The sequence below is a fragment of the Oncorhynchus gorbuscha genome, linkage group LG18 (assembly GCF_021184085.1).
Source record: "Oncorhynchus gorbuscha isolate QuinsamMale2020 ecotype Even-year linkage group LG18, OgorEven_v1.0, whole genome shotgun sequence".
NCBI lineage: Eukaryota > Metazoa > Chordata > Actinopteri > Salmoniformes > Salmonidae > Oncorhynchus > Oncorhynchus gorbuscha.
The window spans coordinates 31,143,038-31,431,395 of record NC_060190.1 but is presented as its reverse complement, the minus strand read 5'-3'; the positions used below and the strand labels follow the sequence as shown (position 1 = coordinate 31,431,395).

Genomic DNA, 288,358 nt, shown 5'->3' with positions numbered 1-288,358 from the left:
AGCTGCGCCTGAATCGACTAGCGCCCTATGCTGGGAAGATGGAAAAAAGTGAAGGAAAAAAGTGTGGCCAATGGGGGGGATCTGGGTGAATTTGATGCTGACTCACCTGGGGTGATCGAAGCGTTCCGCCTGCCATCTCTACTCCCAGACGGAACCCCCCAGCACCGATCGGCCATGTGTCCTCTCCGACCACAGTTGGTGCAGGGAAGGCCTCCTCCTCCATTAATTTTGAAAGAGTATTTTCCAGTAAGCAACGATTTGTTTACCTTCATTAACCTACTTTGTTCCAATATTTCTGTCATTCAGTGATATTTATTCCTATAGTAATTCATTATGGATCCATATGGAAAATGACATGCTCAAGAGACGGTGGTAATAGTTTTCCTTTTACAGACTGTAATGCATGGTGTCCAGGTCAGGAGAACCAGAAAATGTCTTTATTAAAGACTATCAGAAAGAATGTTGGAACTTATTCATTTAGATCCAAAGCCATGAATGACTGAGTCACTCAGCTTTATATAGGTGCCAAGGTTATATTGCTGTGCCATCAACTTGATTATTTAGCAGACCTTAGTGTAACAAAAAGTGTTTTTCCAGGTGTGCGCGTGGAGCACAGAGGAATATCAATTCTCACAGTATTGTTCTAAATTCAATTTTGAAGTGCACAATTATCAGTTTCTATTTGGTTGATGTCGCGTGTGTAGGTGGCAGGGATGTCAGGCGCAGGAGAATCAAACTTGGTATAAATGGAGTAGTTTAATAACACATAAAACAAAAACTCCAATACCAAAGTACATAATAAAATAAATGTGGGTACAAGAACCTGTTGCACACCAATCCATAAATCACAAGCATAACAATAAACAATCTCTGACAAGGACATGAGGGGAAAAACCAAAGACAAAACCAATGGAAAATGAAAAATGGATCAATGATGGCTAGACGACCGGTGACGTTGACCGCCGAGCCCCGCCCGAACAAGGAGAGGCATCGACTTCGGTAGAAGTCGTTACAGTCAGAGACACATTAGCACCTTGGGACCCAAAAGCATAATCAGTACTCTAACTCCCCCTTGTGCTGGTCTGGAGCAATGAAGCAGTGACGTAGGGTACCGTACTAAACCAAAAATTACCTCTAAGTCCCGCAGCATAATCTCAAAACTTTTAGTTGAGCAACCACTGTATACTCATCATTAAACTCCTAGACTGGGTTTCTGTGTCTCATCACTCTTTGACCAGAGTGCAGTTCAGTATACATTTGCTTGGATTAATATGCTTCATTTTAAGAAGTTATTTGGACACTTTAGTTGTGATAAATGTTGGGTAATATGTTCTAATGATGCGACTAATGATTGATTTTAAAAAAGTTGCATGAAAGCCATGATCTCTACTTTGTCTCTCATTTACAATTTGACAATTAGTGTAACTAATTTGAAATTAGTAAAAGCCTCCATCTTCCTTTCTACGAAGGCGAGTCTGAATTTCCCGGCAGCAAGTATATAATTTACAAGTGATAAAATAATATTGTTTTAATCTTCTCTTTACATATACTAAATAATGTGTGAAATTTGTTTTGATTCATCATGCACCTGTCTCGAAGCAGGGAGAAAAATACATGTAATTGAGGATGCTATTCCCGTGGTTAATTTTCATTCCATCCTGTACTTAATATTAAGAAAGTTGAGAAATAAATATAGTAGTACTAGCCTATAGAAAGCTGATGGGATTCTCTTTTAATAAGAGGCCATCACTTTGTTTTCTCACAATTGCATAGTCTATAGAAATGTTGCGCAACATGAGCTCATGAAGTGTTTGATTAGATTTTGGATTACTTTTGCTTTGATGTCAGAGTGATTAGTAGGTTACTAATGACCATCAGCAGCATCCGAGCTTGGAGAAGCCTAATTACCATGACTAAATGGTCACATGGAATTTTACTGCCATCATGACTCATGTGGCAGTAATACGGTCACCATGACAGCTTTGTGGTCAAGGGTGGTACATTTTCCATACCAAGCAATTATGCAACCAGTCGAGATGCTTTTGATGGTGCAACTGTATAACTGAACATTTAAGGAGCCCATGCCAATTATTTTCAGACTTCTGAGGGGATTCACTCAACCCGCTCCACTACAGCCCCGTCGATGTGGATTGGGTGTGCTCTCCCCTCTTTCTTCTGGAGTCCAATATCAGCTCCTTGGTCTTACTGACATTGAGGGAGAGATTGTTGTCATGGCACCACACCTCCAAGTCCAGGACATCCTCAGTGTAGGCTCTCATAGCCATCAGTGATCAGGACTTCCACTGTTGTGCAGTCAGCAAACCTGATGATGTTGGAGTGGTGCGTGGCCACGCAGTTGTGGGTGAACAGGGAGTACAGGACGGGACTAAGAACACACCCTTGAGGGGCCCCTGTGTTGAGGGTCAACACGGCAGAGGTTTTGTTACCTACCCTCACCACCTGGGACCGTCCCGTCAGGAAGACCCAGATCCAGTTACAGAGGGAGTTCAGTCCCAGGGTCCCAAGCTTGCAGGAGACTATTGTGTTGAATACTGAGCTGTAGTCTATGAACAGCATTCTCACAATGCTACAGTGCCTTTAGAAAGAATTCACACCCGTTGACTTTTCCACATATTGTTGTGTTACAGCCTGAATTAACAATGTATTAAATAGAGATTTTGTATCACTGGCCGACACACACTCATACACAATACCCCATAATGTCAAAGTGGAATTGTGTTTTTTGAAATGTTTACAAATGAATAAAAACCTAAAATGTCTTGTCGGTTCCTCTCTAGGTTTCTTCCTAGGTTTTGGCCTTTCTAGGGAGTTTTTCCTAGCCACCGTGCTTTTACACCTGCATTGTTTGCTGTTTGGGGTTTTAGGCTGGGTTTCTGTACAGCACTTTGAGATATCAGCTGATGTACGAAGGGCTATATAAATAAATTTGATTTGATTTGATTTGTCATAAGTATCCAACCACTTTGCTATGGCAAGCCTGAATAAGCTTAGGAGTAAAAAAATTCTTTACAAGTCACATACAGTGGCAAGAAATTGTCAGGGCTCTGCTTTGCTGCCTCAGGGCCTGGACAGCTTACTGTCATCGAAGGAAAAATGAATTCTCAAGTTTATCAAGACATTTTGCAGGAGAATGTAAGGCTATATGTCTGCCAGTTTTATTGCTTCTTTAATGAGTACAACAGTTTTCAGCTGTGCTAACATAATTGCAAAAGGGTTTTCTAATGATAAATTAGCCTTTTAAAATTATAAACTTGGATTAGCTAACAACGTGCCATTGGAACACAGGAGTGAAGGTTGCTGATAATGGGCCTCTGTACATATTCCATAAAATCTTTCCAGATACAATAATCATTCACAACATTAACAATGTCCATACTGTATTTCTGATCAATTTGATGTTCTTTTAAATGGACAAAAAAGTGCTTTTCTTTCAAAAACAAGGACATTTCTAAGTGACCCCAAACTTCTGAACAGTAATGTAGATAAAACGTATCGGTGCTAATCGACAATTGACATAACATTACACAAGAATTCATCCAAAAATTAGGTTTTGGATGATGTCTTATGCGGCTTCATAAATTATGTAGGATGCCAGAGATGTATACTGTAGCTAAGAATGTAATTCCAAGTGTATTGTGTGTAGTAAGCTGTTAGTAGCCCATGTGCCACACCCTAATCATTTGGTCTATTTTCACCAATTCAGTATTGCAAACTCATTTTTTTATATATTTTTTTATTTTACCTTTATTTAACCAGGCAAATCAGTTAAGAACACATTCTTATTTTCAATGACGGCCTGGGAACAGTGGGTTAACTGCCTGTTCAGGGGCAGAACGACAGATTTGTACCTTGTCAGCTCGGGGGTGTGAACTTGCAACCTTTCGGTTACTAGTCCAACGCTCTAACCACTAGGCTACGCTGCCGCCCCTCATAGTTCGTGGCCGGTGTGTGCTTGTTTGCCTATAACCTGTTTTAGAAAAATCCTAAATATGAATCTCAATTAGTGGCAACGATTACCAGCTGCCTCTAATTGGGAACCATCTGTCTCCCAGATTGCAATTCCTATGGCTTCCACTAGATGTCAACAGTCCACTAGATGTCAACTAGTTGTCAAATGTCAGCAGTCTTTCGGCGCACGAGGGACAGGGTGTGCGCTTACTAATGTTCCTTTCCTATTGAACATACTACTTTCCGTATGAAATATTATAGTTTTACATTTTAGAGTACCTGAGGATTAAATAGAAACTTTGTTTGACTTGTTTGGACGAAGTGTAGCGGTAGCTTTTTGTCTGCATGTTGAATGAGTGGATTACTGAGATCGATGGCGCCAACTAAACTGACTTTTTGGGATATAAAGTAGGATTTTATCTAACAAATCGACTATTCATGTTGTAGCTGGGACCCTTGGGATTGCAAAAAGAAGGAGATCTTCAAAAGCAAGTGATTTATTTAATCGCTATTTGTGATTTTTATGACGCCTGTGCTGGTTGAAAAATATTTTGATGTGGGGCGCCGTCCTCAGACAATTGCATGGTATGCTTTTGCTGTAAACCCTTTTTGAAATCGGACAACGCAGTTAGATTTACAAGAAGTTGAGCTTTAAAATGAGGTAAGACACGTTTATGTTCATTGATGTTTAATATTATGATTATTTATTTGAATTGCGTGCCCTCCAATTTCACCGGAAGTTGTCAGCTTGTGTCCCGCTAGCGGGACGCCTATCCCTAAGAATTCAGACTGTAACATAACAATGTGGAATAAGTCAAGGGGTATAAATACTCTCTGAAGGCACTATTTCACTTCTTGTGGAGGTGGGAGAGGGCAGTGTGGAGTGCAACTGAGATTGCATCATTTGTGGATCTGTTTGGGTGGTATGCAAATTGGGATGGGTCTGGGATGATGATGTGTGTCATGACCAGCCTTTCAAAGCAGGCCAGGTTTGCACCTTTTGGGGGGGGGTATTTCTATGTTGGAGGGTTTGTATGGTTCCCAATTACATAATTACAGAAGTGAATGCTACAGGGAGATTTTAGGGGAGGGGGTGCTGAGGAGTATTTCTGTATGTAATAAAACCCTTTTGTGGGGAAAAACTAATTCTTATTGGCTGGGCCTATGCCCTCCAAGGTCCACCCATGGCTGCCAAACATTAGTCACACCATCTGGATAAGGCATTTCTGTGCTGTGCCAGAAACCCTAAACAGGGAGATCGGAAATTAGATTCGTATTATATTTATTTTTCATTTGCAAATCTCATGACGTGACTATGAGACGTAGCTGTATCTAGTGGGATTTTTATTTTATTAATCTAACACAACACTCAACTACTACAAACAAATTTAAATTACAATCAATAAAGGTTAAGTTATTTGTGGGATATAAAGATCAGTGTTTCGTCAGCAACACTAAAGTATTTTCAGGTCACAAAATGTCAGAAATGTTCCAAATAAAAGTCCCAGTAGTAGAAAAGTGTCAACCTGTGTGTATTCATGATATGAAAAATAATTGTGACATTTGCATTAAATTTGGGCTTTAAACATGTTCCAATGCCCCCAATATGAATCACTGTATATGAAATACATGTTGGCTTAGAGCATGAACTATTCTGGAGTGGCGCAGTAAAAGTATTGTTGGGAATACTCAGTAGGTTCGATGGTGTCATTTCACGGGGCTCTGAATAATACGGAGTGTTGCTGGCCTTTTACTCCACCCAGTCCATTGGCAGTCACAATGCTAATCACTGTATATGGAATACATAATCACATGTTCGCTTACTGCACTATAGAAAACCAACTAACCAAACATTGCAGGGCATGCTCACAGAATTAAAGGGCAACTACACTCACAAATAAACGTTCCTTAGATTTTCCCCAGAACTCAAGTCATCCCCTAATGTGATTTAAGCATTGTTGTGAGCACAGACATATTTTCGGGGGTTTATCTACAATAAAATGTTAAAAAAAAATCTATGTTCACAAACTGGGAAAACCAGACAAAAATTGAGGCAATCCAAAACCTGGAAAAACAAAACTGAGAAAATGGAATTTGGCAAAATATGTAACTGATTTTCAAAGGCTCTACCAACATGTTTTGCTTGCATGACTGCACTTTAGAGTCATCTTGCAGCACAGCATTTTGGGGAAGGTTGATGTCAGGTCCAATAATGAATATGCACCCAATAGGGAAAGAGGTTGGGCCGTCCTATAACTGTTTTAGAGTAATATATACAATTTAGCAGATGCTTTTATCCAAAGCGATTTAGGCATGCGTGAATCCATTTTTTTGTATGGGTGGTCCCGGGAATCAAACCCACTGTCCTGGCATTGCAATGCTCTACCAAGATGCATTACAGGGTTATACATGCTTTGTGGAGCCTCAATTTAATATGATCTAAGGCCTTTATTAAAACCTCTTTAAGATCGGTGGGTCCCCTGTGGGACATTGAGTTAACATAGGCTAATGCAATTAGCATGAGGTTGTAAGTAACAATAACATTTCCCAGGACAAACATATCTGATATTAGCAGAAAGCTTAAATTCTTGTTAATCTAACTGCGCTGTCCAATTTACAGTAGCTATTACAGTGAAAGAAAGCCATGCTATTGTTTGAGGAGAGTGCACAGTTTGGAACATGAAAAGTTGTTAATAATCCAATTAGGCACATTTGGGCAGTCTTGATACAACATTTTGAACAGAAATACAATGGTTCATTGGATCAGTCTAAAACTTTGCACATGCTCTGCTGCCATCTAGTCGCCAAAATCTGCAGCTGGGCTGGAATAATACATGACCTTTCTCTTGCATTTCAAAGATGATGGTACAAACAAATAATACAAAAGAACGGTTGGGTTTTTCTTTGTATTATCTATTACCAGATCTATTGTGTTATATTCTCCTACTTTCGTTTCACATTTCCAGAAACTTCAAAGTGTGTCCTTTCAAATGATACCAAGAATATGCATATCCTTGCTTCAGGGCCTGAGTTACAGGTCGTTAGATTTCGGTATGTCATTTTAGGCGAAAATGGAAAAAAAAGGTGCTTTTGCCCTTTATAAAGCACAGATTTGTCATTATTGACATTGGTGGTTGTCAGTTATGCCACATTTATGAACTCTTTATAAAGCATTATACATACAGTTATAGATTTGTGACACATTACATTTGCCCATTATTCTTTAAAAAAAAAAATTCAAGCTCTGTCAAATTGATTGTTGATCATTGCTAGACGTTCAGGTTCAGGTATTGCCATTGATTTTTAAGTAGATTTAACAGATGCATATCCATTTTCCCAGTCATGTGAAATCCATAGATTAGGCCCTAATGAATTCATTTAAATTGAATGATTTCTTTATATGAACTGTAACTCAGTAATATCTTTGAAATTGTTGCATTGTTGCTTTTAAATTTTTGTTCAGTATAAAGAGTAAAGTACAGACCCTAAAAGGTTTTTACTTAAGTATTTTACACCACTGGGTACAACTCACACTCATCAGTAAAGTTTCATGCACAGTCTTCCCTAATGTGACTGTAGGTGTTTGACCAACCCTGAAAGCAGCCCAAAGAGCAGAGCACACAGTTGCTAGCGAGGTTCACGGACAGGTTGCGTTTATCAGGAGGGACCCACCTCATAATTGTTACAGAGCCACTTTAACTTCAAACGCCACAAACATCCTATGCTGCCTCTCAGCTGCCTCTCAGCTGTTAAGGGGGCTTAAAATAGAACTCAAGGTCCCCAAGCTATTCAACGCTGAAACCTGAACTGCTATTAAATGTCATTACACTCCTTTGTTACTGACTTGTGGAGTCACTCCAAGGTGACAGGAACGGGTGTTGATTGTCTGCCCTTTTCTGGGGACATTTTTTTCTGGTGTGGCCTTTTCCAGGGAACAAGGACTTCTTTCAAGAAGTTCTATAATTATCACTGATACACTTCACTCAGACTAGACTTCATACGTATTATGAAGTCTTTCTGAAAAATACTGTTAATGGACTACTGTACGTTACAGAAGTACATCTGACCGTATTTTTCTTAAATTCAATAGATGATCAATCAAACCAGATCATTGCTGTTTGGCATGACAATTCCATAAGGAGTTGGCAAGACCGCAAGAAGACTGGCACTAGGCTAGATTATTGGTAGAGTTGTCCTAGAATTAGGATAATACCGTAGTATGCCCATACTTATCTAGGCCATGAACAGGGGAAGACAGAAGCAATGGGACACTAGGACTAACGCAATGTGCTTGCTTTTGCAGCCTTGCTGTGCTGGAAATGCCATTGTGGCTCATTACATAGAAATGAGCCACTTAGTGCGCATTTCTATGCAAGAGCCCACATTAATCCCCCCAACTCCAGGGAATTTTAAATTAGAGCTGGAAGGCTTAGATACAGTCGCTAGTATGCTGATTAATGAAGAGGGTGGTTTGAATTGCCGACCAAATTAATCACGGTTCGAAATGGATGAAACAGCAGTCAGTATTCAGAGTTTACGTCAAATGCTGCAGCGAGGGATGAGAGAGGAGGAAACTAGAGAAACGGTTTGATGGGGGGGAACCTGCTGGTGTAAATACTGCATTGGGGAAATAGCAGTTCCATCCATCTCCACTTTTACTAACTATTTGGGTCTCACTCTGGTTCTAATCATGCCTTTGCATTTGGTGACAGCCTGAGGGTAACAGGAATTCACCTTTGACCTTCATTTTAGTCTAGTTTAGTTTAGTAGTTTTGACTGATGTCTTGTGTCATGTTTTGCACCACCAGATAATGTTTTGAAATCTAATGGAGAAAGAAAGGTATGTTATAGATTGGTATAGACAGGCACTTCCATACAGTAGACTGGATTAGCAATTTTCCATAAAATAATCCAGAAAAGCCAACCAAAGCAAACTGAACACAGATGGAGAAGGTGTTCGTGAAACATTCCTGGAAAAGAAGCACTGCCATTTCTACTGCGAATAAAACTGCTGTTGTGATTGGTGTAAATTGAACTACTGCAAGACTCTACTAACAAGTGGCAACCAAATTGCTGATCATGTGTTGTACAGTACATTCAACATACTGAATGGTCCATCTTAATATTTGGTGGGTTCACAGTTTAGAGAACGCAGCATTCCAGTTTATGTAAACCTCTCCTTCGATAAAGGATCTTTCTAGGGAGTGTTTAGCACAAGTGCCATCCAAGCTGCTGCTGCTTGCTATTCAGAGATCAAAGAACAGGCTAATTAAAAAGATTCATCTCCCTTTAGGCCATTAGACGACTTCAATCATAACTGTTCCAAAGCGACAAAACCGAGATCCCCAGTGGCTAGTAAAGTACAACAATTATATCAGCAGCAATTGTAAAAGTGGCTGATTTTGTCATTCACACAATCCCAGTAAGCATAATTAGGTGTTTGCTCACACATATGTACCTGCATGCACACACACACACACAGACAGTATATGTGTTGTTATATAGTAGGTAGATATGTGTAACTGAACGAAAGGTTTGTTTAAGGCTTATGGTGATGCCCATCTACTGTGGGACTCTGATTAGAGAGCAGGCGGAGTCAGATGCAGATCAGTTTAAGAGTCTTTATATATTTTTCAGGTAATGGAGATGATACAGTTGACATGCACATTTCTGGAATCGGATGGACCAGCCGGTGGCTCTGTAGAGTATGTTTGTATGAAGCATGGTTTTTCTACAGAGGAGACCCTAACGAAGCAATAAAACCAAACATGCATAATTAATTGGCTGTTAATTAGTATAACAGATGAGTACCAATCGCAATATCAGTGTGCAAATGCTGTAAACATATTAATGGGTATTGCAGCAGTTAACTAATGGCGTGCGGCATGGTAGGCCAAAGGTAGAGCAGACTACATGAACAGTAGCATGGCATGTGGCAACAAACCACATACAGCTAACAGGGTCACAAGTATATCCATAAAGCAGGCAGAATGACATCATAATGCAACTGCATAAAAGGTGTAAACGACAATAAACAAGTCAGTTACTACATGTAACTACATGTAGTTACTACATGTAACAAAATCACATGACTAAATGGTTGCTTGGCCATTAACAGCCCAATCCCACACAAACAAAACAGAGGTGAGGAAGTAGTCTTCTATGCAATAAAATATGTGATCCGTTTCAGGAAACTAGGCGTATGTCGCGGGTCAATACTTCTCAGGTGAGCCATTTGTACATAATTTTTATTTTAAAATCAAAATGCATTTTTTTCTAAATGCCTTCTCGAACATCTGAACTTTCAAGTGCCTTAACTTCTTGGATATAGGGGGCACTATTTTAATTTTTGGATGAAAAATGTCCCCGTTTTAAACAAGATATTTTGTCACGAAAAGATGCTCGACTATGCATATAATTGACAGCATTGGAAAGAAAACACTGACGCTTCCAAAACTGCAAAGATATTGTCTGTGAGTGCCACAGAACTGATGTTACAGAAAAAAACCCAGATAAAAATCCAATCAGGAAGTGACACATTTTTTAAAACCGCCTCATGGCAATGACTCCTTATATGGCTGTGAAGGATCTAGAAGTCAGCTTACATTTTCCACGTTTTCCCCAAGGTGTCTGCAGCATTGTGACGTATTTGTAGGCATACCATTGGAAGATTGACCATAAGAGACCACATCTACCAGGTGGTCGCTTGGTGTCCTCCGTCGCAATTATTGCGTAATCTCCAGCTGCAGTATTTTTCCATTTGCTTCTGATGAGAAGCCAACTGACACTACTGATAGATTATCGAATAGATATGTGAAAAACACCTTGAGGAATGATTCTAAATAACTTTTGCCATGTTTCTGTCGATATTATGGAGCTAATTTGGAAAAAAGTTCGGCGTTGTAAGTGACTGCATTTTCCAGTCTTTTTCTTAGTCAAACGTGATGAACAAAACGGAGCTATTTCGTCTACACAAATAATATTTTGGGAAAAAATGAACATTTGCTATCTAACTAAGAGTCACGTCATTGAAAACATCCAAAGTTCTTCAAAGGTAAATTATTTTATTTGAATGCTTTTCTTGTTTTTGTGAAAATGTTGCCTGCTGAATGCTAGGCTTAATGCTATGCTAGGCTATCAATACTCTTACACAAATGCTTGTGTAGCTTTGTTTGAAAAGCATATTTTCTAAATCTGAGATGACAGTGTTGTTAACAAAAGGTTAAGCTTGTGTTTGAATATATTTATTTAATTTCATTTGCGATTTTCATGAATAGGAAACGTTGCGTTATGGTAATGAGCTTGAGGCTATGATTACGCTCCCGGATACGGGATTGCTCGACGCTAGAGGTTAAACTTGTGTGCCATCTGTATATACAAATACAATTGTTAAATTACGAGCCTAGTTGGTTAAGCCACAGAAAAAGTCAGCAACCTTCCCACTAGCCATGATTGGTTGAGAGAATGAATCCTGTCCAACGTTGCTTTTTAAAATGTATTGCATAGTAAAACTTAACAAAATACTCCACTATGCAAATATCCATTTCAATAGAATGTCACTGCACCAACTGTTTCACAGCGCTCTCGTCTGACTGTGCCAGAGTGCAGAATAACTGATGAATTTATGAACGCTCAACAACCGTTGAATATGGCCAGTGTCAGAAAACGTCAACAAAAAATTAAATTGTTGCCAGGAGCAAAGTTAGTCACCATCGCTCTGGATAATATGAAAACAGCCAAACCAGATCAGCTTGGTCGAGGTAAAATTGTCAGAGTTCGGGTGGGGAGACGACACAGTACTTTGTCACGATCTTCTTGGTAGGCAAACTCAGACCATGCAGCGTGCCACATTCAATTGAAGTGCTCTCATGCACAACAAGATCCCACAAACCACAGTGGGGGAAAAAAGGCTGCCTAAATATGATCTCCAATCAGAGACAACAATAGACAGCTGCCTCTGATTGGGAACCATACCTGGCCAACATAGAAATAAAAAAACTAGAGTACCCACCCTAGTCACACCCAGACCTAACCAAAATAGAGAATAAAAAGGCTCTCTAAGGTCAAGGCATGACAGACGTCTATTTTTAATGAAAGGAGTTGCAGTACGCCGTGAAGCTTACATCCAAGAGTAGTAAGAGTCTAGCTACAGTTTCATGTATCTAATTTTGTCAGAAAGTTGTTTTCATTGCTAGCTGGCTCGCTAGCTAACATAACATTACTACACACTGATCATACATGTTTTTTATGTATTATTTCTTACATTGTTACCCCAGGAAATCTTAAGTTATTTTACATACAGCTGGGAGGAACTATTGGATATAAGAGCAAAGTCAGCTTACCAACATTACCACCAGGAATACGACTTTCTAACCCAGGACAATGGATCGGATCCCAGCCGGTGACCCAAAACATAGGCGCCGCAGGAGGGGCAGAAGAAGCAGTCTTCTGGTTAGGCTCCATAGACGGGCACATCGCGCACCGCTCCCGAGTTTACTACTCGCCAATGTCCAGTCTCTTCACAACAAGGTAGACGAAATCCGAGCAAGAGTTGCCTTCCAGAGAGACATCAGAGATTGTAACGTTCTTTGTTTTACAGAAACATTGGCTCACTCAGGATACGTCATCAGAGTCTGTACAGCCACCCGGCTTTTTCACACATCACGCCGACAGAAACAAACATCTCTCTGGTAAGAAGGGCGGGGGTGTATGCCTTATTATTAACGAGACGTGGTGTGATCATAACAACATACAGGAACCCCGGCTGAGGCGTGGGAACCCGGCTGAGGAGCCCGACAAGGCCGGCTGAGGCATGGAAGCCCGACGAGCCAGCTGAGCCCCCCCGGTTCCAGCGGACCCGGACCCGACACCAGCAACAAAATCAAAAAACAAAAACTCCCTGAAGCTTCAAGTTGTGGTGTCAGAGTTCTGTAAGCACTGATGGAAGGCTATATAGACAGTTGTCCATATATAAGTGCTGCTCAGGAATAGCAAGACGTCACTCAGACCTTTTTGTAAGGACAGTCAATCAGGTTGTACGTGTTTATCCTGTTCGTCTGCAACCTACCCTGTGCCTGTAGGTGCTCCACAAAGCTACCCCTGTAGTGCCTTGGAAGTTTTCTCAGCAGGTGGCCTACGTCTCCTGTGCATGACGGCTCCATGCCTTGGGGACCATCAAGGGAATTACACGTACTAACCAGGAGTTCTACTCCGAGGGCAAAGCTCTGGAAAACCTTTGAATCCCCACCTCTGACATCAGGGGCATTAAGGATTGTAACGATCTCACTGTGCCAGCTGGTGTAATTGCCCATACTGCGTCTGCAAGGCCTGTATAGCTGCAGTGTAGGGCTGCTGGTAGTGTCTACTCCACTAAAAGTGTTGTGATTATGCTGCGGGACTTAAAGTTAATTTTATGATTTAGTACGGTACCCTGCGTCACCACTTCATTGCTCCAGACTGGCACAAGGGGGAGTTAAAGCACTGATTATGTTTTTGGGTCCTACTGATAATCGTGCACGACTTCAGTGTTACTTACTAAAATTGTTGTTACACTAAGGGTTTTATTATTTTATTTTGTTAGGATTATTTTGTTCTTCCTGTAGTACTGTAGGCCACTCCCAACTGATCACATTATACAGTGCCTGAGTGGCACAATGGTCTGAGACGCTGTGTTGCTACAGATGCTGTTTCAATACCTGTGGTGCCCTCAACTGGGAGACCCATGAGATTGTAGGTTTTTGGTTTCTCTCCATCTAAAAACAGAAATAAGAACCAATGTCTCATCCCATGTTCAAGAATGACCTTTTCCTCACTCATTTTATGTTATTTGAAAACAAAATCATTGTTTTTTTTTTAAACAAAGCGATTATTATTAATCACACAGAAGACCGACATGGCCCATGGGGATGAAAACTATGTCCATTTTCTCTGCTCTTCTTTTCTTAACTGACTTGCCTAGTTAAATAAAGGTTTAAAAAATATTGAAAAATATGATGTGACTCTCCGCCAACAATTACATATAGATTGCAGAATATTTCTGTAATTCAATCATATTTATTCCCATATTAATTCGCTATGGATCCATAACTAAATAAATACTGGCATTTTGAAAGAATATTTATATTATTAATTTATTTAACGAAAGCATGAAGCTACCATTATTAGTTTCATTGTTTTAGTTAGAACGTGCAGACTGGCACTAAGAACAGAACAGCGGGAACGTTTCTGTCACGGCTGTTGAAGGAAGAGGACCAAGGTGCAGCGTGGTGAGAGTACATTGTCTTTTATTAATATAAATGACGCTGAACAAAACAATAAACACTACAAAAACAAACCATGAAGCTAAAAGCTATGTGCCCTAAACAAAGTCAACTTCCCACAAAGACAGGTGGGAAAAGGGCTACCTAAGTATGGTTCTCAATCAGAGGCAATGATAGACCGCTATCCCTGTTTGAGAACCCTACCTGGCCAAAACATAGAAATACAAATAATAGAACATAGAAGAATACCCACCCCAAATCACACCCTGACCAAACCAAATAGAGACATAAAAAGGATCTCTAAGGTCAGGGCGTGACAGTTTCCCTAGTCAGCACCATCATTAGTGCAATGGCCCTTGAAGTGTTGCCAGTGTGGCAGGGTGGGGGTCCACCCCCCTACTCCCTTCCCCGTTTTCATCAAGCAAGCTTCTTTCTATTGTGCTACCCGTTCCAGGGTTAGGACCACCACGAGATAATTTGAAAATGAGTGGAACTGAGAGTATCACTAAAGGTATTTTGATTTCAGTGCATTTTCTAAAAATATTTTTTACATAGCCTATCAATGTGGAGGCAGGCATACTGTGTAATAAAATTGATAATTCAATAATGGTTCAATAAAATGTTTTAAATGTCCTAAAAAAATGTATGTGTTTTTGCAAAGCATACAAACCTGCCAACAACTATCCATGTAGATCAGTGGACAAAGGGCTGAAAAAACGCATGGTTACCAAGAAAGAGGTTAGCTTTGCTAGATTCTTAAAATGTGTACACAGCATTTGTGTGTTGGAGTCACTTTTAACCTTTTCATGTGTGAGTTCCAAATATCTCTAATGGTCGACCCAGTGTGAGTTTTTTATGCATGTGATGGTAGAATGGCTATGCGACAGTACATTTAATCCACACTGCCTTCAAACCAAGGCACACAGCCTGTTTTTATTTATAGGCTGTTTTCAACTTGACAATTTGACATTATTTTCTAATAACATATTGATTTGAGGTGTGTTCCGCCTCCTCATTCATTCACATAAAAGTAGTCCGTTTTACTTAAAGCAGACAATTCATTTTTTAGACAATTCCGACCCGGACAACATTCCCAAAAGCACTTCCCAATTGTTTATGCAGTTCAAGTCTGCAGACATTTGCGCGTCTCTGGACACAGGTTGTTATGCTGGTGAATGAGGACCCAAAAGCGACTTAACGAAAACAGTCTTTATTCCAGTTCTAGACAAAAGAGATAATCCTGGATATTATCAAGGTGAAAACAAAACAGGAAAACTGAAATCCACTCGTCAGTAGAGAGGAATGACTGGAGACTCGACCACAGACTGCAGGTTGTTTCGGGAAGGCACCGGCCGTAGCTGACACTGACACCTGCTCACACGCAGCATCTGAAGAAGGTAAAACACGACAGGGCGTAACAAGGACACAGAACAGCGAACATCATACAAGGATCCGACAAGGACAGAAGCGGAAAACAGAGGGAGAAATAGGGGCTCTAATCAGAGGGCAAAATAGGGGACAGGTGTGAAAAGAGTAAATGAGGTAGTTAGGAGAATGAGGAACAGCTGGGAGCAGGAACGGAACGATAGAGAGAGAGAGCGAGAGAGGGAGAGAGGGAGGGGGAGAGAGGGATAGAAAGAGGGAAAGAACCTAATAAGACCAGCAGAGGGAAACGAATAGAAGGGAAGCACAGAGACAAGACATGATAACCAATGACAAAACATGACAGTACCCCCCCCACTCACCGAGCGCCTCCTGGCGCACTCGAGGAGGAACCCTGGCGGCAACGGAGGAAATCATCAATCAACGAATGGTCCAGCACATCCCGAGATGGAACCCAACTCCTCTCCTCAGGACCGTAACCCTCCCAATCCACTAAGTACTGGTGACCACGTCCCCGAGAACGCATGTCCATGATCTTCCGTACCTTGTAAATAGGTGCGCCCTCGACAAGGACGGGGGGGGGGGGAAGACGAACGGGGGCGCGAAGAAAAGGCTTGACACAGGAGACATGGAAGACAGGGTGGACGCGACGAAGATGTCGCGGAAGAAGCAGTCGCACAGCGACAGGATTGACGACCTGAGAGACACGGAACGGACCAATGAACCGCGGAGTCAACTTGCGAGAAGCTGTCGTAAGGGGAAGGTTACGAGTGGAAAGCCACACTCTCTGACCCCGACAATACCTAGGACTCTTAATCCTACGTTTATTGGCGGCTCTCACAGTCTGCGCCCTGTAACGGCAAAGTGCAGACCTGACCCTCCTCCAGGTGCGCTCACAACGTTGGTCAAAAGCCTGAGCGGAGGGAACGCTGGACTCGGCGAGCTGGGACGAGAACAGAGGAGGCTGGTACCCAAGACTACTCTGAAACGGAGATAACCCGGTAGCAGACGAAGGAAGCGAGTTGTGAGCGTATTCTGCCCAGGGGAGCTGTTCTGCCCAAGACGCAGGGTTTCTAAAAGAAAGGCTGCGTAATATGCGACCAATCGTCTGATTGGCCCTTTCTGCTTGACCGTTAGACTGGGGATGAAAACCGGAAGAGAGACTGACGGAAGCGCCAATCAAACGACAGAACTCCCTCCAAAACTGTGACGTGAATTGCGGACCTCTGTCTGAAACGGCGTCTAACGGGAGGCCATGAATTCTGAACACATTCTCAATGATGATTTGTGCCGTCTCCTTAGCGGAAGGAAGCTTAGCGAGGGGAATGAAATGTGCCGCCTTAGGTTCTCTATCGACAACCGTAAGAATCACAGTCTTCCCCGCAGACGAAGGGCAGACCGGTAATAAAGTCTAAGGCGATGTGAGACCATGGTCGAGAAGGAATGGGAAGCGGTCTGAGACGACCGGCAGGAGGAGAGTTACCTGACTTAGTCTGCGCGCAGTCCGAACAAGCAGCCACGAAACGGCGCGTGTCACGCTCCTGAGTAGGCCACCAAAACCGCTGGCGAATAGAAGCAAGCGTACCCCGAACGCCGGGGTGGCCAGCTAACTTGGCAGAGTGAGCCCACTGAAGAACAGCCAGACGAGTAGAGACAGGAACGAAAAGAAGGTTACTAGGACAAGCGCGCGGCGACGCAGTGTGAGTGAGTGCTTGCTTTACCTGTCTCTCAATTCCCCAGACAGTCAACCCGACAACACGCCCTTCAGGAAGAATCCCCTCGGGGTCAGTAGAAGCCACAGAAGAACTAAAGAGACGGGATAAGGCATCAGGCTTGGTGTTCTTATTACCCGGGCGATAAGAAATCACGAACTCGAAACGAGCAAAAAACAACGCCCAACGAGCTTGACGTGCATTAAGTCGTTTGGCAGAACGGATGTACTCAAGGTTCTTATGGTCAGTCCAAACGACAAAAGGAACGGTCGCCCCCTCCAACCACTGTCGCCATTCGCCTAGGGCTAAGCGGATGGCGAGCAGTTCGCGGTTACCCACATCATAGTTGCGTTCCGATGGCGACAGGCGATGAGAAAAATAAGCGCAAGGATGGACCTTATCGTCAGAATGGAAGCGCTGGGATAGAATGGCTCCCACGCCCACCTCTGAAGCGTCAACCTCGACAATGAATTGTTTAGTGACGTCAGGAGTAACAAGGATAGGAGCGGATGTAAAACGCTTCTTGAGGAGATCAAAAGCTCCCTGGGCGGAACCGGACCACTTAAAGCACGTCTTGACAGAAGTAAGAGCTGTGAGAGGGGCAGCAACTTGACCGAAATTACGAATGAAACGCTGATAGAAATTAGCGAAACCTAGAAAGCGCTGCAACTCGACACGTGACCTTGGAACGGGCCAATCGCTGGCAGCCTGGACCTTAGCGGGATCCATCTGAATGCCTTCAGCGGAAATAACAGAACCGAGAAATGTGACAGAGGAGACATGAAAGGCGCACTTCTCAGCCTTCACGTAGAGACAATTCTCTAAAAGGCGCTGGAGTACACGTCGAACGTGCTGAACATGAATCTCGAGTGACGGTGAAAAAATCAGGATATCGTCAAGGTAGACAAAAACAAAGATGTTCAGCATGTCTCTCAGTACATCATTAACTAATGCCTGAAAAACAGCTGGAGCATTAGCGAGACCGAACGGCAGAACCCGGTACTCAAAATGCCCTAACGGAGTGTTAAACGCCGTTTTCCACTCGTCCCCCTCTCTGATGCGCACGAGATGGTAAGCGTTACGAAGGTCCAACTTAGTAAAGAACCTGGCTCCCTGCAGAATTTCGAAGGCTGACGACATAAGGGGAAGCGGATAACGATTCTTAACCGTTATGTCATTCAGCCCTCGATAATCCACGCAGGGGCGCAGTGTACCGTCCTTCTTCTTAACAAAAAAACCCCGCTCCGGCGGTAGAGGAAGAAGGCACCACGGTACCGGTGTCGAGAGAAACAGACAAATAATCCTCGAGAGCCTTACGTTCGGGAGCCGACAGAGAGTATAGTCTACCCCGAGGGGGAGTGGTCCCCGGAAGGAGATCAATACAACAATCATACGACCGGTGAGGAGGAAGGGAGTTGGCTCTGGACCGACTGAAGACCGTGCGCAGATCATGATATTCCTCCGGCACTCCTGTCAAATCACCAGGTTCCTCCTGAGAAGAGGGGACAGAAGAAACAGGAGGGATAGCAGACATTAAACACTTCACATGACAAGAAACGTTCCAGGATAGGATAGAATTACTAGACCAATTAATAGAAGGATTATGACATACTAGCCAGGGATGACCCAAAACAACAGGTGTAAAAGGTGAACGAAAAATCAAAAAGGAAATGGTCTCACTGTGGTTACCAGATACTGTGAGGGTTAAAGGTAGTGTCTCACATCTGATACTGGGGAGAAGACTACCATCTAAGGCGAACATGGGCGTGGGCCTCCCTAACTGTCTGAGAGGAATGTCATGTTTCCGAGCCCATGCTTCGTCCATAAAACAACCCTCAGCCCCAGAGTCTATCAAGGCACTGCATGAAGCAGCCGAACCGGTCCAGCGTAGATGGACCGACAAGGTAGTACAGGATCTTGATGGAGAGACCTGAGTAGTAGCGCTCACCAGTAGCCCTCCGCTTACTGATGAGCTCTGGCTTTTACTGGACATGAAATGACAAAATGTCCAGCAGAACCGCAATAGAGGCAAAGGCGGTTGGTGATCCTCCGTTCCCTCTCCTTAGTCGAGATGCGAATACCTCCCAGCTGCATGGGCTCAGTCTCTGAGCCGGAGGGAGGAGATGGTTGCGATGCGGAGAGGGGGAACACCGTTAACGCGAGCTCTCTTCCACGAGCTCGGTGACGAAGATCTACCCATCGTTCTATGCGGATGGCGAGTGCAATCAAAGAGTCCACGCTGGAAGGAACCTCCCGGGAGAGAATCTCATCTTTAACCTCAGCGTGGAGTCCCTCCAGAAAACGAGCGAGCAACGCCGGCTCGTTCCAGTCACTAGAGGCAGCAAGAATGCGAAACTCTATAGAGTAATCCGTTATGGATCGATCACCTTGACATAGGGAAGCCAGGGCCCTAGAAGCCTCCCTACCAAAAACTGAACGATCAAAAACCCGTATCATCTCCTCTTTAAAGTTCAGATAATTGTTAGAACACTCAGCCCTTGCCTCCCAGATAGCTGTGCCCCACTCCCGAGCCCGACCAGTAAGGAGTGAAATGACGTAAGCAATCCGAGCTCTCTCTCTTGAGTATGTGTTGGGTTGGAGAGAGAACACAATATCACACTGGGTGAGAAAGGAGCGGCACTCAGTGGGTTGCCAAGAGTAACATGGTGGGTTATTAACCCTAGGTTCCGGAGACTCGGAAGACCAGGAAGTAGCTGGTGGCACGAGACGAAGACTCTGAAACTGTCCTGAGAGGTCGGAAACCTGAGCGGCCAGGGTCTCAACGGCATGACGAGCAGCAGACAATTCCTGCTCGTGTCTGCCGAGCATTGCTCCCTGGATCTCGACGGCAGTGTTGCGAGAATCCGTAGTCGCTGGGTCCATTCTTGGTCGGATCCTTCTGTTATGCTGGTGAATGAGGACCCAAAAGCGACTTAACGAAAACAGAGTCTTTATTCCAGTTCTAGACAAAAGAGATAATCCTGGATATTATCAAGGTGAAAACAAAACAGGAAAACTGAAATCCACTCGTCAGTAGAGAGGAATGACTGGAGACTCGACCACAGACTGCAGGTTGTTTCGGGAAGGCACCGGCCGTAGCTGACACTGACACCTGCTCACACTCAGCATCTGAAGAAGGTAAAACACGACAGGGCGTAACAAGGACACAGAACAGCGAACATCATACAAGGATCCGACAAGGACAGAAGCGGAAAACAGAGGGAGAAATAGGGGCTCTAATCAGAGGGCAAAATAGGGGACAGGTGTGAAAAGAGTAAATGAGGTAGTTAGGAGAATGAGGAACAGCTGGGAGCAGGAACGGAACGATAGAGAGAGAGAGCGAGAGAGGGAGAGAGGGAGGGGGAGAGAGGGATAGAAAGAGGGAAAGAACCTAATAAGACCAGCAGAGGGAAACGAATAGAAGGGAAGCACAGAGACAAGACATGATAACCAATGACAAAACATGACACAGGTGTTCATATTTTCCGTCTGTTGCCCGCATCGCAGTAATTGTTGTTTTTGTTACCAATAATTACTTTGGAAACGTGTTCGTTTCAAACGATGAAGTCGAAAGTTTACATACACCTTAGCCAAATAAATATAAACTCAGTTTTTCACAATTCCTGACATTCAATCCAAGTACAAATTCCCTGTCTTAGGTCAGTTAGGATCACCACTTTATTTTACGAATGTGAAATGTCAGAATAAAAGTAGAGAATTATTTATTTCAGCTTTAATTTATTTTATTCCCAGTGGGTCAGAAGTTTACATACACTCAATTATATTTGGTAGTTGCCTTTAAATGGTTTAACTTGGGTCAAACGCGACCAAGCTTTATTTCTGACTGATTTCTTGAGATGTTGTTTCAATATATTCACATAATTTTACTTGCTAATAGGGCCCTCTATTTTGTGAAGTGCAACAGTCCCTCCTGCAGCAAAGCACCCCCGCCCCTGTGCTTCACGGTTAGGATGGTGTTCTTCGGCTTGCAAGCCTCCCCCTTTTTCCTCCAAAAATAATGATGGTCGTTATGGCCAAACAGTTCTATTTTGTTTCATCAGACCAGAGTATATTCCTCCAAAAAGTACAGTCTTTTTCCCCATGTGCAGTTGCAAACCATAGTCTGTTTTTTTAGGGTCATTTTGGAGCAGTGTCATCTTCCTTGCTGAGCGGCATTTCAGGTTATGTCAATATAGGACTCGTTTATTGTCACGACTTCCACCGAAGTCGGCTCCGCTCTTTGTTCGGGCGGCGTTCGGCGATCAACGTCACTGGCTTACTAGTCATCGCCGCTCCATTTTTCATATATCCATTTGTTTTGTCTTGTCCCATACACACCTGGTTTTCATTCCCTAATCATTCTACATGTATTTAGCCCTCTGTTTCCCATCATGTCTTTGTGTGTAATTGTTTGTTTGGTATTGTGGATTATTGTCGGGCACTTTACTTTTGTCATGTTCTGTGTTTTTGGCACGTTATTGTTTTTATGTGCTGTGTATTTTGGAACAGAATTCAAGTGCGCCTGTTCAATACACTCTGCTCTCCTGCACCTGACTTCGCCTCCTGTACACACATTTGACATTTTACTGTGGATATAGATACTTTTGTACTGGTTTCCTCTTGCATCTTCACAAGGTCCTTTGCTGTTGTTCTGGGATTGATTTGCACTTTTCGCACCAAAGTACGTTCATCTCTAGGAGACCGAACGCGTCTGCTTCCTGAGCGGTATGATGGCTGCCTGGTCCCATGGTGTTTATACTTGCATACTATTGTTTGTACAGAAGAACTTGTTACCTTCAGGCATTTGGAAATTGCTCCCAAAGGTAAACCAGACTTGTGAAGGTCTACAATTGTTTTTCTGAGGTCTTGGCGGATTTCCTTTGATTTTCCCATGATGTCAGGTAAAGAGGCACTGAGTTTGAAGGTCGGCCTTGAAATACATCCACAGGTACACCTCCAATATACTCAAATTATGTCAATTAGCCAGCCTGTCAGAAGCTTCTAAAGCCATGACATCTTTTTTTCTGGAATTTTCCAAGCTGTTTAATGGCACAGTCAACTTAGTTATGTAAACTTCTGACCCACTGGAATTGTGATACAATGAATTTTAAGTGGAATAATCTGTCTGTAAACAATTGTTGGAAAAATGACTTGTCATGCAGAAAGTAAATGTGCTAACCGACTTCCCAAAACTATAGTTTGTTAACAATACATTTGTGGAGTGGTTGAAAACCAAGTTTTTATGACTCCAACCTAAGTGTATGTAAACTTCGACTTCAACTGTAAGTGCCTTATTACATTAATAGTTTCTGTATGTCGTGCTATGCCGTTTGATTTCTCTCTCCTGTCAGGTGGTCCACCTTCCCTCTGGCCGACATGGTTGCTGTATGGACAGTGGAGAGGACATGGACGTCTCGTTTGTCATGCCAATTTACTGCCAGCTGTTGACCGTTATCAATGAACTCCACCTCTCCTCTCTGCATCTTCCTGCATCCGAATGCTGGCATCCCCTTCCTGTTCGACCGGACTGTACCACAGGCCACTGTGCTGTTGGGGAGCAGATGCTGGAAGAGTGCGGGACTGCTGTAACAATTGTTTCCCTTGCTGAGATGAGGAGACAGCCTGGTGTGTAATGCCCTGGACAAATCCTGTCTTCACATCGCACATGACATAGAACTTGACCCCAAACCTGTGCTTTTTGGAGGGAATGTATTGACAGAATGCCAGCCTACCTTTCCATAACATCAGGGACTCATCAATGCATAGGTCCTTGTATGGCACAAAGACCCGACCAAATGCTGATGTCAGGCTGGTAGAACATATATTATTTTGTATTACGGGTCATTTAGGATGGCAGTAGCATTGTTGACGAAATGCAGGCATCGCAGCAGAACTAGGAAGCTGTCGTCGGAAGAGAGGGTGGCAAAGAAGGGAGTTGCAAACATAGGATCTGTGCTCCAGTATTCTATTAGGGAGTTCTTCTTTACTATCCCCATGAGAAGGACTGTCACCACTGAGGTTAACCTTAGGAAAAGGGGTAGCGTGAGGCTTAGCTAAAATGCTTCAGTTATCACCGACATGACAACTAGATGGACCTGTAAAGTTAACCACAATGGTACAAACCATCAGTTTCAACAAAACATAAGTATCATGACACTACACTTCCTGACCCATGACGGGGGAAAAAAAAAGAAGAAAAATGGATTCAAATCAAATCCAATTTTATTTGTCACATTTGCTGAATTACAACCTTACCATGAAATGCTTACTTACAAGCCCTTAACCAACAATGCAGTTAAGAAAATACAAGAGTTAAGAAACCTGTTGAGTGTAGGGGGCAGTGTTTTGATGTTTGGATAAAAAACTTACCCTAATTAAACTGCCTATTTCTCAGGCCCAGAAGCTAGAATATGCATATAATTGTCAGAATAGGATAAACACATAAAATATTGTCTGTAAGTATAACAGAACTGATATTGCAGGCGAAAACCTGAGGAAAATCCAACTAGGAAGTGCCTCTTATTTTGAAAGCTCCCTATTCCATTGCATGCCTTCCCTCCATTTAAAGGGATATCAACCAGATTCCTTTTCCTGTGGCTTCCACATAGTGTGAACAGTCTTTAGACATAGTTTCAGCCTTTTATTCTGAAAAATTAGCGAGAACGATCACATCACGTCAGTGGATGCCTAGGTGCCAGCAGAGTTTTGCATGCGCAACAGCTTGGAGCAGACATTTTCTCTCTCTCTACTATTGAAAATGATACAGTCCGGTTGAAATATTATTGATTATTAATTGTAAAAACAACCTGAGGATTGATTTAAAAAAAACGTTTGACATGTTTCTATGAACTTTACGGATACTGTTTGGAATTTTCGTCTGCCCCATCGTGACTGCTCTGGCCTGTGGATTTCTGAACAAAATGCGCCAATCAAATGGAGGTATTTTAAATATAAATATAATCTTGATGGAACATTTATTGTGTAACTGGGAGTCTTGTGAGTGCAAACATCCGAAGATCAACAAAGGTAAGAGATTAATTTTATTGCTTTTCTGACTTTCATGACCAATCTACTTTGCTGCTAGCTGTTTGTAAAGGTGTTCCTTCAGTCTGCTGAGAGAGATGTGCTTACATAAATGCTTGGTTTGCTTTAGCTGTAAAGCTTTTTTGAAATCTGACACGCCAGGTGGATAAAAAAAAGCTAAACTGTGTTTTGCTGTATTGCACTTGTGATTTCATGAAAATTAAATATTTTTAGTAATTGAATTTGAATTTGGCGCTCTGCAATTCAGCGGATGTTGACACAAATTATCCCGCTAACGGGATGGGTGCGCCAAGAAGTTAAACGTTTACTAAATAAACTAAAGTTAAAAGATCAACAATAAAATAACAATAATGAGGCTATATACAGGGGGCACTGGTTAGTCAAGGTAACTTTTCAGAATTCTTATGGCTTGGGGGTAGAAGCTGTTAAGAAGCCTCTTGGACCTAGACATGGCACTCCGGTACCGCTTTCTGTGCGGTAGTAGAGAGAACAGTCTATGATTGGAGTCTCTGGCAATTTGTAGGACCTTCCTCTGACACTGCCTTGTATAGAGTTCCAGGATGGCAGGAATCTTGGCCCCAGGGATGTACTGGGCCCTACGCACTACTCTCTGTAGTGCCTTGCTGTCAGAGGCTGAGCAGTTGCCATACCAGGCGGTGATGTAACCAGCTCTTGATGGTGCAGCTATAGAACCTTTTGAGGATCTGAGGACCCATGCCAAATCTTTTCAGTCTCCTGAGGGGGAATAGGCATAGTCGTGCCCGCTTCACGACTGTCTTGGTGTGTTGGGACCATGATCGTTTGTTGGTGATGTGGACACCAAGGAACTTGAAACTCACAACGTGCTCCACAACAGCCCCATTGATGAGAATGGGGGTGTGCATGGCCTCATTTTCCTGTAGTCCATGATCATCTCCTTTAGGGAGAGGTTGTTGTCCTGGCACCACACTGCCAGATCTCTGACCTCCTCCCTATAGGCTGTCTCATCATTGTCGCTGATCAGGCCTACTACTGTTGTGTCATTGGCAAACTTAATGATGTTGTTGGAGTCGTGCTTGACTACGCAGTCATGAGTTAAAAGGGAGTACATGAGGCGACTAAGCACGCACCCCTGAGGGGCCCCTGTGTTGAGGATCAGCATAACAGATGTGTTGTTGCCTACTCTTACTACATGGGGGCGGCTCGTCAGGAAGTCCATGATCCAGTTGCAGAGCGAGGTGTTTAGTCCCAGGGTCCTTTGCTTAGTGATGAGCTTTGAGGGCACTATGGTGTTGTTCGCTGAGCTACAGTCAATGAATAGCATTCTCACATAGGTGTTCCTTTTGTCCAGGTGGGAAAAGGCAGTGTGGAGTGCAATAAATATTGTGTCATCTGTGGATCTGTTGGGGCGGTATGCAAATTGGAGTGGGTCTAGGGTTTCTGGGATGATGGTGTTGATGTGAGCCATGTCCAGCCTTTCAATGCACTTCATGGCAGAGACGTGAGTGCCACGGGTCATAGTCATTTAGACAGGTTACCTTGTTGTTCTTGGACACAAGGACTATAGTGGTCAGTTTGAAAATGTCAGTGAAGACACCTGCCAGTTGGTCAGCGTGCTCGGAGTACACATCCTGGTAATCCGTCTGGTCCTGCGACCTTGTGAATGTTACCCTGTTCAAAGATCTTACTCAAATCAGCTATGGTGAGCGTGATCACACAGTCGGCTGGAACAGCTAGTGCTCTCATGCATGCTTCAGTGTTGCTTGCCTCGAAGTGCGCATAGTCAGATCTTTTCTAATTATTCAGTCAAAATTACAAATCTTTCAACAAATTTCATTCAATTCAGTAATGCCCAGAGCATGCTGGATCCCCTACCGGCGAACAATAAACAAAACACTCAAATAAATCATATGATACAAGTCTCTCGTTCACCTTAGGGGGCTTGTTATTGGAGCTGTCCTTTGTGACTAAGACTTGTAAAAGTGTGCATCAAACAATGTACATTTGTGATTGCAAATAATATTGTTTATTGATACCTTTTGGAATTATCTAGTTGCGGCCGCAACTGGACTAGATGGTGAACGGCTCTTGGCGGAATGACACTGCTTGACTGCCGCAAGGGAGAATAGCACAAAACCGTTTGCGAACTGAAGCAGCCCCCGAACGATTCGTTCAAGTGTTGAGAAGTGGCAGACTGTGAATGTTTTGGTTCTACTAAAAGTTGTCCATCGAGTAACATTCAAGAATTAATTCATAGTATTCTTGCATCATATGATCAATTATCAGTTCTTAACATGTATTTTTCTCCTCTATGCTGCCAGCACCCTGATCTATTTCCCATCCGGACCCGAATATTAATCCTGCTTTCAAGTCGGTTAAAAGAGTCATTCCAAAAGAATGAATCATTTGCGAACAGCACATCACTACAAAACAGAAACTCTGTGATACATGTGCGTCTCTCCCAATGACTGTATATGGTCACTCCAGCATAGACGGGAGAGGAGGCGAGACATCCCTCTGGCAATTTTTTTCTGGTTCATTTACAGGTAGACCAGACCCAGCTGCTATTGCATTGGTGTCTATGGGAAAGCCATCCCTTATTAAGTAGACCAGAACTGTGATATATTTTTCAATGGTAAACGGCCTGAGTAAGACATCTGCCTCACATATTACTTATTGATGAACAAAAATAGATTTAGTGTCGCTATCATGTGAAAGTGCAAGGCAGATCATCTCAAACCCAGGACTTGGCCCTGAAAGATGGTGGCCACTGCCACAGATTTTTGGGAAAGACAGCATACTATTAACATAATGATAAATTCACTCATCAATGGACAGTTGAACGGCAAGACACAGACACCTTTCCCGAAAAATTGCCATTGCAGAAAGAACAGACCCAGAGTTATTTTGGCAGGATGAACATGGTACATTCATGTTTATTATTACAGAGTTGTTTGACTCCCCAGTAAAAGCATTTTTAAATCGTGCCTCCCAGTAGCCTATTCTCCAACTAAATATAACAATTTTAAAGATGTCTACTTTATTGCCGGGCCTGTCAGGCCCTTGTTTATTTTCAATGTCATTCTATTAGAAACCTTTATTAAAAACGTTTGTTAGTTTCATGTTTTTAACTTTCATTAGGCCGGTGGTGGAAAAAGTACCCAATTTTCATACTTGAGTAAAAGTAAAGATACCTTAATAGAAAATGACTGAAGTAAAGTGCCTATCATAGCAAAAACCAAGCCATGAGGTCGGAGGAATTGTTCGTAGAGCTCTGAGACAGGATTGTGTCGAGGTACAGATCTGCGGAAAGGTACCAAATAATGTCTGCAGCATTGAAGGTCCCCAAGAACACATTCTTAAATGGAAGATGTTTGGAACCACCAAGACTCTACCTAGTGCTGACCGCCCGGCCAAACTGAGCAGTCAGGGGCAGAAGGGCCTTGGTCAGGGAGGTGACCAAGAACCCAATGGTCACTCTGATAAAGCTCCAGAGTTCCTCTGTGGAGATGGGAGAGCCTTCCAGAAGGACAACCATCTCTGCAGCACCACCAATTATGCCTTTATGGTAGAGTGGCCAGACAGAAGTCACTCCTCAGTAAAGGGCATATGACAGCCCACTTGGAGTTTGCCAAAAGGAACCTAAAGGACTCTCAGACCACGAGAAACAAGATTTTCTGGTCTGATAAAACCAACAAATCAGTCAGAGTATGGTTCATTTCTACTGCAGGTTTTATTACAATGATCTACGGGGAAAGGAATCAGAGCAGCAGGGAAAGCCCCACTCACCCCCTTAAACCTGAATTCCAAACGTCATGTCTAGAAGAAACCAGGCACTTGGCCAATACCATCCCGATGGTGATGGCAGAATCATGCTGTGGGGATGTTCTTCAGCATTAGGGACTGGGAGACTAGTCAGGATCGAAGGAAAGATAAACAGAGCAAAGTACAGAGTGGTCCTTGATGAATACCTGCTCCAGAAAGCTCAGGACCTCGGACTGGGGCGAAGCTTCACATTCAAACAGGACAATGACCTAAACACACAGCCAAGACAATGCAACAGTGGGTTCGGGATAAGCCTCTGAATGTCCTTGAGTGGCCCAGCCAGAGCCCGGACTTGAACCCGATCCAACATCTCTGGAGAGACCTGAAAATAGCTGTGCAGCGACGCTCCCCATCCAACCTGACTGAGCTTGAGAGGATCTGCAGAGAAGAATGGGAGAAACTCCAATCTTGTGCCAAGCTTGTAGCGTCATGCCCAAGAAGACTCAAGACTGTAATCACTCAAGACTGTAAGTACTGAGTAAAATGGGTCTGAATACTTTTATGTAAATGTTATATCAGTTTATTATAAAAATCTGCTTTTGCTTTGTCGTTATGGGGTATTGTGTGGAGATTGATTAGGAAAAGAACACCTTAATACATTTTAGAGTAAGTCTATAATGTTACAAAATGTGGAAAAAGTGAAGGGATCTGAATACTTTCCAAATGCACTGTACATACCTTTGATCAGAGTGAGAATAAGGATCTCACCAGTGTTGAATTTGAAGTGAGCTCAGATGTTATTGCCTGCACCCTAAACAGCTGTTTGTCATAGCAAGTGAAGATAGGAATGGTTTATATAGTGTCTTCATATTAGTGTATCCAAACAAGGACTTCACCATTGGACAGCTGACAGAACAACATGATATGGTAGACATGCTGGGAGAGGTTATAAGCACTGATTTTCGCTCATCATGTGTACTTACAAAGTGGTTTGCCACTGACCGACAGAAGGGCCTACCACGTATTCAACCAGATGCAGAGCTAACACCAGGCATGGTTCCACAGTTGTTGTCTTGTGATGTGCTTGTTGGTCCAGCATGTGAAAACACACATTTCTTATGTCATGGCTCGTGTAAATTGCTTCATGAAACATCCAAATTAATATCATTTACAGAGGTTTGGGGCAAGGCATTAGAATCTGTATCAGAGGCACAGGTTATTCCAGTTAAGAGAATTATGAAGCGCTGTGCATATATATATATATATATATATATATATATATTTTTTAAATACATTTTTTCCCCACCTTTATTTAACCAGGTGGGCTCCCTGCCTCTGCCATTAAACCCCTTCAACTCATCCAGAACGCCGCAGCCCGTCTGGTGTTCAACCTTCCCAAGTTCTCTCACGTCACCCCGCTCCTCCGTTCTCTCCACTGGCTTCCAGTTGAAGCTTGCATCCGCTACAAGACCATGGTGCTTGCCTACGGAGCTGTGAGGGGAACGGCACCTCAGTACCTCCAGGCTCTGATCAGGCCCTACACCCAAATAAGGGCACTGCGTTCATCCACCTCTGGCCTGCTCGCCTCCCTACCACTGAGGAAGTACAGTTCCCGCTCAGCTCAGTCAAAACTGTTCGCTGCTCTGGCTCCCCAATGGTGGAACAAACTCCCTCACGACGCCAGGACAGCGGAGTCAATCACCACCTTCCGGAGACACCTGAAACCCCACCTCTTTAAGGAATACCTAGGATAGGATAAGTAATCCCTCTCACCCCCCCCTTTAAGATTTAGATGCACTATTGTAAAATGACTGTTCCACTGGATGTCATAAGGTGAATGCACCAATTTGTAAGTCGCTCTGGATAAGAGCGTCTGCTAAATGACTTAAATGTAAATGTTAAATGTACAATTGCGACCTGGCCAAGATAAAGCAAAGCAGTTCGACACATACAAGGACACAGAGTTACACATGGAGTAAAACAAACATACAGTCAATAATACAGTATAAACAAGTCTATATACGATGTGAGCAAATGAGGTGAGATAAGGGAGGTAAAGGCAAAAATACAAAGTAAATACAATATAGCAAGTAAAACACTGGAATGGTAGATTTGCAATGGAAGAATGTGCAAAGTAGAAATAAAAATAATGGGGTGCAAAGGAGCAAAATAAATAAATAAATTGAATACAGTAGGGAAAGAGGTAGTTGTTTGGGCTAAATTATAAGTGGGCTATGTACAGGTGCAGTAATCTGTGAGCTGCTCTGACAGTTGGTGCTTAAAGCTAGTGAGGGAGATAAGTGTTTCCAGTTTCAGAGATTTTTGTAGTTCGTTCCAGTCATTGGCAGCAGAGAACTGGAAGGAGAGGCGGCCAAAGAAAGAATTGGTTTTGGGGGTGACTAGAGAGATATACCTATATTGTCGGTATAAAGTGCAGTTTGCCAGAACTACAGAGATAGTAACTGTGGTAGTACCAGTTTCAAGCAGGGCTGCTTTTTAGGTATTAGGCTACTTGGAGGTGAAATACTGAGAAATCAAGGGGCCTAGCATTTGACATTTGAGAGCAAAGCTAATGTTTATTTCTTTAAATCATAGTTGTAAAAAACATTTCTTTATAAAATAAAGTGTATCACTTATGTTTTATTGTCAGTTTTTTATTTGGAAATTTGCATTGTACTGTGTAGCTGCCTGATGTGTTAAAATCCCATTTGTCAACCAGCCTTTTTAGCTTGGTCTTTATTCAATGACGCCTTTGTATTCTGTTCTTCGATAACATTTTATCTTTAATTGCCATGCTTGTTTTTTCATTTTGTTTAAAGTGTTGCTATTTTAATTTCACTTCAAACAAAGTTTGGATTGAAGTTTGATTTCATAATGGATCTTTTATGAATGATTGTATGAATATAGACTTCATAGACTATAAAGTTAACCATTCTTATTAAATTAAGACACTTTTAAAATGAACTAAGTATAGGCCTACTAAATAAATATTTGGAGTAGACTGCCTTCAGAGCTGAACTGGGGTGTGATATAAGGACAGTAGACAAGGTGTTAGGGGCTATTATTATGTGTAAAGATCCATGACATTCTAGAGCCAACTAATCAAGTCTAGTCAAGCTCTGTGTTTATTCTGACTTCTCAATACTGAGCATCTACTTCTTATGATTAAAAATATTCTGATATACATGTGCACACTCAGAAACAGGCCATATTAAGCAGTGATAGTAGATGACCAACTATAGCCAACTGCAAGTGAGTCTCCTGTTATTAGTGGTTCCTGATGGAATTTGCCAGATACTGTTTTTATTTGCTGCATGATTTATTTCCTCAGGGAAATGTGGGCAGCATCTCAAATGTCACCCCATTCCCTACATTGTGCACTACTTTTGACCAGAGCCCTATTGGCTTTAAACCCTTTCATAAGGTAATTCTGAAATCCATCAAAAAGAGTGGAGTGCAATTTGGTGGATAATAATATAGGTATAGCCACTGATTTACTCTCCACTAGACAGTTTTATGTGCGACCCCAGTCCATCACGCAGTGTTATAACACTAGGGTAATTGCGCTGGCATGTCCTTCCTGAGCACTCCATATAACACAGTCTCTGGCTCTGCCCTGTTAGGGATTGTATGTACTGTAGCTAACAATAATCTTGTCACATAGTGACTATATAAATGGCTAGATGTAGAGATCTCAGTTACTTTGAAAGTGAGTTCTTAAAGGAGCATGGGGGTTTTGTGTGTGTGTGTGTGTGTGTGTGTGTGTGTGTGTGTGTGTGTGTGTGTGTGTGTGTGTGTGTGTGTGTGTGTGTGTGTGTGTGTGTGTGTGTGTGTGTGTGTGTGTGTGTGTGTGTGTGTGTGTGTGTGTGTGTGTGTGTGTGTGTGTGTGTGTCAATCACCAGATCACAACCCAATTAAATACATGGGAGATTCTGGAGCTGTGCCTGAGACAGCGTTTTCCACCACCAAATGAAATTTTATTTGTCACATACACATGGTTAGAAGATGTTAATGCGAGTGTAGCAAAATGCTTGTGCTTCTAGTTCTGACAATGCAGTAATAACCAATGAGTAATCTAACCTAGCAATTCCACAACTACTACCTTATGCACACAAGTGTAAATGGATAAAGAATATGTACATAAAGATATGTGATTGAGTGATGGTACAGAACGGCATAGGCAAGATGCAGGAGATGGTATCGAGTACAGTATACACAGTGAAAAAGTATTTAGTCAGCCACCAATTGTGCAAGTTCTCCCACTTAAAAAGATGAGAGAGGTGTGTAATTTTCATCATAGGTACACTTCAACTATGACAGACAAAATGAGAAAAAAAATCCAGAAAATCACATTGTAGGATTTTTAATGAATTTATTGACAAATTATGGTGGAAAATAAGTATTTGGTCAATAACAAAAGTTTATCTCAATACTTTGTCATTGCCAACAAAGGGTACATAACAGAGGTCAAACATTTTCTGTAAGTCTTCACAAGGTTTTCACACACCGTTGCTGGTATTTTGGCCCATTCCTCCATGCAGATCTCCTCTAGAGCAGTGATGTTTGGGGCTGTTGCTGGGCAACATGGACTTTCAAGTCCCTCCAAAGATTTTCTATGGGGTTGAGATCTGGAGACTGGCTAGGCCACTCCAGGACCTTGAAATGCTTCTTACGAAGCCACTCCTTCGTTGCCGGGCGGTGTGTTTGGGATCATTGCCACGCTGAAAGACCCAGCCACATTTCATCTTCAATGCCCTTGCTGATGGAAGGAGGTTTTCACTCAAAATCTCACGATACATGGTCACATTCATTATTTCTTTTACACGGATCAGCCGTCCTGGTCCCTTTGCAGAAAAATAGCCCCAAAGCATGATGTTTCCACCCCATGCTTCACAGTAGGTATGGTGTTCTTTGGATGCAACTCAGCATTCTTTGTCCTCCAAACACGACGAGTTGAGTTTTTACCAAAAAGTTCTATTTTGGTTTCATCTGACCATATGACAATCTCCCAATCTTCTTCTGGATCATCCAAATGCTATCTAGCAAACTTCAGATGCGCCTGGACATATACTGGCTTAAGCAGGGGGACATGTCTGGCACTGTAGGATTTGAGTCCCTGGCGGCGTAGTGTGTTACTGATGGTAGGCTTTGTTACTTTGGTCCCAGCTCTCTGCAGGTCATTCACTAGGTTCCCCCGTGTGGTTCTGGGATTTTTGCTTACCGTTCCTGTGATCATTTTGACCCCACGGGGTGAGATTTTGCGTGGAGCCCCAGATCGAGGGAGATTATCAGTGGTCTTGTATGTCTTCCATTTCCTAATAATTGCTCCCACAGTTGATTTCTTCAAAACCAAGCTGCTTACCTATTGCAGATTCAGTCTTCCCAGCCTGGTGCAGGTCTACAATTTTGTTTCTGGTGTCCTTTGACAGCTCTTTGGTCTTGGCCATAGTGGAATTTGGAGTGTGATTGTTTGAGGTTGTGGACAGGTGTCTTTTATACTGATAACAAGTTCAAACAGGTGCCATTAATACGGGTAACGAGTGGAGGACGAGTGGAGCCTCGAGAAAAAGTTACAGGTCTGTGAGAGCCAGAAATCTTGCTTGTTTGTAGGTGACCAAATATTTATTTTCCACTATAATTTGCAAATAAATTCATTAAAAATCTTCTAGATTTTCTGGATTTTTTCCCCTCATTTTGTCTGTCATAGTTGAAGTGTACCTATGATGAAAATTACAAGTGGGAGAACTTGCACAATTGGTGGCTGACTAAATATTTTTTGCCTCACTGTACATATGAGATGAGTAATATAGGGTATGCAAACAATTATATTAAGTGGCATTGTTTTAAAGTGGCGAGTGATACATTGTTTTGCATCAATTTCCATTGTTAAAGTGGCTGGAGTTGAGTCAGTATGTTGGCAGCAGCCACTCAATGTTAGTGGTGGCTGTTTAACAGTCTGATGGCCTTGAGATAAACCACTTCTTTCAGTCTCTCGGTCCCTGCTTTTATGCACCTGTACTGACCTCGCCTTCTGCATGATAGCCGGGTGAACAGGCAGTGGCTCGGGTGGTTGTTGTCCTTGATGATCTTTATGGCCTTCCTGTAAAATCGGGCGGTGTAGGTGTCCTGGAGGGCAGGTAGTTTGCCCCCGGTGATGCGTTGTGCAGACCTCACTACCCTCTGGAGAGCCTTACGGTTGTGGGCGGAGCAGTTGCCGTACCAGGCGGTAATACAACCCGACAGGATGCTCTCGATTGTGCATCTGTAGAAGGTTATGAGTGCTTTTGGTGACAAGCCAAATTTCTTCAGCCTCCTGAGGTTGAAGAGGCACTGCTGAACCTTCTTCACAACGCTGTCTGTGTGGGTGGACCAATTCAGTTTGTCTGTGATATATACACCGAGGAGCTTAAAGCTTACTACCCTCTCCACTACTGTCCCTTCAATGTGGATAGGGGGGTGCTCCCTCTGCTGTCTCCTGAAGTCCACAATCATTCCTTTGTTTTGTTGACGTTGAGTGTGAGATTATTTTCCTGACACTACACTCCGAGGGCCCTCCCTCGCTGTAGGCCGTCTTGTCGTTGTTGGTAATCAAGCCTACCACTGTAGTGTCGTCCGCAAACTTGATGATTGAGTTGGAGGCGTGCATGGCCACACAACCGTGGGTGAACAGGGAGTACAGGAGAGGGCTCAGAACGCACCCTTGTGGGGCCCCAGTGTTGAGGATCAGTGGGGTGTTACCTACCCTCACCACCTGGGGGAGGACAGTTAGGAAGTACAGTACACAGTTGCACAGGGCGGGTTCGAGACCCAGGGTCTCGAGTTTGGAGGGTACTATGTTGTTAAATGATGAGCTGCAGTCGATGAACAGCATAATCATATAGGTATTCCTCTTGTCCAGATGGGTTAGGTCTAGAGGTCGACCGATTAATCGGAATGGCCGATTAATTAGGGCTGATTTCAAGTTTTCATAACAATCGGAAATCTGTATTTTTGGGTGCCGATTTGCCGATTATTATAATTTTTTTCATGTTTATTGTTTATACCTTTATTTAACTAGGCAAGTCAGTGAAGAACACATTCTTATTTTCAATTATGGCCTAGGAACGGTGGGTTAACTGCCTTGTTCAGGGGCAGAAAGACAGATTTTCACCTTGTCAGCTCGGGGGATCCAATCTTGCAACCTTATAGTTAACTAGTCCAACGCACTAAGGACCTGCCTCTACCTCGTTGCACTCCACTTTTGGTTGCATTGCCTTCAATCGGCCGATTATATCGGTAGCGACTCTTTTTTTTGGCCCTCCAATAATCGGTATCAGTATCGGCGTAGAAGAATCATAATCGGTCGACCTCTAGTTAGGTGGTTGCGACTGCGTCGTCTGTGGACCAATTGGGGCGGTAAGCAAATTGGAGTGGGTCTAGGGTGTCAGGTAGGCTGGAGGTGATATGGTCCTTGACTAGTCGCTCAAAGCACTTCATGATGACGGAAGTGAGTGCTACAGGGCAGTAGTCATTTAGCTCAGTTACCTTAGCTTTCTTGGGAACAGGAACACTGGTGGCCCTCTTGAAGCATGTGGGGACTTGATTGGATATGTCCGTAAACACACCAGCCAGCTGGTTGCGCATGCTCTGAGGACGCGGCTGGGGATGCCGTCTGGGCCTGCCGCCTTGCGAGGGTTAACACGTTTAAATGTTTTACTCACGTCGGCTGCAGTGAAGGAGAGTCCACAGGTTTTGGAAGTGGGCCGTGTCAGCTGCACTGTATTGTTCTCAAAGCGAGTAAAGAAGTTATTTAGTCTGTCTGGGACCAAGACATCCTGGTCCGCGATGGGGCTGGTTTTCTTTTTGTAATCCGTGATTGACTGTAGACCCTGCCACATACCTCTTGTGTCTGAGCCGTTGAATTGCAACTCTACTTCGCTCTATACTGACGCTTAGCTTGTTTGCTTGCCTTGCGGAGGGAATAGCTACACTGTTTGCATTCGGTCATGTTTCCGGTCACCTTGCCCTGGTTAAAAGCAATGGTTCACGCTTTCAGTTTCGTGTGAATGCTGCCATCAATCCACGGTTTCTGGTTTGGGAATGTTTTAATAGTTGCTGTGGGTATGACATTGGCGATGCACTTTCTAATGAACTCGCTCACCGAATCAGCGTATTAGTCAATGTTGTTGTTGGACACAATGCGGAACATATCCCAATCCACGTGATCTAAGCAGTCTTGAAACGTGGAATCAGATTGGTCGGACCAGCGTTGAACAGACCTGAGCGCGGGAGCTTCATGTTTCAGTTTCTGTCTATAGGCTGGAAGCAACAAAATGGAGTCGTGGTCAGCTTTTCCGAAAGGAGGGCGGGCCTTATATGCGTTGCAGAAGTTTTTACCAGCCCTGGTTGCACAATCGATATGCTGATGGAATTTAGGGAGTCTTGTTTTCAGATTAGCCTTGTTATTATCCCCAGCTACAATGAATGCAGACTCAGGATATGTGGTTTCCAGTTCACATAGAGTCAAATAAAGTTTGTTCAGTCAGGTTTCAAGACTAGTCATTCAACTGAGACTGCTCTTCTCTGTATCACGGAGGCGCTCCGCACCGCTAAAGCTAACTCTCTCTTCTCTGCTCTCATCCTTCTAGACCTATCGGCTGCCTTCGATACTGTGAACCATCAGATCCTGCTCTCCACCCTCTCCGAGTTGGGCATCTCCGGCGCGGCCCACGCTTGGATTGCGTCCTACCTGACAGGTCGCTCCTACCAGGTGGCGTGGCGAGAATCTGTCTCCTCACCACGCGCTCTCACCACTGGTGTCCCCCAGGGCTCTGTTCTAGGCCCTCTCCTATTCTCGCTATACACCAAGTCACTTGGCTCTGTCATAACCTCACATGGTCTCTCCTATCATTGCTATGCAGACAACACACAATTAATCTTCTCCTTTCCCCCTTCTGATGACCAGGTGGCGAATCGCATCTCTGCATGTCTGGCAGACATATCAGTGTGGATGACGGATCACCACCTCAAGCTGAACTTCGGCAAGACGGAGCTGCTCTTCCTCCCGGGGAAGGACTGCCCGTTCCATGATCTCGCCATCACGGTTGACAACTCCATTGTGTCCTCCTCCCAGAGAGCTAAGAACCTTGGCGTGATCCTGGACAACAAACTGTCGTTCTCAACTAACATCAAGGCGGTGGCCCGTTCCTGTAGGTTCATGCTCTACAACATCCGCAGAGTACGACCCTGCCTCACACAGGAAGCGGCGCAGGTCCTAATCCAGGCACTTGTCATCTCCCGTCTGGATTACTGCAACTCGCTGTTGGCTGGGCTCCCTGCCTGTGCCATTAAACCCCTACAACTCATCCAGAACGCCGCAGCCCATCTAGTGTTCAACCTTCCCAAGTTCTCTCATGTCACCCCGCTCCTCCGCTCTCTCCACTGGCTTCCAGTTGAATCTCGCATCCGCTACAAGACCATGGTGCTTGCCTACGGAGCTGTGAGGGGAACGGCACCTCAGTACCTCCAGGCTCTGATCAGGCCCTACACCCAAATAAGGGCACTGCGTTCATCCACCTCTGGCCTGCTCGCCTTCCTACCACTGAGGAAGTACAGTTCCCGCTCAGCTCAGTCAAAACTGTTCGCTGCTCTGGCTCCCCAATGGTGGAACAAACTCCCTCACGACGCCAGGACAGCGGAGTCAATCACCACCTTCCGGAGACACCTGAAACCCCACCTCTTTAAGGAATACCTAGGATAGGATAAAGTAATCCTTCTCACCCCCCCCTTAAAATATTTAGATGCACTATTGTAAAGTGGTTGTTCCACTGGATGTCATAAGGTGAATGCACCAATTTGTAAGTCGCTCTGGATAAGAGCGTCTGCTAAATGACTTAAATGTAATGTAATGTAAATGTTCAGGGCCATCGATGTGTCTGCTTGGGGGGGAATATATACGGCTGTGATTTTAATCAAAGAGAATTCTCTTGGTAGATAATGCGGTCGACATTTGATTGTGAGGAATTCTGGTCTCTTCCTATGACACTTGTATAATCTATGCCGAGGCACATTGAAGCTGTTCTGACGGCTAATTGTGGGCCTAATGCCCTATTAAGACATTTTGTGTTGGTGTTTCCTTTATTTTGGCAGTTAGCTGTACCTACAACATTTTCACAAAAACAAGTTCTAATATCTATCACTGATACCAGATTGCCAAGAAGGGTCAGGGAAGTTTACACCTTCAAAATATTTATTGGAAAAGAGGGCTTATCCAATCTGCAGAAAGCACATACTTATTGAGACATGAAGCCAGCAATTTCAAAAGATGATTTTCAGACTGTTTAGTTATTGTTAGCAATATTGCCTAAGACTGTCATGTTTTGATGCTTAGTTCTGTTGTTATGTCTTTGTTTTAGTATGGTCAGGGCGTGAGTTGGGTGGGTTGTCTATGTTCCTTTTTCTATGTTTTGGGATTTCTGTGTTTGGCCTGGTATGGTTCTCAATCAGAAGCAGCTGTCATTCGTTGTCCCTGATTGAGAACCATACTTAGGTTGCCTGGTTTCACTTTTGAGTTGTGGGTGATTGTTTCATGTTGTATTGTTTGTTTCACATTTCAGGACTGTTTCGGTTTTCATTTGTTTCATTCACTTTGTTATTTTGTATTCTTTAGTGTTCAGTTTAATAAACTAAAATGGACACTTACCACGCTGCACATTGGTCCGATCTCTCCTACTCCTCCTCGTCAGAAGAAGAGGAAAACCGTTACAAAGACAAATGATGTATGTGCAATGACAATTAGAGTACTGGACATGCCTACGTGTCATGTTTTGTCTTAGATTGTCTTGTCATTATGCTTTCCCTTCTGTTCATTTTCCCCCTGCTGGTCTTTTTAGGTTCGTTCCCTTTTTTCTCTCTCCCTTCCTCTCTCTCTTCTCTCTATCGTTCCGTTCCTGCTCCCAGCTGTTCCTATTCCCCTAATCAATCATTTAGTCTTCCCACACCTGTTCCTTATCTTTTCCCCTGATTAGAGTCCCTATTTCTTCCCTTGTTTTCCGTTCCTGTCCTGTCGGATCATTGTCTATTGTTCACCGTGCTGTGTCTGTGTATCGCCCTGTCGTGTCGTGTTTCCCTCAGATGCTGCGTGGAGAGCAGGTGTCTGAGTCTGCTAGGTTCAAGTGCCTTCCCGAGGCAACCTGCAGTTCTTGATCGAGTCTCCAGTCTGTTCTCGTCATTACGAGTGGAATTATGTCTTATGTTTGTAGAAATACTTTACTGGATTAAAGACTCTGTTTTCGCCAAGTCGCTTTTGGGTCCTCATTCACCTGCATGACAGAAGGATCCGACCAAAGAATGGACCCAGCGACTACAGACGTTCGTAACACTGCCGTCGAGATCCAAGGAGCCATGCTCGGCAGACACGAGCAGGAATTGTCTGCTGCTCGCCATGCCGTGGAGAACCTGTCCGCTCAGGTTTCCGACCTCTCTGGACAGTTCCAGAGTCTTCGTCTCGTGTCACCTGTTACTTCCTGGCCTGCCGAGCCTCCGGAACCTAGGGTTAATAACCCACCTTGCTACTCCGGGCAGCCCACGGAGTGCCGCTCCTTTCTCACCCAGTGTGATATTGTGTTCTCTCTCCAACCCAACACATACTCTAGCGAGAGAGCTCGGGTTGCTTACGTCATTTCACTCCTTACTGGCCGGGCTCGAGAGTGGGGCACAGCTATCTGGGAGGCAAGGGCTGATTGTTCAAACAATTACCAGAACTTTAAAGAGGAGATGATTCGGGTTTTTGACCGTTCAGTTTTTGGTAGGGAGGCTTCTAGGGCCCTGGCTTCCCTATGCCAAGGTGATCGATCCATAACGGATTACTCTATAGAGTTTCGCACTCTTGCTGCCTCTAGTGACTGGAACGAGCCCGCGCTGCTCGCTCGTTTTCTGGAGGGACTCCACGCAGTGGTCAAAGATGAGATTCTCTCTCGGGAGGTTCCCTCCAGTGTGGACTCTTTGATTGCTCTCGCCATCCGCATAGAACGACGGGTAGATCTTCGTCACCAAGCTCGTGGAAGAGAGCTCGCGTCAACGGTGTTTCCCTGCTCCGCATCGCAACCATCTCCCTCCTCTAGCTCAGAGACTGAGCCCATGCAGCTGGGAGGTATTCGCATCTCGACTAAGGAGAGGGAACGGAGGATCACCAACCGCCTGTGCCTCTATTGCGGATTTGATGGACATTTTGTCAATTCATGTCCAGTAAAAGGCCAGAGCTCATCAGTAAGCGGAGGGCTACTGGTGAGCGCTACTACTCAGGTCTCTTCATCTAGATCCTGTACTACTATGTCGGTCCATCTACGCTGGACCGGTTCGGTGCTACATGCAGTGCCTTGATTGACTCGGGGGCTGAGGGTTGTTTCATGGACGAAGCATGGGCTCGGAAACATGACATTCCTTTCAGACAGTTAGACAAGCCTACGCCCATGTTTGCCTTAGATGGTAGTCATCTTCCCAGTATCAGATTTGAGACACTACCTTTAACTCTCACAGTATCTGGTAACCACAGTGAGACTATTTCTTTTTTGATTTTTCGTTCACCTTTTACACCTGTTGTTTTGGGTCATCCCTGGCTAGTATGTCATAATCCTTCTATTAATTGGTCTAGTAATTCTATCCTATCCTGGAACGTTTCTTGTCATGTGAAGTGTTTAATGTCTGCCATCCCTCCCATTTCTTCTGTCCCCACTTCTCAGGAGGAACCTGGCGATTTGACAGGAGTGCCGGAGGAATATCATGATCTGCGCACGGTCTTCAGTCGGTCCCGAGCCAACTCCCTTCCTCCTCACCGGTCGTATGATTGTAGTATTGATCTCCTTCCGGGGGACCACTCCCCCTCGGGGTAGACTATACTCTCTGTCGGCTCCCGAACGTAAGGCTCTCGAGGATTATTTATCTGTGTCTCTTGGACGCCGGTACCATAGTGCCTTCTTCCTCTCCGGCCGGGGCGGGGTTCTTTTTTGTTAAGAAGAAGGACGGTACTCTGCGCCCCTGCGTGGATTATCGAGGGCTGAATGACATAACGGTTAAGAATCGTTATCCGCTTCCCCTTATGTCATCAGCCTTCGAGATTCTGCAGGGAGCCAGGTGCTTTACTAAGTTGGACCTTCGTAACGCTTACCATCTCGTGCGCATCAGAGAGGGGGACGAGTGGAAAACGGCGTTTAACACTCCGTTAGGGCATTTTGAGTACCGGGTTCTGCCGTTTGGTCTCGCCAATGCGCCAGCTGTTTTTCAGGCATTAGTTAATGATGTTCTGAGAGACATGTTGAACATCTTTGTTTTTGTCTATCTTGACGATATCCTGATTTTTTCACCGTCACTCGAGATTCATGTTCAGCACGTTCGACGTGTTCTACAGCGCCTTTTAGAGAATTGTCTCTACGTGAAGGCTGAGAAGTGCTCTTTTCATGTCTCCTCCGTTACTTTTCTCGGTTCCGTTATTTCCGCTGAAGGCATTCAGATGGATTCCGCTAAGGTCCAAGCTGTCAGTGATTGGCCCGTTCCAAGGTCACGTGTCGAGTTGCAGCGCTTTTAGGTTTCGCTAATTTCTATCGGCGTTTCATTCGTAATTTCGGTCAAGTTGCTGCCCCTCTCACAGCTCTTACTTCTGTCAAGACGTGTTTTAAGTGGTCCGGTTCCGCCCAGGAGCTTTTGATCTTCTAAAAGAACGTTTTATGTCCGCTCCTATCCTCGTTACTCCTGACGTCACTAGACAATTCATTGTCGAGGTTGACGCTTCAGAGGTAGGCGTGGGAGCCATTCTATCCCAGCGCTTCCAGTCTGACGATAAGGTTCATCCTTGCGCTTATTTTCTCATCGCCTGTCGCCATCTGAACGCAACTATGATGTGGGTAACCGCGAACTGCTCGCCATCCGCTAGCCCTAGGCGAATGGCGACAGTGGTTGGAGGGGGCGACCGTTCCTTTTGTCGTTTGGACAGACCATAAGAACCTTGAGTACATCCGTTCTGCCAAACGACTTAATGCCCGTCAAGCTCGTTGGGCGTTGTTTTTCGCTCGTTTCGAGTTTGTGATTTCTTACCGTCCGGGTAGCAAAAACACCAAGCCTGATGCCTTATCCCGTCTGTTTAGTTCTTCTGTGGCTTCTACTGATCCCGAGGGGATTCTTCCTTATGGGCGTGTTGTCGGGTTGACAGTCTGGGAATTGAAAGACAGGTTAAGCAAGCACTCACGCACACTGCGTCGCCGCGCGCTTGTCCTAGTAACCTCCTTTTTCGTTCCTGTTTCCACTCGTCTGGCTGTTCTTCAGTGGGCTCACTCTGCCAAGTTAGCTGGTCATCCCGGTGTTCGAGGCACTCTTGCGTCTATTCGCCAGCGCTTTTGGTGGCCGACTCAGGAGCGTGACACGCGCCGTTTCGTGGCTGCTTGTTCGGACTGCGCGCAGACTAAGTCGGGTAACTCTCCTCCTGCCGGTCGTCTCAGACCGCTCCCCATTCCTTCTCGACCATGGTCTCACATCGCCCTAGACTTCATTACCGGTCTGCCTTTGTCTGCGGGGAAGACTGTGATTCTTACGGTTGTCGATAGGTTCTCTAAGGCGGCACATTTCATTCCCCTCGCTAAACTTCCTTCCGCTAAGGAGACGGCACAAATCATCATCGAGAATGTGTTCAGAATTCATGGCCTCCCGTTAGACGCCGTTTCAGACAGAGGCCCGCAATTCACGTCACAGTTTTGGAGGGAGTTCTGTCGTTTGATTGGTGCGTCCGTCAGTCTCTCTTCCGGGTTTCATCCCCAGTCTAACGGTCAAGCAGAGAGGGCCAATCAGACGATTGGTCGCATACTACGCAGCCTTTCTTTCAGAAACCCTGCGTCTTGGGCAGAACAGCTCCCCTGGGCAGAATACGCTCACAACTCGCTTCCTTCGTCTGCTACCGGGTTATCTCCGTTTCAGAGTAGTCTGGGTTACCAGCCTCCTCTGTTCTCATCCCAGCTTGCCGAGTCCAGCGTTCCCTCCGCTCAGCGTTTGTCCAACGTTGTGAGCGCACCTGGAGGAGGGTGAGGTCTGCACTTTGCCGTTACAGGGCACAGACTGTGAGAGCCGCCAATAAACGCAGGATTAAGAGTCCTAGGTATTGTTGCGGCCAGAGAGTGTGGCTTTCCACTCGCAACCTTCCTCTTACGACAGCTTCTCGTAAGTTGACTCCGCGGTTCATTGGTCCGTTCCGTGTCTCCCAGGTCGTCAATCCTGTCGCTGTGCGACTACTTCTTCCGCGACATCTTCGTCGCGTCCATCCTGTCTTCCATGTCTCCTGTGTCAAGCCCTTTCTTCGCACCCCCGTTCGTCTTCCCTCCCCCCTCCCGTCCTTGTCGAGAGCGCACCTATTTACAAGGTACGTAGGATCATGGACATGCGTTCTCGGGGACGGGGTCACCAATACTTAGTGGATTGGGAGGGTTACGGTCCTGAGGAGAGGAGTTGGGTTCCGTCTCGGGACGTGCTGGACCGTTCACTCATTGATGATTTCCTCCGTTGCCGCCAGGATTCCTCCTCGAGTGCGCCAGGAGGCGCTCGGTGAGTGGGGGGGTACTGTCATGTTTTGTCTTAGATTGTCTTGTCATTATGCTTTCCCTTCTGTTCATTTTCCCCCTGCTGGTCTTTTTAGGTTCGTTCCTTTTTTCTCTCTCCCTTCCTCTCTCTCTTCTCTCTATCGTTCTGTTCCTGCTCCCAGCTGTTCCTATTCCCTAATCAATCATTTAGTCTTCCCACACCTGTTCCTTATCTTTTCCCCTGATTAGAGTCCCTATTTCTTCCCTTGTTTTCCGTTCCTGTCCTGTCGGATCCTTGTCTATTGTTCACCGTGCTGTGTCTGTGTATCGCCCTGTCGTGTCGTGTTTCCCTCAGATGCTGCGTGGAGAGCAGGTGTCTGAGTCTGCTAGGTTCAAGTGCCTTCCCGAGGCAACCTGCAGTTCTTGATCGAGTCTCCAGTCTGTTCTCGTCATTACGAGTGGAATTATGTCTTATGTTTGTAGAAATACTTTACTGGATTAAAGACTCTGTTTTCGCCAAGTCGCTTTTGGGTCCTCATTCACCTGCATGACATACGTATCTACTGGACATAACACATTTCAGAATAGGACCAACTGAAAATACTGTTTGGGAGAAAGAAATTGCACTCATTTTTTATCTAAGAGTGTAACAAGGGTTTTTCGGCTTCCCATGGGAAAAGCCTTTGAAGAACCCCTTTCGGTTCCAGGTTCCAGCCTTTTGGGTTCCATTTAGATTTAGAACCCTTTCCACAGAAGGTTCTGCCTGGAACCAAAAAGGGTTCCATCTGGAACCAAAAAGTGTTCTATGAGGACAACTGCAGAACTGTTTTTTAATCCTTTTTTCTAAGAGTGTACCAAATTGTTCAGTGGAATGAAAGAAAGAAAACGGAAGTAAATGAAAGCATTCCCCTGCTTGCAGCTAAGCCCGTAAAAAAAGGGAGACAACGTGGAGATAAGGACTAACAGAAATATATTTATTAACTGAGGTAACCTATATACAATTAACAATGGTGTGTGTAGTCAGTAGTGTAAGTGAGTGGTTGTGTGTATAGATGTGATAATGAGGCGTGTTGAAAGATAGATACACACACACACAAACAATGTGTCTGCATAGAGAGTCTCGTCAATGAATGGGGAAGAGGTGTATTTATCCAGGGACACACATGGGGCCATTTTGCTGACGACCCTCCCAGCTCCGCCCACCGACATCCTAATAAGGAAAACAAGAACCAAGAGAAAGAAAACGGTAGATGGAGTGGGAGGGTCTTCACAGCAGTTATTCCAAGTCTTCTCAATAGCTGTGCTTGTTGGATGAGATTTATTTGTCTCTTCACTTAAATTTGACCATTACACATAACTGAGAAGCTACCAAATCCATTTTCACTCTCCTTCCTCTCTTGATCCATTAATAAGGGTTTTTCTAAGGTCACATTTTCATGCCGGTTGGTTTATAAATGACATTTTAATCACATTTCTACCCCAGGTGAATATACTGTAATCGTTTTAGGGCAACAATGGTGGAGGCACCTCCGAACCTCGACTCTTGCAATTAGCTTCAGCCAAAAATATGAGCCCCAGGACAAGGGAAAACAGGAGTAAACTCCTCCAAATTAGAATTACACGCTTTTGTTAAAACCTGTTGAATCTAGGGGTCTTTTTTTGGGGGGGGGTAACGTTCGCAAAGTAAACGGGCTATTTTTCAGGACCAGAAAATAGAATATGCATATAATTAACAGCTTAGGATAGAAAACACTCTAAAGTTTCCAAAACTGTAAAGATATTGTCTGTGAGTATAACAGAACAGATATTGCAGGCAAAATAATGAGAAAAATCCAATCAGGAACGCAGCGGTTTCTAAATAAGAGTCCCTTGCTATGCTTCCCTATTGAGCAGTGAACGAGATTCCTTTTTCTATGGCTTCCTTAATGTGTCTAGTATCACAAGACATAGTTTCAGGCTTTTATTTTGAAAAATGAGCCTGAATGACAACATTGCGTCAGTGTCCACCTGATCTTTGTGTATTTTTTGCGCAAAAGACAGAGTTAGCCATTTTTCCACCCGGTCTTACTGAAAAAAGCTCTGTCCCGGTTGATATATTATCGAATAGATATTTGAAAAACACCTTAAGGATTGATTATAAACATCGTTTGCCATGTTTCTGTTGATATTATGCTGATAATTTGGAATATTTTCCGGCGTTGTCGTGACCTCAATTTCCGGTAGTTTTCTCAGCCAAAAGTGAAGAACTAACGGAGCTATTTTTGGCTACAAAAATACTTTTTCTGGAAAAAAGGAACATTTGCTGTCTAACTGGGAGTCTTGTGAGTGAAAACATCTGAAACTCATCAAAGGTAAACGATTTAATTTGATTGCTTTTCTGATTTTCGTGACCAGATTGCCTGCTGCTAGCTATGCATAATGCTATGCTAGGCTATCGATAAACTTACACAAATGCTTGTCTTGCTTTGGCTGTAAAGCATATTTTCAAAATCTGAGATGACAGGGTGATTAACAAAAGGCTAAGCTGTGTTTGAATATATTTCACTTGTGATTTCATGAATATTTTCTAGTAAGATTTTTTTGTCTGTTGCGTTATGCTACTTAGTGTCAGTTGATGACAATTCTCCCGGTTCCAAAAGAGACAAACAGATGTCACACTTACCACACTTTTTATCAAACTTTTCACACTTACCAACACACGGTTGTGATCATTCTATATTGGTCCCTGTAGAGTATGATCAAACCTGTGTGATTAGAAAGCTTATTTAGAACAGCCAGTTTCAAATGACACAACAATCAGCATTTGAACTGGCTACACTGTTTTTTCAGAAACATTTTGCACAAACACAGTCCTTTACAAAGTTATGTCCAGAATGTGAGCAGTTTATTTTTGGATGCAATGTTCAGGCATTCACAGAAATATCTACAGCATAACAGAATCATCCAAACTGAAAAAAGTGAAAGCTACATTTGTCCTAGCGCTAACTGAGGAAAGATTGACGTAACCACATGCAGTCATATTTTTATAACTCTCAGCTGACAAACTACAATATGAATTTGCTAATAGCAATTACTATGATAATTAATCACATCACGGGTGAGCTCACCATTGATCTAAATAATTGAGAAACACACTTTCTAGAAATCGAATGAAATCTGAGGGTTTTTTTCTGTGCGCCCCCAGCTTTTTCTTCTCACAAAAACCAAAGATAATAAGAGAAGACAAGATGAGTTTGGTCTGTTTATAGTATGCATGTTGAAGGGGTGCGTCGTCTACCATCGTTTACATCCCACCGTTCAATTCCGGAAGTTCTCAAAAAATGAGTGAACCCATACTCACCTTATTTTGTCCGACAAACGATTACTTGACACCCAGAATGCATTGTATGTCAACAAACATGGCTCAACACATATCTGGAATTAGCTTAGCCCATCATAGCCTTCAAAAAAAGTATTTGAAACACATACAGTGGAAGTCGGAAGTTTACATACACCTTAGCCAAATACATTTAAACTCAGTATTTCACAATTCCTGACATTTAAGCCTGGTGAAATTTCCCTGTCTTAGGTCAGTTAGGATCACCACTTTATTTTAAGAATGTGAAATGTCAGAATAATAGTAGAGAGAAGAATTTATTTCAGCTTTTATTTTTCATCACCTTCCCAGTGCGTCAGAAGTTTGCATACACTCAGTTAGTATTTGGTAGCATTGCCTTCAGATTGTTTAACTTGGGTCAAACGTTTCAGGTAGCCTTCCACAAGTTTCCCATAATAAGTTGGGTGAATTTTGGCCCATTCCTTCTGACAGAGCTGATGTAACTGAGTCAATCTTGTGTGTAGATTGAGGGATTTCTTAAAAATTATTCATTTTAGAATAAGGCTGTAAAGTAAAAAAATGTGGAAAAATTCAAGGGGTCTGAATACTTTCTAAATGCACTGTGTATATACAGTGGGGAGAACAAGTATTTGATACACTGCCGATTTTTGTTTTAGATTCCGTCTCTCACAGTTGAAGTGTACCTATGATAAAAAATTACAGACCTGTACATGCTTTGTAAGTAGGGAAAACCTGCAGTGTATCAAATACTTGTTCTCACCACTGTATATTAGGCATGCAATGGTACAGTGGGCACACGGTTCGGTATCTTTCATGGTTTGTGGGCCACGGTAATGGTACGGTTTTGATATCTTTTATGTTTTTAAGAAAAAAATAAAAACACATCACCCTTTATTTTTGCCTATAGACAAATTAAACTTTCCATTCAGAAAAATGGCAGCATGACGGACTAGGCTTGATTTCTGTCTCTACTGTATGAAATCAAAGGGAGAAAAACATTCAAATTAAAAGTGCTTTTTAATTTTGACAACCTGTATCTCTTCATCTCCCAATCCAGTACATGGTGAACAGTCACAGTGAGGTAGCTTAGAGTTATTCTGGAGGTCCAACTAGAGCTAGATAGGGTGTCTATGTCAATTCGTTTTCATAGAGTTTGGGAATTACTTTTGCTGCTGAAATGTGTGCGGGAGGGGACATTGTAACACGGTTCAATTTTTTTTATCAGGTGACGAAATCCCGAGTCAGTAAACCACCGAATAGTGCTGCACATCTTTGGTTATGAATACTCCCACTACTTTCGTTATTTCTGAATTTGTCGCAAATTGTTGTTGGAAGGCAGCAGCGAGGGATTGTTGTGTTTTCGCTAAAGAGATACTCTTCTTGTTCCAACTCCACCTGCAAGGGGTACGGCTGGGTGATGGCGCCGTAAATGACATCATGTTAGAAGTGTTTCCACTCAAGTAGCCGACAGTGGCAAAGCAATGATTGTAGAGTCTTACATTTGTTTTTTCAAGATGATTGGTGAGAAAAGTATGGGCCAGCCCATCTCACTGCACCCATGAGGGTGCTATGACTTGAAATATGCAGACAGACGGGTTAAATGTACATTTAAATTGTAATTATTTTGACAGCCAACTTTCTAAATTGGCCCATACATTTTGGACTTCATAGCATTCCCAGAATGCATGGATTATTGAGTCATTGTTAGTTTAAGATGTAAGACATGACACTGCTGTTGTGCTGTAGGATTTGTCCATTTTGTGTCTTGTGAAATATATTCTATACATTACATTATACCTGATAAAGCATGCATTGTATGTTCCAACAATCCTTCCATCTTGTGCCAATATCAGTCTTGGTTCCAATAGTACATTTTCTTCTAAGAGATTGTCAGTTGGATAGGCTCTCTGCAAGGTTTTGTATATCTTACATATCTAATGAATATCCTTTTATAACTCAAATAGGATTCCCTCAAGATTGCTGGGATGATCAAAAGATTTCAAAAAAATATCTACATTGGTAAATCCAGAATTGCTTTTTAATTATGTAATGGAAATACATGTACTTTTTATTACCACGCCATTCATGGTTTCTATGCCTTTAGTTTTCCATGTGGACCAATTTATTGGTGAATTCTGAAAAGCTATCCAAGGATTGTTCCATAGGGTTGTGTTTGAGTCATATTGGTTCTTACAGAATACAGATGTCGGATCTTAATTTGACCCTTTTGTCGCAGGAGGAAAATAATCCTGCAGCAGGAGGATTTGAATACATGAAGAAATATTTAGAATTGGAAGTGGTATTTGTATACAACGCATTACCGTATCCAACATTGTACCTTACGTAGGCTACGTGCAGGCTACAGTGCGTCTCGTGTGAATTCTTATGTGGATTATAATAAATGGACAAATTTGTAGGCAGTAGATGTCGTTTTCGTGAGGGAAAATTTGTTTTGTTTGATCAATTGTTTTATTATATGTTGAAGGCAAGCAATAGGCAGAATACATTATTGGTTACCTCAGGGCCTGTGTGGTGCAGCGGTTTACCCCGGCACACATATCCAGTGTAGGCATGCATTTGAATCTGCCTCACTGCCCTTTCACTCATGGATGAATGCATTTTTGACGCATTAATTCTTCGTGGTTACAGGGTTAATTCTGTGTGGTTACAGGCTTAAAACAGAAACAACTCAAAGGTTAATAGTTTAGGCATTAAATCTGAGTAGTTAAGGTTAGAGGAAGGCTGTGGTTTTGGGAAGGCTTAAATAAAAATAATTTGTGTACGTATGTATCATCAGTGTTCATTGCCTTCTTAGTGCTAGGCAGGTAGCCGAGCACAGTGGTCTAAGCAGCACACTCTGGCTCCGAGCCTCATTGCTTGGTGAGCTAGTGACAAGTCTGAGCCTACATTAGGCCCACAAGTTAATTGCATATAAACTGAGCAAAAAAAAGAAACGTCCTCTCACTGTCAACTGTGTTTATTTTCAGCAGACTTAACATGTGTAAATATTTACCATAAGACCATAAGATTCAACAACAGAGACAAACTGTACAAGTTCCACAGACATGTGACTAACAGAAATGGAATCACATGTCCCTGAACAAAGGGGGACTCAAAATCAAGTAAAACTCAGTATATGGTGTGTCCACCAGCTGCATTAAGTACTGCAGTGCATCTCCTCCTCATGGACTGCGCCAGATTTGCCAGTTCTTGCTGTGAGATGTTACCCCACTCTTCCACCAAGGCACCTGCAAGTTCCCGGACATTTCTCGGGGGAATGGCCCTAGCCCATACACTCCGATCCAACAGGTCCCAGATGTGCTCAATGGGATTGAGATCCGGGCTCTTCACTGGCCATGGCAGAACACTGACCTTCCTGTCTTGCAGAAAATCATGCACAGGAAGAGCAGTATGGTTGGTGCCATTGTCATGCTGGAGGGTCATGTCAGGATGATCCTGCAGGAAGGTTACCACATGAGGGAGGAGGATGTCTTCACTGTAACGCACAGAGATTGCCTGCAATGACAACAAGCTCAGTCCTATGATTCTGTGACACACTGACCCAGGCCATGACGGACCCTCCACCTCGATCTCGCTCCAGACTACAGGCCTCGGTGTAACGCTCATTCCTTCAACGATAAATGCGAATCCGACCATCACCCCTGGTGAGTCAAAACCGCGACTTATCAGTGAGGAGCACTTTTTGCTAGTCCTGTCTGAGCCAGTGACAGTGGGTTTGTGCCCATAGGCGACGTTGTTGCCGATGATGTCTGGTGAGGACCTGCCTTACAACAGTCCTACAAGCCCTCAGTCCAGCATCTCTCAGTCCATTGCGGACAGTCTGAGCACTGATGGAGGGATTGTGCATTCCTGGTGTAACTCAGGCAGTTGTTTTGCTATCCTATACCTGACCCGCAGGTGTGATGTTCGGATGTACCGGTCCTGTGCAGGTGTTGTTGCACGTTGTCTGCCACCTCGAGGACGATCAGCTGTCCGTTCTGTCCCCCTGTAGCGCTGTCTTAGGTGTCTCACAGTACGGACATTGCAATTTATTGCCCTGGCCACATCTGCAGTCCTCATACCTCCTTGATGCATGCCTAAGGCACATTCAGCAACGATTGAAACATGGATTGATGGCAGCATTCGTGCGAAACTGAAAGTGCGAACAACTGCTTTTAACCAGGGCAAGGTGACCGGCGACATGACCGAGTATAAACAGTGTAGCTATTCCCTCCACAAGGCAATCAAACAAGCTAAGCGTCAGTATAGAGACAAAGTGGAGTTGCAATTCAACGGTTCAGACACAAGAGGTATGTGGCAGGGCCTACAGTCAATCACGGATTACAAAAGGAAAACCAGCCCTGTCGCGGACCAGGATGTCTTGCTCCCAGACAGACAAAATAACTTCTTTGCTCACTTTGAGGACAATACAGTGCCACTGACACGCCAAAATCTGTGGACTCTCCTTCACGGCATCCCCAGCCACGTCCTCAGAGCATGTGCAGACCAGCTGGCTGGTGTGTTTATGGACATCTTCAACCAATCCTTATCCCAGTCTGCTGTTCCCACATGCTTTAAGTGGACCACCAAGGACCATATCACCTCCACCCTACCTGACACCCTAGACCCACTCCAATTTGCTTACCGCCCCAATAAGTCCACAGACGACGCAATCGCAACCACACTGCACACTGCCCTAACCCATCTGGACAAGAGGAATACCTATGTGAGAATGCTGTTCATCGACTACAGCTCAGCATTTAACACCTTAGTACCCTCCAAACTCGTCATCAAGCCCAAGACCCTGGGTCTCGACCCAGCCCTGTGCAACTGGGACTTCCTGATGGGCCGCCCCCAGGTGGTGAGGGTTGGTAACAACATCTCTACCCCTCTGATCACTGGGGCCCCACAAGGGTGCGTTCTGAACCCTCTCCTGTACTTCCTGTTCACCCACGACTGCGTGGTCATGCACGCCTAACTCAATCATCAAGTTTGCGGACGACATTACAGTGGTAGGGTTGATTACCAACAACGACAAGATGGCCTACAGGGAGGAGGTGAGGGCCCTCGGAGTGTGGTGTCAGGAAAATAACCTCACACTCAACGTCAACAAAACAAAGGAGATGATTGTCAACTTCAGGAAACAGCAGAGGGAGCACACCCCTATCCACATCGATGGGACAGTAGTGGAGAGGGTAGTAAGTTTTAAGTTCCTCGGCGTACACATCAAGGACATTCTGAATTGGTCCACCCACACAGACAGCATTGTGAAGAAGGCGCAGCAGCGCCTCTTCCACCTCAGGAGGCTGAAGAAATTTGGCTTGTCACCAAAAGCACTCATAAACTTCTACAGATGCACAATCGAGAGCATCCTGTCGGGCTGTAGCACCGCCTGGTACGGCAACTGCTGCAGTGTGTGCAAACCTGGTCAAGAACTACAAGAAACGTATGATCTCTGTAATTGAAAACAAAGGTTTCTGTACCAAATATTAGGTGATGTGATTTTCTGGATTTTTGTTTTAGATTCCATCTCTCACAGTTGAAGTGTACCTATAATAAAAATTACAGACCTCTACATGCTATGTACGTAGGAAAACTTGCAAAATCAGCAGTGTATCATATACTTGTTCTCCCCACTGTATACTCTTAAAAACGACAATCTATATATCACTCCACACATCATCTCACTTCCTCACCCCATTCTAGCCTACCCTCTATCACGTTTTAGGGAAGACCCAGATGCAGACAGTGTCGAAGTAACAAAAGTTTATTACTAGAACAGGGGGCAGGCAAGACGACAGGTCAAGGGCAGGCAGAGGTCAATAATCCAGTGTGGTGGGGCAAGGTACAGGACGGCAGGCAGGCTCAGGGCAGGTAGAATGGGAAAACAGGAACTATAGTAAAGATAGGCGCAAGGGGAAAACCGCTGGTAGGCTTGATGAACAAACCAAACTGGCAACAGACAAACAGAGAACACAGGTATAAATATACAGGGGATAATGAGGGGAGATGGGAGACTCCTGGTGGGGGTGGAGACAAGCACAAAGACAGGTGAAACAGATCAGGGTGTGACACCCTCAATTATATCCACATCTACACTTGGTCTCGGAAACCGCCACGGAGGAACAATCCCCAATACAATTGCTGGCCCTATCTCTCTCTCCCTCTGTCCATATCCTACCACCTTCTGCCCAGTTGTCCACCGTAAGCCTTCTGCTTACCTACTCCTCACTCCCAGAATTCCCCAGTTGCCATGGCCGCAGGATGTCCTCCTGAACTCCCTTTCAACCTTGCCCAGTATGCTAATGCAAGTTTGTCCTGCCTTATCCTTAGTGGCAGTTCCCCACTATCCACCTGCAATGCTTCAATAGGTGTCGTCCTGAAGGCACAAACACACAATCTCGGGGCCCTTGGCTGTGTCCGTTTTGGCTGCCGATCCATATACAAAGCACCCATAATCCAAATACGACCTGATCAATGCCTGATACGTACACAACAGTGTTTGTCTATTCAACCCCCAATCATATCCTGCCACTGCCCTCATGAGGTTCAGCACCTTCCTACACTTAATTTCAATATATATATATATATAAATATATATTTCAACATGCCTCTTCCACGGAGACCTCTCATCATATATTTCCAGTCTAATATCTTTAACCTTCCTCCTAGAAAACACTAATGCCAGACATCCAAAATCCCCATGTTAGAGACCAGTCTTCCACAACTCCCACAGCTTCTTGCATCTTCTTCTTCACATTCCCACCTCTCTTGCATACAGCCCCATCATCAGCATACAAGGCCACACCCACTCCCTGTCCCACCTCCTTAAATATGTAATCTATCATCAGGGTGAACAATACCGGACTAAACACCCTTCAATCAATCAATCAGTTGTATTTATAAAGCTCTTCTTACATCAGCTGATGTCATAAAGTGCTGTACAGAAACCTTCCTAAAACCCCAAACAGCAAGCAATGCAGGTGTAGAAGCACGGTGGCTAGGAAAAACTCCCTAGATAGGCCAGAACTTAGGAAGAAACCTAAAGAGCCTTGGCTATCTCTGTACTAACTGTCATGAGGGCATACATAGCAGACCTTCTTCTCAAGCGTAGGGTTAGGTTTAAAATCACATTTTAAGAAGAACAATTTTAGAAATGAGTGTGGTTTAAGACTTTGTGGCTGTGGTAACTAGTGATGACCATGGAGGATGGTAGCTACGAAGAACTTCCGGTTGAGGCTTTTCCGTTTCTTCTGTGGGGTTTTAGAGGTGTCATCACCTAATGGCCGTTGTGATCAACACTTTTCTTCAAGTGGGTGATGCGGTTTAGGGAGTGTCATTTACAGTGGTGGAAAAGGTACCCAATTGTCATACTTGAGTAAAAGTAAAGATACCTTCGTAGAAAATGACTCCAGTGAAAGTCACCCAGTAAAATACTACTTGAGTAAAAGTCAAAGTACTTGGTTTTAAAAATACTTAAGTATCAAAAGTAAATGTAATTGCTAAAAACTTAAAAACATTAATAATTTAAAATTCCTTATATTAAGCAAACCAGACAGCACCATTTTCTTGTCTTTTTAATTTACAGATAGCCAGGGACACACTCCAACACTCAGACATAATGTACAAACTAATCAAATCAAAGTTTATTTGTCACGTGCGCCGAATACAACCGGTACAACAGTAGACCTTACAGTGAAATGCTTACTTACAGGCTCTGACAAATAGTGTGGAGAAAAAAAGTGTGTGTGTGTGTAGGTAAGTAAAGAAATAAGACAACAGTAAAAAGACACTTGAACACAATGCAGATAGCCCGGTTAGCCAATGTGCGGGAGCAGTGTTTGGTCGGGCCAATTGAGGTAGTATGTACATGAATGTATAGTTAAAGTGACTATGCATATAAGATAAACAGAGAGTAGCAGCAGGGTAAAAGAGGGGTTGGGGGGTACACAATGCAAATAGTCCGGGTAACCATTTGGTTACCTGTTCAGGAGTCTTATGGCTTGGGGGTAAAAACTGTTGAAAAGCCTTTTTGTCCTAGACTTGGCACTCCCATACCGCTTGCCATGCAGTAGTAGAGAGAACAGTCTATGACTGGGGTGGCTGGGTTCTTTGACAATTTTCAGAGCCTTCCTCTGACACCACCTGGTGAAGAGGTCCTGGATGGCAGGCAGCTTTACCCCAGTGATGTACAGGGCCATACGCACTACCCTCTGAAGTGCCTTGCGGTCGGAGGCCGAGCAGTGGCCGAACCAGGCAGTGATGCAACCGGTCAGGATGCTCTCGATGTTGCAGCTGTAGAACCTTTTGAGGATCTCAGGACCCATGCCAAATCTTTTTGATTCCTGAGGGGGAATAGGCTTTGTTTTGCCCTCTTCATGTCTGTCTTAGTTTGTTTAGACCATTCTAGTTTGTTGTTGATGTGGACACCAAGGAATTTGAAGCTCTCAACCTGCTCCACTACAGCCCCGTCAATGAGAATGGGGACGTGCTCGGGGCTCCTTTTCCTGTAGTCCACAATCATCTCCTTAGACTTGGTTATGTTGAGGGATAGGTTGTTATTCTGGCACCACCCGGCCAGGTCTCTGACCGCCTCCCTATAGGCTGTCTCGTCGTTCTCGGTGATCAGGCCTACCACTGTTGTGTCATCAGCAAACTTAATGATGGTGTTGGAGTTGTGCCTGGCCATGCAATCGTGGGTGAACAGAGAGTACAGGAGGGGACTGAGCATGCACCCCTGGGGAGCTCCAGTGTTGAGGATCAGCATGGCAGATTGCTACCTTCCCTCACCACCTGGGTGCGGCCCGTCAGGAAGTCCAGTATCCAGTTGCAGAGGGAGGTGTTTAGCCCAGGTTCCTTAGCTTAGTGATGAGCTTTGAGGGTACTATGGTGTTGAACGCTGAGCTGTAGTCAATGAATAGCATTGTCACATAGGTGTTCCTTTTGTCCAGGTGGGAAAGGGCAGTGTGGAGTGCAATAGAGATTGCATCATCTGTGGATCTGTTTGGGTAGTATGCAAATTGGAGTGGGTCTAGGGTTTCTGGGATAATGGTGTTGATGTGATCCATTACCAGCCTTTCAAAGCACTTCATGGCTACGGACATGAGTGCCACGGGTCTGTAGTCATTTAGGCAGGTTGTCTTTGTGTTCTTGGGCACAGGGACTATGGTGGTCTTGGGCACAGGGACTATGGTGCCCAGAGTGAACTGCCTCCTACTCAGTCCCAGATGCTAATATATGCATATTATTATTAGTATTGGATCGAAAACACTTTGACGTTTCTAAAACTGTTTGAATGATGTCTGTGAGTATAACATAACTCATATGGCAGGCATAAACCTGAGGTTTGTAGTTTTTGAACTCACCCCTATCGAATACACAGTGGGATATGGGTTATTTTAGGCTCTGAGCGCCGTTCTCAGATTATGCTTTTTCCGTAAAGTTTTTTAAAAATCTGACACAGCGGTTGCATGAAGGAGAAGTGTATCTAAAGTTCCATTTATCATAGTGGTATTTCTGTGAATTCATGTGGCTCTCCACAATATCACTGCATGTTTTGGAACTTCTGAACGTAACACGCCAATGTAAAATAAGATTTTTGGATATAAATATGAACTATACCGAACAAAAAATAAATGTATTGTGTAACATGAAGTCCTATGAGTGTCATCTGATGAAGATCAAAGGTTAGTGATTAATTTCATCTCTATTGGTGCTTTTTCTGACTCTTCTCTTTGGCTGGAAAAGTGGCTGGGTTTTTCTGTGAGTTGGTCGTGAATTAACATAATCGTTTGTGGAGCTTTCACTGCAAAGCATTTTTGAAATCAGACACTCTGGCTGGATTAACGAGAATTGTATCTTTAAAATGGTGCCTAATACTTGTATGTTTGAGAAATTTGATTTATGAGATTACTGTTAATTTGTATTTGGCGCCCTGCAATTTCATTTGCTGTTGGCGAGGTGTTCCGCTAGCTTAGTCCTAGACAGGTTAATTACTTTACACCACTGTTAATTTATTGCTAGAAACGAACCATTCAAAGGAACCTCAAATATATAGTAGCTTATATTAACTTCTTCGAGATAGGGGGTGCTCTTTTAATTTTTGGATAAAAAACATTCCCGTTTTAAACAAGATATTTTGTCACGAAAAGATGCTTGACTATGCATGTAATTGACAGCTTTGGAAAGAAAATGTTTCCAAAACTGCAAAGATATTATCTGTGAGCGCCCCAGAACTAATGCTACAGGCGAAACTAAGATGAAATTTCATACAGGAAATGGTCCAGATTTTGAATGCACTGTGTTCCAATGTCTCCTTATATGGCTGTGAATGCGCCAGGAATGAGCCTGTACTTTCTGTCATTTCCCCAAGGTGTCTGCAGGCATTGTGACATATTTGTAGGCATATCATTGGAAGATTGTGTCATGTTTTGTCTTATATTGTCTTGTCATTATGCTTTCCCTTCTGTTCGTTTCCCCCTGCTGGTCTTATTAGGTTCGTTCCCTTTTTCTATCCCTCTCTCTCCCCCTCCCTCTCTCTCCTCTCTCTATCGTTCCGTTCCTGCTCCCAGCTGTTCCTATTCTCCTACTCTCTCATTTAGTCTTTCCACACCTGTTCCCTATCTTGTCCTCTGATTAGAGTCCCTATTTCTCCCCTTGTTTTCCGTTTCTGTCCTGTCGGATCCTTGTATATTGTTCGCCGTGCTGTGTCTTGTTTCCCTCAGATGCTGCGTGTGAGCAGGTGTCTGAGTCTGCTACGGTCGGTGCCTTCCCGAGGCAACCTACAGTTTATGGTCGAGTATCCAGTCTGTCCTCGTCACTACGAGTGGAATTAGTTTTTTATGTTTTGTTTTCTGCTCCGATTTGTCTAGGAGTATTGCCTATTTTCCTTTACTGGAATAAAGACTCTGTTTTCGCCAAGTCGCTTTTGGGTCCTCATTCACCTGCATAACAGATTGACCATGAGAGACTACATTTACCAGGTGTGTTATGCAGGTGAAGGAGGACCCAAACGCGACTTAACAGAAACAGAGTTTATTAATGCTCAAAACCGAATAACTGAAATCCTCTAGATAGTAGAGGGGAAAACAACTGGAGAAGCGGCCACAGACTGCAGGTCGCCGGGTAGGCGCAGGCCGTAGTCAACTGAGACACCTGCTCACACGCAGCGTCTGAAGAAGGCACAAAACACGACAGGACAGGGTGATACACAATCACGGCAAAAAACACGACAGGACAGGGCGAAACGCAATTACAGCATGGAATACAAAACAAGGAACCGATGGAACAGGAACGGATCACAAAGGAATAAATAGGGAGTCTAATCAGGGGAAAGGATCGGGAACAGGTGTGGAAAGACTAAATGATGATTAGGGGAATAGGAACAGCTGGGAGCAGGAACGGAACGACAGAGAGAAGAGAGAGCGAGAGAGTGAGAGAGGGAGGGGGAGAGAGAAGGATAGAACCAAACAAGACCAGCAGAGGGAAACGAATAGCATGGGGAGCACAGGGACAAGACATGACAATGAATGACAAACATGACAAGGTGTCCGCCCGGTGTCCTCCGTCGAAATTATTGCTTAATCTCCAGCTCCATGCGCGTTTCCATTTTCTTCAGAGGAGAAAGTCAACTGCCACGAATGATTTATCATCGATAGATATGTGAAAAACACCTTGAGGATTGATTCTAAACAACGTTTGCCATGTTTCTGTCGATAATATGGAGTTAATTTGGAAAAAAGTTGTAATGACTTAATTTTTTGGGGGGGTTTTCTTACCCAAACGTGATGAACAAAACGGAGCGATTTCTTCTATACAAATAATCTTTTTGGAAAAACTGAACATTTGCTATCTAACTGAGAGTCTCCTCATTGAAAACATCTGAAGTTCTTCAAAGGTAAATTATTTTATTTAAATGCTTTTCTTGTTTTTGTGAAAATGTTGCATGCTGAATGCTAGGCTTAATGCTATGCTAGCTATCAATACTCTTACACAAAACAAAAGGCTAAGCTTGAGAGCAAATATATTTATTTCATTTAATTTGCGATTTTCATGAATAGCTAACGTTGTGTTATGGTAATGAGCTTGAGGCTATAAATAGGATCCCGGATACGGGATTGCTCGTCGCAACAGGTTAAAATCAGTGGTAAAATGTAGGCAATTTTGGGCGTAATTAATATATCATTAATACACTTAACCTTTTGACATATACGAACACACGGGTGTGATCATTCTACAGTGCAGCGTATACTCAAACCGGTGTGATTAGAAAACGTATTTAGAAAGTCCAGTTATGATTGATGCAGTCAGCGTTTGAGCTGGCCACACTGTTTTTTCACAGAAACATTTTGAACAAACAGTCTATACAATGTTATGTCCTCAATGTGAGCAGTTTATATGTGGATGCAATGTTCTGATATCCACATAAGTAGTGAAAGCTCCTGAGTGGTGCAAGGCACTGCATCTCAGTGCAAGAGGCAACACTGTAGCCCCTGGTTCAAATCCAGGCTGCATCTCATCATTGGGAGTCCCATAGGGCAGCGGCGTCCAGGTTTGGCCGGGGGTAGGTCGTTATTGTAAATAATAATTTTTTCTTAACTGACTTGTCTAGTTAAGTAAAGGTTAAATTACACAATTCTCATCCAAACTGGAAAATGTAGGCTACATCAGGTCACTCTTTCCTCGCTAAAACTACTTTACTCGCTAAAACTGGTGTTGTCTACCATCATTCACTTCTGGAAGTTTACTCGAAAGACTAGTGAACCATCCTTTCACCTAATTTTGTTATAACATCTTTGGTCTGACACACGTTTACATGACAACCAGAATCCATTGCATGATGCCAACAAACATGGTGCCACACATAGCTGGTAATTAGCTTAGCATTAGCTCATCATAATCAGTAAAACCTTCAAAAAAGTATTTTACACACATCATGTGTGTCCATTACAATCTATGTAAGAATCGGAATGCATGATTTGACATCAGCCCTGAAAACATGAATATAACAGTCAATACATTATGCGCCATACAAATGGTGTGCTATAGTAGAAACAACAACACAATTTACAGAAACTATAATGATAACATGCTAGGACGCACGCATGTTCAAAGTTATTAATAGTAGTGAATGCAATGCGTGTGCCAACCGGAAAATGTGCCAGGGAGGAAAACATTTGTGCTTGGGCTCTCATCAAAAAGAGTAGTTTGTCAAGCTCAGTAATGCCTCAAATGTAAATTGTCCACAACAGTGAAATGGGCTACTTCTATGTGAATTAATGAGGAGGCAGAACATCCCGCAATTCAAACTTGTTAGAAAGTAATTTGAAATTGACAAATTGAAGCCTATAGATAATTAACCTTGTTTGTCATCAGTGAGTGTATTCTGACATCATACATCATAAAACTAATGTTGGGGTGACCGAGATATTTGGAACTCACATGTGAAAAGGTTAAACAGTAAATTATTAGATGTTGGACTGATGTTGACACGTTTTGTGTCATCAGCAATGATTGTAAATGGATTATGTCCACGTGTGGTTGTATTGTGTTTTTAAATTGGCAAATAAATTCAATCAAATTAAAATCACAACAGTAAGTTATTTATAGAAACAACAAAAACAGCCTCTGTCTCAAATATATAGAAGCCTGCAAGGTGGCAGGCCGAATTTGAGATTAGAGAAATTCCTTGCTTTTGTCTTTCAAATTAACTTGTGGCTAAATGGCTTGCCTAAGGCTTATAGCTGTTCTCTGAACAGATGCTAAACGCCAGAGATGCAAAAGTGGACTGCTGTGGGCTTTGCAACAGATGCAAATCATGTCCAGAATGGCAAACTCCACTCGCCTGCTGGCGGTACAAACGTATAGACTTGGACGTAGCGCCAGCAGAAAATAGCACGTGGGGGACATTTGCTTGAACAATGCTTGAAAATGTGAAGTGGTGTGTTGTGTTAGATTGCCCCAAACATAACACTTTGTATTCAGAACAGTTATTCAGGGCAGTTTTACTTTAGTGCCTTATTGCAAACATAATGCATGTTTTAGAATATTTTTTATTCTGTACAGGCTTCCTTCTTTTCAGTCTGTCATGTAAGTTAGTATTGTTGAGTAACTACAATGTTGTTGATCTATCCTTAGTTTTCTCCTATCACTGCCATTAAAGGTAGTCATTCAGAAATCATGTTAAACACTATTATTGCATGAGTCCATGCAACTTGTACCCTGATAAGCAAATGTTGACTCTTGAACTTATTTAGGCTTGCCATAAGTGACCCCAAACTTTTGAACGGTAGCGTATATATATATATATTGTTTTATCAAGGCATATCAAGGTAAATCGCTTATAAATCAACTTCTGTTAGACCAAATCACTTCACGACAGTTCTGGCTGATTGCCCTGATTCCCTGTTGCAATTCAGTTGGCTCCGAATGACTCTGTGGTGTTGGGTTATATATCCGCAGCCAGTCTCGGGAGTGCCGCTTTAACACTCATTTGCTGTTCAGACTGTCCGTCAGTGTGAGGTGGAACGGTACATCCCAGGCACACAAGCTACATAGCGCTGCAAAGCTGAGAGTCTACTGCAGTGATAGGAAATAGGCCATTGTACAATGACAAACATACAAAAAAGACCATTTGAAGACGTGAAACAAAACCACTGTGTTCGTCACAGAGGGACAATGTTTATATTAGATGAAAACTGAGATTGTGATCAGTCAGTAGATTTGCTAGCCAACCCTTTGGTACGTTCATAGGGGGATAGAGACAACAATGAATGAGAGAGCTAGTACCAGGAAATTGTCCCTTGCCACGAGTTACTGTATACAAAAAATATGATTACAGTAGTAAGGCATTTGAAATCGTATAATAGCAAAGTTAATTATAAGTAAATGTAGACTATCAAGAAAAAACAATCTACGCCCTATTCCCCAATTTTTCATGATTATAATTTTAAAATGAAAACTGCAATGTAAAATGATTCATTCTGTTTACTATAACAGTGCATACTAGTGCAAAAAAATGCATACAAATCATATATAAAAAATAAATACCAAGTAAAAATTTGGAGCTTTATTACAGTTCAAGGAATTACTGGGTACTGTTCATTGCCCTCTCATGATGATATGTCCACTTAACATTAATATTCAACGGGTCTGGAACTTAGCTTTACAAATATTTGTCAGTTTTGTCAATACTGTCTATTGAGAGGACATATAGCGCAGCTGCCAAAGCAATGTCTGATTCATCTTAGCTGTGCTCAATAAAGACACTTAGTGATCCAATGCACCTGCAGACCGAGCCACTCTGAAGGTGTAAAAAGCAATCAAAAACGATTTCAATGGCTTTCAACATTGGATAATAGCATAGCTTTCTACTTACCTCACATTTGAATCGGATGCCTGCATTCTCTGTCCTTGGTGCTTATGTGCATAATGGCTGTAGTGTGGTTGTCATGGAGGGGGTAATATTGGAACAGAACAAAACATTATTGTGTCATAAGTTATATTCTCACTCTTCACAGGAACTGCCATGAGATTGTGTGTTCAGTCATCGAGACCCATAGGCTGAGTCCAAAATGACCCACTATTCCCTATATAGTGCACTACTTTTGACTGGGCCCTGATCAAAAGTAGTGCATTATGTAGGGAATTAGTGTGTCATTTGGGACATATCCATCGAGAGGCATATCGCCTGATTTTGAGGCCTGCGTCTGTTGCATCTCCTAGAGAGGGACACCTCATTTGGAGTCGTCAACTGTGATCAATGTCTCGTATTACTATTCAACACCCATTGTTGTTCAGCGGGAGGGACAAAGTCCTGTTTATGACTCAGCCCAAGAAATGGGCAGAAACAGATCTTTACAAGCAAAGGGGAGTTTTGGGGTAAAAGGATCCATTGCTTCAGCATGGTGCGGGTAACAAAAAGCCCCTGAATGAGTTCCTTCTGTGGACTGACAATTATCTCTTCTATCTATAGAAGTTATTATGAACCCTCTGCACTGGTCAATTTCTAGGAATAATAAGAACTATTTTCAACAGAATAAAAAAAACGGTGGTTTTCTTTTAACCAGCAGTACAGTTCTTTCTGAGTCATTACGTATCTCAGAGAGTTGAATTCAACCCTGTGTCACCTTATGATCAAAGCACAACGTTTTTTAAAGACACCCAGGAGAGCACTCCAATCCTACACCCAAACAGAGCTGCTACACTGCGGGTGTCATGGTCGCATTATTAAAACTCGATGTGGGTATTTAGCTGCTACACTAGCTGCTCTGTTTTCTTCATTTGAGAGACTTTAGGAAGGTTGAATGAGGCAAACAAAGCCACTACAATGAACATAGCAGTTTGTCAAAGAACAGATTGGCCATACAAAGTAAAAGGGATACATTAAAATGTCCCTACACATGGGACATTGCCTGGGTCACAGCTGTCATTGGCTGCCGTGAAGAAGGAGCACATCATGACATAACAAGTAGACAGCAGTCAGTGGCATTTGAACAAATACCAGCATTTGAGCCTCAAAGTTCAGGAGTGAGTGGCACTTCTCCCTTTGGGGAATGGGGAAACATTTGTCGGATCAAAGGTCCTGCCATGCAGTCACTCGTGGTTAACTGTCATGTTTGTCATTTATTGTCATGTCTTGTCCCTGTGCTCCCCATGCTATTCGTTTCCCTCTGCTGGTCTTGTTTGGTTCTATCCCTCTCTCTCCCCCTCCCTCTCTCACTCTCTCGCTCTCTCTTCTCTCTGTCGTTCCGTTCCTGCTCCCAGCTGTTCCTATTCCCCTAATCATCATTTAGTCTTCCCACACCTGTTCCCGATCCTTTCCCCTGATTAGAGTCCCTATTTATTCCTTTGTGATCCGTTCCTGTTCCGTCGGTTCCTTGTATTGTATTCACCATGCTGTGATTGCGTTTCGCCCTGTCCTGTCGTGTTTTTGCCGTGATTGTGTATCACCCTGTCCTGTCGTGTTTTGTGCCTTCATCAGACGCTGCGTGTGAGCAGGTGTCTCAGTCGACTACGGCAAGCGACCTGCAGTCTGTGGCCGCTTCTCCAGTTGTTTTCCCCTCTACAAATCTAGAGGATTTCTGTTATTCCGTTTTGGACTTTAATAAACTCTGTTTCTGTTAAGTCGCGTTTGGGTCCTCTTTCACCTGCATGACAGAAGGAACCGACCAGGAATGGACCCAGCGACTTCAGACGCTCGTTACACTGCCGTCGAGATCCAAGGAGCCATGCTCGGCAGACACGAGCAGGAATTGTCTGCTGCTCGCCAGGCCGTGGAAAACCTGGCTGCTCAGGTTTCGACCTCTCTGGACAGTTCCAGAGTCTCGTCTCGTGCCACCTGTTACTTCCTGGCCTGCCGAGCCTCCAGAACCTAGGGTTAATAACCCACCTTGCTACTCCGGGCAGCCCACTGAGTGCCGCTCCTTTCTCACGCAGTGTGAGATTGTGTTCTCTCTCCAACCCAACACATACTCTAGAGAGAGAGCTCGGGTGCTTACGTCATTTCACTCCTTACTGGCCGGGCTCGAGAATGGGGCACAGCTATCTGGGAGGCAAGGGCTGTTTGCTCTAACGATTTCCAGTACTTTAAAGAGGAGATGATTCGGGTTTTTGACCGTTCAGTTTTTGGTGGGAGGCTTCTAGGGCCCTGGCTTCCTTATGCCAAGGTGAACGGTCCATAACGGATTATTCCATTGAGTTTCGCACTCTTGCTGCCTCTAGTGAGTGGAACGAGCCGGCGCTGCTCGCTCGTTTTCTGGAGGGACTCCACGCTGTGGTTAAGGATGAGATTCTCTCCCGGGAGGTTCCTTCAGATGTGGACTCTTTGATTGCTCTCGCCATCCGCATACGGGTAGATCTTCGTCACCGGGCTCGTGGAAGAGAGCTCGCATCAACGGTGTTTCCCTGCTCCGCATCGCAACCATCTCCCCCTCTGGCTTTGAGACTGAGCCCATGCAGCTGGGAGGGATTCGCATCTCGAATAAGGAGAGGGAACGGAGGATCACCAACCGCCTGTGCCTCTATTGTGGAGTTGCTGGACATTTTGTTAATTCATGTCCAGTAAAAGCCAGAGCTCATCTGTAAGCGGAGGGCTACAGGTTTCAAGTCTCTCCATCAAAGTCCTGTACTAACGCTGGACCGGTTCGGGTGCTACATGTAGTGCCTTGATAGACTCTGGGGCTGAGGGTTGTTTCATGGACGAAGCATGGGTTCGGAAACATGACATTCCTTTCAGAGAGTTAGATAAGCCTACGCCCATGTTCGCCTTAGATGGTAGTCATCTTCCCAGTATCAGATTTGAGACACTACCTTTAGCCCTCACAGTATCTGGTAACCACAGTGAGACTATTTCTTTTTTGATTTTCCGTTCACCGTTTACACCTGTTGTTTTGGGTCATCCCTGGCTAGTATGTCATAATCCTTCTATTAATTGGTCTAGTAATTCTATCCTATCCTGGAACGTTTCTTGTCATGTGAAGTGTTTAATGTCTGCCATCCCTCCCGTTTCTTCTGTCCCTACTTCTCAGGAGGAACCTGGCGATTTGACAGGAGTGCCGGAGGAATATCATGATCTGCGCACGGTCTTCAAGCCAACTCCCTTCCTCCTCACCGGTCGTATGATTGTAGTATTGATCTCCTTCCGGGGAACTCCTCCTCGAGGTAGACTATACTCTCTGTCGGCTCCCGAACGTAAGGCTCTCGAGGATTATTTGTCTGTGTCTCTTGACGCCGGTTTACTCTGCGCCCCTGCGTTATCGAGGGCTGAATGACATAACGGTTAAGAATCGTTATCCGCTTCCCCTTATGTCATCAGCCTTCGAGATTCTGCAGGGAGCCAGGTGCTTTACTAAGTTGGACCTTCGTAACGCTTACCATCTCGTGCGCATCAGAGAGGGGACGAGTGGAAAACGGCGTTTAATACTCCGTTAGGGCATTTTGAGTACCGGGTTCTGCCGTTCGGTCTGCCAATGCGCCAGCTGTTTTTCAGGCATTAGTTAATGATGTTCTGAGAGACATGCTGAACATTTTTGTTTTTGTCTATCTTGACGATATCCTGATTTTTCTCCGTCACTCGAGATTCATGTTCAGCACGTTCGACGTGTTCTACAGCGCCTTTTAGAGAATTGTCTCTACGTAAAGGCTGAGAAGTGCTCTTTTCATGTCTCCTCCGTTACTTTTCTCGGTTCCGTTATTTCCGCTGAAGGCATTCAGATGGATTCCGCTAAGGTCCAAGCTGTCAGTGATTGGCCCGTTCCAAGGTCACGTGTCGAGTTGCAGCGCTTTTTAGGTTTCGCTAATTTCTATCGGCGTTTCATTCGTAATTTCGGTCAAGTTGCTGCCCCTCTCACAGCTCTTACTTCTGTCAAGACGTGTTTTAAGTGGTCCGGTTCCGCCCAGGAGCTTTTGATCTTCTAAAAGAACGTTTTACGTCCGCTCCTATCCTCGTTACTCCTGACGTCACTAGACAATTCATTGTCGAGGTTGACCTTCAGAGGTAGGCGTGGGAGCCATTCTATCCCAGCGCTTCCAGTCTGACGATAAGGTTCATCCTTGCGCTTATTTTTCTCATCGCCTGTCGCCATCTGAGCGCAACTATGATGTGGGTAACCGTGAACTGCTCGCCATCCGCTTAGCCCTAGGCGAATGGCGACAGTGGTTGGAGGGGCGACCGTTCCTTTTGTCGTTTGGACAGACCATAAGAACCTTGAGTACATCCGTTCTGCCAAACGACTTAATGCCCGTCAAGCTCGTTGGGCGTTGTTTTTTTTCGTTTCGAGTTTGTGATTTCTTACCGTCCGGGTAGCAAGAACACCAAGCCTGATGCCTTATCCCGTCTGTTTAGTTCTTCTGTGGCTTCTACTGATCCCGAGGGGATTCTTCCTTATGGGCGTGTTGTCGGGTTAACAGTCTGGGGAATTGAAAGACAGGTTAAGCAAGCACTCACGCACACTGCGTCGCGCGCGCTTGTCCTAGTAACCTCCTTTTCGTTCCTGTTTCCACTCGTCTGGCTGTTCTTCAGTGGGCTCACTCTGCCAAGTTAGCGGGTCATCCCGGTGTTCAGGCAATTCGCCAGCGCTTTTGGTGGCCGACTCAGGAGCGTGACACGCGCCGTTTCGTGGCTGCTTGTTCGGACTGCGCGCAGACTAAGTCGGGTAACTCTCCTCCTGGTCTCAGACCGCTCCCCATTCCTTTGACCATGGTCTCACATTGCCTTAGACTTCATTACCGGTCTGCCTTTGTCTGCGGGGAAGACTGTGATTCTGACGGTTGTCGATAGGTTCTCTAAGGCGGCACATTTCATTCCCTCGCTAAACTTCCTTCCGCTAAGGAGACGGCACAAATCATTATTGAGAATGTATTCAGAATTCATGGCCTCCCGTTAGACGCCGTTTCAGACAGAGGTCCGCAATTCACGTCACAGTTTTGGAGGGAGTTCTGTCGTTTGATTGGTGCGTCCGTCAGTCTCTCTTCCGGGTTTCATCCCCAGTCTAACGGTCAAGCAGAGAGGGCCAATCAGACGATTGGTCGCATACTACGCAGCCTTTCTTTCAGAAACCCTGCGTCTTGGGCAGAACAGCTCCCCTGGGCAGAATAAATTCGCTTCCTTCGTCTGCTACCGGGTTATCTCCGTTTCAGAGTAGTCTGGGTTACCAGCCTCCTCTGTTCTCATCCCAGCTTGCCGAGTCCAAGCGTTTGTCCAACGTTGTGAGCGCACCTGGAGGAGGGTGAGGTCTGCACTTTGCCGTTACAGGGCACAGACGGTGAGAGCCGCCAATAAACGCAGGATTAAGAGTCCAAGGTATTGTTGCGGCCAGAGAGTGTGGCTTTCCACTCGCAACCTTCCTCTTACGACAGCTTCTCGTAAGTTGACTCCGCGGTTCATTGGTCCGTTCCGTGTCTCCCAGGTCGTCAATCCTGTCGCTGTGCGACTGCTTCTTCCGCGACATCTTCGTCGCGTCCATCCTGTCTTCCATGTCTCCTGTGTTAAGCCCTTTCTTTCCAAAAGCGCACCTATTTACAAGGTACATAAAATTATGGACATGCGTTCTCGGGGACGGGGTCACCAATACCTAGTGGATTGGGAGGGTTACGGTCCTGAGGAGAGGAGTTGGGTTCCGTCTCGGGACGTGCTGGACCGTTCGCTCATCGATGATTTCCTCCGTTGCCGCCAGGATTCCTCCTCGAGTGCGCCAGGAGGCGCTCGGTGAGTGGGGGTACTGTCATGTTTGTCATTTATTGTCATGTCTTGTCCCTGTGCTCCCCATGCTATTCGTTTCCCTCTGCTGGTCTTGTTATCCCTCTCTCTCCCCCCTCCCTCTCTCACTCTCTCGCTCTCTCTTCTCTCTGTCGTTCCGTTCCTGCTCCCAGCTGTTCCTATTCCCCTAATCATCATTTAGTCTTCCCACACCTGTTCCCGATCCTTTCCCCTGATTAGAGTCCCTATTTATTCCTTTGTGATCCGTTCCTGTTCCGTCGGTTCCTTGTATTGTATTCACCATGCTGTGATTGCGTTTCGCCCTGTCCTGTCGTGTTTTTGCCGTGATTGTGTATCACCCTGTCCTGTCGTGTTTTGTGCCTTCATCAGACGCTGCGTGTGAGCAGGTGTCTCAGTCGACTACGGCCTGCGCCTACCGAGGCAACCTGCAGTCTGTGTTCAAGCTTCTCCAGTTGTTTTCCCCTCTACAAATCTAGAGGATTTCTGTTATTCCGTTTTGGACTTTAATAAACTCTGTTTCTGTTAAGTCGCGTTTGGGTCCTCTTTCACCTGCATGACATTAACCTCCAGACCTCCCCAAAGGTATTGACCACCCAGACAGCTATGCTTCAGACAGAGTTATGTTTGAATAGTGGGCTCAGTTTTGAACTTAGTGTCATTCTCTCTCAGCCGTTAAAATCCGTGCCTCGCTGTCTTTTCAATCGAATGACAAGTTTTAGTATTTGCAAACTTTCGGTACGGTACATAAAACGCTCTAAAAATTAAAAGGCAAATAGAAGCTTTGTTAACTCTGGTATATTTCATAAGTGATTTGCATATACATTATCTGCATATTTTCATGAAATTATTATGCAGTTATCTAGGTGTTTTACCCCAATATATGGTTGCACAGGTTAAATGCAAAAAATGGCCAATGATTTTCACCATCATGCCAGTTAAATAACAGTTGTTCCAGAAGTTCTCTCTTCTATTTTTCAACCAGAGCTGAAATCATTATGTACATTCTTAGAAAAAAAGGTGCTATCTAGAACCTAAAAGGAAAAAATGTTTTTTGTTACATGTATAGAATCCTTTCACAGATGCTTCTACATGGAACCAAAAAGGGGTTCTACCTGGAACTAAAAAGGGTTCTCCTATGGGGACAGCCGATGAACCCTTTTGGGACCTTTTTTTCTAAGACTGTACATAGGGGAATCCTTGAGGTAGGGATTGCTTTGAAGCTAATCATGGGTAAGTATGAAATTATAGTTGACGTCTGGCTTTCTCAATCCAGGTATGTTTGGAAGGAAGGTGTCGGTGAAGGGTGAGTAACAGACTTTCATCCAAGTGAGACAACTCCTTTTGGGTTCCTGCTTTGTGCTCCTCAGCTGCTACATACTCTGATTGAAAATGGTACCTTGGATCCTAGATTCTCAGTCAATGGTATGGCATCTGTTGCCAGTCACACCATATTAGTCTTTAGAGTTGTGCCAAATTTTGTAGGCCTGACTTGGTCTTGATTTGACCTGAAAAATAGTTCATTAAGACGTCCTTTCAAGATCATTTCATCCATAAAGACGTCTCGTTGATGTTCATAAAATATGTTGTTTAAACTTTCATCCTGCACCAAATACAGACGTCCTTAGGACGTCAGGCAAAATCCACCCAGTGTAAATATTTCATGGTTCTTCAATACGCTTTTTTTCCACCAAGCTCCTGTCCACACTTTACAGTGCATCCTGCAGTAGTCATATGAAGGCATTCTTCAAAATTCAATGAAGGAAATTTAATTTCCAAGATCATGAGGGGACAGAAGTTTTTGGGGAAAGGTAGCTGGAGGCCGTCTGTCACCAAGCTCACTTAACACGTCATAGATTGACTGCAGTTCCAAGATGGCGTAGCAGTCGGACGTGTGTTTTGTCTTGTCCCGTCCTGTCTGGTGTAAATATAGTTTTCCTCGTTTTTTCTGTATATATTTCGTACATATTTTAATCTCACTTTCCAACTATAGACTGAATATACTCTCCTGCAACCCGCATAACTCAATGTGGTACGGATCTGCTTTTTCTATACTTTAGAACCGGAACCCCCATCAGAAGCTAGCCAGCTAACTAGCTACTAGCTAGTACTCAGTTAGCCACTGCTAGCGGTCTTCAAAGCTAACTAGGACACCAGCGCGACATCAACCCAGAGCATATCAGACTGCTTTTTCTCTACCACATCTCCGGATTCCTACCGCAAGCTCTGAACCTTTACACCGGATCATCGCAACTAGCTAGCTGCAATCCAGTGGCTACTCCTGGCTAACGTCTCTGTCCCAAAGCAAGCACCAGTTAGCCTTGAGCTAACCTCGAGCTAAGCCCATCTCCCGACTAGCCGAAGAGGTCCAACAATACCTCTTTTGCCAATTGGCCTGGACCCTTTACTGCCGACACGGAGCCCCGCCGATCCATCACGACTGGTCCGCCGACATAATTGTCCGAGGTGGTTTCATCAGGCTTTTCCGTTGCGACATCGCCAAAGATCCCTCTGCTGGCCAAGGCCCGCAAGCTTTCTGAAACGCTGTGTCTCCAGCTCACCTAGCGTACTAGAGCACCTGTAGCATACTCCTGGGCTACAATTACCCGGGCCCATGACCGGTCTGTCGATGTCACCGCATGAAGAGGAATAAACAGACTCACCCCATCGCGACGTCCCCCAAAGGTTAACTCTCTAGCCCTCGCTATCTCCCTGCTTGCTAATTCGGCCTGCTAACGGCTAGCTTGTCTAGCTCCTGTCCGCTACCTTGTCTAGCCCGGGCCTACGAACTGTTAGCTTGTTAGCACAGGCCTGCTAACCGTCTGAATCACCGCGTCCCAAACACTCTCTGAACCCATTTACTTTCTATCTCTTTTTGATTTAGATTTTGTTTATACCTTCCGGAAACCTGCCTCACCCATTGTAATACGGAATCGCTATTACTTTTAATTTTAATTTTATTTTTATGACTCACTCAAGAACCTCCAGACGCTAACCAGCTAACTAGCTACAAGCTATTTAGTCATTGTTAGTTTTTTTGTATTTTTTTTATTTAATAAAAAAAAAAACTGGATAACACTCGCCAGTCCAGCTTCCCTGCCCATCCACCACTGCCCCCTGGACACTGATCTCTTGGCTACATAGCTGACGCACGCTGGACTGTCCATTAATCACGGTACTCCATTCTGCTTGTTTGTTTTATCTGTCGGCCCAGTTGCCTAGTCAACGCCATTTTACCTGCTGTTTGTTGTGCTAGCTGATTAGCCTCGCCTACTGTTTTTAGCTAGCTTTCCCAATTCAACACCTGTGATTACTGTATGCCTCGCTGTATGTCTCTCCCAAATGTCAATATGCCTTGTATACTGTTGTTCAGGTTAGTTATCATTGTTTTAGTTCACAATGGAGCCCCTAGATCCACTCTGCATACCCCTGTTACCTCCTTTGTCCCACCTCCCATACATGCGGTGACCTCACCCATTACAACCAGCATGTCCAGAGATACAACCTCTCTCATCATCACCCAGTGCCTGGGCTTACCTCCGCTGTACCCGCACCCCACCATACCCCTGTCTGCGCATTATGCCCTGAATATATTCTACCATGCCCAGAAACCTGCTCCTCTTATCCTCTGCGCACAACGCTCTAGGCGACCAGTTTTGATAGCCTTTAGCCGCACCCTCATACTACTCCTTCTCTGTTCCGCGGGTGATGTGGAGGTAAACCCAGGCCCTGCATGTCCCCAGGTACCCTCATTTGTTGACTTCTGTGATCGAAAAAGCCTTGGTTTTATGCATGTCAACATTAGAAGCCTCCTCCCTAAGTTTGTTTTACTCACTGCTTTAGCACACTCTGATAACCCTGATGTCCTTGCCGTGTCTGAATCCTGGCTCAGGAAGGCCACCAAAAATTCAGAGATTTCCATACCCAACTATAACATCTTCCGTCAAGATAGAACTGCCAAAGGGGGCGGAGTCGCAGTCTACTGCAGAGATAGCCTGCAAAGTAATGTCATACTTTCCAGGTCCATACCCAAACAGTTTGAACTACTAATTTTGAAAATTACTCTCTCCAGAAACAAGTCTCTCACTGTTGCCGCCTGCTACCGACCCCCCTCAGCTCCCAGCTGTGCCCTGGACACCATTTGTGAATTGATCACCCCCCATCTAGCTTCAGAGTTCGTTCTGTTAGGTGACCTAAACTGGGATATGCTTAACACCCCGGCAGTCCTACAATCTAAGCTAGATGCCCTCAATCTCACTCAAATCATCAAGGAACCCACCAGGTACAACCCTAACTCTGTAAACAAGGGCACCCTCATAGACGTCATCCTGACCAACTGGCCCTCCAAATACACCTCCGCTGTCTTCAACCAGGATCTCAGCGATCACTGCCTCATTGCCTGTATCCGCCACAGAGCCGCAGTCAAACGACCACCACTCATCACTGTCAAACGCTCCCTAAAACACTTCTGTGAGCAGGCCTTTCTAATCGACCTGGCCCGGGTATCCTGGAAGGACATTGACCTCTTCCCGTCAGTTGAGGATGCCTGGTCATTCTTTAAAAGTAACTTCGTCACCATTTTAGATAAGCATGCTCCGTTCAAAAAATGCAGAACCAAGAACAGATACAGCCCTTGGTTCACTCCAGACCTGACTGCCCTCGACCAGCACAAACACATCCTGTGGCGGACTGCAATAGCATCGAATAGCCCCCGTGATATGCAACTGTTCAGGAACCAATACACGCAGTCAGTCAGGAAAGCTAAGGCCAGCTTCTTCAGGCAGAAGTTTGCATCCTGTAGCTCCAACTCCAAAAAGTTCTGGGACACTGTGAAGTCCATGGAGAACAAGAGCACCTCCTCCCAGCTGCCCACTGCACTGAGGCTAGGTAACACGGTCTCCACCGATAAATCCATGATTATCGAAAACTTCAATAAGCACTTCTCAACGGCTGGCCATGCCTTCCGCCTGGCTACTCCAACCTCGGCCAACAGCTCCGCCCCCCCCGCAGCTCCTCGCCCAAGCCTCTCCAGGTTCTCCTTTACCCAAATCCAGATAGCAGATGTTCTGAAAGAGCTGCAAAACCTGGACCCGTACAAATCAGCTGGGCTTGACAATCTGGACCCTCTATTTCTGAAACTATCTGCCGCCATTGTTGCAACCCCTATTACCAGCCTGTTCAACCTCTCTTTCATATCGTCTGAGATCCCCAAGGATTAGAAAGCTGCCGCAGTCATCCCCCTCTTCAAAGGGGGAGACACCCTGGACCCAAACTGTTATAGACCTATATCCATCCTGCCCTGCCTATCTAAGGTCTTCGAAAGCCAAGTCAACAAACAGGTCACTGACCATCTCGAATCCCACCGTACCTTCTCCGCTGTGCAATCTGTTCTCCGAGCCGGTCACGGGTGCACCTCAGCCACACTCAAGGTACTAAACGATATCATAACTGCCATCGATAAAAGACAGTAATGTGCAGCCATCTTCATCGACCTCGCCAAGGCTTTCGACTCTGTCAATCACCATATTCTTATCGGCAGACTCAATAGCCTCGGTTTTTCGGATGACTGCCTTGCCTGGTTCACCAATTACTTTGCAGACAGAGTTCAGTGTGTCAAATCGGAGGGCATGCTGTCCGGTAGTCTCTGGCAGTCTCTATGGGGGTGCCACAGGGTTCAATTCTCGGGCCGACTCTTTTCTCTGTATATATCAATGATGTTGCTCTTGCTGCGGGCGATTCCCTGATCCACCTCTACGCAGACAACACCATTCTATATACTTTGGCCCGTCATTGGACACTGTGTTATCTAACCTCCAAACGAGCTTCAATGCCATACAACACTCCTTCCGTGGCCTCCAACTGCTCTTAAACGAGAGTAAAACCAAATGCATGCTTTTCAACTGATCGCTGCCTGCACCCGCATGCCCGACTAGCATCACCACCCTGGATGGTTCCGACCTTGAATATGTGGACATCTATAAGTACCTAGGTGTCTGGCTAGACTGCAAACTCTCCTTCCAGACTCACATCAAACATCTCCAATCGAAAATCAAATCAAGAGTCGGCTTTCTATTCCGCAACAAAGCCCCCTTCACTCACGCCGCCAAGCTTACCCTAGTAAAACTGACTATCCTACCGATCCTCGACTTCGGCGATGTCATCTACAAAATGGCTTCCAACACGCTACTCAGCAAACTGGATGCAGTCTATCACAGTGCCATCCGTTTTGTCACTAAAGCACCTTATACCACCCACCACTGCGACTTGTCGGCTGGCCCTCACTACATATTCGTCGCCAGACCCACTGGCTCCAGGTCATCTACAAGTCCATGCTAGTAAAGCTCCGCCTTATCTCAGTTCACTGGTCACGATGGCAACACCCATCCGTAGCACCCGCTCCAGCAGGTGTATCTCACTGATCATCCCTAAAGCCAACACCTCAATTGGCCGCCTTTCGTTCCAGTACTCTGCTGCCTGTGACTGGAAAGAACTGCAAAAATCGCTGAAGTTGGAGACTTTTATCTCCCTCACCAACTTCAAACATCAGCTATCCGAGCAGATAACCGATCGCTGCAGCTGTACATAGTCTATTGGTATATAGCCCACCTATTTTCACCTACCTCATTCCCATACTGTTTTTATACTGTTTTTTATTTATTTACTTTTCTGCTCTTTTGCACACCAATATCTCTACCTGTACATGACCATCTGATCATTTATCACTCCAGTGTTAATCTGCAAAATTGTATTATTCGCCTACCTCCTCATGCCTTTTGCACACATTGTATATAGACTGCCCATTTTTTCTACTGTGTTTTTGACTTGTTAATTGTTTACTCCATGTGTAACTCTGTGTTGTCTGTTCACACTTCTATGCTTTATCTTGGCCAGGTCGCAGTTGCAAATGAGAACTTGTTCTCAACTAGCCTACCTGGTTAAATAAATGTGAAATAAAAATAAATAAAATAAAAGTATCAGAGGTCTTTGAGAAATGAATATATCAGTCATTATGACTGATTATTAAATTTGTCATAGATAAGATTGCGCCGGAGTAGATGGTCGCCGTTTTACGGTCTCCTAACTAATTGTGCTATTATGTGGTTTTTTTGTGCGATATTTGTAAATGATTTTGTACATACTGTTTCTGCAACCGTATCTTACGGCAGAAAAGAGCTTCTGGATATCAGGACAGCGATCACTCACCTCGGATTAGATGAAGATGTCTTCAACAACAACAACAGCAGCAAGCAGGACTCACACGATATTCTCCAAACAACCCACAGGGCAGACATCCCAATTATTTGCAAAAGGAAGCGACGCAGAGGAAAGGGAGCCGGATGCCTCGTCCGGATCCGCAGAAAACAACTAGGAAAGCTTCCGTTACCTTGGGGTGGCAGCGTAGCCTAGTGGTTAGAGCGTTGGACTAGTAACCGGAAGGTTGCGAGTTCAAACCCCCGAGCTGACAAGGTACAAATCTGTCTTTCTGCCCATGAACAGGCAGTTAACCCACTGTTCCCAGGCCGTCATTGAAAATAAGAATATGTTCTTAACTGACTTGCCTGGTTAAATAAAGGTAAAAATAAAAAAAATATTTAAAAAAATTACTCGCAATCATTGGACATTAAACTAGACAAGGTAAGATCACGAATATCCTACCAACGGGACATAAAAAACGAATATCCTATGCTTCGCGGAATCGTGGCTGAAGGATGACATGGATATTCACCTCGCGGGATACACGCTGCACTGGCAGGATAGAACAGCACACTCCGGTAAGACGAGGGGGGGTGATTCCGGGATTTTTCAGATGACATTGAGGAATACACAACATCAGTCACTGGCTTTATTAATAAGTGCATTGAGGACGTCGTCCCCACAGTGACTGTACATACATACCCCAACCAGAAGCAATGGATTACAGGCAACATTCACAATGAGCTAAAGGGTAGGCTGCCGCTTTCTAGGTGGGGGACTCGACGAACCATAAAACAGGCAAAGCGTCAATACAGGGCTAAGATTGAATCATACTACACAGGCTCTGACGCTTGTCGGATGTGGAAGGGCTTGCAAACTATTACAGACCACAAAGGGAAGCACAGCTGCGAGCTGCCCAGTGACACGAGCCTACCAGACGAGCTAAATCACTTCTATGCTTGCTTCGAGGCAAGGAACACTGAGCAATGCATGAGAGCATAAGCTGCTCCGGATGCCTGAGTGATCACGCTATCCCTAGCCGACGTGAGTAAGATCTTTAAATGGGTCAACATACACAAGGCTGCGGGGCCAGACAGATTACCAGGACGTGTGGTCCGGGCATGTGCTGACTAACTGGCAGGTGTCTTCACTGACATTTTCAACATGTCCCTGATTGAGTCTGTAATACCAACATGCTTCAAGCAGACCACCATAGTCCCTGTGCCAGAGAACACAAAGGCAACCTGCCTAAATGACTACAGACCCGTGGCACTCACGTCCATAGCCATGAAGTGCTTTGAAAGGCTGGTAATGGATCACATCAACACCATTATCCCAGAAACCCTAGACCCACTCCAATTTGCATACTGCCCAAACAGATCCACAGATGCAATCTCTATTGCACTCCACACTGCCCTTTCCCACCTGGACAAAAGGAACACCTATGTGAGAATGCTTTTCATTGACTACAGCTCAGCGTTCAACACCATAGTACCCTCAAAGCTCATCACCAAGCTAAGGATCCTGGGACTAAACACATCCCTCTGCAACTGGATTCTGGACTTCCTGACAGGCCACCCCCAGGTGGTGAGAGTAGGTAGCAACACATCTGCCACGCTGATCCTCAACACTGGATCTCCCCAAGGGTGCGTGCTCAGTCCCCTCCTGTACTCCCTGTTCACCCATGACTGCATGGCCAGGCATGACTCCAACACTATCATTAAGTTTGCTGATGGCACAACAGTGGTAGGCCTGATCACTGACAACGACGAGACAGCCTATAGGGAGGAGGTCAGAGACCTGGCCGGGTGGTGCCAGAATAACAACCTATCCCTCAATGTAACCAAGACTAAGGACATGATTGTGGACTACAGGAAAAGGAACACCGAGCACGTCCCCATTCTCATCGACGGGGCTGTAGTGGAGCAGGTTGAGAGCTTCAAATTCCTTGGTGTCCACATCAACAACAAACTAGGTTGGTCCAAACACACCAAGACATTCGTGAAGAGGGCACGACAAAGCCTATTCCCCCTCAGGAAACTAAAAAGATTTGGCATGGGTCCTCAAAAGGTTCTACAGCTGCAACATCGAGAGCATCCTGACCAGTTGCATCACTGCCTGGTACGGCAATTGCTCGGCCTCCGACCGCAAGGCACTTCAGAGGGTAGTGCGTACGGCCAGTACATTACTGGGGCTAAGCTGCCTGCCATCCAGGACCTCTACACCAGGCGGTGTCAGTGGAAGGCCCTAAAAATGGTCAAAGACCCCAGCCACCCCAGTCATAGACTGTCTCTCTACTACCGCATGGCAAGCGGTACGGGAGTGCCAAGTCTAGGACAAAAGGCCTTCTGAACAGGTAACCATTATGGTTAACCGGACTATTTGCATTGTGTCCCTCCCCCCAAACCCCTCTTTTACGCTGCTGCTACTCTCTGTTTATCTTATATTCTTAGTCACTTTAACTATACATTCATGTGCATACTACCTCAATTGGCCCGACCAACTAGTGCTCCCGCACATTGGCTAATCGGGCTATCTGCATTGTGTTCCACCACCCGCCAACCACTATTTTTACGCTTCTGCTCTCTCTTTTCATCATATATACACAGTCACTTTAACGATACCCAAATGTACATACTACCTCAATAAGCCTGACTAACTGGTGTCTATATATAGCCTTGCTACTCTTTTTTCAAATGTCTTTCTACTGTTTTTTATTTATTACTTTACTTACCTACACACACACACCTTTTTTGGCACCATTGGTTAGAGCCTGTAAGTAAGCATTTCACTGTAAGGTTTACACCTGTTGTATTCGGCGCACGTGACAAATAAACTTTGATTTGATTTGATAGACATAGAACTACCTATTATATGATAGAATTTCGTATTCCAGATGTTATATTGAACATTATACATATTGAGTTCATCAACTTGTAGTTCTAAACCCGTAGTTCTAAACCCGTAGTTCTACGGGTTTAGACGTGTAGTTCTAAATTAGTTACCTCTGGTTCATTCCGCCATTCCTATTGGGAAAATGAAAGCAAAAAGAATAGGGTTTGGGATAAACGCCGAAAGTAAGTTTTGAGGTTAAATAACAGGTCACAGGCTTAGGAGATCTTACACTGTATGTTTTGTTCAATGAGATAATATCAGTCAATTAACATGACCTTTATTAATTATGAAGCCTTTATGTGCTTTGTGCCTATTTACATTTGTTTTACATAAATGCTTTAAAATTCTCAAAAGGTGATGCTAATCTTCATAAGCTAACTCATAGAACAAAACGTATAAAATCTCCTAAGCCTGTGTTTACCACAGACTTTTATTTTGGTGTTTGTCCAAAAACCATGAACTTTTCCCACAGGCTTTGTCCAACAAACCATGGCGGAGTTAGTGCCTACAAAAAAACACCATTACTATTTTTCTCAATTCTATGGAACTAAAACAATGATTTGTTGCATAGGCTGGCTTTTCAATGAGAATGCTTTGAATTGAGGTTTGGGTACCGGCATTGAGACAGCTCAGTATCCAGGCCATTACACACCCACACACACAGAGGACCTTGCTGATAAAATAGGGAGATGTCAAATACAAGCTAAAGACTCCATATTTACAGATGTACACACATCATTAAAGTACAACATTTGCCTCAACAATACGAAGGACAAATATGTCCCGACTGTGCGGTTGCAAACCCAAATTGTTACTTCCACTCCCTTGTTAGAGTTAATGTTATCATTTACGGTTTAGCAGAGTAGGAAGTAAAGGGCATAAAGTGGGCAATAAGGGGTAAAGATTGGATATCCAGAATTCATCAGCCATCTCCTTTTCTAGAGGGTCACGGTAGAAATTAGTTGGAAATGTTTTGGGTAGTGACACCCAAGTGATTATATCATTAATACACATATACAGTGAGGGGGAAAAAGTATTTGATCCCCTGATGATTTTGTACGTTTGCCCACTGACAAATAAATGATCAGTCTATAATTTTAATGGTAGGTTTATTTGAACAGTGAGAGACAGAATAACAACAAAAAAATCCATATAAAAAAAATGTCAAAAATCCATGTCAAAATTGTTAGAAATTGATTTGCATTTTATTGAGGGACCAATCTTCGGTGAGAACCTCCTTCCCTCAGCCAGGGCATTGAAAATGGGTCGTGGATGGGTATTCCAGCATGACAATGACCCAAAACACACGGCCAAGGCAACAAAGGAGTGGCTCAAGAACAAGCACATTAAAGGTCCTGGAGTGGCCTAGCCAGAATCCTATTGAGAACTTGTGAGCCCTTCTCAAATGTGAGATTTACAGTGTGGGAAGACAATACACCTCTTTGAACAGAATTTGCGAGGCTGTGGTTGCTGCTTCAGATAAAGTTGATCGTGAACAGATCAAGAAACTGTCAGACTCCATGGATGGAAGTCTCATGGCAGTTGTTGAAAAGAAGGGAGGCTATATTGGTCACTGAATATTTCTGAAAGGCCAAAAATATTATTTCATTGTCATTTTGTGTAACTTATTTGTTACACTTACTCTAAAAAATAAAGTGAGTTGGTAGAAATAAATGTTGTAATTTAGTTGCCTAATAATTCTGCACACTAATAGTTGCCTAATAATTCTGCACACATATATTCCCCTGAGAAAGACAAAACTCACTTTTCCTTTGTTAAACATTCAGGTTTGAGGTTCAATAGCATTTTGGATTGACTGAGAGCATTTGTTCAACAAGAGTGTTTGTTCAACAAGAAAATTAATCCTGAGGAATACAAGTTGTCTAATAATTGTGCACACAGTGTATATTACACTACTTTTGACTAGATCCCTATAGGCCATGCACTGAATAGGGAATGGGGTGTCATATGAGATGCAGACAGTATGAATCTGTTATTCAATGTGTTTATATGGGATAATAGCCGAATAAGGCCAAATTCAATGTTATATCAATAAGAAATGTTGATACCTTGGGAGTGTTTATTAATTAAATTAATCCAAACATGTGTTCTTGCACAAAGGAAAAGGTTTATCTTACCTTAGCAGGGATGTCCTGATACAGATTAATATTGAGATACTGCCCAGCTTGAAGGCCATTGTGTGAATCAGAACCAATGACGTTCTAAATCAGACTACGAAAATAAAGCTCACTGAACATTTTGATCACACAGTGTTCCATTATTTATCAAAGGGCAGTGGATACAATCACTCGTCTAATGGAGAGTAAGTGTCTTCTATTGCCAAATTTAATTTTGTAAATAATTGCCACCTTGTATGTTCAATACAAATGATCCGAGCCAGAAATTTGCCCATGACAAATATACTTCCCTGAAATGGTCACGAAATAATAGGGTGCATGCGCCCCTCTCTTTGGGTAATAACGGGTCCATGAGCGTTCCGTTGAGATTGGCAGAGGATAATGATGATGACCGCACATGGTTCCTTGAGACTGCAATGCATATCTGCCAAGTCCATTATGATACGGCCTGGCACACAGCAAAATGGATAAATACATAGTTCCTTAGCTGTCTTTTTTTTGTTCCCCTGAGACCATTAAGAACAATTGTGACAGCAGGAACAGCAAGGAACCATACTGGTGAGTGCACTTAATAATGTTGATCCGGGAACATAAAAGACATGCCATTTAGGTTTATAAAAAGACAGTTACAAAATCCCTGGGGTAGGGAGATGGCATAGTCTCGATGTTCGAGTTGGCAGGCTTTTTTGTGATTGTCAGGTAACTTTGCCTTTATCTCTGAAATATGTTGGTCCATAGTTTCCATTGTGATAATGCTGTGCACTTATATTTCTACCATATGGATGGAGGAGTTGTAGAGTCATACTGCTGCAACATACACTGAGTGTACAAAACATTAGGAACATAACAGGTGAATCCAGTTGATAGCTATGATCCCTTATTGATGTCACTTAAATCCACTTCAATTAGTGTAGCTGAAGGGGAGGAGACAGGTTAAAGAATCATTTTTAAGCCTTGAGACAACTGAGACATTGATTGTGTATGTGTGCCATTCCGAGTGTGAATGGGCAAGACAAAAGATTTAGGTGCCTTTGAATGGGGTGTGGTAGTAGGTGCTAGGCGCACCGGTTTGAGTGTGTCAAGGACTGGAACACTGCTGGGTTTTTCATGCTCAACAGTTTCCTGTGTGTATCAAGAATGGTCTACCACCCAAAGGATATCCAGCCAACTTGACACAAATGTGGGAAGCATTGGAGTCACAGGAGGTTGGTGGCACCTTAATTGGGGAGAACGGGCTCGTGTTAATGACTGTAGCGGAATTAGTGGAATGGTAAATAAAACACATGGTTTCCAGGTGTTTTACATTCCATTTGCACCGTTCCGGCCATTATTATGAGCCATTCTCCCCTCAGCAGCCTCCTGTGATTGGAGTCAACATGGGCCAGCATCCCTGGAACGCTTTCGACACCTTGTAGATTCCATGCCCCGACGAATTGAGGCTGTTCTGAGGGCAAAAGGGAGTACAACTCAATATTAGGAAGGTGTTCCTAATGTTTTGTACATACTATTTCTCATTTGTGATTGTAACCTATATATTTCTAGTCAAACCATAAAGAAGGCATTCAAATAACTCACATTTTGTTCCCTTTGAGAATGCAAAAGCAGACATCCAGCAGCATTTTTCAAATAACTGTCCTGCACATTTTTTGTTTCCTTTGTTCCCCCATACATTCCCATTTATTTTAAGACGGTAGCTAGGTAATCCACTGGACTTGAGAACAAATCTACTCCCCAAATGATCCCAACCAGAAGTTGTTTGTGGTTGGTATGTCGGGTTGATGTATACATGCACTAACTATTTGTGTTGCATGCAAAAATGTCCTGGAGGACATTCCATCTCTGCAAACTTGGACCTCACTACCATAGCTGTGATGTGTGTTTAGATTGCTTGACAGCCTTCATAATTCCAATACTAGTTTGTATCTCTAATTCATTCCAGTACACTATGACAACTAGGGCAGTTTGAATGTCTGCAAGGAAAGATATAGATCCTCATTTAAATATCAATGCGACAGACTATTACATATCTTTGCTTGAACATGAAACTCATTTTCAGGTGTAGTGGGGAAAAATATTGAAATGTAGATAAAAAAGCATGATTGATAAAGATCAACCACAAATGCGTGTCTTTCTCCTCTTTTGCCATTTTGGATTCATTTCAGATATGCTCTGTTGTTGGATTGGTGGCTAGGCTTCATCTCAATTTCAGGAAGTCAAATGTCCTGTCAAATGTCCTCGCTTTATGAATTATTTGCCTAATGGAAGGTGTCTAGAGTGAATACAGTAAATCAGTGCATGGAATAAGTATCTCAGGACTTGAAAAATCCCAGTACTGATCTTATCTCTTCGTTAAGGTTAGGCTTTAAGTAGTGGGTGACAATGGGGAAAGAATTAAATAACTATTTATATTAATACATCAAAATACATATTTTCTATCTTAATGTGATAACTCTGTTGTTGCAGAGAATTTTCCTCATAGCAGGAAATGCAAACAGTAGTATATTCAGGGTTTACAGAGGCTCTAAAGTCTGAAAAAATTGATCAACCCCTACCAAAATGTAAATGTATTATAATTCAAATTTCCTGTTGCTTCAGGATTATTTTCCTGCTGTGAGAATTGGAGTCAAATTAAGATGGCGCATCTGTACCATTGACTATACCGAGTAATAAATGGCACCATTTAGGCCCTCGACAAAATAGTATAATAAATAGCACCCAATATTTCCTATTTGGACTGCAGCCGTAGAAGTAGGAGAGGGAGAGCTGCTTCCCCCTCATGGAGGAGTTGTGGTTGAGGACATGGTTGAGGACTAATTAAAGCCTATCATATTCTACTCAAATAGCACATGGTTGTCATGTGACAGGAGAGAGAGGAGAGAAAGCTGTAGGGAAGCCAGAGATGGCTTTTATTTTCCGATTTTGCACGAAATGGAAAGCTCACGTCCCTGATATTTTAGTGCTCCTTTTTGAGTGCGACGTGAGTGTTTTTTTTTGCTGCTGTATTAATGATGCACAATATTCTATACAGATTTATTCAGTGCCCTGAAAATGAGAGGCAGTATCTCGCCAGCTTTTATAATGTGCAGTGGCATAGTCTATGACAGACAAATGGCTAATACTTGCTTGTTTAATAATTCAATGTATTCTAAAAAATGTCTTTAGACGAAACAGTATTTATGATGGTGGCCTTCAAGTGGACTGGTATCATACAAATGGTTGGGTCCTTGAGTAGCCTATCTATAACAACTCTCTGATGATGAATTATGGCTTTGAGATACAAACAGGCAAAATTACAATGATGGAATGGATAAGCAGGTTAAAGCTAGAGAGGATACACCCAATGTTTGTAAAAGCCTTTATGGAAATGACTAGTCAATGTTACACAAGGTTTAGTGTTAGGCATTTCCTTCTACATCACATTTATGTGTTGTAAGCACATCCCTATGCTAAAACTTGATGTAATTGAGTTTTACAATAAGGAATTAATTTGGGAATACACAATCTCTGTTTTCACTGAAGTAAACCAATGATCACATTATTTCCCCAACCCACAGTAGCTGCATGGCTTTAAAACCAACACAATGCATGTCCCTTAAAAGGGCAAAAGCTTGAGTCCTGAGCTATTGTTGGTTGTAATTGACTTCTGAACTGCTTGTAGCCCTCAGATCTCTAAAGTGTAATCCTGGACCCTTAATTTACCATAGTTGTGCACTGCATAACAATTTCTACAACATAATCCTTTATTTTTTCCAATCATTTTTAATAGGATCTCCTTTGTAAAGGTCCTCCAAACCTAACAAGATTCAATGAAATTAAATTAAATGTTATTTGTCACATGCGCAGAGGTGTAGATCTTACAGTGAAATGCTTACTTACAAGCCCTTAACCAGCCGATAAAAAGTGGTCAGATGAAGCAGATGCTAAACTACAGGACTGTTTTGCAAGCACAGATTGGAATATGTTCCGGGATTCTTCCAATAGCATTGAGGAGTGCATTACATCAGTCACTGGCTTTATCAATAAGTACATTGAGGACGTCGTCCAAACAGTGACTGTATGTACATACCCCAACCAGAAGCCATGGATTACAGGCAACATGCGCACTGAGCCAAAGGGTAAAGCTGCTGCTTTCAAGCAGCAGGACTCTAACCCGGACGCTTTAAAAGAAATCCCGCTATGCCCTCAGATGAACCATCAAACAGGCAAAGCGACAATACAGGACTAAGATTGAATCGTACTACACCGGCTCCGACGCTCATCGGATGTGACAGGGCTTGCAAACTACCATAGTACCAAAGAGCTGTCAAAGGCCACCAGAAACAAAATTGTACCAGGCTGGGAAGACTGAATCTGCAATAGGTAAGCAGCTTGGTTTGAAGAAATCAACTGTGGGAGCAATTATTAGGAAATGGAAGACATACAAGACCACTTATAATCTCCCTCGATCTGGGGCTCCACACAAGATCTCACCCCGTGGGGTCAAAATGATCACAAGAACGGTGAGCAAAAATCCCAGAACCACACGGGGGGACCTAGTGAATGATCTGCAGAGAGCGGGGACCAAAGTAACAAAGCCTACCGTCAGCAAGGGCATTGAAGATTAAACGTGGCTGGGTTTTTCAGCATGAGAGCTGGGACCAAAGTAACAAAGCCTTCCATCAGCAAGGGCATTGAAGATTAAACGTGGCTGGGCAACAAAGGAGTGGCTTTGTAAGAAGCATTTCAAGGTCCTGGAGTGGCCTAGCCAGTCTCCAGATCTTAACCCCATAGAAAATCTTTGGAGGGAGTTGAAAGTCCATGTTGCCCAGCAACAGCCCCAAAACATCACTGCTCTAGAGGAGATCTGCATGGAGGAATGGGACAAAATACCAGCAACAGTGTGTGAAAACCTTATGAAGACTTACAGAAAACGTTTGACCTCTGTCATTGCCAACAAAGGGTATATAACAAAGTTGTCATGTTTTGTCATTGGTTATCATGTCTTGTCTCTGTGCTTCCCTTCTATTCATTTCCCTCTGCTGGTCTTATTAGGTTCTTTCTCTCTTTCTATCCCTCTCTCCCCCTCCCTCTCTCCCTCTCTCGCTCTCTCTCTCTATCGTTCCGTTCCTGCTCCCAGCTGTTCCTCATTCTCCTAACTACCTCATTTATTATTTTCACACCTGTCCCCTATTTTGCCCTCTGATTAGAGTCCCTATTTCTCCCTCTGTTTTCCGCTTCTGTCCTTGTCGGATCCTCGTTTGATGTTCGCTGTTCTTGTCCTCGTTCCGTCCTGTCATGTTTTTTGCCTTCTTCAGATGCTGCGTGTGAGCAGGTGTCTTGATCAGCTACGGCCTGCGCCTTCCCGAAGCGACCTGCAGTCTGTGGTCGCATCTTCAGTTTGTTCCCCTCTACTGTCTAGAGGGTTTCTGTATTCCTGGTTTGACTTGGAATAAACTCTGTTTCTGTAAAGTCGTTTTTGGGTCCTCATTCACCTGCATAACAAAAGTATTGAGATAAACTTTTGTTATTGACCAAATACTTATTTTCCACCATAATTTGCAAATAAATTCATTAAAAATCCTACAGTGTGATTTTCTGGATTTTTTTCTTCTCATTTTGTCTGTCATAGTTGAAGTGTACCTATGATGAAAATTACAGGCCTCTCATCTTTTTAAGTGGGAGAACTTGCACAATTCGTGGCTGACTAAATACTTTTTTGCCCCACTGTACTTTACCTCAGACAAGCAAAACCTTAAGACTTCATTAATATTAGATTTCGTGCACCAGCTGATGTTTATAAACATACATAGACCGCTACCCTTTGTCTTACCAGAGGTAGCTGTTCTATCTTCTATTTTATCCATGTTGTCATTCAGCCATGACTAGGTGAAACATAAGATATTACTGTTTGTAATGTCCAGTTGGTAGGATATTCGTGATCGTAGCTCTTCTAATTTGTTATCCAATGATTGTACGTTGGCTAATAAGACTGATGGTAGAGGCAGATGACCCATTCGCTGTCAGATCCTTATAAGGCACCCCGACCTACATCCTCGATATCTCCATCTCTTTCTCCCGTGAATGACAGGGAATAGGGCCTTGTCGGGTGTCTGAAGTAAATCCATCGCATCCGACTCTTTAAAGAAAAAATCTTTGTCCAGTACGAGGGGAGTAATATTTTGTTCTGATATCCAGAAGCTCTTTTCGGTCATAAGAGATGGTGGCATTGTCCTATGGCACACTATAGGGTGTCATAAGACTATTAGTGTTTGATATAGACTCGGTGCTTAGTGGAATCCTTTCGACAAACTGCTCCTATATCACTGTTGAAAGTCGTGTGATGTGTACATCCATCATGCCATACGTCTTATATTTTCATGTTAGGCCACATTAAGGCATATTTTTTTTGTTTCAGTCCTAAGACCAGAGGCTTGGCTAACACTGTCACGGTGTACATTTAAACCGAAACACCAAGACAAGTAAAGTTAAACAGTTGAGTAAGCCTGTGAGATTTTACATCCACACATGGATAACGTGCCCTTAATTCTGGCTGTGCATGTCTCTGACTGGCATGGCCCTTTGCTGACTCCCCCTTGCCTGGTATGGGCGGTGCGTGCGTGGCTGTGCACACACCCGTGTGCACGTGTGCGTCGATGCAAGAGAGACGAAGAGGGCACTGTAGAGCTAGACACTGCTGTAAGATGAGAGCATCTTTTGCGGTCTGAACACTGAGAAAATTAACCCTGGGCAGCCAGACTGCTAACCATAGCCACAGAAAGTAGGAGTACTGCAGCACACCCTGCAAAAAAATCTAACCCCCCCCCCGCCCGACCCCCACCCCCAAACTACTTTCCGTGGCTATGCTGCTAACACTACTGTTTCGGGGTAGTGTTAGACACTCCCATCAGCTCGCTGCAAAGCCAAGGAGCACTGGCCCTCAGTTCACTCTGCACAAAACCTTAGCAGCATGGAGGACCATGCCAATGGATTTATACTGCACTGAACTCATTTCAAATGTCTTGTAATCTCTGTGCAGAGCTATAGTTGAGTGGTAGCACTCCTAGCACAAGTCCCATGCAATTATTCCCACTGGTGACCAAGGTTCAATCCTCTGGTTGATCACCCTTCCCACTGTACCCTCTTCTGATTTTCATACTATCTCAATAAAATGTTTAAAAAACATATATTCTCCAATTGATTATAGCCCATAAATGGACACTTGAGTTGGTGTATTTCAGTTACTGCACCATTTGATTAAAAGTGCCCGAAAACAGCCAACACAGTACATGATCCTTTACTTAGATTTGTGTGAAATTGTTAGATATTACTTGTTAGAAGATATTGCTGGACTATTGAACTAGAAGAGCAAGCATTTCGCTACATCAACAATAACATCTGCTAAACACGTGTATGTGACCAATACATTCTAATTTGATCCTAAAATTGCATATTAGAATAGACTGCAGTCATTCACTGATTCAGTGATGGTCGACCAAGATCAGGATTATAGCTGTATAAAGTTATGTCCCTCTTAAGTATTCACATGGTAATGGCAGGTACAGTGCAATTACAGTGTATAATTGTTACATTACCTGTTCGTAACAATACAAACTAAATATAAGCAGACCATTTGTAAACCAACTCAAATCAATTCCGTTGAAAAATGAGATTATGCAAGCCACTAACAGGTAGGATAACCGTGCTAAGCACAAACAAATTACGACATTACATTGTACCTCAGCAGTCAACTGCAGTCATTCGAATTGTGATTTGTGTTTACACAATTTGAAATGGGAAACAAAGTTAAAAATGTTATTTCATATAAATGATAATCAACATTTCACATGGTTTTCATGGGGGTGAATAGTCTTTGCCTCAATCATGCGGTGGGAATGGAACTTTCAGTGCACTGTGCAGAGACAGATCCCTTGTTTCCACCCCTATGGTAAAGAAATGGTTTGCTCCATGCAGATAGTGGCTCTTTGCTGAATTTCACTACAGTCGGTGCTTGCCTTGCTGCCGTGACAGTACTGTACCTTTTTCTGCGTCTGTTGATCTCTTATTGCTCTTTGAACAATTTTACTCTTGACATTTTCCTTGGTGAGTAATTTCTTCCCCTCTTACCTTTTCTTTTTTTCTTCTTTTTCTCTATTTTTGTTCCTCTTTATTTTGTTATATTTTTCCATTTCAGTGCCTCAATTCTCACAGATTTTTAAATTTTTTAAATGCATTTTGACTTTTGGATAGCTCGCTATTGACTTATAATTACAGTGTCCGAGGAAAGAATGTATGTGTCTTTACTCTCTTACAAAATGTGCATTACGAATAGGACATATAGCCTATCTATGTGTTGGGAGGAATTTATATTTCCAATAATCAGCAATCTGTTTTCATGTTCTCTATTTTACTTCCAAATGACTGTCATTGATTTTTGGTGTGCAGGTTTTTCTAAGCCTACAAAAAGTAACCCAATGACACACTGACCAGGTATACAATGTTTTTTGTTGTTGTTATTCTTCTGGTGTATCTCCGTTTGAGGTTATTAACCATTTTTCTTTTTAAGATGATATATATATATATATATATATTATTTTTATCGCTATTTTCATTAAAGTAGTTCATGCAGCTAGATATGCGTGTGGCTCAACGTGAAAGATTAAATGCAAAATGAACATAAGGCATTAACTCCTTCTTATTTATGTATTGTGTTCTTATATAGAACGTTCCATTGTACTTTGACTGATAGTTTTTTTGTTTTTCACTATGCTAACTAAGAAACAATTTTCTCCAAACATGATGGCTAGAATTTCATATGGGGTTTCTCTCATAGAACAAATTTCACCAACAGTCCAAATAGTTCATGTCAATACAATACTAATGATCCGACACTGCAGATAGGCTATTCATGCAGCTGACTGATGACACAGGGCAATGAGAAAGCTTAGCCCGAAGACAGCCATGGTATTTGCAGATCTGTCATCATCATTATTTAGTGTTTTACCCTAATGCATCTATTATTTGTGGATGCTGTGCTGTCAAATGTTTTGTGCTCCACCTCTGCCCTGATAGAATGTCTTTCCCTTCAACTGGCGGTAACCCCATGCTTCTATAGGGTTATCCATCAAAAATACATAATTACAATGTAATGTATGAAGCAAGAGTGGAGACGGACCCATTGAATTATAGCAGAAGCATTCATTTTGTGGAGGTGACGAAAGGGCAAACATTCCAGGGTCATTTTTTACAGAAAATGTATCATTATTTAGCTACCTCTGCATTATCAGTATCTGTCACTATACTGTATTTACAAAGGCGTCGCAACTGCTTAACCCCATCCTGACCAATTCAGTACCAGTATGAAAATAACAGACCTGGGTCCAAAAAGTATTTATTTTCTTTCAAGTACTTTACCTGCGTTTAATCATGCTTTAGTTGTGCTTTAGTTGTGCTTTAGTTGTTGAATGGAATAGTCCCAAAAGTGCAAACCCTGTCCACCTGGCACTTCTGGCAGGTTCACTCAAATGCTCCAAGTGCTTTAAAGAAAACAAATACTTTTTGGACCCAAGTCTGAAAAACATGAAACTGTTGAATGACTGTTTCTGAGAGTGGGACGCCTGCTAAACTGAGCTAAACTTGTTTAAATATAAGTCAAGGTGTTTTAATGTAGGGCTTCATTTTGGGCCAGGGAATGCTTTTAAAATGACTCAGACATACTGGTACAGACATACTCCCGTAGATATGCATCACGTAGCTTATCATTCCAAGTCTTCTTCTCTTAAGTCTGTTAATTGCTAAGGCTCTCATTGACTGAAGAAGATTCCCATTAAGAGTGATTAAAGTGCATGCATCCCAAGTCCAATTTTAATCAAAGAAATGTCGTCTTACTGAATATGGCATGAACAACCAAAATGGTTCTGAGAAGATAAACCAAATTTTTGAGTTAATTGACCTGATAATTAATTTAAGCACTCCATGAGACATAAATGTGTTTTTCATATAAAACTGAATGACAGATGTTGTGTTTTTGACTGTCATTTTTCCAGCAGTAATGTTCACTGTCACCAGGGACAGAAGTGTTAAAATCTCGGTGAAAGCATAACAGAAGTATAGCAACCGTGTGAAGTGTAAGGGAATTTTAAATGGAAAGCTCAGGTGTATTGCCTTAGGCAAGAGCAGGCTGCCACTTCTTTGCAGGGGTCTGGGCTGAAAATGACAGGTGTTTGATCCTTTGATCTTCAGCAGGTTCTTCCAGGAGCTAACTCCAATTCACGTTGTAGAGAAAGTATGTCTTCTATCGTGTGCAAAATCCAGTGGGTAGTAACTTTTTTTCTTAAGCACGATGATCGAATATTTTCAACATAGAGCATGTGTTATGATACGGCCATGTTTTGAGGAGCATGGTTGGGTTCTGGACAGACCAGACCTCACTCTTTGATCAACAGTACTCCTACGGGTTACCTTCGAGCTTTGGAAAACACGAGTCCCCAGATCACTTGTTTCTAACCAACATACATTGCAGTAGCACTGTACGCTACAAATAAATATGTGTAGCCTATTAGTAAGAGATTCACCAAAAGATGTTGCCTAACTATCTTTTCCCTGGTGAAAGCCATCAACACATGCAACATATCCTCTTTAAATAGGACAGAATATTGGCACATACGGGGGGGGGGGTCATTCAATATTTGCAATGTAAAGCTCTGTAGGGAATAATATTTTATCATCCAGATGCTGCAGCAGTAATCCTGGACTCCCTAATTGAATCCACAGGGTGTTTTTAGTGATAAGGTCTCAGGTGAGCCTCTGCTGCGACAGGTTACGTCTCTGTAGTGAAATCACTCTGCTTATCATGCTTCTTTTAAATTGCAGGATTCCATTGTACAGTCCCGGGCTGAGAGCACTGGGACCAAGCATCTAGTATCAGACCTCCTCGTTACCTGGTCAGAGTAGACAGGTATGTGCAGTGGCTTTAATAACCAATACAGTATTAGGAACCTAACAATAGTCTGAGCAGTGATATATTGAACATTTAGGAAATATGTCATATGTTGGTTGTTATCTGGTCAGATAAGCAGATTTACAACCAGTTTAAGTATTTTCGGGTTGCTCAAATTGTTTTTACAAAATAGTATACAACTAGTATACAACTGGACCATGTTGCCATACTGACGTCCCGTTTTGGCCGCTAAGATGCTGTCACTAAATGTTCTATGACAATAACACTCACATTTTCATTGTAACTGGAATGAAATTGTCCAACATGGCAGCAATGGAGGAAGTGCATGAAGATGACCACAAATGCCTCGTTTGCCATATGTCTCTATGTTACTCTTTCTTTGTATCGACATTAGCATGATGCCTATTCTAGCTCCAAGACAGCAGCAATTTTAAAAAGTATATTGTGCTAATTTATTGGTGCATTTGAACCATGTCGCGCCCCATAGTTTAAAGACTCGGTGGTAAAACAATGACATCATACAGTATCTGTGCTCTGCCATCTTTATACATGTTCGCCATTGAAATATAACATTTGTTACAATGTAACAGTAGGTTATACCAGCTATAAGGACTAGCCTTTTGAAAATAATTTGAATGTTCTATATGGTCCTGTCGTATGACTGGTGGCAGTACTTCGACTGGGCACCCCCATTTTATGTTAAAACTACACTGGTCATGGTGTTGATATTTTTGGCGTTAAAACAAAACTAAATGGAGTAAATATCCAACTCTCAGAGTTGCTTAAATTGAACTCCAATTGCCATTTTACTATTTTCAGTGTTGTTTTTAATGAACTCTCTTGTCATTGTAAACTTTTTTATTGTGAATTAACAATCAAGGAGAGAACATTTCTCTTTCAGTTTAGTTAATTAGAGTTATAAGGATGTACACGTTTATTTGAATATTTCACGTTAAGGTGGTTTGAAATTTTTGGAAGCCAACTTGCAGGAAGATATCCAGCTCTTTTATATAATTTACAACTTGCAATCAGAATGCCTGTGAAAGTAAGGATGAAATGGTGTACATGAAGACTACCTACAGCATGTAAACTGGAACAACAATCTTACCAATGGTTGCTATAAATACAACCACTTACAGATTGGATTAGTTTAGAAAAATGCATGTTTCTGATCTGTGTGTAGATTAAGATTTAAAAAACAATCAATGTACATGTGAAAACACACAATGAAACAAACAATTAAACAAATCAACAAGGCATGCTGGGAAATATTAGGCCTCTCACACATTTGTGGATAACTCCATAGATTTAACTCCCTTGCCCAATCCCAAATCGGCCCCGAGAGCCTACACTTTACGCAATTGTGGAGATCTGAGACGATTTGACAGGTGAAACTTTCACCTAGCCTATCAGAGGACAAGGTTATCAAATCAAATCAAATGTATTTGTCACATACACATGGTTAGCAGATGTTAATGCGAGTGTAGCGAAATGCTTGTGCTTCTAGTTCCGACAATGCAGTAATAACCAACGAGTAGTCTAACCTAACAATTCCAAAACTACTAACTTATACACACACAAGTGTAAAGGGATAAACAATATGTACATAAAGATATATGAATGAGTGATGGTACAGAACGGCATAGGCAAGATGCAGTAGATGGTATCGAGTACAGTACACATATGACATGAGAAATGTAGGGTATGTAAACAAAGTGGCATAGTTTAAAGTGGCTAGTGATTCATGTATGACATAAAGATGCAGTAGATTATATAGGGTACAGTATATACATCAAATCAAATGTATTTATATAGCCCTTCGTACATCAGCTGATATCTCAAAGTGCTGTACAGAAACCCAGCCTAAAACCCCAAACAGCAAGCAATGCAGGTGTAGAAGCACAGTGTCTAGGAAAAACTCCATAGAAAAGGCCAAAACCTAGGAAGAAACCTAGAGAGGAACCAGGCTATGTGGGGTGGCCAGTCCTCTTCTGGCTGTGCCGGATAGAGATTATAACAGAACATGGCCAAGATGTTCAAATGTTCATAAATTACCAGCATGGTCAAATAATAATAATAATCACAGGCAGAACAGTTGACACTGGAGCAGCAGCATGGCCAGGTGGACTGGGGACAGCAAGGAGTCATCATGTCAGGTAGTCCTGAGGCATGGTCCTAGGGCTCAGGTCCTCCGAGAGAGAGAAAGAAAGAGAGAATTAGAGAGAGCATACTTAAATTCACACAGGACACCGGATAGGACAGGAGAAGTACTCCAAATATAACAAACTGACCCTAGCCCTCCGACACAAACTACTGCAGCATAAATACTGGAGGCTGAGACAGGAGGGTCAGGAGACACTGTGGCCCCATCCGAGGACACCCCTGGACAGGGCCAAACAGGAAGGATATAACCCCACCCACTTTGCCAAAGCACAGCCCCCACATCACTAGAGGGATATCTTCAACCACCAACTTACCATCATGAGACAAGGCAAAGTATAGCCCACAAAGATCTCCGCCACGCCATACATATGAGATGAGTAAATGTAGGGTATGTAAACATTATATTAAGTAGTATTGTTTAAAGTGGCTAGTGATATATTTTGCATCAATTCCCATTATGAAAGTGGCTGGAGTTGAGTGAGTGTGTTGGCAGCAGCCACTCAATGCTGGCCTTGAGATAGCAACTGTTTTTCAGTCTCTCGGTCCCTGCTTTGATGCACCTGTACTGACCTCGCCTTCTGGATGATAGCGGGGTGAACAGGCAGTGGCTTGGGTTGTTGTTGTCCTTGATGATCTTTATGGCCTTCCTGTGACATCGGGTGGTGTAGGTGTCCTGGAGGGCAGGTAGTTTGCCCCCGGTGATGCGTTGTGCAGACCTCACTACCCTCTGGAGAGCCTTACGGTTGTGGACGGAGCAGTTGCCGTACCAGGCGGTGATACAGCCCGACAGGGTGCTCTCGATTGTGCATCTGTAGAAGTTTGTGAGTGCTTTTGGTGACAAGACAAATTTCTTCAGCCTGCTGAGGTTGAAGAGGCACTGCTGTGCCTTCTTCACCACGCTGTGAGTGGACCAATTCAGTTTGTCTGTGATGTATATGCCGAGGAACTTAAAACTTACTACCCTCTCCACTACTGTCCCATCGATGTGGATAGGGGGGTGCTCCCTCTCCTTTGTTTTGTTGACGTTGAGTCTGAGGTTATTTTCCTGACACCACACTCCAAGGGCCCTCACCTCCTCCCTGTAGGCCGTCTCGTCGTTGTTGGTAATCAAGCCTACCACTATTGTGTCGTCTGCAAACTTTATGATTGAGTTGGAGGCGTGCATGGCCACGCAGTCATGGGTGAACAGGGAGTACAGGAGAGGACTCAGAACGCACTCTTGTGGGGCCCCAGTGTTGAGGATCAGCGGGGTGGAGATGTTGTTACCTACCCTCACCACCTGGGGGCGGCCCGTCAGGAAGTCCAGTACCCAATTGCACAGGGCGGGGTCGAGACCCAGGCTCTCGAGCTTAATGACAAGTTTGGAGGGTACTATGATGTTAAATGCTGAGCTGTAGTCGATGAACAGCATTCTCACATAGGTATTCCTCTTGTCCAGATGGGTTAGGGCAGTGAGCAGTGTGGTTGAAATTGCATCATCTGTGGACCTATTTGGGTGGTAAGCAAATTGAAGTGGGTCTAGGGTGTCAGGTAGGGTGGAGGTGATATGGTCGTTGACTAGTTTCTCAAAGCACTTCATGATGACGGATGTGAGTGCTACGGGGCAGTAGTCGTTTAGCTCAGTTACCTGGGACAATGGTGGCCCTCTTGAAGCATGTTTGAACATCAGAACATCCGTAAACACACCAGCCAGCTGGTCTGCGCATGCTCTGAGGACACGGCTGGGGATGCAGTCTGGGTCTGCAGCCTTGCGAGGGTTAACATGTTAAAAATGTTTCCTCACGCCAGGTTTTGGTTGCGGACCGTGTCAGAAAATCCTCACAGATCTCCACAATTGCGTAAAGTGTAGGTGCATATGGTGTGGGGTCTAGGGGTCAAATTGGGATTGGGTTCCTGTTTCTGGTTACTCTTATTAATGGAGTAAAAAGTACTCCTTCCAGTTATCAACACTAACTCCAGGGAGCGTATCAATCTCCTGAAGAGATTCCCAATCGAGTCAATTTAACCCATATTTTTTTATCACTGTGATTTGTACTATCCTTGATTTACTGTGCATATTGATTGCTTTCGACCAAATAAAACAAGGAATATATTAATTCAATTCTCCTAGCTCAGACACATCCCCTCACATTTCTGTAATACTGAATACAGGATTATTTGGTCACACTTTACATAATGTATAATTGTTACATTGACAATATTGTTCTTTCAATTTATTTAAGTAATTGCAATGTGACAACATGTACTATGTAACAACATAATACAATGTTGTTAGTGTAATTACAGAGTTGCTACAAAGGCATAAGAGCAATTCATGTAACTGGGCACAATAGTTAAGAACACCATTTCATTTCTTCCTATGAGTCGTTTCCTGTATCAAAGTTTGCCACGTGCAACATACCTCAGGTTGATAATTTGACCCACCTGTCCTATCCAATTACATAATTCAAGAACATAACACACACACACACACACACACACACACACACACACACACACACACACACACACACACACACACACACACACACACACACACACACACACACACACACACACACACACACACACACACACACACACACACACACACACACACACACGAACAACACACACACACACACGAACACACACACACACACACACGAACACACACACACACACACACGAACACACACACACACACACACACACACACACACACACACACACACACACACACACACACACACACACACACACACACACACACACACACACACACACATATACAGTGGGGAGAACAAGTATTTGATACACTCCCAATTTTGCAGGTTTTCCTACTTACAAAGCATGTAGAGGCCTGTAATTTTTATCATAGGTACACTTCAACTGTGAGAGACAGAATCTAAAACAAAAATCCAGAAAATCACATTGTATGATTTTTAAGTAATTAATTTGCATTTTATTGCATGACATAAGTATTTGATACATCAGAAAGGCAGAACTTAATATTTGGTACAGAAACATTTGTTTGCAATTACAGAGATCATACATTTCCTATAGTTCTAGACCAGGTTTGCACACACTGCAGCAGGGATTTTGGCCCTCTCCTCCATACATACCTTCTCCAGATCCTTCAGGTTTCGGGGCTGTCGCTGGGCAAAACGGACTTTCAGCTCACTCCAAAGATGTTCTATTGGGTTCAGTACCAGTCAAAAGTTGACACACCTACTAATTGTTTAGGTTTTTCTTTAATTTTACTATTTTCTATATTGTAGAATAATAATCAAGACCATTAAATATCACATACTGTATGGAATCAGATAGTAACCAAAAATCTGTTAATCAAATCGAAATGTATTTTTTATTTGAGATTCTTCAAAAGAGCCACCCTTTGCCTTGATGACAACTTTAGTCACCTGGAATACATTTCAAATAACAGGTGCGCCTTGTTAAAAGCTCATTTGTGGAGTCGAAAAAACCAGCAAGCTCTACTACCGGACAGCCCTTCTTTGTCTTCACCCATTCAGCATCATTCACACCCTCTTAAGCTTCAGCCCCTCCCATCTCTTTAAGGGTTGATCTGAGCATTCTTTAGTAACAACAGAAGTTAATTCTTAGGGCTGCAATCCCGGTAACGGGATATGATATGACAACAGCCAGTGAAAGTGCAGGGCGCCAAATTCAAAACGACATTATTTATGTCCAAGTAGCTATTTTCGTTAGCTCATTAGGTACACATATCCAAACGCTCATGCTTGTCCAGCCGAACGTTGGACAAAAACTTTATTAAGTTATATTACAGGTCGAAGAAACATTTCAAACTAAGTATAGAATCAATCTTTAGGGTGTTGTTATCATAAATATTAAATAAAGTTCCAACCGGAGAATTCCTTTCTGTCTAGAGAAGCAATGGAACGCAAGTCAGTATCATGTGGAATGCACGTGACCAGGAAATGGCTCTCTGCCAGTAACCTGACTCAGTCAGCTCTTATTCAGGCCAACAACACAGTAGAAGCCTCATTCAAGTTTCTAAAGACGGTTGACATTATTGGAAGCCCTAGGAAGTGCAACTTCATCCATATCTCAATGTGAATTCAATAGGGCCTGGGTTGAAAATCGGATTTCACTTCCTGTTCAGATTTCTTCTCAGGTTTTTGTCTGCCATGTGAGTTCTGTTATACTCAGACATCATTCAAACAGTTTGAGAAACTTCAGAGTGTTTTCTATCCAATACTACTACTACTAATAATAATATACATATATTAGCAACTGAGACTGAGGAGCAGGCCGTTTACTCTGGGCACCTTTCATCCAAGCTACTCAATACTGCCCCTGCAGCCATAAGAAGTTTTAAGCACCCCTGTAAAGGCCATTATTTAAAATAGCTACAGTTGAAGTCGGAAGTTTACATGCACCATAGCCAAATACATTAACAATCCGTTTTTCACAATTCCTGACATTCAATCGTAGTAATAAAAAAATCCCAGTTTTAGGTCAGTTAAGATCACCACTTTATTTTAAGAATGTGAAATGTCAGAATAATAGTAGAGAGAATGATTTATTTCATCACCTTCCGAGTGGGTCAGAAGTTTACATACACTCAATTAGTATTTGGTAGCATTGCCTTTAAATTGTTTATCTTGTGTCAAATGTTGTTTCGGGTAGCCTTCCACAAGCTTCCCACAATAAGTTGTTCAAATTTTGTCCCATTCCTCCTGACAGAGCTGGTGTAACTGAGTCCGGTTTGTAGGCCTCCTTCCTCGCACAAGCCTTTTCAGTTCTGCCCACAAATCCTTTTCTATAGGATTGAGGTCAGGGCTTTGTGATGGCCACTCCGATATCTTGACTTTGTTGTGCTTAAGCCATTTTGGCAGAAATTTGGAAGATCCATTTGCGAGGAAGCTTTAACTTTAACTGATGTCTTGAGATGTTGCTTCAATATATCCACATAATTTTCCTGCCTCATCATGCCATCTATTTTGTCAAGTGCACCAGTCCATCCTGCAGCAAAGCACCCCCACAGCATGATGCTGCCACCCCGTGCTTCACGGTTAGGATGGTGTTCTTCGGCTTGCAACTCTCCCCCTTTTTCCTCCAAACATAACGATGGTCATTATGGCCAATCAGCTCGATTTTTGTTTCATCAGACCAGTACAGTCTTTGTCCCCATGTGCAGTTGCAAACCGTAGTCTGGCTTTTTTATGGCAGTTTTGGAGCAGTGGCTTCTTCCTTGCTGAGCGGCCATGCAGGTTATGTCGATATAGGACTCGGTTTACTGTGGGTATAGATACCTTTGTACCTGTTTCCTCCAGCATCTTCACAAGGTCCTTTGCTGATGTTCTGGGATTGATTTGCACTTTTCGCACCAAAGTACATTCATCTCTAGGAGACAGAACACGTCTCCTTCCAGAGTGGTATGACGGCTGCGTGGTCCCATGGTGTTTATACTTGCGTATTATTGTTTGTACAGATGAACGTGGTACCTTAGGGTTGAACCAGACTTGTGGACGTCTTGGCTGATTTCTTTTGATTTTCCCATGATGTAAAGCAAAGAGGCACTAAGTTTGAAGGTAGGCCTTGAAATACACCTCCAATTGACTCAAATGATGTCAATTAGCCTATCAAAAGCCATGACATCATTTTCTTAGTGTATGTAAACTTCTGATCCACTGGAATTGTGATAATAATCTGAAATAATAATCTGAAATAATCTAGCTAACTAGCTAAACAGCTAGCTAAACAGTGAACCATAATCACAATTGTGATAATAATCTGAAATAATAATCTGAAATAATCTAGCTAACTAGCTAAACAGCTAGCTAAACAGTGAACCATAATCACAACTCATGAGGTTACTACCCTGCATGATTCTGCAGTGAGATAACCAACCAGGTTCAATGTTAGTTAGCCAAGCAAATGGCTCTGAGATACAAATAAAAAAATCATACATGTAACGTTAGCTAGCAAGCAGTACACTTTAACTAGAAATTAAACAACTTTCTTACCCATATACATCATAGATGGACGCGTCTCCTGTCACGGATGTCATGTTTCCTTTCGTTTGAATATGTAATCCGGAGACAGGAGTTTTCTCCATCTCCTTAGCTATCACACTCGAATTCCATTGAACTCGGTCCTCCAGAAAGTGGAGGGAAACACTTATGCAGTTTTAATACGCGATACATAAAAAAACTATGTTAGACAGGATTACCAACACATACTGACCAGCTCAAATAGACAGAAGCGTACTAAACTCAGCAAAAAAAGAAATGTCCCTTTTTCAAGACCCTGTCGTTCAAAGATTATTCGTAAAAATCCAAATAACTTCACAGATCTTCATTGCAAAGGGTTTGAATGCTGTTTCCCATGCTTGTTCAATGAACCATGAACATGCACCTGTGGAACGGTCGTTAAGAACCTAACAGCTTACAGATGGTAGGCAATTAAGGTCACAGTTATGAAAACTTAGGACACTAAAGAGGCCTTTCTACTGACTATGAAAAACACCTAAATAAAGATACCCAGGGTCCCTGCTAATCTACGAGAACATGCCTTAGGCATGCTGCAAGGAGGCATGAGAACTGCAGATGTGGCCAGGGCAATAAATTGCAATGTCCCGTACTCTGAGACGCCTAAGACAGTGCTACAGGGAGACAGGACGGACAGCTGATCTTCCTCGCAGTGGCAGACCACGTGTAACAACACCTGCACAGGATCAGTCCATCCAAACATCATACCTGCGGGACAGGTACAGGATGGCAATAACAATTGCCCGAGTTACACCAGGAACGCATAATCCCTCCATCAGTGCTCAGACTGTCCGCAATAGACTGAGAGAGGCTGGACTGAGGGCTTGTAGGCCTGTTGTAAGGCAGGTCCTCACCAGACATCATCATCAACAACGTCACCTATGGGCACAAGCCCACTAGTGGACTATAAAGGGAATCGGGTGTCATATTGGACATTGAGATACTGTCTCTGTTGTCTATGAGTTCAATGGACAAGTGTCCTGTGACGTCAACATTAAGTAAACTATTTTAATAAGCTAAGTACATGCTGTGATAGGTGGTAGGTACACGAGTGTGTTTGAGCCTTTTCCTTACTCCCCTTTAGTGTTTTACCACTGCATTGGATGACATGCTCCCTTTGGGGACAGCAATTGTGCGTGACTGTAGCCTATCTCTGAAAACCTCAAAGGCTTTTTATTCGGCATCTTACCCCAAGTGAACCTTATATTCAAGGTCTTTGTCTGTCGGGCTGGTATTATGTCAGGTAACGATAACGCACTACTGTACTGTTGACTGGTGAGCCATACAGGTCAGTAGTACCCAGGACATCCGTGTGATAGTGTATCCTATCACATGGATATACACAGTGAGTGTGTAATTGTGTGTGTGTGTGTGTGTGTATTTAAAGGGCTGGTATAGTGTGCTTACACGTGTGTGTGCATGTGACACGTGCACGCATGTGTGACAGCACCTGAGAGAACCCATATCAGCTGTCCGAGTTTGTAATCATCACGTCTCCCTTCACTGCCACATTACTTTATTGCATTTTTAAAAAGGGCCTGAAAATGAATGGGCTCACTCCCAGTTCATAACTAGTATCCTCTGTCTTGTCTCTCTAAGGGCTGGATTCAATCCGCAGCACTGAAGTTCGGGGTTACAGCATGATTGAAATTTAAAGGCACTGTTCCCATGTTAGCAGAGACCGCATTCACAGTAAACGCTGCATAAGTCAGCTCAATCAGAAATGACCTTAACATTTTGATCACGCAATCTGTAAAGCTTCAGCGATACAGATTGAATTAAGCCCTTAGTGTTGCTCTTGCTCGTCCCAGTGAGTTTACGGTAACAGTTAGTCAATGCTCTAGATGTCATTAAACAGCCTAACCTGCTCTGCTGCAGTAAGTAAAATGGTCAGAGTGAGGTGTTCTCGATCTCTTGTGTCTGGTAGTAGCTAACTAGCATGCCAGCCAACTTTCAGCAGTTAGCTTGTGTTCTTGGTTGGGACAAGCATGCATTGACAACGAGGCTACAATTCCCCATCCTTTATCAATACAATTTTGACGGCCAACTAGTTGACAAAGTTTGAGAGGATTTATCTAATGTTCCTTCATTAGATTTTAGCTTATCTTGCTCTGCCTCACAACTGAGGGAGAAGAGAGCCTACCTTTTCATGGTTGTTTAATCAATAGAACTCTAAAGTTCCCAAAATGTAAGAGGACTCCCGTGGTGTTTACATATTTGCAGAAATCCAATTAGACCACATGGGTCTCCCGGTCGCAGCCGGCTGCGACAGAGCCTGGACTCAAACCCAGAATCTCTAGTGTCTTAGACCACTGCACCACCTTGGAGGCCAAATTGCATTTTATTGCTGGCAATTTGAGTGCACAGAGATACCGTGATGAGATCCTAAGGCCCGTTATCATGCCATTCATCCACCGCCATCACCTCATGTTTCAGCGTGATAATTCACGGACCCATCTCGCAAGGGTCTGTACACAATTCCTGGAAGCTGAGAATGTCTGAGTTCTTCCATGGCCTCCATACTCACCAGACATGTCACCCATTGAGCGTGTGTGTGTGCTCTGGATCAACATGTACGACAGCGTGTTCCAGTTCCCGCCAATATCCAGCAACTTTGCACAGCCATTGAAGAGGAGTGAGATAAACATTCCACAGGCCACAATCAACAGCCTAATCAACTCGATGTAAAGGAGATGTGTCGGGCTGCATGAGGCAAATGGTGGTCACACCATTGACTGGTTTTCTGATCCAAGCCCCTACATTTTAAAGGTGTCTGTGGCCAACAGATGCATATCTGTATTCCCAGTTATGTGAAATCCATAGATTAGAGCCTAATTTATTTATTTAAATTGACAGATTTCCTCATATTAACTGTAACTCTGTAAAATGTTATAAATTGTTGCATTTTGTGTTTATATTTCTGTTCAGTACATAAAGGTCTACTGTTGCTCTGATTGGCTATAGCGCATCAGTCTGTGTAGAATCTGGACCTGGACAAGACAGATGTTTTTATTGCTGTGTCTATTAATTGTCCAAATGCACGGCAGCTTTCTCACGCTGTATTGATATAGAATTTTCACAAATGTCTTAGTTTGTCTAATTCCAAAACATTGTAAGAATTTATGAAAATGTGAACATTACCATATCTAAGTGGTTGCTTATCAGAAATGTTTTAAGTGGGGGTGTATATGAACATATTTTAATAAGATTTTGTGTTGCTAAATTGTTGTCAGTTGTACTTAATAATTAAACAATGTTTCACACACAGTTATTTCCAAAGAGACGGCTAACAACAGCAAGCGTGTTGCAATAAATGAGTTTCACTCACCAGATGATAATCATTTGAAACTTAACTTCTTGGTGAAAGTTATTCTTGAAAAGGGAGAAGCTAACAAATTAGAAGCTAACAAAAATTGTCCCACTCATTAAGTCAAAATGTGATTGGTTGATTCCACTGTCACTCCAAAATGTTTACATTTACATTTAAGTCATTTAGCAGACGCTCTTATCCAGAGCGACTTACAAATTGGTGCATTCACCTTATGACATCCAGTGGAACAGTCACTTTACAATAGTGCATCTAAATCTTAAAGGGGGGGGGGTGAGAGGGATTACTTATCCTATCCTAGGTATTCCTTAAAGAGGTGGGGTTTCAGGTGTCTCCGGAAGGTGGTGATTGACTCCGCTGTCCTGGCGTCGTGAGGGAGTTTGTTCCACCATTGGGGGGCCAGAGCAGCGAACAGTTTTGACTGGGCTGAGCGGGAGCTGTACTTCCTCAGTGGTAGGGAGGCGAGCAGGCCAGAGGTGGATGAACGCAGTGCCCTTGTTTGGGTGTAGGGCCTGATCAGAGGCTGAGGTGAGGTGCCGTTCCCCTCACAGCTCCGTAGGCAAGCACCATGGTCTTGTAGCGGATGCGAGCTTCAACTGGAAGCCAGTGGAGAGAACGGAGGAGCGGGGTGACGTGAGAGAACTTGGGAAGGTTGAACACCAGACGGGCTGCGGCGTTCTGGATGAGTTGAAGGGGTTTAATGGCACAGGCAGGGAGCCCAGCCAACAGCGAGTTGCAGTAATCCAGACGGGAGATGACAAGTGCCTGGATTAGGACCTGCGCCGCTTCCTGTGTGAGGCAGGGTCGTACTCTGCGGATGTTGTAGAGCATGAACCTACAGGAACGGGCCACCGCCTTGATGTTGGTTGAGAACGACAGGGTGTTGTCCAGGATCACGCCAAGGTTCTTGGCGCTCTGGGAGGAGGACACAATGGAGTTGTCAACCGTGATGGCGAGATCATGGAACGGGCAGTCCTTCCCCGGGAGGAAGAGCAGCTCCGTCTTGCCGAGGTTCAGCTTGAGGTGGTGATCCGTCATCCACACTGATATGTCTGCCAGTTGCCCTAATAGAGTTGACAGATGCCTTTATCTTGCTTCTGATGGCCTAGCCAATGACTGACTTAGCTAGCTAGATTTATCTCCCCAGAGACCAGCGAAGAGAAATCCTGAAAACTGAAGATGTTAAATCAGAACATCATTAAAAATAATATAATGATCATTATTATATTATTATTTTCTAAACCCTTAGCCCTTCTCTGAAAGCATAGAAGGACCCATAGTTCCCCACTGTGTTTGGGTTAATAATAAATTATAGAGTGGCTCTATTTTCCCCCTGCATGTATTTTTTCAATATTCTGAATGTCTAAATAATCCATATGTTGTTCTGACATTATCACAGAAATACTGGACATTTTGAACTCTTATCATGGTGTTAATTTGATAAAAGAATTTGGGTATCGGTCTTGACTCAGTCTAGGACCCCCTTGTTCTCCTCCTTGACTTGGACTCAATTTGCTCGGTGTCATGCAGGTGAAAGAGGACCCAAAAGCGACTTAACAGAAACAGAGTTTATTCAAGTCCAAACAGAAAACGACAAATCCAGAATCCTTAACAGGAAATGTCCAAACAGGGAATAACAGAAATCCTCTAGTCTGTAGAGGGGAATAACAGGAGAAGCGGCCACAGACTGCAGGTCGCTTCGGGTAGGCGCAGGCCGTAGCTGACAGAGACACCTGCTCACACGCAGCATCTGATGAAGGCAAAAAACACGACAGGACAGGGCGATACACAATCACAGCACGGTGAATTCTAAACAAGGAACCGACAGGACAGGAACGGAACACAAAGGAAGAAATAGGGACTCTAATCAGGGGAAAGGATCGGGAACAGGTGTGGGAAGACTAAATGATGATTAGGGGAATAGGAACAGCTGGGAGCAGGAACGGAACGATAGAGAGAAGAGAGAGCGAGAGAGTGAGAGAGGGAGGGGGAGAGAGAGGGATAGAAAGAGGGAAAGAACCTAATAAGACCAGCAGAGGGAAACGAATAGAATGGGGAGCACAGGGACAAGACATGATAATAAATGACAAACATGACACTCGGGTCTTGGTCTCGAACACAACACTGTTGGACACCCCTTCAAATGAGTTTATTCAACCACACTCGTTTCTGACAGGTGTATAAAATCGAGTACACAGCCATGCAATCTCCATTGACAGACATTGGCAGTAGTTGGGCCTTACTGAAGAGCTCAGTGACTTTAAACGTGGCATCATCATAGAATGCCAACTTTCCAACAAGTCAGTTCGTCAAATGTCTGCCCTGCTAGAGCTGCCCCAGTCAACTGTAAGTGATGTTATTGTGAAGTGTAAATGTCTAAGAGCAATAACGGCTCAAGAGTGAAGTGGTAGGCCACACAAGCTCAAAGAACGGGACCGCTGAGTGCTGAAATGCGTGGCGCGTAAAAATCATCTGTCATCACTCACTACCGAGTTCCAATCTGCCTCTGGAAGCAACGTCCTCTCAAGAACTGTTCGTAGGGAGCTTCATGAAATACTTTTCCATGGCCGAGCAGCCACACATGCCTAAGATCACCAATGCCAAGCTTTAGCTGGAGTGGTGTAAAGCTCGCCGCCATTGGAGTCTGGAGCAGTGAAAACGCGTTCTCTGAAGTGATGAATCATGCTTCACCATCTGGCAGTCCGACGGACGAATCTGGGTTTGTCGGATGCCAGTAGAACACTACCTGCCCGAATTCATAGTGCCAAATATAAAGTTTGGTTGAGGAGGAATAATGGTCTGGGCTGTTTTTCATGGTTCGGTCTTAATTCCAGTGAGGGCAAATCTTAACGCTACAGCATACAATGACATTCTAGACGATTCTGTGATTCCCACTTTGTAGCTACAGTTTGGGGAAGGCCCTTTCTTGTTTCAGCATGACAACACTCCCGTGCACAAAGTGAGTTCAATACAGAAATGGTTTGTTGGTGTAGAAAACCTTGACTGGCCTGCACAGAAGAACCCTGACCTCCATCGAACACATTCGGGATTAATTGGAATGCAGACTGCGAGCCAGGCCTAATCATCAGTGCCTAACCTCACTAATGCTCTTGTGGCTGAATGGAAGAAAGTCCCTGCAGCAATGTTCCAACATCTAGTGGAAAGTCTTCTCAGAAGAGTGGAGGCTGTTATAGCAGCAATGGGGGCACCTACTCCATATTAACCTCTTAGGTCGACCCGACACGCAGGCGTCCCATCTAGACATCTGGAAATGCAAACACTCGTTGTGATTCCATTCAACAAGTCAGATTTTTAAAATGCTTTTCGGCGAAAGCATGAGAAGCTATTATCTGATAGCATGCAACACCCCAAAAGACCCGCATGGGACGTAAACAAAATAATTAGCATAGTCGGCGCTACACAAAACGCAGAAATAAAATATAAAACATTCATTACCTTTGACGATCTTCTTTGTTGGCACTCCTAGATGTCCCATAAACATCACTATTAGGTATTTTTTTCCGATTAAATCGGTCCATATATAGCCTAGATATCGATCTATGAAGACTGTGTGAGCAAGGAAAAAACAGCGTTTTATAACGCAACGTCATTTTTTTAAATGAAAAAAGTCGACGATAAACTTTCACAAAACACTTCGAAATACTTTTGTAATGCAACTTTAGGTATTAGTAAACGTTAATAATCTATCAAATTGATCACGGGGCGATGTATATTCCATAGCTTCACGTCTTGAAACCATGTCCGGATGTATCTCAACCAAAACATCCTGTCGGAGACCGGAAGAAGTGGGCTGTCTCTTCTTCGTTTGACCAAGAAACAAAGCCTAGGCAATTGACAAGACTGGTGACACCGTGTGGAAGCTGTAGGAATTGCAATCCCGGCTCCAGGTAATGTGGTTTCCATTCAACAATACATTCAAGTGGCGCATTGATATATTTTCCAATTTTCAGTGATCAGATTTTCCTGCGCTTTTCGATGAAACACACGTTCTGTTATAGTCACAGCCGTGATTTAACCAGTTTTAGAAACGTCTGAGTGTTTTCTATCCACACATACTAATCATATGCATATACTATATTCCTGGCATGAGTAGCAGGGTGCTGAAATGTTGCGCGATTTTTAACAGAATGTTCGAAAAAGTAGGGGGTAGGATCAACAGGTTAATGCCCATGATTTTTGAATGAGATGTTCGACGAGCAAGTTTCCACATACTTTTGGTCATGTAGTGTAGTTCGGGTAGCCATTTGATTAACTGTTCAGCAGTCTAATGGCTTGGGGGTAGAAGCTGTTCAGGAACATTTTGGTCACAGACTTGGAGCTCCGGTAGCACTTGTCATGCGGTAGCAGAGAGAACAGTCTATGATTTAGGTGGCTGGAGCTTTTGACAATTTGTATGGCCTTCCTCTGACACTGCTTGGTATAGAGGTCCTGAATGGCAGGGATCTCTGCCCCAGTGATGCATAGTGAGGGAAAAAAGTATTTGATCCCCTGCTAATTTTGTACGTTTGCGAACTGACAAAGAAATGATCAGTCTATAATTGTAATGGTAGGTTTATTTGAACAGTGAGAGACAGAAGAACAACAAAAAATCCAGAAAAACACATGTCAAAAATGTTATAAATTGATTTGCATTTAAATGAGGGAAATAAGTATTTGACCCCCTCTCAATCAAAAAGATTTCTGGCTCCCAGGTGTCTTTTATACAGGTAACGAGCTGAGATTAGGAGCTCCTAATCTCAGCTTGTTACTTGTATAAAAGACACATGTCCACAGAAGCAATCAATCAATCAATCAGATTCCAAACTCTCCACCATGGCCAAGACCAAAGAGCTCTCCAGGGATGTCAGGGACAAGATTGTAGACCTACACAAGCTGGAATGGGCTACAAGACCATCGCCAAGCAGCTTGGTGAGAAGGTGACAACAGTTGGTGTGATTATTCGCAAATGGATGAAACACAAAAGAACTGTCAATCTCTCCCTCGGCCTGGGGCTCCATGCACGATCTCACCTCGTGGAGTTGCAATGATCACTAGAACGGTGAGGAATCAGCCCAGAACTACATGGGAGGATCTTGTCAATGATCTCAAGGCAGCTGGGACCATAGTAACCAAGAAAACATTTGGTAACACACTATGTCGTGAAGGACTGAAATCCTGCAGCGCCCGCAAGTTCCCCCTGCTCAAGAAAACACATACAGTGGGGAGAACAGGTATTTGATACATTGCCGATTTTGCAGGTTTTCCTACTTACAAAGCATGCAGAGGTCTTTTTTTTAATCATAGGTACACTTCAACTGTGAGAGACGGAATCTAAAACAAAAATCCAGAAAATCACATTGTATGATTTTTAAGTAATTCATTTTATTGCATTTTATTGCATGACAAGTATTTGATCACCTACCAACCAGTAAGAATTCCGGCTCTCACAGACCTGTTAGTTTTTCTTTAAGAAGCCCTCCTGTTCTTCACTGGTTACCTGTATTAACTGCACCTGTTTAACACGTTACCTGTATAAAAGACACCTGTCCACACAGTCAATCAAACAGACTCCAACATCTCCACAATGGCCAAGACCAGAGAGCTGTATAAGGACATCAGGGATAAAATTGTAGACATGCACAAGGCTGGGATGGGCTACAGGACAATAGGCAAGCAGCTTGGTAAGAAGGCAACAACTGTTGGCGCAATTATTAGAACATTTAAGAAGTTTAAGATGACCTCCAATCACCCTCAGTCTGGGGCTCCATGCAAGATCTCACCTCGTGGGACATCAATGATCATGAGGAAGGTGAGGGATCAGCCCAGAACTATACTGCAGGACCTGGTCAATGACCTGAAGAGAGCTGGGCCACAGTCTCTAAGAAAACCATTAGTAACACACTACGCCGTCATGGATTAAAATCCTGCAGTGCATGCAATGTCCCCCTGCTCAAGCTAGAGCATGTTCAGGCTCGTCTGAAGTTTGCCAATGACCTTCTGGATGATCCAGAGGAGGAATGGGAGAAGGTCATGTGGTCTGATGAGACAAAAATAGAGCTTTTTGGTCTAAACTCCTCTCGCCGTGTTTGGAGGAAGAAGAAGGATGATTACAACCCAAAGAACACCATCCCAACTGTGAAACATGGAGGTGGAAACATCAATCTTTGGGGATGCTTTTCTGCAAAGGGGACAGGACGACTGCACCGTATTGAGGGGAGGATGGATGGGGCCATGTATCACAAGATCTTGGCCAACAACCTCCTTCCCTCAGTAAGAGCATGGAAGATGGGTCGTGGCTGGGTTTTCCAGCATGACAACGACCCGAAACACACAGCCAGGGCAACGAAGGAGTGGCTCCGTAAGAAGCATCTCAAGGTCCTGGAGTGGCCTAGCCAGTCTCCAGACCTGAACCCAATAGAAAATCTTTGGAGGGAGCTGAAAGTCAGTATTTCCCAGTGACAGCCCCGAAACCTGAAGGATCTGGAAAAGGTCTGTATGGAGGAGTGGGCCAAAATCCCTGCTGCAGTGTGTGTAAACCTGGTCAAGAACTACAGGAAAACGTATGATCTCTGTAATTGCAAACAAAACCTGGTCAAGAACTACAGGAAAACGTATGATCTCTGTAATTGCAAACAAAGGTTTCTGTACCAAATATTAAGTTCTGCTTTTCTGATGTATCAAATACTTATGTCATGCAATAAAATGCAAATTAATTACTTAAAAATCATACAATGTGATTTTCTGGATTGTTGTTCTCCCCAATGTATACATGCCCATCTGAAGTTTGCCAATCTGTATACATGCCAACATCTGAATGATTCAGAGGACAACTGAGAGAAAGTGATGTGGTCAGATGAGACCAAAATGGAGCTCTTTCGCATCAACTCAACTCGCCGTGTTTGGAGGAGGAGGAATGCTGCCTATGACCCCAAGAAAGCCATCCCCACCGTCAAACATGGAGGTGGAAACATTATGCTTTGGGGGTGTTTTTATGCTAAGGGGACAGGACAACTTCAACGCATCAAAGGGACGATGGACGGGGCCATGTACCGTCAACTCTTGGGTGAGAACCTCCTTCCCTCAGCCAGTGCATTGAAATGGGTCATGGATGGGTATTCCAGCATGACAATGACCCAAAACACACAGCCAAGGCAACAAAGGAGTGGCTCAAGAAGAAGCACCTTAAGGTCCTGGAGTGGCCTAGCCAGTCTCCAGACCTTAATCCCACAGAAAATCTCTGTGGAGGAAGCTGAAGGTTTGAGTTGCCAAACGTCAGCCTCGAAACCTTAATGACTTGGAGAAGATCTGCAAAGAGGAGTGGGACAAAATCCCTCCTGAGATGTGTGCAAACCTGGTTGCCAACTATAAGAAACGTCTGACCTCTGATTTCCAACAAGGGTTTTGCCACCAAGTACTAAGTCAGGATTTGCAGAGGGGTCAAATACTTATTTCCCTCATTAAAATGCAAATCAATTTATAACATGTTTGACATGTGTTTTTCTGGATTGTTTTGTTATTCTGTCTCTCACTGTTCAAATAAACCTACCATTAAAATTATAGACTGATCATTTCTTTGTCTGTTGGCAAACGTACAAAAACAGCAGGGGATCAAATACCTTTTCCCCTCACAGTACTGGGCCATACACACTACCTTCTGTAGTGCCTTACGGTTGGATGCCAAGCTGTTGCCATACCAAGCGGTGATGCAGCCAGTCAAGATGCTCTCAATGGTGCAGCTGTGGAACTGTGAGGATTTGAGGGCCCTACCCAATCTTTTCTGCCTCCTGAGGAGGAAAAGTCGTGCCCTTTTCACGACTGTGTTGGTGTGTTTGGACATTGATAGGTCCTTCGTGATGTGAAAGCTCTTGACCCGTTCCACTACAGTCTCATCGATGTGAATCGGCCCTCCGTTTCCACACTGCAAGTTCTCTGACTTCCTCACTGTAGGTTGTCTCATCGTCATCAGTGATCAGACTTACCACTCTAGGGAATTGATTACAGTTCTATAAAAGCATCTGTTCCTTTTTCTGGATCTAAGGATTTAATGGTTTTAGTCAGATTAGACTCTGTCTATCAAGTTAGCTACTCACACATCTCAGTTGGGGCCCATAAGAAAATGTAACCATAGGCACTAAATGGAGAGATAATTACTCAAATAGCTTTCTAGTAGCAAATGGAGATGATTTTTTATGGCTTTAATGGTTATTTCTGAGGTTTCCCTGCAGCCCTCAATGGGCTTTGTCTATACAGTATGCATTCTTATTGAATATAGGTGGATACCTCTCTTTATTTCAGTTCGGCCTAATGTGCAGTTAGTCTACACATTTATGTAACCTCCCTTTTACAATGCACATTGCTTTTTTCATACCTTAGAGCCAGATAACTCTCGTGAACTTAGTATTAGAACCAGACACGGGCCACTATGTTTTTGTAATGAGGAAGATGCTGGGTTAGTCCTCCTGCCTGCATGCATGATGTGCCTGTCTTACCCAGCATCCACATCAGGGGTGACCAAGGAGAGAGGTTTCACACCCGGATGCCTGGGAAAATGAGGACAGTTGCATATTATAGAGCACAGCGGCTTCAAAATGCGCATTAAGAAAGTTAATGGACGAGTTATTCGCACGCCATCTATATCTCCATAAAATCGACTTTTCACAGCATTCAATACAGCTTTCGATCCTTATTGATAAAGTATGTTCATTTGACCTATAATGGTAATAATTAAGGATTTGTCGTTGGGTGGAATAAGGACTTTGACCATCCTTTGCCCGTACAGAAATGTACAGCAAGTAAGAAAATGTGTCTATCAGCTTTGGGGGGTGACAAACTGCCCGCTTCACATAACATGTCTCCACACTCAGCCCAACCTACACTATGTTCAAGTGGAAAGATCCGACAGTTCTGATACTGAAATCAATGGGCACAGATACCCTGTGCAGAAAATGATATGCAGGGAGCTAAGCAGCAGCCAAACCGAAGGCACGCCTCGGCACTCCTCACACAGCAGTTGTCCTCCAATCTGTCTCAACCTTCCACAATGTTTGCTGCTTCTTTCAAAATATCCCAACTAGTCAAATGGGAATGAGAAATGGCATTGTTAACTGCTGTGACATCCACCACCCTTCCCCTGAACTCGTTAAATTACAGTTTGAGCAGTCAATAATCACTTCTGTATAAATAGCCTCTCAACCTAAGGGGTAACCTCGGCGAGTGAGTATGATCATTATTATTATCATTTTCGCAGCAGACCAATGTGTTATTTTTCCCTCCTGAGTTATTCACTGTGACTGTCAAACAGGCCCACCACACAGCTGCATGGCTGTGTGGTGGTGGTGGAGGGAGGGACTGTTCTCCGTTGATTAGGAATATTCAACAACAATTAGGATCAGAGTTGTTGCAGAAGGAGTCGGCCGCCGAGCCTCAGTGCCAAGAACAACAGCACAAATGTCACTAGAACTAGTCACAACGTTTTTAGATCAGCGGGATACACTGGGGCCTTCCAGGGTAGCGTTTCCAGAGGGAAAAAGCTCTCGGTTTTGACTGTGGAGATGGTGCAGGTAATTTTCGATTGGAATGTAGAGGCATTGTTAGGGAAGCTACTCTGAAAATATAGTTTACCCAAGCTACCAATTACTTCACACTGGAATAAGTTAAGCTACCCTTTAAGAAAAATATAGTTTACAAATTGCAATGACAGATCACTCTGTAGTCCAATGTTAACTGTCTAATTTAGCTTATTAAACACAAAAACTGTTTCAAGTGAAAATTAGGTAAGTATGATGCCGAAAAGAAAGGACATTCTTGCCTAATACACCCATATTTTATTTTGGTAAAAAAAAAAATTGTTACAGTAGTTGGCTACACGGCAAATAAGTAGTTAACTACAGAAAACACTAACAAGATTTTAATTGACTAGTTAAACTACCACCAAACTGCTCCATAATGGAGTTAAATTACTAGTTGAACTACATGTAGTTCACTACTTACTTACACTGCATAACAGGTGTGTCTATGATTTTATTCATGTATTCGTGTGTGTAACTGAATCAATTGGCCCCATTCTTAATCTCTCTTCCCCTTAAGCCATGAAGAGCCACAGTCACAATTGCTTCTATCAACGCTTGGATAAGCACAGTTCGAACAAAGTTAAGTATGCAGGCTGTCAAGTCGCTAGTTTATAGGAATTCTGACCACAAACCATTTTTGCATCAGCAGTCAAATATTAATTGCCAAAATGGGCAATTCTTTCCAGTGTAAACACAGATGGAAAAATAACAGCAAGAACAATGTGAACGCTATATGTAGGCACCTCGTTCACAAACTGCGCTGTATGTAGTTGGCCTCTGTGTTGCTGATGTCAATGATGGCTGCAAACATAAAAACTCTACTGAAATGGCTGCATCACAGCTCAACACAACAGGAGTCCAAAATTATCCATTATCCAAAAAACTGCTACATTTTAACATAATAGGAGAAAAGACCAACAGAGTTGCATTTAAGAACAACAATACGAGGATGATATTGGGAGGTCTGTCATATTGGCAGTTATGGTATTGTGTGCCATCTTTCTGTATGAAATACACAACAAAGCAAAGGCTTTTGTCCAGACTTGTTTGTGTCCCTCCTGCTTTTCCTGTCTATTCACCGGCACCCAATGAATCAAAGTTAGTTTGTGCCATTAGATGAGTGTGTGTGTTCCCTGAATCATTATCTGTGTGCCTAATAATTTTCAGATGTGGGAGGAAGCAAGATGAATAGACTTTGCTGATGCGAGGTGTGTGCCATTTCATGTGCGGGCACTTGGCAAACAGATAAATAACACCAAGTCTTGTTTATGGTACAACAGATTGTAGAGACAGCGGACCAAATGACCAAGATCCATCACATCGTTACGATTAGGGCCCGAATAGTAAAAACAAGATATCTAATGTATGTTTTAACAAGAGGCTCCCTTTATTGTATTGCTCTGTAAATTACACATGGGTGTGAAAGTGACACATTAAACAATTATATAATTATTGAGTGTGCTGTATGAGTTGTGGGAGAGGTGGGGCCAGGATAGCATCTCTTCTTCATTTGGCTATTACAAATTGTAAGGGTCTTGTTGGAGCTAAGCAGTGTGTGTGGGTGCGTGTGTATGGTGCGAGTGTGCTTTCTCGTGTCCATGCATTTAATTGCTTTATTAAACCATCTATTCAGAGACCTGCTTATGGCAAGCGTGCCACAAGTGATCCTATTTGAACAGGGGACTGTTTGCCCACTAAAATGGCTTTGCCAGGGCTCTGTGTATTTACTAAATTACTCAAGAGCTCAATTACGCCGCGCCCCCCCCCCCTCCCCCAAAAGGAAATGTGCTCTGATATCCAAGTGATCTTAATGAAGGCCATTCTGATAAGCCGTGCGTTGAGTCTCTGGAAAGGAAAAGGGCATGGGCAGCAGTGTCGAAGGAAGTGTGCCAATAGGAGAACTGATGGGCTCAGCAGAAGTGTGTGAGACCGAGTGGGGACGAGAGAGATGAGGGGAGTGGGTAAAAGGGGAGAGGGACGTGGGATTCCTTGGCCCAGGCACGTAATGGAGGTATGCGGTGCATGTGTGTGGGCAGTCACTCTGGCAAGCTTAACAGATTGCCCGTCCGTTGAGTGGTGACCTTTGCTGACAGCAGTGCACTGTACAGCCTCCAATCGGCTCCCGCTCTCTGGCTTTGGTCAAGTAGAATACAAACTAGGCTAAACCAAGCACACCATGCAGTACTACTCCCCTTTGAGGAGAAACGGAGGGCCAGGGTGGATTTGGGGGACAGGGTGCGGGTGGGGTGGGGTAGATGTGTGGAAGGGAGGAGTAAGAGGAAGATGGGACATTTTGCATTCAGAATTTGGCAGTAAAGATCTAAAGAGAGGCATGCAATGTAGCATTTTATGCTAAATGTTATGTTTGTATTAGGTACAAATATTTGTAAAAATACATTTTCAACTAACACAGAAAGTCAGAGATGGAAAGAAAAAGCCCCCCCGTACCTCGGCCCAAGTTGTGTTAGGATCTGTGGGTCGTGAGCAAAACCACTCTGCCCTTTCATCAGGCTTATTCCAAACTGCTGGCACTGGCTTGCCTAATTAATGCAGAAGCATGCAAGAGGCTCAGGAGCACACTGTGTGTGGGAGAACACTGCTATAGTGCTACGGCCCTAGCGACACGGTAGGGCAGTGTCAAACTCATTCCATGGAGGACCGAGTGTGTCCGGGTTTTCGCTCTTCCTTTGTACTTGATTGATTAATTAAGGTCACTAATTAGTAAGGAGCTCCCCTCACCTGAAAGGAAAAACAAACATAAAACAGCAGACACGAGGCCTTCCAAAGAATGACTTTGACACCTCTGTGCTAAGGCTATGGCGCAGCTCCATGGGAGACAAGCCCACAGAGAGGAAGGTGTGAGTGGGGTGAATTGAGTGCAGTGAATGATTTTCCTGAGTGGGCCTGGTGGTTTTATTTTCCAAGAATTCATTAAGTGGTGTAGTCGGTAATGGATAGATTCCATTTCCTTTCCCTGCAGGGTTGGGCTCAATTCAAATCGAAGGCAGTCAATAATCGAAGGCAGTTAAATAGCTTCTACTTCTCAGTTTATTGAAAAGAAATGCCCTTTTTTTCAATTATTGAACTGTAATTTGTTTACTTCCTGAATTGACTGCTTTCATTTCTAATTGAGCCTAAGGGAATGTGGAATGTTTCCCTGAGGTAATGTGTACTCCCACTGCCTTATTAGAAACTTAGCAGTTACTGTTGCAAGCTTACAATATGGGTTTGATTCAATGGAACCTAAAATGTTTCTGCTGTGTTACTCTGAGTAAAGTAAGTGGCAACGCATGTTTTTTTTTTTTTTTACAGTACCAACAACAATCCTTACAGTACCAACAACAATCCTGATTGTATCCAACTAGTGGAAAACTACAGTTTAAAAAACTAAATATTTCACTTAATTAAATTCAGGAAGTTAACAGAAATTACTATTCCAGTGTCAGTCCTGATTTGAATGAATTGAAATGAAATTGAACCCAACCCTAGTGTTTACGTTTAATTACTGTGTGTGTTGGAATAAAAACAAGCCCCTGGATGGCTGTATTTCACTCAAACATAACCACTTTAATGACTAAAGAGCCATAGTTGAGAGACTTCATTTTCTTGTTTTGCAGAACTGAACTGTTTTAGCTTTGATTAAGGACACACAACTCAATAACTGCCTCTGCACGATAACCATTGCTTCTGCGTCATTGGAGACCGTTTTAATTAGAGCAAAAAATATTAAGCATTTGATTCGCCAAGAGTTCCCAGGCATGTTAAGCCATTGATATCTTCACACCCTAATTGATCTAAGGGGCTCTGTGTGTACATTGCAAAAGCAGTGACAACAGTGTGAGCAACATCAAACGTCATTGATGTTGTGCAGACAAACTGAGAGCCAGAGAAAAAAAATATTATTTGGTATCAGAAACTCTCGTTTTGCTGGATTTAGATGGAGGTAAATCTTTTGGTGTTTCACTCAAAATCCGAAGGCCTTTGGAAATGAAATAACGAAGGAGCCTTCAATAGAGATGTACTGTCATAGTACAAAAGGCAATACAGTGGCCTTATAGCCTTCATGCTGCCTGTAACACGAATCAAACCCACTTGACTTGATACTCTGTTGAATGTGTCATGTGTGCTATTCTTTCTCTACCCCGTCACAAAGCACAAAGTTCTCTTGAAAAACCTTGGATGCTTTGATGACTTTGTGTGTGCGCTGACCAAGTGTGCGATTAGGCTAGGACTGGGCTGTCTGCAGCTTCTATTGTCAAAGAGCATTCCATGCTCCACTAGTTTCACATCATTGAAAGGCTACATACTCTCTGTCTGCTCTTCTCTCTCCATTCAGGTGACACACTGTTGGAGGTACACTACATGACCAAAAGTATGTGGACACTTGCTCGTCGAACATCTTGTTCCAAAATCATGGGCATTAATATGGAGTTGGTCCCCCCTTTGCTGCTCTAACAGCCTCCACACTTCTGGGAAGGCTTTCCACTAGATGTTGGAACATTGCTGCAGGGACTTGCTTCCATTCAACCTAAAGAGCATTAGTGAAATTGGGCACTGATTTTGGGAGATTGGGCCTGGCTTTCAGTTGGGGATCCAATTAAACCCAAAGGTGTTCGATGGATTTGAGATCAGGACTCTGTGCAGGCCAGTCAAGTTCTTCCACACTGATCTCGACAAACCATTTCTGTATGGACCTCTCTTTGTGTCATGCGGAAACAGGCCTTCCCCCAAACTTTTGCCACATTTGGAAGCACAGTATTGTCTAGAATGTCATTGTATGCTGTAGAGTTAAGATTTCCCTTCACTGTAACTAAGGGGCCTAGCCTGAACCATGAAAAACAGGCCCAGACCATTTTTCCTCCTCCACCAAACTTTACAGTTTGTACTATGCATTCGGCCAGGTAGCATCCTCCTGGCATCCGCCAAACCCATTTTTTTCTGCCGACTGCCAGATGGTGAAGTGTAATTCATCACTGCAGAGAACACATTTCCACTGTACCAGAGTCCAATATACTTTTGTGGAAATATAGTGTAGGTCTCTTGTACCATCTCTCACCCCACAGCTGTTTTGAGTTGTAATTACAAAAATAAGTCCGTTCAAAAAGGGAATTTAGTAAAGGGAATTTAGTAACTGGAGGAATTTGTTATGGAGGGATATGAGTTTAAGAAAGGAGCAACAATCTTGTTATATATTCATGAGAATATTATACACCGGTGTCAACATACTTTTGTATTTAAATGGTATACAGTGCATTCGGAAAGTATTCAGACCCGTTCACTTTTTCCACATTTTGTTACGTTACAGCTTTTTTCCAAAATATATTAAATTGCTATTTTTCCTCATCAATCTACACATAATACCCCATAATGACAATTCAAAAACAGGTTTTATAAAAATAAACTAACTAAATAAACTAAACTGAAACATCACATTTACATAAGACCCTTTACTCAGTTTCTTGTTGAAGCCCCTTTGGCAGTGATTACATCCTTGAGTCTTCTTGGGAATGACGCTACAAGCTTGGCACACCTGTATTTGGGAAGTTTCTCCCATTCTTCTCAGAAGATCCTCTCAATCTCTGTCAGGTTGGATGGGGAGCATCGGTGGACAGTTATTTTCAAGTATTTCCACAGATGTTAGATCGGGTTCAAGTCCGGGCTCTGGCTGGGCCACTCAAGGACATAGCGACTTGCCCCAAAGCCTCTCCTACGTTGTTTGGGCTGGGTGCTTAGGGTCGTTGTCCCGTTGGAAGGTGAACCCCCCCCCCCCCCCCCCCCAGTCTGAGGTCCTGAGCGCTCTGGAGCAGTTTTTCATCAAGGATGTCTCTGTACTTTATTCTATTCATCTTCCCCTCGATCCTGACTAGTCTCCCAGTCCATGCCACTGAAAAACATCCTCACAGCATGATGCTGCCACCACCATTCTTCACCGTAGGGATTGTATTGGCCAAGTGAGGAGCGGTGCCTTGTTTTCTCCAGATGTGACACCTGGCATTCAGGCCAAAGAGTTCAATCTTGTTTTCATCAGACCAGAGAATATTGTTTCTCATGTTCTGAGATCCTTTAGGTGCCTTTTGGCAAACTCCAAGCGGGCTGGCGGGCTGTCATGTGCCTTTTACTGAGGAGTGGCTTCTGTCTGGCCACTCTACCATAAAGGCCTTATTGGTGGAGTACAGCAGAGATGGTTGTCCTTCTGGAAGGTTCTCCCATCTCCACAGAGGAACTCTGGAGCTCTTTCAGAGTGACCATTGGGTTCTTGGTCCCCTCCCTGACCAAGGCCGTTCTCCCCCGATTGCTCTTCCATTTAAAAATGATGGAGGCCACTGTGTTCTTGGGGACCTTCAATGCTGCAGACATTTTTTGGTACCCTTCCCCAGATTTGTGCCTCGACACAATCCTATCTCGGAGCGCCTTCGACCTCATGGCTTGGTTTTTGCTCTGACATGCACTGACTACTCTGGGACCTTATATCAACAGATGTGTGCCTTTCCAAATCATGTCCAATCAATTGAATTTACCACAGGTGGACTCCAATCAAGTTGTAGAAACATCTCAAGGATGTTCAATAGAAACAGGACTCACCTGAGCTCAATTTCGAGTCTCATTGCAAAGGGTCTGAATACTTATGTAAAAAAAGGTATCTGTTTTAATTTTTTAATACATTTGCTAAAATAGCTAAAAACGTGTTTTAGCTTCATCATTATGGGGTATAGTTTGTAGATTGATGAGGAAACACGTTTATTTTATTTTAGAAAAAGGTTGTAAAGTAACAATGTGGATAAAGTGAAGGGGTCTGAAAACTTTCCGAATGCACTGTATGTCTGTGAGAGGTTAGTGGGCCTAGCCGGTCAGTGACTTGGCTGGACTGCGGGTCATGGGCAGCTAAATGGCCAGTCTGGCCATGAGTTACCTCTTTGTGCTTTAGCATCCATGATCGAGCAGAGCATGGAAGATGTCTAAAGAGAAGAAGAGAGAGTTTAAGGGTGTGTGTGTGAGAGAGAGTGGAAGACGGCGAACATGTGTGTGACTGCGAACATATGTGTCAAATAGATGGGTCATGATCTCTGTGTGAGTGTGTGTGGAAGGAGATGGTGGCAAATTGTGTGAGTGGGTGTGAGAAAGGGAGAAGGTTAGTGTGTGTGTGTGAGAGAGAGAGAGACAGCAAGTGTGTCTCTGTTCTGCACTTGACGGATCATTTGTAGTGTTCCCCTGTGGGTTCCCACTCTCTCTTCCAGTCAGCACACAGAGCATTGAGCACAGAGCTCACAGCTTGGAACATGCAACAGCAACGTCCCACATTCAGGCATCAGTACCATTAAATCGAAGAGGCCCAGTTTTGAAAAGAATGGCTGTATATAAGGCTTGTGCAGTTACCTCCATAGCAGCTGTTTTGATTCACTTAGTCACTGTTTTATTCCTAATTTCGCCAGTGTTGCTTACTACATCTTCTGGCAATCAGTGGCGTTGGTATGTATAAGTGTATATGTGTATTTTCGCTGTTGCTAAAACTAACCTAGTAACCGAAATCAGCCTATTCGGATGGGATTAGTTTTACTGGGGGAGGTCGTATAATGTCATTTTGTGAACAAGGGCAAAACACCATATCTATCATTATTGTCCTGTGCGAATCTGCCATGTCATTCATTTTTACATGGCTGGAGTGTAACAATTCCATCCAGAATAACCTACTGTATTTCGGCAAACTCCAAGGTCCTCTGATAATACTGGTCCAATGCGTATTGGCATCCCTTTGTTTTAAGAGACATTACATAGTTGGACAGGTGCGTCTTGCAAGAAAATAAGAACTGATTTGTATTGTATTACCTTTATTTAAACTTCACTTAGTCAAAGTATTGGACAAAGTATTGCTGCAGAGTCAATTAAACATTATTTAATGAGTTTGCCCTCAGCTAATGGCTTGCTATGTTTAGCAATTTTGTGGGACAGTACATAGCTAGCTCTCGCAATTCTGTCATTTGCTGAATGCAGTTTTGTGAAAAATAGTTGTTGCTTTTGCAACTGAGAAAGCAACTGTTTCGATGCACTTGCCCTCTGCTCAGAAGACACATTCCTATATTTCTCTGCATGCTTCGCCTGGAGGTGTTGGGACAAGTTGTAGTCTTTCAAGACAGCGATGGTCTCTTTGCACACAGCTTTCCCTGATACCTCAATAAAGAAATATTTCAATGTCCACTCTTCCTGGAACGCCCTACATTCATTGTCTACTTTCCTTTTCTTTGAAATCTTTCAAAAAGTCATTTTTGCGCAATTTCTAACTATCTACTATTTGTAAGTATGATATGTGTCTGCCTGTCAGTCACTGTCTGCCCTCATGCAGTTGTTATTTATACGTGCCTTCAAAATAAATGTCCCGCAAGCGGTGGGAGTTAAATCGTTACACAAAGGCGAGTATTCATTGGGCTTTTAACATGAATAACAAATGTTTTTCAAAACTATACTATCGCAAAATTTCACATCGGTTACACTCACCCCCCTTTTGACCTCCTTTTCCGCAGCAACCAGTGATCCGGGTCAACAACATCAATGTAACAGTATAACTTTAGTCCGTACCCTCACCCCTGCCCGGGCTCGAACCAGGGACCCTATGCACACATCAACAGTCACCCTCGAAGCATCGTTACCCATCGCTCCACAAAAGCCGCGGCCCTTGCAGAGCTAGGGGAACTACTACTTCAAGGTCTCAGAGCAAGCGACGCTACCGATTTGAAATGCTATTAGCGCGCACCACCGCTAACTAGCCAGCCATTTCACATCGGTTACACCGGCCTTTGCCCAGGCCTGATCTAGAGGGACAATCCAGGAGGATTAACATTATTGTGGATGGCATACCAGAGTCTCCACATGAGACCTGGATGGAGTCTGAGGAGAAAGTGAGAAAGATGGTTATCGAAAAGCTGCAGACTAGTAAAATAGAAAAACGCAGAAGTGAAATGACAACTATTGAGAATGGTAGCAGACTGTATTGTCACCCCTAATTGTTCTATCTTTAACCAAAGCCTAAAATAGTGTTTTTCCACAGGCATGGAAGGAACCTAAAGTAACTCCACTACTTAAAAATACTAAAACACTTTTTGCTAGCTCTAACAACTGCCCAATCAGTTTGCTGCCTGTTAATAATATAATATAATAATAATTCTTAGTAAACTGATGGAGAGAATTGTGTTTGACCAAATATTATGCTATTTCTCAGATAAGTTAACTACTGACTTTCAGCATGCGTATATAGAAGGGTACTCAACTTGTACTGCACTGGCTCAGATGACTGATGATTGGTTAAAATAAATGTATAACAAGATGATAGTTGGGGCTGTACTGTTAGAGCCTTTGATGTTATTGATCATAAATTGTTAGTTAAAAAAACCCACCTACTATGGCATGACATCACCTGCCATCACATGAATGGAGAGTTATTTATCCAATAGAACCCAGAGAGTGTGGTGTCCGTCAGGGCAGTTGCCTTGGGCCATTACTCTTCTGTATTTGTACAAATGATTTGCCACTGGTCTTCCTCGAAGCTAGAATGACTGTGTATATGCAGATTATTCGACACTCTACATGTCAGCACCCAAGCCAGTGAGCTCACTGACATTCTAAATAAGGACTTACAGTCTGTATCAGAATAGGTGATATCAGTCTGTATCAGAATAACCTTTTACTGCAGTGGGCTAAATCAGAGTCACACAGAGTGATTCTTGGTTGTCTTAAACAAATCTACTTTAAAACCAAAGTATACACCTCACACATAGGGTTATGGAGTTTTAAAAAATAAGCCACCTGAACCATGTCAGATATAGAGTTTAAATGTATAATTTATTTTGTTTGCATCCCAATATTACACTTTATATGCATCACAGAAGACTGAAATATAGAAAAAAAAACATGAACATAGAAACACAGGATTTAATAAAAATTGTCATCTTTATTAATAATGAAATTATGAAAAATATTTACATTCCACCCATGAGGACAAAGAGAGTACTTTTGGTCATTAACTGCAGAAAAGGGCTATTAATAAACTGGTCTTAAATACTGTACATATTAAACTAAAAGCATTGTATTTGGTTCAAAACATGCTCTAAGACATCAACCTCAACTGGAGTTGTGTATAAATGGTGTGACCATTTAACAAGTTGAGGAAGCTAAACTCCTAGGTATAACATTGGATGGTCAAATTACCATGGTCAAGTCGTATTGACAAAGTTGTTGTGAAGATGGGGAGGAGTGTGTGAATATGGGCAGGGGTATGTCTGTTATAAAAATATGTTATGTGTTTGTTTTTTTTTACACAAAAATCAACTGTACTAGTTGTTCAGGCTCTGGTCTTGTCCCATCTTGATTACTATCTGGTAATATGGTCAAGTGCAGCAAAGAAAGACCTAGCAAAGCTGCAGCTGGCTCAAAACAGAGCAGCACGCCTTGCCCTTAACTGTACATACAGAACTAACAACAACATGCATGCCTGTCTTTCCTGGTTGAGGGTTGACGAGTGGTTAACTGCTTCTCCTAGCTTTTATGAGAAATATTACTGTGGTACATTCCAGGTTTGTCTGGATAATCGAATAACATACAGCACAGACACCCATACCTATCCCATAAGACGTCACCAGAGGTCGCTTCACAGTCCCCAAGTCCAAAATGAATTAAAGGAAATGCACAGTATTATACCGAGCCATGATCCCATGGAAATCCTTCCATCTCCAATTACTCAAGCAAACAGCAACGTTCCCTTTATGGCAAAATAGGGACAGTGAAATGACACACACACAAACACACTCTAACACACACAATCTAAACACACATTATTATTTAGTTTTGTTTGTATATCATTGTATTTTATATTTGTGTGACTGTTCTTGTCTATCAGTGTATTATTGCTTTTGTTGCTTGTCGTGTTTTATGGTTTTGTGCAGACCCCAGGAAGAATAACTGCCGCTTCGGCAAAAACTAAGGGGATCCGAATAAACCAATTGAGCTTCAACATCGCCAAATACGTCAGTTTAATTAAGTGTGCAATAAAAATGAAAAAATTTAACTAGGCCTATTTAATGAAACCTGGCTGTTGATGTAGGCTGTAGACCGCAAAGCAGGGCATTACCAAAACTTTGTGGAAATGGCAAATTCACTTTCTCGCTGTTCAGCAGCTCACATAAGCAGGATGGAGGGCATTTTCATTAGTTCAATTCAATACTGTGAATTGATAAAATAATGATTATGATCACACTTCCTCAATTTAATTATTATGGGGACACCTATACATTTGGCAGCCAAGCACGAGTTATCTGTGTAGCTTAGTATCACCTAGACATAATATTGCAATATATTCATGTCTAGAATAAAAATCTCCAGGCTTCCATCATAAGAGTCAATTGAATTCTAAAAAAATAAAGAATTACAGGGGGCAGTACTCTGGAATCACGCACACACCGGGGTGATATTTACATAACCAATGTCTCTAGTCTCTATGTCAGCAGACTCCATCCCTGGTCCTGGAGAGCTGTAGTCCAGGGTTTTGTTCTAGCCTTGCACTAACACATGCTCTAATCCAGTTCTTACTGATTATAGTATCAGGTATGTTTGTTTTATTGCTATAGAATTATAATTGCTCCCCAGGACCACCACTGGCTTACAGAACTGTAATAGGCCTCATCTACAGTATATTGAGGTCGCAGGTCATAGTGTAACGAAAACCAATAACTAGCCTGCTAATACTGCTGCACTCGCTATGCCTAGGGGTCTTAGACCTAGTTAACTGGTTTTTAACCTGATTTTAAGATGTGCATCTTTGTAAGAAGTCAGTGTCTGCACTAGGGACGCAACGGTACACAGATGTTATCGATACGCACACATGAACCACAAAATTACGGTATGCCTGTCATTTTCCTATAATTTCCAAACGTGCTTATTGCGTTGCAGACTACACACACGTCATACATTCAGATCCACAGAACCAGACGCACAGCCTGTGGCCGTTAGGGGGCTTCTGAGGACTGACAAACTTTACTCCACAGCAATGTCTCAAAATGTGGCAACCGCAGTGACTCCAACCCCCTCCCCATTAAACAATCAATGGATGATTTGCAATGACATCTCAGTAGGAAACCTCCCTAAAAGGGCCCCATGAAGAGAGGGGAAACTAAAAACTAATATTCTTTCAGCTCCAACGTGATAATGGCGAACGCCAGCGAGATAAAGAGAAGCACATTTGAAGAAGCACCGAGGTCTTTCAAGTCCGCCGTGTGGGAATATTTTGGATTCAGCGTTCAATATGATGACGAGGGTAAGAAGACCATAACAATCAAAGTACAGTCTGCAAGCATTGCTTTGCAACTGTTGGCTACTCAAATGGAAACACTTCTAACTTGTAATTTACATCGCCATCACCCGGCCATACCCCTTGCAGGTGGAGCTGTAGCAAGGAGAGTCCACTCGTTAGCGAAAACACAACAATCTCTCACTGCTGCCTTCCAAGAACAATTTGTGACAAATTCAGAAAAATAAAGAAATACCAAAAGCAGTGGGAGTATTCATAGCCAAAGATTTGCAGCCCTATTCGGTGGTTTAAAAAAATGAAAAAGAATTGAGGGGGAAATTGAACCACGTTACAATGTCCCCTCCCGCACACATTTTAGCAGCCAAGTCATTCCCAAACTCCATGAAACATCACAGAAAGAAATTGAAAACTAATTAACTAATTGACACCGACACCCTATCTAGTTCTCCCCACTGACAGTTGGACCTCCAGAGCAACTCAAAGCCACCTCACTGTGACAGTTCACTATGTAGTGGATTGGGATATGAAGAGCTACAGATTGTCAAATCTAAGAAGCACTTTTTAATTTTTATGTTTTTCTCCCCTTGATTTCATACAGTAGAGACAGAAACCAGGCCAAGTTTGATTTGTCTATAGGGAAAATAGAGTTCATTGTTTAAAGGGTGAAGTGTTTTTATTTTTTTCTTAAATGGCCCACAAACCGTGCTACATACCGAACTGTGGACCCACTGTACCGTTGTATCCCTAGTATGCACCTAGGGGTTGAATGTACATGTGCCCAAAGAGACAGCAACCTAACCATGGTCCAGGGCTAACTCTGTCTCTTTTGGCCTCTTGGTCGGCTAGTCCAAGCGGATTATTATTTGCTCAGATAGTGACGCAATATAAATATGTACAAAAAGGACAAAAATCACAGGCATGCCCAAACTAAAGACTGAAAAACAAAACCAGACTTAATTGGCAGCACCTGTCTCCTTATCAACCAGGCTTTGCAATTGGACAAGATTTCTGCTGCCCCCGGGGGGAATGGAGTGTTAAAGTGGTAGTGAGCTGTAGTGTGCTGTCTAAACTATTTGACCTATTCCATAACATTATGTGGAAGGTCAGAGTAAACCTGTTCTAAATTGTAGCCCTGGAGGTTAGGCTTTATAGGCCTTAATCTTCCATGCCCTGATGTTTGTCTTTGTGACGCATGCAGCAGATGAGCTTATTTACAGCCATATAAATCTCTGCTATGAAACGACCTGTGGGTTGGCCCTGATGGAATTGTGTGTTTGCCAGTAGTTTGTCAAGACCGATGGATGTCACACTTGGCCTCCCAGGTCAGCTCCATCACGTCCTGGATTAAGTTAGCCAACCGAGGCTAGTAAACCCCAGTAACTTGACGAGGCTTGTGCTCTCTGCTCTTGTACAGGGGTTTTCTTCAAAACTCTTAGAAAAAAATGTGCTTTCTAGAACCTAAAAGGGTTCTTCGGCTGTCCCCATAGGAGAACCCTTTGAAGAACCTTTTTTGGTTCCAGGTAGAACCCTTACCACAGAGGGTCCTACCTAGAACCAAAAAGGGTACTCCTACTGGGACAGCCAAAGAACCTTTCTGGAACACTTTTTTTCAAAGAGTGAAGAACTTGTTGAGATACTGTTGAAAATACCTAAATTGTTTGAATTGGAAAGGTTTTGATCTTTTTGAATGGTTAAAAAATCGGAAAACAATCTACAAAGAGCTTACTTTACCACATGGGTTATGGCCTACTAACTGTAAACACATCAGACAGTGCAGAAGCAACTTCAGATTACCTCAGAAAACATTGTTATCCTGACTGAACATCAGAGGGAAATTTATTTGTAAATAATCTGAAAGTATATTTTGGATGCTGCTTTGATAAGCGTAACCATTGTGACTGCGGACATTTGTGTGATTCAGGAATACAGGCATTAGGACCACTTTCTGCACGGCTAAACATCTGTGCTCCTTGTTAGGGTTCTGTCTGTGTGTGTGTGCCATATGGTGTGCGTGCACGTGTCTTCAAGAGAGTGGGAGCGGGTGTGTGTGTGCGTGCGTTTCCCGGCAGCTCTTTCTAAAAAGAGTAACAATGGGAGAGGTTGAGAAGGGAGGGAGTGAGGGGCCAAAGCAGGTGAAATTTCCCTGGGATAAATGGCTGGTTTCACCCTGGAAATAATGCAATCAGAGGCTCACTGCAACAAACTGACATATGCCAGGCTGGCGGATTTGAAGGCCGCTCAACAAATAACTGAGGCTGGAGGTCAAGCTGTATTTTTCTGAATAATAATATTGCTTGTTGTTTAATTTCAGTGACATTTGGTGAGCTAGAGGGGCATCCGTCAAGGACTTAAGGGGATATAGGGAGAGAATCTCAATTGCAGATTCCTCGTGTCCTCTCTCCTAGCTGCCTTTTCAAAACCTGTTGGAAGAGAGAGCCAGAGGTTACCGCAAGGAGTATGCAATTGAGATTCTCCCAGAGTAACTCCTAGATGAAAATGCAGTCGTGACTAGCTCTTAGGAGACTCTGCAGTATTTAGTTTGTTTATGTACTATTTTTTTTACGTTATTAGCTCAGGAATTGTCTTGTGTCATTACGTACAGCCGGGAAGAACTATTAGATATTAGAGAGGCGGTAACTCACCAAAACTTCCAGCATTACGAAAAGTATTAAGACTTCCCTGGAGCAGATCCTTTGTTTGCTCTCACCAGAGCAATTTAACTTATTCCAGAGGCTGACCCAAAACAATGAGAGGGGTACTCGGGGCGGTCTTCTGGTCCGACATAGGAAGCGTGGACACCACCCACCGCTTCCGAGTATTTTACTCACTAATGTCCAATCTCTGGATCATAAAGTTGATGAGCTCAAGGCGAGAGACACCAGGGATTGTAACATACTTTGCTTCACGGAAACATGGCTCTCTCGAGATATACTGTCGGACTCTGTAAAGCCAGTTGAGTTCTCAGTACATCGTTATACTTACTACCTTCCAGGATGAAAATAAGGCCCTCCCCTATTGGACCATGATTCCATCTTGCTCCTCCCCTCCGAAAGGCAGAAACTCAAACAGGAAGCACCCGTGGTAAGGAGTATTCAACACTGGTCTGACCAATCGGAATCCACGCTTCAAGAATTTGAAGAATGTTTTGATTACGCGGACTGGGATATGTTCAGAGTAGCTTCAGAAAATAATATCAACGCATATACCAACAAGGTGAATGAGTTTATCAGGAAGTGCATAGGAGATGTTGTACCCAATGTGACTATTGAAACCGTGGATAGATGGGAGCATTCGCACAAAACTGAAAGAGCGAACCACTGCATTTAACTAGGGAAAAAATACTGGGAATATGGAAGGATACAAACAGTGTAGTTATTCCCTCCGCAAAGCAATCAAGCAGGCTATATGTCAGTATAGGGACAAAGTTGAGTCCCAGTTCAATAGCTCAGACACGAGACATATGTAGCAGCGTCTACAGACTATCACAGATTATAAAAGGACCGTTGCGGTCACCGACGTCTTGCTTCCGGACAGGCTGAACACCTTTGCTTGCTTTGAGGATAATGCATTGCGACCGTCGCGGCCCTCTATCAAGGACTGTGGGCTCTCCTTCGCTGTGGCCGATGTGAGTACCACAGTCATTGGCTGTAACTATGAGAGCATTGAATGAGCTGTTTTCTGCCATAAGCAAACAATAAAACGCTCACCCAGAGGCGGCGCTCCTAGTTGCTGGGGACTTTAATGCAGGAAATCTTAAATCCGTTTCTATCAGCATGTTAAATGTGCAACCAGAGGAAAAATAACTCTGGACCACCTATACTCCACACACAGAGATGCATACAAAGCTCTCCCTCATCCTCCATTTAGCAAATATGACCATAATTCTACCCTCCTGATTCCTACCTTCAAGCTCAAATAAAGCAGGAAGCACCAGTGACTAAATAAATAAAAAAAGTGGTCAGATGAAGTAGATGCTAAGCTACTGGACTATTTTGCTAGCATAGACTGGAATATGTTTGAGGAGTACACCACATTAGTCATTGGCTTCATCAATAAGTGCATCAATGACTTCATCCCCACAGTGACCGTACGTATATACCCCAACCAGAAGCCATGGATTACAGGCAGCATCTGCACCGAGCTAAAGGCAAGAGCTGCTGCTTTCAAGGAGCGGGACTAACACGGAAGCTTATAAGAAATCGTCAATACAGGACTAAGATCGAATCGTACTACTCCGGCTCTGATGCTTAACGAATGTGGCAGGGCTTGTTAACTATTACAGACTACAAAGGGAAGCACAGCAGTGAGCTGCCCAGTGACACGAGCCTACAAGATGAGCTAAACTACCTCTATCCTCGCTTTGAGGCAATTAACACTGAAACATGCATGAGAGCACCAGCTGTTCTGGAAGACTGTGTAATCATGCTCTCCGCAGCCGATGTGAGTAAGACCTTTAAACAGGTCAACATTCACAGGACCAGACGGATTACCAGGATGTGTACTGTGAGCATGCGCTGACCAACAGGCTGGATCCTGGACTTCCTGACGGGCCACCCCCAGGTGGTAAGGGTAGGTAACAACACATCCGACACGCTGATCCTCAACACAGGGGCCCCTCAGGGGTGCATGCTGAGTCACGTCCTGTACTCCCTGTTCTCTCATGACTGCATAGCCAGGCATGACTCCAACACCATAATTACATTTTCCAATGACAGTGGTAGGCCTGATCACCAACAATGATGAGACAGCCTATAGGGAAGAGTTCAAAGACCTGGCCGTGTGGTGCCAGGACAAGAACCTCTCCCTCAATGTGATCAAGACAAAGGAGATGATTGTAGACTACAAGAAAAAGATGACTGAGCACGCCCCCATTCTCATCGATGGGGCTGCAGTGGAGCAGGTTGAGAGATTCAAGTTCCTTGGCGTCCACATCACCAACAAAGTAACATGGTCCAAGCACAGCAAGACAGTCATGAAGAGGGCATGACAAAACATATTCCCCCTCAGGAGACTTAAAACATTTGGCATGGGTCCTCAGATCCTCAAAAGGTTCTACAGCTGCACCATCGAGAGCATCCTGACTGGTTGCATCACTGCCTGGTAATGGCAACTGCTCGGCCTCTGACCGCAAGACACTACAGAGGATAGTGCGAATGGCCCAATACAACACTGATACCAAGCTTCCTGCCATGCGCAGACCAGCTAGCTGTGTGTTTACAGATATTTACAATCTCTCCTTATCCCAGTCTTTTGTCCCCACATGTTTCAAGATGGCCACCATTGTCCTTGTACATAAGAAAGCTAAAGTAATTGAACTAAATGACTCTCGCCCCGTAGCACTCATCTCTGTCATCATGAAGTGCTTTTAAAGACTAGATAAAGGTCATATCACCTCCTCTACACTAACCCTCAACACTGGGGCCCCACAAGGGTGCATGTTCAGCCCCCTCCTGTACTCCTTGTTCACCCGTGCCAAGCAAGCCTCCAACTCAATCATCAAGTTTGCAGACGACACAACAGTAGTAGGCTTGAAAACCAATAATGATGAGACCGCCTACAGGGAGGATGTGAGGGCACTGGGAGTGTGGTGCCAGGAAAATAACCTCTCACTCAATGTTTAAAAAACTAAGGAGATGATTGTGGACTTCAGGAAACAGCAGAAGGAGCACCACCCTATCCATATCGACGGGACCACAGTGGAGAAGGTGAAAAGCTTCAAGTTCGTCGGCGTACACATCACAGACAAACTGAAATGGTCCACCCACACAGACAGTGTGGTGAAGAAGATGCAACAGCGTCTCTTCCACCCCAGGAGGCGAAATACATTTGTCTTAACTCTCCACAAACTTTTACAGATGCACAATTGAGAGCATCCTGTCAGGCTGTATCACCACCTGGTACGGCAACTGCATCGCCCACAACCGCAGGGCTCTCCAGAGGGTGGTGCGGTCTGCCTAACGCATTACCGGGGGGAAAACTTCCCACCCTCCTGGACACCTACAGCACCCGATGCCATAGGAAGGACAAAAATATCACCTAGGACATCAACCACCCGAGCCACTGCCTGTTCACCCCGCTATCATCCAGAATGTGAGGTCAGAACAGGTGCATCAAAGCTGGAACCGAGAGACAGCTTCTATCTCAAGGCCATCAGACTGCTAAACAGCCATCACTAACACATCGGAGTCGGCTGCCTATAAGACATCGATTAGGAATCACTGGCAACTTTTAGAGATGGATCACTTGCCACTTTAATAATGTTTCCATATCTAGCGTTACTTATCTCATATGTATAAACTGCACTCCACACTATTCTACGGTATCTTAGTCACTTTTTAATTGTTTACATATTGCATCACTCATCTCATATGTATATACTGTATTGTATTCTATACTACACCGCTGACTGTTAAACAGCCATCTCCAGCACATGAGAGTCGGCTGCCTATAGACATCGATTAGGAATTACTGGCCACTTTAAGGAAATGAAACACTAGCCACTTTAATAATGTTTCCGTATCTTGCATTACTCATCTCATATGTATAAACTGTACTCTATACTATTCTATGGTATCTTAGTCACTTTAATTGTGTATAAATATTGCATCACCCATCTCAAATGTATATACTGTATTCTACACTAAGCCACTATATGTTAGTCCAATGCCGCTCTTACATATATGTATATATGTGACCCGATTCAGGAAACTAGGCGTATGTCGCAAGTCATGACTTCACAGGAGAGCTGTTTGAACTTAAGAAATATTTATTGTATCAAAATGTGTTTTTGGACAGAAATGCCTTCGCAAACATGTGAACTTTCATGTGCCTTAAAACATCTTAGGGCTGAAATCCTGTTAACGGGATCGATATGACAACAGCCAGTGAAGTTGCAGGGCGCCAAATTCAAAACATCAAAAATCTAAATTAAAATTCCTCAAACATACATGTATCTTATACCGTTTTAAAGGTAGTCGTGTTGTTAATCCCACCACAGTGTCCGATTTCAAATAGGCTTTACGGCGAAAGCACCAAACTATTATGTTAGGTGACCACCGAACCACAATAAAAACAGCCATTTTCCCAGCCAAAGAGAGGAATGAATAAATTAAGGAATCACTAACCTTTGAAGATCTTCATCAGATGACACTCATAGGACTTCATGTTACACAATACATGCATGTTTTGTTTGATAAAGTTCATATTTATCAAAATATGAGTTTACATTGGCGCGTTACATTCACTAGTTCCAAAAACATCCAGTGATTTTTTTATAGCCACATCATTCAACAGAAATACTCATCATAAATGTAGATGATAATACAAGTTATACACATGGAATTATAGATATACCTCTCCTTAATGCAACTGCTGTGTCTGATTTCAAAAAAACTTAACGGAATAAGCAAACCATGCAATAATCTGAGATGGTGCTCAGAAGAAATAGTCACAATAGCCGCCATGTTGGCGTCAACATAAACAAGAAATTACATGATAAATATTCCCTTACCTTTGATCTACATCAGAAAGCACTCCAGGAATCCCAGGTCCACAATAAATGTTTGTTTTGTTCAATAATGTCCGTTATTTATGTCCAAATACCTTCTTTTGTCAGCTCATTTGGTATACATATCCAAACTCTCATTCTGGTCAACGTTACGTTGGACAAAAACTTCAAAAAGTTATACTACAGGTCGAAGAAACATTTCAAACTAAGTACAGAATCAATCATTAGGATGTTCTTAACATATAGCTTCAATAAAGTTCCAACCGGAGTATTCCTTTGTGTCTTGATGAGCAATGGAACGCAATTGGATACCATGAGGAATGCGCGTGATCAGAAAATGGCTGGCTGCCAGTCACCTGATATATACTGCTCTCATTCAGTTCCACAACACAGTAGAAGTCTCATTCAAATTTCTATAGATGGGTGACATCTAGTGGAACCCTTAGGACGTGCAACATCATTAATATCTAAAGGGGATTTCATTGGTAACTGTGGTGAATACATACCAAGCTCAGATTTCTCACTTCCTGTTTTGATTTCTCCTCATGATTTTGCCTGCCATATGAGATCTGTTATACTCACAGACATCATTCAAATAGTTTTTAAACTTTAGTGTTTTCCAATACTACTAATAATATGCATATATTAGCAACTGAGACTGAGGGGCAGGCCTTTACTTTGGGCAACTTATTCATCCAAGCTACTCAATACTGCCCCCCAGCCATTTTTTAATTTTACCTTTATTTATCCAGGTAGGCTAGTTGAGAACAAGTTCTCGTTTACAACTGCGACCTGGCCAAGATAAAGCATAGCAGTGTGAACAGACAACAACACAGAGTTATACATGGAGTAAACAATAAACTAGTCAATGATGCAGTAGAAAAAAATAAAGAGTCTATATACATTGTGTGCAAAAGGCATGAGGAGGTAGGCGAATAATTACAATTTAGCAGATTAACACTGGAGTGATAAATGGTCAGATGGTCATGTGCAGGTAGAGATACTGGTGTGCAAAAGAGCAGAAAAGTAAATAAATAAAAACAGTATGGGGATGAGGTAGGTAAATTGGGTGGGCTATTTACCGATGGACTATGTACAGCTGCAGCGATCGGTTAGCTGCTCAGATAGCAGATGTTTAAAGTTGGTGAGGGAGATAAAAGTCTCCAACTTCAACGATTTTTGCAATTCGTTCCAGTCACTGGCAGCAGAGAACTGGAAGGCGGCCAAATGAGGTGTGGCTTTAAAGATGATCAGTGAGCTACACCTGCTGGAGCGCGTGCTATGGGTGGGTGTTGCCATCATGACCAGTGAACTGAGATAAGGTGGAGCTTTACCTAGCATGGACTTGTAAGACGTTTTAATATCAAACTTGTATGCCATCTGTAAATACTCATACAATTGTTAAATTACGACCCTTGTTGGTTTAGCCACAGAAAAAGTGAGCAACCTTCCCACTAGCCATGATTGGCTGAGATAATGAGTGGGCTGGACATGCCGAGAGTTGAGTTTGAATTGCTCTACCATATAGCACGCGTCTGTCTATTGGAACTGGTCAGTATGTTTAGGTAATCATGTCAAATGCGGCTTTAAAAAATATATATACTGAATAGTAAAACTGTATAAACCTATTGTCAAGTGTACTGTTAGCTAGCTAACGTTGGCTGGCTCGCTAGCTAACGTTATGTGTATGCTTTCCATTTTCTGGAGGACCTTGTTTTGAAATGAGTGGAATCGAAAATGATAGCTAAGGAGATGGAGAAAACACCAGTCTGGATTACATTGTCAAACTAAGGCAACCATGCATGGCATCAGACAGGAGACGCACCCAACCATGATCTATACTGGTAAGATTTTCAGATTTTACATGTTTCTAATTTTGACAGAAAGTGGTTTCATTTCAAGTGTACTGTTAGCTAGCTAACATTGGCTGGCTGGGTCACTAGCTAACGTTATGTGTATGATCTTATTCTTCATATCTCAGACACATTTGCTTATAGCCATAGAACCTGGTTGGTTAGCTACCTTCAGAGTGATGCAGGGTAGTAACGTCATGAGTTGAGATTATGGTAAGAAAAATGTAGCTAGCTAGCTACATGTCTTAACAAAAGACTCCACTATAATTTTGACGAAGTATTTTTATTTCAAGTTAAGGTGTACTGTTAGCTAGCTGGCATGAATTAGGATTTATTGTTTACCTAGTTAGCTATCTCGCTACATATCTTAACAAAATACTCTCGCCTTATTCTGCGCTCTGGCACACTAACATGCATTTTTGATCACTTGAATATGTCCGGTGTTAGTAAACATCGGCAACAAAGCATAATTAAATTGTTGCCAATTGCACAGTTAGTCACCAACGCTCTGTATAAAATGAAAAAAGACTAATCCAGCTGTGCTAGGGCGAGTAAAATGGTCAGAGTGGGGTGTTCTCTCATTATGTGGCTGGAAGTAGCTAGCCAATGTTATCCAGTTACCTTGGGTGCTTGACTGTAGTTGTGAGGTCAGAGCTTTCAGAACAACACGACTTATTCTCTCTGTCTTAGATGTCTGGAAGTAGCTGACAAGTTAGTACAGAACGGTTGGATCAACCCTTAAAGAGATGGGTGGGGCTAAGGCTTAAGAGGGTGTGAACAATGCTGAATGGGTGTAGACAAAGAGGTGCTCACCAATAGCAGTACCAAAACATTGAAAGACAGTTTTCTCAAAAGTGAATTTACAAGATGATCAACTTTCAAAGCTCTGAGTCTCTACTTTTATCCAATATAAAAAACAGAGAAACAAGAAATTCAAATGTTGCTACATTAGACTGAATCCAGGTGGTGAGTCATATATTCTTAATCCATTCCTTACTTAGATGTAAATGTATTTTGGGTATATGTTGTGAAACTGTTAGATATTAATGCACTGTCGGAGCTAGAAGCACCAAGCATTTCGCTACACCTGCAATAACATATGCTAAACACGTGTATGTAACCAATAAATTTGATTTGATCTCCACGTGACCAGGAAGTAGGAAGCATAAAGTTTGGGGTGGCAATACAGCACTTTAGTGGTTTTATACTTTCGTTCACCTACTCTGCGTCTCACAAAGACACGGCGGTTGGAACCAATAATAAAATAATTGAACTCATCAGACCAAAGGACAGATTTCCACCGGTCTAATGTCCTTTGCTCGTGTTTCTTGGCCTAAGCAAGTCTGTTCTTCATATTGGTGTCCTTTAGTAGGGGTTTCTTTGCAGAAATTTGACCATGAAGGCTTGATTCACACAGTCTCCTCTGAACAGTTGATGTTGAGATGTCTTTTACTTGACCTCTGTGAATCATTTATTTGGGCTGCAATCTGAGGTGCAGTTAACTCTAATTAACTTATCCTCTACAGCAGAGGTAACTCTGGGTCTTCCTTTCCTGTGGCGGTCCTCATGAGAGCCAGTTTCATCATAGCGTTTGATAGTTTTTGCGACTGCACTTGAAGAAACTTTAAAAGTTATTGAAATTTTCTGCATTGAGATTATAGTAAAAATAAAGAAAAACCCTTGAATGAGTAGGTGCTTCCAAACTTTTGACTGGTACTGTATGTTTTATATTTCTAAGACACTTATGAATTGTAGACTTTTAAAGAGTGACTCCCTTTGAAAATACCTATGTGGCATCAACACGAGTCAGAAACAGTTATTCTAATGTCAAATAGTACTACAAAGTGTAAATAGTATAATTTTGTCCATGAAGTCAGTCTCGTCTAAAACAGAGTTTGCAACACCAACAGGCAAATGAAGGATGGGTTTTGATTTGACGATGTCCACTTACCCACTAACATGGGGTAAACAACTGTGGTGATTGCTCTCTATCCAATAGCATAGACGGTGTCAGACCCGCTCAATGTCACGTCTACTCCCGCTCCTCCCCTCTGGTGTTATACTAACCACCGGTCCTGGGATCCATCTTTACGCACACCTGGCATCAATCATCGGGCACACCTGGACTCCATTACCTCACTTATTACCTCTCCTATATCTGGCACTCCCTTAGGTTATTTCCTCAGTCTGTATTGTTTGTGTTTTGTGGCTATATGTGGCTCATGTTTGTTATATTGTTCGATGTTCTGTTTATGTTTAAACTCACCACTTGCTTTCTGACTCCCAGCTTATACGTTGCAGAATACTGACTCCAACAATGGAAACAGCAGGAAAACAGAATATATCCCACATGGTCAATAACGTAGGGATACCTTCTACGTCAACACCATGACCAGCTGGCACAACTGGAGATGGCTATAGAAGAGGCTCTTCGCAGTGTGCATCTTCTCGAACATGCCCGGGCAGTGTTATGCTCAACTAGCGGAGGATACTCTACAACCAGTAGACCCAGCGAGCCAGCACAACAGCCCATTCAGCAACCCGCTCAGGTCAGCGATGCCAGTTTGTCCCTCCCAGGATAAATATGACTGTACCCCATGGGAGCCCCCACCACAGAGAGGTTCAAGGTTGCCACGGTTATTTCTCTGCTGACTGGGCAGGTGTTGGAATGGGCCACGGCCGTTTGGGAGAGAGGAGAGTAGTTAGATTCATATGAGGGGTTCATGGCTCTGTTCAAGTGTCTCTTTGATCATACCCAGGCGGGCAGAGAGGGGTTTGAGCGCTTGCTTCAATTAAAGCAGGGTGACCAGACGGCTGACGAGCACACGCTCACCTTTCGGACAGTAGCAGCATCCAGTGGATGGAATGAGCCTGCCCGTACGCTATTCTGCAGAGGTCTGCGCGAGGAGAGCCAGAAGGAACTGGCCTGTCAAGACGACAACCTCTACTTGGACGCACTCATTGCAATGGGAATCTATCTGGATAACCTCATTTGGGAGTGTCGGTACTCATCACTTCTTTCCCTCCCTCAGTGAACACTGGATCAGAGCCTGAAGGTAGGGGTCACACACCTTCCCACGGTGGAGCAATGCAGACGGAGACAGCTGGGGCTCTGTCTGTATTGTGGTCAAGGAGGGCTCCAACGGTGTCCGGCACTTCCTAATCCAGTATCCACAAGAGGAGAGGGATGGTCATGTGATCTTCCACCTCCTGGGGCAGGAGTGAGTTCCATCTTCATCACTTTCTGCTAAACTCTTGTTGGTGTCCATCACACTAGTTGACTGTCTCTCAAGTACTGTCTACAGCGTTAGTGGATTCCGGTGCCGTGGGGAACTTTATTGACCAGACCCTTTCCTCCTCTCTTAACATCTCATACCCACTCTCCTCTACTTTCCCGGTTTAAGCCCTAGATAGTCGGCTATTAGGATCCGGAACCATTACATCACTCACCCTCACCGTGGAGTCCATTCATCAGGACTAGTCACCTGACTAGTCACCTGAATGCCAGAGGACCTGCTTCCCCATCCCCTGTGGTTCCACGTCGGTTGAGAGTCCTATGGTTGCCCTTCAGCTCAACATCTCAGAAGTTTACCAGGACCTGCTGGAGGTATTCTCCAAGACCCATGCCACCTGTCTTTCTCCTCATCGCCCCTGGGACTGTGCCATCTACCCTCTGTTGGTGGCTGAGACCCAGGCCATGAAGGATTACATCCAAGAGGTGCTCCAACAAGGTTTTATCCGCACAGCCACTTATTCTGCTGGTTTCTTTGTGGCCAAGAAGGATTGAGGGTTACGTCCATGTATAGATTACAGAGGACTCAATGAAATCACCACAAGGTATTGTTACCCTCTCCCGTTGGTGGTGGCAGTCATAGAACAGATCCGCGAAGCCCAGTTCTTTGCCAAACTGGACCTGCGGAGTGTATACAATCTCATTCGCATCTGGGAGGGGGATGAATGGAAGACTGCGTTTAGCACGATGTCTGGTCTCTACGAATACTTGGTGATGCCATTTGGTTTAGCCAATACTCTGTCAGTGTTCCAGGCATTTGTTAACAAGGTGTTCAGGGACATGCTCGGATGCCAGGTGATCGTGTATATCGATAACATCCTGGTCTACTCGGCTACGCCGGAGGATCACATCACAGACATTCGAGCAGTCCTGGAATGCCTCCTGGCTAACCAACCACCTGTTCATCAAGACTGAGAAGTGCCAGTTTCATCAGAAGGTGGTCTCCTTCTTAGGCTAGGGCAGTTCTGTCTCAACAGCAGGGTAATCCACAGAAATTGTATCCATGTGTATATTACTCTAAGAAACTGGCCCCTACAGAGAGGAATTACGACGTCGGCAATCGAGAGCTCCTGGAGGTGAAGTTGGCATTAGAGGAGTGGAGACACTGGCTGGAGGGCACAAAGGAACCATTCCTCACTGACCATTGGAGCCTGGAGTACATGTGGACAGCAAGGAGGCAGAATCTGCACAAAGCAAGGTTGGCCCTTCTCTTCACAAGGTTTGACTTCCCGCTGACCTATCGCCCAGGATCAAAAAACGCCAATGCCAATGTCCTGTCTCTACGATTCGGAAGATGGTCCTGTCCAGAATGCACCTATATTCTCCTCCTCCCAAGTCATAGCTCCTGTGGTCTGGGACGTATATGTGACCATTCGCCAGGCTCTGGAGAGGGAGCCCGCACCCACTAACTGTCCTCCTGAGTGCATCTACATTCCCACGAGGATAAGGGATCAGCTGCTGACCTGGACATCCAGCTATTTCTCGCACTACCCAATCCATCTCTGAGAAGTACTGGTGGCCCACCTTGGCACAGGATGTCACTCATTATGTCAACTCCTGTTCCGTATGTGCCCAAACCAAATCCCCCCGACCGCTCCAGTAGGAATACTCCTTCCCTGTGCCTCAGCGTCCCTGGTCCCATTTATCCATTGACTTTGTCGCGGATCTTCCCTCTGACGGTTGAGGATAGATATTCAAAATCCTGTTTAATCCCACTTTCTGGTCTCGCTACTGCTCAACGGGTTCTGAGGCACTATTCCAGCAGGTCTTCCGGCATTATGGCCTTCCGGAGGACATCGTCTCTGACTGTGGCCCTCAATTCACATCACGGGTATTGGGAGCCTTTATGGAGAACGTATGCCCAGAACTCGCTACGTCACTCTTCCACCGAATTGACCCCCTTCCAGCGTTCTGTGTTTTCAACTGGCCCTGGCTCTGTGGACCCCAGGCCAGACGGAAACTCCTGCTGTTGAGTGAGCAGAAGGTGAGCAGAAGTGTGGAGCGACACTCACGTGAGACTCCAGTGTGCCGTCCACCATCAAAAAGAGCAGGCAGACTGTCGCCGCAGTGAGACCCACGTGTACCACCCTGGGGGTCGTGTCTGGCTTTCTACCAGGAACCTCCCACTTCGCCTGCCCTGCAAGAAGCTGAGCCCCCATTTGTAGGGCCGTTCATATCTCCCTTCTCAGGCCGGTGGTTCATGGTCCCCCACCTGATGTTTTCCCCCACAACACCCCTCCAAGAGGGGTCCGGCCTATGCTGTCAGATTTTTATTGGACACTATATGTCGTATCTGGTGGACTGGGAGGGGTATGGCCTAGAGCAGCGGTGTTGGGTTCGGGTGGAGGACATTCTGGATTCCAACATCATCCGTGATTTCCACCTTCGTCGCCATCCCTCTGGCCGGTGTTTTTTTTGTTTGGAGAGGGTGGGGGGGTACTGTCACATCTACTTCCACTCCTCCCCTCCGGCGTTTGACGTCACCGGTATATTAACCACTGGTCCTGGGATCCATCATTACGCACACCTGCATGTCATCAGGCACACCTGGACTCCATTACCTCACTTATTACCTCCCCTATATCTGACACTCTCATAGGTTCTTTCCTCAGTCAGTATTGTTTCAACTTAAGTTATAGTATAGTTTGTGGAGTGGTTGAAAAATGAGTTTAATGACTCCAACATAAGTGTATGTAAACTTCTGACTTCAACTGTAGCTGGTAGCTTGTTAGCTAGTTAGACTTGAAATTGGCATGTGAGCTATCTAAACTAATATCTGACTAACTCGGAAATAAGTTAACTGGCTTCATGCTTTGTGACATTATGTTGGCCCATATACTCCCACTTCATGCAGATGGCGACCTGTGTGACTAATAATTTAATTTAATAATTTACATTTCCAAACTCTTGCCTCGTTAAAATCTTCGAAACTTTGCTAAATATTCAATTTAGATGCTTTTTAACCATGAAATGTATTCTAAATGATCATCAGACCTGGTCATAGCACTATTTATGCTACTTCTATGGTTTTACATTTGATTAATTATATGAATAGGAAGAATACAGTGGAGCTCTTTTTTTTGGCCTGTCTTTGACACTGTGGATCACTCATTACTTATTCAGTAACTTTCATCCTGGACCAGCCTGCATGTAGCTGGTTTGAAAAGGATTAAAACATGATTTTTCTGGACAAAACAAAGAGTGTCCCATGGTGATCAATTCCAATGTCTGTTTCTTGTGACTATTCCCATAAACCAATATTATTAATCTGTAAAAAAAAAATGTTTTAAAACAGTCTGACCAGGCTAGTTTGGAGCTTCAATCTTCCTTTATTGTGTTCCAAAAAGCCTTTGTTAAACTGAAACTGGTAGTTAATGCAGGTAAAACCAAGTATATGTTATTTACCAAATCACGTAAAAATGTATCTGATTTATTTATACATACATACATACATTGGATGGTGCCTTCATCGACCTTGTCCCCGCTTATAAATATCTAGGCAGTTGGATTAAGGATTTCCTTCAAAAAGCATGTTGAGTTTGGTTAGAAGTTAAGAAATTATATGTGCATATTTTATAGGAATAGGTCATGCCTTTTGTTAAATAACAGAAAATAAATAATTCAGTCGACATTCATTCTAGTCTACGATTATAGCGATATCATCAATATATATACAGTATATCGTCAATGCAGCTGCCACTGTATTGAAGCCACTGGACGCAGTTTATCAAAGTGCATTATGCTATTTGGGGGGGCTCCCAAGTGGCGCAGCGGTCTAAGGCACTGCATCTCAGAACAAGAGGTGTCGCTACAGTCCCTGGTTCAAATCCAGGCTGTAACACATCTGGCCGTGATTGGGGAGTCTCATAGCGCGGTGCACAATTGGCACAGTGTCTTCAGGGGGAGGCTGTCATTGTAAATAAGAATTTGTTCTTAACGGACTTGCATAGTTAATTAAATGTTTTTAAATAAATGTATTAAGGGCTATAGTTTCAGCACACATCGTAGATCAATTGTTAATAAAGTCCTCTTCCATAAACTACCACCGTACCTAACTTCTCTTACCAACACATACTGACCAGCTCAAATAGCATGCTAAACTCAGCAAACAAAGAAACGTCCCTTTTTCAGGACCCTGTCATTCAAAGATAATTTGAAAAAATCCAAATAACTTCACAGATCTTCATTGTAAAGGATTTAAACACTGTTTCACAGATCTTCATTGTGAAGGATTTAAACACTGTTTCCTAGTCTTATTCAATGAACCATAAACAATTCATGAACATGCAGCTGTGGAACGGTCGTTAAGACACTAACAGCTTACAGTCAGTAGGCAATTAAGGTCACAGTTATGAAAACTTAGGACACTAAAGAGGCCTACTGACTCTGAAAAACACCAAAAGAAAGATAGCCAGGGTCCTTGCTCATGAGGACTGCAGATATGGCCAGCGCAATAAATTGCAATGTCCGTACTGTGAGACGCCTAAGACAGTGCTACAGGGAGACAGGATGGACAGCTGATCGTCCTCGCAGTAGCAGACCATGTGTAACAACACCTGCACCGGATCAGTACATCTGAACATCACACCTGCGGGACAGGTACAGGATGGCAACAACAACTGCCCGAGTTACACCAGGAACGCACAATCCCTCCATCAGTGCTCAGACTGTCCGCAATAGGCTCAGAGAGGTTGGACTGAGGGCTTGTAGGCCGGTTTTAAGGCAGGTCCTCACCAGACATCACCGGCACCAACATCACCTATAGGCACAAACCTACCATCGCTGGACCAGACAGAATTGGCTAAATGTGCTCTTCACTGATGAGTTTTGTCTCACCAGGGGTGATGGTCGGATTCGAGTTTATCATCGAAGGAAAGAGCATTACATCGAGGCCTGTACTCTGGAAAGAGATCAATTTGGAGGTGAAGGGTCCGTCATGGTCTGAGGCAGTGTGTTACAGCATCATCAGACTGAGCTTGTTGTCATTTCAGGCAATCTCAAAGCTGGGGATTACAGGGAAGACATCCTCCTCCTTCATGTGGTACCCTTCTTGTAGGCTCATCCTGACATGACCCTCCAGCATGACAATGCAAGACAGGAATGTCAGTGGTCTGCCATGGCCAGCAAAGAGCCCGGATCTCAATCCCATTGAGCACGTCTGGGACCTGTTGGATCGGAGGGTGAGGACTAGGGCCATTCCCCCCAGAAATGTCCGGGAACTTGCAGGTGCCTTGGTGGAAGAGTGGGGTAACATCTCACAGTAAGAAATGGCAAATCTGTTGCAGTCCATAAGGGAGATTCACTGCAGTACTTAATGCAGCTGGTGGCCACACCAGATACTGACTGTTACTTTTTATTTTGACTCCCTCCCTCTTTTTTCAGGGACACATTATTCAATTCCTGTTAATCACATGTCTGTGGAGCTTGTTCAGTTTATGTCTCAGTTGTTGAATCTTATGTTCATACAAATATGCTAAGTTTGCTGAAAATAAACACAGTTGACAGTGAGAGGATGTTTATTTTTTTTGCTGAGTTTACAGTCTATTAGACACGGTCTCTGGGATGGCTACTTCTGGAGATCCCTTTTGATCTCGAAACAGTTCGATAGATCTCCCTTTAGTTATTTTGCACTTTGCTTGTGGGACGGTTTAGGTGACACTGAAGCAGTTCAGATGGGTGTGTAAGGACTAAGGATGCAACGGTACACACTATGTTATTGAACCTTCGGTACGCCCCCTACAGTTCGATACGCACATGTGATCAGCGGAATTACAGTATGTATGCCCGTCATTTTTCTACAATTTCCAAAACTTGCTACAGGCACGTTGTACATTTAGATCCACATTTCCAGACGCGCTTGTGGCCGTTAGGGGGCTTCTGAGGGCTGACAAACTTTACTCCACAGCAATGTCTCAAAATGTGGCAACCGCAGTGACCGCAACCCCACTCCCCCTTACCTTTTGTGTTAAACAAACAATGGACAATTTGCAATGACTTCTCAGTAGGAAACCTCCCTAAAGGCGCCCCATGAAGAGAGGGGAAACTAAAAACAAATATTCTTTCAGCTCCAAAACGTGACAATAGCGAGCAATAGCGAGACAGAGAGAAGCAAATTTGAGGAGGCACCGACGTCTTTCAATCCGCCTTGTAGGAACATTTTGGATTCAGCGTTCAATACGATGACGAGGGTAAGAAGACCGTAAACAAACAAAGTACACTCTGCAAGCATTGCTTTGCCACTGTCGGCTACTCGAGTGGAAACACTTCTAACATGATGTGTCATTTATGTCGCCATCATCTGGCTGTTTCACTTGCAGATGGAGCTGGAGCAAGGAGAGTCCACTCGTTAGCGAAAACACAACAATCTCTCGCTGTTGCCTTCCAACAACAATTTGCAACAAATTCAGAAAAACATAAAGAAATAACGAAAAAAGTGGGAGTATTCATAGCCAAAGATTTGCAGTGGTTACTGACTCGGGATAGCATCACCTGATGAAAGAAATTGAACCACGTTACAATGTCCCCTCCTGCACACATTTAAGCAGCAAAGTAATTTCCAAACTCTATGAAACATCACGGAGATAAACTGAAAACAAATTGACACAGACACTATCTAGCTCTCTCCACTGGTAGTTGGACCTCCAGAGCAACTCCTCACTGTGACAAGTCACAATGTACTGGATTGGGAGATGAAGAGATACAGGTTGTCAAAGCTAAGAAGCACTTGTGATTTTAATGTTTTTCTACCCTTGATTTATTTCATACAGTAGAGACAGAAACCAGGCCTAGTCAGTCATGCTGCCATTTCTCCGAATGGGACGTTTTATTTACCTATCTATAGGCAAAATAAAGACATAATTGTTTAAATATAAAAATACCGAAACCGCGGCCCACAAACCGTGATACCTACCGAACCGTGGGACCACTGTGCCCTTGCATCCCTAGTGAGGACCTTAAGGAAGAATGTGTTTATTTCTGATGATTCTATGCTTGATCTTGTTTCTTTTAAAAAAATATATATTTTTGCTTGCTTATATATTTTATACGTAGGTTAACTACGTATTTTAAAAAGTATTATCTCAGTCAACTCAGCTGGTAAAATAAGGAATAAATATAAATAAAGCTACATCTCAATGCCAAAAAACATCCCACATATTACTTATTAGGCTAATACGCTAGCATGCTAGTCCTCCTTTAGCAAGCTACTGAGTTTCTGCAGGTGACCTACAGTATGTTATGCTCTTTGAGTAGAGGGAGCAAATTTGGGAAAAGATTTAGAAAACAGTGGTTATGATTTTCACAATGGACAAATGTCTCCATGTGTAGCACATTTATTTGTTCAGCCTAAACTGCGTTAAATGGGAACGCTGAAACAGCTTTTTCCCCATTAGTTTGCCTGAGGACTGCTTGCCGACAACTAACATCTTGTTAATTATGGCACGTGAGCAAAACACCAAACAAAAGACCTTAAGCTAATGTTTTCAATTAGGGCTTTTATTCACAACATTAGGTTATTTTTAAAAGTAGGGGTTCCTCTTAACTCTTGGGTAACTGCTAATAATAGCCTTTCGCTTTAATGCCAAACTATGCTAGCAGTTGCAGTTCAGAACAATGCAAATTAAGGAGCGATACAGCCTCTTCTTTAGGTTGGTGCATGCAGGCATAGGCATCTGTAGCCAAATGTTTGTCTTATAGAACTGCCACAAATAAAACAGCAAAAACATTTGAACATTGCTAATATACTAGCCTTGGGTTACAGTAGTTAACAAAGTTGAATGTAAAACATAACCGTCTAGGTCACAAAATTAACATGAGTGGTAACTTAAACAGAATCAGTAGACATACTAACTTGATTACATTAAGTAATACTTTTACACAATTCCTTGTGTGTATCATAGCCTTTGAACTGAAATGTCTGTCATCTTGCTTGATTGGTCATAACAAAATCGTGAGCTACTTAGATATGACAAATAAAGAAGCAATTTGCATATACTGAAAATGTTGCACACCTTGCATTTTACTTCTGGTGGATGCCTGAAGAACGGAGGCAAGAGGTCATTCATTTTTAGATCAAACGGAGCTTGACTTATCATACTGTGCCATTTCTTCCCTAACTGCCTGAAAAAGAAACCCTTTATAACGGTTCTTCCTCTTTAGATGAAACATGTTCTATTTTGCTGTTGGTTTTAGTGACTCAGACTATGTTTTTGCTGAGGCAGTGAAATCACAAACAAACTAACCCTGTTAATTCCAATGTCATCATACAAAGAGTCTAATTTCCCAAGTACTGGACTCAATTTCAAGTTGTAGTCTGATATCAAATAAATTAATCAGTAATGCAGAAACTCATTTGGATTTGGAGAGAAAGTAATTAGGCCTACTATGTCTATGACCATATGATGAGAATGTGGAAGACCCTGTGTTGATATGGCATGGCTCAAACATCAATACATTTTCAGCTACCCTTCCTTATATTGTTTCATTCAACCCCTGACGTCTCTCCATAGTTAGCTCCCTCTGTCATGCAGGTGAAAGAGGACCCAAAAGCGACTTAACAGAAACAGAGTTTATTTAAATCCAAACAGGGAATAACAAAAATCCTCTAGTCTGTAGAGGGGAATAACTAGAGAAGCGGCCACAGACTGCAGGTCGCTTCGGGTAGGCGCAGGCCGTAGTTGATAGAGCCACCTGCTCACACGCAGCATCTGATGAAGGCAAAAAACACGACAGGACAGGGCGAAACACAATCACAGCATGGTGAATACAAAACAAGGAACCGACGGGACAGGAACGGATCACAAAGGAATAAATAGGGACTCTAATCAGGGGAAAGGATCGGGAACAGGTGTGGGAAGACTAAATGATGATTAGGGGAATAGGAACAGCTGGGAGCAGGAACGGAACGATAGAGAGAAGAGAGAGCGAGAGAGTGAGAGAGGGAGGGGGAGAGAGAGGGATAGAAGGAGGGAAAGAACCAAATAAGACCAGCAGAGGGAAACGAATAGCATGGGGAGCACAGGGACAAGACATGATAATAAATGACAAACATGACACCCTCACCACTTTCAGTGGGGCTAGGATTAACAATTGTTTCAATCTTGTAACATAGTTATAGTGCCTTCAGAAAGTATTCATACCCTTTGACTTATTCCAAATTTGGTTGTTTACAGCCTGAATTCAAAATGGATTTTTTTTTAATTCTCACCCTTCTACACAATACCCTATAATGACTAAGTGAAAACATGTTTAAATCCTTTTTTGCAAATGTATTGACAATTAAATACAGAAATAACTAATTTACATACAGTAGCATTCAAAAGTTTGGACACACCTACTCAAGTGTTTTTCTTTATTTTGACTATTTTCTACATTGTAGAATAATAATAATAATAGTGAAGACATCAAAACTATAACACATATGGAATCATGTAGCAACCAAAAAGGTGTCAAACAAATCAAAATACATTTTATATTTGAGATTCTTCAAAGTAGCCACCCTTTGCCTTGATGACAGCTTTGCACACTCTTGTTGCATTCTCTCAACTAGCTTCACCTGGAATGCTTTCCCAACAGTCTTGAATGAGTTCCTTTCCTTCACTCTGAGGTCGGGTGATTGTGGAGGCCAGGTCATCTCATGCAGCACTCCATCACTCTACTCCTTGGGCAAATAGCCATTACACGGCTTGGAGGTGTGTTGGGACATTATCCTGTTGAAAAACAAATGATAGTACCACTAAGCACAAACCAAATGGGATGGCGTATTGATGCAGAATGCTGTGGTAGCCATGCTGGTTAAGTGTGCCTTAAGTTGTAAATAAATCACAGACAGTGTCACCAGCAAAGCACCCCCACATCATCACACCTCCTCTTCCATGCTCACGGTGGATACCACACATCAAAATAAAATGGTATTGGTCATATACACGTGTTTAGCTGAGGTTATTGTGAATGTTCTTGAGATGCACCTGTTCTGACCTCGCCTTCTGGATGATAGTGGGGTGAACAGGCAGTGGCTCGGGTGGTTGTTATCCTTGATGATCTTTCTGGCCTTCCTGTGACATTTGGTGCTGTAGGTGTACTGGAGGGAAGGTAGTTTGATGTGTTGGACAGACAGCACCACCCTCTGGAGATGACTGTGGTTGCAGGCAATGCAGTTGCCATACCAGGCAGTGATCCAGCCTGACAGGATGCTCTAAATTGTGCATCTGTAAAAGTTTGTGAGGGTTTTAGGTGCCAAGTCAAATTTCTTCTTCGTCAAATTTGCGCCTTCGTCACCACACTGTCTGTGTGGGTGGACCATTTCAGTTTGTCAGTGATGTGTATGCCGAGGAACTCGAAGCTTTCCACCTTTTCCACTGCAGTCCCGTCGATGTGGATAGTGGGGTGCTCCCTCTGCTGTTTCTTGAAATTGGTATTCCTCTTGTCCAGATGGGATAGGGCAGTGTGCAGGGCGATGGTGATTGCATTGTCTGTGGAGCTATTGGGGCGGTAAGCAAATTGAAGAGGGTCTAGGGTGTCAGGTAAGGTACAGGTGATATGATCCTTGACTAGTCTCTCAAAGCACTTCATGATGACAGAAGTGAGTGCTACGGGGCAATAGTCATTTAGTTCAGTTACCTTTGCTTTCTTGGGTACAGGAACAATGGTGGCCATCTTGAAGCATGTGGGGACAGCAGTCTGGGATATGGAGAGATTGAATATGTCCGTTAATACTCCAGCCAGCTGGTCTGCGCATGCTCTGAGGACGCGGCTAGGGATGCCGTCTGGGCCGGCAGCCTTGCGAGGATTAACGCACTTAAATGTCTTACGGCGGCCACGGAGAAGGAGATCCCACAGTCCTTGGTGTGGGCCACGTTGGTGGCACTGTGTTATCCTCAAAGTGCTCAAAAAAACGTGTTTAATTTGTCCGGAAGCAAGACGTCGGTGTCCGCGACGTGACTGGTTTTCCCTTTGTAGTCCATGATTGTCTGTAGACTCTGCCACATACATCTCGTGTCTGAGCCATTGAATTGCGACTCCACTTTGTTTCTATACTGACGTTTTGCCTGTTTTATTGTCTTATGGAAGGAATAACTACACTTTGTATTCGGCCATATTCCCAGTCACCTTGCCATGGTTAAATGTCGTCATTCCCGCTTTCAGTTTTGAGCGAATGCTGCCATCTATCCACGGTTTCTGGTTAGGGTAGGTTTTAATAGTCACAGTGGATACAACATCTCTTATACACTTCCTGATAAATTGTAGGCATCCCAGAAGTTGGAGTAGCAGTGGTCAAGTGTTGTAGCAGTGCAAGTACTGCAGTCAATCTGTTGATAGAACTTCGGTAGCGTTTTCCGCACATTTACTTTGTTAAAATCCCTAGCTACAATAAATACGGCCTCAGGATATATGGTTTCCAGTTTAAATAAAGTCCAGTGGAGTTCTTTTAGAGCCGTTGTGGTATCGGCTTGAGGGGGATCATCTGTTCACCTACTCTGCTTCTCACAAAGACACAGCGGTTGGAACCAAAAATCTAAAATTTGGACTCATCAGAACAAAGGACAAATTTCCGCCGGTCTAATGTCCATTGCTCGTGTTTCTTGGCTCAAGCAAGTTTCTTTTTATTATTGATGTCCTTTATTAGTGGTTTCTTTGCAGCAATTCGACCATGAAGGCCTGATCCATGCAGTCTTCTCTGAACAGTTGATGTTGATATGTCTGTTACTTGAACTCTGTGATGCATTTATTTGGGCTGTTATTTCTGAGGCTGGTAATGACCTTATATTTTACTTTAAAAGTTTTTGAAATGTTGTGCATTGACATGTCTTCTTGTCTTAAAGTAATGATGAACTGTCATTTCTCTTAGCTTATTTGAGCAGATCTTGCCATAATATGGAATTCTGTATACCACCCCTACCTTGTCACAACACAATTGATTGCCTCAAACACATTTAAAAAATTACTTCTCCAAAAGCTCATTTGAGTCAGCTAACCTGGGATCCAATCAGTGAGACGAGATTGGAGATGTTGGTTAGAGCTGCCTTACCCTTTAAAAAACACTCACAAAATTTGAGTTTGCTATTCACAAGAAGAATTGCCTGATGTGAACCATGCCTTGAAGAAAATACATCTCAGTAGACCTAAGATTGAGAATTGTTGACTTGCATAAAGCTGGAATGGGTTACAAAAGTATCTCTAAAAGCCTTGATGTATATCAGTCCACGGTAAGACAAATTGTCTATAAATGTAGAAAGTTCAGCACTTTTGCTACTCTCCCTAGGAGTGGCCGTCCTGCAAAGATGACTGCAAGAGCACAGCGCAGAATGTTCAATGAGGTTAAGAACAATTCTAGAGTGTCAGCTTAAGACTTACAAAAGAAAGATGTTGAGTTTTTGGGAATTTCCTGTATTACTAAGTGAAAGGAGAGTTTACAAACCACACGCAAATCAGAGTTATACTTTAAACTTCATCTTTTAATAATATGAGCTTCACCATAGCCCTTTGACTCTCAGATCAATTCAGTGTCTATAAATTAATTCTGAGAGTGTCAACATAATGGTAACTGAAATCTTTTATAGCAAAGATCCACCCCTCTCAACTCACAATGACGAACCATAGGTCTTAGGAAAACTGCTCAAAGGAAGACTTTTACTTGAGAGAGGAGTATCCCATAGCCAGAGAGCATTAGCTATAAATTATTGTTCAGTTTGCTCTCTTAGACGAGGTTCTACTTCTCGTTCTTGGTACTTCCTATTACCAAATTATTACCTCATCCAATGGCATATATCAATTGTCAATTCTAGATATTCCCATCTCTCATACAACCACTCCTGGACAAGCTCACGGAGAGGAGTGAGCCTCTAGGTCATATACTACGAAAGACAAGTTTCGGCATCAGAGGGGACATACAATGGTTCCAGACACTGCCATACTCCAACCCCCAATGGGAAAAGTAGGGAGTAACTGGTGTACAGACCTTGTGGAGCCCTTCACATATTTTAACAGATACACATATGAAGACAATCCTGACCTCTCCCCTCTCTGGGCCCCAATATTTTTTCCACATAAGCATATTTATGAAAATTGATAAACATCTTATTTATCAATGTTACCTAACTAATTCTGATTCTGCTATGACAACACACAACACTATGTGTGGAGACAAAAAGGCACAGCACACCAACATCAAAACCTCATCCCAACTGAAACGTATGGTGGAGGGAACATCATGGTTTGGGGCTGCTTTGCTGCCTCAGGGCCTGGACAGCTTGCTATTATCGATGGAAAAATGAATTCCCAAATGTATCAAGATGTTTTGCAGGAGAATGTTAGGCTATCTGTCTGCCAATTGAAGCTCAACAGAAGTTGGGTGATGCAACAGGACAACAACCCAAAACACAGAAGTAAATCAACAGAATGGCTTCAACAGAAGAAAATACCCCTTCTGGAGTGGCCCAGTCAGAGTCCTGACCTCAACCCGATTGACATGCTGTGGCATGACATCGAGCAGCTCACACCAGACATCCCGTGAATATTGCTGAACTGAAACAGTTTTGTAAAGAGGAATGGTCCAAAATGCCTCCTGACTGTTGTGCAGGTCTGATCCGCAACTACAGAAAACATTTGGTTGAGGTTATTGGCGCCAAAGGAGGGTCAACCAGTTATTAAATCAAAGGGTTCACAAACTTTTTCCACCATGCACTGTGAATGTTGACACGGTGTGTTCAATAAAGACATGAAAACGTGTAATTGTTTGTGTGTTATTAGTTTTAAGCAGACTGTGTTTGTCTATTGTTGTGACCTAGATGGAGATCAGATCAAATTTGATGACCAAGGTATTTCCAAAGGGTTCACATACTTTTTCTTGCCACTGTATATGTTATTTCATAGTGTTGATACCTTCACTATTATTCTAAAATATTGAAAATAGTCAAATAAAGAAAAACCCTTGAATGAGTAGATGTGTCCAAACTTTTGACTGGTACTGTAAGTATTCACACCCCTTTTGTTATGACACTCCAATTTGAGGTCAGGTGCATCCAATTTCCTTTGATCATCCTTGAGTTGTCACCTCATTTTGATTGGAGTCCACCTGTGGCCAATTGAATTGGTTGTACATGATTTAGAAAGAAACACACCTGTCTATAAGGTCCCACAGCCGACAGTGCATGTCAGAGCATAAACTATACCATGAAGTCTAAGGAACTGTCGTGGGATCTCCAATATATAATTGTGATAAGGCATGGATCTAGGGAAGGGTATTAAACCATTTCTAGAGTGTTAAATGTTTTTCAAGAGCACAGTGGTCTCCATCATTGGGAAATGGAAAAAATATGGAACTACCCAGCCTCTTCATAGAGCTGGTCGTCCAACCAAAATGAACGACCTTGGTCAAGGAGGTGACCAAGAACCCGATAGCCACTCTGACAGAACTACAGAGTTCCTTGGCTGAGATGGGAGAACCTGCCAGAAGGACAACCGTCTCTACAGCACTTTACCAATCTTTGCTTCATGCGAGAGTTGCCAGATTGAAGCACATGAGAAAAAGGCACATGACAGCACACCTGGAGTTTGCAAAAAGGCACATGAAAGACAAGATAATAAGGCAAAAGATTCTGTGGTCTGATGAGACAAAAATGTAACTCTTTGGTCTTAATGCAAAGTGCTATGTCTGGGGAAAACCAGGCACAGCTTATCATCCATCTAACACCATTCCTACTGTGAAGCAGGGCGGTGGCAGCATCCTGCTATGAGGTTGCTATTCAGTGGCAGGGGCTGGGAGACTGTTAAGGATAGAGGGAACAATGAATGGAGCCGAATACATGAAAATCCTTGATGAGAACCTGCTACAGAGTGCAAACGATCTTAGACTGGGATGACGATTATACGTTTAAACAGAACAATGACCCCAAGCATCAAGGAAAATGGCAAGAATCGTACAGGGTAACAGGTGGGCCACAAACAGGCAAATAATGGCATAGTACAACAGTGTGCAGAACGGCATCTCAGAACGCACAAGTCATCAGTCCTTGTCACCTATGGGCCATTGCAGCAGACGACCACACCGTGTCTTCACTCCTATCAGCAAAAACAAGAAGCAGCGGCTCCAGTGGGCACGTGATCACCAACACTGGACAATTGTTGTTGGTCCGACAAACATTGTCTGGTCCGACAAATCCAGGTTCCTGTTGTGTCATGCTTATGGCAGAGTCAGGATTTGGCGTGAGCAGAATGAGTCCATGGCTCCATCCTGCCTGGTGTCAATGGTGCAGGCTGGTGGCGGTGAAGGTTTCCTGGCACACATTAGGTCTCTTGATACCAACTGGGCAATTTTTTTCATGACCCAAAGAATTCATTATTTTCTGGAGGCTACAGGGGGTCCGACCTGGTACTAGTTGGGTGTACCTAATAAACTGACCACAGTGTATATTTCTATATGTTGTTGCGTAGCTGACTGTTTCAGAACTAGGAAAGTATCTGAGAATTTCAGTTAGCTATAATTCCAACGTGATTAATCAAATGTGTGATTCAATCTCTGACTGAAATGGTGATCAATATGAAACGCTGATGACAAGGGTTTTCATCCTCACGATTTGATTTAATTTCCTTACAAGTACATTTCCTGTGAGGCAAAAGGGGGATCTGTGTCAATTAAAATTGAGAACACAAAATCACGGCCTGTATGCCATTATCTGATGAATCACAGTAGCACAATCTGTATTATGTGCATATTTAAGCTATACTGGGGAACCAGGGGGGAATTAAACCCAATTATTGAAATGCTTAATAAATTATTTTAGTGTAACAAAGTTAAGAATGTGCTGTAAGCTCACTCAACAGCTAGTTTGAATTGTTGAGGATGGAGCCATCCAATCGGTGCCTAACTTAATGGCGTAAAATAAATGCCTGAAACTGTATCCCCTACATATTGCTCTTGACAAAAAGAAGAAAAAAAACAGTACGGGAAGCTCTCTTCTACACTGTTCAACCAATCCAGTAAATGTGGAGGAGGGATTAAGATGGTGTCGCCTTTGTAACATCTAACGTCTAAAAGCAGACTTTGTGTAATGGGTGCTCGGGTGGGTCAAACCGTTGGTAAGTTGTCAAGGAGGGAGGTCACGTGTGTTGTGAGGCAGAGGATCACTGGTTCCTCTGCCTCACAACACACGTGTATGGGACAGTGGAGTATGCTATGGGACAGTGGAGGAAGCTAATCTGTTACTAGCACACTGACCCCTGTTACATAAAAAAATACTACAGTTTTCTATAGAATACTACAGTACTCACTATACTATACTACACACTGAAGTATCCCTCAGTCATGTGTAGACCCCAGTCCTAACCACCTGCAGGTTATGGAAATGTTTATATTTGTGTATTCTTCCAGTAGGTTTCCTCAAGGAGAAAGCCTCCACTTCTATGTCAAAGAAAATAAAATCACTACAATAAGGTCCAACAAAAACACTACAGTAAATACTAAAGTATACTACAATCCGCAAAAACAAATACATTAATTCCTATAGTGTACTGTATATAGTATAGTTCTTTACTACAATAGTTATACTATAGTTAACCTAAATAATGCATTATACTAAAGTTAAAACTTCAGCAAAGTCTGCAAAAACACTACATTAAATACTGTAATATTAATACCATAGTATACTATAGTATTTTTTTCATTTGGTTAGCTCAGCAAACAGTTTACTAATTTACATAATATGTAGCTAAAATCTCCCTGTTTTTCATCTATGTGTGGATCAGTTTGATGACAATGCACGACAAATATCAAATTACCGGTCAGAAATTAGAGGAACTGGGTGAACTGTTTAAGGGTTTATGCAATACACATTAAAGCAACTCCTATTCTAACTGGTTTTTAATGACCGCATTGGAATTTGATTTGAGGACTGCAGTCTTTGTTAATGAGGGCAAAATTCTGAAGTACTTTGTCTTCTGCTTTCTGGGGCATATGAAAGCAGCGACGGAACTGTCTTTGCCTCCTGCAGCAGATTTTTTAAAGAATCTCAGTACTCCCCGGGTCACGAACTTCAAAGCGCCAAAAACGGGATCCCTCTCCATACTGTCAACAGCCAGTCAATGCAGAAGACTGCAGCAAATGTCATTCGTGTCCCTGGATGTGTGTAGGAGTCGTGTAGGTGAGGGGAAGAAATTATCATAAATTACAATAGAGTACAGATTAATTTAACAGTCCATTAGCACACCATTAGATCAATCCACACCCATTAAAATTATAAATGATAATTATGAAGATAGTTATTTCTACATTGCAGAGAATAAAGTTAATTATTATTCAAATGAACACATGTAATGCAATTTCATGTTAAAATTATGTAATCAACCTCACATGAATGAAAATGGTTGAAGATGCTATCTTCCTCATTGAACACTGTCTATTTGTTTGTGAGCTCAATTCTATTTTTCAATTATCCTTTTTTTCTCTCTCACTGTAATTACACCTCCTTAATGGGAAGTCTGATAATGCCTGGACAGGAAGACAGGTTTTCAAGCAGAGACATTATTTTTCTATCTGTTTACGGTATCGATAGAAAGGTGTTGGAAAAGCTTCTTGTGGTTCTGTTTCAGCTCAAACTGTAGTAAATGATGTATTATGTCCTATATACAGATGAAGTCAGAAGTTTATATACACTTAGGTTTGAGTCATTAAAACTTGCTTTTCAACCACTCTTGTTAACAAACTATAGTTTTGTCAAGGCGGTTAGGACATCTACTTTGGGCATGACAAAAGTAATTTTTCCAACAATTGTTTACAGACAGATTATATCACGTATAACTCACTGTATCACAATTCCAGTGGGTCAGAAGTTTACATACACTAAGTTGACTGTGCCTTTAAACAGCTTGGAAAATTCCAGAGAAGTATGTCATGGCTTTAGAAGCTTCTGATAGGTTAATTGACATAATTTGAGTCAATTGGATGTGTACCTGTAGATGTTTTTCAAGGCCTACCTTCAAACTCAGTGCCTCTTTTCTTGACATCATGTGAAAATCAAAATAAATTAGAAAGACCTCTGGTTCAGTCTGGTTCATCCTTGGGAGCAATTTCCAAACGCCTGAAAGTACCACGTTCATCTGTACAAACAATAGTACGCAACTATAAACACCATGGGACCACGCAGCAGTCATACTGCTCAGGAAGGAGACGTGTTCTGTCTCCTAGATAGGAAGGTACTTTGGTGCGAAAAGTTCAAATCAATTCCAGAACAACAGCAAAGGACCTTGTGGAGATGCTGACAGAAGGCCTTACAAACCTGACAGGAGGCCTTACAAACCTGATTCAGTTACACCAGCTCTGTTGGGAAGCTTGTGGAAAGCTACCCAAAACATTTTAAACAAGTTAAACAATTTAAAGGCAATGCTACCAAATAAATAAATTTATTTTTGTCACATACACATGGTTAGCAGATGTTAATGCGAGTGTAGCGAAATGCTTGTGCTTCTAGTTCCGACAATGCAGTGATAACCAACAAGTAATCTAACTAACAATTCCAAAACTACTGTCTTATACACAGTGTAAGGGGATAAGGAACATAAGGATATATGAATGAGTGATGGTACAGAGCAGCATACAGTAGATGGTATCGAGTACAGTATATACATATGAGATGAGTGTGTAGACAAAGTAAACAAAGTGGCATAGTTAAAGTGGCTAGTGATACATGTGTTACATAAGGATGCAGTCGATGATGTAGAGTACAGTATATACATATGCATATGAGATGAATAATGTAGGGTAAGTAACATTATATAAGGTAGCATTGTTTAAAGTGGCTAGTGATATATTTACATCATTTCCCATCAATTCCCATTATTAAAATGGCTGGAGTTGGGTCAGTGTCAATGACAGTGTGTTGGCAGCAGCCACTCAGTGTTAGTGGTGGCTGTTTAACAGTCTGATGGCCTTGAGATAGAAGCTGTTTTTCAGTCTCTCGGTCCCAGCTTTGATGCACCTGTACTGACCTCGCCTTCTGGATGATAGCGGGGTGAACAGGCAGTGGTTCGGGTGGTTGATGTCCTTGATGATCTTTATGGCCTTCCTGTAACAACGGGTGGTGTAGGTGTCCTGGAGGGCAGGTAGTTTGCCCCCGGTGATGCATTGTGCAGTCCTCACTACCCTCTGGAGAGCCTTACGGTTGAGGGCGGAGCAGTTGCCGTACTAATTGAGTGTATGTAAACTTCTGACCCACTGGGAATGTGATGAAAGAAAACATTCTCTGCTATTATTCTGACATTTCACATTCTTAAAATTAAGTGGTGATCCTGACTTAAGACAGGGAATTTTTATCAAATGATAGGAAATTATTAAACGTCAGGAATTGTGAAAAACGGAGTTTAAATGTATTTGCCTCAAGTGTATGTAATCTTCCGACTTCAACTGTATGCGGCAGGGTCTACAGAAAATCACGGATTACAAAGGGAAAACCAGCCACGTTGTGGATACTAACGACTTGCTCCCGGACAAGCTAAACACCTTCTTCACCCATTTTGAGGATAACACAGTGCCAACGACACGTCCCACTCCCAAGGGCTGTGGGCTCTCATTCTCCGTGGCCAACGTGAGTAAGACAATTAAGTGCGTTAACCCTCACAAAGCTGTCATCCGCAGAGCATGCGAAGACCAGCTGGCTGGGGTGTTTACGGACATATTCAATCTTTCTCTATCCCAGTCTGCTGTCCCCACCTGCTTCAAGATGTCCACCATAGTTCCTGTACCCAAGAATGCAAATGTAACTGAACTAAATGACTATCGCCGCGTAGCTCTCACTTCTGTTTTCATGAAGTGCTTTGAGAGGCTAGTTAAGGATCATATCACCTCCACCTTACCTGACACCCTAGATCCACAGACGATAGAATCGCACTGCATACTGCCGTGTTCCATCGGAACAAAATGAATACCTATCTAAGAATGCTGTTCATTGACTATAGCTCAGCCTTCAACAACATAGTACCCTCCAAGCTCATCACCAAGCTTGGGTCCCTGGTTCTACTTACACATGATCATCTGATCATTTATCACTCCAGTGTTAATCTGCTAAATTGTAATTATTCGCCTACCTCCTTATGCCTTTTGCACACAATGTACTGTATATAGACTCTGTTTTTCTACTGTGTTATTGACTTGTTTATTGTTTACTCCACGTGTAACTCTGTGTTGTTGTTTGTTCACACTGCTATGCTTTATCTTGGCCAGGTCGCAGTTGTAAATGAGAACTTGTTCTCAACTAGCCTATCTGGTTAAATAAAGGTGAAAAAAGGTCTCATAAGCAAGTATTTCAAGGTAAAGTCTAAACCAGATGTAATCGGTACATATGACAAATACAATTTAATTTGATTGATTTGAATGTTTTTTCTATGGCTGTACCATAGCCAATATTCCAACAGAACCTTAAGGTAGGCACAGATTTATCCCAAAACCAGTACTGTATCTAGAACAGTGGCTCCCAAACTGTGGTGCGCAAGGTGTCAGCAGGACGTTAAATGGTTTTAAACTTACTATTGAAAGTTGTAATAGTAGAATGCACAAGGTGCCATTTCGAAATTGGGTAGTGTATCATCAGTATCTCTTGTCATGTTAGTCACACCTTAGAGAGCCATTTATAACTTGTCAGAAATGTCTAGATCAATTAGCTCATGTCAGCTGTTTTTTATTTCGTTTTTTTAGACCATATACAGTATATTGTTGCATTTTTTTTTGTCACTCAAATATCACATGAATACGCATTAGACATGGCAAAATGTATAGAATTGCAAGAAAAGTACCTTTAAAACAAAATAATTTTCTTTGCACCACATGAAAGGTGTGGAATTACAGGAAATAATATTGAAACCTGCAAAATTCTCTACGCCAATAAGAGGGGTGTGAACAGTTTGTGTCATGAACAGTGCTTGTGCCCATAGAAATAGACTTGGCGTGCGCCAATATTGGAAGGGGGGCCCCGAGTGAAAACATTTGGGAACCCCTGATCTAGAACACTCTGTCATAAAGCATTAGTACCATTTCAATGGTAATTAAAAAGGCTAATTAAAAAGAGCATAACATTCAGGGTATGGATTACCCTTAGTCTGTGTTTAAGAAATGACAAAGTGAATTTAATTAATTAATTTGTTAATTTGTTTAATGCATCCTCATACTTAACTTTGAGCTGCAGATACTGAAAAACATCCTCCGCTTAACTACTTAGGGTCTTTGTCTTGTACCTATCAAGCGAAAACATCACAGAGAAGACCTCTGATTCACTGAGAGAGATATTTAAGAGCCCTCAGTCAATGGATGTACAAGGGGCCGAGCACCCAGCCTTGTGATGCCGCCTTCCCATTCATTATCACCCAGTACTCCCAACCGCCTCAATCATTTTGCTCTCCTCCTATTGTTTCCTGGTGATGAACGAGCAACAGAGGCTCTAATCTATCTGCAGGGCAGCTCCATTTATCCACGCGGCTGAAAAATAGATGGTATATGAAGTGTAATTTGGTGCCATTGCCCGGCCCTGTCCCTGTGGATGTGTCAGCGCCGGTTTGATTAAATCCCCTTTATAGGAAATCAATACTTTCTTCATTAGGCCTCTCCATTCAACAATCCAGCCTTCTTCATAAACATCAAACCCATGTGGGTAAAATGGAGAAGAGAAATGGGTGGAATCAGCCACTCCTATTCACTCTGGCTTTCTCCCTCTTCCCCTATTCCCTCAGTCATAACCACCCCCGTCCTCATTCCCCTCTCATTGTTCCCACGCTACTGGAGTGGAGTAAGCAAGCTCAGAAAAGATCAATAGCAGAAATGCTAATTCTCACCAGAGAAAAGGTCTCAGAGAGGGCCTTGTAAGGGCCTGTAAACCATACACTCTTAGAAAAAGTTTTTTTTGTCAGTGCCCATTGGTGAATCCTTTTGGGTTCCATGTAGAACCCTTTGTGTAACCAAAAAGGGTTCTGCAAAGTGTTATCCTATGTGGACAGCCGGAGAGCCCTTTTAGGTTCTCGATAGCACCTTTTTTTTTCTAAGAGTGTACTAATGAACAAGGAAGAAGCCTTTGAGAAATATTGCAACCAAACAGCAAATCCCAGCCAAGTGGATAGATCAGACGCAGAGGAACGAATATCACATTAGGTAGCATTGACATTCAATACAGTCAAATTATTTTGTGAACAGCTGGTCAGCTAGCCAGTTAATTCTTCCTATGTTCTTTGGGCAGGGGACCTGAGTCGAATCATTTTAAAGGCCGGGAGGGCGTATGACATTTTTTATTTATCCTCCCTTGCTGATAAAGAGACGGCTAGCTCTGGCCACGCTTCCGCCAGGGCTGTTTTAATGTTTTCAAGTGTCACCTGCTGTCAATTTAAATTTGAGGAGAGAAGCTCCCTGGAGGCTAATTTGCTGTTGTAGTGGCTACGCGCTAGCGAATGGCAGCACCCATGCCTGGTGCCTCCCCGTCACTCTCTATCTCTCCCACATAATCTCTTCCTTCAGTCCTTCATCCCCTTATGGTGAAATGTTCTACTTTTGCCGATTGCATTGAAACTTCAGCCACCTACTGTATAGCCTGCCAAAAAAATGCCTGGTTACACCAACCCCCAAAGGAGAAAAAAACAAGCTTATTTATCATCCCTTGTTATCCTGAAAGTGGTGTGAAACAGGATATCACATATCACAGAGGCCCTAATTTCAAATCAAATCAAATTGTATTGGTCACATACACACATTTAGTAGATGGTTATCAAAATGCTTGTGTTCCTAGCTCCAACAGTGCAGTAGTATCTAACAATTCACAACAACACACACATCTAAAGGAAAAATAATGGAATTAAGAAAAATCTAAATATTAGATTGAGCAATGTTGGAGTGGCATTGACTTAGAATAAGACTATAATAAATACAGTATATAGATATGAAATGAGTAAAGCAGTATGTAAACATTATTAAAGTGACTAGTGTTCCATTATTAAAGTGGCCAGTGATTCCAAGTATATAGGGTAGCAGCCTCCAAAATGCAGGGTTGAATAACCGGGTGAAAGCCGGCTAGTGATGGCTATTTAACAATCTGACGGTCTTGAGGTAGAAGCTGTTTTTCAGTCTCTCGGTCCCAGCTTTGATGCACCTGTACTGACTTCGCCTTCTGAATGTTAGCGTGGTGAACAGGCCGTGGCTTGGGGTGTTGATGTCCTTGATAATCTTTTTGGCCTTCCTGTGACATCGGGTGCTGTAGGTGTCCCGGTAGAACCCTTTTGGAGAGCCCTGCGTTTGCCGGCTGTGCAGTTGCCGTACCAGGTAGTGTTACAGCCCGACAGGATGCTCTAAATTGTGCATCTGTAAAAGTTTGTGAGGGTTATAGGGGCCAAGCCAAATTTCTTCAGCCTCCTGGGGTTGATGAGGCGCAACAGCGCCTGTCTGTGTGGGTGGACCATTTCAGTTTGTCAGTGATGTGTACGCCGAGGAACTTACAGCTTTCCACCTTCTCCACTGCGGTTCCGTCGATGTGGATAGGGAGGTGCTCACTCTGCTTTTTCCTGAAATCCATGATCAGCTCCTTTTTTGTTGATGTTCAGTGAGAGGTTATTTTCCTGGCACCACACTCCCAGGGACCTCACCTCTTCCCTGTAGACTGTCTCGTCATTGTTGATAATCAGGCCTACTACTGTTGTGTCGTCTACAAACTTGATGATTGAGTTGGAGGCGTGCGTGGCCATTACAGTCATGGGTGAACAGGGAATACAGGAGGAGGCTGAGCACGCACCCTTGTGTGGCCCCTGTGTTGAGGATCAACGAAAAGGAGATGGTGTTTCCTATCTTCACCACCTGGGGCCAGCCCGTCAGGATGTCCAGGATCCAGTTGCACAGGGTGGGGTTCAGACCCAGGGCTTCAAGCTTAATGATGAGCATTGAGGGTACAATGGTGTTGAATACTGAGCTATAGTCGGTCAATGAAGAGCATTCTTACATAGGTATTCCTCTTGTCCAGATGGGATAGGGCAGTGTGCACTGCGATGGCAATTATAACGTCTGTGGATCTATTGGGGCGGTAAGCAAATTTATGTGGGTCTAAGGCCGGGAGCCTTGCGAGGGTTAACACGCTTAAATGTCTGACTCACGGTCGGCCATGGAGAAGGAGAACCCACAGTTCTTGGTAGCGGGCCGCATCGGTGGTAGTGTATGATCCTCAAAGCGGGCAAAGAAGGTGTTTAGCTTGTCTGGAAGCAAGACGTCGATGTTCGCGACGTGGCTGGTTTCCCCTTTGTAGTATGTGATTGTCTGCCAGAGACGTCTCGTTTCTGAGCCGTTGAATTGCAACTCCACATTGTCTCTGTATTGACGTTTTCCCTGTTTGACTGCCTGACGTTTTGCGCAAATGCTGCCATCTATCCACGGTTTCTGGTTTGAGTAGGTTTAATAGTCACAGTGGGTACAGCATCTCCTGTACAACTCAGTCACCATATCCGTGTATTTGTCGATATTATCTCAGAGGCTACCCAGAACATATCCCGGGTAACAAACCCTTGTTGGTGATTGCTTGAATTGATACAGTAAGTACTGACCCATTTCACAAGGTGACGTCTTAACACACCTACAGGGAGCTCCAAAAGTTTTTAGGACAGTGACACATTTTGTTGTTGTTTTGGCTCTGTACTCCAGCACTTTGGAATAATGATGAGTGAGAAAGTTAGAAGCTCAAGGTTAGCATTTTGGGGGGGATATGATATTTATGCCTCTAACTTTCTCACTCATCAAAAGGTAGCATCCACTTTAATGTAGAAATGTTTAGAAACCTATTCTTACTTAGAATAAAAGTGACTCCAAAATGACACAATACATTATTTACCATTAATTTCTATTGGGCACAAAATTATCTGAAACAATTATCCAAAACAATCACCAAATGCCTCCAAAAAATGTGTAGAATTCCAAGCTTGATGTAGTCCTTGCGTGCTGTGAATATGGTATCAAATACTTAACTTTTTACTACTTTAATACACATACTGTACAAGTGAATTTGTCCCCCTTCCTTTGGTCACCTAAAATGTACAAAAGGTGCTGTAATTTCTAAACGGTTCACCAAATGTGGATGAAAATACCCTGAAATTTAATGTTCTGGTGTACGGTGTGAAATCAATAACAAACGTGTCACTGTCCCAACACATTTGGAGCTCACTGTATGTTCATTTGAAAATGTCATTTTAAAATAGATGCCTCTTATAACATGAAGGGTAAATTGACCTGCGCTAACACGTCTTGCTGGCTATTCCTGTGTGAAGTGGGTTGAACCACAGGTAGAGACTCTGGCCTATCTAAAGTGCATGCCTGCAATGCCCCTGCAGATGTTGAGTGTGTTACTGGGGTTTTTGTATGTTGCACTAGCAGGCCTCCTCTAGCACACAGGTCTGTGTGTGGCCGCTACTCCTACTGCCCACCTCACACCACCACACACACCACCCTTACTGCCTTACACACACCACACACACCACCCCTACTGCCTGACACACACCTCCCCTACTGCCTGACACACCACACTACCACCCCTACTGCCTGACACACACCTCCCCTACTGCCTGACACACACCACACACACCACCCCTCCTGCCTGTGCTAGTAAAGGCCACGCACCATTAAAGCTGGATGAACACAGATAAGCAGAAGAGAGAGAAACAGGAAAATGGCTGCAGGGACAAACTTGCTGCGAATATCAGAGATTGTGATGGAAATTAATTCTGCCAGCGAGGGAGGGCAGGCGAGGAAAGTGAAGAAAATCAGTGGCAGCGGTTTTTCGGCTGTGTTAGGGGGAGGAAATGCAGTGAGGCAGCATGGCCCCTGGGCTAGCTGAAGGGCCCTTCGTACTGGAACTCAATTATGCATCAGTCTGGTGATCCATTGAACATGGTCGCAGCTATGCTAATGGTTTATCAAGTTGCCCAGCTGCAGCCCCCGGCCACGGCACTGTGTCTGCGGAAAGGTCCCTCTTCCCAGGCAACATTAGAAATGTATTGGTGGTTGGGAAACGTGCATCTAATTAATGTTTTTGGAGCACGGTGCAAACTTGTGCAGAAGGTTCGCCCCGTTCTGGTGTGATGGAAAAGCTGGTATTTGGAATAGAATGCCTGTCAGTTTATATGTGGATAATGGCAGAAATAATATGAACAGAATATGTAGAAAGATGTCGCGGGAATAAAAAAATGCATTTTTAGACCTACTGGAATTTACGTGTGAGTTTTGAAAAGAACAGCAAACAATACTAGATTAATCCCCATGTCAGCGACATTGCAAACATTGCTGATTTGTTCTCTAGACAAAATAAAATATTCAGTGCTACAACTGTCCTTGGAGGACAGTCAAAAGATTCATGTTGTATTGCTCAACAGTGTGTAATGTTGTTTACCTCCCTTGGTTTGACCTTTTACACAGTCAACATATAGACTGTCGCTGTTCGATAGACACATGAAAACATATTAAAAGTACAGCGGTGCTGGGCTGGGCCATAGTGTAAATGGCTGCAGGTATTAGCAATATATTTCCTGCTTGCCTGACAACGGTGGCAATGGGTGTCAGCACTTCCTATTGGCAGAAGAGAGACCCAATAACTCAAAGGAAGAAAACAATCAATACACCCCCACCTCTGTTGTTCTGCTGGCGGTTTCACAACAGAATATGATGGACTGTGACCTTCATGCCTGTGCCGCTCTGCTAGAGCTTGCTAATTATTGTGCAAATGATAGCGGAGAGGCCGGTAATAAGCAAGACATCACATTCTGACAGGGAATTAGGATCTACCAGCCCCACCACCTTAGCTCTATTGTGGAAGAGTGCTATTACACATTTATTAAGCCCTTCGCTGTTATCTCGGGAAGGACATGTACCTTCTGGGGTGACTTATATTTGTTTTTCTCAGGTGCCAAGACACTTTGGGATATATGGGGCTTTGCACTGACCTGCTTTAGTGTCATCTAAGGGTATGAACAATGATTTATATATACACTAGATGACATACAGGGGGGGCTGTTTTGAAGCCAATGTGCCTCCATATTGGTACTCCCCCACCGTTGTAAAAAAATGCTTGTTTATTCTATTGCAGATAAAATTATGCATACTTTTAAAAATCTAATAAAACATGACAAAATATATTAAAACGTTTCCTTAAAGTATATGTATATTTTTAAGTATTTAAGAAATACTTAAATACAATTTTAATTGAAACTCTGTAGAATTCCATTCATTTTTGTGGAGGTCTGCTCCTTCCGGGGAGTGCCAATATGGCCAACTGGTGGCTTCAAAGCCTCTCATTGGCAAATACATAGCATCCGCAATGCAGGGTATATATACATCACTGGGTACGACCTTGAAAGGAATATGAGCCTTAGATTTTGTTCCCACATTGCTTCTATGTCACGTTCTGACCTTAGTTCATTTGTTATGTCTTTTGTTTTAGTATGGTCAGGTCGTGAGTTGGGTGGGTTGTCTATGTTAGTTTTTCTATAATTTGCTATTTCTGTGTCTGGCCTGGTATGGTTCTCAATCAGAGGCAGCTGTCAATCATTGTCCCTGATTGAGAACCATATTTAGGGAGCCTGTTTTCTATTGTGTTTCGTGGTCATTATTTTCTGTTTTCTGTTGTGTGTCTGCACCAGCCAGAACTGTTTTCGGTCGTTTCTCTTTGTTATTTTTGTTATTTCCGTGTTCATTTTTGTTATTTCCGTGGTCACTCTGACAGAACTCTAGAGTTCCTCTGTGGAGATTAGAGAACCTTCCAGAAGGACAACCATCTTTGCTGCACTCCACCAGTCAGGCCTTTATGGTAGAGTGGCCAGACGGAAGCCACTCCTCAGTAAAAGGCACATGACAGCCCGCTTGGAGTTTGCCAAATTGCACCTAAAGAGTCTCAGATCATGAGAAACAAGATTCTCAGGTCTTATAAAAGATTTATAAAGATTTAACTCTTTGCCCTGAATGCCAAGCATCATGTCTGGAGGAAACCTCACACCATTCCTACAGTGAAGCATGGTGGTGGCAGCATCATGCTGTGTTTTCTTTCAGTGGCAGGGACTGGGAGAAGTCAGGATTGAGGCAAAAAAGTACAGCAAAGCTCCCGAGAGCTCAGGACCTCAGACTGGGACAACGACAGGACAACGACCATAAGCATACAGCCACGACAGCGCAGGAGTGGCTTTGGAACAAGTTTCTGAATGTCCTTGAGTGGCAGAGCCAGAGTCCAGACTTGAACCCAATCAAACATCTCTTGGGAGACCGGGGCGGCAGTGTGGCCTAGTGGTTAGAGCATTGGACTAGTAACCGGAAGGTTGCGAGTTCAAACCCCCGACCTGAACAGGGGCAGAACACTGTTCCCAGGCCGAACACTGTTCCCAGGCCGTCATTGAAAATAAGAATTTGTTCTTAACTGACTTGCCTGGTTAAATAAAGGTAATATTTAAATAAATAAAAAAATAGCTGTGCAGCAACGCTCCCCATCCAACCTGACAGAGCTTGAGAAGAATGGAAGAAACTCCCCAAATACAGGTGTGCCAAGCTTGTAGCGTCATACCCAAGAAGACTTGACGCTGTAATTGCTGCAAAAGGTGCTATAACAAAGTACTGAGTATTAAATGACGGCCATAGGTGGCACACAATTGGCCCAGCATCGTCCGGGTAAGGGGAGGGTTTGGCCGGGATCGGCCGTCATTGTAAAATAAGAATTAGTTCTTAACTGACTTGCCGAGTTAAATAAAGATTAAATAAATAAAAATATTTAAAAAGTAAAGGGTCTGAAGAAATGTAATATTTGGCTATTTTGTTTTATAAATTAGCAACAATTTTAAAAAATGATTTTTGCTTTGTCATTATGTGGTATTGTGTGTAGATTGTGTAGATTGACGAGTAAAAATTTGTTTTAATCAATTTTAGAATAAGGCCGTAACGTAACAGACATTGCCTCCCAGAGCTCTCCACACAGACACACAGGAGGCCGGGGAGCAGCTTCACACTGTTCTGTTCAATAGAATCAACTTTAGTCCTTTCAACTCTTGTCTTTAAGTCCTTTTTTGTTCTGTTACACACTCAATTTACATACTGTAGAATTCTGAATCTCTCAAAATGCAACGCCTATAGTCAGAGTGCGAATTACACCACGGCATGAGGGGGTCTCTATATTTAAAAAAAAATGATGGGCCTATTAGTAAAGATGGTATTTAAACGGTAAAAATGAATGACCTTTTAATGTGTCACACAACATTTCATTATTTTTTCATCTGATTGTCAAACAAATCACTTCAAAAAGTAGGCTTCCTGTGCATGTTCATCCACTCCAAAATAATTCCAGCATCCAAACGGCATGTATACTCGCGCCATTTGATTAATGGAAATAGACTTCTGTTTACAAAACACCAAAAAGTGTGCCCACTGACATTCAGCGATTGCCATTGATTAGGCCTACATTAATTGATGCATCTTCCTGACAAATGTTTTAAAAATTTGCTGCCTGAAAAGTCAGAAAACCTGAAATGTGGCTGAAACTGTCCTAGTTAAAATAGGATGGTCACATGTATAAGGGCACAAGGTGAGACCCAAATGCAGGCACAGGAGCAGATGGTTGAGCTCCGATATTTATTATAACAAAGGAAGTAGGCAAAGGCAGGTCGGGGCAAGAGTTCATTAACCAGGTCAGAATCCAAACAGTACCAGGTGATAGGAAGTCTCGAGGTCAGGCCAGGCATGGATCAGAAACCAGATTTGAGTCCAGAACATTACAAGGGGATAGGCCGGCTGGTAGTCAGAACAGGAGTGGTCAGGCAGGCAACGGTCGAAACCAGGAGGACTATCACATGGACAGGTGAACCAGATCACGGTGTGACAAGATGATACTTATTAGACTAGGCTACAATGTGTATTACCATGAACTTCAAAAAGGCCTACCGGTAGCCAGTGATATTGTGGTAAATAAAATGGTTGGTGAACTGATTCGCGGTAAAAAAAAAAATCCATAATTCATGAGTTAATGCTTGGAGTCTCCACAGATTGTGTGACATAAAACAATACCTTTCCTTCATTACATTAATGACATTTATGACAGTGTTATTTGTCATTAATTACAACATCGAACTAAACCCTGTACGAATCATGGATCTTGGAGATCTTGGAAAATACACTGTATGTCAGAGTCGTGTGTAAAGGTGGCAGAGAATCAAACTGAGTGTAATGGAGTTATTTAATAACAATAAACGAAACATACTCCAGACACCTAATGTAACAATAAACAAAGAGGGTACGAGGACCTGTCGCGCACCAATACAAAAACAACACAACACTGAATGACAAACCATCTCTGACAAAGACATGAGGTGAAACAGAGGGTTAAATACACAACAGGTAATGAATGGGATTGAAACCAGGTGTGTAGGAAGACAAGACAAAACCAATGGAAAATGAAAAATGGATCAATGATGGCTAGAAGACCGGTGACGTCGACCACCGAGCACCGCCCGAACAAGGAGAGGATTCGACTTCGGTAGAAGTCGTGACACTATAACTACGCCTACGTAACATGTCATTACTTTTCACCGTGAAAACAGTTTTTATGGGCACAGAAATCAAAAATAATGTAAGCCTATGTAAGCCAATATGAAATGCTTCTAACTGAGCGTTAACCTCTTCTAGCTGAAATAGTAATCTACAGTGCATTCGGACCACTCAATTTTTTCCACATTTTGTTACCAATTCTAAAATTGATTACATTGTTTTTTCGTCCCTTATAAATCAACACACAATACCCCATAATGACAAAGAAAAAACAGGTTTGTAGAAATATTTGTAAATGTATAAAAAAACTAACCTGAAATATCACATTTACATAAGTATTCAGACCCTTTACTCAGTACTTTGTTGAAGCACCGTTGGCAGCGATTACAGCCTTGAGTCTTCTTGGGTATGACGCTACAAGTTGGCACACCTGTATTTGGGGAGTTTCTCCCATTGTTCTCCGCAAATCCTTTCAAGCTCTGTTAGGTTGAATGGGGATCGTCGCTGCACAGCTATTTTCAGTTATCTCCAGAGATGTTCAATCTGGCTGGCCCACTCAAGGACATTCAGAGACTTGTCCCAAAGCCACTCATGGGTTGTCTTGGCTGTGTGCTTATGGCCGTTGTCCTGTTGGAAGGTAAACCTACCATAAAGGCCTGATTGGTGGAGTGCTGCAGAGATGGTTGTCCTTCTGGAAGGTTCTCCCATCTCCACAGAGGAACTCTGGAGCTCTGTCAGAGTGACCATCGGATCCTTGGTCACCTCCCTGACCAAGGATCTTCTCCTCCGATTGCTCAGTTTGGCCGGGCGGCCAGCTCTAGGAAGAGTCGTAGTGGTTCCAAACTTCTTCAATTTAAGAATGATGGAGGCCACTGTGTCCTTGGGGACCTTCAGTGCTCTAGACATGTTTTGGTACCCTTCCCCAGATCTGTGCCTCGACACAATCCTGTCTCGGAGCTCTACGGATAATTCCTTCAACCTCATGGCTTGGTTTTTCTCTGACATGCACTCTCAACTGTGGGACCTTATATAGACAGGTGTGTGCCTTTTAGAAATCATGTCCAATCAAATGAATTTACCACAAGTTGTAGGAACATCAAGGATAATCAATGGAAACAGGATGCACCTGAGCTCAATTTTGAGTCTCATAGCAAAGAGTCTGAATACTTATGTAAATAAGGTATTTCTAATAACCTGTTTTCACTTTCTCATTATGGAGTATTGTGTGTAGAATGATACTTATTTAAATCAATTTTAAAATAAGGCTATAGCGTACCAACATTTGGTAAAAGGAAAGGGGTCTGAAAACTTTCCTGAATGCACCGTACAGTCATTAAAATATAGCCTACTTGTTGGATGGATTGGATGCACATTGGTGTCTAGCTGTAGGCTAGTTGTCTCGTGATATTGTTGACCATCATCAAGTGATCCAGGAAAGAAAACAAATATTGATACAAAATAATAAAGCTAAATAAACGGTCTACTACTTCTGGCCACGGATGGCACGGAAAACACCAGTAGCCTATTTGCGTGCACCAACAAACAGCTGACTGACAAAAGCAAACGATGATAAATTAACAGATACATCTAATGTATTGGAATTAGGGCTATTTTTTTTATCAAGGCAGCATGGAAAACAAATGGCGAAAATAAGGAAGTACAAAGGAAAATCTATGCTTAAAGTAGCTCAGTTGAAGCCAAAATTCAGCACTACTTAGTGGACAGAGCCGCCACATAGAAATAAATGGTTTAAACCATGATGGAGAGGTGGGGGTGGTAGTTTCACTTGGAAGCTTTTATTTTCATATTTACCACTACATCTAAAACAAATAGGAGAATGGTTCAATTAGCATTATTTCGAGACTCCCCCAAAAGTTAGACTTTGTTGTATTTAGGGGAGTTAATGTCTCATTCAGGGATCTGAGTCCCCCCTGGCTCCCCCATAATTTGCAACCTATAGTAACAGTAAAACTGACAGTACTGGGTGACTCTTGGAACTTAGTTTTCAAATAACTGTGTCTGCAAACCCACTGTGCACAGATGTCAATTTAATGTCTATTACACACTTTGGTTCAACATAATTTAATTGAAATGACGTGGAAAAAACATTGATTCAAACAGTGTGTGCCCAATTCATTTTTTTACATGTTTTATTTCACCTTTATTTAACCAGGTAGGCTAGTTGAGAACATGTTCTCATTTACAACTGCGACCTGGCCAAGATAAAGCAAAGCAGTGCAACACAAACAACAACACAGAGTTACACATGGAATAAACAGACATACAGTCAATAACACAATAGAGAGAAAAAAGTCTATATACAGTGTGTGCAAATGAGGTAAGATAAGGGAGGTACGGCAATAAATAGGCCATAGTGGCAAAATAATTACAATTCAGCAATTAAACACTGGAGTGATAGATGTGTAGAAGATACTGGGGTGCAAATAAGCACAAAAAATAACATTATGGGGATGAGGTAGTTGGATGGGCTATTTACAGATGGGCTGTGTACAGGTGCAGTGATCTGTGAGATGCTCTGACAGCTGGAGCTTAAAGTTAGTGAGGGACATATGGGTCTCCAGCTTAAGTAATTTTTGCAATTCGTACCAGTCATTGGCAGCAGAGAACTGGAAGGAAAGGCGGCCAAAGGAGCAATTGGCTTTGAGGGTGACCAGTGAAACATACCTGTTGGAGAGCGTGCTACGGCTGGGTGCTGCTATGGTGACCAGTGAGTTGAGATAAGGTGGGACTTTCCCTAGCAAAGACTTATAGATGACCTGGAGCCAGTGGGTTTGGTGACGAATATGAAGCGAGGGCCAGCCAACGAGAGCATACATGAAGCAAAGGAGGGTAGCATATGTGGCTTTGGTGAAGCAACGGATGGCACTGTGACAGACTGCATCCAGTTTGCTGAGTAGTGTTGGAGGCTATTTTGTAAATGACATCGCCGAAGTAAAGGATCGGCAGGATAGTCAGTTTTACGAGGGTATGTTTAGCAGCATGAATCAAGGATGCTTTGTTGCGAAACAGGAAGCCAATTCTAGATTTAATTTTGGATTGGAGATGCTTAATGTGAGCCTGGAAGGAGAATTTACAGTCTAACCAGACACCTAGGTATTTGTAGTTGTCCACATCTTCTAAATCAGAACCATCCAGAGTACTGATGCAGGGCGGGCGGGCAGCGATCGTTTGAAGAGCATGCATTTAGTTGCAATGGGAAGTGACAGAAGTCTGTTAAGTGATGGCAACCTTGATGTTATTTGGTTTTCTTTTGTCCATCATTATCGATTGTTGAAAGGAATTCTGCATATCTTGTCTAGTATTTCTCTATTAACTCATAGCACCTCATTAAACCAACCCAGTTTGTGCTCGCAGCAAGTAGAATATCTACCACAGCAAAACATCCACCAGGGGACTTACAGTATAATTCCAAAACAAACAAAAAAAATTGAAGTGCAACTTATCATCCAAAGAAAAGGAACTTACAATTTTTGTTTATCATCCTTTTCCCCCCTCATCGCAGATATTTTGAGGTTCCTAACCAAGATGTCTCTGAAGGTTCAGACCAGCAACGTCACGAACAAGAACGACCCCAAGTCCATCAACTCACGCGTGTTCATCGGTAACCTCAACACAGCGGTGGTGAAGAAGATGGATGTGGAGACCATCTTCTCGAAATATGGCCGCATGCTGGGCTGCTCTGTGCACAAGGGCTACGCCTTTGTCCAGTACGCCAGCGAGAGGCATGCCAGTGGGGCTGTTATTGGGGAAAACGGACGAATGCTGGCGGGACAGACTTTGGGTGAGTCCTGTTTGGGTTCTTCTCTCATTCGTCTGAATAGTGAAAAGTACCCAGCTAGCACATAACGTTCTAAGAACCATATGTTTCTTAGAGTTTGGTGAGAGCGTGGTTGACCTATGGTTATGTTTGCATACAACCTTCCCACAACTTTCTGGGAATTGTGCATGATAGTTGCTTGGTTTAGGAACATTCTCAGCCAGTGCTTCATTTGTAAATCGGGAGGTGCCGGAACAAAAATTGAGCTCGAAAGGGGGGTGACCTGGGGAGCTCTGATGGACCAAAATGCATGAAAACAAAAATCACCTTTATAAAGAAGCATTGCATGCATATCATCTCATTTGCGTTGTAGCCTAGAGCAGTAGGGTAGAGGCACTTACAGAAGTTGCATACATGGAGAATATTTTTTTGTGGCCTAGGATCTGGGAAAATGTTGGCCTTGCATTTCATGCAATTCTACATAATAAAACATTTGGCATAATATTTTTTTATGCCGCGTTCGAAACAACTGGGAATTCGGAACTGGGAAATCTCCAACTTCAGTGCATTCAAGACAGCTGGGAACTGTCAATCAACTCGGAATTCCAAGTTGGGAACTCGGGCCTCTTTCCAGAGCTCCAGCTTTCCGACCTGAAGTTAACTGACGTCATGAATCGACCTAGTTTTTTCTGAGTTCCCAGTTATCTTGAAAGCACCTTAATACCGCACAAATGATCAAAATGACAGGCTACTTTGACACTGACTAACTGAGAATCTAATAATGAACCTTGTCTTGAATCCATCAATAGCCTAGGTGTGTGGAGACATGTAGACTACAATATGAGGAAGAAATTATAGTCATAAAAATACTTTCCAGTTTCACTGACTCACCCAATGATGTGTAGCTCACTTGCTGGTGATGGCCCATGCACTCGTTCTAAAAGCCTCTCTCTTTCTTGTTTTACTTTGTAAAATAATATTTGGAAGTTGATGAAATATTTCAGTAGCCTACAGCAGACAAATTGGGGTTGTCTCTTTTCAGAAGGAGCCATTTGCCTTCCAACCTGTGTTTTTCCACGATTGTATTTGAAATATTGTGAAAGGCCTGTTTTGTTTGCATGCTGTTTGTTCACAGACAGATTTGACCTGTGTTCCCTACTGTAGTCTATGCCTTGTTATTGGGCTACACTCCACAGCTAGGCTATTTTTTAAAGAAGCTATTGATCTTCTGTGGTTAAATTATAGGCTTTGTCATGGTGTAGTAGGCTATTCTGAATTATTTTTTAGTAGGTGTAGTAGGCTATTCTGAATTATTTATTTCAATAAATCAGGGGTACTGAAGCTCCACCATAAGCATACGGGCGGCTATGATTTCTATAAGGAAATAAATAATGAAGTGCAACGCTTGAGCGATGAGAGTTGCGGACTCATGTCAATCAGAGAGAGAGAGATCATAGAAAGTGAATCTCATTCTAATTCTGTGAGTGATACAGACTCGCTTCTCACACAGCCATGGCCACGCGTTGGTCTCAAACATAGGTTACAATGTTGCGCAAACAATAAGCCCGGGCCGGCCCAACCCAAATCAACTCTTAGAATATCAGGCCCAGGCTAAAAATGTACTTTTGTTTTTGAAAATTGAAAATGTTTTTTTTCTTGGTGGCAGAAGAATGAACGAAAAGGCAACTCAAATGAACTTTAAATGCTTTTATTATAATTTTTACATTGCAAAAAGTTACAATAATTAGGTACCGGATCCGGCCAAATATGTTCCAGAATGAAACAGTCCAAAACGGACAGGTCCCAGATCCTGTTCCAGCAGGATCCAGCTCAAATTAAACACTGTTCTCAGCACATGGTAACTCTTAATAGAGAGCTTGTAATTACATTACTTTAAAATAAAATTTCCTAAAGGTTAAAACATGGTTAAATTTCATTTCCATTTTAGTATGTACCCCATGTATAATTCAGCAGCCTTGGCTACAGTTCGGCCATGTTTATTTTGGCCTTGCATCAACTACCTCTGGGAATGAGAGAGCAGAGAGAGCTTCTGGGCCAGAGCTAAGAGCAGTGGGTATATAAACCACTCTTACGGCGCTCCCTGTAGTCCTTATCAGGCCTTTGAAGAGTGGTGCTTGTTATCAGAGTATTGATCTCAATGGAACATGGAGATTAACCTCCTGGCTGTGTGGTGAGCCACAGAGGAATACCAGCACAGACTACACTGCACTGGGAATCATTTAATTCCCTGCTACTGGTTTTCTGGTAAAGCTTCATCCCCCCCATTACACAGAGCACCAGCTGGACAGTTTCAGGGAACTAAATGTGAGTGTCGGAAAAGACCAGAAAAGTCACATTGGGCAGTATTTTGATTTGTCGTGAATTTTTATACATTTATTTATATACATTTTTTTCCTCCCAATGAGTGATTTACTGAAAAGAGATGTGTGCACTTGACTCTGAATTGGGCCTAAAGAGATTGTTATCAAATAGATATCACTCTTCTTAGCTACACATCATCTCTCATGATGCACTACTTTGGGCATAATCCTATATAGTGAATAGGGTGCCATTTGGGAAGCAGACATACTGTTGCTAGCCACTGCAGTAAATTGCTTGACTAGTCCACTTATGCAGGCTACACAGCTTTACACATCTCACCTCTGTATCACATAACGCTCAGGATACCGCTTATTAACTAGCAGCTGGAAACTTTGTCCTCCAAAATTAGATCTAGGTTAATCAGCTGTGGCATGGGCTGCTGTAACCACCGGTAATGTACCCCGGCAACAGGGCCTTTGCTGCCCTTCATGCAGATAGATGAGGGGCAGGCCGGGGCCAGGTGTTGACTCTGCAGGTGCCCATACCCAGCTAGCACATAACGTTCTGAGAACCATATGTTTCTTAGAACTTGGTGAGAGCGTTGTTGTCCTATGGTTATTTTGAATGGGAATGGTGCAGGATAGTGCTCAGCTCATAATGACAAAAAACTTTACTTTAACCAAACATTTCCTAAAAGTTCAAACATGGTTACATTTAATATAAATGTTGGTAATGTTCTAGGAACGTTCTCCAACTAGTTTGACATTGTTGTTGTAAAACAAATATATATATATTGGAATTTCAGTACTTCAGCATAACGTTTCCTACTGGTTTCCTCATGGTTCTATTTAAAGTCATGTTCTAAAATTGTACTTTAAGAAAACTTTCCATTAAAAAAACACAAGAAAACGTTAGTAAGTTTAGAGAATGTTATTTACAAACTCATTATTTCTCAGAACGTTAACAAAACGTCCCATAAAAAAACAAAAATGTACATTCCCACAACTTCCAAGGAACCAAATGTGCTAGCTGGGTAGGATCACAGGGGGAATCAGAGAGGGCTTAAAGTGCTCACTGGCTCGTGCCAACTCTGCTTTCAAAGACCCTGGTCCCGGCAGACCGAAATACTCGGACATGCCAACAGAGACACAAACACACATGCACAGTCACATAAACAAAGACTTTCAAAGATGCACACAACCTGATGCACACACACACAAAAACACGCACCTACTCATATATATACACACACACACTACTGAAAAACACACCACACACAATCTGCAACATATAGACTGTAGGCTCACACCTACTCTCTCTCGCAAACACACACACACTCACAACACAGCTCGTTCACGTCACAGTCAAGTTAACAGGCTTTCAGTGTGGAGCGAGGCCCCAGCGTACACCTCACAGCCTCATCCTTAATCCCCACACGGTGGGTGTGCCCAGAGAGCACAATCAGGATTGTGTCCACAGGAGCCAGAGAGAGTGACAGCTAGGGATCAGGCCACTGATGCTAGCTTTAGCTACATTCCAGTGGAAGGAGAGACAGAGAGAGGCAGAGCATGGCTAAACACCTCCCTCTGGTGGAGATGGTAGGCCTGCACAAACATCAAGGTTGTCAGGCATTTATGTTGCCCTTTTATGGCTAGACAGATCTAGAATCAGCTTCCCCTCCCCAATACTAATTTTAATCATTAGTAGAGAAAATGCTAAACTGACCCAAGATCATCATGTAGCCTTCTGTCGCGTTCAATCAAACATTTTTTGATCATTGTTGAGTGGTCCCTGGGTACCATCGCGAATATGGGATTTGAACAGAAGCAACAGGGTGTCTACAAATGATGTAACAAACGCGTCTAAATATTATCGTTGTCTGAAAAGCATTGACTAAACAATGTTTTGTACTGATGGAAAATAAAGGACTTCACAACTTTATTCCTCAATTTCACCTTTTATTGTAAAAGATAAATGATAAACTTCATCATCCAATCATTACACGGAACACATTCACAGCCAAATTACTCCATGAACCAGTTTAAATTACAGGATGTATTGACAGAAAACAAAACATAAGTTAGACTTGTTTACAATGCACCACTTCTCTGGTGGGGCACATCAGAGAAATGTAATATTGTTTAGAAAAGAGATACGTGTCAGCTAAGCTAACAGCGGCTAAATCCATTATGATAGCAGCTATGTTTGACAGATATTACACATCTTCGATGTGCTTGTTACAGTGTATACAAGAACCGGACCACATGACTTACCATTTTTGACAAATCACAAAGCACACAGGTTATCACCTCACAGATTATCACATCACATACAGGGAAAGGAAATGGAATGGGGGATACCTAGTCAATTGTACAATGGAATGCATTCAACCCAACCCCTCTGAATCAGAGAGGTGTGGGGGGCTGCCTTAATCAACATCCATGCCATTTGCACCCGGAAAACAGTGGGTTAACTGCCTTGCACCTTAATTGTTGACAGGTACTGATAGCCATTGAGTATAGAGTAATGATATTTTGTAATTCTAATGAAGAATCTGTGTATGAGAGTGAGTCGGCTCAATTAGTATCTGCCCCCCACCTTCTGGACTGTGAGCGTGAGATGTCTGAGGACAATGGTAACCACCTCATTTATTTTTTTGTCGATAAAGTTTTTTATTAATTTATCAACATGACACTAATAACAACAAAAACATAACACTCAACAAGTCAGTAAACAAGACAGCACCTTTTAACCATATGGTGGTTGAAAAATTAAACAGCAAATAAAAATAAATGACTATATATTTTTTTAAATGCCAAAAAAACACCCATTACATATATATTTGTTCTAACTTATGCCCTAGCTTCTCACCCGCATGTCCCTTATATAATTAAATAAGTGTTCCCATATCTTGCTAAATTTCCCTTTCCTCTCCTGTAATTTTGCTCTCTTTGATTCATAAGATGCAGTCTCCACCATGAGTTTCAGCCAATCTGTTGATTTCACACTATCTGCGCTCTTCCAGTTACGTAGTGAGTCTAGCCGCAGTAAGAAAACCCACACAGGTAAGACCAAACTCTTCTTTGCTAATACCCGGTGGTAAAATAGATATCCCCTAATAAGCACACCTGTGGGGACTCTGGGATAGGCTGTCCCACCCATTCTTCAAGCTTTTTAAGAACCTTCTTCCAAAAAGGGAGCGACATGGGACATTCCCATATAGCATGAAGAAAGGTACTTACTTCACCCTTGCATTTCCAGCATAAATTGTTTCGCAATAAACCAATTTTAAGTAATCTAACTGGGGTACAGTAGTATCTATGAACAATCTTATAATGTGTAAATGTCCCTCTTGTATCCCTGGTACACCACCCTACATTGGAAACAAAATGTTTCCATACATCTTCCTCAATGTCACAATTCAGATCCATTACATTACATTTACATTTAAGTCATTTAGCAGACACTCTTATCCAGAGCGACTTACAAATTGGTGCATTCACCTTATGACATCCAGTGGAACAGTCACTTTACAATAGTGCATCTAAATCTTAAAGGGGGGGGGTGAGAAGGATTACTTATCCTATCCTAGGTATTCCTTAAAGAGGTGGGGTTTCAGGTGTCTCCGGAAGGTGGTGATTGACTCCGCTGTCCTGGCGTCGTGAGGGAGTTTGTTCCACCATTGGGGGGCCAGAGCAGCGAACAGTTTTGACTGGGCTGAGCGGGAATTGTACTTCCTCATTGGTAGGGAGGCGAGCAGGCCAGAGATGGATGAACGCAGTGCCCTTGTTTGGGTGTAGGGCCTGATCAGAGCCTGATCAGATCCCTCTGCCAAATTTATTTTTATTTATTTATCCATTGTTTTACCAGGTAAGTAGACTGAGAACACGTTCTCATTTGCAGCAACGACCTGGGGAATAGTTACAGGGGAGAGGAGGGGGATGAATGAGCCAATTGTTAACTGGGGATTATTAGGTGACCGTGATGGTTTGAGGGTCAGGTTGGGAATTTAGCCAGGACACCGGGGTTAACACCCCTACTCTTACGATAAGTGCCATGGGATCTTTAAAGACCTCAAATCAACCTTCAATTCTCACAGTTTCCATATTGTGCATATGAGACTCTTTTATAAAACACTGAAATGGAGCGTGATATTCCTAACAACATGAAATATTGTTCTAACAAGATTTAATCTCTCTGGAGGTTAATATTCATGAGACCCCATGCAGCTCCTTAGTTGTAAAGTATTTCCAGAAATCTCCCTTATCTGGCAAATGAAATGTTCCCTTCAGGTCCTGACAAGACATAAGCACTCCTTTCTCATATAGATCCCCTAGTGCATGCAGGCCTTGTCTAAGCCATACCTCCCAGATAAATGAATGTTTTCCTATGCAAACCGATGGGTTGTGCCATATGGAGGAATATTTTTGTTTAAACTGTGAAATTCCAAACATATTTTGAATCTTAACCCATACCTCTCAGGAATGTTGTAGGATTGGGTTATCCTTTTCAGTTAGCTGTCTCTGAATTTTTTGGGGGTGAAAAGGCCTCACTGTGATTGAGAGGTCTGTCTGAGTCCATCCCAAACGGAAATCATAATTGTCCCAGTGTCTGGACAATTTGGCTACTTCAAATGATATGTTGTACAGCTCTACATTGGGTAATGCTAGTCCTCCTTCATCCCTTGGAATATACAACCTGTTCACATTTATTCTGGGATTTTTCCCATCCCAAAGATAATCCTTAATCATTTGATTGTACTGCTTAAATAGTAAGGGTGAAATGGTCACAGGGAGCATCATGGACACATAATAATAAAATGTTGGGGACACAACCATTTTAACAGTATTTATTTTACCCCATAAAGTAAGATTAAGCAACCTCCATTTATCAAGATTATTCTTTGTTTTTTGTAGTCGTGGCATCATATTACTTTGCATGATATTCAGTAGTTCGTTGCTCAATTTTACACCCAGGTATTTCATCCCTTATGGTATCCATTTGAACTGTAATGAAGTCATTGCAAAAGGAGGACATCATTTGGATACAGGCATAGTTTCTGACTTCTGCCAATTAATCTTATAAGCAGATATCTGTGAGAACATGTCAATTGTGTTCAAAGCCAAAGAGATTGATGTGGCCGGTTCCCTAATGAGTAACAATATGTTGTCAGCATATAAAAAACGCTTTTGTTCTCTGGCACCTCCAATCACTCATTTTATTCCTGAATCAATTCTGATTAATGCTGCCAAGGGCTACAAAAATAGAGTAAAAAATGAGAGGTGAGAGAGGACTACCCTGATGGGTTCCCCTCAACAGATTCAGAAAAGAAAGAGATCATACCATTTATGAGAACTGCTGCTCTTGGATTGGAGTATAATACCTTAACCCACTTAATAAATCCAGTGCCAAAGCCAAACGTCTCAAGGGTATTCAGTTGAAGTCGGAAGTTTACAAACACCTGAGCCAAATACATTTAAACTCAGTTCCAGTAAAACATTCCCTGTCCTAGTAGGTCAGTTAGGATCACCACTTCATTTTAAGAATGTAATATGTCAGAATAATAGTAGAGAGAATGATTTATTTCAGGTTTTATATATTTTCTCACATTCCCAGTGGTTCAAAAGTGTACATACACGCAATTAGTATTTGGTAGCGTTGCCTTTAAATTCTTTAACTTGGGCCAAACGTTTTGGGTAGCCTTCCACAAGCTTCCCGCAATAAATTGGGTGAATTTGGCCCATTCCTCCTGACAGAGTTGATGTAACTGAGTCAGGTTTGTAGGCCTCCTTACTCGTACACGCTTTTTCAGTCCTGCCCACACATTTTCTACAGGACTGAGGTCAGAGCTGTGTGATGGCCACTCCACTACATTGACTTTGTTGTCCTTAGCCATTTTGCCACAACTTTGGAAGTATGCTTGGGGTCATTGTCCATTTGGATGACCCATTTGCGACCAAGCTTTAACTTCGTGACTGATGTCTTGAGATGTTGCTTCAATATATACACATAATTTTCCTACCTCATGATGCCATCTATTTTATGATGTGCAGCAGTCCCTCCTGCAGCAAAGCACCCCCACAACATGATACTGCCACCCCCATGCTTCACGGTTGGTATGGTGTTCTTCAGCTTGAAAGCTTCCACCTTTTTCCTACAAACATAACAATGATCTTTATAGCCTATTTTTGTTTCATCAGACCAGAGGACATTTCTCCAAAAAGTATGACCTTTGTCCCCATGTGCAGTTGCAAACCGTAGTCTGGCTTTTTTATGGCAGTTTTGGAGCAGTGGCTTCTTCCTTGCTGAGCGGCCTTTCAGGTTATGTCGATATAGGACTTGTTTAACTGTGGATATAGATACTTTTGTACCTGTTTCCTCCAGCATCTTCACAAGGTCCTTTGCTGTTGTTCTGGGATTGATATGCACTTTTCGCACCAGCGTACGCTCATCTCTAGGAGACAGAACTTGTCTCCTTCCTGAGCGGTATGACGGCTGCGTGGTCCCATGGTGTTTATAGTTGCGTACTATTGTTTGTACAGATGAACGTGGTACCTTCAGGCGTTTGGAAATTGCTCCCAAGGATGAACCAGACTTGTGGATGAACCAGACTTGGCTGATTTCTTTGGATTTTCTCATGATGTCAAAGCAAAGAGGCACTGAGTGTGAAGGTAGGCCTTGAAATACATCCACAGGTACACCTCCAATTGACTCAAATGATGTCTATTAGCCTATCAGAAGCTTCTAAAGCCATGACATCTTTTTCTGGAATTTTCTAAGCTGTTTAAAGGCACCGTCAATTTAGTGTATGTAAACTTCTGACCCACTGGAATTGTGATACAGTAAATTGTAAGTGAAATAACATGTCTGTAAAAAATTGTTGGAAAAATTACTGTGTCATGCACAAAGTAGATGTGTAACCAACTTGCCAAAACTATAGTTTGTTAGCAAGAAATGTGTGGAGTGGTTGAAAAACTAGTTTTAATGACTCCGACCTAAATGTATGTAAACTTCCGACTTCACCTGTATGTCAAAAAGCCCCACTCCACCCTATCGGATGCCTTCTCCACGGGAAAGGGCTGCTACCTGAGTATCCTCTGAGTATCCTCTTTTTGACTCAGCCACATGAGGTGAAGCAGAGATTGTCTGTGGAGGTTCTACTTTTTACAAATCCCACCCGATCTGTGTGAGTAATATGAGGTAAAACCTGCTCCAGCCTCATGGCTAGTACTTTGGAGAGCACCTTACAATCAACTCGAATTAAACTGATAGGGTCAGTCGGGGTCTCTATCCTTCTTGAGAATTAATTAAATTAGTGCCTTGTTAAAAGTGTCAGGTAGCTGTTCCAGTTCCAGAGCTTCTGCATCCACCTGTGTTAATATAGGAGCTAATATGTCGATATTCCTTTTATAAAACTCAACTGGGAAGCCGTCTAATCCTGGTGAATTTCCAGATTTCATTGTGAGGTCTGTTCTTATCTCAGATTCTAGTTTAGGAGCATCCAAATCCTTTATTTGATCATTTTAGTTGGGTCTAAGCTACTTTCAGACTTATAAAGAGTCAAATAAAAGTCACAAAGCAAATTGTTAATATCTTTTGTACCAGTCATTACCTCCCCACTTCCATTTTTGATAGCTGGTATTACAAAACTGGCATCATTTTGGTTCAATTGTCTAGCCAATATTTTACCTGTTTTTTCACCACTTTCTTCAAAGTTTGTCCTCAGCCGAAACGTTGCATATTCAGCCTTTTTGTTAAATATTTCATGTAATTGAAACTTCAGATCACAGACTTGTTTCAACAGTGACTCAACAGTATTTTTCTTGGATTACTATTTTTCCAACTCTTTAATTTGAGACTCTGGTTTTTCAACTCTTTCTCTATCTTCCCTTTTCTTTCTACTGGTGTGTGCTATTATTTTTCCCAAACATAAGCTTTAGAGGCCTCCCATACTGTTTTCAATTTGTCAGTGGCACCAATGTTTTTATAAAAAAAAACTTGCTCTTCATTGAGAGAAAGATGAAATGTTTAATCTTGGAATAAGTACGTATTCATCCTCCATCTAATTATTTTCTTAGCCATATCAGCCTCAACTGCTATACATAATTCCACTGTTGCGTGGTCAGTCAAAGCAATAACCCCTAATTTACTATCTATGACATCTTTAGTCATACTCTTGGAAATTAGGAAGTAATCAATCCTGGAATTTGATTCATGGTTATGTGAATAAAATGTATATTCCTTCTCTCTAGGATTGGCAAGTCTCCATATATCTACCAGACCCAAATCCCTCATTAACCTCTTACTCCTACCCCCTACTTTTTTGAACATTCTGTTAAGAATTGCGCAACAATTCAGCGCCCTGCTGCTCATGCCAGGAATATAGTATATGCATATGATTAGTATGTGTGGATAGAAAACACAGACGTTTATAAAACTGGTTAAATCACTGCTGTGACTATAACAGAACGTGCGTTTCATCGAAAAGTGCAGGAAAATCTGATCACTGAAAATGGAAATAAATATCCATGCGCCATTTCCAGGAATTGTTCAAGAAGAACCGAATTAAATGAGGCCGAGGTTGCAGTACCTACAGCTTCCGCACGATTTCTAGAGTCTTGTCATTTGCTTCGGCTTTGATTCTTGGTCAAACTGAATCAAGGGAACCGATTCCCTCCGGTCTCCGACCGGATGTTTTGGTTGAGAAATATCTGGACATTTTTTCCAGACGGACACCTATAGAATTTACATCGCCTCCTGATGAATTTTATCGCTTATTAACGTGTACTAATACCTAAAGTTGCATTACAAAAGTATTTCGAAGTGTTTTGTGAAAGTTTATCGTCAACTTTTTTAATTTAAAATGACGTCACGTTATGAAACACTATTTTTGTTCGTTTATCACACAGTCTTCATAGATCGATAACTAGGCTATATATGGACCGATTTAATCGAAAAAAAGACCCAATAGTGATTATGGGACATCTAGGAGTGCCAACAAAGAAGATGGTCAAAGGTAATGAATGTTTTATATTTTATTTGTGCGGTTTGTGTAGCGACGACTATGCTAATTATTTTGTTTACATCCCCTGCGGGTCTTTTGGGGTGTCACATGCTATCAGATAATAGCTTCTCATGCTTTCGCCGAAAAGCATTTTAAAAATCTGACTTGTTGCCTGGATTCACAATGAGTGTAGCTTTAATTCAATACCCTGCATGTGTATTTTAATGAACGTTTGAGTTTTAACTAATACTATTAGCATTTAGCGTAGCGCATTTGCATTTCCAGATCTCTAGATGGGACGCCTGCGTGCCAGGTAGGAGCAAGAGGTTAATAGTTGTATCACTGCTCTGTCCCCTGGTACAGGTTTAGAATACATAGTTTTATCAAGGATACCATGTTGAACCTGGTTAAAGTCTCCCATTGGATTGCCACCAATTATTCCTCCCATGACCATATTAACCGTATGGAAAAACCAAGGATCCTTCCTGTTTGGTACATAAATATTACACATATTAACCGTATTACCATTTACCAGACCCTCAACACAAATCATTCGTCCTTCCTCATCCTTATGTTGCTTTAACATGACAAAATGAAACTTTTTATGTACCAAAATTGTAAACACAAAATTGTAACTTGAAAATGAGCTATGAAATACCTGCCCAACTCAATCCATTTTCAATTTACCAGCCTCTGAATCATTCCTTCCACTTAATACGATTCTGTGAACAGTTGATATTCCATGAAATTAACTTTGTATATGTTTTAAGACATTTATCAAACCTTGCATATTAGGTATTAGAATTATTGAAAATCAATCATTTTCGATGTTGTCATATATTACAATCTCACCCTTTGTCGTGCCAAAAACACTTGCACGCGCCATGAACCTGAAGACACAATACAAAACACAAAACAGCAACACCACCCCACCCCTCTCTTTGTTTTTCTACTTGAAGTGAAAAACCCTCTATTACACAGTCCACGAGACACTTACAAGTGGTCACCCTAGTCCCAACCCCCTCCCCTTCTCAATTTAGCGGTCTACTTGAAAATATACAGCACACCTTATTAAAAAAATATATGAATGCGTGAAAGCATGCACCCCATTTCTTCAGCTTATTTAACCAGCATATACCAGAATATCAAATCAATGTTTTTGTCACGTGCGCTGAATACAAAAGGTTACACCTTACAGTGAAATGCTTACTTACAGGCTCCAGGCTTACTTACAGGCTCCAAAAAAAAGGTATTAGGTGAACAATAGTTTGGTAAAGAAATAAAACAACAGTAAAAAGGAAGGCTATATATAGTAGCGAGGCTATAAAAGCAGCGAGGCTACATACAGACACTGGTTAGTCCGGCTGATTGAGGCAGTATGTACATGTATGTACATTTCCATTGACTTCCGGCGCCGACAGAGATGGCCGCCTCGCTTCGCGTTCCTAGGAAACTATGCAGTTTTTTGTTCTTTTACGTGTTATTTCTTACATTAGTACCCCAGGTCATCTTAGGTTTCATTACATACAGTCGAGAAGAACTACTGAATATAAGATCAGCGTCAACTCACCATCAGTACGACCAAGAATATGTTTTTCGAGACGTGGATCCTGTGTTCAGCCTTTCAAACAGGACAACGGAATGGATCCCATGCAGCGACCCAAAAAAACAACTCCGAAAAAGAGGGAAACGAGGCGGTCTTCTGGTCAGACTCCGGAGACGAGCACATCGTGCACCACTCCCTAGCATTCTTCTCGCCAATGTCCAGTCTCTTGACAACAAGGTTGATGAAATCCGAGCAAGGGTAGCATTCCAGAGGGACATCAGAGACTGTAACGTTCTTTGCTTCACGGAAAAATGGCTCACTGGAGAGACGCTATCGGAGGCGGTGCAGCCAGCGGGTTTCTCCACGCATCGCGCCGACAGAAACAAACATCTTTCTGGTAAGAGGAGGGGCGGGGGCGTATGCCTTATGGCTAACGAGTCATGGTGTGATGAAAGAAACATACAGGAACTCAAATCCTTCTGTTCACCTGATTTAGAATTCCTCACAATCAAATGTAGACCACATTAATTTACCAAGAGAATTCTCTTTGATTATAATCACAGCCGTATATATCCCCCCCCAAGCAGACACATCGATGGCTCTGAACAAACTTTATTTGACTCTTTGCAAACTGGAATCCATTTATCCGGAGGCTGCATTCATTGTAGCTGGGGATTTTAACAAGGCTAATCTGAAAACAAGACTCCCTAAATTTGATCAGCATATCGATTGCGCAAACAGGGGTGGAAAAACCTTGGATCATTGTTACTCTAACTTCTGCGATGCATATAAGGCCCTGCCCCGCCCTCCTTTCGGAAAAGCTGACCACGACTCCATTTTGTTGATCCCTGCCTACAGACAGAAACTAAAACAAGAGGCTCCCACGCTGAGGTCTGTCCAACGCTGGTCCGACCAAGCTGACTCCACACTCCAAGACTGCTTCCATCACGTGGACTGGGATATGTTTCGTATTGCGTCAGATAACAATATTGACGAATACGCTGATTCGGTGTGCGAGTTCATTAGAACGTGCGTTGAAGATGTCGTTCCCATAGCAACGATTAAAACATTCCCTAATCAGAAACCGTGGATTGATGGCAGCATTCACGTGAAACTGAAAGCACGAACCACTGATTTTAATCAGGGCAAGGTGACTGGTAATATGACCGAATACAAACAGTGCAGCTATTCCCTCCGCAAGGCTATCAAACAAGCTAAGCGTCAGTACAGAGACAAAGTAGAATCTCAATTCAACGGCTCAGACACAAGAGGCATGTGGCAGGGTCTACAGTGAATCACGGACAACAAGAAGAAATCCAGCCCAGTCACGGACCAGGATGTCTTCCTCCCAGGCAGACTAAATAACTGTTTTGCCCGCTTTGAGGACAATACAGTGCCACTGACACGGCCTGCAACGAAAACATGCGGACTCTCCTTCACTGCAGCCGAGGTGAGTAAGACATTTAAACGTGTAGACGGCATTCCCAGCCGCACCCTCAGAGCATGCGCAGACCAGCTAGCCGGTGCACTCACAAACTTCTACAGATGCACAATCGAGAGCATCCTGGCGGGTTGTATCACCGCCTGGTACGGCAACTGCTCCGCCCACAACCGTAAGGCTCTCCAGAGGGTAGTGAGGTCTGCACAATGCATCACCGGGGGCAAACTACCTGCCCTCCAGGACACCTACACCACCCGATGTTACAGGAAGGCCATAAAGATCATCAAGGACATCAAACACCCGAGCCACTGTCTGTTCACCCCGCTATCATCCAGAAGGCAAGGTCAGTACAGGTGCATCAAAGCTGGGGCCGAGAGACTGAAAAACAGCTTCTATCTCAAGGTCATCAGACTGTTAAACAGCCACCACTAACATTGAGTGGCTGCTGCCAACACACTGACACTGACACTAACTCAACTCCAGCCACTTTAATAATGGGAATTGATGGGAAATGATGTAAATATATCACTAGCCACTTTAAACAATGTTACCTTATATAATGTTACTTACCCTACATTATTCATCTCATATGCATACGTATATACTGTACTTTATATCATCGACTGCATCCTTATGTAATACATGTATCACTAGCCACTTTAACTATGCCACTTTGTTTACATACTCATCTCATATGTATATTCTGTACTCGATACCATCTACTGTATCTTGCCTATGCTGCTCTGTACCATCACTCATTCATATATCCTTATGTACATATACTTTATCCCCTTACACTGTGTATAAAGACAGTAATTTTGGAATTGTTAGTTAGATTACTTGTTGGTTATTACTGCATTGTCGGAACTAGAAGCACAAGCATTTCGCTACACTCGCATTAACATCTGCTAACCATGTGTATGTGACAAATAACATTTGATTTGATTTGAAAGACCCAGTTACCTCTGCTACAGAGGATAAGTTCATTAGTGTTACCAGCCTCAGAAATTGCAGCCCAAATACATGCTTCACAGTTCAAGTAACAACATCAACTGTTCAGAGGAGACAGCGTGAATCAGGCCTTCGTGGTCGATTTGCTGCAAAGAAACCACTTCTAAAGGACACCAATAAGAAGGAGACTTGTGTAAGAATATTTTGAAGATAAGTACACAACGCAGAGGACGAGAGGTCAAAAGTACTAAAGGTCAATAGAGTACTAACGGTCAATAGGTAATTTATCAATGGGAATAGTTGGTTATCATAACTACGTGTGGCACGTTCTCATTGGTTCAACCTGAAATAGGATACTTGTTATTTGGCCATTGGCACAGTTTTATTGCAAGGAATTCTAATTGGTCAACTACAGGCTATGGCTGGGTTATAAAACAACATCCTATCCTTTGTTCTGTGGAGAGAACCACGGGAAAGAATCACTGAGGACAGGGGAGCATAAACATTACTTCCATACATGATTTGTTCGCTTTGAATAAACCTATTTCACCCCCACTCCTGATTTACTTTGGGGCATGTGTTATTGAAGAGTAACATCAACTGCTAACATTTGGTGCCGTAACCCGGATGACTTGGTCTAAACAACAACAAGAAAAACTCAACTGTGTGTTGTTCCAGAAGAAAGAGAGAAGGCTGAGCACAACCCACTTTGGGGAGTCAACTCTTAATCTCCTGATTGATGGCATAAGTGCTGGGTGAGTCTAGACCAATATAATTTTAAAAGAACCAATCAGGTTCAAATGTGTGCATGCAATGAGTGATACGTATCTGTGATGTATAAGGGTTCAAGTCCTTTGTTTGCTCAGTTAGTGGTTAGTGTCCTCTGTAACAGGTTTGTGAAACCTTGTTGCATAGAAGTCCGTTGCTAGTTGAGTAGCAATTTTTACACATATGGTTAATGTAAGGATTCAATGAGCTTTTTGAGGTGAACATACGTTTTTTATGGGTAGCCAGACCCAACAGAAAAAATATTTGAGTAATCAAAGGGGGATATATTTTGGGGTAAAATAAATGTATAAACATTGTGTATATCTCTGAGTTCCTCTGTCCAGTGTCTGTGTTCTTTTGCCCATCTTAATCTTTTATTTTTATTGGCCAGTCTGAGATATAGCTTTTTCTTTGCAACTCTGCCTAGAAGGCCTACATCCAGGAGTCACCTCTTCACTGTTGACGTTGAGACTTTTGTTTTGCGGGTACTATTTAATGAGCTGCCAGTTGAGAACTTGTGAGGCATCTGTTTCTCAAACTAGACATTTGAATGTCCTCTTGCTCAGTTGTGCACCGGTGCCTCCCACTCCTCTTTCTATTCTGGTTAAAGCCAGTTTGTGCTATTCTGTGAAGGGAGTAGTACACAGCGTTGTACGAGATCTTCAGTTTCTTGGAAAGTTCTCTCATGAAATAGCATTCATTTCTCAGAATAAGAATAGACTGACGAGTTTCAGAAGAAAGTCCATTGTTTCTGGCCATTTTGAGCCTGTAATTGAACCCAAAAATGCTGATGCTCCAGATACTCAACTAGTCTAAACAAGGACAATTTTATTGCTTCTTTCATCAGAACAACAGTTTTCAGCTGTGCTAACATAATTGCAAAAGGGTTTTCTAATGATCAATTAGCCTTTTAAAATGAGAAACTTGGATTAGCTAACACAACGTGTCATTGGAACACAGGAGTGATGGCTGCTGATAATGGGCCTCTGTACGCCTATGTAGATATTCCATTAATTGTAGCCACTATTGTCCACTATTGTAGCCGTTTCCAGCTACAATAGTCATTTCCAACATTAACAATGTCTAGACTGTATTTCTGATTAATTTGATGTTATTTTAATGGACAATGTTTTTTGATTTTCTTCGAAAACAAGTACAATTTTAAGTGGCCCCAAACTTTTGGACTGTAGTGTATGAACCATTTCAAAGTAAAGAAGTGTAGGCAAGAGATAATAAAGAAATATTCTGTCATTGCTGACAAAGATAGAATATGGAATCTGTCTGATATACAAAAATCTGGGGGGAAATACAGAGAATGTCGAATTCCTTGACAAAGACACGATGGTAAGAAAACGGGATGATAAATCATTTCTGGAGAATCGTAACAGGACATTGAAGAGAGAAGGATCATTTGAAAGCTCTCGGTGAACAAATCTAAACCTTGAAAGTAGAAATTCAACAATTACAGGCAAGGGTAGTTAAAACAGACTTGACACCCACCTGCGGACCATTTGTTCCCTCAATCTACCCTCAGGCTGAGTTGCGCAAGGATGATCGGGTTTCAAGCATCTGGTCAGTACTGCCTGGCTTTGAGTCAACAGATACAGACAGCGGTGACGAACGATGTCTTAGGCCAACCAGAACACAGGCTGTAAAAGGTAGTAAAGACAAAACCTCTTCTGACAGTTATCACGCACAAATCGGCATCTCCAAAACAGTTGGATGAATAGTCAAAATGTTGAAACATCCACAAGAAGTGGGTATGAAAACATGGGACCATTTGAAGCGCTATAAGAAACTCTACAATCTACATCCTTACGATGGGTTACAGTTACTAGCCTTTGTTTTGAACAGTGAACATGGTGTACTTGAAGAAAATAGTTTAGAGCTGTGGATGGTGAAGAGCAAGATGTGGAGGTTGGATGGAGAACCATACATGTTTTCCTTAAAGGTCTGACCAATGCAAGCACTAATTGGGGAGAGAGAAACCAAATGTGTTCAAAAACCCGAAATAAACTTTAGAGCGACTGTGGTTATACACAGTGGGTTACCTGACATGGAAGATGAAGATACACACAATTCCTCCAAAAATGGGGCAATCACTCATCAGCTGATGCTGTCCATACATGATGATTTGCGAAAAACGTTTGTTTTCCACAACTAATGACTGGGAGAGACAAAACTACGGCAACATCATCGACAGGTTGTCCCAACTGGACAGAGACATCAATCAACGTAATAAACCGGCTGTTATCAGAGTTCTGCGGGTTACGAGTGAAACCTATAACATTATTCGTTCAGCAGAAGAGAAACCTGGTGTATGTCATTATTGCTGCATTTCTGTTCACAACGAGAATGTCGGAAAAGAAAACTAAATCTAATGATGAATTGCCAGAAGAAATTGGGTCCGTCTAAGGGAAAATGGAAACAGGACAACTGCCTCAATGATACAATGCTGATGCAGAAATTTAAGAAACTCTCTACGGCTCAGCTGGATGCTGTGGAAGTAAACTAACAAGGCCCCCTCTTACGTCCCATCTCAGCTGGTGTACATATGAATTCAGCTGGAATATATGTGAACATGATTAACAACTTTGCAGTAGATTTTTTAGTAGATATGGGTGCTGAAGTCACTGTATTGCTCATATCTTATGCAAAACATATATGTCCTCAGTACAGTACACATTGGCAAAAAGAGCAACAGGAGTTGGGGGGGATATGAGACAGATATGAAACAGACTAAATCATTATCAATTTCTATTGGTCCAATGAAGATTGATGCAGGGGTGTGGATAGGCTCATTTGAACAACCTATTTTAGGTCTTGATGTTATTATGCAACTTGACTCTACATTGAACATTTCTGAAGGGAAGGTGAAGTGTAAAAATTAGACAACTGCAGGGATCTACAGTTCAGAACCATCCTATTTGGACTACGAAGAAAACGAGTGTGGAACTTGGGATATGGAACCAGTATGCTAGCAAAGAAGCTATGGCCGCTACTATAGTAGTGGAGGCTCCTAACATCATCATACAACGTGGCACCACATGTAATCCAGCCACTCTGATGTAACTTACAGATACCACATTATTTGAACACGACTGTTGTGAGTTGGTTTCGGATCAGCTCTCTGATAGGGTTAATAAGAGTCATCTGTTGGAAAAACCCTGAGTTTATCTTATACATAGGCGGTTTAAGCATTGTGGAGGGGGGTGTGAGGAAGGCAGGCTGGGCAGTTACTACAATGAAGAATGTGATAGTGGCAGGCACGTTAGATTTGAGGAAAGCAGTTCTTCACCTTATGAGTGACACGATGCTTAACTATTGCATACAACTCTTTAATACAGTATGGGAAGCAGACAGACAAGAGGAGTGGGGAATAAGCCCCGAGAGGGTACATGACATAGTACCAGGACAGTGGGTGATGGTAAAAGAAATAGGGCCAAAATGGGAAGGTCCTTATCAAGTTTTGCTCATAATGAGGTCAGCAGTAAAAGTCCAGGGAAAATCACGACGGATACATGTCACTCATTGCAAGGTTGTCCATTTTGATGACAAAGCGGAGTCTGGAGAATTTAGAACTGATTGATTAGCAATCGGGGTCCAATCTTGGGTGAAGAAGCATAGTAAAGATAATCAGAACCTGATAAGCTTCTATGTTGTACACAGGAGTCATCATATTAGGGATATCTAGCCAACATTTTCCTGAAAATCGGGACATGCTTACTTAGGGAAATCTATTTCTCTTGAAACCAGGACATGTTACTTTCACTTTTTTGTTTCCTTCGTTACAGGTTATGTGAATTTACAGTCTGAAGCTGAAGCAATATCCCTTGATCCAAGAACTGTACTTGAAATGATACAAGATCACCGGTGAAGTGTTCATTAGAGAGTCCTTATCAACCAGTGGAACGGAAGAAGAATTCGAATGGAAGAAGAATTCCTTACTACCGGCAGACTGTCAGAACATAATTTCTAATAGCTATCTATGTGAGACTGATACCAGTGTGGAAGAGCTGGTCACTTTTAAAGGACTTGGTGAATGATTACCTTGCCAATAGGACGATAAAATATTGTCTTGTAGAATTGTTTTTGTTTGTTTCCTCCTAATACAGGATGTTGTAGGGACATTATCATTACACCTGTTAATACTTGTTTTCTATTTCTTATTGTAACAGCAAGTACAATATGCCCTTTGTGTTTTATAGAAATGCAAGGAGATAAATGTGAATGATTTATGCTTACTACTGTTTTTATACTGTCTATTTTTTCATAATTTTTGTTTTCTTAAAATACATTTTAAGTATTTATTTTTTAAATGGCGAGAGTAAGGGGGAGAGTAAGAATATTTCGAAGATAAATACACAAAGCAGAACACGAGAGGTCAAAAGTACTAAATGTCAATAGGGAATTATCAATGTGAATTATCAACATCTGTTAGGAATGTCAGTCCTGAACTCATAGCTACGTGGGGCACGTTCTCGTTATTTGGCCATTGGCACAGTTTTATTGCAAGAAATTATAATTGGTCAACCACAGGCTAGGGCTGGGTTATAAAACTACATCCTGTCCTTTTGTTGTGTGGATAGAACCACAGGAGAGAATCACTGAGGACAGGGGAGCATGAACATTTACTTCCAAGCATGATTTGCCCGCTTTGAATAAACCTATTTGAATCTCCCTTATTTGCTTTGGAGTCTGTGTTATTGAAGAGTAACATCAACTGCTAACACTTGCTTGGGCCAAGAAATATGAGCAATGGACATAAGACCAGTGGGAATCTATCCTTTGGTCTGATGAGTCCAAATTTGAGATTGTTGGTCAAAACCGGCGTGTCTTTTTTGGACGCAGAGTAGGTTAACGGATGATCTCCGCATGTGTGGTTCCCACCGTGAAGCATGGAGAAGGAGGTGTGATGGTGTGGGCGTGCTTTGCTGGTGACACTGTCAGTGATTTACTTAGAATTCAAGGCACACTTAACCAGCATGGCTACCACAGCATTCTGCAGCGATACACCATCCCATCTGGTTTGCACTCAGTGGGACTATCCAACCCTGATCCAACACCCCTCCAGGCTGTGTAAGGGCTATTTGACCAAGAAGGAGAGTGATGGAGTGCTCCATCAGACCTGGCCTCCACAATCACCTGACCTCAACCCAATTGAGATGGTTTGGGTTGAACCGCAGAGTGAAGGAAAATGAGTCAACAAGTGCTCAGCATATGTGGGAACTCCTTCAAGACTGTTGGAAAAGCATTCCAGGTGAAGCTGGTTAAGAGAAAGCCAAGAGTGTGCAAAGCTATCATCAAGGCAAAGGGTGACTACTTTGAAGAACCTAAAATATAAAATATATTTTGATTTGTTTAACACTTTTTCGGTTACTACATGATTCCATGTGTTATTTCATAGTTTTGATGTCGTCACTATTATTATATCATGTAGAAAATAGTAAAAATAAAGAAAAATCATGTAATGAGTAGGTGTGTCCAAACTTTTGACTGTTACTGTTTTTACAGAAAAAGGTAATATATGTTTGTTAACCTGAAATTTTTTGACTCCTGGGTTCCATTCCTGAAATAAAACAGAACAAGGAAATAATGTATGACTTTTGTTATTCCTTGAGGTGTAATGCTTTATATTTGATCAATTTCAATCAAACTTTTCAAACTTTTTCAAATCATATTTTCCCTAGCCAACATCCTTTAGCCAAACTGTTTCATCAGCTGATTACTACTGTTTGCTGACGTCTGCTTCAACTCATTCTCAAACACATAGATCCCCTGAACGCAGCTCACTTTCCAGCCCACCTTCCAACTCACACTCTCAAACACATAGATCCAATGAATGCAGCTCATTCTCCAGATCCCAATCCCCTGAATTCTGATCACCTGTTCACACACCTGTATGTCATTTACACTATTTAGTTCAGTTCATTGTACCCCATCATTGTGAGGTATTGTTTGTTTTTGTGCACATTCTATTTGGAGCGCTTATTTTCATTTATTTTCATATTAGTCCTCCCGTGTATCGTAGTTTTTGGCCATCCACTTCTTGTCTGATCTCCCAGACTACGTTATTAACCTTTTTTCCACACCTGTAATATTACCTTTTTGGATTCCCTGTGCATGACCTTCTGCCTGTTCCTGGACCCTGCTACCTGCCTCCTCCTGTGGTCCTTTACTAAATAAACACCTGCTGTGCCCTGCGCTTTGAACCAGCACTCTGTCTCCCATCATGCTCATTACACTGTAGACTAAAGAGCACCATTTGAATTGTTACATTACATAGATTTGTCCGAGGAATATATAGTTGGTGTCGTAACGTGACTATCATATTAATGTGATAACTGCAAATAATTACCTACTACGTTTAATTATTACTCAAGTAAATGAATCATGTAATAATTAACTCATTGGGAATTTGGGGCACCACGGGAAAAGTCATTTACCGAGTTACTATCTCCCGACAAACTCTCAAGATTATCTAAATATCTCTTACATCAATAAGTCAACTATTCATTATTTCCTCATATCAGTCTAATTCGTAAATCTGCACGAACCCTAACCTAAGTGATGAATCAGCGATACACAAATTGGCTTAATTATTTATTTACTAACTAAATAATTACACAGAAATACATAAAACACACACACGGTATAGGTTATTGATTACTAACATAATGCAATGAAAACAGTCCCTAGTGGACTAACAAAAACATGACCTTCTGGTTACACAATGGAAAGGGGAGGGGTATGTAAGGAGAGAGTCAACTTCTCGTACATATATTTGGAAACTACGCTCACCGTAGTCAGTATATTTAGCACACTAACAACTGAAATGCAACATATATTTACGAATAGATGTATTTCTCTGTTGTCTCTCTTTTGAAACCATTCGATCCATCTATGGCAAGTAGTTCGATGCAAGTCTCTGTCCTTTTTAGTTGTATGCTTCTTTGTCTTGGAATGTCCGTTAGAATGGATACATCAGAGGTACATATGGTGGTGAGAGGGAACTGTTCTTCCTTCTGACCTCATTAGGGGCGTGGTTTAGTTTGTGTGCAACAAACATGAAAACCATTATCTCATTAGAAGACTAAAATCACATTTCTATCGTTTCAAAAATAGTTTCATTTTTAATCATACGTTTTACAACATTTAGATGTAAATCTGATATATACTGTGTGGAAGCTCTTAGTTACAATGTTTCCATCATGTCTTTCTGATCATTTTAATGGCATCACAAAATAGACATTAATTTCCCATATTCTGTCATCATTCCCAACATTCTTTATGTTAGAAATATTGTTTCAATGTCCATTGTTTGATGTTAAAGTTTTGGCGGCACAGTCTCTCTGAGTAACAAAGGATTTTCAGCCTTCTATTTCTGCGTGTGGGAGAGTTTCTGCAAGGCATTTAAGTCATAAAACAGGCCAAACTCCCCCCTCTCCTCTCCTGTGGGAAGAGGGGGGAGTCTGGCTATCCTCAGACATTTGTCTAGCTGATGGGTCCTTTTGATCCTCACCAAAGAGAGAGAGAGTCATGACATTGGTAATACTTGAAGTTTATTCAAATGTAACCAAGGAGATCAATAACGTGTCCACATAACAATCAGCCCGTAGATGTCGCCAAAGCTTAAGCCTTGATAATCCTGTCTGGCTTCAGAGTTTACGATAACCCATTATATCTACAACTTCGCCTCACTCATGCCATGGTCTCTGCATACAATATATCTAATTACACACACACACAATTCAATTGGATGATATCTACAACCTTGCCTCACTCACGCCACATTCTCTGCATACAGTAGATCTGATTAGACGCCCAAACTACCTCACTTTGTTGCTTACTTGACTTGATCCACCCTTGTTCTCACTCCCCTCTGCCCCAGCAAGGTAAAACTTCTCCAAGCCACAATGCTCACCGAAATATCTTCCTCGCTTGGTGATGAGGCAAGAATCTCAAGTGGTGATGAAATATAGCCGCCGCTGTAGCCCTCACTTTCCAGGGGAGAATAAATTCATTTAAAAAAATGAACCAAATATATTTAGATGCCAGCGTTTCCCTTAGCCGTGGTTGGCATATGTACGTACATGTTAAAAGGCTAGGGGCAGATTCACCCTATTTCTGTGGACTTGCCTTTGTGTTATGGCGAGGTTCCATGCAGAGATCCAAGGGTGGGGTCTAGATATTCTTGTTATTTTGAAACGTTTTACATTGTGCCATTTATGTTGATTCACCGTTACCTGACTCCCAAATGTCAGACATAATATTGCAGCACCTACACCTTTAGCAGAAAACGTCCTCGTCTAATATTGAGAGATGAAAGGAGTCCTGCTCTTTATTGTATGTCTATGTTTGATGTAATATTAAAGTTCACCCAAATTACAAATTGACATATTGGTTTCCTTATCCTGTACACAGTCTATGGACAAGGTAAGACAGCAGTCCATGCTTTGGTTTTGTTTATTCGACCACTGTCTCCAAAACCTAATACCAGGGATATTGACTTGTATTGGATTTGTTCCACAAATGCGGAGAGTCAGCAGGTAAACCAAACCAAAGCATTGATTGCTCTCTTACCTTGTCCATAAACTGCTTACAGGGTACAGAAACCTATTTGCAATTGTTTTATTTGAGTGCACTGTCCATTTAAACGGGCAATCTGCAGTTCAAACAATAACAAAGTGACACCCCGCCACTGATTTGGTAAATAGCTGAGGGATGGGACTGGACAAAATGTAACCACTCTCAAATTCAGACAGAGATGTGTATGCAAGGACTGACCACCCATGAGATAGAAAATATAGTCTCAACAATTTTTTAGGCTATAAAGTGCTTGTTCACACTTATTGTGTACAAACAAAATGATAAAACAAGCTTATTTTGGGTTCTGATGGGGTACAACAATTGAACTAAGTTCATAAAGCATTTCTACGTTATATCCTTCAAGAATCAATAGCTATACACTAAGTGTACAAAACATTAGGAACGCCTTCTGAATATTGAGTTGTACCCCCTTTTGCCCTCAGAACAGCCTCGAGTTGTCGGGGCATCCCTGTCGAAAGCATTCCACAAGGATGCTGGCCAATGTTGACTCCAATGCTTCCCAAAGTTGTGAAACTGTTGAGCATGAACAACCCAGCAGCGTTGCAGTTCTTGACACACTTACACTGGTGTGCCTGTCACCTACTACCATACCCCATTCAAAGTCACTTCAATATTTTGTCTTGCCCATTCACCCTCTGTATGGCACACATACACAATCCGTGTCTCAATTGATTCAAGGCTTTAAAATCCTTCTTTAACCTGTCTCCTCTCCTTCATCTACAATGATTGAATCGGATTTAACAGGTGAAATCAATAAGTGATCAAAGCTTTTACCTAGATTCATCTGGTCAGACTATGCCATGGAAAGGGCATGTTTAGTACACTCAGTGTACTCTAAGTCCCAAAATTGGTGTAACAATTGCAGATTGCCCCTTTAATAACAGATGATAAGGGTGATGTTGATACAATTGATAATTGAGACTCATTTTGTCTCGATCCATCTGCTTTTCTCTGTAACACCCCTTTTCTCCACTCCTCTCCTCCTCAGACATCAACATGGCGGGGGAGCCCATGCCCAACAGACCCAGAGGGCAAGGTTGATATTGATGATTGAGAGACTCCTGTGACTTTTTACTACATTTTTCTAAATTTCTCTGTAACATTCTCCCTCTCCGTTTTTCCTCAGACATCAACATGGCGGGGGAACCCAAGCCCAACAGACCCAAAGGGCTGAAGAGGTCTGCCACTGCTCTCTACAGGTACTCCATAGGGAGTAAAGCTTCATGGAAGGGACGGGGCAATAAGTAATAAGGGTTCAATCTCAATTGTCTCAATACGGTAATTGCTGATAATTCCTTGACTCATTTCCTATCCTTCAACATCACTGATCTGATAGAACCGGACAGTGGGCTTTTTGCCATACAGCTCTGATCGGGGCATACAATGGAGAGGAATTTGAGGAAATTAGGAAACTTTTGATGCTAATTGTCATTCCAGAATGTTATAATGTTGTTTAATTATATGTATACATAAATATACATTATTTGGGGTCACTTAGAAATGTCCTTGTTTTTGAAAGAAAATCCTATTTTATGTCCATTAAAATAACATCAAATTTATCAGAAATACAGTATAGACATTGTTAATGTTGTAAATAACTATTGTAGCTGGAAATGGCAGATTTTTTATGGAATATCTACATAGGCGTACAGAGGCCCATTATCAGCAACCATCACTTCTGTGTTCCAATGGCATGTTGTGTTAGCTAATCCAAGTTTCTCATTTAAAAGGCTAATTGATCATTAGAAAACCCTTTTGCAATTATGTCAGCACAGCTGAAAACTGTTGTTCTGATTAAGAAGCAATACAACTGGCCTTCCTTAGACTAGTTGAGTATCTGGAGCATCAGCATTTGTGGGTTCGATTACAGGCTAAAAATGGGCAGAAACGAGCACTTTCTTCGGAAACTCGTCAATCTATTCTTGTTCTGAGAAATGAAGGCTATTCCATACAAGAAATTGCCAAGAAACTGAAGGTCTCGTACAACATTGTGTACTACTCCCTTCACAAAACAGTGCAAACAGGCTCTAACCAGAATAGAAAGAGGAGTGGGAGGCCCCGGTGCCCAACTGAGCAAGAGGATAAGTACATTTGAGTGTCTAGTTTGAGAAACACACGTCTCACAAGTCCTCAACTGGCAGCTTCATTAAATAGTACCCGCAAAACACCAGTCTCAACGTCAACAGTGAAGAGGCGACTCCGGGATGTTGTCCTTCTAAAGCAAGGTTGCGCTGTTTCTAAAGAAGGCCAGTTCTATTGCTTCTTTAATTACCACAGTTTTCAGCTGTGCTAACATAATTGCAAAAGGGTTTTCTAATGATCAATTAGCCTTTTTAAAATTATGAACTTGGATTTGCTAACACAATGTGGCATTGGAAAACAGGAGTGATTGTTACTGATAATGGGCCTCTGTACGCCTATGTAGATATTCCATTAAAATATCTGTCGTTTCCAGCTACTATAGTCATTTACAACATTAACAAAGTCTACACTGTATTTCTGATCAATAGAATGTTATTTTAACGTACAAAAAATGTGCCTTTTCTTTCAAAAACAAGGAAATTTCCAAGTGACCCCAAACTTTTGAACGGCAGTGTATATATATATATATATATATATATATTTTTTTTTATCTTTCAGTGGGTACGACTTTGATTATCACTACTACAGAAATGAATTATATGGCAGGTGAGTGGATTACACCAGAGCATTTCCATCTAAAAATACCCATGAGCATCAACATGTGAAGTTCATAGGAGCACATCAAATTTGAAACGAAGGCATACATTTTCCACCCCAAAAAATTGTAATAATCAAAGGTTTAGATTTCTGGTCAAACATATGGAAAAGGGGTCTAAGAAAACATTTAGCAGAAAAGGTCTTAGAAATACATCAAAACATAATGTTGAAGTAAAGAAACCTCTCAACTAATATCAACATTTATATTTAGTTTGCTGAAAAGATTTGCCTTCTGTAAGTTTAAGAAACATTGCCTAGCATCTTGTCATTCTGTTACCAAAACCCCACATACAGTAAGTATTCGCATCCCTGAGTCAATACTTTGTAGAAGCACCTTTGGCAGCGATTACAGCTGTGAGTCTTTCTGGATAAGTTTCCACACTTATTCTTTTCAAAAGTCGTCAAGCTAGATAGATTTTCAAGTATATTTCATTAAAAACTGTAACTCGGCCACTCAGGAACATTCAATGTCTTCTTGGTAAGCAAATACAGTGTAGATTTGGCCTTGTGTTTTAGGTTATTGTCCTGTTGAAAGGTGTATTAATCTCCCAGTGTCTGCTGGAAAACAGACTGAACTAGGTTTCCCTCTAGGATTTAGCCTGTGCTTAGCTCCATTGTTTTGGTTTATTTGCACAGGCTTCCTTCTTTTCACTATGTCAAATAGGATAATATTGTGGAGTAATTACAATGTTGTTAATCCATCCTCTGATCTCCGATCACCACTATTTAACTGTTTTAAACTCACCATTGGCCTAATGGTGAAAACCCTGAGCGGTTTCCTTCCTCTCCTGCAACTGAGTTAGGAAGGACACCTGTATCTTTTTAGTGACTGATACATCATCCAAAGTGTAATTAATAACCACCCTGCTCAAAGGCATATTCAATGTATGCTTTTTTAATTTTACCCATCTACCAATAGGTGCCCTTCTTTACAAGGGCATTGGAAAACCTCCCTGGTCTTTGTAGTTGAATCTTTGGTTGAAATTCACTGCTCGACTGAGGGACCTTACAGATAATTGTATGTGTGGGGTACAGAGATGAGGTAGTCATTCAACAGAGTCCATGCAACTTATTATGTGACTTATTAAGCAACATTTTACTCCTGATTTTTTTTTAATTGAACCTTTGTTTAACTAGGCAAGTCAGTTAAGAACCAATTAAGATTTACAATGACGGCCTACCCCGGCCAAACCCTGACGACGCTGGGCCAATTGTGCGCCGGCCTACGGGACTCCCAATCACGGCCGGATGTGATACAGCCTGGATTCAAACCAGGGACTGTAGTGACGCCTCTTCCACCTCTTGCACTGAGACCAAGTGCCTTGGTCATAAAACCTGAGGGAGATTGTTAGTCATTCTGTTACCAAACTTTACAGCTGCACTGTTCTTCGAGTAAATGTGTTTTTGTAAAATGTTCTGTGGAAATTGTTAAAAGTAGTCCTTGTGCATAGATTTGTGTGGATTGTTTAACTTTGCATACTTTTAAAGTGAAGAATCTGTGTCTCAGCATTCTGTTACTGTGGAATTGCCTACCTGTTAATACCCTTTCAGTATAACTCTACTTAGCACAAATGAGGTAGAAAGAAGATTTTTGCAATGGCGAACATTCACAGTAAATTAAATAAAGAGATACATTGTTTTGCAATCTCCCAAAAGCTCAGTCACTGATGGCATTATAAAGCAGTCATACAGAGGGTGCAAACTATATAATCTCTATATTTACTATCCAGAGACTTTTTGTGAGAGATGTTTTTGCCTTATGTTCTCCACTCATCATCACTGGAAGGTCTTCAAACTCGTTCCCATAAAGAAAGCTTTTAGAAAGCAACCAGCTTTTAAGTCCAGCTTTAGTTTCACAAAACGACCTTTGCCAAGCAAACTTTGGCAGTATCTTTCCCCCCCATCTCTTGGCCGCCCCTGTTTCAGTGGCTATAGAAGCCCCGCTGGTGCTCTCCGCTGGATGCCTGTGTTTGCAGACGTCTGAACATAATATCCAGATGAGGAACACATTTCAACCATCCAGGGGAGTTTATTTATACCCTCTCTGTGATGTCCAATTCAGAGTTACGGCTGTCAGAGGCTGCCTTTGACTGGGATCAATATATTACAGAGAGATAAACCCAATAATTTCATTGCCCTTCTGCTTTCAAGTGATCTCCGGGGAGCCGCTGACGTAACCGGCGAACCTGCTCTCTGTCTGGACTGCAGATACCGCTTTGAAGCAGAGGCGATAGCCTATTACTTCAATCGCAACACACCAGATAGAAACCTTTTTTCCTCAAAATCCTTGCTTATCTAAATCTTTACAGCGCAGTGGACTCATATACCCTTAAAGGCAATATACAGGTAACTACCAAAATAAAGGAAACACTAACATAACAGGTGTTAATAGGGTGCTAGGGCACCACAAGCTGCCAGGACAGCTTCAATGCACCTTAGCATAGATTCTACAAGTGTCTGGAACTCTATTGGAGGGATGCAATCATACAGGGGTGTAGTCATAGAGACCATTCGTCAAAGAAACTAAGTATGAAATGTCTTTTGGAAGGTGGTGGAAAAGGCTGTCTCAGGCACTGCTCCAGAATCTCCCATAAGTGTTCAATTGGGTTGAAGTCTGGTGACTGACACACACAAAACACACACACACACACCCTTTAAACCCCATTCTTCTCTTTTGAGACGCCTCTTTGAAAGTCACTGAGATCTTTTCTTCTAGCCACGGTAGCCAAAATAACGGGCAAATGGGCATTTTTATACATGATTCTAAACATGATTGGATGCTAATTGCATAATTAACTCAGGAACCAAATCTGTGTGTGGAAGCACCTTCTTTCAATATACACTAAACAAAAATATAAACGAAACGTGCAACAATTTTTAAGATTCAAGATACATATAAGGAAATCAGTCAATTAATCTATGGATTTCACATGACTGGGAATACAGATATGCATCTGTAGGTCACAGACACCTTTCAGTATCTGGTGTGACCACCATTTGCCTCATGCACTGCGACACATCTCCTTTGCATCGAGTTGATCAGGCTGTTGATTGTGGCCTGTGGAATGTTGTCCCACTTTTCTTCAATGGCTGTACTAAGTTATTAAATATTTGCGTGAACTGAAACACGCTGTCGTACACGTTGATCCAGAGCATCCCAAAGTATCCAGGAATTGTGTATAGATCCTTGCGACATGGGGCCGTGCTTTATCATGCTGAAAAATAAGGGCATAGTGGCAAATGAACGGCATGATAATGGGCTTCAGGATCTTGTCATGGTATCGCTGTGCATTCAAATTGGCATCGATAAAATGCAATTGTGTTTGCTGTCCATAGCATATGCCGCTCATACCATAACCCCACCGCCACCATGGGGCACTCAGTTCACATCAGCAAACCGCGTTGACATCAGCAAACCGCTTGCCCACATGACACCATACACGTGGTCTACGTTGTAAGGCCGGTCGGATGTACTGCCAAATTCTATAAAACACATTGGAGGAGGCTTATGGTAGAGACATTAACATTACATTCTCTGGTAACAGCTCTGGTGGACATTCCTGCAGTCAGCATGCCAATTGCACACTCCCTCAACACTTCAGACAGCTGTGGCAGAGTGGCCTTTTATTGTCCTCCAGCACAAGGTGCACCTGTGTAATGATCATGCTGTTTAATGTGCTTCACACCTGTCAGATGGCTGAATTATCTTTGCAAATGAGAAATGCTCACTAAAAGGGATGTTAATAAATGTGTGCCGAAAATTAGAGAAGTAAGCTTATTGTGCATATGTAACATTTCTGGGATCTTTCATTTCAGCTCATGAAACATTGGACCAACACTTTATCTGTTGCGTTTCGTATTTTTGTTCAGTGTATTTTGTATCCCTCATTTACTCAAGTGTTTCCTTAATTTTGGTACCTGTAGTTCTCTCAAACTCCATAAAATGTATTCACCACTCTCAGTCCATGGTACTGTACTGTAGTATAGCTACAGTTGACCCTTTCAATGTTTCAGGCATGTCAATATCTTTTCAAGACCTTTTACCTCTGAACTGTCATAACTCAATACAGAAATGTACATTATAAATATATCAATATCCTTCCACCAAATGCTTTGTCTTTCCCTCTGTAGGCTGTTTGAGTACCGGGGCAGAGTGTCGCCAGTGCCTAGAGTGGTACCAGTTAAGCGGCCTCGCATGGCCATGCCCCTGGTGCGCCGGGTCAAGTCTTTGCCCGTCAAGCTGTTGGCACGCGCTTCAGTCCTCCCCGGCAACACCATCAAGCAGAAGTGTGAGTTTCCGAAGGCGCTCTATACAATTTATCCAATAAAGTTTGAGACCTCTTCGAGACAAAGCTTTGACCTGAATTGGCTGGGTTGAACATGAACAACTCTAAAGCCAGCTCTTTTCATCTAGAATACTGTTATATCTGCTTTAAAACAGTCAATTCTAAGGTTAAATAATGGATTTAATTTTGTTGGGACAAATCATTGTTGTTGTCTTGAGTAATAACCATTTGCAGTGTTGTTACCATATATACAGCAATCTTCTCTTGATTCACATGCTATTACGTTGCAATGAATGTCAGAGTGAATGTCTTTTAAAGGCCCAGTGCCATCAAAAACATTTTTCCTGTTTGTCATATATATTTCCACACTATGAGGTTGGAATAACACTATGAAATTGTGGTAATGATGATAATGCCCTTTTAGTAAAAGAGCTGTTTGAAAAGGCCACCTGAAATTTCAGGCTGTTTTGGTGGGATGTAGTTTTGGCCTGCCTGGTGACATCCCCATTTGGTAAATTAGTGAATAGATTAATAAGAAAGAGTTCCAAACCTCTCTGCCAATAACAGCTTGTTTTCAGTTTTCCCCTCCTCACTCAGACCACTCTCAGACAGTCTTAGCAAAAATTATTGCTTGAGAAATTGTTCTTTATTTAGAAGCTATTTTTTGTTTCTTTTTGACCATTTTAATTGAAAATAATCACTGTAAGGAACTTCATTGTTACCCAGAGATGATTTAATATTGAGATGAAAATAGCTGCATTGGACCTTTAAACTTAAACACTCTTCTCTGCTGTCCCTTGCCCTCTCTCGCTCTGTCTCTCTCTCTGGTGTTTTCTGTTATGGGTGGCTCAGCGGTGAACTCCAACGAGCTACAGGATATCAAATCAGAGCTGACTCAGATCAAATTCAACATTGATGCGCTGCTCGGCCGACTGGAAAGGATCACAGAGGACAAACACATCGCTGCTGGTGAGTTCCATCTCCATCAGGCCACAATAAAAATACAACTCTACAGCGCACACCTCTACAGAGTACTCTTTCTCTATCAGGTGGAGTCAACCAAGGGTCGAACATGTCTGTGTGAAAACCAGGGATTGAAACCGGTTCAGGCAACAAAATCAGAACCACAAGCGAAAGTGATCTATAATGTTCCAGAACAGAACCGTTATTTTGAAAGCATGAGAACGGGTTAAAAATGTTATTTTATGTTACCGGCATTTTCCAGTCACACAAAAAGCCCTCACTCTGTCACTCAGAAACATATTCCAGTGTGTGTGCCAGGGTTTCCGTCAGGAAGAAATGTCGCCAGACAACGTTACTAGAAAGATGAAAATGTATTGGACATTTGAGAAATTTTACGGACATATGCGTTCAGATCCGACCTTGCACAGCCAGCGCCATCAAGAGATATTGGCCATATGAGGCACATTTAATTGCCCTTACAGCCTATAAATCTTTTTGTAACTGTTAATTGGGTTTCGATGTGTAGCATATGTTAAACGTCATAGCCAATCTGTATTTATTTTTTACTTTCCCAAAACAATGATTGTCCACCTCACAGTGTAGCTGTCGGAGATTTTATCACTAACTGCAACAGGGCACTGCATGCATAGGCCGATAGGCTATAATATTAATATTAAAAATATATATTTACAGTGCCTTCAGAAAGTATACATCCTGAATTCAGAATGTATTAAATATTTTTCTCATCCATCTTCACACAATACCCCATAATGACAAAGTAAAGACATATCTTTAGAAATGTTTACAAAATGTTTACAAATTTATTGAAAATTAAATACAGAAATATTTTGTTTGAAGAGGAGTAAGGATCGGACCAAGATGCGGCGTGGTAAGCGTTCATGATGTTTATTTTAAAGACATAAACTGAACACTAAAATACAAAACAATAACCGTGAACAAACCAAACCAGTACCGTGTGGCTACAAACACAGACACGGAAACAAACACCCACAAACCAACAGCGAAACCCAGGCTACCTAAGTATGATTCTCAATCAGAGACAACTAACGACACCTGCCTCTGATTGAGAACCATACTAGGCCGAACACAGAAATAGAAAAACATAGAAACACAAAACATAGACTGCCCACCCCAACTCACACCCTGACCATACTACATGAAGACAGAACAAAGGAAATAAAGGTCAGAACGTGACCAGAACATTCACAGTTTTAGATAGTGTAGATGTAGTGTAGTGTAGTGTAGATTTGGCCTTCTATTTTTGGTTATTGTCCTGCTGAAAGGTGAATTAATCTCTCAGTGTCTGATGGAAAGCAGACAGAACCAGGTTTTTCTCCAGTATTTTGCCTGTACATAGTGCCATTCTGTTTCTTTCTTTTATCCTGAAAACCTCCCCAGTCCTTAACGTTTACAAGCATACCCATAACATGATGCACACACCACTGTGCTTGAAAATATGGAGTGGTACTCAGTAATGTGTTGTGTTGGATTTGCCCAAGACATAACACTTTCGTATTCAGGACAAAAATATAATTGCTTTGTTATGCAGGTGAATGAGGACCCAAAAGCGACTTGGCGAAAACAGAGTCTTTAATCCAGTAAAGTAAATCTACAATCATACAGCATAATTCCACTCGTAATGACGAGAACAGACTGGAGACTCGATCATGAACTGCAGGTTGCCTCGGGAAGGCACTTGAACGTAGCAGACTCAGACACCTGCTCACCACGCAGCATCTGAGGGAAACACGACACGACAGGGCGATACACAGACACAGCACGGTGAACAATAGACAATGATCCGACAGGGCAGAAACGGAAAACAAGGGGAGAAATAGGGACTCTAATCAGGGGGAAAGATAGGGAACAGGTGTGGGAAGACTAAATGATTGATTAGGGGAATAGGAACAGCTGGGAGCAGGAACGGAGCGATAGAGAGAAGAGAGAGAGGGAGGAAGAGAGAAAGAGGGGAACGAACCTAAAAAGACCAGCAGGGGGAAAACGAACAGAGGGAAAAGCAAAATGACAAGACAAAATAAGACAAAACATGACAGTACCCCCCCACTCACCGAGCGCCTCCTGGCGCTCTCGAGGAGGAACACTGGCGGCAACGGAGGAAATCATAGATCACAAACGGTCCAGCACGTCCCGAGAAAGAACCCAACTCCTCTCCTCAGGACCGTAACGAAAAACGATAAAAAGGGAAACTAGGGTACTACTCTAAAAAAAAAAAATGAGACACGGGTAGAGAACTGAAAGCTTTAGAGCAAACAGGACCAAACAGGCCAGGAGAGTAACAACTAGGGACAGACTGAGACACAGCAAGGGCAGGAACAAGAACAGGAGAGATGCGATGGCAGGGAACAGACTGAGACCCAGCAAGACCAGGAGCAGAAGCAGAAAAAAAATTACCAGACTTCTTCTGCGCGCAGTCTGAACACGCAGCCACGAAACGGCGCGTGTCACGCTCCTGAGTAGGCCACCAAAACCGCTGGCGAATAGAAGCAAGCGTACCCCGAACGCCGGGATGGCCAGCTAACTTGGCAGAGTGAGCCCACTGAAGAACATCAGACGAGTAGAAACAGGAACGAAAAGAAGGTTACTAGGACAAGCGCGCGGCGACGCAGTGTGCGTGAGTTCTTGCTTAAACTGTTTCTCAATTCCCCAGACAGTCAACCCGACAACACGCCCAACAGGAAGGATCCCCTCGGGATCGGTAGAAGCCACAGAAGAACTAAAGAGACGGGATAAAGCATGAGGCTTGGTGTTCTTAGTACCCGGGCAATAAGAAATAACGAACTCGAAACGAGCGAAAAACAACGCCCAACGAGCATGACGCGCATTCAGTCGTTTGGCATAACGGATGTACTCAAGGTTCTTTTGGTCAGTCCAAACGACAAAAGGAACGGTCGCCCCCTCCAACCACTGTCGCCATTTGCCTAGGGCTAAACGGATGGCGAGCAGTTCGCGGTTAGCCACATCATAGTTACGTTCCGACGGTGACAGGCGATGAGAAAAATACGCACAAGGGTGGACCCCATCGTCAGTATCGGAGCGCTGGGACAGAATGGCTCCCACGCCCACCCCGACGCGTCAACCTCAACAATAAACTGTTTAGTGACGTCAGGTGCAACAATGATAGGAGCGGATGCAAAACGCTTCTTGAAGAGATCAGAACAACAATCATACGACCGGTGAGGAGGAAGGGAGTTGGTTCTGGACCGACTGAAGACCGTGCGCAGACCATGATATTCCTCCGGCACTCCTGTCAAATCACCAGGTTCCTCCTGAGAAGAGGGGACAGAACAAACAGGAGAAATAGCAGACATTAAACACGTCACATGACAAGAAACGTTCCAGGAAAGGATAGAATTACTAGACCAATCAAAAGAAGGATTATGACACACTAGCCAGGGATGACCCAAAACAACAGGTGTAAAAGGTGAACAAAAAATCAAAAAAGAAATGGTCTCACTATGGTTACCAGATACAGTGAGGGTTAAAGGTAGTGTTTCATATAATATACTGGGGAGAGGACTACCATCCAAGGCAAACATGACCGTGGGCTCCCTAACTGTCTGAGAGGAATGTCATGTTCCCGCGCCCAGGCTTCGTCCATAAAACAGCCCTCTGCCCCAGAGTCTATTAATGCACTGCAGGAAGCTGCCGATCCGGTCCAGCGTAGATGGACCGGTAAGGTAGTACAGGTACTTGACGGAGAGGACCGTCTAGTAGCGCTTATCAGTCGCCCTCCGCTTACTGATGAGCTCTGGCCTTTAACTGGACATGAAATGACAAAATGACCAGCGGAACCGCAATAGAGACAGAGGCGGTTGGTGATTCTCCGTTCCCTCTCCTTAGTCGAGATGCGAATACCCCCAGCTGCATGGGCTCAACACCTGAGTCAGTGGGGAAAGACGGTAGTGTCGGAGAGAGGGGAGACACAGTTAACGCGAGCTCTCTTCTATGAGCTCGGTGACGAAGATCTACCCGTCGTTCAATGCGAATAGCGAGTTCAATCAAAGAATCCACGCTGGATGGAACCTCCCGAGAGAGAATCTCATCCTTAACCTTAGCGTGGAGTCCCTCCAGAAAACGAGCGAGCAACGCCTGCTCGTTCCAGTTACTGGAGGCAGCAAGAGTGCGAAACTCTATAGAGTAATCCGTTATGGATCGATTACCTTGACATAGGGAAGACAGGGACCAGGAAGCTTCTTTCCCAGAAACTGAGCGATCAAAAACCCTTATCATCTCCTCTTTAAAGTTCAGATAATTGTTAGTACACTCAGCGCTTGCCTCCCAGATAGCTGTGCCCCACTGCCGAGCCCGACCAGTAAGGAGTGATATGACGTAGGCAATCCGAGCTCTCTCTCTTGAGTATGTGTTGGGTTGGAGAGAGAACACTATATCACACTGGGTGAGAAAGGAGCGGCACTCAGTGGGCTGCCCAGACTAACATGGTGGGTTATTAACCCTAGGTTCCGGAGGCTCGGAAGAACCGGAAGTAGCTGGTGACACGAGACGAAGACTCTGATACTGTCCTGAGAGGTCGGAGACCTGAGCGGCCAGGGTCTCAACGGCATGCCGAGCAGCAGACAATTCCTGCTCGTGTCTGCCGAGCATCGCTCCCTGGAACTCGAGAGTAGAGTAGAGAGAATCCATAGTCGCTGGGTCCATTCTTGGTCGGATCCTTCTGTTATGCAGGTGAATGAGGACCCAAAAGCGACTTGGCGAAAACAGAGTCTTTAATCCAGTAAAGTAAATCTACAATCATACAGCATAATTCCACTCGTAATGACGAGAACAGACTGGAGACTCGATCATGAACTGCAGGTTGCCTCGGGAAGGCACTTGAACGTAGCAGACTCAGACACCTGCTCACCACGCAGCATCTGAGGGAAACACGACACGACAGGGCGATACACAGACACAGCACGGTGAACAATAGACAATGATCCGACAGGGCAGAAACGGAAAACAAGGGGAGAAATAGGGACTCTAATCAGGGGGAAAGATAGGGAACAGCTGTGGGAAGACTAAATGATTGATTAGGGGAATAGGAACAGCTGGGAGCAGGAACGGAGCGATAGAGAGAAGAGAGAGAGGGAGGAAGAGAGAAAGAGGGGAACGAACCTAAAAAGACCAGCAGGGGAAAACGAACAGAGGGAAAAGCAAAATGACAAGACAAAATAAGACAAAACATGACAGTACCCCCCCACTCACCGAGCGCCTCCTGGCGCTCTCGAGGAGGAACACTGGCGGCAACGGAGGAAATCATAGATCACAAACGGTCCAGCACGTCCCGAGAAAGAACCCAACTCCTCTCCTCAGGACCGTAACGAAAAACGATAAAAAGGGAAACTAGGGTACTACTCTAAAAAAAAAAAAATGAGACACGGGTAGAGAACTGAAAGCTTTAGAGCAAACAGGACCAAACAGGCCAGGAGAGTAACAACTAGGGACAGACTGAGACACAGCAAGGGCAGGAACAAGAACAGGAGAGATGCGATGGCAGGGAACAGACTGAGACCCAGCAAGACCAGGAGCAGAAGCAGAAAAAAAATTACCAGACTTCTTCTGCGCGCAGTCTGAACACGCAGCCACGAAACGGCGCGTGTCACGCTCCTGAGTAGGCCACCAAAACCGCTGGCGAATAGAAGCAAGCGTACCCCGAACGCCGGGATGGCCAGCTAACTTGGCAGAGTGAGCCCACTGAAGAACATCAGACAGTAGAAACAGGAACGAAAAGAAGGTTACTAGGACAGCGCGCGGCGACGCAGTGTGCGTGAGTTCTTGCTTAAACTGTTTCTCAATTCCCCAGACAGTCAACCCGACAACACGCCCAACAGGAAGGATCCCTCGGGATCGGTAGAAGCCACAGAAGAACTAAAGAGACGGGATAAAGCATGAGGCTTGGTGTTCTTAGTACCCGGGCAATAAGAAATAACGAACTCGAAACGAGCGAAAAACAACGCCCAACGAGCATGACGCGCATTCAGTCGTTTGGCATAACGGATGTACTCAAGGTTCTTTTGGTCAGTCCAAACGACAAAAGGAACGGTCGCCCCCTCCAACCACTGTCGCCATTTGCCTAGGGCTAAACGGATGGCGAGCAGTTCGCGGTTAGCCACATCATAGTTACGTTCCGACGGTGACAGGCGATGAGAAAAATACGCACAAGGGTGGACCCCATCGTCAGTATCGGAGCGCTGGGACAGAATGGCTCCCACGCCCACCCCCGACGCGTCAACCTCAACAATAAACTGTTTAGTGACGTCAGGTGCAACAATGATAGGAGCGGATGCAAAACGCTTCTTGAAGAGATCAGAACAACAATCATACGACCGGTGAGGAGGAAGGGAGTTGGTTCTGGACCGACTGAAGACCGTGCGCAGACCATGATATTCCTCCGGCACTCCTGTCAAATCACCAGGTTCCTCCTGAGAAGAGGGGACAGAACAAACAGGAGAAATAGCAGACATTAAACACGTCACATGACAAGAAACGTTCCAGGAAAGGATAGAATTACTAGACCAATCAAAAGAAGGATTATGACACACTAGCCAGGGATGACCCAAAACAACAGGTGTAAAAGGTGAACAAAAAATCAAAAAAGAAATGGTCTCACTATGGTTACCAGATACAGTGAGGGTTAAAGGTAGTGTTTCATATAATATACTGGGGAGAGGACTACCATCCAAGGCAAACATGACCGTGGGCTCCCTAACTGTCTGAGAGGAATGTCATGTTCCCGCGCCCAGGCTTCGTCCATAAAACAGCCCTCTGCCCCAGAGTCTATTAATGCACTGCAGGAAGCTGCCGATCCGGTCCAGCGTAGATGGACCGGTAAGGTAGTACAGGTACTTGACGGAGAGGACCGTCTAGTAGCGCTTATCAGTCGCCCTCCGCTTACTGATGAGCTCTGGCCTTTAACTGGACATGAAATGACAAAATGACCAGCGGAACCGCAATAGAGACAGAGGCGGTTGGTGATTCTCCGTTCCCTCTCCTTAGTCGAGATGCGAATACCCCCAGCTGCATGGGCTCAACACCTGAGTCAGTGGGGAAAGACGGTAGTGTCGGAGAGAGGGGAGACACAGTTAACGCGAGCTCTCTTCTATGAGCTCGGTGACGAAGATCTACCCGTCGTTCAATGCGAATAGCGAGTTCAATCAAAGAATCCACGCTGGATGGAACCTCCCGAGAGAGAATCTCATCCTTAACCTTAGCGTGGAGTCCCTCCAGAAAACGAGCGAGCAACGCCTGCTCGTTCCAGTTACTGGAGGCAGCAAGAGTGCGAAACTCTATAGAGTAATCCGTTATGGATCGATTACCTTGACATAGGGAAGACAGGGACCAGGAAGCTTCTTTCCCAGAAACTGAGCGATCAAAAACCCTTATCATCTCCTCTTTAAAGTTCAGATAATTGTTAGTACACTCAGCGCTTGCCTCCCAGATAGCTGTGCCCCACTGCCGAGCCCGACCAGTAAGGAGTGATATGACGTAGGCAATCCGAGCTCTCTCTCTTGAGTATGTGTTGGGTTGGAGAGAGAACACTATATCACACTGGGTGAGAAAGGAGCGGCACTCAGTGGGCTGCCCAGACTAACATGGTGGGTTATTAACCCTAGGTTCCGGAGGCTCGGAAGAACCGGAAGTAGCTGGTGACACGAGACGAAGACTCTGATACTGTCCTGAGAGGTCGGAGACCTGAGCGGCCAGGGTCTCAACGGCATGCCGAGCAGCAGACAATTCCTGCTCGTGTCTGCCGAGCATCGCTCCCTGGAACTCGAGAGTAGAGTAGAGAGAATCCATAGTCGCTGGGTCCATTCTTGGTCGGATCCTTCTGTTATGCAGGTGAATGAGGACCCAAAAGCGACTTGGCGAAAACAGAGTCTTTAATCCAGTAAAGTAAATCTACAATCATACAGCATAATTCCACTCGTAATGACGAGAACAGACTGGAGACTCGATCATGAACTGCAGGTTGCCTCGGGAAGGCACTTGAACGTAGCAGACTCAGACACCTGCTCACCACGCAGCATCTGAGGGAAACACGACACGACAGGGCGATACACAGACACAGCACGGTGAACAATAGACAATGATCCGACAGGGCAGAAACGGAAAACAAGGGGAGAAATAGGGACTCTAATCAGGGGGAAAGATAGGGAACAGGTGTGGGAAGACTAAATGATTGATTAGGGGAATAGGAACAGCTGGGAGCAGGAACGGAGCGATAGAGAGAAGAGAGAGAGGGAGGAAGAGAGAAAGAGGGGAACGAACCTAAAAAGACCAGCAGGGGGAAAACGAACAGAGGGAAAAGCAAAATGACAAGACAAAATAAGACAAAACATGACATGCTTTGCCACGTTTTTTTGCAGTATTACTTTAGTGCTTTGTTTCAAACAGGATGCGTGTTTTGGAATATTTTTATTCTGTTTCCTTCTTTTCACTCTTTCAGTTAGGTTAGTATTGTGAAGTAACTACAATGTTGTTGATCCATCCTCAATTTTCTCCTATCACACTCATTAAACTCTGTAACTAACTTAAAGTCACTATTGGCATAATTGTGAAATCCCTGAGCAGTTTCCTTCCTCTCCTTCAACTGAGTTAGGAAGGACCACTGTATCTTTAGTGACTGGGTGTCCAAAGTATAATTAATAACTTCAACATTGTTAAATGGGATATTCAATGTCTGCTTTTTTTATTTTTACCCTTCTACCAATAGGTGCCCTCCTCAGCAAGGCTTTGGAAAACTCCCTGGTCTCTGTGGTTGAATCTGATTTTGAAATGTACTGCTGAACTGTGCAACCTTCCGATAATAGTACTTGTGGAGTACAGAGATGAGGTAGTCATTCAAAAATCATGGTAAACACTATTATTGCACAAAATGAGTCCATACAACTTATTATGTGGCTTGTTACGCAAATATTTACTCCTGAACCTATTTAGGCTTGCCATAACAAAGGGGTTGAACACTTATTTACTCAAGACATTTCAGCTTTTCATTTTTTATTCATGTGTAAGAAATTTGAAAACACAATGCCAATTTGGCATTATGGGCTATTGTGTGAAAGCCAGTGACCAAATATCTCAAATTAATACATTTTAAATTCAGGCTTTAACAAAATGTGGAATAAGTCAAGGGATGTGAATACTTTCTGGGGCTAGGCCTAAACTTCTTCTTCAGAGAGATGACACCGAGATGCATTTCTATGTAAGATACAGTGGGGAGAACAAGTATTGGAAACACTGCCGATTTTGCAGGTTTTCCTACTTACAAAGCATGTAGAGGTCTGTAATTTTTATCACAATCTAAAACAAAAATCCAGAAAATCACATTGTATGATTTTTAAGTAATTAATTTGATTTTTATTGCATGACATAAGTATTTGATACATCAGAAAAGCACAACCTAATATTTGGTACAGAAACCTTTGTTTGCAATTACAGAGATCATACGTTTCCTGTAGTTCTTGACCAGGTTTGCACACACTGCACCAGGGATTTTGGCCCACTCCTCCATACAGACCTTCTCCAGATCCTGTCGCTGGGCAATACGGACTTTCAGCTCCCTCCAAAGACTTTCTACTGGGTTCAGGTCTGGAGACTGGCTAGGCCACTCCAGGACTTTGAGATGCTTCTTACGGAGCCACTCCTTAGTTGCCCTGGCTATGTGTTTCGGGTCGTTGTCATGCTGGAAGACCCAGCCACGACCCATCTTCAATGCTCTTACTGAGGGAAGGAGGTTGTTGGCCAAGATCTCGCGATACATGGCCAAGTTCAAACAGGTGCAGTTAATACAGGTAAGGAGTGGAGAACAGGAGGGCTTGTCACGCCCTGACCATAGTTTGCTTTGTATGTTTATATGTTTTGTTTGGTCAGGGTGTGATCTGAGTGGGCAGTCTATGTTGGATGTCTAGTTTGGCTGTTTCTGTGTTTGGCCTGATATGGTTCTCAATCGGAGGCAGGTGTTAGTCGTTGTCTCTGATTGGGAACAATATTTAGGTTGCCAATATTTGGGTGTTTGTTTCCGTGTCTGTGTTTGTCACCACACGGTACTGTTTCGGTTTTCGTTCACATTTATTGTTTTGTATTTCTTAGTGTTCAGTTTATGTTTTATAATAAACGATATGACACTTCTGAGAGAGAGAGAACAATGGTTCTCTCTCTCTCTCTCTTGAACAATGGTTCTCTCTCTCTCTTGAACAATGGTTCTCTCTCTCTCTTGAACAATGGTTCTCTCTCTCTCTCTCTCTCTCTCTCTCAAACAATTGTTCTCTCTCTCTCTCTCTCTCTCTCTCAAACAATTGTTCTCTCTCTCTCTCTCTCTCGAACAATGGTTCTCTCTCTCTCTCGAACAATGGTTCTCTCTCTCTCTCGAACAATGGTTCTCTCTCTCTCTCTCTCTCTCTCTCTCTCTCTCTCGAACAATGGTTCTCTCTCTCTCTCTCTCTCTCGAACAATGGTTCTCTCTCTATCTCTCTCTCTCGAACAATGGTTCTCTCTCTATCTCTCTCTCTCGAACAATGGTTCTCTCTCTATCTCTCTCTCTCGAAGAATGGTTCTCTCTCTATCTCTCTCTCTCGAACAATGGTTCTCTCTCACTCTCTCTCTCGAACCATGGTTCTCTCTCTCTCTCGAACAATGGTTCTCTCTCTCACTCTCTCTCTCGAACCATGGTTCTCTCTCTCTCTCGAACCATGGTTCTCTCTCTCTCTCTCTCTCGAACCATGGTTCTCTCTCTCTCTCTCTCTCTCTCTCTCTCTCTCTCTCTCTCTCGAACCATGGTTCTCTCTCTCTCTCGAACCATGGTTCTCTCTCTCTCTCGAACCATGGTTCTCTCTCTCTCTCTCTCTCTCTCTCTCTCTCTCTCTCTCTCTCTCTCTCGAACCATGGTTCTCTCTCTCTCTCTCTCTCTCTCTCTCTCGAACCATGGTTCTCTCTCTCTCTCTCGAACCATGGTTCTCTCTCTCTCTCTCTCTCGAACCATGGTTCTCTCTCTCTCTCTCTCTCTCTCTCTCTCTCTCTCTCTCTCACCATGGTTCTCTCTCTCTCGAACAATGGTTCTCTCTCTCGAACAATGGTTCTCTCTCTCTCTCTCTCTCTCTCTCTCTCTCTCTCTCTCTCTCTCTCTCTCTCTCACCATGGTTCTCTCTCTCTCTCTCTCTCTCTCTCTCTCTCTCTCTCTCTCTCTCTCTCTCTCTCTCTCTCTCTCTCTCTCTCTCTCTCTCTCTCACCATGGTTCTCTCTCTCTCTCTCTCTCTCTCTCTCTCTCTCTCTCACCATGGTTCTCTCTCTCTCTCTCGAACAATGGTTCTGTTCGAAACTAAACGATTTTCTCCCTTTCACCTGTCCATCTCCTCATTTTAATTCCATGCTGTCACTTGTCCACTCAAGCTTAACATTATTGTCATCTATCGACCACCAGGTGCCCTTGGAGAGTTCCTCAATGAGCTTGACACCTTGATAAGTACATTTCCTAATGATGGCTCCCGCTCTTCATACTTGGCGACTTCAACATCCCGACGTCTGCCTTTGATGAATTTATTTCCAATTTTCTCTTTGCCCTCCTTACCTCTCTTACCCTTTCCCAATCCCCTCCAACTCACAAGGCAGGCAATACGCTTGAACTCATCTTTACTAGAGTCTGCTCGCCACCTAATCTCTCTGCAACCTCCCTCCAGGTCTCTGGTCACTACTTTGTTTTCTGTCTCCCTTTCCTCCAACCCTAACCACTCAACCCCTAAACAGATGGTCATGCGCCGTCCCAATCGTCGCTCTTTCTCCCACTACTCTCTCCTCTTCTATCCTAAAATCTCTCCCTTCTGCTTAATCCTTCTCCCTCCTGTCTCCTGATTCTGCCTCTTCGACCCTACTCTCCTCCCTTTCCGCACCCTATGACTCGCACTGTCCCCTTTCCTCCCGGCCAGCTCAACCCTCCAATCTGTGGCTGAGTGACTCATTGCGCGTTTACAGAACAGGGCTGCGGGCAGCTGAGCATAAATGGAGGAAAACTAACTAACTTCTGGAGGACCTATCATCCTTTAACTCCCTCCTCTCTACCTTCTCTTCCTCTGTATATGCTGCGAATGACACTTTTTACCACTCAAAAATGTCAAGCTTCTACTTCTAGGAAACTCTTTCCTTAATCCTCCAACGATCCCTCTCTGCGGACGACTTTGTCAACCACTTTGAAAAGAAAAGAAGGTTGATGACATCTGCTACTCATTCCCTCAGCCTATTGAGTCCACTGGTCTCACTCACACAGAACTACCCTATGCCATGACCTCTTTCTCACCTCTCTCTTCAATGACATCTTGCGACTAGTGAGGTCTGACCGCCCAACAACCTACCTGCTCGACACCATCCCCTCCTCCCTTCTCCAGACCATCTCTGGGAAACTTCTCCCATTCCTCACATCCCTCATCAACTCATCTCTGACCACTGGCTGCATCATCTCTGACTTCAAAATGGCCCGAGCCGCTGCCCTCCTCAAGAAACCAACACCCGACTCATCTGAGGTCAAAAACTATAGACCAATATCGCTTATTTCTTTTCTTTCCAAAACACTTGAGCGTGTTGTCTCTGATCAACTTTTTTGTTTTCGCTCTCAGAACAATCTTCTTGACCCTAACCAGTCAGGCTTCAAGACAGGTCACTTAACCGAGAAGGCTCTTCTCTGTGTCACTATAGCATTCTCTGTTGTACTATAGGATTTTTTCATGTGGGGAGAAGAAGACTGGGGGAGAAACAGGCTCAGAGTACACAGTGCACACAAGCAGGCTAGCAAGCCAAGCAATCCACAGCTGTAGTTAACAAACAGCACAAAGCCTATACAACTTATGTGGTTTGTAAGAGTTGGAAAAAGACAAGCCTGCCGGGAAGTTTGTTTATGCAGCCGGGCCCGGGCAGCCTGCCCAATTTGAATATCCAAGTGTATGTACGTCTGGCAAATCGGTTGTTTATGTCTGGTGCACTCCCAAACCACTATGTTGTTTCCTAGCAGGCCAAGCAGGGGCACAGAGAAAAGCTGTTTATTTAACATCCTTGACTTCAAAAATGGTAAGGACATCTATTTAATTCATATTGTAATTAATTTGAGGTCATAATTCATAGAAATCTGGAACAGTTGACAGATACTTTAAATCTTATTCAAGTTGTGTTATTATAATATTTATTATATATATATATATTATATATATATAACAGGACTGGTGTGCAGTTCGTATAGTTTCCTTCCCTCCCCTCATGCCCAAACTGTACAGTAGGTGGCAGAATTACACAATCAGCCATTGGCTATCCTTCTGGTGTGACGAAAGACGACAACTCTCTCCCACTTCCTGGTCACAGATTGAACTTTATTTTACTAACAGCCCCCACATACTTTTCCCTATAATGTGATATACCTTATAGGTTGTTTGACCCTCCACAGACACCTAATTCACTGTCTACACAAACACTGTAACGGTGCTGAGTTGGCGAGGTCCTAGCCGTGTCTCAAATGGCACCCAATTCACCATGTAGCACATCACTTTTGACCAGAGCCCTATAGAAATAGGATGCAATTTGGGACGCAGCCCTGTTATATGAGCTGGCATTCACACTGGGTTTATGACCCTATTGGCTGGGCCAGCTGTGCTCCTCACTCTCTCAAACACATACACACACACACAGGTCATAAATTCAAGCTGAGTTCAGTGCTCCCCTGTCTCTGACCAGGTGTGGCCTTAAGCCACAGGTTCAGGTTCAGTATTCTCTTTCTAAATCTCTCTTTCTAAATTCTAAAAGTCAAACCGTATAGATGTGAAACACAATTCATCATGGATCGGGTGTTTAGGGGTCTACTCTACAGAGCCCTATATGTTCTAACTAATCAAATATATGTTTGCCAGTTGTTACTCTGCTGCCTGTACCGTACTTTTAGTTTTCAAGTAGACTTGTCAATGATGTGACTGGACAAATAGTACCTAGTTGAAGTGCTCTATTGAGAGCAGACACTTACCTATGGAGCATTTTTGGGACCCATTTAATCATATTGCGAAACTGTGGTGAAAGCATACCAAAAAAAATGTATGCACAAGTCCTCTGTGTTACTGGTTTCATAACTTTGGATCATGACGTGTTTAAGGTGCAACCTAGAAAATTAGCCCCAAAGGGCAAGTTTTGTGTGGGAACTGAAAAGGCATGTGGTTAACAAAATGTGCAAGGCACCCAGACACTAAATGAGACACAAATGGTTACGATTCGGATAAATCCAAATTCTGATTCCCTCGAATCAACTTGTCTTTGGTTTTGACTGACTTCTGGTCTTCTAGAATGGCTTAACTTTCTCAGGCATGAGGGTTTCTGTAGCTAAGCTTCATAGCTACAGCTCTAGTGTCTATAGTGCAAATAACGTTCTCCTCAGCCAAAAAGGTATTATATTTTTTTGTGACCAAATTTGTATTTATTTTCTTTGGTGGAAGGGGGGGGGGTAAATGTATAATTCCCCCAACCCCACACATTCCCCCAACCCCACCCATCTAACATATCTCCATCCAACCACCCCCTCCCACAGAAAACCCTTCCCACACCACATCAAATAAAGTAAAACATTTATAGATGAATAGATTCAAACAAAATGTATATATGTGTAACAACTGCATCCCACGAAGCATCGTTACTTATCGCCTTACAAAAGTCACGGCCCTTGCAGAGCAAGGGAACCAACTAATTCAAGGTCTCAGAGCGAGTGACATCACCAATTTAAACACTATTAGCGCGCACCCAGCTAACTAGCTAGCCATTTCACACCGGTTACAAATGTACAGTACCAGTCAAAAGTTTGGACACCCGACCTCAAACCAATTGAGATGGTTTGGGTTGAGTTGGACCGCAGAGTGAAGGAAAAGCAGCCAACAAGTGCTCAGCATGTGTGGGAACTCCTTCAAGACTGTTGGAAAAGCATTCCAGGTGAAGCTGGTTCAGAGAATGCCAAGAGTGTGCAAAGCTGTCATCAAGGCAAAGGTGGCTACTTTGAAGAATCTCAAATATAACATTTGATTTGTTTAACAATTTTTTTGGTTACTGTTGATGTCTTCACTATTATTCTACAATGTAGAAAATAGTTTTTTTAAAAGAAAGAAAAAACCCTTGAATGAAGTTTGTCCAAACTTTTGACTGGTACTGTATTTTTTGGGATTTCTGGGTTTTGTGTTTGTATGTGTTGGGCTTTAGCTGAGATTATTCTTTACAGAGCCAAGTGTATTGCAGGTTTCAATTGTTCCTTGACAAAAACCATTCATTCTCTCTGTCAATAATTATAATGTTATAACTTCTAAGTATGTGTACACACTGGCGAATTGGGAGAGAGTGGGGGGAATTGCCATCTAAGAGCCAATATCTTTTCTTGCATCAGTAAAGCATGCCAGCAGTATTTGTCTCTGATTAACTGACAGATTCAAGGCGCTATCATCGCTAATTAACATGGTAGATGCAATGCATTGAATATTTAAAATTCTAAATTAATTTTGTAACTTTGTACCAGAAGCAATTAACTGCAGGGCACTCCCACGTCATATGAAGGTATGATTTAGGTATCCACATTTAACCAGTATTTTAAATTTGCAGCCAGAGGGAAAAATAATCTAGACCACCTTTACCTCGCAATACAGAGACGCGTACAAAGCTATCCCTCGACCTCCATTTGGCAAATCTGACCATAATTCTATCCTCCTGATTCCTGCTTACAAGCAAAAAGCACCAGTGACTCGGTCAATAAAAAAGTGGTCAGATGAAGCAGATGTTAAGCTACAGGACTGTTTTGCTAACACAGACTGGAATATGTTCCGGGATCCTTCCGATGGCATTGAGGAGTACACCAAATCAGTCACTAGCTTCATCAATAAGTGTGTATAAGATATTGTCTGTGAGTGCCACAGAACTAATGCTACAGGCGAAACCAAGATTAAATTTCATACAGGAAGTGAGCCAGATTTTGGAGGCGCTGTGTTCCAATGTCTCCTTATATGGCTGTGAATGCGCAAGGAATGAGCCTACACTTTCTGTCGTTTCCCCAAGGTGTTTGCAGCATTGTGACGTATTTGTAGACCATAAGAAGTTAAATCATCACATAAAGGGAAACAAATGGCATCACCATAGTCTCTAAGAAGTGCCGAGTTCAACGAGATGCCCCACTTGACCGTAGCGACCTTGCAAAAAAGTATGCCCAAAATTAAGCCTGACCTAAATTTGAGGTGCTTTTGGGTGACAGCGGCAGAACCGTTGACGCTAGAGACACAATTCAACCACAGGAACGTTCCTAAGGTCATCCCGATCTGTGCAAGCCTAACCTTAACAGTTTACAATGACATCTCTCCCCATAGAAATACATTGCCTGCTCCCCTAACTTCCTGCTCCCCTAACCTGATGCCTATGTGGGTTCAATTTGCCATATCAAACTGTCTTCGATAACAATCCATCAGGCCACTATGAGGATTACCTGTGTTGATTCTAAGCTTCCTGGAGAAACCGGAAGTTGTTAAATTCACCCTAAATGTGGTTTTGATATAACCAACCTGCAGTTTTTGAAAAACACTGCATTCAACCCTCTGTAAATCAGTCAGTTCTTAGCGTAAAGACTTGAAACTCAGGATTCTGTAAAAGCCTACCCCAAGGAGGATATGTGTTTACCTTCAGTGCCAACATGACATGCCTTAAATTGGGGACATAGTGACTGTTTCAAAGGGTTAAAGTCACATCTTTCCAAAATGTCATGTGTGATTTAGGCAACCCTCGAACTGTAAATCAGTCATTTCTCCCATCAGATGTCCAATAAAAACTCACACACACACAACCAGGATGGAGTAACAGTGGAGCTTACAGACACACAGAGCATACAATAGTTACCTGCGTTCGAACTATCAAAGAACCGTCAGACCTAGAGCTCTAAAACTTTATAAGCCTGTTCTAGAGCCACCGTCACCGTGCACTATGTGGCTCTAGAAGGTTCTTAGGCCAAAAAACAGCCTTGTACATTAGCAATGACTTCAATTCACTTTGACCATCGCAAAAATGACATTTAGAAAAGTCCCAGAGTCACAAGGCTAGGTGTATTGAAACCACCTCGGCCCATAGAGATGGACCCTAACGTTTCTGTCCCATAGCAACGCCAGGATAAAGTGCACTTTCAGCAATAATTAAGGTTGCTGCTCGGGCTCCGAATGACCTATCAAGCCGAAACTCGGAATTCGGGGTTGCTTTAGCTAGGCCTACACATAATGTCGAAACTGGACCCGCAGCTAGAACATAACTACGTGTTTAAACAGAAGGCGCTGTGAATATTGGACCTGCTCTGAAATATGTGATAGTTGTTTTCTAAACGAGTTGGAAGTGGGTTTGGTGTCAGTTTGTATCAGTTTGGTGTCAGAATGATATCTTATTGACTGATGGACGGTGACTTTATTGTTAACTTTTGTCCATTTGCAATAAGTTTAAACAGTGATAAACCATCACCAAATTGACCTGCTGAAATCAACACCAATGAGCGATGGAGAGGAACCACTATCACTGCCCGAGTTCAACAGGCAAGTCAATTGGGCATTTCTGCAGTATATTAGAGCATGTCAACTTTGTGATGGTGTGTTTGGAACATGATAATTTGTTGGTGATGTGGACACCAAGGGACTTGAAACTCTCAACCCGCTCCACTACATCCCCGTATATGTTAATGGGGGCCTGTTCGGCCCTCCTTTTCCTGTAGTCCACCATCAGCTCTTTTCTCTTGCTCACATTGATGGAGAGGTTGTTGTCCTGGAACCACACCAGGTCTCTGACCTCCTCCCTATAGGCTGTCTCATTGTTGTCGGTAATCAGACCTACCACTGTTGTGTCGTCAGCAAACTTAGTGATGGTGTTGGAGTTGTGTTTGGCCACGCAGTCATAGGTGAAGGAGGGGACTACACATGTTCCCCAGAGGGGCCCCAGTGTTGGAGATCAGTCTGGCAGATGGGTTGTTGCCTACCCTTACCACCTGGGGGTGGCCCGTCAGGAAGTCCAGGATCCAGTTGCAGAGGGAGGAATTTACTGCCCTCCCAAGCAAAAAGGCAGTATCTGTTCATAGAATGGAACTGAGAAAAATGGCTTCTAAGTTTTTAATTTTCCAGCCAAATTAATTCTAGGGTGATCATTGGAGATGTAATGATCTGTTGCCTTACTGTGAGTACATTTTCTATTCATGTTGACCCTGACCTCTGACATGACCCTTAAACGGCAGTTACTGCCTTCTTCCTTGGCATGATATGTTATAAATTGCAGGGTAATACCAAAGCAAAGAGCAGTATCTGCCATTTTCATTTGTTAGTTTACTATACTTCTCATTTATGCTATTAATACAAGAGCAGTGTAATTACTGACAGTGTAACAGAGTTGAAACTGCATCCTTTGTGTGTTTTCCACTAAGATACCAGTTGCATTTACATAGAGATGTAGGTTCTGCATCAGTCACATTACATACTGTTTCACAAGCCTATGTCTTGAAATTGTTTGAATTACATGAAATGATTACCTGTTTTGTAATATATAATGATGGAACATGATCGAAGTAGGGTAATACAAATTATAAAAAACGACCATGAGATTGCTAATTAAAACATTTTATTTGTATTTATTCAAATGACAGCTTTAAGAATACATTTTAAACATATTTACATGTTCATATTCACATGAGGACCCAAATGACATTTTGCTACAATTGATAAAATGCTGAAAAGTTACATTTAATTTTAAAGTAAAACTTCAGTGCCCTTCCATATCACTCCTCATCCTCAGCAATGCTGTTCACAGCCAAGGCATTCCAGAACTGCCTTCGATTTGCAGGCATCAGAGGACACAGCTTGGTCCATCTTTTTGGACTCTTCTATCCCTCTATACTGTGTACGTAGTGTTGAGGGTCTCTCTAGAGTGACTTTCTTCATGATGAAGTCAAGCTCTGTGAAGTCCTTTACTTCATGGGAGACTTTGTAGAAGAGGCTCCTGGATCCACGCCTCAACTGGTTCTCAGCCATCTCTGCCAGCTTCGGTGCTGCTGCCTTCTTCAGCTTGACGATGGAATGGCCAGCTTTCCATGCCAGGATGTTTTCCTTTTTAATTTCGACCACCTCCACCTTGCCTGCATTGGAAGTGGCGACCACATGAAGTTCCCGAAGTCGTACACCACACCTCCAGGTCGAGCTTTCATTTCCTGTTCCACGCCATGGTGGAAACTGTCTGCACTCATGAAGGTGTGTCCTGGCTCGAAGAACTTGAGGGTGATGTCCTCCATTAAAGTTCTGTCAGCATTGACAACACTCACCAGTGCTGTTAGGAGGCACCAGTTTTTGTTTTGAGAAGTGCAGTTATCCACCCAATACACTGTATGCTTGACATCTCTCTCCCTCTCCAGTGCTGTTACGTAAGATTAAGTAATCTCCTCTGCCTTCCAGCTGTTCCTCCATGCTGTTCCTTCATGCCATACCACTTTCCAGTGGTGGCGAATGTCTCGTGATAGGCAACAATTCTTCTTGTGAACAATGCTGTTTTCAGACGGGGCATGCAAGGAAGCATGGTGACTTTTTGCATATCAACGCTCCTCACAGACCAGTCCTCAGGCCAATCTTTGTGCAGACTTCTTATGTTCCTCATATTTTCTACATTGCATGCAGTCTGGGTTGGTGATGGTGAATTCAGGTGCTGCATGGCTGTTGTCTTGGCAGGCTTGGGTTTCCATGGCCTCATTCTCCCTGTGCTCCATCTTCAGATGATAGCCCTGCACCAAACAGAATTCGCACTCCTCCTCTCCAAGCTTCACAAAGCTGATGTTCCTTCCCTTTACCGCCTTGCAATAGGTTTCATAACCGCAGCTGGCATCTTTGTTCTTCTCCTTGTAGTCATTATGCATTAACCAAATATTGACATCACTCGAGAGGTAGAGGCGATGTAGGGCATGCTCTCATCTGTAGTGGCTGATTTGGGGATGGAAGGACTCTATGTGTTGCAGGATTGGATTCATGATCCATTTGCTCACGGAAGATTTCTTTCCCCTCTGATCCTTTGGTGAAATCAGTTTGGTGGTGATTGACTTGCCCATCATTATGACAATCAACCTGTCATTTTTGGGGTGGTAGCCCAATGTTGTCAGAAAAAAAACACTTTGCACACCTGTTGATCAGAACTGCTCTGGTTTGGAAGATGGTACAGAAATGACTTGCTGCGTTGACTGTCAGCACCAACAGTGACATTTTCTTAGATTGCTGTGCCACCATGTGGAAGATCCATGTCCTCTTCTCCTTATACTTAATCTCCTAATACTTACCCATATTTCCTTTCACCTAACCTCAAATACTCTAACTACATTGCCTCTTGCATTTGGGACCACATGTCTTACCCATTGGTGGAATCCTGGATTTCTTGTTTGATCGGTGATCTGGAGTTGTGTCCACGGGCTCAGCTGCCACTTGTGCTGGAACATCCAACTCTGAAGGTGGATGATAATCGTCATCATCATTGGCAATTGATTACTCTTCTGATAGACTGATGGCTAAGGAGTTAGAGACCACCCACTGGTTCTCTATTTCTTCAAATAGTGTTGACACTGACTTCAGTTAATAAAGGAGGTAGATCAGGAATCTTTGTTGGAATGTGGTGCTCAAACTCAACTGAAATAAATAGAGCAAATAATCAGGGACATGCATTCTATTCTGTCATGGATGATAATTAAAACTGACATTTTCTGGTGTGGAAACATATGATCATAATCCTTTTCAGTTATTCTATAATATAGGATATAATCAATGTTGATTTTATCTTGTGCAAACATTATCATAATTTGCACTGTCCTAACTGAATTCATCTATTAATTTCATACCTGCTCGCAAAAAGGCTCTTACATTTTTATTTACAAATACAAAAAATTGCATGGATGGACATTGACAGGAATAAAATCAAGTGTTGACGTGGTTGTACTGTCCTAATACATCTTCACAGATACTAATCAGCTAGACCACAGGGATTGGTGGAAGTCATGCAAAACAGTTTTTTTCCGCATTAATGTAATGAGGGCACTGAAGCAGACATATTGAGCACACGTTTGGCATGTCAAAGCTTGTTGTACTAATTACAAAGGTGATGGATACAATTTGGGATTTTAACTTTCCTGACCAGGACAGTCACGCAATACTGGAATATAAAAGATAACCAGAAACCCTGAACATGTGAGTAGATTTATTATTAATGAGCTAGCAATGCTGTGTGTGCGTGGCTTTTGACAATTCAGTAATTCAGTATGGGGTGCACGTCCAACTGACCGTCAGCTGGCTAGAGATCATGTGTGTGGTGTAACGTTATGGATTCAAATAGCCCATTGAATGTCAGAATACAACTATAGGGATTATATTAATTCTAGGTAAAATAGATTGAAGCTAGTATAAACTGCTGCTGATCGTCTCTTATGGGAACATGTAGCACAAATCTATTGCTTCATGCTAATGCTAGCTAGGTTTTGACGTTTTGGTACGGGGTGCGTCAGTTTCAGCTAGGTGGCTGTCACTGGCTCGAAATTGTATGTATGGTGTACTGATTCAAAGAAACCATCAGATTAAATTTCAGAATATAATTAATTATATGGCTAATAGATTGATGTTAGTATCAATTGCAGATCTCTTATGAGAGCGGGTAGCATTGTTAGTCTATGCTCGCTAGCTAGCTAATTCATTTTGATGTCAGATCTACTTAGCTAGCTAATTCTTACCAGTGTCTGGATGTCGGCGTTTCAGAGCAAGTTCAACCATCATTTCTCCCCAGGAATGCTATGCCATGGTGTTGTATCCCTAGATTAGCAATGTATGTCTGTGTAGGTGTCAGTCAGTGTCATACAGGTTCGATTGCATCACTATCAGAATAAAATGATATGATACAAAGGTAAAACGCAGTAACTGCAGCCAAGGGCAGGTTGAAACCAAGCTAAAAGGCAGTAAGTTCAGTTACTGCCATTTACCTTGGTTTCACAGTAACATTTTGCAGTTACTGCTAATACGACCTCCATTTTCTCCAGCACAATACAATAGAGGCAGGATACTTGTCCACATGATTAAGCATGCATTTAATGTAACAAAAATTACATTAACTCATTTTTGACCAAATGAGCAGTTACTGCCTTTTTGCTTGGGAGGGCAGTTTAGTCCCAGGGTCTTTAGCTTAGTGATGAGCTTTGTGGGCACTATAGTGTTGAACGCTGTGCTGTAGTCAATGAACAGCATTCTCACGTAGGTGTTCCTTTTGTCCAGGTGGGAAAGGGCAGTGTGGATGGCGTCATTTGTGGATCTGTTAGGGTGGTATGCGAGTTGGAGTGGGTCTAGGGTATCCGGGATGATGCTGTTGATGTGGACCATGACCAGCCTTTCAAAGCACTTCATGGCTACGAACGTGAGTGCTACGGGGCGGTAATTATTTAGGCAGGTTACCTTTGCTTTTTGGGGCACAAGGACTATAGTGGTCTACTTGAAACATGTAGGTATTGCAGACGGTGAAGACACTTGCCAGTTGGTCTGCGCATGCTTTGAGTATACGTCCTGATAATCCGTCTGGCCCCGTAGCTTCGTGAATGTTGACTAGTTTAAAGGCCTTGCTCACATCGGTTACCGAGAGCGTTATCACACAGGCATCCAGAACATCTGGGGCTCTCATGCATGCTTCAGTGTTGCTTGCCTCGAAGCGAGCATAAAAGGCATTTAGCTAGTCTAGTAGGCTTGCCTCACTTAGGAGCCAATAAAATAGCAGCCAAGAGAGGGTGAAGGAGAACTTTGTATGCGGAGTAAAGGTGGTCTAGAGTTTTTTTCCCCCCTTCTGGTTGCAATTAGGTCAAACGGATTTAAGTTTGCCTGCAATAAAGTCCCCGGCCACTAGGAGTGCCGCTTCTGGATGAGAATTTTCTTGTTTGTTTATAACCATATACAGTTGGTTGAGTGTGGTCTTTAGTGCCAGCATCGGTTTGTGGTGGTAACTCGACGGCTACAAATAATATAGCTGAGAACTCTCTTGGTAGATAAGTGTGGTCTACAGCTTATCATAAGGGACTCTACCTCAGGCAAGCAATACCTTGAGACTTCTTTAATATTAGACATCGCACAAGAGCTGTTATTGACAAATAGACACACACCCCCACCCCTCGTCTTACCAGACGTAGCTTCTCTGTCCTGCCGATGCATGGAAAATCCCGCCAGCTCTATAATATCCAGGACTAGCCATGACTTGGTGAAACATAAGATATTACCGTTTTCAATGTCCCGTTGGTTGGATAGTCTTGATCATATATCATCCATTTTGTTTTCCAATTCCAATGATGATGTGCCCTTTCCAGAAGTGAGTTTTTTGTGTCATAAGAGACAGCAGCAGCATCATTATGTGCAAAAAAACCTGACAAAGCACAATTGATTTGGACCCCGTAAAATGGCAGCCATTCCCTCCGGCGCCATATCTGTCAGATCTAAAGCATGAAGGATCGTGGCATGTGTCAGAAGCAATGCATGTTAGATAGATGCCCTTAGCTAGCTAACTATAGCCTACAGATGTAACTCAGAGGTGTAACCTACTTAAAACATTTTTGGGATAGGGGGCAGCATTTTCACTTTTGGATGAATAGCGTGCCCAGAGTGAACTGCCTCCTACTCTGTCCCAGATGCTATTATTAGTATTGGATAGAAAACACTCAAGTTTCTAAAACTGTTTGAATGATGTCTGTGAGTATAATAGAACTCATATGGCAGGCGAAAACCTGAGAAAAATCCAACCAGGAAGTGGGACATCTGAGGTTTGTAGTTTTTCAAAGCTTGGCCTACCGAATACACATTGAGATATGGATGAGGTTGCACTTCCTACGGCTTCCACTAGATGTCAACCGTCTTTTGAAACTTGAATGGGGATTCTACTATAAAGGAGGAGCTCATGAGACCTCTTTGAGTCAGTGGTCTGGCAGAGAGCCTTGGTCTCATGACGCGCGCTCCCGACAGAGTTCTCGCATTCCAGTGCTTTTCTGAAGACAAAGGAATTCTCCGGTTAGAACATTATTGATGTTTTATGTTAACATCCTAAAGATTGATTACATACATCGTTTGACATGTTTCTAAAGGACTGTAAAATAACTTTTCGAGTTTTTGTCTGGATGAAGTGCCTGCGCCTCATGAAGATGGATTACTGGGCTGAACACGCTAACAACAAGTGACTATTTGGACATAAATGATGGAACTTTATGGAATAAATCAGTCATTTATTGTTGAACTGGGATTCCTGGGAGTGCCTTCTGATGAAGATCATCAAAGGTAAGTGATTATTTATGGTGTTTCTAACTGAGCGCCGTTGTCAGATTATGCTTTTTCCGTAAAGTTTTTTTGAAATCTGACACAGCGGTTGCATAAAGGAGAAGTCTATCTTTAATTCTGTGAATAACACTTGTATCTTTTATCAATGTTTATTATGAGTATTTCTGCAAAATCACTGGATGTTTTGGAATCAAAACATTACTGCACGTAAGGCGCCAATGTAAACTGCGATATTTGGATACAAATATGCACATTATCGAACAAAACATACATGTATTGTGTATTATGATGTCCTATGAGTGTCATCTGATGAAGATCATCAAAGGTTAGTGATTAATTTAATCTATTTTTCTGCTTCTTGTGACGCCTATCTTTGGCTGGAAAAATGGCTGTATTTTTTTCGACTTGGCGGTGATCTAACATAAATCATATGTTGTGCTTTAGCTGTAAAGCCTTTTTGAAATCAGACACAATGGGTAGATTAACACGATGGGTAGATTTTGAATTTCGCACACTGCCTTTTCAGTGGAATGTTGTCGAGGGGAACCCCTGCGCTAGAAAGGTTAAGAAATAGAGTAGATACTTAAGGTTGTCGCTTAGCTAGTTACCTAGGCAAATCTTTCCGACATCACCATGAGCCAGTTTGGTATCAACAATCACAGGCATCTAAGTTAACAGCTAGCAAACTACTGTACAATAAGGAGGAGCATGATGTTGTCATTGTCAATAAGTTGAGGTAGCAATTGTTAGTGAGATGAGACGTGATGCCATAATATAATTCACGTGGAATGGCATGTCATGTTTTTTTTAATCAACTCTATTGTTGTAATTTACAGACATGAATCATGAAATAGGCAAACTGATACATGAACTCTAAATGCAGGAACCATTTTCTTTTGTTAATGTCTGCAGGTTTGTCATTTGATTTCTTGGAGCCTGCTGGCTACACTATCTAGACAAAGGTATGTGGACACCTCTTCAAATTAGTGGATTTGGCTCTGGCTGAAAGTTGTATAAACTTGAGCACACAGCCATGCAAACTCCATAGACAAACATGGCTAGTGGAATGGCCATACTGAAGAGCTCAGTGACATTACACATGACACTTTCATAGGATGCCACCTTTCCAACAAGTGAGTTCTTCAAATTTCTGCCCTGCTAGAACTACCCCGGTCAACTGTAAGTGGTGGTATTGTGAAGTGGAAATGTCTAGGAGCAACAACGGCTCTGCTGCGAAGTGGTAAGCCACACAAGCTCACAGAATGGGACTGCCAACTGCTGAAGCGTGTTGCGCATAAAAATCATCTGTCACGCTTCACCATCTGGACTAACCTGGATTTGGTGGATGCCAGGAGAACGCTACCTGCTCGAATACGTAGTGCCAACGGTAAAGTTTGGTGGAGGAGGAATAATGGTCTGGTGCTGTTTTTCATGATTCCCAATGAAGGACAATCCACATACAATAACATACTAGACAATTCTGTGCTTCCAACTTTTCTGTTTCAGCATGACAATGCCCCTGTGCACAAAGCGAGGTCCATACAGAAATCGTTTGTCAATCAGTATGGAAGATCTTGACTGGCCTGCAGAGCCCTGACCTCAACCCCATCGAACACCTTTGGGATGAATTGGAACACCGACTGCGAGCCTGGCCTAATCGCCCCACAACAGTGCCCGACCTCACTAATCTTTGTGGCTGAATGGAAGCAAGTCCCCTCAGCAATGTTCAAACATCTAGTGGAAAGCCTTCCCAGAAGAGTGGAGGCTGTTATAGCAGCAAAGGGGGGACCAATTTCATATGAATTTTGGAATGAGACATTCAACGAGCAAGTGTCCACATACTTTTGGTCATGTTGTGTAGATGCCACCATTCCACAATGGAAGACATTGATCTGCAGCCATTGCATGATACTATTACAAGAGCACAAAGGCCCTATACACCATAAGCTTGTAAAATCCTGGATATAACAAGATTCAACAACTGAGACAAACTGAACAAGTTCCACAGACATGTGACTAACAGAAATGGAATAATGTGTCCCTGAACAAAGGGGTGGTAAGGGTCAAAATCAAAGTTAGTCAGTATCTGGTGTGGCCACCAGCTGCATGAAGTTCTGCAGTGCATCTCATGTACTGCACTAGATTTGCCAGTTCTGGCTGTGAGATGTTACCCCACTCTTCCACCAAGGCACCTACAAGTTCCTGGACATTTCTGGGGGGAATGGCCCTAGCCCTCACTCTCCGATCCAACAGGTCCCAGACGTGCTCAATGGGATTGAGATCCGGGCTCTTCACTGACTATGGCAGAACACTGACATTCCTGTCTTGCAGGAAATCACTCACAGAACGAGCAGTATGGTGGCATTTTCATGATGGAGGGTCCTTTCGGGTTCAGCCTGCAGGAAGGGTACTACAGCGTTGAGATTGCCTGCAATGACAACAAGCTCAGTCCGACGATGCTGTGACACACCGCCCCAGACCATGACGGACCCTCCACCTCCAAATCGACCCCGCTCCAGAGTACAGGCCTCGGTGTAATGCTCATTCCTTCAACGATAAACAAGAATCCGACCATCACCACTGGTGAGACAAAACCATGACTAGTCATTGAAGAGCACTTTTTGCCAGTACTGTCTTGTCCAGCGACGGTGGGTTTGTGCCCATAGGTGACGTTGTTGCCGGTGATGTCTGGTGGCGACCTGCCTTACAACAGGCCTACAAGCCCTCAGTCCAGCCTCTCTCAGCCTATTGTGGATAGTCTGAGCACTGATGGAGGGATTGTGCGTTCCTGGTGTGCGTTCCTGGCCATCCTGTACCTATCCAGCAGGTGTGATGTTCGGATGTACCGATCCTGTGCAGGTGTTGTTACACGTGGTCTGCCACTGCGAGGACGATCAGCTGTCCATCCTGTAGCTCTGTCTAGGCGTATCACAGTATGGACATTGCAATGTATTGCCCTGGCCACATCTGCAATCCTCATGCCTCCTTGCAGCATGCCTAAGGCACGTTCCCGCAGATGAGCAGGGACCCTGGGCATCTTTCTTTGTTTTTCAGAGTCAGTAGGAAGGCCTCTAGTGTCCTAAGTTTTCATAACTGTGACCTTAATTGCGTACCGTCTGTTAGTCTGTTAGTGTCTTAATGATCGTTCCACAGGTGCATGTTCATTAATTGTTTATGGTTCATTGAACAAGAATGGGAAACAGTGTTTAAACCCTTTACAAGAAAAGATCTGTGAAGTTATTTGGATTTTTACAAAATATCTTTGAAAGACATGGTCCTCAAAAAGGGACATTTCTTCACTATGGCATTCTGCCTGTGTGATTGCACAGCATATTTTCCAGGGCCACTGATTGGATTTAATATACTCACTCAAACGCATGCTCTCATCTCTGTAAAAGTATCCCAGACTTTTATAAAGAACTAGCATGTGTCCATGCCCCTATCCTCAGGTGATTCTGCTGGGCTATAGTACTCTAGAGCAGTGCATCAAAACACCTGCCACCCTGTTGTCAGCTATCTGCAGACAGTTCCCTGAGGAAGGATGCAAATAACCCTTTCAATGGCCACATTTTGGGGATGACCAATGCAATAAAGTTTTGTATAAACAAATAATTTTCATTTTTTATATATTTAACTCAATTGTTAAGATAAACAACTTTTTCATAGCATGTTTGGCACGTTAGGCGCTTTTAATTTTTTTTTTTACTTCTGTGCTAACTTCAACATCAAGACATCACTTAGAGCTTATGATTGAAAAGGTCTAAAATCAGTGACATTCTCATGTCCAGGGTGAATTCCTTTCCATTAATTTACACCAGACACATCACACAGGTTTGTAAACTAAAACATACTGTATATTATTCCAGTCAAGATTTACGAATGGGTCAAATGGACAAAGTGAATACAAGTCTGGGCTTTTGCCTGTAGTACTTTGTATGAATTTGAGTGGTTATATACAATACATGTTGACAGAATGGCTGTGAGAGAAACTGTTGCTGTGCTCCCAGGTAAGGTCTTTGCTTCTGTTAGCACTAAAGGCCCCAGTATTCAGTCAGGCAGCTTGAATCCGTGACAGTGGCTAACTGCAAGCATTGCAAAGCAATCACTAGCCTGATATTCAGTGGAGTGGGTGTGAGGTCCATGTCTGGGTTTCAGGGTCTCTATTCCAAGTTTAAAAGGAGAAACATTAAAATGCCATGGGTCAGAAAAGGTTGAATACATTGGCCATGCTGTGAATCCAGCATGAATTATGTCATGTTAAAACAACTGGAAACAAAAACGCAAGCTCCGACTGGGAAAATACGTTTTGAACAGTCATCCAAGTCGGGAACTCTGATCTCTTTCTAGAGCTCTGACCTGAAGGGAAAGGGGATACCTAGTCAGTTGTACAACTGAATGCCTTCAACTGAAATGTGTCTTCCACATTTGAATCAGAGGTGTCGGGGCTGCCTTAAATCGACATCCACGTCTTCGGCACCCGGAGAACAGTGGGTGAACTGCCTTCTCAGGGGCAGAACGACAGATTTTTACCTTGTCAGCTCGGGGATTCGATCCAGCAACCTTTTGATTACTGGCCCAACACCAACCACTAGGCTACCTGCAACCAATCACTTTTTTTTACCAAGTTCCCAGTTGTCTTGAAAGCACCATAAATCCAGAGAATGCCAGACTTTGATGACAAAGTTTGATAACAAAATTTAACCACGAAAGACCGCCTGCTTGTTCATGAGCCCTACACAAAAATGTTTTGTATGCTGCTGCATAAATGCTGTAATATGCCAGAGAGATATTTATACTGTAGCTAAGAAAGTAATACTAAGTATGCTGTGTAATAAGCTTTTAGTAGCCCATGTGCCTCACCCTAATAATTTGGTCCCTTTCCCCCTCATAACTGTTCTGACTTGTTGGTGCACATGTAGCCTATAGCCTGTTTTAGAGAAATGTAATCATCAAATATTGTAAGAGATTTCATTGTATGCTTATATGCCACCTATAGGGAGAATACTGTAAGAACCAGCCATGTTCTGAATTCTGTTGCTGTACATTTCAAAAGTGCTGAACAAATATTTAGATCGACTACGTCCGATCATTAATGTCTTAACCGAAATTATGGATTGCCTCTTATCTGCTTGTTGTCCCTGTATGCTATAGTTTGTATATCTCAATTGTCAGTAAAACCACATTTGTTTAAGCAACTCAGCCATATCAGCTATGTTTTTTAAAAAGGCAGTAAATTAGTCTGAATGAACTGTTTCGCTGCCAGTCAAGACTCCACTGATAGCCAGATGTAGCAGTGGTGAGGATTCACACTTTTGTTGACATGATGATTGAAGCTCGACTGCCGTTTGACAAATACAAATCATCTTTCTCTTTTGTCCATAATAATAATCATCTCATGTAGACTCTATTTGCACTCTAGCCCGCTGTTGGATAGAGTAGTGGCTCCCAACTGTGTGGGCCGAGGGTTCACCAAGGGGGAGCAAAGGAACTGTCTGGCTTTAAACTTACTCTTGAAAGTTTCAATTGGGCAGTGCATCATCAGTTCCTCTTGTCATGTTAGTCATTGAATACCATAGAGAGCTCTTTATAACCTGTCAGAAATGTCTCGATCAACTAGCCCACGTTAGCTGACGTTTATTTATTTTTTTGCCCATAGATATCATTGTAATTTTCTTGTCACTAAAATATCACGAATACACATTAGACATGGAAAAATGTATAGAATTGCAAGAAAATTAGCTTTGTGTGGCAAATATATATATTGTTTTTATCAGCCCATGATAAAATGTGCAGAATTGCAGGAAAAAGCTTTGAACATGCTAAATTCTCTCCACCAACAAGAAGGGTGTGAACAGTGTCATGATCAGTGCTGGTGCCATTAGAAATAGATGTGGCATAAAGATGTTCCAATGCTGGAAGGGGGCACCAAGTGAAAGTTTGGGAACACCTGGGCTAGTGCACATGTGCCAATACCAAAGTTTGCATACTAGCTATATAATACAAACACATTTGAGAAAACCATCAGTAGAGTTGAAAATGTGATGTATTTGTGATTTATTTTTTATTTGGTATATGGGAATTTAACTGCAAAACATATTTTATATACAATACTTCATCACGTACAGCCATTTATCTGCAACAAGTACATTTAATGGAAACCTCTGGTGGAAAATATGCATGTTTTTATGCGGATTCAGAATATTCGCATGAAAATCTGTCACCAACTGGATGGAAATTAACTTATATTCAGTTCATAAGCATCAACTAAAACCTCTAGCGTCCTATGATGAAACGACTGCTGTGCAAGGTATTGGGCAAGAGCTTTATTCCAGGGCCCGTATTCAAAGTGTCTTCAGACTAGGAATAGTGATCTGGGACCAGCTCCCCTTGTCAATGTAATAATATTCATTGTGATCATAAAATGCCAAACTGATCCTAAATCAGTATTGCTACTCTGATATGCTTTGTGAATACGGGCCCTGGTCTGTCTGCAGCATTTGTGATCCAACTCCCTCTCTATCTGAAATGCAACAAGAACATGAATAAGAATTACGCAAGTCAGTCAGTAACTTAGCTAACTAATGAAACTCAGGTAAATGTGCACAAGCCTAATCAGCCAAATTATATCAAAACAAAGCCTATTTATGGTAAAAATCAGGAGGGGTATTTAGCTATATTGCCAACTTTTTCAGTCTCCAATGCGTTAATAAACAGACAGGGGAACGAAGTAGTTTGACAAAAAGTGTTCAAAAGTCAGTAACTAGTCTTTAAAATATAGCTTCTTTTTTTACTAGCTACAGTCCACTAAGGTGAACTCAACTCAGATTGTTGGTGGAAATTAACATTCGATAGTTTCCCCCAGCAGTTTCAATCTAGCAAACTAGTTAACACGGCCACTGATGTTTGATTTTGTAACTTTTTTTAAATCAGCTATGTCCTGTTCTTTCCCTGACTTTTACTAAATGTTTGTATTTTACACTGCTCATTTGTCAGAATTTTAAAATCACAAACAGAAAATTGTTTAGAGCCTTTAAAAAAAAGTTTTCACACCTATTCCCAACCTAACCCAAACAAATGGACTCACTGACAGCATTGCAAATGCTGCAGAATTTAGATGAGTTGGAGTTGGATGGAGGATCGGACAGACGGATTGAGCTTGAAATTGACGTTGCTAAATAGGAGTCTTCGTGTGAATCTCATGTTGACTTTGAGCCTCGCCGCAGCAGAACCAGGACAGAGCAAACAGACAGTGATCTCAACTGCCACGGTGAGACAGGAGTCTGGAAGGATGGCACAGTTTGGGTAGAAAAGAGTGACGAGTTTTTGACATGCAGATGTTGCTGCACAGAGATTGCACTGTTGCTCATGCGCACAGAAAAGGGACAGGGACATAAATGGAAAGCATTTAACTCAAAGCATTTATTGCACTCTTGTATGTCCGGGGAGCATACGACGGAAAAAGCATGGATGTGGAGTAATTTGGTTTGATAGGAATGGGGTGGGCTTTTTCCAAGATACCATGCCACTCAACCGCTTGAGAAATGGAGTCGCACCTCTGTCGCATTGGCTACATTCTCCAGACTTTCCACTTTAGTTGAATAGGCATCCACTTTAGAAGAGGGCAATGCAGGTGATTAATTTACCGATTTTAATTGCAAGTTGAGGATGGAGGTAATTTCCTCACGAACAATCTCTTATAGTAGTGGCCAGCTCTTTCTGTTTTCTGGTGTTAAGAGCCGCCATGTTCCCGCAGGTGAATTGTGAATGGACCAGCAGCACCAGTGTGACAGAAATAAATCTATTCAGTCATGTTTGTTTCCTCATCAGCTAGCTAGCAAAGAACCGCTAACTTTACCAGTATATTCAAACATTTGGGGGCACAGGAAGTAAAAGGGATAGCTTCTTCAGGAGAGCAATAATCATAGCAATGAACGAATGACAGATCTCTAGAATGTTGTCATCACAAACGTGACACTTAAAGAGACAGTGTACAATTTTCAATGTAATGTGTCTCGAAAGGTAAATTGTACTTTTATATAATATAGAAACCTAATATTCCATAAATGAGGGATTTGTATCAACATTTTAGCTTTTAATAATAAACAAATGTATTTACATGATTACATATTTGTTTATAGGGCACAACTTGTACTTCAGAAGTAGCTGGAAATCATATAGGCTATATCTCAATCGATTTAAAAATATATATTTTCTTATGTTTCAAGATGTTGTTGTGCTCTTACCCTTTTAAAGTAAAACAATGTAAATGTGTGTGTGTGTGTGTGTGTGTGTGTGTGTGTGTGTGTGTGTGTGTGTGTGTGTGTGTGTGTGTGTGTGTGTGTGTGTGTGTGTGTGTGTGTGTGTGTGTGTGTGTGTGTGTGTGTGTGTGTGTGTGTGTGTGTGTGTGTGTGTGTGTGTGTGTGTAGAGCTACGGACGTCAGAGGACAACAAGAGTGAGGCGTTTCAGGACGAGTCATTCTCAGACACAGAGGAGCTGGTAGAGGAGCCCCATAACAGTGATGTGGAGGAGGACGTCACACAGAATGAGTGTGAAGATGACGACATGGTCAGATTGTGTGTTGGTGCTTGCAAGAATGTGTGCTTGAAGCCTGTATTGATGTGGGGTGTGTGTGCATGTGCAAGCATATTTACAAGGGTGGAGGTTAGTGTGTTTTGTGTGGCCGTGCGTGAAGGCAGTATGGATGCGCGTGGAGGTGTGAAGGTATTTGAGGTCCCATATGACATTTGTGTGTGTTTTGGCTTTAGCACGGTATTGTACTGGCATCACACGCTGTCTGAACTAATGTTTGCTCAATCATAAGTTCTATTGCATGATATTACATTAAATTCCCTCACATTTCTCCTCACGTCATTTCACAGGAAAACAACCACCTATCAGAAATGGACTCCAACCTGCAATAAAAAGGCAAGTTGTTCTGAATGTCGAAATACTCAAGTGAAGTAAAGAAACTTTCGATTGACACTAATTACTTGAAATGTGCATGGCCACCGGGCATTTGTATGAGACAATAGGTCAGAAAAGAACTACTCTGATGCACATTCATAGCTGTGCTTTTGAATGACAGCCTGGTCCAAATAGCATGGCAGCTAGTCAATCATTATATAAATGATGGTAAAGTGCTTTATTGACTTGAATGTAGGAACATTAATAAATGCTAGAGCACTCACATGGATAACGTCTGGGTAGCTTGCTAGCTAAGTAGATCCAGTAAGCAATTGCGGTCTTCTTTGAAAAAGTGGGTAAGCAATAATACTTCAAACATGCAGAAAACCAGCCACCACTTATTTATTGACCCCCCCGCCCCCAGTGAAATATAGACTGTTTGCAGATTTCAATCCGTTTTGTTTCTCTGAGAATTCTGTAGATAATGTATGGATACATACATTACTCACAGGACCATCCCAGATTAAATTGACCAAATCACCCATGTACTGTAGTAAATGTTAACAAATCTGTCTTACTTGGCTCTAAGCTAAAATGTCAGTTACAAATATCTAGTGGGAAATTACTCTACTCACATTGAACTTGAAACAGTTGGTAAAAGTTATCAAAATGAGGGAAATTATCCCGATTGTTTTCTCTAATCTGGTGTTCAAGGTTAAATGGCTCAACTTCTCTCGCGTTTAGACCTCAGCCACTGCGATATTGCAAGGCTTTCAGAAAACAAACACACCATAGTGTCAGGAATCTGTTTCTGATTCCACTGTGATCACATTTCCCCATTTCTCCTCTGAGCAAACACAGAGTGAGGCCCAGGAGACCCAAGCCAAATTAACACAGCGCCAGACACCAATTTCCCCGGTTCGTCACGCTGCCTCCGACCGACACGTGTTTATTTATTTATAAGTTGACGCTCACAGAGAGGGTTTGCATTGGAGACTGAATCGGGCTCATAAGGAAGGTCGTTTTAATACAGATATTCACATCTGAGCCTGCATTGAAATAAAATGAGAACATACACTCAGCGGACAGTAAACCCATCTAGTCCTGGGTCGGATCCCCCTTTGCCTCCAGAACAGTCTGAATTATTCGGGGCATGGACACATTGCTCAATTGGTATCAAGGGACACAACTTGTGCCAGGAAAACATTACCCCAACCAGCCTGTACCGTTGACACCAGGAAGGATAGGGCCTGACTCTGCCGTCATCATAACAAAACAGAAACCGTGATTCGTCAAACCAGGCAATGTTTTTCCTCTCCTCAATTGTCCAGTGTTCGTGATCGTGTGCCCACTGGAGCCGCTTCTTCTTGTTTTTAGCTGATAGGAGTGGAAACTTGGTGTGGTTGTCTGCTGCAATAGCAGAGTTGTGCTTTATGATATGTTGTTATGCACACCACCGTTGTAATGCGCCATTATGCCTTGTTTGTGGCCCGCCTTTTAGCTTGCATGATTCTTGCTATTCTCAGTCGACCTCTCATCAACGACACTGCTGCTGTTTGTCGCACCATTCTCGGTAACCCCTAGACATTGTCGTGCGGTGAAAAGCCCAGGTAACCAGCTATTTCTGAGATACTGGAATTGGCTCTTGAACTGCACTGTTGGTTAAGGGCTTGTTAGTAAGCATTTCACGGTAAGGTTTACACTTGTTGTATTGTATTATGATCGTACCACTCTAAGTCGCTTAGGTCACTTGTTTTGCCCATTCTAACATTCAGTTGAACAGCAACCGAATGCCTAGATGCCTGTCTGCAAGCCACAGCCACATGACTCACTGTCTGTAGAAGATAACCATTTTGAATGGGGTTGTGTACCTAATAAACTGGCCACTGAGTGTATATCACCTCACCAAAAGGGTGCTTCAACTGTCCCCATAGGATAACCCTTTTTGGGTTCCAGGTGGAAGCCTCCTTGAAAAGGGTTCTACCTGGAACCAAAAATTGTTATCTTATGGGGACAGCCGAAGAACCCTTTTATGTTCTGGATGGCACCTTTTTTTCTAAGAGTGTATGTGAGCCACAGCACTGCTGATTTTTCATCCTTACCCTCTAATCATGGACTGAGTGAATGGACTGAAATCAAACTCTTTGAGGCGGAGGTCAACAGAGCACGGCAGGCCTGCTCTACCTACGTAATGGTAGGGGGAACACTAGTATTGGGGACCTCAATGCCCGTGTTTGAATTCTCTTGGAGTGGGCGTTTTCCCAAAGCCTACTTTGTTCCATCCATCTATACGCATACAGGAAAGGCTAATAATGTTTAAAACCTGCATATATTAATGCCTTAGTGTGTTGCACAGGTGAATGCTACAGTTCTTATTATTCAAAACTAAAGCGAATGTACTGTATGAATGAAGCCTAGCTGGATTTTTCACACCGTACTGATGGCATACTGTGTTGAACCACTGTGTTCCTTTGCCTCAGTTTGAGTATTAGTCCCATAAAGTATGACTTTGTTACCATTTAACCCTAGAGGTAATTCCCCCTTCATTGTTGAGACAAATATTGGCAAAATCTATTGCTCATAGAATGAAAAAGGCCATACCAGACAGTATTCATCACGATCAGAAGGGATTCTTAAAAGGAAGATTGTTTCATAGACTCACTATAGAATTGTAATTTATTATTACAAGTAGTAATGGAAAACTTTGAAAATGCAGGGAAAACGGGTATAACCTTTGTAGCTTTGACAGCATTTGATACAATACATCTAGAATCTGTTTACAAGAGCCAGGACTTTTTCAATTTAGGAGAATCTCTCATAGGATTGGTAAAGGTTGCATACAACACTCCTTTATGTATAATAATAAATAATGGTTACTTCTCAGAGAACTTTGAATTGTAAAGAGGCATAAAACAAGGTTTCCCTATGTCACCATACCCTATTTATTATGGCTATTGAACTGTTAACATTAGTTCAGTGTTACGGCTGTTGGAGGAGGACCAAGTGGCAGCGTGGTGAGCGTACATATTCTTTATTTAAGATGATGCCGACACAAACAAACCGTGAAACTAAAGGCTGTGTCCTAAACTAAGTCAACTTCCACCACCAAGAAAATAGAGGAAAAAGGGCTACCTATGTATGGTTCCCAATCAGAGACTTCGATAGACAGCTGTCCCCGATTGAGAACCATACCCGGCCAAAACATAGAAACACCAAATCATAGAAAACAAAACACAGAATGCCCACCCCAAATCACACCCTGACCAAACCAAATAGAGACATTAAAAGGCTCTCTACGGTCAGAGTGTGACAGTAACCCACCCCGAAAGGTGCGGAATCCGGACGCAAAACCTGAACCTGTAGGGGAGGGTCTGGGTGGGCATCCATCCATGGTGGCAGCTCAGGTGCGGGATGCAGACCCCGCTCCACCTCTGGCTCACCCCGCTTTGGTGACGCCTCTGGTGTGGGGGACTTCACCGATGCCCCCGGACTGGGCACCCTCGTTGCTGCGGGCCCCGGACTGGAGGCCGCCCCGCTGCGGGCCCCAGACTGGAGGCCGTCTCGCTGGGGGCCCCGGACTGGAGGCCGTCTCGCTGGAGGCGCCGTGCCATGGATCATCGCTGGAGGCGCCGTGCCATGGATCATCACTGGAGTGGAGAGACACACAGGAGGCCTGCCTCGGAGTAGGCACAACCTGTCCTGGCTGGATGGTGACTTTGGCCCGTGCGGGGCGCAGGCACAGGACGCACTGGGCTGAGCAGGCGCAGGATATCCTGGGCTGTAGAGACGTACTGGAGGTCTGGAGAGCAGGGCTGGCACAATCCGTCCTGGCTGGATGCTCACCCTAGCCCGGCAGATGCGGGGAGCTGGGATGTAGCGCACCGGGCTAAGAACACGTACTGGAGAAAAACACGGTGCCTGACCAGTACGATACCTGCCACGGTAAGCACGGGGAGTTGGCTCAGGTCTCCAACCTGATCCTGCCACACTCCGTGTGACCCCCAAAAAATTTTTTGGGGCTGCCTCTCGGGCTTCCTTGCCAGCTGTGTTCCCTCATAACGACACCTCTCAGCTTTAGCTACTTACAGTTCCTCCCGTGGACAGCGATACTCCCCAGCCTGCCTCCGGGGTCCTTTCCCATCCACAATCTCTTCCCATGTCCAGGAGTCCTGACCACGCTGCTTGGTCCCTTTGTGATGGGAAGTTCTGTCGCGGCTGTTGAAGGAGGAGGACCGAGGTGGAGCGTGGTGAGCGTACATATTCTTTATTTAAGATGACGCCGACAAAAACAATAAACACTACAAACAAACCGTGAAGCTAAAAGCTATGTTCCCTAAACAAAGTCAACTTCCACCATAAAGAAAGAAGGGAAAAGGGCTACCTAAGTATGGTTCCCAATCAGAGACAACGACAGCTGTCCCTGATTGAGAACCATACCCGACCAAAACATAGAAACACCAGATCATAGAAAACGAAACAGAATGCCCACCCCAAATCACACCCTGACCAAACCAAATAGAGACATTAAAAAGGCTCTATAATGTCAGGGCGTGACAATCAGATTGTTAAAGCTAACACAAAATGAAAGGATTAGAGACAAAAGTATCAATGTATGCCGATGATTCAAGTTCGAGTCCTCAATCTTCAACCTTGAAGAACCTCATTGAGTACCTGGATAATTTCTCCTGTTTCTCTCAACTAAAACCCAACTATGATAAGTGTACTACTGTATTACAGATTGGGTCTCTAAAAGATTCAAACTTTAAATTAACTGGACAGATGACGTACTTGGTGTACATATCCAAGAAAAGTTTAGCAATCTTACAAATATGATCTTTTATCAAAAACTTAGCAACAGAGTCTCAAAACCTTGGAGAGGGAAACACCTATCCATTTACAGGGAGGTGATATCACAGTTTAAATATTTATTCATGGTTCTACAGACTCTAGGGAGAATCCTTTTTCAAATCATGTGCAATTTTTAAAAGAATCTTGTTTGGAATGGAAAACAAGTATATTTATATAATAAGGCATTAAACCACTCTTAAAGCCTTCATAGTTTCTAGCAAGCTACTAAAAGAGGCCCATCCACACTCTCTTAGAAAAAAAGGGTTCCAAAAGGGTTCCTTGGCTGTCCCTGAAGTAGAAAACATTTTTGGTTCCATGTAGAACCCTCTATGTAAAGGCTCCTACATGGAACCCATAAAGCTTCTACCTGGAACCAAATGGGGTTCTTCAAAGGGTTCTCCAATGGGACAGCCGAATGACCATTTTAAGTTCTAGATAGCATAAGAACGGTAAAAGTATGTCACAAGTGTGTGTGGGTTAATACACACACACACCAGTCAAAAGTTTGGACACCTATTCATTCCATGTCACGTTGGTATAAAGGGATCGAGAGACAGGCGTGTAATATTTTTTTTATTTGACCCAAATTACAGCATGCCATGTTTGTAGACCAAACAAACACTATACAAAACACAGGGTTGATACCAAAACAAAAAGAGTGAGGAGTACCTCAAATAAATAACACAAGTGCACAATGATACCACATGGGACGAGACCGGTAATCATCTGCGCAATACACGCGGCACGAAAGCCAAAACACAGCACAGATACTCACACGACCAACGGACATTGGAACAATAATTGACACCCCAATTGTGAACCAACGGGCACATTTATACAATTACAATCAGGGGAGTATATGGGAACCAGGTGTGCTTAATGACACAGTTCCTAGAGACCGGGACACACCAAAACTGGTGCATGGAATGAGCAAATCCGTGACATTCCAAGGAGCAAAGCTGTCATCAAGGCAAAGATTTGTTACTTTGAAGAATTGTTTAACACTTTTTTGCTTACTACATGATTCCATGTGTTATTTCATAGTTGTGTCAGTATTCGAGCATTTGAGCTAGCCACACGTTTCTTTCACAGAAACATTTTGCACAAACACTGTCCGTACAAAGTTATGCCCTGAATGTAACCAGTTTGATTTTGGATGCAATGTTCAGACATTCACACAAGTCACTACAGCATACACAATCATCCAAACCGGAAAATGTAGGCTACATTAGTCCTAGTGCTAACTGGGGAAAGATTGACATAACACAAGCATATAATAATATATGCCATTTAGCAGACGCTAAATGTGTGCATACATTCTACGTATGGGTGGTCCCGGGGATCGAACAAGCGCCATGCTCTACCAACTGAGCTACAGAAGAACCACATAATATTTCGATAACTCTTGGCTGTCGAAACCACAAAATAAATTAGCTGAAAGCAATTACTATTTCTAATTCATCACATCGCGGGTGAGCTCACCATTGATAAAAGTAATTGAGTTAAACACTTCTTAGAAATCAAAAGTAATCTGACATGGGTAGTTTGTGCACGCCGCAATGTTTAATTTCTTTTCAAGTCAACCAAAGATAATAAGAGACGAGATGAGTTTGGTCTGTTTGCTGAATGCATGTTGAAGGGGGTGTCATCTTCCAGAAGTTTACCCTTCACCTCATTATAACATCTTTGGTCTGACTGATGTTTATGCGACAACAAGAATGCAATGTATAATATCAACAAACATGGTGTCACACATAGCTTAGCATTAGCTCATTATTAACAGTAGAACCTTCAAAAAAGCATTTTACACACATCATAGGTGTCCATTATCTATGCAATAATTGGAATGCATTACTCGTCATCAGTACTTGAAAACATTTAAATACATTATAAGACAGAGTGCTACAGTAGAAATGACAACACGATATACAGAAACGCACACATGCCCAAAGTTATTATTTGTAAGGAAAACAACAAGGCAGGCAATACGAGCGCCAATTAGAAAAAGGGCCAATTTGTGCAAGACTGAGCAAATGTCTGCATACCTGATCTGCGGAAACATTGTTTTAGTGCTTGGGCTCTCCTCGTCCGGCTCAGTAAAGCCTCAAACATAAATTGTACGCAACACTGAAATGGGCTACTTCTATGTGAATTAATGAGGCAGAACATACCTAAATTCAAACAGAAAATGAAACTTGTTTGAAAATTATTTGAAATTGACCTGTTGAAACAGGCTGTAGATAATTAGCAGGCAGTGTGTGTTAACTGTCCTGTTGCGTAACAATCACATTTTGGAACAGTGCATTCTGACATCACTTGCATAAAATTCACACTGGGGCAACAGTTAGAAAGTTTGGAATTCACGTGTAAACAGCTTAAGAATGATGATGGAGCCTCACAAGTGGCGCAGTGGTCTAAGGCACTGCATCACAGTTGCTAGCTGTGCCACTAGAGATCCTGGTTCGAGTCCAAGCTCTGTTGCAGCCGACCATGACTGGGAAACCCATGGGGCAGTGCATGATTGGCTCAACATCGTCCGGGTTAGGTGAGTGTATGGCCGGCAGGAATGTCCTTGTCCCATCACGCTCTAGCGACTCCTGTGGCTGGCCGGGCGCATGCACACTGACAAGGTTGCCAGTTGTACCTGACACATTGGTGTGGCTGGCTTCTGGGTTAAGCGGGCATTGTGTCAAGAAGCAGTGTGGCTTGGTTGGGTTGTGTTTCAGAGGACGCATGAATCTCAACCGTCGCCTCTTCTGAGTCCATATGGGACTTGCAGAGATGAGACAAGACGAACTACCAATTGGATACCACAAAATTAGGAAGAAAAGTAAAACAATTAATTATTATTTTTAAAGAATGTATTATTTGGGACCTTCAATGCTGCAGAAATGTTTTGGTACCCTTCGCCAGATCTGTGCCCCAACACACTCCTGTCACGGAGCTCTACAAACAATTCCTTCGACCTCATGGCTTGTTTTTTTTGTTTTGCTCTGACATGCACTGTCAACTGTGGGGCCTTATGTAGACCGGTATGTTCCTTTCCAAATCATGTCCAATCAATTAAATTTACCACAGGTGGACTCCAAGTTGTAAAAAACGGCTCAAGGATGATCAATGGAAACAGGATGCACCTGAGCTCAATTTCGAGTCTCGTAGCAAAGGGTCTGAATACTTATGCTAATAAAGTATTGTTTTTTTACTGTCATGTTTACTCCCCCTTCCCCCTCGAAATGACATCACCAGTTGTCTCATCATTACACACACCTGCCACCATCATTACGCGCACCTGCGCCTCATGACACTCACCTGAAATCCATCACCTTCCTTATTATCTCCCCGATATCTTGGTTCTTTCCTCAGGCGTTACTGACCCTGTTTCATGTCTATACACTGTGTTTCTTGTTTTCTACTATGTTCTATTTACTATTCAACTTGCCTCCCTGTACTTGCTTCCCGACTCCCAGCGTACACAGTACATATACACTACCGTTCAAAAGTTTGGGGTCACTTAGAAATGTCCTTGTTTTTGAAAAAAAATGTTAATTGTTTGTTAATTTCAAATAACATCAAATTTTTAATGACTATTGTAGCTGGAAACGGCTGACTACCACAAACAGTTGAATTTGGAAGTTTACATACACCTTAGGCAAATACATTTAAACTCAGATTCACAATTCCTGACATTTAATTCTGGTAAAAATTCCCTGTCTTAGGTCAGTTAGGATCACCATTTTATTTTAAGAATGTGAAATGTTAGAATAAAAGTTGCCACAGCTTTGTAAGTATGCCTGGGTTCATTGTCCATTTGGAAGACCAATTTGCGACCAAGTTTTAACTTCCTGACTTATTTATATCCACATAATTTTCCCTCCTGATGATGCCATCTATTTTGTGAAGTGCACCAGTCCCTCAAGCACCAAAGCACCCCCCACAACAAAATGCTGCCACCCCTATGCTTCATGGTTGGGATGGTGTTCTTCGGCTTGCAAGCATCCCCCTTTTTCCTACAAACATAACGATGGTCATTATGGCCAAACAGTTCTATTGTTGTTTCATCAGACCAGAGGAAATTTCTCCAAAAAGTATGATCTTTGTCCCCATGTGCAGTTGCAAACCGTAGTCTGCTTTTTTTGTGGCGGTTTTGGAGCAGTGGCTTCTTCCTTGCTGAGCGGCCTTTCAGGTTATGTCGATATAGGACTCGTTTACTGTGGATATAGATACTTTTGTACCGGTTTCCTCCAGCATCTTCACAAGGTCCTTTGCTGTTGTTCTGGGATTGATTTGTACTTTCGCACCAAAGTACGTTAATCTCTAGGAGACAGAACACGTCTCCTTCCTGAGTGGTATGATGCCTGCGTGGTCCGATGGTGTTTATACATGCGTACTAGTGTTTGTACAGATGAACGTGGTACCTTCAGGCGTTTGGAAATTGCTCCCAAGGATGAAACAGACTTGTGGAGGTCTTGGTTGAATTATTTTGATTTTCCCATGATGTCAAGCAAATAGGCACTGAGTTTGAAGGTAGGCCTTGAAATACATCCACAGGTACACCTCTGACTCAAATTATGTCAATTAGCCTATCAGAGGCTTCTAAAAAGCCATGCCATCATTTTCTGGAATTTACCAAGCTGTTTAAAGGCAGAGTCAACTTAGTGTATGTAAACTTCTGACCCACTGGAATTGTGATACAGTGAAATAATCTGTCTAAACAATTGTTGGAAAAATGACTTGCACAAAGTAGATGTCCTAACAGACTTGCCAAAACTATAGGTTGTTAAACAAGAAATTTGTGTCGTGGTTGAAAAACAAGTATTTTTTAGAAATTTGATTAAAATAAAAAAACATGTCATGCCTTTTTTTCTCCCCAATTTCGTGGTATCCAATTGGTAGTAGTTAGTCCTGTCTCATCTCATTGCTGCAACTCCCGTACGGACTCGGGAGAGGCGAAGATCGAGAGCCATGCGTCCTCCGAAACACAACCCAACCAAGCTGCACTGCTTCTTGACACAATGCCCATCCAACCTGGAAGCCAGCCGCACCAATGTGTCAGAGGAAACACATTACACCTGGTGTCAGCGTGCATGCGCCCGGCCCGCCACAGGAGTCACTAGTGCGCGATGAGACAAGGATATCCCTACTGGCTCAACCCTCCCTAACACGGACGATGGTGGGCCAATTGTGTGCCAGTCCATGGGCCTCCCAGTCGCAGCCGGCTGCGACAGAGCCTGGACTCGAACCCAGAATCTCTAGTGGCACAGCTAGCACTGCAATGCCTTAGACCACTGCGCCACCCGGGAGGCCGAAAAATTAGTTTTAATGACTCCAACCTAAGTGTGTGTAAACCTCTGACTTCAAATGTAGGTGTACAGCTGCCCATTATTAGCAACCATCACTCCTGTGTTCCAATGGAACGTTGTGTTAGCTAATCCAAGTTTATAATTTTAAAAGGATAATTGATCATTCGAAAACCCTTTTGCAATTATGTTAGCACGGCTGATAACTGGCCTTCTTTAGACTAGTTGAGCATCAGCATCTATGGGTTCAATTACAGGCTCAAAATAGCCAGAAACAAAGTCCTTTCTTCTAAAACTCGTCAGGCTATTCCATGCGAGGAATTGGCAAGAAACTGAAGATCTCGTACAATGCTGTGTACTACTCCCTTCACAGAACAGCGCAAACTGGCTCGAACCACAGTAGGAGTGGGAGGCCCTGGTGCACAACTGAGCAAAAGGACAAAGTACGTTAGTGTCTAGTTTGAGAACAGACACCTCACAAGTCCTCAACTGGCAGCTTCATTAACCTCCAGGCTGTGTAAGGGCTATTTGACCAAGAAGGAGAGTGATGGAGTGCTGCATCAGATGACCTGGCCTCCACAATCACCCAACCTCAACCCAATTGAGATGGTTTGGGATGAGTTGGACCGCAGAGTGAAGGAAAAGCAGCCAACAAGTGCTCCACATATGTGGGAACTCCTTCAAGACTGTTGGAAAAGCATTCCAGGTGAAGCTGGTTGAGAGAATGCCATGAGTGTACAAAGACGTCAAAGGCAAAGTGTGACTACTTCGAAGGATCTAAAATATATTTTGATTTGTTTAACACTTTTTGGTTATTACATGATTCCATGTCTTATTTCATAGTTTTGAAGTTTTCACTATTATTCCTAAATGTAGAAAATAGTAAAATATAAAGAAAAACCCTTGAATGAGTAGGTGTGTCTAAACTTTTGACTGGTACTGTATATACACACATTCACACACAGTGTATGGAGGTGTATGCTCAATACAAAATTATAACTCACCTCTGTGCCTCAACATTGGAAGAGAATTACTTAAAGAATAAATGTAATAGTTCGTCTGACTGCTACCCATTGAAATTATAAATATTCTATTCTACAATAAAATAAGACTCTCATGCTGACACAATCCTTTATTTAGCATTCATTCCTATTGGGTTGAAAATAATCTGAAACACAACCAAAAACAAACAGGAAATGCATCCAACAAATTAGTAGTCACAAGTTTGATGTAGTTTGTGTGCTATGACTATGGGACAAAATACTTAAAGTTAACTACTTTAATACAAATAATTTAAATTTGTCCCATAAAATGTGAGGACTAGGTACACAAAGTGCTATATATTTCAAAATGGTTCACCCTATATGGATGAAAATACCCTGAAATTAAAGCTGATAGTCTGCACTTTAACCTCAGTCATTGTAGCATTTCAAATCCAGAGTCCCCCCCAAAAAACAAAAATCCCAATACTTTGAGCTAACTGTATCTGTCGCAGTATTGTTGTCCATTTGTTTACTCCAATTATGTATATGTTTTTATTAACCCTTACAGGCCCCAGAATCAGCAGTGACTGGCCGGTGATGGGCATGCCCCCACAGAGTAAATTCCCAGACCATACCTAAATGATTATTGCACTGTCGGTCAATTCTTGCTGTTCAGTTCCATAAACTGGTGCTGTCTTACCAGGAAGATGCACACAAAAAAAATCCACTCTTACATTCTTTATGTGTCCAACATGACTAAAATATTTGTTTGATGGAAACATTCATGTGAAAGTAAAGATGACAATGGATCTCTCTATTCTCGCTTGGCTGTGGGCTGGAATTTTTCCTCCTTTTGTTTGTCTCTGAAGTAAGGGGGAAATAGTTCATGTTAGCTATTCAGCTTTAAAAGCAATTGAGGGAAAATAAAACCACATGTGAGGTTTGACAGTAATCCAGCCAAGAGGTTTTTCTTTTTTTGGTTTTAGCATGCTCTGGTGCTCTCCCTGTTCGCAGACACATCTTAATACTGCTTTCCTTTTCTTGTCCAGTCAGCGGGGAGAAAAAAAAAGATTGTCGACTGGAAACTGTTTTAGTACCACAGACTCCACAGGAAGACACTCAAACCATAGGGTGCCGTCAAAACCCGCAACACCGGCCACAGATGAGAAGGACAGACTCACAGCTCCACTGTTAAGCAGAGAGGGGGAGCCTCTCTCTTCAAACTGAGAACTCACAGAACGCCACTATACCTCCAAATGACACCACCAGACAATTAATACAGGAATCAAGGACCTGTAAAATTGTTTTATAACTGTCCAAAACGAACAGAACATGTCAAACTGAGGAATGCTACTAGCTAAGGAAAGGAATTACGTTTTTATACTGTATGCTACAGAACTTTCGAATCACTCCTTGTCCAGTCTCTATCCTGCCCCTGTTCTTCCTTCCTCAGTCTTTTCACAATGTTTCTGTTGTCTTATTTATATGCTGATCTCAAATAGATCAAACTGTTATTTTTAATGAATGTGCATATTCTTCTGCTTGCATTCTAGAGGCTGAAAGAGATCTTTACAGATGTAAATAAAGTATGTTAACTTGTGACTTGGACTTGTGCTTTCACTGCAGGTACACATATCCTTTCGAAAATCTATGCAGAACTGCAGAACCTGGCAGGGTTTTCATGAAAAAGGGGTGGCGGAGTAAAGCAAGTAACTTTACATTAAAGAAAATAATGAACGTTTCTGGTCTGTGAATTTACCACTGGGTTAATTCAAGTTAACAGGTCAGTAGTATTCCAAGCAGGCAATATTTGGCACAGAACGTCTTAATGACAATTTGTTTGTAAACCATTTCTGGGATATTATATAACCAGATTACAACCAACTTGTCTCTGTTACAACCAGGTAAATATTTTGTATGTTTACGCAAGTCGTTAATAATCTTACTTGAGAAATATCCAAGTGTCTTGGCTGTGTCTGTTTAATATCAAGATGGAATATCTGGCTTTTTCACCTGAACAAGACCATGTGCAAACTCCCGTTGCCTGAACAGGATTGGCAGAACAAAAAGTATTTGGGAAGATGGGGAACAGGTTGACATGCACAAATATCAGATGGAATGCTATTTTGACAGCAAGTAAGTGAACACTAGTTAGGACTGCTATTTGACTTATCAAGCTCTATTTAGGAATGAGAAATGAGTAATGCTTTATTAGGGGTTCAGAACAAAGCTGTGAAACATGTTGTTATTCTCTGAATTCTTCAGGTTTTTGTTTTTAGCATAGATTGGTAACTTCTTTCTCATTTGAAACACAGAAACTAGATGCCATGAGTAACTTGGTTAAAAATATTGGCCTATAAGCCGTTATAAGCAGTCACGTAAACCCTCATATCCGTCGCCCCATTTGACAGGGAGATGTGAAACTTTGTATGTAGGCGTCTTTTCTCATGTTGAACAAATCTTCCGCAAGGACACAAGGTCCGTCAGGATAGATTTTTCTCCATCTTGGAAATTTAAATCCTTTGAAAAACCTATTCTCATTAACCATAACCACATGTAGTATATAGGCCAATCAATGGCACATGTTTTAACGTAGTTTGAGAAAAGCTAAGGGATTGGTCAAAAGATGGCTGAGTTTTGACAAATCCAAAATCTGATTTTACATGTCCATTTAAATCACTGTAAATCTACTCCACAGTGGCATATCAATGTGAATACTTGCCATCGCTATCATAGATGTCCCTAAGATGAACCACACTTAATTACATTTTGAGATCTCAAAAAACAAGGAAATGACAACTACTAATTCTTTGCAAATGTAATGCTTATGCTGAAAATCATCTGCTCTTCATCTTCTCTCTTTAATGGTTTTGAGAAAAGATTGCTGCTGCATTAATTTATTTTACAATCCCTTAAATATTTTTTGTTTTCTCTCATCTTAGTATAGACATAAGTGGAGGGACAAAAACCACATGGGTCAGTCTAACCTGCCTTAAAATGGCACACAGTTCTCAATGGTTTACTGTCGCTGCGGGTTTACTAGAGCTGGTTTACCCAGCAGCCAAATCAAATTCTCTGCACGGTATTGTGACGTTTTATTGATAACAACCTATTTTTTTCAGGCACATTCATTTATTTTATTTTGCTTGTTTCATATGAAACTACAAAGTACTGGCGCATAGGCTTACTGTGATTTGATTGATGAACAGCAAGCTTGACATAGTTATAAATGGTGTCAAAGTTACTCATATATCCTTGGTATTTGTAAATAATAAAACGTAGTTATATGTCCATGGTATCACATCGGGGCAAGTAAACTGAAGATCTCGTTTGTATTTTTGATATGAAGACCATCAGGACTTGCCAAACAGTGACGTTAAAGGGAGTGAATCGTTACTAGACTACCGAATCACATCGGTAAGAGCCGTTCATTTGGCTCCATAATTTGCATACTAGTAGGCTTTTTGGCGATTTAACTGATATCGTTTTCTCTTTTCTCTTAACAGGTATGGAACCAGAAGTTAATTAACCATCTGCTCTGTTTATTTTAGAGACACATTTTTCCATTTGAAAAAGTGCCCCTCACAATTGTTTTTATTTTAAATTGAACCATTAATGATTTTGTTTCTAGATAATTTGGGCTATTTAATGAAATTCTGTTTTAATAAAATACATCATTTAAATACAAATATAATTGTGGGAATCCATATCTTGCTGTAAAATACTTTAATCTTAAATGTAAAAAAAGGTTGAATTGTTCTTTTACCTAGAAAATAGTCCTGGGCCCAGTTTCCCAATAGCGATGGAATTTAGGCTTACGAGTGTTTTCATAATGCATCTTTCCTACTAACGATGCACTTAGCTGTTCTACGATTGGTCTGAGGTAGGCGTTAGATTACGAGCATTTAAATGCAATGCCAATAACAATGGTTTTGAGAAACAGCTCAGAGATTTAATGATGCTTCTATGAAGGTTCTAACGATTAACTTAGCCTTAAGATGATTATGGGAACCCGGGCCCAGATCATATAGGCGTAGGCCTAGACGATATCCTAAAAAACAAACAATACAGTGAATTCTGTAACAATAATGCCAGTACGAACTTGAACCCAGGCACATAGAAACAGGGCAAGGAGTGGTAAGGATAAATCCAGAACTTTTATCTAGTCTGAACAGAAACAAGGCAACCGCACAAGAGCACACTAATAAAAAGCACTCACTTCCGTCATCATGAAGTGCTTTGAGAGACTAGTCAGGGACCATATCACCTCCACCCTACCTGACACCCTAGACCCACTCCAATTTGCTTACCGCCTAAATAGGTCCACAGACGGTGCAATCTCAACCACTCTGCACACTGCCCTAACCCATCTGGACAAGAGGAATACCTATGTGAGAATGCTGTTCATCGACTACAGCTCAGCATTTAACACCATAGTACCCTCCAAACTCGTCATCAAGCTCGAGACCCTGGGTCTCGACCCCGCCCTGTGCAACTGGGTACTGGACTTCCTGACGGGCCGCCCCCAGGTGGTGAGGGTAGGTAACAACATCTCCACCCCGCTGATCCTCAACACTGGGGCCCCACAAGGGTGCGTTCTGAGCCCTCTCCTGTACTCCCTGTTCACCCACGACTGCGTGGCCACACACGCCTCCAACTCAATCGTCACTCAATGTCAACAAAACTAAGGAGATGATTGTGGACTTATCACAGACAAACTGAATTGGTCGACCCACACAGACAAATCAAATTTTATTTGTCACATACACATGGTTAGCAGATGTTAATGCGAGTGTAGCAAAATGCTTGTGCTTCTAGTTCCGACAATGCAGTAATAACCAGACAGCATCGTGAAGAAGGAGCAGCAGCGCCTCTTCAACCTCAGGAGGCTGAAGAAATTTGGCTTGTCACCAAAAGCACCCACAAACTTCTACAGATGCACAGAGCATCCTGAGAGCATCCTGTCGGGCTGTATCACCGCCTGGTACGGCAACTGCTCCGCCCACAACCGTAAGGCTCTCTAGAGGGTAGTGAGATCTGCACAACGCATCATCAGGGGCAAACTACCTGCCCTCCAGGACACCTACACCACCTGATGTCACAGGAAGGCCATAAAGATCATCAAGGACAGCAACCACCCGAGCCACTGCCTGTTCACCCCGCTATCATCCAGAAGGCGAGGTCAGTACAGGTGCATCAAAGCTGGGACCAAGAGACTAAAAAACAGCTTCTATCTCAAGGCCATCAGACTGTTAAACAGCCACCACTAACATTGAGTGGCTGCTGCCAACACACCGTCTCAACTCCAGCCACTTTAATAATGGGAATTGATGGGAAATGATGTAAACTAGCTACTTTAAACAATGCTACCTAATATAATGTTTACATACCCTCCATTATTCATCTCATATGTATATGTATATACTGTACTCTATATCATCTATTGCATCTTTATGTAATACATGTATCAGTAGCCACTTTAAACTATGCCACTTTGTTTACATACTCATCTCATATGTATATACTGTACTCAATACCATCTACTGTATCTTGCCTATGCCGCTCTGTACCATCACTCATTCATATATGTTTATGTACATATTCTTTATCCCCTTACACTTGTGTGTATAAGGTAGTAGTTTTGGAATTGTTAGCTAGATTACTTGTTGGTTATTACTGCATTGTCGGAACTAGAAGCACAAGCATTTCGCTACACTCGCATTAACATCTGCTAACCATGTGTATGTGACAAATAAAATTAGATTAGATTTAAATTTGCTTTTGCAAATTCATTCAAGTCCAACTCCTTGATCCAGTATTGATGATTAATTAACATCTATAAATAGATAATTATTTTATTTATCCATTATTTTACCAGGTAAGTTGACTGAGAACACATTCTCATTTGCAGCAACGACCTGGGGAATAGTTACAGGGGAGAGGAGGGGGATGAATGAGCCGATTGTAAACTTATGACTCCAAGGAGGAAGTAAGTTGCCGCTTCCAACGACTCATGAACCCTAAACAAAATAATAATAATGAGCAAGCTCTCAAGAGGGGGTGGCCCCCATTCCCACACTAATTAGTGAACCCTCACCCATGGAAAGATTCATTGTTGACCTCCGCGGCGATTATAATCCCAAACTATGCCAAAGGGATGAGAATGTTAGATCACAATGCAATAAGTGAAAAAACAGCAGAAATTGCAACAAACACTCCAAGATAAACCATCAGGTGCAGGTAAAGGTTCTCTCCAGTTTAGCCCTTATATATGGCCTCCAGCAGAGATTGACATCAGTCCAGTACTGCAGTGCACAGCAGAAGCACGAACAAGAAATGGTTGACATGAAGCGACAGGTGGAGAGAAACAGGAAGCCAATGACAAAAATAGAAAAGGAAAAGATATTGCTGGCCGAGGAACTGCGTTTGAGAACGTAACAATTAAAAGAAATAGCAAAAACTTATGCCGACAAATGAGCACAAACTCTTGAACGAAATCTTCTTTTACAGAAACAAAGTCATCTTCTACAGGAACAACTCGATTTAGCCAAAAATAAATTATGAAGTCCACACCAAACTAGATAAATCGGACGAGTTAGCTACAAACGAGAGCGCACCATTTCTTAACATGCATGCAGTTTTGATGAACAACACTCAAAGCAATAATGTTCTAATCCAAATGAAGCAGACCAAAGATGATCCGTGAACACAATGACCAACTTTAATGCAGGGAAACTGAAATCCATTTTACCAAATTTCTATCAGCATGTTAAATGTGCAACCAGAGGGGGAAAATAATAATAATAATAATAAAAATAAAATAAAAACTCTGGACCAACTTTACTCCACACATAGAGATGATACAAAGCTCTCCCTTGCCCTCCATGACCAAAATTATATCCTCCTGATTCCTGCTTACAAGCAAAGCAATTCAAGCAGGAAGCACCAGTGACTAGATACATTTTTTAAAAAGTGGTTGTGATGAAGCAGATGCTAAGCTACAAGACTGTTTTGCTAGCACAGACTGGAATATGTTCCGGGATTCCTCCGATGGCATTGAGGAGTACACCACATCAGTCATTGGCTTCATCAATAAGTGCATCAATGACATAGTCTCCACAGTGACCATACGTGCATACATCCGCACTGAGCAAAGGCTAGAGCTGCCACTTTCAAGGAGCGGGACTCTATAACCTGGAAGCTTATAAGAAATCCCACTGTGCCCTCCGACAAACCATCAAACAGGCAAAGCATCAGTACAGGACTAAGATAGAATCGAACCACACCGGCTCTGACGCTCGTCTGATGTGGCAGGGCTTGCAAACCATTACAGACTACAAAGGGAAGCACAGCAGAGAGCTGCACAGTGACACGAGCTTACCAGGCGAACCAAACAACTTCTATGCTCGCTTTGAGGCACATAACACTGAAACATTCATGAGAACGCCAGCTGTTCTGGAAGACTGTGTGATTATGCTCTCCACAGCCGATGTGAGTAAGACCTTTAAACAGGTCAACATTCACAAGGCCACAGAAACAGATGGATTACCAGGATGTGTACTGCGAGCATGCGCTGACCAAGAGGCAAGTGTCTTCACTGACATTTTCAACCTCTCCCTGTTCGAGTCTGTAATGCCAACATGTTTTAATGAGCAGACCACCATAGTGCCTGTGCCCAAGAACACTAAGGTAACCTGCCTAAATGACTACCAACCCATAGCACTCACATATGTAGCCATGAAGTGCTTCGAAAGGCTGGTCATGGCTCACATTAACATCATTATCCCAGAGACCATAGACCCACTCCAATTTGCATACCACCCCAAAAGATCAACAGATGATGCAATCTATATTGCACTCCACACTGCCCTTTCCCACCTGGACAAAAGGAACACCTATGTGAGAATGCTGTTCTACAGCTCAGCGTTCAACACCATAGTGCCCTCAAAGCCCATCACTAAGCTAAGGATCCTGGGACTAAACACCTCCCTCTGCAACTGGATCCTGGACTTCCTGACAGGCCGCCCCCAGGTGGTAAGGGTAGGTAACAACACATCCAAAACACTGATCCTCAACACAAGGGCCCCTCAGGGGTGCGTGCTCAATCCCCTACTGTACTCCGTGTTCACTCATAACTGCACGGCCAGGCATGACTCCAACATCTTCATTAAGTTTGCCAATGACACAACAGTGGTAGTCCAGATCACCAACAACGACGAGACAGCTTATAAGGAGGAGGTCAGAGACCTGGCTGTGTGGTGCCAGGACAACAACCTGTCCCTCAATGTGATCAAGACAAAGGAGATAATTGTGGACTACAGGAAAAAGAGGACCGAGCATGCCCCCATTCTCATCAACGGGGCTGCAATGGAGCAGGTTGAGAGCTTCAAGTTCCTTAGTGTCCACATCACCAACAAACTAACATGGTCCAAGCACACCAAGACAGTTGTGAAGAGGGCACGATAAAACCTATTCTCCCTCAGGAGACTGAAAACATTTGGCATGGGTCCTCAGATCCTGAAAAGGTTCTACAGCTGCACCATTGATTCACTGCCTGTTATGGCAACTGCTCGGCCTCCGACCGCAAGGTACTACAGAGGGTAGTGCGAATGGCCCAGTACATCACTTGGGCCAAACTTCCTGCCATCCAGGACCTCTATACCAGGCGGTGTCAGAGTAAGGCCCTAAAAATTGTCATAGACTGTTCTCTCTGCTACCATACGGCAAGAGGTACCGGAGCGCCAAGTCTAGGTCCAAGAGGCTTCTAAACAGCTTCTACCCCAAGCCATAAGACTCATGAACACCTAATAAAATGGCTACCCAGACTATTTGCATGTTTCCCCCCCTCCACCCCTCTTTTACACCGCTGCTACTCTGTTGCTATCATCTCTGCATAGTCACTTTAATAACTACCTACATATACATATTACCTCAACTAACCGGTGCCCCGCACAATGACTCTGTACCGGTACCCCTTTGTATATAGTCTCGCAGTTATTATTTTTCTGCTGCTCTTTAATTACTTGTAACTTTTATTTATTTTTCTTATCCATATTTTTTTTAATGCATTGCTGTTTATGGGCTCATAAGTAAACATTTGACTGTAAGGTTGTTTTCAGCGCATGTGACTAATACAATTTTATTTGATGACAAAACAGCAGAATTCATTGAAGTCGCTGATCAAATGATTGATGAGAGAACCCAGGTGAGGAAGACGGAAAAATCTATCTCTAAGCCATTGGAGGAAATCTCATTGCTGAATCTCTCGCTCCGCACTCTATTTGCAAACCATGAGAGATAAGTATGAGGCCGAACGGAGCAAGTGCTAAAATAAGTATTGTAAGCGCCCAAGTGGACTCTGCTATGCAGCAGAATACCACCCTTAGGTACCACCTGGAGGAACTCCAGAACAGTGACGGGCTACCCAACAAAGCAACCAAGCTCGGTACACAAAGGAGTGAATATGACAGAAGGTTTCAGACTTTGCCTCTCTCAGGTATGCCTCAGTCTTTTACTCTTGGCCATTCGGCACAGAGTAATATGGCGCCTCCTCGTCAACAAGCCAAAGTTTGTCTTCTCCTCTTGTCCTCTCCACGCACTTGGCACGGAACGCCATGACAAAATCGTCAAAAATTATTCTTAGCAGACAGAGGGTGCCTTGGATGGCTTCCCCGAACGCTACGGGTACGGGTTTTACCTGTTGAAGAAAACGTAGAATAGATCAATGAAAATGTTCATCCGTCTACAACAGCAATACGTGCTAAACGACTACGCAAAACTTGCCAGGGCTTTGAAAATAGAATTCAGTGGTTCTGCGACTCGCAAACATGACGGCTTGCTGGCTAACACTGTCAAACAAGCTCGAAATCAACACCCACAAGCATTCTATCATAAGCTTTGTTCAGTTTACTTTGGTCTTCTCACTGAAACAGGAATGGAAGAGCTATTATCATTCGAACATGTTTCCCAACTTCATTAACTACTTGGGCCCTACGGCCCACGTTAGTCTGCCAATCTCAAAAGTCAGAGTGCTTGTGAGCACAGCTTTTGAGGCTTCAAAAGTGAGCCACGCCAAGAGCCCTGACATCTCTGTTTTCAATATTGAACTTGAGCACTCACTCCAGTTAGAGGGTGCGTTATCCTGGGATAGGAGCGTTGAGAGATGACGCACAACAACGGTTTCTACCACGAAACCACGATATCAACCACCACAGGTCAAACTAACTATAAAGAACATTGCCAGCGAAACGACTACCACTACAATCAACCTGATCGCACACAAAATGTGCCCAACCCACACAAAGTGTCAGGGCACAAGGGTAACAAAGGGTTCAATGACGATCAAAATGTAGACCAGTGCTCTCTAGAAGTTATGCTAAGAGAAGTACAAAAGCCCCAAAGTTTGACAAAGAGGAAAAAGATAAGTCGCCATGACTAGGCGTGGATTTCCTGGAGAACAGCTCCGCCAAAATGAACACCATTAGCAAGGACGTAAACGTTGAAATTACCCCCGCTCTCACTCAAAACCCTATCCAGGGCCTGCTCGATCAAGACTGTATGATGCAACACTGTATGATGCCACCCGATCAGGAAACAAATCAAGTAGAATTCCCCATGAGAACAGAGAGGAGTGGGCAAGCCCTTCAATGTGAATAACCTTAGAATACATCTGAGATATCACATAGGTGTCCCACACTGGTCGTAAAAGAAGTCCAGTGGACCTTCCACCACCCTCCCAAAAAATTGTAACAATAATCATTCCTTGCCATTCGTAGTCTCATCTATAATCCAACTAGTAAAATGCTCTAATCATGTGTTCCGGTGGGATAACATTACGGAATAGATTGGTAGGATAGCTGGTCCCCTTGGGTACCAGTACCAATGCCAGCAACAGTCAGTCCAGCAAGAGTCAGTAAGAAGGTTAGAGACCGAACAAGTCGAAGTGCCCTTGATAGCAGTGACAGAGGTGGTAGTAGCCACTCAGATTGCAACACGTGGAAGGGAATTTCCAAAACACTCTTCTGCTGCTTAACACCTCCATTCTGGAGGTCATTCTGCCCAGGTTGCAGCCTACCAGGTACTTGGTTTTCTTGCCCTTGGCATGATCGGTTGTGCAAGCATAAACGCACATGCACAATGGAACATTGAATGAGGATTTATACTTGGATCACTTGAAAGGTTCCAAGCAAAATACCAGTCTTAAGTTGAGTTGAAAATAGACCCTGAAGCCCCTTTTGACTCTACAGCTACATTAATCACCAGTTTCTTCCCAGAGGTCCATAGGTCATCCCTGTAGACTGTCCGAAGCTAGTGCCTGAAAGCTGTAGACTTATCATGTAGTTATCAACTTAGGATAGTGCCCTTAGCAACACACCACTATGTAGGATCGTCCTAGAAATGCCATGATAGACTCATTTCGCCAAGCCGTGGACATATATAGAATAGAGTCCAATTAGATGATTAAGGTGTGGTAACTATGTATTTTTTTATTTAACCTTTATTTAACCAGGTAGGCAAGTTGAGAACAAGTTCTCATTTACAATTGCGACCTGGCCAAGATAAAGCAAAGCAGTTTGACACATACAACTACACAGAGTTACACATGGAGTAAAACAAACATACAGTCAATAAAAATAAGTCTATATACGATGTGAGCAAATGAGGTGAGATAAGGGGGGTAAAGGCAAACAAAAGGCCAAAGTAAATACAATATAGGAAGTAAAACACTGGAATGGTAGATTTGCAGTGGAAGAATGTGCAAAGTAGAAATAAAAATGTAGAAATAGAAATAATGGGGTGCAAAAAGGAGCAAAATAAATAAATACAGTAGGGAAGAGGTAGTTGTTTGGGCTAAATTATAGATGGGCTATGTACAGGTGCAAAAATATGTGAGCTGCTCTGACAGCTGATGCTCAAAGCTAGTGAGGGAGAAAAGTGTTTCCAGTTTCAGAGATTTTTGTAGTTCGTTCCAGTCATTGGCAGCAGAGAACTGGAAGGAGAGGCGGCCAATGGAAGAATTGGTTTTGAGGGTGACCAGAGAGATATACCTGATGATGCACGTGCTACAGGTGGGTGCTGCTATGGTGACCAACGAGCTGAGATGAGAGGGGACTTTACCTAGCAGGGTCCTGTAGATGACCTGGAGCCAGTGTTTTGGTGACGAGTATGAAGCGAGGGCCAGCCAACGAGAGAGTACAGGTTGCTGTGGTGGGTAGTATATGGGGTTTTGGTGACAAAACAGATGGCACTGTGATAGACTGCATCCAATTTATTGAGTAGCGTATTGGAGGCTATTTTGTAAATGACATCGCCGAAGTCGAGGATCGGTAGGATGGTCAGTTTTACAAGGGTATGTTTGGCAGCATGAGTGAAGGATGCTTTGTTGCGAAATATGAAGCCAATTCTAGATTTAACTTTGGATTGGAAATGTTTGATGTGAGACTGCAAGGAGAGTTTACAGTCTAACCAGACACCTATGTATTTGTCCACATATTCTAAGTCAGAACCGTCCAGAGTAGTGATGCTGGACGGGCGGGCAGGCAGCGATCGGTTGACGAGCATGCATTTAGTTTTACTTGTATTTAAGAGCAATTGGAGGCCACGGAAGGAGAGTTGTATGTATTTTGTATATCATTTTGTTTGTGTTTTTATAAAAAATAAAATAATGATCTGACACTTAAGAAGTGATAGTGCCACAAACAATTTTCCCATACGATCACCAGTTAGTGCCACAACTCCGCTCATTTGAGGAAGAAATGTAATGATGTATTTTGTAAGTGTTGTGCGATATTAACATCAGTCTAAGTTACTGCCTAGATCTAGCAGCCTGGACAACCAGACGACGGACCCAGAAAGACGATCCACAACTAAGACATCCCATGGCCATTCTTGTGGGGGTCTGCAGCTTGCAGAAATCCTATCAGTTTAAACCAGAGGGGGGCTGTCATGATGATCCACAAACCAGGACACCACATGGTCATTTCCTGTCGTGGGTTGCAAGAATCCTTCCAAGATTGAACCCACCAGACTAGGACTGTCATGACAGTAGAAAAGGCCCATGGAGTTGGTGGAATAATCCTTTAATGCATTGTCATTTACTCAGCTGGGCCAGGGGCGCTTTAATTCGGTCAGGTGGGTTGCAAGAATCATTCCAAGATTGAACCCACCAGACTAGGACTGTCATGACTGTCCTGTGAGGATCCAAATATGTCAGATCAGCTTTGCAATAAATAACTTAAACCAGACCGCCTCTCACCCGCAGAGGGGGGAGGAGGGAACTGGTGGGGGTTAACACCTCACGCCCTGTTGTAAATCAAGGACAGAACATTCAGCTCTCTCCATCTCCAAATTCACCAGAGGAATGTGCCTTTTTTTTCACAAATTTGAAGTTTCCGTCCCCTACGTTGTGCATGCTATATGAAAAATTATGAGTGTTTTTGTTAAGAGAGGCATGTGATTTTAGAAACTATAAGAGGAAATTGTTTCTATAACTGTGCACAGTAAGTAGTCACTGCCCCCTTGAGTGAGGTCAGAGAGCGTGTAAACCTGACAGAACTGCCCCTTTTGAACAAACTATATAAAATGAGGGGTTAAAAATTAATATATTAGAACAGAGAGAAGTAGAGCTGCAGCTAACATTTAAAGTGGTTTGAACTCTGAATCTTAATACGAGGTAGAGATTATAAAATCACCTCCCGGACAATCCCTGGTACGGCTGATTAGCTGTCCTAAATAAAGTATCTAGAAAAGTGAACTTAAGTGGGACCATTCTACTACTCTTGTCAAACCATTGTAGTACGCTACTCTCACCACCCTACTGGGAACCACCGACACGGCTGGCTAGCCTATCTTCAAAGAGGCATCTTCCAGAGCGAATGGAAGGAGAATAAACGTGTAGTTCTGTTCAGGACTACACGACAAGTCACCGGATACTGGACAACTGCAGAGGAGAGCAACAGAGAAACCCTTTGGGACAATCAGAGCCTCACAAGCATGCCGCGAAAAGGCCCAACCCCCTTTCCAAGAATGCCTTGTCCACCAAGAGAAACTAAGGATTTTCACGTAAATACATTAATGATTTCTTACTCCAAGCAGGTGGCAGTTTGTGTGTATAGTATAGGAGTGCTATAAGTGAGAGTAGTTTCTAAAAATGTACCAACGTTAAGTCTCTATCCGTCTCTCTCTCTCCATTTCTTTTGAAACAAGCAGCCATATTGTTGTCAGTCTGCTAGGGACCTGTTTATAATGTATTAAGTGTGTATGTTTATCCTGTGTTACCATTTAGTTAGCTAGTAAATAAATAATTAAACCAATTTGTGTAGTACTGAATCATAAGTAAAGCCTGGGTTTTTGCAGATGCAAAGAGGATATGACTGTTCAGAATGATATGATATGAGGTTATGATTAATAATTTGACTGTTTAGATGTAATACGTAAAGACCTTTAGAGTTTAATTCGGGAGATCGTAAGTCTTTAAAGAACCTCTCTCGTGGTGCCCCAAATTCTAATGAGTTAATTGTTGCACAATTAATTTAATTGGGTAACAATTAAACATAGTAGGTTGATTAGATAAATAACAGTCTTGAGATTGATGTTAAAAGTCAAGTCACAACAATGCTTTCTGCGGTACAAACCCAATACACCACAGTAGGTTAATTCTCAAAGCAAAAGCTTTGATTGGTTGGAGGAGGTCCTCCGGAAGTAATCAGAATTACCTTGTAGGTCTATACGGACAAGCCTTTTGCCCAAATTGATGGTGTGTCTCGCAGCTGAGAGTCGAGTGTGGAGACAAATGGGTTTGGTTCAGTCAGTCGATCTGATAAGTCCATCCCAGCTAGCTAGTTTATACTAGCTGACAATAACAGAAGCATGGTCCTAGTTGCAGCCTGGCGCTTCTAAAATAAAGTTTCTGAAATAAATAACTTGTAGCATTGATCACCATCTGGATGTGATGGAGTGAATGACCAGTACAACGGTGTTGTATCAAGGTGGTTGCCGACCTGAGTTACTTCCCAGTGTGCAGCAGTTGCTTCCCACCGGGCAACTGTCACATGTCGACGGTAGTAGCGAATGTGGCCAATTTGTTCCATTTGATTTGATTTAGAATAGGATAGCAGCCTACACGAGAAATAACTTGTAATTGGTAGTAACTATCTGGATGTAACCTCCTCTGCCCAGATACTGCTGGTTCAGATGTCACGAGATAGTGCTAACTCTCCCCATTGAGCAGTAGACTGTAATCCAGCAACATGGGGCACATTGTCCTTCACTCCCGCTTGCAGCAGTAAGGAGAGGGAAGTAGCTAGATATTGGCTACACTATCAGGCCAGGGTGACAGCTAAAACACATTTGTTGTAGTGGCTTTTACTGAAAATGTATAACTACGATATTAATGTCTACATTCCGTCCAAAACAACAACTAACAAATACTCCAATAAAAACACTCTCCCAAGTCTCAACTTTGGCAGACAAGTTTCAAATTCTCGCAGAGGTTTCTAGCCACAAGCATAAACTAGGTAGCTGGGAAGGGCTCAACATGTCCATATAGCCTCTCCCCTATGGAAGGGAGTGAGGAGTACATGCCTCCTAAATTTTCTATTCAAGTCAATATAGTCAGAGGAAATGGAAAATAGCTGTCCTCCGGCTACACCATGGTGCTACCCTAGAGGACGTTGTTGAGACTACGGTAGACCATTGCAAAAAAGTTTGTTTTAATTTCATTTGTTGACGTGACTATATTTATAATTTCATCTAAAAAAAATCAACTTTTAAAATGTTTTTTTTTAATTGTAAATATTCATGAAATTTACTAAGTAGGGTGGTACTACGGGGTCAAATCAGCCTCTAAAGTCCATTGCGCACGAGATGGTGTTTTCGAGCAAGATGAAATATTAAGCAAGCAACCACTGGGTTGAGAGCGCAGAGAATGGGTCCCGCAAGTGCTGTGAACAGACAGGCCAAATTTGAGAGCTTGCAAGTGTGTCTTTGGGCAAACAGAACATCATTGCTGCAGATCAAAAAGAAAAATGTCTGAATCAAAAACGATAGAACCGTAAGCAAAGAACCATGGTTCAAACATAAAAATGAAAAAATTGAAAGCATCAAATTGTTCACTAAAATAGTCTGTCAAGTTTTCGGTCTAAATTTTAAAAAAATATCTGTCAATTCTTGGCACCTTTGTGTTTCAATTTCTCTCTTTTCTTGATTGGTATCAGGCAGGGTTCGAGGCAGGTGTGTGTCTACAAACCTTTGATTGGCCACTCTGACTGGAGTAATGGACGAACTAACAAATGTTTGCTTTTAGCCAGCCCAATATTGTGTCGTACGATTGGTTGAGTCTTCTGGGATGCATGACATCCAACAGATGCACTTCAGAGCTTCAGTTAACACAGCCACAAAGTCATAAACCTGCCTATTTCTACAATTGATCTTCTTTAAAAAAATCAGATTTAACCCTAACTTTAACACTAACCACACGGATAACCTTATGCCCTATCCTAACCTTAAATGACCAAAAAGATTTTTGTTTTCATTAATTTAGACTTTGTGACTGTGGTACCTCGTGGAAACTGCTACAGAGCTGTCTGTTTTGCCTCCTAGAAGGCTTGAATTGTAAGCACCGAACGACTTGGGAAATTCAGCTTCAACTTGATACACAAGAAAAGTAATTGGGAAATCAATGAAACAGCTATACTATATCTTGAGTTGAGTGGAATCTACTTGCTACATTAAGCTAGCTAGCTAATTACTGTATATGCTCGTCAACAACGTTCGTATGTTAGACAAAATGTAGACCGGTGGCTCTACCTAAGTAACAGCAGTCCACCACTAGCGAATTGTTTTTCTTCATCTTTCCACAAAGTGTCTGTTATGTGTTTGCTTTGGTAATCCCAAAGTATCAAAGAATAGTTGGAGTATTGGCATAATGTGCTTGGGATCTAACATTCATTCATTCATTATACACTAGGTCATGACCATATTTTGATATAGGTAAATATAATGACTAATGTTGGGAATAACATGTGGGTACATTTTATGATAATGGAATAATGATGATAACATTGAAAGAAAGGAAGCCCTAGTGGCCTAAAATGCAGGAATTTAAAAGAAGGCAAGATCCAACATTTTGGGTATTTAAGCCCAAGGCCACACACACACACACAGCACATGGGAATGTTGAATTATATGGAGACACAAAGAGGAGAACCTGCTACATTAACAGTACATAACCAGTGCCAAATAATATAAACTTAAATGTACTGTATAGGATTAACCAGCTAAACTCAGGTTAACATGTCATCATGGTACACACATCATTCAAAGGAAGACTGAGGACAAAGCACAACATGCATTCACCAAACATTTAACTGAGGAAAATAGATTTGTTTCATAGTAATTGTCTGATTGGGAACTACCATTGTCTATCAAATTAGTGTCAAATTATTTTAATTTGCCATTGGAAGTTTTATTGAGTACGGGCAGTAATGCAGGAGTCAAATCGCAGAGGGAGTCTAATCAGATCAGATGTTATCAGCAAACCAGAGCCATCTGTGGAAAGAGCACAAGTAGAACAAAGATACAGTTGAAGTCGGAAGTTTACATACACTTAGAGTCATTAAAACCCGTTTTTCAACCACTCCACAAATGTCTTGTTAACAAACTATAGTTTTGGCAAGTCGGTTAGGACATCTACTTTGTGCATGACACAAGTAATTTTTCCATTAATTGTTTGGACAGATTATTTCACTGTATCACAATTCCAGTGGGTCAGACGTTTACATACACTAAGTTGACTGTGCCTTTAAACAGCTTGGAAAATTCACGAAAAGAATGTCAAGGCTTTAGAAGCTTCTGATAGGCTAATTGACATCATTTGAATCAATTGGAGGTGGACCAGTGGATATATTTCAAGGCCTGCCTTCAAACTCAGTGCCTCTTTGCTTGACATCGTGGGAAAATCAAAAGAAATCAGCAAAGACATCAGAAAAAGATTGGAGACCTCCACAAGTCTGGTTCCTCCTTGGGAGCAATTTCCAAATGCCTGAAGGTACCACATTCATCTGTACAAACAATAGTACACAAGTATAAACACCATGGGACAACGCAGCCGTCATACCGCTCAGGAAGGAGACGCGTTCTGTCTCCTAGAGATGAACGTATTTTGATGAAAAAAGTGCAAATCAATCCCAGAACAACAGTAAAGGACCTTGTGAAAATGCTGGGGGAAACCAGTACAAAATTATCTATATCCACAGTAAAAACGAGTCCTATATCGACATAACCTAAAAGGCCGCTCAGCAAGGAAGAAGCCACTGCTCCAAAACCACCATAAAAAAGCCAGACTACAGTTTGCAACTGCACGTGGGGACAAAGATTGTAGTTTTTGGAGAAATGTCCTCTGGTCTGATGAAATGGCCATCGTTATGTTTGAGGAAAAAGGGGGAAGCTTGCAAGCAGAAGAACGCCATGCCAACCGTGAAGCACAGGGGTGGCAGCATCATGTTGTGTGGGTGATTTGCTGCAGGTGGGACTGGTGCACATCACAAAATAAATAGAATCATGAGGAAGGAAAATTATGTGGATATATTGAAGCAACATCTCAAGACATCAGTCTTGTTAAAGCTTGGTCGCAAATGGGTCTTCCAAATGGACAATGACACTAAGCATACTTCCAAAGTTGTGGAAAAATGGCTTAAGGACACCAAAGTCAAGGTATTGGAGTGGCCATCACAAAGCCCTGACCTTAATGTCATAGAAAATCTGTGGTCAGAACTGAAAAAGCGTGTGCAAGCAAGGAGGCCAACAAACCTAGCCCAGTTACAGCAGCTCTCAGGAGGAATGGGACAAAATTCACCCAACTTATTGTGGGAAGCTTGTGGAAGGCTACCTGAAACGTTTGACCCAAGTTAAACAATTTAAAGGCAATGCTACCAAATACTAATTGAGTGCGTGTAAACTTCTGACCCACTGGTTATTCTGACATTTCACATTCTTAAAATAAAGTGGTGATCCTAACTGACCTAAGACGGCATTTTTACTTGAAATAACGTCAGGAATTTTGAAAAACTACGTTTAAATGGCTTACTAAAGTCATGACAGGGAGACTCTGCATAGTGGTCACATCTGTTCCCTCTGAGAGGGTCTTCTAGAAAATGGGACAAATAATTACTGAGAGAAGAAACCGCATCAGCCCCTCGAAAGTGAGGCAGCTTGCACCTTAATGCAAATATCTAATTTTTGCAAAAATATGGTCAGCATTGCTGTGTGCTGCTGGTTATAACATGGCAATAAAGGAGAGAAAAGAAGGACCAGTTTAATGTTTTAAGTAGGATACTGCAGTTTTGCACATAGTTATTTATTTTTCTTTGATATGGTAATTTTGTTGTTCAGATTGTATTTGTTTTCAATTGTTACATTATATGCACTTTGTTTATATACATTTAAAAAGGTCATACTATAAATGCACATGTGTAATAGCATCCTTTTTTATATTTATTTCAATTTGTGGCATTCTGCAGTTTTGCAATTTTTCTTTTTTTTTTTTGATATGGTGCAATGTTCTATTATGCTGTTCAGATTGTATTCGTTTTGAATGGTTAAATTTATATGCACTTTTTTATATACATTAAAAAGTTCTACTTTAAATGCAAATGTTTAATAGTATTCTTTTTCATAACAAACCAATGCATTTTTAAATACATTGTGGTTAAGGTAGAGTATGATTTCATTTAATAAACACCAATCATAGTCAAACTATCGCAAACTGTTTGACTTGAAATAATACCGAGCCGAATACTGAGGTGAGCTGAGCCGAACGAGCATTTTATATTTAAAAAATATATAAAAATAAAAAAGTTGTTCACACTTAATTAACGTGCCATAGAGTTCTGCGGCACCATGCAAGCTGCGCCGCAGTACGCTGCAACCTTTTTTCTTTTTCACAATTTTACCCCCTTTTCGTGGTATCCAATTGTTAGTAGTTACTATCTTGTCTCATCGCTACAACTCCCATACGGGCTCAGGAGAGACGAAGGTCGAAAGCCATGCGTCCTCCGAAACACAACCCAACCAAGCCGCACTGCTTCTTTAACACAGCGCACATCCAACCCGAAGCCAGCCGCACCAATGTGTCGGAGAAAACACCTTCAATAGTGACATCACAACTATGAAATAACACACATGGAATAACACAGAGTTAAGAACAACTTCTAATTACCTAGCATTAATGGTACCATTAATGCTAGTTTGAACACCAGATGGCATCTTTGAGAAGCGTTTGATAACCTTCAATAGTGGCTGTAATAGAGAATGCAGGCACGCAGGAGACCTGTGTTCAATTCCCCAATGGGGAAGAAGGAGTAGGCTGTCCTTGTAAATTAGAATTTGTTCTTAACTGTGTGTTATTCCATGCGTGTTATTTCATAGTTGTGACGTCTTCACTATTATTCTACAATGTAGAAAATAGTAAAAAATAAAGAAAAACCCTGGAATGAGTAGGTGTTTCCAAACTTTTGATTAATATTATGGTGTCTCTATTCCAAAAGAAACCTCCGGGTTTCCATTAGGATGGGACGGAAAATAGCACACTGTACAACGTGACTGTCGGGAGTACAGTAGTGGGCTATTTAGCTCAAGAATTCTAGTTTTGTGCAGGCACGCGAGACTGGGGATCAACTCCCCGACAGGGAGGAAGGAGTAGGCTGTCCTTGTAATTAAGAATGTGTTCTTAACTGACTTGCCTCATTAAATAAAGGTTACATTAGGATCATAAGATTTCTACATCCTAATTTTCCAATTCTAGACTAACGATTACCCAAATGGAGATTCACTGAAAATAAAAATCTCATGGATTTATCAAGACCAGTCCCCATGCTTGTCTCAGAGCAGCGCGAAATGGTGCTAAAATATTTGTAGGCTATTGCTTCTAAATTAATAATAATAATAATAATCATCGCTTTGTTTAAAAAACATTATTTTGGAGATGATTTCGTTTTCAAATAACATAAAATGAGCGAGAAATAGCCCATTCTTGAACATGGGTGTCACACCCTGGCCATAGAGAGCCCTCTGGGTTCTCTATGGTGTATAGGTTAGGGCGTGACTAGGGGGGTTTCTATGTTGGTGTGTGTGTATGGTTCCCAATTAGAGGCAGCTGATTGTTGCTCTAATTGGGGATCATACTTAGTGTGTCATTTTTCCCACCTGCGATGTGGGATATTGTTTTGTGTTAGTGCCTATGTGAGCTACGTTCGTTATATCGTTGTTTTTGGAAGTTTCACTATTAATAAAATGTGGAACTTTACTCACGCTGCACCTTGGTCCACTTATTTATACAACGATTGTGACAATGGGGTGAGCATTGTTACTAATTTGTAAATAAAGTCAGTTTGTTATTTAGAATGATTTATTTCTGCTTTTAGAGGGAGAGAAACCAAAAACCTACATTCTTCTCATGGGTCTCTCAGCAGAGGGTGGCCCGGGTATTGAACCAGCATCTGTAGCAACACAGCTGCTATGCAGTGTCTTAGACCATTGTGCCACTCAGGCAGGAGTGGCCTCCAGTACTACAGTAAGAGCAAAATAATCCTAACAAAATCAAATAATAACCTTAGTGTAACAACAGTTTTACTAAGTAATACTGAAGTCGTGCACAATTATCCGTTTCTATATAGGTTTATGTAGCCCATTCATTGTCAGTTAGAGACACAGTAGGACGCAAAAGCATAATCAGTGTTCTAACTCCCTCTTGCGCTGGTCTGGAGCAATGAAGTGGTGACGCAGGGAACCGTACTTAACCACAAAATAAGTCCTGCAGCGCAATTGCAAAACTTTTAGTGGAGCAACCACTGTATGCACTAAAACACAAGAAAGGCAGAGAGAGCTCAACACTAGATTTAAACTACTCAATCAGTGTGAGGAGTGAAGTCTGATGGGCATTGATTAGAGAGGTATAGGTCAGGTATAGTTTCTGATGTTGCTATGCGCAGGATTGCTGAGAAGTGAGAGTCAGTAAGGGATGATCTGTGCTTTGAAATCCTGAAAACGATGCGAAAACTCCCAGTTCAAAGCATGCAGCAGCTATGTATACTTTCTACCGCTGGTTATCTGATAGGAACAGACTAGTAGTGTCGGAAGGTGGGTGAGATTGTTGGCTTCTATTTGGCGGGTCAGGAAGAATCATTTTTCCTTGAAGGCTTTGACAAGGCTGTACAGCTGATGTGCAAAAAGGCCCTTCCCTTGTAGTTTGGAATTCAGTTCATTCATGAGGGCCATGAATGTACTGTGAAGGCATAAATCAGCCAACCATTCTTTATCTTGCAGTTGAGGGAAATCCACATTTTCCTTTTATTTGGAAAACCTCAGCAATATCTGACTTCAGGTCCCACAGCAATTAATAAGCACCTTCCCCAAACTCAGCCATCTCACGTTTGTGGGGTAGGGGAGATCTGCAAGACGCATCTCTGTCTATTCCAACAGTGAGGTTTAAAGATGTTGCTCTTATGAAGTTTACCACTTTAGTGACTGTATCCACAACAGGGCTCATTTTCAGAACACATTTACAGAGCACCTCCTGATGAATAATGCAATGCAGGATAATTATTTTCTGATCTGGGTTCAGCTCAGCTACTTGATCTTGTATCCTTTTCAGGCCACACTGGATAACTTTTAAAAACTCAGTCCCAGCTTTGCCACACTTAACCTCAAATAAATATTCCCGGTGGTTGTGCTCTTCATTGACAGCACTGAAGCAAACTCCTCTGTAATTTAAAAGTCTGGGGTTATGCCTTGTAAGAATATCAACAACTGCACCGTGTCACGTGCATTACTGCTCTCATTCAGGGCCAAGGAGAAATAGGTGAAAACCTTTACCTTGTCTTTCAACAGTTGTTCCATATTCTTTGTGATGTCCTCAGCATGCCGTGTCACTGTTCGTCTTGCCAGGGAAACATTTTCAAACAGATCTTTTTTGTTGGGGCAAAGTACTGCTGCAGAGTCGATGAAACATTCCTTAATGAAGTTGCCCTAAGCTAATGGCTTGCCATGTTTAGCAATTTTGTGGGACAGTACATACAGTTTAAGTTTGGAGTAATTAAACTCGTTTTTCAACCACTCCACAAATGTCTTGTTAACAAGCTATAGTTTTGGCAAATCGGTTAGGACATCCACTTTGTGCATGTCATAAGTAATTGTTTACAGACAGATTATTTCATGGTATTACAATTCCAGTGGGTCAGACGTTTACATTACACTAAGTTGACTGTGCCTTTAAACAGCTTGGAAAATTCCATAAAATTATGTCATGGCTTTAGAAGCTTCTGATAGGCTAATTGACATAATTTGAGTAAATTGGTGGTGTACCTGTGGATGTATTTCAAGGCCTACCTTCCTTTCTATTTCAAGGCCTAAGTCCTTTCTTCTGAAACTTGTCAATCTATTCTTGTTCTGAGAAATTGCCAAGACACTGAAGACGCTGTGTACTACCCCCTTCACAGAACAGCGCAAACTGGCTCTAACCAGAATAGAAAGAGGAGTGGTAGGCCCTGGTGCACAACTGAGCAAGAGGACAACATTTGGGTGTCTAGTTTGAGAAACAGACGCCTCACAAGTCCTCAACTGGCAGCTTCATTAAATAATGCCCGCAAAACACCAGTCTCAACGTCAACAGTGAAGAGGCGACTCTGGGATGCTGGCCTTCTTGGCAGAGTTCCTCTGTCAAGTGTCTGTTCTCAAAGGGCCAGCTACCCTTTGCCTTGATGACAGCTTTGCACACTCTTGGCATTCTCAGCTTCATGAGGCAGTCAGCTGGAATGCATTTCAAATAAAAAGTTAATTTGAGGAATTCCTTTCTTTCTAAATGCGTTTGAGCCCATCAGTTGTGTTGTGACAGGGCAGGATTGGTATACAGAAGATAGCACTACTTGATAAAAGGCTTTTTCCAGTGATTCTGTCCTATATAAGCCCAATGTGTTTCTATAGGAATAATTTGCAGACCTAAGCTTGTCACCGGTCTTTCCTCCTTTGGACAAAGACTCCCATTGTTAGGGTGGAGAAATGAGAATCGCATCATTATATACAGATCGCTGGTTTCTGCCTCTTGCGAATTGGAAAGGTGCACAGTGCTGTGTTAGAATGCTGCATTGCCCTAAAGTAAATTAATGTTCCGCCTAGATTAGATAATTACTAATGTCTAAATAAAATAATTGAAAATACTTCACCAGGGAGCATGTCTTATACACAGAGGATCATTAGTTTATTTTTTTCTGTGGATTGTTTCAAAACACAAGTGTGTTTGGGAAGCCCATGATTTGGGTAGTCGCTGGTTGAGTTGCGGCTGTCACTGTAAAGCGTTAATAAATATGTGTTAAGAGAGTGTCTTGAGTATAATTGAAAATGTTGCATCAAGAAGAGGGGAGGGGGGTGTGACGAAGATATGGTATGTCTCTCTCCACAAGCATGCATATGTAGGAAAGTGCCCATTTGGCAATGTCTGATTTCTGATTGTCTTAACTCACCAAGTACACCACTCATTTTTTCTTCGCCTCACACAAGTCAACAAAGTCTGTTTTTTAATATCCATTGCGAAAGATAGTTCCTCAGTATTTGAAAAATCTTTCCAACACTTCAGTCCTCGATAATCAACAAGGCCTGTGAAAGAGCAAAATATCATGAGCTGATGATCCCATAAATCCACTGGAAACTTAATTAAAAAAAACAACTTTCTGTCCCGAGCTCACTGACGCAGGAAACTCTGAGGCCCTGGACTAGGTTAGTTGATACAATGTTGCCAATTTGCTAGCAACAGCTCAAGTCAAGACAGATAGAAAGGGAGGAAGACAGGCGGGGTAGATAAAAGAATGTGATTGGTAGAACCTGAATTTTCACCAGGACCAGTTGATGATTTGATACAATTTTGCACTTCACTAGCAATAGCTCAAGTCAAGACAGATAGAAAGATAGGCGGAGTAGATAAAATAATGTGATTGGTAGAACCAGAATTTATCAGAATATTTTCTACTTTTTGTATTTGTTGGCTTTAGGCCTATTTATTTTACTTAGTTGACGTTGTAAGTTATAGGCCTACTGCTGGATCTTTGAGTTCTATGTTTAAATTTCTTTAGCCGCCAATGGATCAGCCTGTGTCAATGTGTCCATATGGCAGAGGCTAGTGCTCTCGGCATAGTTTAATTATTACTTTTAGATTTTTTACATTTTACTTCAGATTGAGATATTAAACTTTATTATTGAAATGAAAGTGTTCCGAGAAAATGTGATCTGCGTGGCAGGTATTATATGCACATTTTGTAACAGTTAGGATAATGGTACAATGTATTTCTCATCCGTGGATTGAAGTACGTTTTCCTAGCCACGTCTCTGGCCGGCTCCGAGGTGCCTTAATGCTGTCCGACCCTAGTGCAGCTGTAGGCAAGTGGGTTGGATCTGCTGTCTATAAGTGCAGGAGCATACAGGTCAGCAACTGAATAACTGCAGGAAGACAGTCTTCATAGATAATGTACTTAGTAGACAAGAGCAAAGGGGTCGGGGATGACCTGAAACAAAAGCAAATAACTACATAAACATAAAGCCAAAGATTTGTATAACTAACCCTTGTCCTATCTGTGATAAAGCCGAGCTAGTAGGTGCAAGTCTAATACACATCATGTGATCAAGCATCATGATACCACAGGTGAATGGGGTTAGTTAGCATCTTTTGACCATACGTTGTGTAGCTAGTACATGCCAAACATAAAGATATTGCAGGTCATTGTGTGTGTAGCTAGCTAGCCTATTTGCGAGGCAATGTTCTTTTGCATTGTCACTGAAAGATGGTGGGCAATTATGCAGGATTTTTGCCAACGCGTTCCCATTGTCATGCTTTTTTTTACAGAATTTACTTTGTTTAGCAAGCAAAGGCAACTACAGCAAAACGTTAGCTTGCTTGGGAAGCTAGCTAGATAACTGTTATGCAGGTGAGTGAGGACCCAAAAGCGACTTAACAGAAACTGAGTTTATTTAAGTCCAAACAGAAATAACATAATCCTCAATCCTTTACAGGAAATGTCCAAACGGGGATAACAGAAATCCTCTAGTTGTAGAGGGGAATAGCAGGATAAGCGGCAACCGACTGCAGGTCCCTTCGGGTAGGCGCGGGCCGTAGCTGACAGAGACACCTGCTCACACGCAGCATCTGAAGATAAGGCAAAACACGAAAGGACGGAACAAGTACACAGCGAACAGCAAACAAGGATCCGACAAGGACAGAGGCAGAAACCGAGAGAGAAATAGAGACCTAATCAGAGGGAAAAATAGGGGACAGGTGTGAAAGAGTAAACGAGGTCGTTAGGAGAATGAGGAACAGCTGGGAGCAGGAACGGAACGATAGAGAGAGAGAGGGATAGAGAGAGGGAAAGAAAACCTAATAAGACCAGCAGGGGGAAACGAATAGAAGAGAAAGCACAGGGACAAGACATGACAATATATGACAATACATGACAATAACTAACTAGCTAGCTTCCCAAGCAAGCTAACGTTTTGCTGTAGTGTTTCTAGTTAACTAGCTAGCAAGCTAAATATTCTAAACAGTTTTTAGATGACCATGGCAAAACATTTATACCAGGGCAAACACATTACTCATTAAAACAGCAAAGGTGAGCTAGCCTACCTTTCTTGTCAGTCCTCAGTGTCTGTGATGGTTTCATCTAGATGAAAAGTACTATCAGATCCTTCACTAATGTTAGAGTAAAAAGCGTGGCCTTTTTAAGTCTGCCTTGACCATCAAATTCCAACCATCTTCATCAGTGTTCTGGACTTGTTGGGAAGATAACAGTTGGCTTGGATGTCTTGCATTCAAAGTTGAGGCACCTAGGTGTCCTTTTTCGGTTTGGCTGTACTGTGACTTTCTCCAAAACAATGCTACTGGATTTCCGACAACGGTAGTCAACTCTGCATCCAGGTAACCTAACCTACGATGATTTATGCCTTCCAGTTGTGGAACCTCGGTCTGGGGGAGGTCACTTAAGAACCCACAGAAAGTAACAGATTCTTTTTTACACACAATACTCTTCAGCACTCAGCGGTCCCGTTCTGTGAGCTTGTGTGGCCTATCACTTCACAGCTGAGCCGTTGTTGCTCCTAGACGTTTCCACTTCACAATAAAAGCACTTACAGTTGACCAAGGCAGCTCTAGCCAAACAGAAATTTGACAAACTGCCTTGTTGCAAAGGTGGAATCCTATGATGGTGCCACATTGAGAGTCACTGAGCTCTTCAGTAAAGGCCATTCTACTGCCAATGTTTGTCTATGGAGATTGCATGGCCGTGTGCTCGAATTTATACACCTGCCAGCAACGGGTGTGGCTGAAATAGCTGAATCCACTAATTTGAATGGTTGTCCATATACCTTTGTGTATATATATAGTATATATGTGCAGTGCTTGCTTTGTTATCCAACTGATCTTGTGCCCTTTAACTTCTTGACGCTACCAATCCCTGTAGCGGGATCATTTTCATCTGCAGCCGCTGAATAGCATAGCGCAACAGTCAAATAATATTACAAGAAAATATTCATATTCATGAAATCACAAGTGCAATATTTTGAAACACAGCTTAGCCTTTTGTTAATCGCACTGTCGTCTCAGATTTTGAAATTATGCTTTGCAGCGAAAGCAATCCAAGCGTTTGTAAGTTTATCGATAGCCTAGCATAGCATTATGTACACTTAGCATCAGGAAGCTTGGTCACGAAAATCAGAAAATCAGTCAAATTAACTGTTTACCTTTGATGATCTTCGGATGTTTTCACTCACGAGACTCCCAGCTACACAGCAAATGTTCCTTTTGTTCCATAAAGATTATTTAAAATACCCAAAATACCGACGTTTGTTTGTCGTGTTATGTTCAGAAATCCATAGGAAAGAGCGGTCACGACAACGCAGACGAAAATTCCAAATAGTCTTCATAATGTCCACAGAAACATGTCAAATGTTTTTTATAATCATTCCTCAGGTAGTTTTTAAAATATATATTCAATGATATATCAACCGAGTGTGTAGCTTTTTCCATAACAGTGGGAGGAACAATGGCCGGTTTACTCAATTGCGCACCAACTCCCTCTGAGAGCCCCCACCTCTCCACTTACGCAATGTGATCCTTCACGCTCATTTTTCAAAATAAAAGCCTGAAACTATGTCTAAAGACTGACACTTTAGGCAAGCCACAGAAAAAGGATTCTGGTTGATATCCCTTTAAATGGAGGACAGGCACGCATAGGAACACAGAGGTTTCAAAATAAGAGGCTCTTCCCTCAGGCTTTCGCCTGCAATATCAGTTCTGTTATACCCACAGACAATGTTTTTACAGTTTTGGAAACTTTAGAGTGTTTTATATCCTTCTCTGTCAATTATATGCATATTCAAGCATCTGGTCATGAGAAATAGGCTGTTTCCTTTGGGAATGTTATTTTTCCAAACATAAAAATAATGCCCCCTAGCTTCAAGAGGTTAAGTCATCCTGTGAACACTGTTCATTGCTGCTCGCAGCAATATTTTTTGTTCTGTCTTGTTGTAGTGTGGACAGTTACCACATCACTGATATTATCTGAGTATTTCCTAGGGAATGAAGAAATGATGTAGTAACCAAATACACAATTGCTAACTTTCTGGTTCCGATTTTTACGTAATGGTTATTTGAATGAATCCTGAAGAAAATAACAATTGTAGGTAAGCATTGTGTAATTACCATTTTACCATGCAATTTCTCAATCCCAGGCAATTAGCATTTATTTCATTTGAAAAAGATTTGATGGTACTTTTGTATACTTTTTAGCCAGTAGTTCTGAAAGTAGCACTCACGGACCAAAAGTGGACCCCGCCCATTGTATACTGTCATATACAGTATATGAAGATACAGTGCATTCAGGAAGTGCTCACCCTTTGACTTTTTCCACATTTTGTTACTGTAGAGCCTTATTCTAAAATGGTTAAAATATTTGTTTCCCTCATCAACCTACACACAATACCCCATAATTCAACCTGTACGTTCTCGTTGGCTGGCCCTCGCTTCATACTCGTCGCCAAACCCACTGGCTCCATGTCATCTACAAGACCCTGCTAGGTAAAGTCCCCCCTTATCTCAGCTCGCTGGTCACCATAGCATCACCCACCTGTAGCACGCGCTCCAGCAGGTATATCTCTCTGGTCACCCCCAAAACCAATTCTTTCTTTGGCCGCCTCTCCTTCCAGTTCTCTGCTGCCAATGACTGGAACGAACTACAAAAATCTCTGAAACTGGAAACACTTATCGCCCTCACTAGCTTTAAGCACCAGCTGTCAGAGCAGCTCAGAGATTACTCCACCTTCACATAGCCCACCTATAATTTAGCCTAAACAACTACCTCTTCTACTGTATTTATTTTATTTATTTTTCTCCTTTGCACCCCATTTTCTACTTTGCACATTCTTCCACTGCAAATCTACCATTCCAGTGTTTTACTTGCTATATTGTATTTACTTTGCCACCATGGCCTTTTTTTTGCCTTTACCTCCCTTATCTCACCTCATTTGCTCACATCGTATACAGACTTGTTTCTACTGTATTATTGGCTGTATGTTTGTTTTACTCCATGTGTAACTCTGTGTCGTTGTATGTGTCGAACTGCTTTGCTTTATCTTGGCCAGGTCGTAATTGTAAATGAGAACTTGTTCTCAACTTGCCTACCTTGTTAAATAAAAGTGAAATAAATCAAAAATGACAAAGCAAAAGCAGGTTTTTATGTTTACAATTTGCAATGTTTGCATATTTTTTGAATGTTAAACTGAAATACCACATTTGCTTAAGTATTAAGACCCTTTACTCAGTACTTTGTTGAAACACCTTTGACAGGGATTCTTCTAGGGTATGATGCTACAATCTTGGCACACCTGTATTTGGGAGTTTCTCCCATTCTTCTCGGCAGATCCTCTCAAGCTGCGTTAGGTTGGATGGGGAGCGTTGCTGCATAGCTATTTTCAGTTCTCTCCAGAGATGTTCGATCGGGTTCAAGTCTGGGCTACTCAAGAACATTCAGAGACTTGTCCTGAATCCACTACTGGGTTGTCTTGACTGTGTGTTTAGGGTCGTGGTCCTGTTGGAAGGTGTACCTACGCCCCAGTCTGAGGTCTTGAGCAGGTTTTCATCAAGGATCTCTCTTTACTTTGCTCTGTTCATCTTTGCCTCGATCCAGACTTGCCTCCCAGTCCCTGCCACTGAAAAACATCCCCACAGCATGATGCTGCCAACACCATGCTTCACCGTTGGGATGGTGCCAGGTTTCCTCTAGACATGACACTTGGCATTCAGGCCAAAGAGTTCAATCTTGGTTTCATCAGACCAGAGAATCTTGTTTCTCATGGTCTGAGAGTCCTTTAAGTGCCTTTTGGCAAACTCCAAGTGGGCTGTCATGTGCATTTTACTAAGGAGTGGCTTCCATCTGGCCACTTTACCATAAAGGCCTGATTGGTGGAGTGCTGCAGAGATGGTTGTCCTTCTGAAAGGTTCTCCACAAAGAAACTCTGGATCTCTGTCAGAGTGACCATTGGGTTCTTGGTCACCTCCCTGACCAAGGCCCTTCTCAGTTTGGCCCGGCAGGCCAAATCTTTTGGTACCCCTCCCCAGACCTATGCTTCGACACAATCCTGTCTCGGAGCTGTACGGGCAATTCCTTCGACCTCATGGCTTTGTTTTTGCTATGACATGCACTGTCAACTGTGGGACCTTATATAGACAGGTGGACTCTAAGGAAGTTGTAGAAACATCTCAAGGATGATCAATGGAAACAGGATGCACCTGTCTCAATTTCGAGTCTCATAGCAAAGGGTCTGTTTACTTATGTAAATAACATATTTCATACATTTGCAAACATTTCAAAAAACAGTTTTTGCTTTGTCATTATGGGGTACTGTGTGTAGATTGATGAGGAAATAAATTAATTTAATTCATATTAGGATAAGGCTGTAACGTAACAAAATGTGGAAAAGGGAAAAGGGTCTGAATACTTTCCAAATGCACTGTACAGTGCCTTGCGAAAGTATTCGGCCCCCTTGAACTTTGCGACCTTTTGCCACATTTCAGGCTTCAAACATATAGATATAAAGCTGTATTTTTTGTGAAGAATCAACAACAAGTGGGACACAATCATGAAGTGGAACGACATTTATTGGATATTTCAAACTTTTTTAACAAATCAAAAACTGAAAAATTGGGCGTGCAAAATTATTCAGCCCCTTTACTTTCAGTGCAGCAAACTCTCTCCAGAAGTTCAGTGAGGATCTCTGAATGATCCAATGTTGACCTAAATGACCTAAATGACTAATGATGATAAATACAATCTACCTGTGTGTAATCAAGTCTCCATATAAATGCACCTGCACTGTGATAGTCTCAGAGGTCCGTTAAAAGCGCAGAGAGCATCATGAAGAACAAGGAACACACCAGGCAGGTCCGGGATACTGTTGTGAAGAAGTTTAAAGCCGGATTTGGATACAAAAAGATTTCCCAAGCTTTAAACATCCCAAGGAGCACTGTGCAAGCGATAATATTGAAATGGAAGGAGTATCAGACCACTGCAAATCTACCAAGACCTGGCCATCCCTCTAAACTTTCAGCTCATACAAGGAGAAGACTGATCAGAGATGCAGCCAAGAGGCCCATGATCACTCTGGATGAACTGCAGAGATCTACAGCTGAGGTGGGAGACTCTGTCTATAGGACAACAATCAGTCGTATATTGCACAAATCTGGCCTTTATGGAAGTGGCAAGAAGAAAGCCATTTCTTAAAGATATCCATAAAAAGTGTTGTTTAAAGTTTGCCACAAGCCATCTGGGAGACACACCAAACATGTGGAAGAAGGTGCTCTGGTCAGATGAAACCAAAATTGAACTTGTTGGCAACAATGCAAAACGTTATGTTTGGCGTAAAAGCAACACAGCTCATCACCCTGAACACACCATCCCCACTGTCAAACATGGTGGTGGCAGCATCATAGTTTGGGCCTGCTATTCTTCAGCAGGGACAGGGAAGATGGTTAAAATTGATGGGAAGATGGATGGAGCCAAATACAGGACCATTCTGGAAGAAAACCTGATGGAGTCTGCAAAAGACCTGAGACTGGGATGGAGATTTGTCTTCCAACAAGACAATGATCCAAAACATAAAGCAAAATCTACAATGGAATGGTTAAAAAATAAACATATCCAGGTGTTAGAATGGCCAAGTCAAAGTCCAGACCTGAATCCAATCGAGAATCTGTGGAAAAAACTGAAAACTGCTGTTCACAAATGCTCTCCATCCAACCTCACTGAGCTCAAGCTGTTTTGCACATCTCTCGATGTGCAAAACTGATAGAGACATACCCCAAGTGACTTACAGCTGTAATCGCAGCAAAAGGTGGCGCTACAAAGTATTAACTTAAGGGGGCTGAATAATTTTGCCCGCCCAATTCTTCAGTTTTTGATTTGTTAAAAAAGTTTGAAATATCCAATAAATGTCGTTCCACTTCACTTGTGTCCCACTTGTTGTTGATTCTTCACAAAAAATACAGTTTTATATCTTTATGTTTGAAGCCTGAAATGTGGCAAAAGGTCGCAAAGTTCAAGGGGGCCGAATACTTTCGCAAGGCACTGTATGTGCCTCAGGTAATTTCTCTCTCCCTCTTGTCCCTCGCAATGCAACCTCATTGGAAAACGCTGGGCAGGCCTCATTATAGCTGTCACTCAAGTGCAAGGGGCTGAATCTCATTGGCTAGAACTTGAATTTACTAGTGGACTGGCCCATGTGGGGGAGAATTTAGGGAAAATGGAGTGGCTCAGCTTCAAGAAAACAGTTGATTTCAAACTAGGGATTTCGTGGCTCATTGAGGTAAAACAGTAATTCTGCTAATAGATTATCCATGTATGAACTACACAGACACATCCGGCCCAAAGCGGGAGGTTTAAAACAACATTTCTTAGTCGCAAAAGTAGAGCAGCATGTCTTTAAAGTAAACCATAGCCATTAAGCGTGATTTCCTACACAACCATTACCCTGATTATGTGGTACTACCTTTGAAAAAATATCAAAATTTTGTCACGTCCTGACCATAGAAAGCTTTTATTTTCTTTGGTAGAGTAGGTCAGGGTGTGACTAGGGGTGTTTAGTCTAGTTTATTATTTCTATGTGGGGTTCTAGGTTTATTTTTCTATGTTGGTGTTTGTGTATGATTCCCAATAAGAGGCAGCTGGTAATCGTTGTCTCTAATTGGGGATCATACTTAAGTTGCATTTTTTTCACCTGTGGATTATGGGATATTGTTTATGTTTAGTTGCCTGTTCGTAATACATTGTCATCACGGTTCTTTTATTCTTTATTTTGTTTCGTATTCGCTTAAGTTTCACTTTCTTTATTAAACATGTGGAACTCTATGCACGCTGCGCCTTGGTCCGATCATCATTATTACGAACAACGTGACAGAATATCCCATCTACAAAGGACCAAGCAGTGTGTCTGGGAGGTAATGGCATCCTGATCTTTGGAGGAGATTAGGGAGAGAACATCCTGGACTTGGGACGACATAATGGCAGGAGAGAAGAGCCACGAAGGAGGGACTGCGGGGAGGAAGACCACAGAAACCCCCAATAAATTATTTTGGGGGGGCAGATGGAGCAGTCGGCGGAGCCGAGGAGTGAACCAGAGCCAGTCTGGGAGAAGGAGAATTTGGAGGAGAGAGAAATGGGAGAGTTGTTGAGTTGGTGGAGGATGCATGGATTTGGACTAAAGGAACGTGTTGTCAGTTTGGTGCCACCTGAGTCAGCTCCCCGTACTCGTCCTGAGAAGTGTGTTAAAGTTCCGGAACAATTGATGCCAGCTATACGCACCAGGTCTTCAGTGAACCTTCACAGCCCAGTACGTCGTGTGCCAGCTCCTCGCACTTGCCATGCGAAGTGTGTTGAAGTTCCGGTACCATTGATGCCGGCTATACGCATCAGGTCCCAAGTACGTCTCCACAGCCCGGTACGTCCTGTGCCTGCTCCTCGCACTCTCCCTCAAGTGCGCTTTCCCAGTCCAGTATGTCCTTTGCCTCCTCCCCGCACTCGCCCTGATGTGCGTGTCACTAATTTGGTGCCACCTGTACGCCTCCCCAGTCCAGAACGTCCTGTGCCTGCTCCTCACGCTCGCCCTAAGGTGCCTGTCACCAGCCCAGTATCACCAGTGCCGGCCACACTCACCAGGCTGCCTGCGACGAGCCCCAGTCCAGAGCTTCCGCCGACAGTTCCCAGTCCAGAGCTTCCGGTGACAGTTCCCAGTTCAGAGTTTCCTGCCCAGTCCAAGCACGGCGTCCAGTCCAGCTCCAAGGCTAGTCTTCTTCTGCGTTGGTGCCCAGTCCAGGCACAGCGTCCAGTCCCGCTCCATGGCAGGAGCCTCCCCCTGCTCTGATGCCCAGTCCAGACAGTGTTCAGCCTGAGTCCATGGCTGGATCTGCAGGATTAGCGGGTACTTCGTCCCACACCAGAGCCGCCCCTGATGCTGGCGGATGAGCGGGTACTTCGCCCCGCACCAGAGCCGACACTAGACACCCCCCTGTCACGTCCTGACCATAGAAAGCCTGTATTTTCTATGATTGAGTAGATCAGGGTGTGACTAGGGGTGTTTAGTCTAGTCTGTTATTTCTATGTATTTTTCTATATTGGTGTTTGTGTATGATTCCCAATTAGAGGCAGTTGGTAATCGTTGTCTCTAATTGGGGATCATACTTAAGTTGCATTTTTTTCCACCTGTGGATTATGGGATATTGTTTGTTTAGTTGCCTGTTCGCACTACATTGTCATCACGGTTAGTTTATTCTTTATTTTGTTTCGTATTCGCTTAAGTTTCACTTTCTTTATTAAACATGTGGAACTCTATGTACGCTGCGACTTGGTCCGATCATCATTATTACGAACAACATGACACGTGTTCACTACACAGACCCACCATACTGCTCAACCAGTTACCTCAAACCAACTCCTGGGCAAAGAAGTCTCCTTCCAACTGAAATATAGCCCTATTGAGTAATGGCATACTTTATTCTTGGTTAATAGCTGAGCAGTTTCTCTGACATTATGCATTAAAACATGCATTTTTCATTGGAGCCCAATTAACCATAGGCTTATGGTGTGAGGCTATCACAGTTAGTCAGCCCAGGATATTTTTGGAAGTTCATGCTGACTACACGATCATGCCTGACTGTATTTCACTCTCTCTAGTTGAGCAGATCTAGGAATGCATGTGGAAAGGCCCCCTGGAATGAACTCTTGCTCAGAGTAATCCATCACATCATGTCCACAGCACACAGTGGTGCTGTGGGGCTATCTCAGAACTTGTGCAAGTCACTCAATTATCAGTAACTACTCGTAGATCCATTACTTCTAGCCAAGGCTTGTGACACTAGCAAGATACACTTTAATTGGGAATACATCAATCTGAGGTAAGTGAAGAGTTTCCAAAATGTTTGGCAAGGGAAACTACATCTTGTGTAATTAGCTACATAATTTATATCATAATTGATTTGTAGTAATCCTTTATGTTCTTTCAAGGTACATATGACTTGGATGAGCGAACGTTTGAATGTCCAATGTTTTAAAGTATTTACAGATTTTGGAGCTGCCTTCAAAGACATTCCATCCCTTGACTATGTGGAAATATGCACTAGTTTTAAAGAGCCTTCTGCTCAGTCTCAGTAAGGTCAGGCTAGAAAACACAGTCATTATTCATGAGTGCCTCACCTCCTCTCTGAGTGTACGGTGATGTTAACCAGGAGGGTCACATTGGAGGACATGCTGCTGCGGAGGCTGTGTGAGAGCAGCACTGGGCCTTTAATCATTAGATTAAGCACATCCTGAGTCACATGAAACCATTTTAACAAGGAGAAAAAGCAGAGCTGTTCATGAATCGTGTCACAACAGCTGCCAGTGAACACACCCCCTTTTAGTGTGAGATGGAGTCAATTAGAGGGAGGAAAACAATAGTTGGCCTTGCTAGCATTTCCTTGTCTCCATATAAAATTAGCTATTTTTTCCCCAGACCTGTGCCTCAACACAATCCTGTCTCGGAGCAGTATGGACAATTCCTTCGACAACAAGACTCTTCCTAGAGCTGGCCGCCTGGCCAAACCGAGCAATCTTGGGAGAAGGGCCTTGCTCAGGGAGGTGACCGAGAACCCGATGGTCACTCTGATAGAGCTCCAGAGTTTGTCTGTGGACATGGGAGACCAATCAGGCCTTTATGGTAGAGTAGCTAGATGGAAGCCACTCCCCAGTAAAAGGAACGTCAGCCCGCTTGGAGTTTGCCAAAAGGCACCTAAAGGACTGTGACCATGAGAAACAAGATTCTCCGGTCTGATGAAACCAAGATTGAACTCTTTGGCCTGAATGCCAAGCGTCACGTCTGGAGGACACCTGGCAGCATCCCTAAGGTGAAGCATCATGCTGTGGGGATGTTTTTCAGTGGCAGGGACTGGGAGACTAGTCAGGATCGAGGGAAAGATGAAAAGTAGAGATCCTTGATGAAAACTTGCTCAGAGTGCTCAGGACCTCAGACTCAGCCAAAGGTTCACCTTCCAACAGGACCACGAGGCTAAACACACAGCCAAGACAACGCAAGAGTGGCTTCAGCACAAGTCTCAATGTCTTTGAGTGGCCCAGCCAGAACCCAGACTTGAACTTAGCTGAAAATAGCTATGCCGTGACGCTCCCCATCCAACCTGACAGAGCTTGAGAGGTTATGCAGAGAATGGGAGAAACTCCCCAAATCAGGTGCCAAGCTTGTGGCATCATACTCTAGAAGACTCCAGGCTGTAATTGCTGCCAAAGGTGCTTCAACAAAGTACTGAGGAAAGGGTCTGAATACACATGTAAATGTAATACTTAAGTTTTATATTTGTAAGAAATTTGCAAACATTTCTAAAAACCAGTTTTTATTTTGTCATTATGGGGTAGTGTGTGGAGATTGAGAAAACAACCCCTTTATGGAAAAATGGAACTCACAATGGTGTTCTTCCTTTTGCTCTACGGCCCCCACAAGCATCTTGGGAGTCGTATTTAGCCGATCTGCAAACTTGCCTAGAATCAAACCAGGGTCTGTAGGGACACCTCTAGCACTGAGATGCAGTGCTTTAGACCGCTGCGCCACTTAAGAGCCACAAATTATAGGACAGATACTTCAGACCAAACCTATAGATTTTGGGAGGGGGGGGTGTAAACTGTTCCATGTAGTGAATCGGGTAATGAATAATAAAAAATACACATCAGTTTGTCTGGTTTGAATGCACCCTAATACAGCCCTTTAACTTTGGCATTCATAACACTGAGCTTTCTTTTGAAAAATGTGAAAACCTGGTGCACACACAGTGAAGGTGTAGACAAAATAATTGATTTCAAAGTAGTATAGAGTAGACAACACATTAAGTTCATCACCTTGGCCCTCCATAGTGATGGGATGATAGAATTGGGAAATATAGACAGCGTCTGATCACACAGATGGTATGCGATTTATTAATTTCTTTACAATAGGCAGCGGTAACAAATCCACAGTCCATAAAAGCATCCAGCCTGGCCCATCCTAATTGGCTTTGGCGCGGAGCTGTGCCCTCTTGCCCGTGACGGCCTGGAAACCAGCCTTGATGCTGGCAACGGAGCAGCGGGAGTGGCATGTCTCGCACTGCAGGAAGTAGAGTCGAGTGTCCTTCTGGAGGATGGTGTCGGGGGAGCGGCATGTATGGCACGTCACATACTCCTCTGTGAAGAGAGGGAAAGAAACACTGGCGTGAGACTGGGAAGTAAAGCGGATTTATCTAATTAATCTTAACAGTAAGTTATTCAAAATGCAATAAAAGAGCCTACGCTACAAATTGACAGAATGTGATCTCTGGAGAAACATCTCCAGCAGGTCTGGTTATGAGCATGGCTTGCAAACCATGCATCCCTATCATATTAAACACATTTGTGTAAGTACAGTAGATAAACACCATCCTCTCATTTGCAATTATATGATTAACTGAAATCAGACTTATATCAATTAAATAGAGATGTGTACAAAGGTAGGACAATTGTCAACACAAATACTTACTAATATATCTCCGTAAGACATTCTCTATCTGTTTCTGCTGGAATCTTCCTTTGATGATGAGCTGATTAGTTCCGTCTATAGAACCACTGTTGCAATAAAAAAACAGTTAAATTCATGAATCCATAGCATTCTTAGACTCATTCATTTAACAATTATAATTTAAGCATGATCAGTTTTTCTTCACTTGTCGACCCAAACCGTACCTTGTTCCAAGCTCAGCCAACAAGAAGGCCAGGAGATGTTTTGGCTGGCGATGCAACCTGTCAAGAAATTAGCAAATGATTAGCAAATCAACAAGTGAGAGTGAAAGTCATAAAAACTCCACATCTCTAAAAAAGGCAACAGGGGATCCCAGGGTACTGGCATATACGGTTGGGCGGTATCCAGATTTTCATAGTCATAACTTTTCTGTACCATACTGGAGTATACGGTATTTCCGGAACGGCACAAAGGGGAACTACAAAAAAAAAGTTTAAATTGGAACAGGGATCTTGATCCAGGTGGGAATTGAATGTAGCTTGATCTTGACATCTAGCCACTTAGCTAGCAAGTTCGAAAACCAAATGCATAGCTGGAGCCCTGCGCTGGATATTATTTGACATCGTAGACTTCTTAAAGTTATAACGTATAGTTAATAAGTAGTGGCATATTATTGAAAATAATACTGTCGGTATTTTGAAATACCCCGGTATATCGCCCAAGCCTAGTGGCATATCATTCTCACAGTTTGCAGATGTCTGTGAAGTTAACGAAGGAGGACTTCTTGGTGCCCACTCGGACCACCTGGGGAGGCTTCATGACAAACTTCCTCTTCTCCCCAGCCACCATGTCAGGGTTCTTTTCCCGCATGATGTTGAAGACGCGGTTCAGCAGCTATAAAGGGAGGGAGATGAGTCAGCCTGGATTTTAGGATGAAATACTTGGGAAACACCACATAAAAACATTCACGTCAACAAGACGTGAACAATTCATTTTCTAAATGAAGATGTGACTAACTATTCCTTTCTTTAAGGTCATGATGACCAGGTGTCTTGTCCTACATCTTAGGTCTCTAATGAAAATATTCAGTTGGTAATAACTTGGGTGTAATATTCCTCTAAAATCTTAAAAAGTCTCTTGACCCAGACTTAGATTGTACCTCGTCATATGTGTAGTCTCTCTCTGAGCCCGCCCACGCAGGGCCCGACTGTGTGCTGCTGAACGTGATGTCGTCAGTGTTCTTTCCATCTTCATCTTCCTGGGCTGTAAACCACAAGGTATGACGGACCAAAGGTCAGTTTGCATGCTGGTTGTATTAATTAAACGCATTATAGCTTGTAGCCTGTAAATTTGGTACACTCACCGTCATCTTTGATTTCCATGTCATCGTCCATGTCGAAATTCACAGCCTTTGATTTCCTTTTCTTTTTTCCTAGTTCCAACATCAAGTCGTCCTCGTCGTTGGTTTCGGAGGGCTCTGCCTCAATTTTCAACTCCTGTACATCGACAGTTTTGTAATACAGTCAATTTAATACATACTACAATGTCAAGCCACAACAGATACACTGTATAATTGAAAGAAA

General features: G+C 42.7%; 2 protein-coding genes across 6 annotated transcripts in view; one reads left to right on the top strand and one right to left on the bottom strand.

The window, feature by feature from the left end:
* The first annotated feature begins 88,413 nt into the window (after window positions 1-88,413).
* On the top strand, window positions 88,414-250,286 carry raly (RALY heterogeneous nuclear ribonucleoprotein). Of its 5 annotated transcripts, XM_046312482.1 has the most exons (11): window positions 88,414-88,504; window positions 91,274-91,358; window positions 171,411-171,689; window positions 197,296-197,343; window positions 197,434-197,506; window positions 198,948-198,995; window positions 203,178-203,335; window positions 204,185-204,301; window positions 237,078-237,217; window positions 237,532-237,577; window positions 249,734-250,286. In XM_046312482.1, the coding sequence occupies exons 3-10, from the start codon at window positions 171,434-171,436 to the stop codon at window positions 237,571-237,573; spliced, it is 882 nt and encodes a 293-aa protein (XP_046168438.1). In that variant the 5' UTR covers window positions 88,414-88,504; window positions 91,274-91,358; window positions 171,411-171,433; the 3' UTR covers window positions 237,574-237,577; window positions 249,734-250,286. The 5 variants fall into 5 exon arrangements, with proteins under 5 accessions (XP_046168438.1, XP_046168433.1, XP_046168434.1 ...); XM_046312477.1 differs by lacking the exons at window positions 88,414-88,504; window positions 91,274-91,358 and adding an exon at window positions 124,608-124,733; XM_046312478.1 differs by lacking the exons at window positions 88,414-88,504; window positions 91,274-91,358; window positions 197,296-197,343 and adding an exon at window positions 124,608-124,733.
* Window positions 250,287-286,194: 35,908 nt separating this feature from the next.
* Window positions 286,195-288,358, bottom strand: part of LOC124003214 (eukaryotic translation initiation factor 2 subunit 2-like) — a 5,743-nt gene continuing 3,579 nt past the window's right edge. The window contains exons 4-9 of the mRNA XM_046311296.1: window positions 288,139-288,271; window positions 287,935-288,038; window positions 287,521-287,669; window positions 287,000-287,056; window positions 286,797-286,882; window positions 286,195-286,465 (exon numbers count right to left, since the gene is read on the bottom strand). Of these exons, the coding sequence (XP_046167252.1) occupies window positions 286,290-286,465; window positions 286,797-286,882; window positions 287,000-287,056; window positions 287,521-287,669; window positions 287,935-288,038; window positions 288,139-288,271 (705 nt within the window). The 3' untranslated portion in view covers window positions 286,195-286,289. The remainder of the gene's footprint in view (window positions 286,466-286,796; window positions 286,883-286,999; window positions 287,057-287,520; window positions 287,670-287,934; window positions 288,039-288,138; window positions 288,272-288,358) is intronic.

Excerpts from the sequence above, each read along its gene's own strand:
- raly (XM_046312477.1), top strand. The coding sequence starts at position 124,625 with ATGGCGAACGCCAGCGAGATAAAGAGAAGCACATTTGAAGAAGCACCG. Across the intron at positions 171,690-197,295 it reads GCTGGCGGGACAGACTTTGG|ACATCAACATGGCGGGGGAG; the intron begins GTGAGTCCTGTT and ends TCTCCTCCTCAG. Across the intron at positions 203,336-204,184 it reads CAACACCATCAAGCAGAAGT|CGGTGAACTCCAACGAGCTA; the intron begins GTGAGTTTCCGA and ends TGGGTGGCTCAG.